Source organism: Apium graveolens, chromosome 8 (genome assembly GCF_009905375.1).
Source record: "Apium graveolens cultivar Ventura chromosome 8, ASM990537v1, whole genome shotgun sequence".
Classification (NCBI taxonomy): Eukaryota; Viridiplantae; Streptophyta; class Magnoliopsida; order Apiales; family Apiaceae; genus Apium; species Apium graveolens.
The window spans coordinates 131,516,970-131,798,333 of NC_133654.1; the positions used below are offsets into that span (position 1 = coordinate 131,516,970).

The 281,364-nt window shown below is 34.8% G+C and overlaps 5 protein-coding genes, 1 long non-coding RNA gene and 1 pseudogene across 18 annotated transcripts; 5 read left to right on the forward strand and 2 right to left on the reverse strand.

The window, feature by feature from the left end:
• Positions 1 to 57,730: 57,730 nt before the first annotated feature.
• Positions 57,731 to 89,461, forward strand: LOC141677987 (protein ARABIDILLO 2-like). Of its 8 annotated transcripts, none has more exons than XR_012557583.1 (15): positions 57,731 to 57,866; positions 58,564 to 58,998; positions 59,232 to 59,333; positions 60,054 to 60,397; positions 63,690 to 64,990; positions 65,193 to 65,345; positions 65,422 to 65,502; positions 65,642 to 65,773; positions 67,078 to 67,199; positions 68,723 to 68,810; positions 69,579 to 69,673; positions 72,011 to 72,186; positions 73,372 to 73,590; positions 88,651 to 88,735; positions 88,831 to 89,461. XR_012557583.1 is itself a non-coding variant. In XM_074484157.1 (13 exons), exons 5-12 carry the CDS (start codon positions 63,986 to 63,988, stop codon positions 71,731 to 71,733), a joined length of 1,695 nt encoding a protein of 564 aa, XP_074340258.1. In that variant the 5' UTR covers positions 57,731 to 57,866; positions 58,564 to 58,998; positions 59,232 to 59,333; positions 60,054 to 60,397; positions 63,690 to 63,985; the 3' UTR covers positions 71,734 to 71,778; positions 72,011 to 72,171. The 8 variants fall into 8 exon arrangements, 1 of the variants encoding a protein (XP_074340258.1); XR_012557589.1 differs by having other exon boundaries at positions 73,554 to 73,590; XR_012557586.1 differs by lacking the exons at positions 88,651 to 88,735; positions 88,831 to 89,461 and adding exons at positions 76,432 to 79,139; positions 79,351 to 81,581.
• LOC141677988 (uncharacterized) lies at positions 81,807 to 84,382 on the forward strand. The gene is made up of 2 exons (XM_074484158.1): positions 81,807 to 83,639; positions 83,948 to 84,382. Exons 1-2 carry the CDS (start codon positions 83,252 to 83,254, stop codon positions 83,989 to 83,991), a joined length of 432 nt encoding a protein of 143 aa, XP_074340259.1. The 5' UTR covers positions 81,807 to 83,251; the 3' UTR covers positions 83,992 to 84,382.
• Positions 86,264 to 86,938, forward strand: LOC141680001 (secreted RxLR effector protein 161-like). The gene has a single exon (XM_074486342.1). It carries the CDS (start codon positions 86,264 to 86,266, stop codon positions 86,936 to 86,938), a length of 675 nt encoding a protein of 224 aa, XP_074342443.1.
• An 859-nt stretch (positions 89,462 to 90,320) lies between the features above and the next one.
• On the reverse strand, positions 90,321 to 92,804 carry LOC141677966 (uncharacterized). Its single transcript, XM_074484125.1, has 11 exons — positions 92,619 to 92,804; positions 92,432 to 92,516; positions 92,209 to 92,260; positions 92,016 to 92,090; positions 91,835 to 91,885; positions 91,623 to 91,685; positions 91,315 to 91,380; positions 91,188 to 91,226; positions 90,963 to 91,085; positions 90,751 to 90,843; positions 90,321 to 90,631 (listed from the first exon to the last, which is right to left on the reverse strand). The coding sequence occupies exons 1-11, from the start codon at positions 92,716 to 92,718 to the stop codon at positions 90,485 to 90,487; spliced, it is 894 nt and encodes a 297-aa protein (XP_074340226.1). The 5' UTR covers positions 92,719 to 92,804; the 3' UTR covers positions 90,321 to 90,484.
• Positions 92,805 to 98,452: 5,648 nt separating this feature from the next.
• On the forward strand, positions 98,453 to 222,400 carry LOC141680003 (uncharacterized; annotated as a pseudogene).
• A 3,589-nt stretch (positions 222,401 to 225,989) lies between these two features.
• On the forward strand, positions 225,990 to 229,658 carry LOC141678631 (uncharacterized). 4 transcript variants are annotated; one of them, XR_012557824.1, is made up of 5 exons: positions 225,990 to 226,265; positions 226,414 to 226,557; positions 226,664 to 226,780; positions 227,433 to 227,566; positions 229,294 to 229,658. It is a non-coding gene; the product is annotated as an uncharacterized LOC141678631 (long non-coding RNA). The 4 variants fall into 4 exon arrangements; XR_012557825.1 differs by having other exon boundaries at positions 225,993 to 226,265; positions 226,518 to 226,557; XR_012557822.1 differs by lacking the exon at positions 226,414 to 226,557 and having other exon boundaries at positions 225,998 to 226,265.
• A 6,351-nt stretch (positions 229,659 to 236,009) lies between these two features.
• LOC141677610 (uncharacterized) lies at positions 236,010 to 241,063 on the reverse strand. Of its 3 annotated transcripts, none has more exons than XM_074483614.1 (9): positions 240,712 to 241,063; positions 240,578 to 240,625; positions 240,395 to 240,442; positions 237,797 to 237,929; positions 237,629 to 237,705; positions 236,732 to 236,839; positions 236,582 to 236,652; positions 236,355 to 236,445; positions 236,010 to 236,273 (listed from the first exon to the last, which is right to left on the reverse strand). In XM_074483614.1, the coding sequence occupies exons 1-9, from the start codon at positions 240,970 to 240,972 to the stop codon at positions 236,163 to 236,165; spliced, it is 948 nt and encodes a 315-aa protein (XP_074339715.1). In that variant the 5' UTR covers positions 240,973 to 241,063; the 3' UTR covers positions 236,010 to 236,162. The 3 variants fall into 3 exon arrangements, with proteins under 3 accessions (XP_074339715.1, XP_074339713.1, XP_074339714.1); XM_074483612.1 differs by having other exon boundaries at positions 240,578 to 240,637; positions 240,712 to 241,059; XM_074483613.1 differs by having other exon boundaries at positions 236,732 to 236,833; positions 240,578 to 240,637; positions 240,712 to 241,055.
• Between the last annotated feature and the right edge of the window lie 40,301 nt (positions 241,064 to 281,364).

Here is a 281,364-nt window from a genome sequence, read left to right on the forward strand (position 1 = left end):
GACTCGAAGTCATGCATGCATGTAGATTTCTCTTGGAATGTTGAAAGATTTTGATCATTTGGAAAGATTTTGTTAGTAAGCTTTAATTTCAGTAGGGATAAGGTATTAATCTTGATTAGTGCTCCTTGATATGTGGTAATAATTCGTATATATATTTTATAAGAATATATAACTTGTTATTTTCAAAAACTTGATGACTTGTAAATTGTGTAATGTGATTTCCTTTGTTTTGCCATGTTGCACATTTGGTAAGGATGATCTCCACCAAGATTATTTTGAGTGTAAGGGAGTTAGTTCAGTAGATCACCATAGTTAAGTCATGGTTTGGGTATTTGAGTTGTTGGTGGTTGAGTTTGTCAAGTAAAAACCTTGGAGAAAGGAGAGTCTTAGTTTCTGCAGAAAATCAGTTTAGTACCCTGAGGTTTAGAGTGAGTTTTGACCATGTCATTGTTGTGCACTTTGAGGCCCAAGCCACCAGAAGCTAGAATTAGGAGTATATAAAAGGTTTTAGGTTTTGGTTGGAGGTTTGCAAGTCGTTTGGTTAGGTGCACAAGTGGAATCACAAAATCTGTCCAGTAGGGGACAGTTTTGTTGCAACTTAGAAATAGGAAGTTTTGACCATGTCATGGGTAGGACCTCATTAGGCCCTGTTGGGCCTTAGTTAGAGGAACTGTCAGAGAAGTTTTTCCAACCATATTTCATAGGAATTGAGTAAGAACCATGTGCCACAAGTTAGTTCAAGTCAGGGCATTTTCTGCCCAGAAAAACAGGGGAACCATGGACTTTAAGCTTAGGCCCAAGGAGGCCCAAGCTAGGCCCTTGAGCCACATAAAGTTTGGGAGATGCCTTATGGTCAGAAGAGTCTAGTGTAAAATTTTTGGAGGTAAACTTATAGTTTAAGGGTGTCTAATGCACTCAAGAAACCATAGATATCATTCTGAAATTTACTCCAGTGAGCACTTTCACTTATCACATAGTTTTAGAACACTTAGGAGTAAGACCTAGGTTGACCAATATGGTTACAAGATAGTATAAAGACATTAGAGTAAAAGGCCCAAGTGAGGGTCAATAGATTTTGGATAGTTTATTAAAGGCACATTGAGTAAGAAAGCCAAAATTTAGAGACTATGTCTAGTATAGCGACCATGTGACTTAAGTTGTGAGTCGAGATCATCCAAGTCTAGTGTTGCATTATGGTGTATGTGATATTAAAATATGATATATGAGTATATGTGGCAATGTGCACAATTATATTTATAAGGTGAATATAAATTGCGTGCATATAGGCCTAAGTGCCATTTGTGTTTAATTTCAGGTTGTAAATAGGTTAAGTTGGTGAGAATATATTATAATGAGGATTATTATTATTTATGTAGGATCTCGAGACGAGGGTAAACTTGCCATAAAGGTCGAGTAAAGCTTCCGGTTGCTCCTACCAGCCAGACCAGACCAGCCTTTCTCAAGGCAAGTGATTCAACCTGTCTTTCGTATTCACTACAAATAGATCATATATATATTGATGCGGTTATCCTGAGTCATTTTGATATACTTGAACCAAGCGTTTCTTAAGTTTATCTTTGAAATATATAGAAATGCCATGAACCCTCAAGTACGTATTGCAAGTAGATCAAAAGTCTTATCATGATAGTATATTAAAGTAATTGGTATGCCATGATAAAATAAAGAGTCGTTATAATACTTGATTGATCCTCTTGATTATCATGATAATGATTCCTAAAGTATTGATATCTCACCCTGATGCTTGAACTCCTATAGAAACATTACCTTGATACCTAAGAGCCAGATATCCATCAAAGTTGTTCTTGATTGATTGATACCCCTCTTTCTTACCCTAAAGTTTGACATCCTGATATACCTTAAGCTAATGATCACTTACTTTATACCTTAACTCTTCTGGTATTCTTGTAACCCTTGATGCTTATCTTCTTGATGTTACAATACCTATACCTTGTCTATAATCCTTGCTTTAAGCCTAGTTCGGCATTTACTCTTTCTTATTATCCAATATCCTTGCTAGAACACCTTGTCAAAGTTCTTGTATATGGAAACCTTTCAGTTACCCTATTAGGGTAAAGTCTAGTGGATCATGGCCTTGAGATTTTGTGACATATTTCTAATATTTCAAAGTTGATCTATAATCCCTTGATAAAAATGTTTATTGTTTAAGAGATTTTATTATCAATCGGCATCGGTTTTTGAAATGATTAAAATGTGGATTTTTTTTTCAATCCCAAAGGGAGATAAATGTTTTCTTTGAATAGTGGATCTGGACTGAGACGCGAGTCCTTTCCACATTTATATTGTAGGCTTAAAAGTTGCCTAGGGATCCCATTAATATTTTAGAACCCAGAGAGGTTCGGGATTACTTCGCGGCTGATCACCGGCTGTAATCCGTAGCGTCATAAAATGATTTTGATTAAGATATGATTTTGAAAATGTTTTGATACAAGCAAATGATGCCATCACCCAAAGTTTTATCTCTTGTTATTATTGGTTATGTCTTCACATTTTCATTCTTTAATATATATGTAATAACCCCAATTTTTGGAAATTTTTGAAACCCTTATGAATAGTGATTTTGCAGATTATGCTGAATAAGAAAATTTTTCATGCCACACTATGTAGGGGTTCTGTTATTGATATTCTGAGATTTTATTAGTACTCTATATAGTATATAAGTGTATGTAAAAATCGTCAGAATCCAATTCCGAACACTTTGATTTTTCCCGGAAATCCACTAGATACATAAAGAATTGAGTATAAGGTAACAGGATAAAAAGGATTTAAATTAAAGGATTATAAGAGAGGATCATAAAAGGAATATAATGTATTGAGAAAGGTTAAGGAAACCCAAGTAATAAGATCCCGGGTATGATCCCTCAAACGAGAAACGAGAACGAAAGTTAAGCGAACCGTATAACAGATCAGCGGTCATTAGGCAAACAATTAGGAGTTAATCAAGGAGGTTAGGGATGATGAGGTCATCAAACCAATAAGAAGAGGGTAAGTAAGGGGTGATGACATAGCTAAGGTGACATAAGCATGACATAGGGGGGAGGAGGTGTGGTTGGTTTTTAACCACACAATTTTCAAGGTTAATAAGGTAATTAACCAAAATCAAATCAAAAGCAACCAAGCTAAGCTAAACAAATCACAAACACAAAAATCATTTCCTTTCTTCTTCAACCTTTGCTCTCGGCTTTTCTTCATTTCAAGAAGAAGAAATTTCAAAGTTCAAGTTCCAAGCTTCCTTAATTAGTAAGGTAATTATCTAGTACTCCTTATGCATAGATATGGATATCCTATAAGTTTAAGCCTCCAATTCATTCTCAATCTCTTCCAAGAAATCAATGAAGAAGATAATGAATAGTGATTTCAAGATTTTTAACTTGATTTTTCTTGTTTTTCCTTTAAGATCCAAGCATCCTTAAGACATCTCAAGGCTTCTTAAGGCTTCCTAGCTACTCACATCACTTCAAGGAAGGTATAACATCTCCAAACCCTAGCTTTACTTTGTATATTAGGATGATTTTGATTGTTATGGTAAAAGAGTAGCTTGATGCTTGCATGTTTAGAGTTTGGGTTGGAGTTGTAGTAAATTGGATGTTGAAATCTTATTGATTAGTTAAAGGACTTAAGTATAGTTTTAAATTCATGTTGGAGAATAACATAAATTGGAGAACTTGAGGTGTTGGGGCTGTTTTAGTATGGTATGGATGGATTTTGGTTGTATGAATGAATTGGGGTTGCTTGGTGGTTGATTTGGAATGGTATAAATTTGGGAAATCGCGTAAACATAGCCGTCGTAATGTCCGATTTACTTTAAGACTGTTTTGTTCTTAACAATCAGGACCCGTGAACTCACTGTTAGGTTTTGACCATTGCCATGATTAGATAGTTCATGTTACGAGCTTCGTTTTGATATGTGGTTCGTTTGAATCCGATGTACGGTTTAGGAGAAACGACCGTTTTAAGTAACGGCGTTTCGCGACCAAACCATTACCCCTCGCCTTACTTTGAAACCTTGGTTAAGGACTTTAAATGACTAATTGGGGTATGAAACAATTATGTTAAGTGGATTAGGCAGTTGGTAAGGTACTCGCGAAAGAATCACTTTAAAATTCTTAATGGTTAATTTATTAAAAATGGTGGAGCCGAGGGTACTCGAGCGGCGTAAGTGAATCGTTAAGCGCAAAAGCAAGCGTTAGAGTCTAATTGGTTAAAGTCTAGTTTCTTAAGCGACCGGGGTTTAATTCCGACTTATGTTGTTGTTCATAGGTTGTCGGACCCACTCTAAGCTTAAGTCTATCCGGGAGCACTCAGGCAAGTTTTCTACTCGTATAACTGTTGTTGTCATGTATATGTGTATATGCATGATCTTGTGATAAATGCATGTTTGTTATTAGCAAATTCTTGCGCTATATTGTAGCATGTGATATGGTATATATGCATGCCTGCTTCGTATTCTTGATTTATATATCTGTTGGTACAAATGCTTATTAGTTGCATAATACCTATGCTAGAGATAACCAGTAGTTGCGTATACCCTGAGGATAGGGGGACCCAAAGGTGAACCCTTTTCTAAAACTGGGATTAGATGTTCCCGAGTATATGATATATATATAGTTATATATATATATTGATATTGTTTTCAAAACTATTAATCGAATAAGGTTTATTCGATAACTTTATTTTATTTAATGAATATTACTTGAATATTCATTCGAGGACTTATGACTCAATTTATATTATTTAATGAATATTATTTCGAATATTCATTCGGGGATTATGACTCCGTTTATTTTATTAATGAATATTATTTTGAATATTCATTCGAGGGCTTACGACTCCGTTTATTTTATTAATGAATATTATTTTGAATATTCATTCGAGGGCTTATGACCCCGTTTATTTTATTAATGAATATTATTTTGAATATTCATTCGAGGACTTATGACTCCGATTATTTACTAAGTAATATTCTTTATTTTATTAAAGAATAATGTTTCGATAATCAAACTTATTTTTGATTATTCAAATAAAGATAGTACTTTCGTATAAGTATATCTTTGGTTATTTAATACCCATTTCAAGTATGAGTTTAAGACTTCTACTTCGATTATTTTATAGAAATTATCCTTTTTGGGAATATTATTATTTAAATAATAATATTCAAATATTTTCTAATATATTGGGACTGATTTATTTTAATAAATCAGCAGTACTCCAAACATTCTTAAAAATGTTTTCGAGTCTTCAAAATGATTTTTAAAAGTTTAGAGCGGATCCCAAAACTCGTTTTCAAATTTAAGATCTTCCTTTTGAAGGGGACTTGAATACTCGTTCAAAAATCTAAAGGATCCGGCTCTGTGGTGTATTTCATATTCGCAACGAGGTTGCTGTTTTGATAAATGAATTGATTACTTACCCAACGTTCGGGAAGTAAGTCCATCTATTTGAGTCGGCATAAGCAACATGGGCTCAGTGGGCGTCCATGAAAGTGTAAGTGGCTCAGTGGGAGTCCATCAAATGCGTAAGTGGCTGAGTGGCAGTCCAGCATAAGGTCCTATTGCGGCCAGGGTGATGACCAGTGGGGAATTCGTCCATCTACTAGTAGAAAAGGTTACTTATTGGTATCTTTGCCTGATCAGCAAGATATCAGGTTTATGCCAAGGTTTTCTCCTTTCCAAATTCATTGGATATTGCAACTCTGTTTATAATTTTCATAACAGAGGTTTTCAAGGAGTGTATGAAATGTATATATATATAGGTGTATATATATATATCGGGACTTAATAAAGTATCTCGTAACTTCATTATTTATAATAATATTCAAAGATTGAATCTATTCAAATCTTGTCTTGTAGTCTCATCTAGGTGATGAACTTTTGAAACTAATTATAACTTGAACGGTGGTAGTTCAAGTAGTATTCGTAAAAGATATAAGTATATTGGAGTATCTTGTAACTTCATCTTTTAAACTTATATCTAGTAAACGATTATCTTGTGCATGTCAAAGATTTTCGGAAAAACGTTGAGACAAGGTTAGATATATGAGATCACCTTGCAACGATATTTTATACAGTTATAAACAGGAACTCTGTGTATATTATACATGTCAGAGGATTTCAAAGATTGTGAAAAGTATATATGTATATATATACTGAAAATTTTGCGACTTGGTCACGTTAAGATATCAGCTTGGTTCATTTCTTCTTGACCAAGACTTTCATGAGTACTATGAGAATGCTCATATATAGTTAATCATTATACATATTATTTTGGTGGGCTTGTTGCTCACCCTTGATTTCTTCTTTCATCACACAACAACAGATAGAAAAGATGAACAGGACCAAGCTCCCAATTCGCGAGCGGATAGGAAACGTTCCGCAATTTCCTATAGGCATTGATGTCGCTGTAGCTGAGGTAGGAACTACCAATAGGCTAGGCTTTCAACTTTTGATGTACCAGACTTATGTATCTTTATCAATTGTAATAATGGCAAAGAAATGTAAATCTATTCAGAAACCCTTTTTAAGGTGTAATGGCATATAATTTTGGAATAAAATGACTCATGTTATTTTTGGATATTCATCTCTGAGACTATAACTTATGGTGTGTGTGTTTATTGTGGGGTCACAGTACAAAGTAGTTGATTGTTTATTAAGATTGGGTGTTATTAAGGGTAATGGAACTCGTGACAACCCGGATCCCCGACCCCGGATTTGGGGGTGTTACAGAAATGGTATCAGAGCCAAGCGTTATAAACCTCAGAGATGATGTGATGTTAAGATAATAAGTTCACTAAGATAATAAGAACTCTTGCCAAGTTCATAGTCGGGCTACCTAACGTAGTACTGACAGTTAAAACCCTTATGGGAACCCTTATAAATATCGTGATAGAAGCGTAGTTCGTTATCGTATATGGTAGCGGGACTCCGAACCCTGAGGTTGAGGAGCAACAACGCGATGATGTTTCACTACTTATTGGAGATCGGATTATGGATCTGATAGAGCGTCCTAACGCGGGATCGGATGATGTTCATATTGAGGATGTAGCGGTTGAGGATGTTGTCCTAGAAGGGATAGTTGCTGAGGAGGATCCCATGGAGGATCCTGACAAGAATGAATAAAGGACCACTGATGAATTGATGACCATGGTTAGGTCGACTACCAGAGGTAGGATTGGTCGGTCACTACCGGAGGTTCGTTCAAGTTTGTAAAGATAGTAGCCCCCTTTAACGCGGCTTACTCGTAAGATTGAGAAGTTTGAATGGACAGAGAAATGCGAGAACAACTTTCAAGAACTGAAGCAAAGATTGGTGATGGCCCCTATGTTGGCATTGTCGAATGGAAAAAGGAGATTTTGTGATTTGTATTGACGCGTCGCACAAAGGATTAGGGTGTGTGCTTATACAGCACAACAAGGTAATCGCGCACGCGTCAAGACAATTAAGGGAATATAAAATTCGATATCCCCACCCATGAGCTTGGGCTCGTGGCAATAGTTTTGCCCTAAAGATTGGAGGCACTACTTGTATGGAGAGAAGTGCGAGATTTACACAAGCCATAAGTGCTCTAGTGCATTTTCACGCAGGAAGAGCTCAATATGCGCCAGAGGACGTGATTAGAGCTAATCAAGGATTACGATTATGAGATTTTTTATCATCCAGGGAAAGCCAAAATGGTGGTTAATGCCCTTAGTGTAAAGGAGAGACTCAAGATGATAATGTCTTTGGGAAAGTTGATAAGAGATTTTGAGAAAATGGAAATAGATATGAAGGTAATCGGAGCCGGTACCGAAAAGCTGTTTAAGATTGCAATACAGCCCGAATTTTTGGAAAAGAACATATTATGCCAGAAAAAGTGATGAATGAAGGCAGAGAGCCAACAAAAAGATAAGAGATTAATACCGAGAAAGATGATAAGGGAATAATGAGGTATTCCTACAGAATTTGGGTTCCAAATGTTCAAGAGCTTAAAGATGAAAGCTAATTTGAGGAATAAGATTTAGAGCAAACCCTGAACGTGATAGTCAGGGAGGTCGCCATCAAGATAGAAGGAACCCATAACATAATGGAGTGGAAAATGAGGATTTAAAACATGTAGGATGACCCTGATTATGGGGAGAATGAGGGAACGTTCAGACTATGGAAACGGGAGTCGAGTAAAGAAAGGGGACCCGAGACGGTACTCCTATACGATAATTCATGGACCTGTCTAAACAGAACTTATGCTTTTATTCCTAACCACCACCTTGAGGAAACAATGCGGTGAGAAATTCTTTCAGGACCTTTAAGTCGCTAAGCTCTCAGAGTTCCAAGGAGCAGGTTGACCTAGTCGAGGCAAAAGCCTGGCTAAAGGAAATAGAGGAATCATTTGAGATTCTAAATGATTGACGGAGTACAAAAGACTATTTTTATCACTTACCTTCCTAAGAGAGAGGCCACCCGCTGGTGAAAGATCAAGAAAGGCACGGAGCCAGAGGTTAGCATAAACTGATTAAAGTTCAGTCAATTGTTTTCGGGAAAGTAATTCCCAAGATTATGGAGATAGTGTAAAAGCTTTAGAGCCAGAACAAAGGCGGACGAGTATGATGAAATATGAAGCTAAGTTGTAAAAGTTTTCAAGATTCGTTCTGATGACAAGAATCCCAGAATGATGTGATGTTTGAAGTCAATGATTAGTGGGTTCATGAAATAATGATAAGAGAAAGGAAAATAAAAAGAAAGTGAAGTGGAAAGGAATATAAAGGCAATAGAGTTTGAGGAATGATAAGGGAGTTGGGTATGAGGAAACCCTAAAGACTCGTAGCAATAGAAATAGAAAAGTATGTAATCGTCAGGATGAGGGTGATTCACTATGAGTTAAAGTTAATGATTGAAGGAATAAGAGATACATATATTTTATCCCCTGTAAGTTGGGAGGATTCGAGGAAACCTTGAGATAGTTCGAAGGATAAATAATGAGACGCGGATAGACTGAGGAGACAAGAAAGTAAGAAATTAGGAAAATTGGATGAAGGAAGTGACCTTCAAGAATGTGAAGTGTAAGACCAGGGGCATGATACCCAGAAAGGGAGACGCCAGGTATGAAAGATATCCCAACATTGAGATGACTGTTGAGATAAACAACAAAAGAAAATGAAGATTTATTAAGAAGATGTTCATGTTGAACATGACCAATATCTTCCAGAACATCCATGTTATCATTACCAAATCAGGAAAGAAAAGCGGATGACCATTGTTATCTTTTGGAGGCCATATGGATTGAACTCAATTTGAATAAGGATGCTATTATGAAATTAGGTATAGACTATCGAGGTGGGAATGATGAATAAGATAATCTATCAAGGATATATAAATTGATTTATCCATGGAAGGATGCAAGTACCTTTGAAAGATGGAATTAAGGATAGAATATCGGTAACTTAAAATGAATCCTAGGGGAATGCATAAAGGTTGGCATTTCACCCTTAATATGGATAGTATGAGTTTTGACAGTATGAATTGGAAAGGATTAAGGTAATAACAACCTGTAAGAATCAGTGGAAAAAATTTTCAGAAGTATATAGACAATGATTCTGGTATTAATAAATGGTATCTTGATATGCCCTGTATCTAGGGAATACAGGAGGAACGATTCAAGGATAACCATAGAGGTTTTATAAGGAGAAAGGTAATATTCAAAATTCTCAAGAATAGAAATGTTGATAAAGGAAATATCATGTAATTATAATGATGCTAAGTGGGGCACGTGTTAAACCACGAGAAAGTATGGATCGAACCAGTAATGGTCAAAATTGTTCAGGGCAATTAGGACCTAAGATAAAAGATGTTCTAAGTATGATTGAGAGTCAGTCGTGACAGTGATTAACCTCTAGAGACTGAGGCAATAACTTATGGAAAAATGGTGATATTTTTTTTTACTCATCAGATTTTAAGGAAAACATCTTCGCATAAGCAGTGATTGAAATGAGGTAGAAAATTTATTTGGAGGTGGTTAAAATGACATTGACTGTAAGGAAATTTTACTATCAGGAAAGGCCAAAGAGGTGGCCGACACTTTAAAGGTAAGAGGATAATTATAGGCGCTTGTGCCAAAGGAATACAGTGATTATGGTTAAAGCCGTGAAGGTTGTATTATGGTTTGGAAGATTGACATTCCTTCTGATGACTGTGCAATACCCAACCGTAATAGTAGTTGGTAAAGGTTTATTTCGTGTAATCGCCATGAGTGGGCTATCTATCTCAGAAGGTACTATCTTGAGATAAGCCAGGACCATGTTTCAAAAAGGACTAGACGAGCCTTTGAGTTAAGTCTTCTATTGAAGGCATATGATTAAGAATGGTATTAACCTGCTATCGTTGCTTTGATTGAAACTCTTCTGCAATTTTATCTGCTTCATGTCATGTATGTATGTCAGGATCAGGAGTGTTCTTCATGAATCATGAATGGTGATTATGTTACCTCATTAGAAGGATTCGATACGACATGTATGGACTCCGTATGGTTAGATATTAAGATTTCATGGAACGTGAATGACGACAGTAGGTCAGTAGTGGATCATAGTAATGCAGCAATGATTCTGCGAGTAATGAGCAGATTAAAACCGTGAGAGTTGTATTGGAATGGATGTTGAGATTAAGTACCACTAATCGGGCCGTGTTGACGTATAAGTTATCTTTGATAGAAAAACTAGGTCGATTATTTACCTATTGAGTATTTATTCCTTCTTATCAATAGAAAGTCGTATTACTATACGAGGAAGGTTGCGATGCAAGCATAGAATTCTAGTAACGATGATGTCTAGAATGAGATCCCAGATTCGATTTTCAATATCGAGGGAGTTTCAAAGGTGATTGTGTATAAGCTCGAGGAAGAGCATAGGTCCATAGAATGATGGACGGAATAGCAAAAATATTTAGGCATGTGAAAGTGCAATGCTAAGAGAGTATCCCTATTCATTTTCTATCTGATTCCGGGACGGAATCCTTTTAAGGAGGGGAGACTGTAATGTTAGGTCCCAATGTGTTTGTAGAAGGGGGGTTGAATACAAACAGTACCGAATAATCGAATTAAATGCGGAATAAAAAAATGTGAAACAAAATTCAAGTTAAATAAAAATATCATTAAACTTGAAAGGTGTTACAATAACTGTATCGATTACAAGGAATTAATCTCAAATTAATTATCACAAATCTAGAATAAATTCGACATGAACTTTTTCTATTTTTGTAATAAAAAGATTCAAATGCTAAATGCAATTTGAGATTAAGTTCTAGGGATTTTGATCCGCTAGATTGTTACACAAGAACAAGATAAAGATTTCTAGTTGATTGGATTTAACTTTACAATCTAGAAATTGATCTTGAAGTTGCAGATGAGATGAAATAATTGTGTCTGCTTCTTTTTCTTTGTTCTCGAGTTCTGTGTTCTTGATTGGATGATTATTTTTCTTTTTGCTGCTTCTTTGTCTTTTTAATTCATTCAACAGAATTGAATTGAACTGGAATGACAATCCTATAGCTGGCAAGACTTTCGGTAGGACAATGGATTGAACTAGCAAGACAATCTGATTGAACTAAAATGACTTTCGGTATGACAATCAGTTGAACTAGCAAGACTATCTCCTTCCCAGTAGAACTTTCGGTAGGAGAATTGAAATGACTTGGCATGACAATCGGTATGACAATCCTGATTGTCATGCTAGTTCATTTTCAATTGTCTTGCTGATTTAAGACTGTTTTTAATCCAATTTAAATTCTGAAAATCCTTAATATTAATTCTGAATTAATTAATCAATTAATTTAATTAATCAAATAAATTAATCTTTGTAGATATAATTTATTTTCTTAATTAAATTATATGACTTAATTAATTAATAGAGAATTAATAATAACCCTGAGCAGCAACCAATCTTCTGAATATCTTCTGAAAATCACTGAGAATTATGAATCAATTCCACCACTTCAACATTGACACTCGATATACTGTCTGGTTCATGAGTGACTAACTTCCGTGATGTTTCTTCATGTCTTGACTTTGATACTTTGATTTCTTCAGATTAAATCCTTGTAATTAATGATACCCTGATGAGATCTCTGTCACTTGATTAAATCCACACTCTTGATTTATATCACTGAGGCATGATCAATTTCTTGAACTTCTTCCAGTGAATTAATTCCTCAAATCTGTAGATGAACCTTGTTTCTGAATCCTTTGACAGATATTACTCTGTGAGATCTCTTTTGACGGTAGATCCACTATTTACTTATTACATTCTTATTTGAGTTGAGTTGAATCCTCGAATATACAAATAGGCTATGACATATGACTTACAATCTCCCCCTATTTGTTTGTTAGACAATAACACACAAATACCTAGAGGATAACTCAACTAACAAATAAGAAAAAGATATTAAAAGAAATGCAAAGTAAATAGTAGACAAGTTCTGGACTAGATTTAACATTTTGCAGATTCCAAGTAGATGTTCATCTAGACTGAACATATCTTCAAGTAGTTCCATCTTCATTTGTACAACCACATTTCCTGTTGAGAAGCCCATATCTCTCTTGCTTCTCCCCCTATGAGAATCAACAGATTAAAGAAGATCACCTTCGTTTACCACCTCTCCCGTACAATAGGATCCGCAGATAAAAGCCAATGGTACTCCCCTTTTGAAAACAGCTTCTTCCCTTACTAGAAAATCACCTTGTGTTTACCACCTCTCCCGTACAATAGGATCCGTAGTTACAAACAACAATGGTGTGGTGTAGTGTACATGATTGATCTTTTTCTTCCTCCCTGCTATTTCTCCCCCTTAGTTGAGGAATCCTCCAAACTATTACTTAAGCTTTTATGTCCCCCTTAAAGAAGGAATGTATGCCGTCGTCTGAAAGAGTTCTCATATATCACTTGGTTGGAAAAGAAATAACAAGTAGTTTCTCTTTCTTCCTCACTGTGAGTGTGTGATTCTGTTTAGTGTACCTCACATGTGTTTCACTCTTCTCTCCACTCGTGTTTACACTCATTCTCACAAGTGTATCACTCTTCTCTCATAGCTCCAACATTCAGCTGTACCTGCAAGGAAAATCACCTTAGCCATCCTTAAGGAGGTCACAGGTGGTGCAATGGGAGTTCACAAATCCCCATCCTTGTTAAACTCGTCAGATGAATTAGAGTCATAATTTACAAGTTGCTAGTTTCCCTTTTAGGGTTCCGGATTTGAATTCTGGGAAGGTAAACAATGATCCAAAGAATTTAGCATTAAGATCAAGGTTCCCTTCTAATGTCTGTGAAGACATTTCCTTGTGACTCATCAGGTAATATCTGAATCATTGTCAACAAGTTGCCGATCTGCACCTATGTCAGATCCACTATCCGCAGATGCATCCAGGGGATTTAAGCCTGGGGAGGTAGACACTGACCACTGACATATGGCTTTTGGATCAGTATCCTCTCCTAACACTTGTAAAGGCAATTGGTCCATTAACGAACCTTGAACAATCGAATCTGACCTTAAAATGGTCAAAACTCTTGTTTCCGTCAACTCATTCTTTGTGTGTGTAACCTCTCCTTGTGCATCAAGAATTGTTTATATTTGAAGTGGTGACACTACATCGGATGCCTTGGCCGACAGGCAAAATTCAATAGAAGCATCCTGTTGAGAGAATGAATCTAGTAACTGTTTTTGTGCCTTTTCAACCACTACATCTTTTTGAGAAGATGTATGGGGGTTAGCAGTTGTCTCGGTTTAAATACTACTCATCTATGTAGGAGACAGAGCTACAGGGTTGACTACAGAACCTTCCTTATGTGGTGCACTAAGGCACTATCTCCCTCACGCTCATTCATACTACATTTAGTGGTAAGAGAGTGTTAGGTGGTTCTGTTTTTGTGTTTGTCTTTACAGTCTGGGATAGACGTTGTAGGTTTTCAACCTCATGACTGTCAATGAAAGAAAGCCATTGGAGACTGAACCTGTAACACAGAACATATGGTAATAGAGAGAAAATGATTTATAATAGTGATTTCAAAAGATTTTACATGAAATAAGAAATCACTAATGTAGAAAGAAGTTTGATTTTGTTTTTCAATATGAATGAGTTTTTGATAAAACATTGATCACTTAGGGTAAAGTCTAAGTAATTCTCATTCATGTCAAAAGCTTACAAATATCTGCAACATAATGTTAACAAGATATCATTGATCGATACTTGTCAAGTACTTTAGATACCAACTGTTATGTTGCATAATATTTAAAATAAAATAAAAATAAAACAATAAAAATAAAATATCAATGTATTAAATACCAAATATCTATCAACAAGATATCAGCATTCAATTTCATATATCATACAATATTTACAATTACAAAAAAAAATACAAATACAAACTTATATAAATATAGCAAAAATATAGAAACTATTTACAAGTTCAAGATAACATTACCAGCTTGCAAACAGCCATATCCCTCGGATAAACCTTTGTTGTTATCTCCAAAGGTAACCATGGGGCCAGCTTTCTCAACCACATTTGATAGCAGGGCATTATCTCCGGTCATATGTCTTGATGATCCACTGTCAAGAATCCACACTACCGGTTACACCTGTTTAATGCCCTGCACTACAAATGGATTAGACCTTCTTCGGAACCCAAACTTGGTTGGGCCCGGCATACTTGTAGAACTGTTCTTTGTCAGGCAAAACAACATTTTTAATTTTAATTGCCTCAACTTTCTCAATGACTGAACATTTGACCTTGTAAACAGCCTTAACAAATTTCTGTTTAAGCTTAGGCACAAATGTCTCCTTTCTAGCTTTAGAAGGACTAGCAGTCTTAGACCTATCATGCTTCTTGTTATTCACATGCTAACGAGGAGTAGTCTTATCATTAGAAATATGCTTACCATTAAAATAAGCATACATCATATTAAAAGCACAAGACATACAATTCAAAACACCACATGCTTTATGAGAGTGATTAATAGTAGGCAATTTATGCATGGCAGACATGGCATTTTTGTTATCCAACTCATGTGTGTCTGAGTTAGTCTCAGTTGCTTTCACAACTTTGACTGGAACTTTCGACACACTTAACTTGGAAACAACCTTCTCATTAGCATAATCTTCAGCACGTATTTCTTCCTGAATAACAGAAGAGGTCACATCAAATGGTTCAGCAATTGATGGTTTATAGAGGGGTTCATCAACACCCTTAAGCACATGTGGTACTTCCCTCCCTTTAGCACAGACACGAGGAGGAGAGTTTATGCCTAATTCTCCAATAGCAACATTGTAATCATAACCTATTCCATATGTTTGATTAACAGATTGCTTACTGTAGAACTCTTTAGGCTTCGAACAAGAATTGAAGTAGGCTCTAACCTTAGTCTCAAGACCGGTGATCTTGTCTTTGAGAATAGTTTCGAGTTTTCTATAACAGTCAACTCTATTCTCTAGAAAAGATACTTGTTCTTTTAATTTGTCTTGATTAATGTGCACAAGTCTTAATTCATTGACCTCTTTCTCAAGGTCTGTGATCTGTAAACTTAACAGTTCATTATCACGACGTACATTATCTAAGTTGCCTCTTAGATGATAAACCATTTCAGCATCAGAAAGTTTTACCTCTATTCTTGACGATGAAGTTTTTCCATCAATAGCCATAAGAGCAAGATTTCCTTCATCTTCATCTTCACTGTCAGTATCATCCCAGCTTCTTCCCTTTGCCAGATAAGCCCTTTCAGAGTTTTTTCTTACTTGTTTTGGCTTCCTACATTCTGTGGCAAAGTGTCCCAACTCATTGCAGTTATAGCATCTGATGGTGCTCCGATCAACCATCCCTGTTTTGTATCCACCACTGCTGGTGTTAGAGGATGAAGATCCACCTTTCTGGAATTTGTTGTAGTTGGACTTGTACTTAAGCTTGGGATTCCTCTTGAATCTGACATGGGAGAATCTCTTGACAATTTGGGCCATTGACTCGTCTTCCAATTGCTCCAGCTCTTCCAAGGAATAAAAATCATCACTTGATTGATTTGTAGTAGGAGGATCATATTCTGCTACTAACGTATTTTCCTCAGCCTTGGAACACTGTACCATTCTCTCCAATTGTTGAGATTGTTGTTGTTGTTGACCTTCAGCTACAAGTGCAGTAGATGTACTGACCATTCTATCCTTCCCGTAGACTTCCTTCTGTTGAATCTGCTCCAACTCATAGGTTTTTAACACTCCATAGAGCCTGTCCAAAGAAATCTCACTCAGATCTCTAGCTTCTCTAATGGCAGTGATTCTATGTTCAAGATGAGTTGGCAGTGTTAAAAGAAACTTTTCGTTGACCTCCCTGATTGAATAATATTTCCCATTTATGTTCAGGTTGTTGATCAACGCATTGTACCTCTCAAACACTTCAGTAATTCCTTCTCCTGGATTTGATTTAAAATATTCATACTCAGAGGTTAGGATCTCCAACTTGTTCTCCCTAACTTCCTCTGTGCCTTCATTAATCACCTCAATAGTTTCCCACATGTGTTTGGAATTTTTACAGTTCATCACATGTCTGTTCATCAAGGGATCAAGGGAATCAATTAATATTAATTGAAGGCTGGCATCTAAGGAGGCTTCTTCCTTCTCAGCAGGAGCAAAATCTTCAAGCTCTTTTGGATATGTTCTAGCTTTGGTAATCACAACATCATCTACTATCACCTCTGGTTCAATAACCATCGGAGTTTTTATCCCCTTCTTTAACAAGTTTGAATATTTGGGATTTGCCACTTGTAAAAATAAGAGCATCTTCTTCTTCCACATAATATAATTCTCTTTATCAAATTGTGGAATTTTAACGGTTCTAACTTTTTGTGAAGTCATTATGAATTTTTGAATGAATAAAAATTCAAGGAGTTGAAAAATCACAAAAGTCTAGGATCTTGATTTGTTCGTTAATCAGAAGGCTCTGATACCAATTGTTAGGTCCCAATGTGTTTGTAGAAGGGGGGTTGAATACAAACAGTACCGAATAAACGAATTAAATGCGGAATAAAAAAATGTGAAACAAAATTCAAGTTAAATAAAAATATCATTAAACTTGAAAGGTGTTACAACAACTGTGTCGATTACAAGGAATTAATCTCAAATTAATTATCACAAATCTAGAATAAATTTGACATGAACTTTTTCTATTTTTGTAATAAAAAGATTCAAATGCTAAACATAATTTGAGATGAAGTTCTAGGGATTTTGATCCGCTAGATTGTTACACAAGAACAAGATAAAGATTTCTAGTTGATTGGATTTAACTTTACAATCTAGAAATTGATCTTGAAGTTGCAGATGAGATGAAATATTTGTGTCTGCTTCTTTTTCTTTGTTCTCGAGTTCTGTGTTCTTGATTGGATGATTATTTTTCTTTTTGCTGCTTCTTTGTCTTTTTAATTCATTCAACAGAATTGAATTGAACTGGAATGACAATCCTATAGCTGGCAAGACTTTCGGTAGGACAATGGATTGAACTAGCAAGACAATCTGATTGAACTACAATGACTTTCGGTATGACAATCAGTTGAACTAGCAAGACTATCTCCTTCCCAGTAGAACTTTCGGTAGGACAATTGAAATGACTTGGCATGACAATCGGTATGACAATCCTGATTGTCATGCTAGTTCATTTTCATTTGTCTTGCTGATTTAAGACTGTTTTTAATCCAATTTAAATTCTGAAAATCCTTAATATTAATTCTGAATTAATTAATCAATTAATTTAATTAATCAAATAAATTAATCTTTGCAGATATAATTTATTTTCTTAATTAAATTATATGACTTAATTAATTAATAGAGAATTAATACTAACCCTGAGCAGCAACCAATCTTCTGAATATCTTCTGAAAATCACTGAGAATTATGAATCAATTCCACCACTTCAACGTTGACACTCGATGTACTGTCTGGTTCATGAGTGACTAACTTCCGTGACGTTTCTTCATGTCTTGACTTTGATACTTTGATTTTCTTCAGATTAAATCCTTGTAATTAATGATACCCTGATGAGATCTCTGTCACTTGATTAAATCCACACTCTTGATTTATATCACTGAGGCATGATCAATTTCTTGAACTTCTTCCAGTGAATTAATTCCTCAAATCTGTAGATGAACCTTGTTTCTGAATCCTTTGACAGATATTACTCTGTGAGATCTCTTTTGACGGTAGATCCACTATTTACTTATTACATTCTTATTTGAGTTGAGTTGAATCCTCGAATATACAAATAGGCTATGACATATGACTTACATGTAATAATCCCCATTTTTGGAAATTTTTGAAACCCTTATGAATAGTGATTTTGCAGATTATGCTGAATAAGAAAATTTTCATGCCACACTATGTAGGGGTTCTGTTATTGATATTCTGAGATTTTATTAGTACTCTATATGGTATATAAGTGTATGTAAAGATCGTCAGAATCCAATTCCGAACACTTTGATTTTTCCCGGAAACCCACTAGATACAGAAAGAATTGAGTATAAGGTAACAGGATAAAAAGGATTTAAATTAAAGGATTATAAGAGAGGATCATAAAAGGAATATAATGTATTGAGAAAGGTTAAGGAAACCCAAGTAATAAGATCCCGGGTATGATCCATCAAACGAGAAACGAGAACGAAAGTTAAGCGAACCGTATAACAGATCAGCGGTCATTAGGAAAACAATTAGGAGTTAATCAAGGAGGTTAGGGATGATGAGGTCATCAAACCAATAAGAAGAGGGCAAGTAAGGGGTGATGACATAGCAAAGGTGACATAAGCATGACATAGGGGGGAGGAGGTGTGGTTGGTTTTTAACCACACAATTTTCAAGGTTAATAAGGTAATTAACCAAAATCAAATCAAAAGCAACCAAGCTAAGCTAAACAAATCACAAACACAAAAATCATTTCCTTTCTTCTTCAACATTTGCTCTCGGCTTTTCTTCATTTCAAGAAGAAGAAATTTCAAAGTTCAAGTTCCAAGCTTCCTTAATTAGTAAGGTAATTATCTAGTACTCCTTATGCATAGATATGGATATCCTATAAGTTTAAGCCTCCAATTCATTCTCAATCTCTTCCAAGAAATCAATGAAGAAGATAATGAATAGTGATTTCAAGATTTTTAACTTGATTTTTCTTGTTTTTCCATTAAGATCCAAGCATCCCTAAGACATCTCAAGGCTTCTTAAGGCTTCCTAGCAACTCACATCACTTCAAGGAAGGTATAACATCTCCAAACCCTAGCTTTACTTTGTATATTAGGATGATTTTGATTGTCATGGTAAAAGAGTAGCTTGATGCTTGCATGTTTAGAGTTTGGGTTGGAGTTGTAGTAAATTGGATGTTGAAATCTTATTGATTAGTTAAAGGACTTAACTATAGTTTTAAATTCATGTTTGAGAATAACATAAATTGGAGAACTTGAGGTGTTGGGGCTGTTGTAGTATGGTATGGATGGATTTTGGTTGTATGAATGAATTGGGGTTGCTTGGTGGTTGATTTGGAATGGTATAAATTTGGGAAAACGCGTAAACATAGCCGTCATATTGTCCGATTTACTTTAAGACTGTTTTGTTCTTAACAATCAGGACCCGTGAACTAACTGTTAGGTTTTGACCATTGCCATGATTAGATAGTTCATGTTACGAGCTTCATTTTGATATGTGGTTCGTTTGAATCCGATGTACGGTTTAGGAGAAACGACCGTTTTAAGTAGCGGTGTTTCGCGACCGAACCATTACCCCTCGCCTTACTTTGAAACCTTGGTTAAGGACTTTAAATGAGGGTATGAAACAATTATGTTAAGTGTATTAGGCAGTTGGTAAGGTACTCGCGAAAGAATCACTTTAAAATTCTTAATGGTTAATTTATTAAAAATGGTGGAGCCGAGGGTACTCGAGCGGCGTAAGTGAATCGTTAAGCGCAAAAGCAAGCGTTAGAGTCTAATTGGTTAAAGTCTAGTTTCTTAAGCGACCGGGGTTTAATTCCGACTTATGTTGTTGTTCATAGGTTGTCGGACCCACTCTAAGCTTAAGTCTATCCGGGAGCACTCAGGCAAGTTTTCTACCCGTATAACTGTTGTTGTGATGTATATGTGTATATGCATAATCTTGTGATAAATGCATGTTTGTTATTAGCAAATTCTTGCGATATATTGTAGCATGTGATATGGTATATATGCATGCCTGTTTCGTATTCTTGATTTATATATCTGTTGGTACAAATGCTTATTAGTTGCATAATATCTATGCTAGAGATAAGCAGTAGTTGCGTATACCCTGAGGATAGGGGACCCAAAGGTGAACCCTTTTCTAAAACCGGGAGTAGATGTTCCCGAGTATATGATATATATAGTTATATATATATATATATATTGATATAGTTTTCAAAACTATTAATCGAATAAGGTTTATTCGATAACTTTATTTTATTTAATGAATATTACTTGAATATTCATTCGAGGACTTATGACTCAGTTTATATTATTTAATGGATATTATTTCGAATATTCATTTGGGGATTATGACTCCGTTTATTTTATTAATGAATATTATTTTGAATATTCATTCGAGGGCTTATGACTCCGTTTATTTTATTAATGAATATTATTTTGAATATTCATTCGAGGGCTTATGACCCCGTTTATTTTATTAATGAATATTATTTTGAATATTCATTCGAGGACTTATGACTCCGATTATTTACTAAGTAATATTCTTTATTTTATTAAAGAATAATGTTTCGATAATCAAACTTATTTTTTATTATTCAAATAAAGATAGTACTTTCGTATAAGTATATCTTTGGTTATTTAATACCCATTTCAAGTATGAGTTTAACACTTCTACTTCGATTATTTTATAGAGATTATCCTTTTTGGGAATATTATTATTTAAATAATAATATTCAGATATTTTCTAATATATTGGGACTGATTTATTTTAATAAATCAGCAGTACTCCAAACATTCTTAAAAATATTTTCGAGTCTTCAAAATGATTTTTAAAAGTTTAGAGCGGATCCCAAAACTCATTTTCAAATTTAAGATCTTCCTTTTGAAGGGGACTTGAATACTCGTTCAAAAATCTAAAGGATCCGGCTCTGTGGTGTATTTTATATTCGCAACGAGGTTGCTGTTTTGATAAATGAATTGATTACTTACCCAACGTTCGGGAAGTAAGTCCATCTATTTGAGTCGGCATAAGCAACATGGGCTCAGTGGGCGTCCATGAAAGTGTAAGTGGCTCAGTGGGAGTCCATCAAATGCGTAAGTGGCTGAGTGGCAGTCCAGCATAAGGTCCTATTGCGGCCAGGGTGATGACCAGTGGGGAATTCGTCCATCTACTAGTAGAAAAGGTTACTTATTGGTATCTTTGCCTGATCAGCAAGATATCAGGTTTATGCCAAGGTTTTCTCCTTTCCAAATTCATTGGATATTGCAACTCTGTTTACAATTTTCATAACAGAGGTTTTCAAGGAGTGTATGAAATGCATATATATATAGGTGTGTATATATATATCGGGACTTAATAAAGTAACTCGTAACTTCATTATTTATAATAATATTCAAAGATTGAATCTATTCAAATCTTGTCTTGTAGTCTCATCTAGGTGATGAACTTTTGAAACTAATTATAACTTGAACGGTGGTAGTTCAAGTAGTATTCGGAAAAGATATAAGTATATTGGAGTATCTTGTAACTTCATCTTTTAAACTTATATCTAGTAAACGATTATCTTGTGCATGTCAAAGATTTTCGGAAAAACGTTGAGACAAGGTTAGATATATGAGATCACCTTGCACCGATATTTTATACAGTTATAAACGGGAACTCTGTGTATATTATACATGTCAGATGATTTCAAAGATTGTGAAAAGTATATATGTATATATATACTGAATATTTTGCGACTTGGTCGCGTTAAGATATCAGCTTGGTTCATTTCTTCTTGTCCAAGACTTTCATGAGTACTATGAGAATGGTTATATATAGTTAATCATTATACATATTATTTTGGTGGGCTTGTTGCTCACCCTTGCTTTCTTCTTTCATCACACAACAACAGATAGAAAAGATGAACAGGACCAAGCTCCCAATTCGCGAGCGGATAGGAAACGTTCCGCAATTTCCTATAGGCGTTGATGTCGTTGTAGCTGAGGTAGGAACTACCAATAGGCTAGGCTTTCAACTTTTAATGTATCAGACTTATGTATCTTTATCAATTGTAATAATGGCAAAGAAATGTAAATCTATTCAGAAACCCTTTTTAAGGTGTAATGGCATATAATTTTGGAATAAAATGACTCATGTTATTTTTGGATATTCATCTCTGAGACTATAACTTGTGGTGTGTGTGTTTATTGTGGGGTCACAGTACAGAGTAGTTGATTGTTTATTAAGATTGGGTGTTATTAAGGGTAATGGAACTCGTGACAACCCGGATCCCCGACCCCGGATTTGGGGGTGTTACAATATATCCCGATTTATGTTTTGTATCGTATTGTTTAGCACTTGTTGAGGATTTGGCTCACTCCTTACTTTACCCTGATATTACAGCTAGCAGCTATGGTTAGATTCAAGCATACAGCACGTAAGACCTGTAACGTTGATGCGTATGTTCGAGCTCAGTTAGAATAAGAGATAGTTTTGTGTGAGGATTCGATATTAAAATCAGTTGTAATAGATGGTAGTGTTGGGCTGTTCCAAACCCTAAACTGTAAGATCTTGGATTTGGTTATGTTTACTTTCTTTTAAATATTGTAATAGTTATATTTATTTTGTTGTTAAGTTGGGGGTGTGACAGTTTACTAGTTGAAATATATTGTTGTGTGAAATTGTCGATAATATTGGTATAGTAAAATACCGGATTTGAAATGATAATGTTGGTAAGTAGCGGGTTAGGTACATTTAGACCGAGAGTCAGTCGGTATAAGTTGATTAAAACCCGAAAGTATTCCGGAGATGATTATATTTAAGAATATTAACGCTAGAGAGTAGAGTGGTGTATACATTTTAGACCGAGAGTCGGTCGGTGTAATTTATTAAAAACCCGGAAGTATTCCGGATAGGTTTGGATATATTATTTATCTATTTTTAATGATAAAAGCAAATATTCTAAAGGATTCGATGTTCCTCCACGTTTTATCAAATACCTAAAACTTTTATCAAACGATTTCCAAAAACTCTACTTACTTGATTTAAATGTTTTATTAGTCAATAAATATAATTTCAGGTATTCATTTAAAAATGAAAGATTATTCCAAGAATATTATTTATTAGTTATTTATTAATTATTATATATATATTAAAGATGATTGATTTCACCTTATTTTTAATCAGAAAATGAATATTATTTAAACATTCATTTAATAGAAAATTATTCAAGGGATAATTATTTAGTAATTATTATTTAATGATTAAATATTCATTGAAGGTTTTATATGATTAAAAATAATAAACTCTATTTTAGAATATATGTGACTTTCAGAAAATCATTAAAGTACTTTCAAATACTCTGAAGGTATTATTTGGACTTATTTTAAATATTTTGACTATAATTTCAAAAGAAACTCCCCCTTAAATATTTATTGGTTGACAACGATCAACTCAAATTATCATAATACTTCCTCCAGAAATTCTCGGAAGTATGTATGTATATATCGGTATGTACCTATCAACAAGCATTATGCTTAGGGAACACAATAAGTTCCAGATATATGATGGGACTCTTAAAAGGACAAGGAGGGGTAGAGTCCAGTACTTTGTGTACTGGGGAGACTAGTAATTATTACCGCATGAGAAGGTATCATGAATACCGATGGACATACGAAGTATGCAAAAATACCCGTGAGAAAGGGGAAGCATAGAATGCCTGAATGCGGCCAGGGTGACAACCGGGAGTAAGGAAGTCGTCCCTCTAATAGTAGAAAATAATAACAATATTCTGCTATACGACTGATCATCGTATAGTTGGGGGCTCTGGTGAATGTCCTAATTATTTCCAATTGGAATTGTTATGCAATACTGTGACTCAAGCCAGGGTGCAGGGTTTATTGAAAGTATTCGCAAAATATTTGAGAAAATGAAAGATGGTGTATATCACCAAGAAAGTTATCCTCCTACGTATATAATATCATACAAGAAAATACAATTACCTTTAATAGTCATTCTTCAAACTGTTTTATATATTATGGTTGAGCATTATTGCTTACTCTTTCTTTCTTTTAAATATCACAACACAACAGATAACCAGTATGCCCGTGAGGGACTTAGTCATCTACAACTGTGGGGAGAAGTCTTTGCAGCTTTGCCTCAAGAAGGTTAGATGAGATAGGTACCAGATACTGGTAGGATTGTTGTAACTTCATGTAGAAGTTACGAATAATAGTTTGAAATCCTGTAAAGTACATTTGAGTTGTAATAAAAGAAGTTACATTTTGTACATCATTTCTAAGACTATAACTTGTGTGTGAGAGGTATTGGGATTATGTAATGTGAATTATTGGATCATTAAAGTAATATAGATTTTAGATGATTGGATGGTTGCGTGACGACCAAAATCCCGACCCCGGATTTGTTTGGGGGTGTTACATGTACTACATTTAGAACATTACAAAATGTTTGATTCTACGAAACATGCTTAATTTGCAGAACATTTGTTCAGCTTGTAGAACATACACATTCCATCTATTAAACTTAAAGGATCTTCAATTTAATGAATTAGTGATATTTGTAAAGCATAATTCACAAAATAATATATTTTATAGAGTTTTTATTGCAGAACATAGGTGATTTCTGAGATTTCCGATGAAATAGTTGTCTTTATAGAACTTTACTCGATATATATATATATATATATATATATATATATATATATATATATATCATTTGTCATTATTTTCGGCACACCCTAACAATGATTTTCATCACAAAATTCGCTGACAGAAACGTACATTGTTGTTGTTTTTGTTGTTATTATTATTATTATTATTATTATTATTATCATTACAATTATCATTATTATTATTGATTATATATGTATATTTAGACATACTTCTTAAATCCAAATCTAAGTTCAAATAATGTGTATTTTGATATTTCAGTTAGATTTAAAATTATAAATACTAATACACGTTTTACTTAATATTTATAATTCACTTGTTTAATATTAATTTGATTTTTAATAATCGTTTTCAGAATATAAATTTAACTTAAAGGCAAGTATAATTCTATCTTTTAAGAAAACAAAGTATAATTTTACTTTGGGGAAAATGTATGGGTATGGGACCCATGGGTATGCTCTAAGAGTTAATTTGGGGAATATGTATAAAATAAAATATTATTAAATTATTTACTAGAATGTTCTAAATATGCATAATTTATTGATTTTTGTAATTATTATATGTTTTTTTATTAGACATGTGATTGAAAATATTTTATATGTTTAAATTGTGATTAATGAATCATACACAATTAATGTTATAAAAATTAGTATCTCGGCCGAGTATTTAATTTGAGTACTCGTTTTAGACCCCTTAGTCGGACCCAAGTAAGTATAAGCACATATACATGTATCTCTTCATGTGTGTGCAAATATGTATGTATATATGTATCTTAACATACAAAATTAATAGATTTAAACAAATGAATAATTGAGTTGAATAAATAATAAATGTACATTAATATAAGATTTTGACAAATTATAAATAAGTTACATAATTTTTTTAATTAAAGTATATATATATATATATATGTGTAATTAAATATACATACATAATATTTAGCAAAAAAAAATACATACATAATAATGAAACATATATATGATATATTCAGTTTGAGTACTCGTTTTGACACTCATTTAGAAACATATATTAAATATTTATAGTTAATTTATTAATTTAAAATTTTATGAAATAAGATTGAAAAATTATCAAAGAATATAATTTTCATTATGCAAGTTTACCTTATCTAATCATATAATAATCAATGTTACTCGACGGCGCCTCACAGCACCGTCTCGCATATTATTATATAGAAATATTTATTAATAATATGTATCAATTACGTGTAGCTAATTTAATTTAAAATTTATAAAATAAGATTCAAAAATTCGTAAAAAAATATGATTTTCATAAATTCGCAAGTTTATCTTATCTGATCATGTGATAATCATTGTTACTCGACGGCACCTCACGGCGCTGTCTCGCATTTTATTATATATTAATATTTTATTAGAAATGCATATTAATTATGCGTAGCTAATTTAGTAATTTGAAATTTTATAAAATTAGATTAAAAAATGCTTAAAGAATATATTTTTCATTATGTAAGTTTACCTTATATAATCATATAATAATAAATTTTACTCGATTGCGCCTCACAACCGTCTCTCATTTTATTATCTGTAAATATTTATTGATAACATATATCAAATATGTGTAGCTAATTTAGTATTAAAATTATATAAAATAAGATTCAAAAATTCGTAAGAGAATATAATTTTCACAAATTTGCAAGTTTACCTTATCTAATCATATAATTTTCAGTGTTCACAAATTCACATTTTATTATATAAAAATATTATTATTTAAAAAAATAAGTTTTGTACAATTATAAAAATATTAAAGTTTTTATTATTTAAATATTTATACAGAACTTTCTTAAAAATGTATATAATTGAAAAATTAATGATTCATTTACTAATAACATTTTTTGTTTAACTAATCAAACTTTTACTTAGTTTTTTTAATTATAAAATGGATAATTATTTGCATAATATATATAAATATCAATAATTTTATAATTAATTAAAATGTTAATTAAAAAAATTATAATTTAAAACATTGATAATGGGGAAAGTAAAGGCTACTGAGAGTAACAAATAAAATTTTGAATTTTGAAAAACGATGTTGGTAGGGAAATTATAACATTAAGTATAGAAAAAATATTGTTTTTCTCAATTAGTGCACAAATTGTATTATAATTAGTTTATTATATTAATTACTTTCTTATTTTGTTACAATAATAGTTTAATTAGCAGAATCAATACTCTTTTTGAAGCAACAAATTTAAAATTTGAAATATAAGGTCACGTACGAAAGAATAATCTCAAGGACAGAATATGCAAATTTTTCTGATAATTGTTCAAAATTAAGGTAGATAGCCAACATATTAAATAACTTTCCTTTTCAGTTGATAACTATCAATGGATTTAGGAAATAATGTGTCCAAGAATAGGTTATTGAGAGAAAATTTTGAATTTGAAAAATAATGTGAATCGGGAAATAATAACACATGATGCTAAAAAGTTACTCCCTCCGTCCCACTGGATTGTTTACGTTACTTTTCGGCACACTTTTCAAGGCTTGTTTAAAGTATACTTCCATAATATATTTTTTTTAAAATCAGAAAAAAGTTTCATGTTTAAACTTTTATTCAAAAAAAAATTTAAGAAAAAATATTATGAAACTGTACTTTATTGAAGTCTCGAAATACGTGCAAACAGTGTACGTAAACTATCCAGCGGGACGGAGGGAGTATTATTTTGCTTAATCAATGCACAAAATTTACTATAATTGGTTTAGTACATTAAATACTTTCTTATTTTAGCATAATAATAGTTTAATTAGTAGAATCAATACTCTTTTTGGAGGCGTGAAAAAAAAAATCCTTTTTGAGGAGTAAATTAAAATTTGAAACATAAGGGCAAGTAGGAAATAATAATTTTCATGGACAAAAATATGCAAATTTCCTTGAGAATATCTTTTTTTATCTAGGAGAATAATTTTAAATCAACTTTACAAATTAAATTACTAATAGGAGAATTCCTACTTTTGTTACTAGTCTTCAATAAGTTTCATATACAACTTTTCATTAAAAGAAAAATATATCTTATTTTATAACTTATCTAAATTGGATCTATGAACATAAAATAGCTAAAAAACATATCCATCTTATAAGCTAAAAAAGCCGGTATAAAATAGAATAAGAAAGTTTAAAAGTGGAAGAGATGGCCGCTGAATCAAAGAATCATAGTCATTTAGTCCCCCTTATCTTTTACGGCTATATCCTCACACAATGTCTTTATGAATTTTGTTCTGGTAACGTCTATGCAATAAACATAATTTAAGAGGCTATTATATTTTAGAATGATTTTGAAAATATAAAGATGCTTACATGACGGTGGAGATTTTGTATCAATTGATTAAACCATACTTGATTTACGTTTTTATCTTTCACAATTAAAATCACGAAATGCATTCGCCATGTTCCTACCTATATATGTTTATCATGCAAATGTGGTTAAAAAAATAAGTAAGATATATAATAATTATTACAGAAAATTAGTAAATGCATCATGTCACATTTAAAATTAATTCTCTCTCTATATATATATATATAAATATATATATATATACAGGTCCAATCAGGAGCCAACGCGGGTTGGGAGGAATGGTAGCCAACCCGCCGCAATGAAACATTGCGGGGGACGCATTGTTACAAAACGGCCCCGGACTCCCGCTATGATTCATTGCGGCAGGTGGCCATGGACAGGAAACATTGCAGCGGCATCCGCAATGTTTTATTATGACAGTTTTTAATATCCCAACTGCCCCTCTCTTTAACTTTAAATGCCCCTTTAACTTTAAATGTCACTCTTCTTTATAATTAAATATAACTTAATATTATAAATACCTAATATTAATATTCCACTTATATATTGCAAGTATAAAAATAATATTAATATTCAACAGTAATTATTTTTTTAAAATATGTTAACATTAAAATATAAGTTAAAGTAATATTTTAAAATATTATCAATTTTAATAATAAAATTTATCAATTTTATTTTTTCTGTAATTTTTCTTTAAATTATCATATGAGTAATTTTAGTTTTAAAAATAAAATTATCAGTTTTAAAAATAAAATTTTAATATTAATTTTATAATTTTTTGTGAATTCAAACTAATTTTTTGTGCAAATATTAAATTAATATCAATTTATGTGCCAATACTAATAAGAACTGACCGGTCAAAAGTTAGGAAGTTTGACCGACACAGCGCAATGAAACATTGCGGCAGTTAAGAAGTTTGACCGACCCACCGCATTGTTTCATTGCGGCAGGTGTTCCTGCCGCAATGCTTCATTGCGGTAATTTTTTCAACAGTCCTGCCTCAGTTTTAGTAATATTTTTTTCTGTGCCTAAATTTAATTTTTTGAATTTTAAAATTCAGATTTTCACCTGTAAATAGCTCTTGTAATCCCATTTTTTCCAACATTCTCTTCTCTATTTTCATTCTACATTTTTTCTTCAAAATTCTCCTCTCTATTTTCCGAAAAATGGTTTTCAACTATGATTTGGACAATAACAAGGTAATTATCGATGTTGTGGCTTACGACGGGCACGAAGGAGAAGAAGACATGGCAATAGCTCTCCGCCGTATTCAAATGGCGCTTGAGCGCAAGAAAAAAAGGAAAATGAGGCGAAAGCGAAGGCGGAAAAGTTGAAGAAAAAGAAAGACGACGATAAGAGTGATAAAGGCGGTTCTTCCAATACCGTTAAAGATTGATCATTCTCGTCGGAATAAAATATTTAAGTTATTATGTATTTTGTTTAAAAAAAATATTTAAATGTACTCCATTTATATTTGAATGAAATAAATTGTTTAATGTTTTATTTTTCTTGTACTTGTCCAATTTATTTTATCAATTTTAAATTTTAATGAACAAATATAATGCTAAAATTTGGAAATGTGAAAAACTAAAAAAATAAAATTTTATCGAATTTTCGTTACCTATAAAAAAATAATTATATACTTTTTAACTCCGTTAATATCGGAAATAAATTAATTCATTAAAATATGATTTTTTTGTTATTTAAGAAATTAAATCACTTCTTCATAATTTTAATATTATTTATATATTTTAAGAGCGGTGTCTTTAATATATATTATTATCATAATTTTTTGATATGATTAGAATCATTGTATTTTAACATCCGTACAGTTGGATCGTCAAAATTTGTATTTTATAACTTACATGTCAAGAAATATCATATGACTCAACTATTTTGCCAAATATTCACAAGATTATGTAAAATTACTCTCGTGAACATTTGAATTTTAAAATTAAAATTTCACATATTAAATAAAATATAAAAAGTCTTGAAACTATTTTTTATTATTGTTTTGGATAAATTTTCTAATTTTAAAGAAAAATAACAAATACACTTTCCATTATTAATAACAAATACGCTTTCCATGATTAGAATAATCATATTTTAACATCCGTATAATTGGATATTTGAAATTAATATTTTATAACTTATATGTCAAGAAATATCATCTGACACAGCTATTGTGCCAAATATTTACAAAACTATGTAAATAGTTGCATATTATAATTAAGTTACTCTTATAAATATTTATATTTTGAAATTAAAATTTAACATATTAAATGAAATATAATAAGTCTAGAAACTATTTTTTAATATTTTTTTGATTAATTTTCTAATTTTAAAGAAAATAACAAAAATAAACAACCCAACCGCAATGATACATTATGGGTGGAAGTATCAACCGCAATGTTTCATTGCGGGCGTGTGTTGTACAATTTTTTTAAACTGTAAATACTTGCAGCTGTTGGTTTGTGGTCGTGTACAGTTCCGCAATGAAACATCGCGCCTTCCGCAATGAAACATTGTGGCAGTGCATTAAATGCACACACCTACCTTAATTTTTCTGTACCATTGATCTTATACTGCTGTTTTTACTGCTGCTTAACATTCTGCTCAAATTTATTCTTCTGAAAATCAAGGTTAGTATTCAAAATTCATGGTTTCTTATTTATTTGATTATTTAAGTTCATCTAGTGATCATAACGATTTTAATTATGTTACCCCCCCCCCCACAAAAAAGAGGGTTTATCGTAAAATCTTTAATGATGATGAAGTAATAAATGTTGATAGTATTGAAGATAAAGTTAATGATCCGGGGAAGGGAAAAACGCATAGTGATGATGATGTTGGTTTCGGTTGGAAGAATCACGATGTTCACGATGATTCCGATGATAGTAATGATTCTTTTAATGGCGATGATGATGATAAAATTAATGATGAAAATTTTATTGGAAATATGAATGATGTAGTTTGTTACGACCAGCATTTTTGTAATATTATCTGTGGATTTCGTATGATATTAACGCCGAATGTAAATATACTTAATGGTTGTACTTTGTGTGAATGAAAATTTCTGCATTATAAATTTGTTGTATGTAGTATATGATTTTTTTTCAAAGCAAAAGTTTATTTATTTCCTTTATTTTTGATTTATAAGGAATATTCTAAGCCTTGGAAAAATTTTCTTTTAAAAGATATTTTGTTCACAAATTTTGAAAGTGATTTTATAAAATTTCTAAAAAACCAAGTTATTTTATGGTATAAATTTTATAATTTTTGAACTTTTATTTTATTATATAAAAATAAATCTTTGAAAATTAGTTGCTTAATAATTATCAAATTACATGGTTACCCTTGCATGCAAATACTCTTCCATTCAACTAAGGGGCAAGGAAGGCATTTCCAACCCCACTCACTTTCATTCTACTAGCCAAATTACCACTTTGTCCTTGCATGCAAATCTACCTAACTTTAGCTAGAAGGATACTCTTGTCATTTCTTAAATCCACTCACTTGGGGTCAAATCAAAAGCATAAAAACCAAAACAAATATGATTATCACTTCATTTTTCACTCCACCATTCCACACCTCCCTCTTTCCTCCCCCTCTCCTCTCGGCCCTCCTTCCTCTCGGCTATTTTGGCCGAGCCCCACCCCCCTCTTTTCTTTCATTTTTCATTCAAGCTTTTATCTTCCATTCAAGTAAATGTTACTTCCTATATCTTGATCATATATAATTCAAAGAGTTTTGAGTGAAAAGTTTAAGTTTTGAGTTTGCATGTCAAAGTTTTAGTTGGAACTCAAAGTACAATCTTGATTCTTATGGATTTAAGGTTGTATTCGAGAGAACTACAAGGAATGGTGAAATGCCAAGTCATGAGAATAAGGCTCTTGATTTTAAATGGTCATTTCCCTTCCACTTCATTCGGCTATGACCTTGAGGGAGCCGAATGAATGGTTCTTGAGGTTGTTTTGTTGCCTTGTTTCATTTTTATGTGCTTTTGGTGGTGATAGCATGAATTTTGTATCAAAAAATTGATAAAAACCCTTTGCATGCTAAGTGATCATTTAGTTATAACTTATGCTAAGCTTGCATATTGATTTCATGGTAAAATTTATTTGGAAAGCATGTTGTTTTGGTTTATAAGACTCGAAGTCATGCATGCATGTAGATTTCTCTTGGAATTTTGGAAGTTTTTGATCATTTGGATTGATTTTGTTAGTAAGCCTTAATTTCAGTAGGGATAAGATATTAATCTTGATTAGTGCTCCTTGATATGTGATATTAATTCGTATATATTTTAAAAAATATATATAACTTGTCATTTTCAAAAACTTGATGACTTGTAAATTGTGTAATGTGATTTCCTTTGTTTTGCTATATTGCACCTTAGGTAAGGATGATCTCCACCAAGATTATTTTGAGTGTAAGGGAGTTAGTTCAGTAGAACACCTTAGTTAAGGTTTGGTTTGGGTTTTTGGTTGTTGTTGGTTGGGTTTGTTAAGTAAGAACCTTGGTGAAAGGAGAGTATTAGTTTCTGCAGAAAATCAGTTTGGTATCGTGAGGTTTAGAGTGAGTTTTGACCATGTCATTGTTGTGCACTTTGAGGCCCAAGCCACCAGAAGCTAGCATTAGGAGTATATAAAAGGTTTTAGGTATTTGTTGGAGGTTTACAAGTCGTTTGGTTAGGTGCACAAGTGGAATCACAAAATCTGTCCAGCAGGGGACAGTTTTGTTGCAACTTAGAAATAGGAAGTTTTGACCATGTCATGAGTAGGCCCTCATTAGGCCCTGTTGGGCCTTAGTTAGAGGGAGTGTCAGAGGAGTTTTTCCAACCATAGTTCATAGGATTTGAGTTAGAACCATGTGTCGCAAGTTAATTCAAGTCAGGGTGTTTTCTGCCCAGAAAAACAGGGGAACTATGGACTTTAAGCTTAGGCCCAAGGAGGCCCAAGTTAGGCCCTTGAGCCACATCAAGTTTGGGAGATGCCTTATGGTCAGAAGAGTCTAGTGTAGAATTTTTGGAGGTAAACTTGTAGTTTAATAGTGTCTAATGCACTCAAGAAACCATAGATGTCATTCTGAAATTTACTCCAGTGAGCACTTTCACTTACCACATAGTTTTAGAGCACTTATGAGTGAGACCTAGGTTGACCACTATGATTGCAAGATAGTATAAAGCCATTAGAATTAAAGGCCTAAGTAAGGGTCAATAGGTTTTGAATAGTTTAGTAAAGGCACACTGAGTAAGGAAGCCAAAATTTGGAGACTTTGTCTAGTTTAGCGACCAAGTGACTTAAGTCGTGGGTCGAGATCATCCAAGCCTAGTATTGCATTATGATGTGTGTGATATTATTTGATATTAAAATATGATATGTGAGTATATGTGGCTATGTGGACTATGGTATTTATAAGGTGATTATAAATTGAGTGCATATAGGCCTAAGTGCCATTTATGTTTAATTTCGGGTTGTAGATAGGTTAAGTTGGTGAGAATATATTATAATGAGGTTATTATTATTTATGTAGGATCTCGAGACGAGGGTAAACTTGCCATAAAGGTCGAGTAAAGCTTCCAGTTGCTCCTACCAACCAGACCAGACCAGCCTTTCTCAAGGCAAGTGATTCAACCTGTCTTTCGTATTCACTGCAAATGTGTAATAATTAGTTCATATATATTGATGCGATTATCCTGAGTCATCTTGATATACTTGAACCAAGAGATACTTAAATCTATCTTTGTATTATTATATAAATGCCATGAACCCACAAGTACATATTGATATTGCAACAGTTGTATCACGCCCGTATGTCAAGTAATTGGAATGTCTTGATAAGATAAAGATTTGATATAATACTAGATTGATCATATAATACTAGATTGATCCTCTTAATTAACATGCTATTGATTCCTAAGATATTGACATCTCACCCTCATGTTTGAACCCCAATAGAAACTTTACCTTGATACCTAAAAGCCAGATATTTTTCAAAGTTGTTCTTAATTGATTTGATAACCCCTTTTCATACCCTAAAGATGGACAATCCTGTTATACCTTGAGCTAAAAATCATTTCTTCATAACTTAACACCCCTATTATTCATGAAGCTTATCTTCTTGATGTTCTAGTACTTGTACCTTGTCGAAAACCATTGCTTTAAGCCTAGCTTGGCTTTACTCTTTCATATTATCCAAGAGCCTTGCTAAATCTCCTTGTCAAAGTTCTTGTATATGGAAACCTTTCAATTACCCTAATATAGTAAAGTCGAGTGAATCATGGCCTTGAAATTTGGTGACATATTTCCAGTGTTTTAAGTTAATCTATAATCCCTTGGTAAAAATGTTTACTACTTAAGAGATTTTATTATTAATCGGCACCAGTTTTTGAAATAATTAAAATATGGATTTTCAATCCCAAAGGGGGATAAATGTTTTCTTTGAATAGTGGATCTGGACTGAGACGCGAGTCCTTTCCACACTTATATTGTAGGCTTAAAAGTTACCTAGGGATCCCATTAATGTTTTAGAACCCAGCGAGGTTCGGGATTACTTCACGGCTGATCACCGGCTGTAATCCGTAGCGTCATAAAATGATTTTTGAATTAAGATATGATTTTGAAAATGTTTTGATACAAGCAAATGATGCCATCACCCAAAGTTTTATCTCTTGTATTTATTGGTTATGTCTTCACAATGTCATTCTTTTATATATATCTCGATTTATGTTTTGTACCATATAGTTTAGCACTTGTTGAGCATTTGGCTCACTTCTTGCTTTACCCTGATATTACAGCTAGCAGATATGGTTAGATTCAAGCAGATAGCACGTAAGACCTGTGACGCCGATGCGTATGTCCGAGCTCAAGTAGAATAAGAGATAGTTTTGTGTGAGGACTCGATATTAAAATCAGTTGTAATAGATGGTAGTGTTAGGCTGTTCCAAACCCTAAACTGTAAGATCTTGGATTCAGTTATGTTTACTTTCTTTTAAATATTGTAATAGTTATATTTATTTTGTTTGTTAAGTTGGGGGTGTGACATAGTTCCTTGTGTTGGTATGATATTTGATTCGTTAGATGAAGCGGAAAGTTTTTATCGAGGTTATGGTCGAAGTATAAGGTTCCAGATAATTATTCGAAGTAGTCATAGGCATTCAAGAAATGGTGGTATATTGTCACGTTTGTATATATGTCGAAAGGGTGGAAGATTGGGCCCAAAACCCTTGGAAGTTGAAGTAAAGGTTAAAGGGAAACGACCTCGAGATGTCATTCCTCGAACTTATTGTCGTGCTCGTATGTGTGTTGCTCACAAAGTAAGCTCAAACAAATGGGAAGTAACCAAGGTTAACCTAGAGCACAATCATGCTATGGTTACATCGGACAAGGTAAAATTCATGCAAAGATCACGCAACATAGATCCGTTTACCCGATCTTTGATTTAGTTATTCAACAAATCGGGTATCGAGACCCCGAAAGTGATGAATTTACTTAGTGAGACGTGTGGTGGTATTGAAAAAGTTGGTTTTTCTGCTCAAGACGTACGAAATGTAATACGTGACATTCGAAGACGGGTTTTTGATTCCGAGAATGAGTCTTCTTATAGATGGGTTTTGAAGACTTGGTTGAAAGCGGTCGATAACAAGTCACCTATTACCATTATTACGGATCAAGACATCGCTTTAAGTAATGCCATTGCCGAGGTTATGCCTAACACCAACCATACATATTGTACGTGGTATATTAGTAGCAAGTTTCCCGAGAAACTATCTACTTTGTATACTTAATACTCGGAGTTCAAGACGGATTTTAATGCATGTATCTACAAGTCATTGTCACCAACGGAATTTAAAGGTAGGTGGGAGGATTTGAAAGAGAAATATGATCTTAAAAATCACAATTGGCTAAATGATATGTATGCAATTAAACGACAATGGGTTTTTGCTTTCACGAAACAACATTTTGCCGCCGGTATGACTATCACCTCAAGGAGCGAGTCTATGAATTCATTTTTTGATGAGTATGTTAAAGCGTCGACCGGTTTGAAAGAATTCATTGAGAATTCACAAAAAGCTTTAGAGTCACAATATTTACGGGAGGTTCAAGCCGATTTTGACACCGAGTACAAGGAAATGAGACTATTCTCTAACTCGTCAATGGAGATACATGCCTCCAAGATATACACAAAAGAGATGTTTAAGCGATTTCAAAAAGAGCTTCAAAAAAGTCAATCTTTTGTTATGAAAAGTATGAAAGGTTGTGGAGATTATCTTTCAAAGATGTATTTGGTAGAAAAGTCCACCTTGCCGGAGATTTATAGAAGGAATTTTTCTTGAAAGTTTCCATCAACGGGAGTTATTCTTGTACATGTAAAAAATTTGAACATTCCGGGATGATTTGTAGACACGTGATTCGTTACCTTAACAAGAAACAAAAGACGATGATACCGCCAGATCTTGTCACAATGAGGTAGATAATAAACGGAAATAAAGTTGCGGGGCCTCTATCGTGTACCCCTCGGATGCTTGGTAATGTTGTAGAATCTCAAACGACAAGATATAGTGGATTGTGTAAAGCTTTCCAAGGTTTGTCCATTGTTGGTAGTTGCTCTGTTCCGCGGTACAATTACTTGATGAGCGTGATCGAGAGAGAAAAGGAGTATGTGATTAAGTTTTTTCCGGGAGAAGAGAGAGAGAGAGAGAATCAAATAAATGAGGACTATGAAAGTGATTGTTAGATATATTTGATAATGTCATGTCTAATGTGATTTGTGTTTAGTTTTCAGATCTTATCTAAACAGGACAAATTAGTACTTAACTGAAAATCAGTACTTATACTAAAGTCAGAACTTAAGTGGTCAGAACTTAAGTTATCAAGAGATATTATCAGAAGATAATATTTACAGCCCGACTGTTTACATTAAAATTGATTTTCTGGGAGTTTCATAACTCCGTTTTAGGCGTGCAATATACCGTTGGATTCGTTTTTTCGAGACGGATCTAATGGAGTGATAAATTTTAGTTTATATAAAAATTTTGAACTGTTTATATTTCCGAAAGTGTTTTAAAGCTGTTTTTAACTATTTTTAATTGCTTTTAAATGCTTCATGTGATACATAGAGATGTATAATGCTTAGACCAATATGCTAGATGATGTAACATGCCTACCTTGATGTTTATTCATGTTTATATATGTGATATATGCTTAGTTTATCATGCGATGATAGATTTAGGTGAACTTAAATGAACATAAGGCGTTTGTTAGACAACCTAGTATAGTGAAATTGTTTCATAACCTTAAGAATAATATTATGAATACAATCATGAGATTCTTGTGTTTATGAAACATGTAATTGAATATGAATTTTCGATATGAGAGAAAGGATGATTCTATCAACAACAGATTTCTATCTGTAAGAAAGGGTTATTAAGTGACGCCTCTTGACAATGCTCCACCCGATCTGGGAATCATCTGATTATTGATTATTGATTTGAAATATTTAATTTAAAAGGAAGAATCTCTTTATAATATGATTATGATTGTAACGTAATATAATCCCTCTAAAATTAAATAATATCAAGTAGTAATTGGCCAATAATACAACGGGCTTGTGTCGGTCATAGCCTTCCAACATGATAGAAAAGTAGTTCTTATTTTTGAATCATTGTCGGTTCGTGCTACAGCCGAGGGCTTTGATTTCGAAATAAGAAATACTTGTCTATTACATAGAGATGTGTACATTGAATAAGAATCTAAAGGTCGGTACGTGCCACAGTCGTGGGCCTTTGGGGACTGATTCAATTGTACGGAATATTGGGTTAGACTTGACTTAGAATATTGAGTTTGTCATGCCACGACCGAGACTCAATTATTCAAGAGGCTAAAGTTTGATTAGGGAATAACATTAGATGTAATTGACAAGAGTTGTCTGCCTATTGAACATTTCATGGCGTTTCGTGCCACAGCCGGGGTTGTGTAATGAAATGTAGGATCCCTATTCCCACTAGCATTATGAATGCTTAATTTTTCACGTAGGGGGTTGAATAAATTAGATAAACTAGTGGGAGCCACTTATGAATAAAGACCCGATTCATATAGTGTTTTAAAATGAAATCGAATATTTGCTAAGTGTTGTTATGTGTTTATCATTTACAGATTTACAATATACATTATATCTTCTGCACTATCACTCAGGAGCATACTGGATGCTCACAAATTGACTGGTCCTAATTATGCTGACTGGCTTCGAAACTTGAGAATTGTTCTCAGGATTGAGAAGCTGGAATACGTGATTGACTCACCTAAGCCTACTGAACCTGCTAGTGATGCACATAATGATGAACATGTTGTGTATCGTAAGTGGATAGATGATGCAAATGTTGCTCAATGCATCATGCTAGCTTCCATGAACATTGAGTTACAGAAGCAACATGAGCATATGGATGCTCACACTATCCTCATGCATCTACAAGAGTTGTATGATGTGGCGGGGAGGACAACTCGATATGAGATATCGAATGAGTTGTTCGGTTGTAGGATGTCTGAGGGATCATCTGTGAATGACCATGTACTTAAGATGATCAATTTGATTGAACGTCTTGGACAACTTGGTTTTGCCATGGATGGGGAGCTGAGCCAAGACTTAGTCTTGCAATCGCTTCCGAGTTCGTTCTCGCAGTTTGTTGTGAACTTTCACATGAATAAGTTGGATGTCAGCCTGCCTGAACTCCACAACATGTTGAAGACTGCGGAATCGAATTTTCCCCCTAAGAAGAGTTCTGTTCTTCTAATTGGTGAAGGTTCCAATCCTAAGAAAAGAAAGAGGAACCCTTCCAAGAAGAAGAAAGTAGGTGAGAAAATGCCGGTTCCACCAAAAGCTGAAGACCCCAAGAGCAAAGTTGTTTGCTTTCACTGTAACAAGGTGGGGCACTGGAAGAGGAACTGCAAGGTTTACCTTGCAGAATTGAAGAAGAAGAAGGGTAGTGAGACTACCGCTTCTGATTCAGGTATGTTCATGATAGAAGTGAATATGTCATTAAATCAAATTTCTACTTGGGTATTAGATACCGTCTGTGGTTCTTAAATCTGCAATTTGTTGCAGGGACCAAGGAGAAGTAGGACTCTTGAGGAAGAGGAGGTGATTCTACTGATGGGAAATGGAGCAAGAGTTGCTGCTAAAGATGTAGAATCGTTTCATTTACATATGCCTATGGGCAAGACTATTGTTTTAAATAATTGTTATTTTGTTCCCTCGATTGTGAGGAATATTATTCCCATGTTAGACTTGGCTGGATTTTTATTTATTATTGAGAATAATGAATGTTCTATTCTTAGAGATAATATTTTTTATGGACGTGGTACTTTAAATAATGGTCTGTATAAATGTGACATAATTTACTTCATATTGAACAAACTAATAAAAGAAAAGGGATGATGAAAATCTCACTTCATAGTGGCACTGCAGTCTCCATTTAGTAGACATGGAGAGAGGACTGCAAATTTGCTAGGAATGGTACACACAGATGTATGTGGACCAATGTCTAAGCAAGCCATGGGTGGATTTTCATACTTCATTACTTTCATAGATGATAGATCTAGATTCGGATATGTGTTTGATGAAACATAAGTCTGAAACCTTTGAAAAGTTCAAAGAGTATAAGTATGAAGTGGAGAAACAACCAAACATAGTATTATAACTCTTCGATCAGATCGAGGTGGTGAATACTTTAATGGGGTGTTTCTAGATTATCTCAAAGTAAATGGTATAGTCTCCCAGTGGACTCCTCCAGATTGGTATCTGAAAGGAGAAATCGAACTTTGTTAGACATAGTTCGGTCCATGATGAGCTATGCAAATCTTCCAGTATTCCTATGGGGTTATGCATTGGAAACCTCAGCATATTTACTGAATATGGTGCCTTCCAAAATCTGTTCCTCAAACTTCGTATGAGATATGGAAAGAAAGGAAACCGAGTCTTAAACACGTTAAGATTTGGGGATGTCCAACTTATGTCAAGTAAGTTGACCCAGATAAGCTGAAATATCGATCCGTAAAATATAGTTTTGTGGGAAATCATAAAGAGACTTTAGGGTATTACTTTTATACCGATCATCGGGTGTTTGTCTCCAGACATGCTACCTTCTTGGAAAAGGAGTTTATCCTTGAAGGAAACAGTGGAAGCAAAATTGAACTTGATGAAGTTCAAGAAACACAAACTACTACGGTTCAAGTGGAAACACCTGTTCTGACTGAACAACCTTTTGTGGAACAGCCCATTCATAGATCAGAGAGAGTGTCTCGCCAACCTGAGAGGTAATATGGCCTTGTCATTGAGAATGACAATGAGTTGTCGATCATTGATGATGACGACCTTGTAACCTATAATGAGGCTATGAGTAGTGTTGACTCAGAGAAATGGCATAGTGCCATAAAATCCGGAATGAAATCTATGTATACGGGATACAAAAGAATGATTAGAGCAGATGGCCAGGTGGAGACCTTTAAGGCGAGGCTTGTGGCAAAAGAATTCAAACAAAGGCAATGGATTGACTTTGATGAAACCTTTTACCTGTAGCCCTGTTATAATCAGTTCGGATTTTGCTTGCGATTGCTGCTTATTACGACAATGAGATCTGGCAAATAGCCAGATGGTTTTCTTTCCAAGAGAAATGAAAACCTAGTGTGTAAGCAGCTGCGAACCATATGTGGTTTAAAGCAAGCTTCTCGAAAGATGGAACATTCGTTTTGATGAGACAATCAAAGAGTTTGATTTTATCAAAAACGAAGATGAACCATGCGTCTACAAAAGGGTTAGTGGGAGCGCGGTAACATTGCTTGTATTGTATTGAATTAGAGTTGACACACATAACAACATAGCAGACCCACTCACAAAGCTACTTTATGAAAGTCACTTTGATCGTCATAAAGACAAGATGGGTATTAGATACCAGAGTGATTGGCTTTAGTACAAGTGGGAGATTGAAAGGAATATGTCCTAAGTCCAATCATGTATGAGGATTTAGGAATAACTTTTATGTAATCTATTTTGATTTCATTGATATTAATAAAAGACTTGTTTTGTTTTTATTACGGGCTTTATCTATTTAAGTGTTTAAATAAGATATACCATAGTTTAGAGTAAAGCTTTTTATGGATTATGATGAGATCATAATAGTGAGACCTAAAAGATGATAACTCTAAACTTAAATAGTTCCTGGTCGTAGGATTACTAACTGGTAATTAATAATCCGCAAAGATCGGTACATACTATGCTTGCTTCATTATGAAGGATGTCTGTTCTCATAGACATTTGTGTGGTGACACTATAGCTAGTATGTAGGTGCTTATTATAGAATAAGTTCACTGAACATGACTCGCCCAGCTGAACAACTGATGGAGTTCACTCACGTGTCAGCAGTTGTTCACATAGTGATAGTTGTACAAGTATCCTTAGACTTGAGGTCATCATAGTCATCTTGTGTACACTGAACTATGCTTTGGTTTAGTTCTTAGTCTCCAGGGACAATTATTAGGGCTCTACTGGGTATAGGAATTTGTACACGAAGATAGTGTATGATCAATAAAGGATTTACCCCTTCCAGTGAAGGAAGCAAATGTTCAAGGCTGATCCACTTATGCTAGTTCAGGAATCTCTGGCCAGAGTGAATGAAATTAGAAAGGAGTTTCTAATTTGCATAGAACTAAGCATAGTAAATGGTAAGCAAGTGATTGAATTAGATAGGCTTGACACGAGATCCATGCCTTATATTTAATCGAGACATTGTAGGGTAGAAGGAGTTTATTGTACGGTAACTATTCACTGAATAGGTTCTTGGTATTCTAAGCAGTGAATTCATATTATCCGGATAGTCGCGATATGCTGAGAAGTATCCCTCACGATGTAGAATAAATGTGATTAATTAATTAATCATATTTAATAAATTAGAGATTTTATATAAATAATGATAAAATAGTATTATTATTATTTATTTCTACTACCGGCTTAATATTGAACCTACAGGGTCACACCATAAAAGAGAATGATTTAATGGTGGAGGAATTAATTAATAATGGCTGGTAATTATTTATTTATGAAATAAATAATTAATTGGCAAATTTAATAATTGATTAAATGAGATTTAATTGATTATAAATTAATTAAGAAAAGTTCTTAATATTATTAATTAAAGGATTTAATTTTTGGAAATTAAATCAAGAGAGAGAATTATTTCTAAAGTGTTTAGAAAAAGGATTAATAATTAAAAGGTGTTTTAATTATTAATGAGAATAATAAATGGGATAATAATAATATTATTTATGGAAAAATTTCAGCTGAAAATTTTGCCTATAAATATACTATTATAGACCCTATTTTCATTCGAACCCCAGAACTCAAAAAGTTTGGAAAACCCAATTCTCTCCACCTCCTTCCTCCTCCTTAACATCGTTTTCTTGGTGGATACCGGTGGAGTGCTTCACACTTGAGGAGCAACTGCTAAGGATCTCTGATCGTTGTCTCCGAATTATTTTAAAGGTTAGATTCGATCCCTATGTTTTTACCATGATTTATATGCTATTATTTGGATTTTATATGTGTAAAAGTGTTTTGCCATGCCCCGCTGCGATTAAAATCCAACAGAAGGTGAGGATGTCTATGTTTCTGGAAGCTACTGATCCATAATATCTTGACAGAATCAATGAAGGACCACACAAACCAACCAAACTCGTTGTTGTAGTTGCAGGTCAACCAGCAAAGTCTGTACCAACGGAGAAGAGTGATTACACTGCTGAAGATATATCTTCAATTGCTAAAGATGTTAAGATACGACACTTGCTGCAGAGTGCTATTGATAATGTAATGTCAAACAGGGTAATCAACTGCAAGACTGTAAAGGAGATATGGGATACTTTGGAGACAAGATTCCAGGGAACCGAATCAGTTAAGAAGAACAAGAAGACAATACTCACTCAAGAGTATGAACACTTTGACTCAAAGCCTGATGAGTCATTAACTGGTTTATATGACAGATTTGTCAAACTCTTGAATGATTTGTCACTAGTTGACAAGGAGTATGATCTTGAGGATTCGAATCTTAAATTGTATGATCTTGAGGATTCGAATCTTAAATTCCTGTTAGCACTTCCTGAAAGATGGGATTTGAAGGCCACCACTATAAGAGACAACTATAATCTTGAAGAAACAAATCTTGATGAAATTTATGGGATGCTCAAGACTCATGAACTTGAGATGGAACAAAAAAGCAAGAGGAAAGGAGGAAAGTCAAGGATAGTTGCTCTTAAGGATGAGGAGGAATCTCCCAAAGCAGCTACCTCAAGGAAAGGCAAGGGAAAAACTCTCATCACAAAGTCTGATACTGAGTCATCAAGTTCTGATAGTGATGATGACTTAGAAACTGAAAGCTTGCCTGAGATAGATGCTGATGAAGAGATGATGAAGCTGTGTGCTCTTATGGTGAAAGGAATCACAAGAATTGCATACAGAAAATTCAGGAAGGGAAAGAAATTTTTGAAGAAAGGTGCAAGTTCTGATAAGAAGAGTTTCAGAAAATCTGAAGGCAAAGGAGGAAAGTCTGACAGAGGAGATTACACAAATGTCAAATGCTACAACTGTGGTGAGAAAGGCCACATATCTCCTGATTGAAAGAAAGTGAAGAGTGACAAAGGCAAGGCTCTTGTCACAAAGAAGAAAAGCTGGACAGACACTTCAGATTCTGAAAATGAGGAAAATTATGCCTTGATGGCAAATGCTGATAGCAGTTCTGATGCTGCTGAGTTAAAGGTACCTCAAACTACTTATGCCTTTCATACTAATGATATTAATGAGTTGAGAAGATATTTTAAAACCATGTTCATTAGTTATAGAGATCAAACTTTAACATGTGAAAGATTAACTTCTGAAAATCTTGCTTGTAAAAAGAGGAATGATTATTTAGAAAAAGAGTTAGCCATGTTCCATCAAACTCAGAAAGATAGAGATGATGCTTTTTATGTTAGGGATGAAGTACTTAAAATGAATGAATCTCTAAAAACTGAGTTAGAAAAGGAAAGGGAGATTATCAGAACTTGGACTAACTCTGGCAGAACAACTCAGAATTTGTTAAGTAGTGGAAACTGGAAAGAGGGCTTAGGTTATGGAGATGATAAGAATGATAAAGGAACTGTAGAAATTGAGCCTATAGTTGTTAAACAAAAGACAAAGTTGAAACCTGTTAAGTTTGTAGATGTAAAGTATGTTACTGATAAATCAGAAGTTATAGAGGAATTAACTTCTGGCAAACTAAAACAGGAAAAGCCAACTGAAGTTAACGTAGGCTTAATGACAAAGAAGCAGCTTAAGCATAAGCTGAAAGATGTTAAGAATGCAAACAAGGTAAACTCACCTAGGAAAAATAGGAATGGAAAGGAAGGTGTGAATAAAAGTAATGATTACAAGCCTGTTCCTAATGCTCCTAAAAAAACATGTTATAACTGTGGAAATTCTAACCATCTGGCTTCTTTTTACAGGAAAAATAAGAACGTAAACTCCTTACCTTCAAAGTCAGGAGTTAAGAGTCAGTATGTTAGATATAGGCCACAAAATCCTTGTTTTCATTGTGGTAGTTTATGACATTCCATTTATACTTGTAAGGAATATCATAGTTTGTACTATGACTATTATCAAACAAAACCTTCTTTAAAGAAAGTTAGCATTGTTCCTTCTAGTGTAAGTTCTGATACAAAGTATGATAGTGTAAATGCTGATAAGAAAAATGTTAACATAAACTCTGATGCTAAATCCGCTGCAAACGTTAACAAACTTAATAAGGCCAAAGGATCCAAGCAAGTCTGGGTCCTTAAAACTAATCATTAATGGTCTTTGTAATTTGCAGGGCAACAGGAAAAACATCCTAGTTCTGGACAGTGGATGTTCAGGACATATGACTGGAAATAAAGCCCTGCTATCAGACTTTGTGGAGAAAGCTGGCCCAAGTATTTCTTATGGAGATGGCAACATTGGAAAAACCTTGGGATATGGCAATATCAATCTGGGGAATGTCATCATTGAAAAAGTAGCTCTAGTTTCAGGACTTAAACACAATCTGTTGAGTGTTAGTCAAATCTGTGACAGAGGTAATCATGTGGATTTCTTTGAAGAACACTGTGAAGTTGTAAGCAAATCTACAGGCAAAGTTGTACTGAAAGGATACAGGCATGGTAACATTTATGAAGCCAAGCTTTCAACAAGTACTGATGGTTCTGTAATCTGTCTGTTAAGTAGAGCATCAATTGAAGAAAGCTGGAATTGGCACAGGAAACTCTCTCATTTAAATTTCAATAATATAAATGAAGTAGTCAAGAAAGATCTTGTGAGAGGACTGCCAAAATCAGTATTTGCTCCTGATGGCCTTTGTGATTCATGTCAGAAGGCTAAACAAAGAAAATCTTCATTCAAGAGCAAGACTAAATCATCAATTCTTGAGCCTTATCACCTACTACATGTTGATCTATTTGGTCCATTGAATGTCATGTCTATTGCAAAGAAGAAACATAGTGGATGAGTTCACCAGATACACATGGGTGTATTTCTTGCACACAAAAAGTGAAACTGCATCTATTTTGATTAATCATATCAAGTAACTGGATAAATTAGTCAAAGATTCTGTGAAGATCATAAGAAGTGATAATGGCACTGAGTTCAAGAATTTGATTTATGGAAGAGTTCTGCAAAGACCATGGAATCAAACATGAATTTTCTGCTCTTGGAACTCCATAACAAAATGGAGTTGTTGAAAGAAAGAATAGAACTCTTATTGAAGCTGCACGAACTATGCTTGATGAAGCAAAGCTACCAACCTATTTTTGGGTTGAAACTGTGCAGACTGCTTGTTTCACTCAGAATGCAACACTCATTAACAAGCATGGAAAGACACCATATGAGATGGTGAAGAAAAAGAAGCCAAATCTGAAGTAATTTCATGTATTTGGATGCAAGTGTTTTGTTCTTAAGACTCATCCTGAACAGCTATCCAAATTTGATCTAAAAGCTGATGAAGGAATTTTTGTTGGATATCCACTTTCCAAAAAAGCCTTCAGAGTCTACAATTTAAGAACAAGGGTTGTCATGGAATCTATCAATGTCTCTTTTGATGATAAGAAGATTACTGGACTTGAAGATTTCAATGATCATGATCAGCTGAGATTTGAAAATGAAGATTTAATTTTTGATACTGTAAATCCTGACAGTCTAAATCCTGACAGTCTAAATCCTGATACTGCAAACTCTGATGGATTAAACTCTGATGTTATTGAAACTGTGGTGACTACGCCAAAGAAAGATGCACCTATGCAGGGGGAGCATACTGAAGATACAACCACATCTCAAGAAGCATCAGAACCTACAACTGGCTCTTCAAGTTTTGATTCATCAAGTCCTGATGAGCCAAGATCTGATAAGTCTGGAAACTCAAATTCTGAAGGATCCAACTCAGAGAGCATAATTTCAGGGGGAGCATCAGAAAATGTTGATGTAGACAACATGGATCATGGGGGAGCATCCAGTTCTAGAGAAAACCTTCCATCTATAAGGAAGTGGACTAAATCACATACACCTGACTTAATTATTGGAAATCTTGATGCAGGTGTCAGAACTAGAACAGCTACATCAAATGAATGTCTATATAATTCTTTTCTTTCTCAGACTAAACCAAAGAAAGTGGAAGAAGCTCTTCAAGATGCTGATTGGGTGCAAGCAATGCAGGAAGAGTTAAATGAATTTGAAAGAAACAAAGTCTGGACCCTAGTGCCAAGACCAAAGAACAGATCTGTTGTTGGTACAAAGTGGGTGTTCAAAAACAAAACTGATAGTGATGGTATAATAACAAGGAATAAAGCAAGGCTGGTTACAAAAGGATATTCTCAACAGGAGGGAATTGATTATGATGAAACATTTGCACCAGTTGCTAGATTGGAAGCCATAAGGATATTCTTGGCTTATGCTGCTCACAAAAAGTTTACCGTCTTTCAAATGGATGTGAAAAGTGCTTTTTTCAATGGAGAATTGGAAGAGGAAGTGTATGTTGAACAACCTCCAGGCTTTGTAGATTCAAAACTTCCAAATTATGTCTACAGGCTTGATAAAGCACTTTATGGCCTTAAGCAAGCTCCAAGAGCATGGTATGAGACTTTAGCTCAGTTTCTTTTGGAAAGTGGATTTAACAGAGGAACTATTGACAAAATACTGTTCTACCTCAACCATGGAAAGGACTTACTTTTGGTGCAGATATATGTTGATGATATCATTTTTGGTTCTACAAATGACAGACTTTGTAAGAAGTTTGCCAAACTGATGCAGTCAAGATATCAAATGAATATGATGAGGGAACTTAACTATTTTCTGGGCCTTCAAGTCAAGCAGAATGAAGAAGGCACTTTTATTTGTCAATCCAAGTATACCAGAAATTTGCTGAAGAAATTTGGAATGCAAGATTGTTCAAGTGCATCCACTCCCATGGCCACTGCAACAAAATTGGATAAAGATACTGGTACATCAGTAGATATTACTGATTACAGAGGTATGATTGGCTCACTACTCTATCTAACTGCTAGTAGACCTGATATTATGTATGCTACCTGTCTTTGTGTAAGAGAACCTCACTAAACAGTTGTGAAAAGAATTTTCAAGTACCTTAAGGGTACAGCTGATCTGGGATTGTGGTATCCCAGAGAATCAGACTTTAAGCTAATAGGTTACTCAGATGCAGATTTTGCAGGATGCAAAATTGACAGGAAAAGCACAAGTGGAAGCTACCAATTTCTTGGAGGCAAATTAGTTTCTTGGTTTAGCAAGAAATAAGAGTCAATTTCCACATCAACTGCAGTAGCAGAGTACATTGTTGTAGGAAGCTGTTGTGCACAGATTCTTTGGATGAAGAATCAGTTACTGGATTATGGGTTACCATACTTTAAAATCCCTATTTACTGTGATAATCAAAGTGCTATTGCTATGACAGGTAATCCAGTTCAACACTCAATGACAAAGCACATCAGCATTAGGTACCACTTCATAAGGGAACATGTGGATGAAGGTACAGTGGAATTGCACTTTGTTCCAACAGATCAACAACTAGCAGATATCTTCACAAAACCACTGTGTGAAGCTACTTTTACAAGATTGGTAAATGAACTTGGAATGGTTTCGGGTTCTTTCTCTAAATCTGCTTAGTTTATGTTCTGATACATCAGATGTTATGATCAGTATTTACAGATATTACTATCTTTGTGTATTATGTGCTTAAATTGGAAATTGCTTAAGTGTTGATTGTTGTCTGATGTGAAATTCTAAACTCTGATAGTGATATGAATGTTTTTGTGACTATTCAATCCAATGAGGATAATTGTGCTAGATGCTGACCTAGTAGTCTACAATATACTAAAGTCCCATGTTTGAAGTAATTGTTTATGTGGAAATCTTTTAACACGAGCACATTCTGATATTGAGCTTAGTTAAGTTTACTTTATGTATCTTATTACTAAGTCAAAAACTAGAATAGTGCTTCTTATCTGTTAAGTTCTGATGTTAGTAAATCTGATGGATGTACTAAGTGCTGATAAACCTCACTTATCAAAAGAAAAAAAAAGGAATAAAAATCAGGTACTCCTTTGAGATCTAGAGTAAAAATGAGGAAGGAAAGACCCAAGTGCATTGCTGGTATTAAGTAATATGCATCAGAAAAGCAAAATAAATATTTTTCTTAGTGACTTTTCACACTCTATGATTACTGGAGAAATACTCTGATAATAGCATAAATTCTGATAAGCAGTCGTTACTCACTTACACTGAGAAGCCACTGTAAAATAGAATTTCAAAAGATGCATAAAATGAGCACAAAACAGTTGAGGTGGACTCATGCATGAACTCATTCTAAAGTAGACCTCAGAATACTAACAGATTTTGAGCAAAGTTCTTAGTTATGCCTTACTTCTAAGATGTACTGAAGTGAATCAGACTTTAATCTTTATCTGATATTTAACTTACTGTATACACATACACTCCATATGAATGATGAAAATTATTGTGGTGATAAATGTGGGTTTAGATGAACAGGCTAAGTGTCACTGGTATAAATTCTGAGGACAAGTTATGAGGGAAATTCTGATGATTAAATTCTGAAAAAACGAAATTAGAATTTGTGTGAAGAATTACAGAAATAGGCATTCACCTTTCGAGTTAAGGAATCATGTTCTGATGACTGTTAAGTTCTGATATAAGTCTAAGTTCTGATATTAAATCCTGATTCTTTACTTGACTTATTTGTGGTTAAAATCTGAAACAGTCATATTTAAAATCAGAATATGTTTGGGTGAGATATAAACAGTCAACATAATTTGGGTTAGTGGTACTCGTATATGCACAGTAATTTTTACTTGTTCTGTGTGCGCATTAACTCCTGTTTTAAGCTTCCAATGGCTATCCTTATTACTCATCAATCTAGGGAGTCAAGGGGTCATCGTTTTTACTTGGAATTATTGCCTAGTCCTCCTGTCCCTTGGTATTCCATTGGCTATTTAAACCAACACTTCATTCCAGCCAAAACATTCTTCACTTTCTCACAAACTCACCCTCTCTTCTCTTTCATATCAACAAAAATGGTTGAGTTTGGTTGGTTTTACAACTATGGCACTGAAACTGTACATGTTTTTCAAAATGGAATTCTGACTGCATATCCTATCAACAACATTTTTCATAATCTCTGGATTCAATTTCCAGAGATCATTAAAAATGACTTGTTGACTGTCCAAAGAGATCTACATCTCCGTCATCTCCGTCAGCAAGAACGGATCATCCGTCTTGCAGTGCTTTTCGTCTCCAGCAATAGGAGTTAGTCGTTAGGCTTCTTAGCTTAGGACTACAGCTGTTGATGTTAGGCATTTTAGACTAGGGCAATCTTGTAATTTTATGTATGTAATTTAAGTTTCATGAAATGTATTCACTTGATATATTAATAAAATTTTATCTTTTTGCAAGATTTTGTCTCTGTGTCGTTTCAAATTCTGATGACATTTTAAATCCTGATACTAACCATATTCTGATGCCCTTTTTAGCTCTGATTCAAATCAAGTTCTGATACTGACGTGGCAATATTTATTTACTTGGTTTATTTATGGTCATTCTCTCATTGGTCATATTTTTACAGAATATTGGTAAAGCAGTAATAATAATTTATTTAGTGGGAATAGTTTTAAAATTTAAAATAAAACTGAACGTCCTTGATTAATGGGATCACTTGGTAAGTGGAACGGTTTTTCTCCTTGAAAAACTGCATGTGATAAGTAATGATTACTGAATACCCGTGCCCATTAATTATCTTTTACTGCATGTCTGACAGGTGTCTCAAACGACTATTTTTTAACCGTGTATATGTAAAAGAGCGAAAATATTATAAATTTTTTTATTTACCTTCATATTTTATCTCTCTCTTTTTACTTTTATTCTCTCTCACATCTACTGACGATTTTTCATACAGACATTTTATCAAACACCTTACAGGCAATTTTTTTCTCTCATGTATTTCTCATGGCACCCAAGGACATAATTTTTGATGGAGCTACGTTTGTTCCTAATAACTTCTCCGCTATTCTTAGCAAGTCAGAAGCCCCATCTGAACTTCACTTCATTCAGGACTTTCTTGCTAGTTCTGATATTGGGTATGCTCTGACCGAACCTGAAGCAATCTCTGGTACTCAAGTACTGGAGTTCTGGAGAAGCGGTGTATATGATGATGGTGGTGCTCAAGGGTCCCCAAGTATTATTTGTTCATCAGGGGAGGATGAGTATATTGTGACATTATCTACGGTTCGACAAGCACTGCAGCTACCTGAGAACTGTGTTTATTCTACTGTTGAAGAGCCAGTTCTTCAAAACATGATGGCCAGTCTGGGATATGAGAAGACATTGGCAAAGCTGGGCCAGTTGAAGAGATCTTTCATAAGGAGGGAATGGAGTTTCTTCTTTGTATGCATAACCAAGGCTTTTGCAAACAAATGTTCCAATTTCGATGCAATTCCCATCTCCAGCCAACAAATCGAGTATGCTCTCATAAATTAAACTGATTTTGACTATACAAGTGATGTCTTAGGTTTTATTGGGGATAGAATGACAGAAGATAGAACTACTGTTTATTTTGCTAGATTCTGTCAGCTTATCTATAGTTTCTGTTGTGATAATAAGCCCCAATCTGCTAGTGAATTAATTTCATCATTCAGACTAGCTAAATGAGCTTTTAATGACTTATTATCTACTGATAATAAGAAGGCCGTGTTAAGACCCCTCCTAATTCCTTTATCTGTCAAACAAGCCTTAATAAACTACGATCCAGTTAAATACACAGAACTATATCCTGATGTTCAACCATCCGAACCTCATCCATCAGCACCTACCAACTCTACTCAACCACCTCAAACTTCTCAACCTTCAGATCCTACTGTGCAGCCTTCATCTTCCAAACCTAATAGGACTAAGAAAGTACCTTCGACACAACAGAAGAGAAGGAGATTCATTCTGCGAGATGAATCAGATGTTGAGGAACAGGTTTCAGTATCAGAACCTGTTGTTATAGAAGCTGAGAAGGTCTCTTCTCAGAAGGATGTTGATATTGGGAGTTCCAGGCCCCTAAAAAGGCTTAGAAAGTGTAATTATGATGATATAGCTCCTAAAGACTCCTCAAAAGCTAAAAGATTCAAATCATTGGCAAAAAGGCCTGAAAATTCTGGTAAAGGAATGGAAGCAGCAGCTAAGGAAGGGGGTCAGGAATCTCTGATTTCACAAGACCCTGTTGAAGCTTACAATTCTCCTAGTGCTGATCCAGACCTTCATGCAACTCATCAATCTCTAGTACATGCTGATAACCAGGGGCCAAGTGATGAAATTGACATCCATAACTTGGAAGTGCCTCCGATTTTGCATCTAGAAGCTCCACCAGTTCCAATCACTCCACCACCAACACCATTTCTTGATGCTGATTTTAATCCAGAATGACCTACAACACCTTCTCTGCATCTAGATACTGAAGATCAGATTTTAGGTGAGCATTAGAATATGGCTGTTGATCAGAACTTAGTTGGAGATCAGCACTTAGAGGATGATGTTGAAGCCTCCATAGCCTCTCATACTATTATTTTATCAGAGGATGCTGTTGATGCTGATTCCACAAGTTCTGATGCTGCTAATGATGAAGTTACTGGTGAAGCTGCTGCTACAAATGTAGATGCTGATGCAGTTGGTCCATCAGGACATGCACCTCAACAAACTGTTCATAAAGCTGAGATAGTTAAGAAGTTTGTTACAGGAGAAACACCAGTACCTTGGAGTGAAACTCCTAGAGGACAGGAGTGGACTAAGGAGTGGAACACAGTTACCTTTGTTCCTTCTGAAAAGATTCTTGCTGAGCATCTTGGAAAAGCTGATGAAATGTTGATCAATGATGATTTCAAGACACAGATGAGAGTTACTGCATTGAGTACAAGACACCTTCAAGGTCAACACTCAATAACTCATGACAAGGTGAATAAAATTCAAGAAAACTTGATCCAGCAAGATATGAATCTGAAACTTGAAAAGAAAAGTTTTTTCCAACCTACCTTTGACATAATTGCTTATATTGAGAAAACCCAAGGGAAGCAACAGTCTCAGATTGATGACATTTTGAAGAATCAAGATTCTCATCAAAATCAACTCAATGAGATCCAATCCTCACTGGAATTGCTTGTCTCTCTTTTATTACCTGCTGATGCCAAAAAGGGGGAGAAAGTAATTAAGTCCAAATGCAAACCCATTAAGACACTGAAGGGAAAGGATGATGAAAAAGATGATCCGGGAAACTCTGGAATGGGTGGAGGTCATGGTCAAGGTAAAGGTCTTTCATCAAGTAGAACTGGAAATACAAGTCAAAGAAGAAGTTCTGATACTGAGAGAAGAATAACTTCTGATACTGGTAAAAGGATAAGTTCTGATAAACATCTGGAACTTGATGAAGAGATTTCAAGACAGTTATTTCTGAAAGAAAATCCAGGAATGGACTTTGAGAGTCTAAAGGAAGAAGAAGCTAGACTCAAGTTAGAAAAAGTCAACTCCAAATCTGAAGCTTCTGTTGTTGAAAAGAAAATTCCTAAGGCTAAAGGCAATGTGATAAAAGAAAGGGTAAATCCTGAGGCAACCAAGGCCAAATCACAAATGCAGATAGATCCAAGGTCCAAGGGAAAAGAAAAAGTTGGTGAACCTGTAAAGGTTTATGTGCCTCCTATGGATGAAGAAATATATGTTGAAGATGCTAATATTACTCTGGTTTCAAAGAAGATTTCTCAAACAACTTCTGACATGGCTCAAGTTGTTCAGAGTCAAGATATAGTAAGTTCTGATATGACATTGAAGCAAGCAACCTCTGACATAGCTCAAGTTGGCTTGATATCAGAAGATAAGTTAAAGGAAACCTCTGACATTGCTAATGTTAAATCCTCAAAGCTACTCCTACCGGGATTCACTAAAGCTAAACAAACTCAACATTTGAAGAATGCAACAAGTGGTTTTGAAGCAAGAGTGGTTACAGGAAACGAAGCAAGAGATAAATCTGGTTTGGGTAGTGCCGATGAAAGAAGAGTGCAGAACACAGCCAATGATCCAACTTCCTTAAGTGAACCAGGTGTTGGAGCAACTCCTGAAAGATTGAATCGACTTGAATCTGTACAGATGGTTTATCATACCTTCTTGAAAGAACACATCTTGTTATATTTCATGACAGATAGAAGGGTTTACCATATAAGGGAAAATGCTACACCACTGAAGTATTTTGAGGAATTAGAACATGTTCTATTCTTACTTCAAGTGAAGAACAGATTAACAGAAAGTGCTGCAAATTATTTGAAGACTCAAATTCAGAGATAGAAGAAGCTTTATTCTGTGAAGTCTGACAGCACATACTGTCCCAAGTATAGAGATCACAAGGGTGATATTTTTGAGATGAAGCCTAACTCTACTAAGATTATAACTACCTTTCTGGGTTATAAGGATGTAGAATTCAATCTTGAGTCTGACAAGGCATATTTGATCAGACTGGATCAAGACATAAGGAAAGCTAAAATAAATGATCTCAGGGCTGCTATCTTTCAAATTGGTGAAGATACAGTTGAATTGAAGAATGCTAAAAGGAGGATGATTGATGAACTTAAATATGCTGAGAGTTGTTTGTTAAAGAATTATCTTAGAACAAGTCCTGACATCAAAGAGATCAGTAATTGAAGCCAAGTCAAGATCTACAACTACTTAAATTCTGATGTGTATACAGACTGAAGCTGTTATCGCAAGTTAAAGTTGGTAAAGCTTTAAGGACTGTAAGTTGTAGCTATCTAGTCAAATTCTCATGCATTTGTACTTAATATTTTTGACATCATCAAATATCTGTTAAACTTGTATATTATGCTAATTTACAAGTTGGGGGAGATTGTTAGATATATTTGATAATGTCATGTCTAATGTGATTTGTGTTTAGTTTTCAGATCTTACCTAAACAGGACAAATCAGTACTTAACTGAAAATCAGTACTTATACTGAACTCAGAACTTAAGTGGTCAGAACTTAAGTTATCAGGAGATATTTATCAGAAGATAATATCAGGACTTAAATGAGACTTTCAGATAAGGAAGGCGACTGATTGAAAGGAAAGAAGATTAAGACAAACGCAAGAAGAGATATGCATGAAGAAGGAATTCTATGAAGAATAGAATACTTGGAAGAAATGATATTTGATTGATATATTTTAGGAAACAGAATTATATTCCATATCAATTAGCGATTATCTTGTAACTGTGTAGTATATAAACACAGACATAGGGTTTACACTATAAGTGTTATCATCATCGAGAATAATATTCATTGTAACCCTAGCAGCTCTCGTGATATTTGTTCATTGTAACAGAGTTTATTATATTGAATAAAGTCTGTTTTCTGAAAATGAGTTCTTTAATTCGATTTGATTGTGATAAACACTGTATTCAACCCCTTCTACAGTGTGTGTAACCTAACAGTGATGATGAAGAAGATGAAGAAGATGATCCGTTATTAGATCCCCCAAGGTCATAAACAAAAGGACGTCCAAAAGCGGGCAGATTCAAAAGTGGTATCGAGATGTCAAGTTCAAATAAACAATTTCGAAAGTGCAGTTTTTGTGGGGCGAGGGAAGAAGGCCATTATAGAAGATATTGTCCCTCGAGATTACTAGGAAAAAAAGAAAAAAAATGATTGTAATTTCTTATCATGTACTTTGAAATATTAATGAATTTTAATTAAATATTTTCAATGTTGTTAATGTTAGTACTTGTTGGCATTATTAATAATCCCAAAAAAAGAAGTGACTCCAAAAAAAAATTTGAAAAAAAGTTATTTTTGAAGATTTTTTTTTTCAAAGTTGGGCAGAAAGTTTTCTGTAAAACAGAAAAAGTATTATATAAAAAGTAAATCATTTGCAAGTGTAGTGACCAATCTGCAAAATTCCGTTACCGCCGCAATGTTTCATTGCGGTACCCGCAATGAAACATTGCGGGGGTAAATAGAGTTTTGCAGGATTTTGCAGATTGGTCACTGCACAATGTCGCTGATGGCCGTGTATCTGTGTCTGTTTTTGAGTTTTTAGATAGTTTCTGCATGTATCTGTGTGTAAAGAAAAACGACTACCGCAATGAAGCATTGCGGAACCCGCAATGAAGCATTGCGGAACCCGCAATGAAACATCGCGGTGGTAGATTCATGTTTATTTGATATTCGATATAATATTTAACATTATTAATATTTTCAAATATTCAAATATTTTCATTTATTATTAAAAATATTGAATAATTAAAATATTTAAATATCAAAATATTTTCCTTTATTATTTTAATATTTATTATTAAATATTTGTATATATTAATTTCATTTTAATGTTTCAATACTTTTAAAATATTAAATATTAAATATTAAATACAATATTTAATAATATTACAGTATTTTTTAATACACGATCTTTTCAGAAATATTAAGAATAATATCTTATTAAATTAATATTTATGTAGATAAAAAGTATTAATAAATGAATTAATATAAATAAAGGGCAAAAAGGGAAATGGATTATGTGGGCCATTCCGCAATGTTTCATTGCGGAGGCCGCAATGAAACATAGCGGCAGTGGCCGATCCCAGCCATCCGTTTGTTGCTTCAACGGTCCTGATTCGTTGGTTGTAAGTGGTCCCTATCCAACTATGGTTGTGGATAGGGACTCATATATATATATATATATTCATTTTAATGGAGTTGTTAATAACAACATACCTCTCTTCTTTATACTTGCACGAAATATTGTAATACATCCTGCTTCGACAATATTTATAAACAAAGACCTGTTTTAATCGGATCCTTACTTACAAATAATTACTCCAATGTGATAATACCTATATCATTAAAACATATATTTAAAAATAATAATTATATATATAAATCGACATTATAAAAACACACACACCCATATATATATATCATATTTCACAGTTTGCTCATATAAGTTTAAACAATGTAAGTTATAGGAAGAAGAAGGAAGGCGGCTGAAGATGAAACAATGTGAAAATAGAAAACATATATACACTGGAAGATTTAAAATTCAATATACAAAATACAACTAATCAATCACAAATTTGAATTTTCAGATTTCTATAAATGTATGCAGATCATATATCAAAATTTTAAAAAGGACAATAATGAAAAAATTGATGTACTTCCATGTTAATTGAGTTTTGTATTGATATTTGATTTTGTTTAAAGTTGTCCATACCACAGATTTTGGGTCTCTGATTGATATATACATAACCGTATTGTTATTTAATATTATTTTGTTTAAATTGCTGATATCATGAAATTAGGATGTGTGATTGATATACATATATTGATCTTTGATTACAATTTTAAATATTTAAATTGTTGATACCATAAAATTAGAATCATAGATACATAAAATAATAATTGATCTTTAATTACGATTTTGAATGTTTTAATTGCTGATATCACGAAATTAGGATCTCTGATTGATAGTTACATAAGACTGCACTAAATGAAAGCGGATAAACAGGTCAGACTTGATTATTTTGTTGGTTATTTTCATCAAACGAGTCGGAGTTGATTATTTTTTCATAATTAGTTATTTACTATACTACGTTTTTCTACGTAGAAATTGCATATTTTCCGTCGCGGGCCTTAAGAATATATTGATTAGTCTATATTTTACCCCAAATGAAAATTTAAAAAGATATTATTGGGCAACAAGATAAATTTATAAACGGTTTTTCTGTAGTGTGCTAATGAGCACACACTAAGCACAGACTTCTATAAATTTAACTTATTTTAATTAACCAACACTTCTTACTTCTTAATAATGATGGAGTCTTGCATTTATAACAAATCCACCGATAAAAACACTTCGAAATTTTATAAGTTTTACCCATTTATAAATTAGCATAATGAAACCCTCTTCGTTTACCCAAATCAAACCATTGATTTGTATAAAAACAAATATCTGCGGGAGATATGATTCTCATAACTGTCATCTTGCGAGAATATTCGATTCACGGTACACTTCTGTATATATTTTTATCTTTGTTTGTGTATATATATATAGATATCTATGATTATATAAATTGGTTATTTACACACACTGCCCCCTTTTCCTACACACCCTTAAATTGATTTATATTTATAGCTGTAAAATTGAGTAGTAGTGAGTGATCCCAAATTTGGGATCTCCGAATATGCCACGTGTCGTGTTTTGATTACAACTCAAGACACATAGGCATTTGGGAATCATTTTGGGATCATTTTGGTACGGAAAGCCATTAATTGTATATGTCAGGATAATGTACTTACTGTGTGAACTATGAACCAATTTTTGAATTACATAGTTAGCTGTGTTATAGTGTGTTGGATTTGATCTGAATACGAGGGCAGTTATTTTATGCTAATATTTCTCCCCTAAGTGTTACATGGCCCTGTTTATGAAATTTTGAATGTTATTGGACAATATTTGCAAATGGCTCAATGCCGAAGCCTGAGAACTCCTGAAAGTATTACTTACTAAAATCATTTTGCTTCGGTTAGGTTACCGGAGCATAATTTAGTCATTTGTTATTGGTAATCATTTGAATGATGGAGCGAATATACTTTTGTCTCACCGTGCTTGTGGACGAAAGATTCTTCTGAATAGAAGAACATATATAACTTCGCATTTTGGCATTGTTTTGTTTGCTGATATCTGTCATGTCCTCTTACAGGTGGGCAGCAGTAGTAAATAGTAAACGCTCTGAGTTTTTACAATAAAGATTGACTGAGTTGTACTAGGGGTCCTGATAAGGAGCTTCTTGGTAGACCTCGCATCGTTGTAGTGTTGGGCTGAATGGAAAGTAGAAGAGCTTTTCAACAACCAGAAGCGATGAATATCAGCCCAAAAAGTAATTATGCAAACAACATATGTGAATTAGAAGCTTCAATGTCTCAAAAACCTGAGCAGGTGGACAATATTGAGCAGTCAGAGGTTAGCATAAGGAATGTGCTTAGTCCGAGTGAAACTGCGTTCGAGGACGAAACTAAGTATTTAAGTTCTTCCTGTGTTGAATGTTGAATTTGGAGGTGAGAATGATCATCAAACACTGAGTGCCTAAAATATGAGAAGATTACATGATGGTGGATTAGGGGAAATCTCATATGAGGTATCTTAATTTATATATACATTTGTAGAGTTGTTTTACAAACATTAGTGAATGCAGAATATACAAAAATTTAAGTACAAAAATTTAGGTATAATTGTAATAGCTTAAAGATGATCGACTACTTCTATCACCGGAAGTTTACACTCACTATATGTGCATATGTAATTATGTAGTTTAACATGTACAAGTTTTCACTTTACCCGAGACTAGTTTGTTTTGGTACATCTGTGCAGGTTGTAATAGCAGACACAAAACCTCAGAAAAAAGTTGTAGAGGTAGCAAATTTCACTTGTTTGAAGACAATTATGAGTTCAAACTTTTTGAAATGGTTCAAGGTTCTTTTCTCTCTTAAAGTTCTTAAATTCCAATATATTTTTTTATCCTTAATAAATCTATAACCTGGGACTGGAGAATTTACATGAAATTAGTATACATATATATATATATATAAATATATATATTTATTGAGACTGTTAATTTTTTTTGAAGTGTATTTGTATATATTTAGTACTGTTATAACTGTACATTGATATATATAAATATTTCTTAGTCTACCTGAATTATTGACTCCAAGTTAATTTAACCTTGCTGGCAGCTTGTATTTTTTGCTTATGCTGTACACACGTGAATTATTGCATTTCCAAAACATTAGTGGCCTTGTTTGAACTTGTATATGTTTGTAGTAATATATGTAAATACTGAAGATGAATCTGTGGCTCATATTTAAGTTATTGTTTTAGTGTCTAGAATTCCTACACTTGATCAGCCATGTTCATGTTTTTTTAATCAAAGGTGATTTGCAAATGGCTTGGCACTTAGAAACGTGAAAATCCTCTCAAGTAGGTTGTTTGAAAGTGATGATGAATAGAATGATTTTGCTTCTCTTAGGGCTACCTTAGTGTATGTGTTGTTGGCAATCTTTTGGATGATAGTGCCAATAACGTTTTTTCTCGTTGGTCTAGTTTTCCGGTGATAAGAATGCGATTCCGACAACATCTATATATCCCCTCTTTCACGCTATTTTATTTTCTAAGTTCTGTCAATGTCTCTTACAGGGGAGCAGCACTGTTATTCTCAATTTGCTTCAAAAAGAACGACCGAGTTGCACTAGGGGTTTGACATGGAGCTTAAAGGAAGACCACGCATCCTGGTAGTTTTGGGTTGTATGGATTATAAAAAATGTTTTAGGAAAGTGGTAGCTAAAATTATCAGCTCTATAAGTAAATATGCGGACACCATTATTGGATAGGAAGCTTCAATGCCTGAAAAATCTGAGCAAGTGCACAATTTATTGACTAGTAGGAGGTTTGCATAGTTGCTTAGTCCTCCGTCAAGACTACTGACTGAAATTGCATTCGAGGATGGTGTGATGGATTTTTGGCATAGACTCTCTTTAAAGGTATTCTTAATTATTGGTACCTATAAATAGATCCGAAACATTTCTAACCATTAAATTTATTTTCTGTTCACTGGTTATGGATTTTTGGCATACTCTCTTTAAAGGTATTCTTAATTATTGGTACATATAAATATATGTTTTCGAAACATTTCTAAACATTAAATTTATTGTCTGTTCACTGTGCTAAGAACATACATACTTAAATTTCCCAATGCCTAATGGATTACATTCTCTAAGACTTACTAGCATAAATTTAGCAAGATTAGTGCTCTTAGGATAAAAACAATAACCCTTAATTTCATTTGAGATTCGAGGTTGCAACATCATAACTGAAGCTCAGTTGATGGTGAAATTGAAAATCTCGAAAAGATCTCATTACTTTTGGTTAGATTCAAGGTATGCGACCAGAAACTTGACATCTCGACAAATCTAGAAGTGCTGCCTGTTGTAAAAATATGACTCGTAACTCATTAGACTATAGGCTTTTTTACAATGGACCTTGTTGTGTTCAATCGAAATTCTATTGGATTAAAATAGTCTGTTACACAGCAGTGCGAGTTGTGATCAGTTTAATTATTATAATTGATTTTGAAGTAAAACAATAAAATATTATCACTCCATGTTGCTTATATTTTTATATAAAGAACTTTTCTTAACTTGCAGTTAGAAATTGTATGTTATGCTTGTGTACTTGTTAAATTTAAGTCTTTATAAGATATGAATCAAATATGTGTTGCATGTCACTTAGGATTAAGATATTAGGATGTTAAGAATATGTTGCCGTTACTCCTACTTTATTCATGAAGACCCCAATCTCAAGCAAAATTATTAGAAAGTATCTAATTATATTGAAAGTTATAAGTCGACTTAGAAATTATGTTGGGTTTTTTGATAGATGAGCCAATTTTTAGCATGTAGAAGGAATCCATTTACATTCCATGATCTAAAATAGAGTTCATATGAACATCATATAATCCCCGTCTTCAAGATATTTATATTAAAAATTTTGTAAAGTTCAGAGGATCTTTTTAGATAAATACGAACCAAACAGGTACATAGAATGAGTTTGTTCTATTATACTTTTTATTATTGCATCACTTACATTTGTTTACCGAAAATTTTTTTATTAGTTAAATTATGTATTATCCCCCAACTTATAATAATAAGGATAATATTTAAGTTACATTTTTGGAGCAAAAGTAAGCTTTGGTGGATGCAAAGAATACAATATTCTCACAGAATCCACTTTATATTATTTTTAAGCAATTATTTAGAATTCCCTTTATTATATTAGTCGCATTTGGTAAATAAGGCATCTTTCATTTATTACACTAATTATATGTTGTACCCAACATAGAATAAGAATAATAATTATTTAATCACTTTTGGAATATAATTTAACAATTATATAAATTTTTTAGTTTGACCGAGTGCACAAGAATTGTTACGTTTTACACTAGAACTTATCACATGCACTTAAAAACGTTAATTAAAAAAGTACTTTTCAAAATTATTCTAATCAGAAAAAGTAGCATTGAACACCCCCTCCCTCTCTCTCTCTCTATATATATATATATATCTATACACACACACACATATATATATATATATACATATATATATAGCAATCCGTGTCACATGCGAAACATATCTCGCTTTGTCAAAGTATCAATTAAATATACATAATCTATATTAGAATAAGTAATAGATGAAATGTATGGTGTATGAACATTTATCGTTTGTACCCGATGTGTTGCCTTTAGTTGTCTAATGATAAGAAACTATATTTGTCTCTCGATCATTCTTTCTTTTAAAGCATTCACATGGTATTAAGAGCCTAACGACCACCAGACAAAACACACCACCATTCTTTCAGCTTAACACCATTGCTTCGAGAATAATTTAAAGAAAGCAGAAGTCCTATTGAACACCACCTATTAAAAACCTCTGGCAACCTGTTGTGCTAATTTTTCCACAATTTTCAGCAGTGTTTAGTCAGGTTTTTGGTATGGTTTGAAGCTTCTCCTGATCCTGTATACTATACTTCATATTATTGGCAATCCAGTGGTTAGATCTTATTAGATCAGGAGTAGTTTGATTTTATGATTTAACTTTGTTCTAAAATTTGGTCTTGTTTTGGAATTTCATTCCCCAATTGTACTTTAGTAATTTTTTAGGACTTCCTTTGTGTAAATGTCTTTTCCAGTTGACGTTGAAATTGATTTACTGGTCTCTTAATCTTATAATAGCGTGGTTGTTAAAATTGATTGTTATAATAGTGTGTTTGAATGTCTTGGTGATTTTATAAAATGGAGGATTTTGGGGTTCCCAAGTGTTGTTCCCTTCTCTTTTTCTGGAGACCTTATATTCTCCTCAGTGTATGACACGATTGTCCACTCATCATGTTTGCCGAACAACATATGATGTTATTGGAGGCTCTGTTTTCCGTATATTATATCAAATAATTATAAGGCTGCAAGGCGAGTAATAAAGGGTCTTGCCTTCACATGTCTTGTTCATTTCCTTAGATTTACAACTCCTACAACCTTTTAGGCGAGATTGTGACAACAAATAGTAGTTTTCCGTTACTCCTTTTCCAATCTTCTCTGTGAATGCTAGGAATCATCCACCTTGAGCTCCTCATGTAAAGAAGTACAGTAATCGATAACTTGTTAATGGTTTAACATCAATCTCATATGGTCATACTCTTGGATATCACACCTGAATTTCATCAGATGATCAGACTGTTTCCCAGATTTACATCTCCTCCGTTTTAATCTTAATTCACTATAATGCTTTGAGTTTAGTAATTTTCTTCACATTTTGGGCATGAAATTTATATCATTGGAAACATATGTTTGTATTGGTAAATCAAAATGTCTGTTGTTGATGTTATTGCAAGTATAGGGAATTTGAATTTCATTGGATATTGTTATTGGGTTGGAATGTCTCTTGCTAGGTTTATATATGGGAGCAGATTAGAAGTGGCAGTTTCTGGTATATTTTTTGTAAAGCATTTTGATGATTGTTAGACCATTGTTGCTGAAACTTGAAATTGGTCTGCTTGATTATTGGTCTGTGTATGTATGGTGATAATGTGAGAGCTAGAGTGTAGAGGTCTCTTCTATATCTGGTTTGATATTTTATATTGTTTACAGTATGTTGAAAGACACCTTTTGATCTGGATTCTTTGGTCTTTGAGTTCTAGATTGTTACATATTTTTTCTGGCCAGATCATTGTCTTAATGATTGGTGTATTTGTGAAAGTATTTAGACCCTGTGTTGCTTACAGGTGAAAGATGGACAGGAGAGTTTGTAGCAGTGTGGCAAGGAGGGGAAATTTGATTCATAAGGGTTTAGTTGATTGGACAACGTTGCCCGATGAATTGGTAATTCAGATCTTTTCTTATCTGAGCAATCGAGATCGAGCAAAATTGTCATCCACTTGTCGAAGTTGGCGCTTTTTAGGGAGTTCCTCTGATTTGTGGAAATCACTGGATCTTCGTATGTATGATTGTGATGCCAGGACCGTGAATCTGCTTGCTTCTCGTTGTAGTAATCTTAGGAAGCTTCGATTCCGCAGGGTTAATGTTGCTAATGCATTATCAAGTCTCAAAGCTTCGAATTTGCATGAAATTAGTGGTGATCTCTGCATGTTTATCAATAGCGAAACCCGGTGCTCGATTGCAGTTCATCATAAAGAACTTGAGATCCTTCAACTGGGACCAGAACCCTGTGAAAGGATTCGTGGCGTGGACTTGCAAAAAATTGCTCCATTTTTTGGTAAGCTACACAAACTCTCTTTCTGGAATTAAAGTAGTGGATGGAGTTGCATTTGATGCGCTGGCTAGGTGCTGTCAGAACCTCAGTGACATAAGTCTCCTCGACTGTGTGAATGTCGATTTGAAGTCCTTAGAGAAAATTGAATCAGTCCGCTTCTTATCAGTTGCTGGAACATTGAGTCTAGAGTTGCATTCAGTGTCAGAGCACTGGAGTAAACTGCCAAACTTAGAATGTTTGGACATTTCCCAAACTGATTTCGATGCTGATGCTGTGTTGAAACTGCTTTCTTCGTCTCAAAGTTTGAAAGTAGTGTGCGCTTTCGACTTCCCAGATTTTCAGGAAGATGGTCGCTTTGTTGCCTATAGAAGTAACAAAGATAAACTGCTTATAACCCCTTCCACCGACATTTTTACATCTGTAGCTTCTCTATTTTGTAATGCAACAGTGAATGAGAGATATGTATCCTCTAACTGGAGGACTTCCAATAACAAAGACCAGGACCTGAATGAAGTTATGAATTGGTTGGAATGGATACTCTCTCTTTCGCTTGTGCGTATCGCAAAAAGAAACGCACCAGATTTCAATAATTTTTGGCTCGATCAAGGTGTTGCATTATCAGTCTGTTTAGCAGAAAGCTTGCAAGAGGATGTTCAAGAACACGCTGCTATGGCCCTTGGAAATTTTGTATTTAATGATGAAAGGAGTATATATAGCGTTCGGTGTGCAGCCGTAATTCGAGAAGGCGGCATTTTAAAACTTCTGCACCTTTCTAAATCCTGGAGGGAGGTGCTTCAGTCGGTAGCTGTAAAGGTAACTTGGATTGTTCTTTTGTTTTAATATCTTACATAATCTATCTGAGATGTTAAATCTATGTCTTTAATCAATTTTTGAGATTGGTTATGATATTCTGCTAGTGACACTGTTATGTTTATATCAACAGATTCTTTCTTTCTAGTATTAATATCTATCTGATATATATATATGTGTTAATTTATTATATTGTGCTTTGCAGGCATTATCAAACCTGTCTGTGAATTATGAGGCTGCGGATGCTATAGCAGAGTGTGGAATCAGTATTGTTATCAATTTAACAAGATCTACTTTCAAATCAATTGCTGAAGACGCTGCAACTGTACTGTGGAATGTTTCTGCTGAAGAACACACGGTTGCTTACATGCTGTTTCCATAACAAAGTACTCTGAACTTCTGATTATTGTGAACTAATATTTCCTCTATTTCAGGATGCTATTGCTGAAGCTGGTGGGCTGCAAGCATTAATCGATCTAATCTTCAAATGGCCTATTGCCGGTGATGCAATACTTGTATGTAGTTTTTCATTTTGCATTGTAGCTTACATTATGTTCATTTATGCCTCAAGTCAGGCACTATAAACTTTTAAATATGTTTAACTGTATATGGCTGCAATAAGTAAATTTTTTCGTATTAAATTTCTTGTTGCAGGAGTGTGCTGTTGCTGCATTAGCAAATATGGCTGTCAATTACAAGTATTGCATGTTGGCAATAGAGTTAGGCGGCCTTAATGCTTTAGTGAGCATTGTTCAAAGATGCAAGTACGAGGGAGCATTAGAGCAGGTAAAACTTGCAGCTAAGTGACGTTTTTTATTCATAATTAGTTGAGATGAACTTGTTGGATTGCAACTAGGTTCATTCTAATGTAGACCAAAATTCTTCACCTTGATATCTGCGAAAGTATGTATACCTTAACAAGGACTAATGGTCATTGCCTATTGCATTTGACTTCTATGTTTGAATGTTAAAGTAACCAGTTCTCCTTAAACTCTAGGTGTTAGGTGGAGGGTTTAACCGAATTTTATATTATATTCTAACAGTACAGGTGTTTGAGAAATGAAAATTTTGTGTTCTTATAACATTGTTTATGGTGGAGATATGCATAGAAGTTCAACAGTTAGAGTTCTTGGTTGAAATTACATCATGTCAAGCCTGAGGGTTTGTAAAATGTTGGCTAATAGCTTTATTTTCCTGTAGTAGCTAACATGATAGCTTTTTAAGACTGAATGATTATCAACAGTGTAGTGTTATAGTCTTTAAAATTCAACATTATCTAGATTTTGGAAGCTTTTCAACGTTTCTTTTTTGAATGTTTAGTATTTTTCTTCAAATTTAAGGGCTGTTTTCTTAAGTTGTGAAATGTTTGAGGGTCTGAAGTGTAAAATATACAAACCTTGGTGTTACAAACTGTAACTTTCCCCATGAGCAGTAATCGTGCAGTAAATAGTGACCTTCAATGAAGAATAAATTATTTTTGTATACTAAATAGAACAAAAGATTTGTGACTAAGCAACATGACACGTACAGATCAAACCTTTACTCCAGTTGGATGCTGATTCTGTGACGAATTGAATTGATGATATTGAAATTAGGTAGAATAAAATATTTAGCGGAATTTTAGTTCTTGATACTCTGATTTAGAAAAAAATGGGCAGGGATGAAAGACTCTAAAACACTAAGACCTCGAATTTATTTCATCATAAATCATCATTGTGCAGTGCAAAAAAGATACAAGTAATTTTGCTTATACAGAAATCCTACAACTTGGAAGCTTTAGCAATATCCTCATGAGAAGGAAACTACTTGTAATAGACAGATACATATCAATAACATAAATAATGTGCAATTCCTTGCCTGACTTTATTACGTCTATGATGCACAACTCAAAATAATCAATTGCGAATAATTTTATCCACAAGTACTAAAGTGAAAAAATAAATTTACTATAGTTCTAATTTACTATAATAAGTACTATAGTTTTTCAAAAAAAAAGAGTACTATAGTTCTAATTGATATAAAAGTGTTGATCTTCTCTTCGCTTCAATGCCAGTGTACATCTAAATTTTCCATGCTTTTTTATCTGTCAGGTTGCTCGTGCATTAGGCAATATAGCTGCCCACGACAATATCAGCAATGCTGCTCCAGCACAAGAGGTTTCAGCTCTGGAAGTGCTCATGCAACTTACTCGTTCCCTCTATGATGGAGTCAGGTGGAAAAACCTTATTTTGAAGCTTTAGAACTCATATTGCTCCAGGATATAGTTAGAAAGTTTCATCCCGTCATGTGGATGGATGAAACCTGTCTAAACTAATTATAGAAAATATTTAGCTTACACTTGTCAGTCATCCAGAGTGTACAGAATCAAACTAATTGATTGATTAACCGGCAGAGATCTAGTTCTGTGGCTTGAGTCTATTGTTTCCGTTAAAGGCGTGGGGCCATTATAAACTATGGCATTCGTTAATTCCTCGATGAAAGTTATTCATTTCATTAGTGAAAGAGTGGTCATGCATATTGTTCCCTCATGAATCTAACAAATATTTCTAACTGTGTCGTGTTGAATTTTAAATCCAAAAAATATTTCGCCAGGTGCATAGATTCGAACAAATTTGGTAATCTTATGTTTGCTCAGTTCCGTATAATTTTGTCATCTAAACATAGGTCCTGGAAATCTATTGCTTGTTATTTACATAAATTTGATGTGGAAAACTGATTTTCTTTGCAGTTGACAAGCAAACCTGTCAATTGAAAAAGGAAAGTTATGAACTTATCAGTTCATCAAAAACAATTAGCTATAAGTACATAACTTCAACGGTGTAACTTTTATCATCTTAAGGAAATTACTAGGGCCATATCCCACAATTGAATTCTCTTGTAAGCACTAAAATAGAAGTTTTTCTCCCTTTCAATGGGAAGATAATCAGTTTTATATTGGTATAATTGTACCGGAAGTCTGAAACTATATATTTGGAGCTACTTTTTTTATGGTTGTGAAGGAAATATTTTGTTGCAGTTTTTGTGGTGTGTTGCCTTGTTGGTTAAGTTTTTCACAAGTTTTAGTATTTTAGTTCATGAGTGAATAATATTCATGTAGCTATACTTCTGAGTATTATTACCATATCTTCCTTCATAATTATTATAATTTTTTTTAAGATAAATAAAACTCACGACTCTCTTGATAAAAATGTGCGAAGGCATCCAACTTTGTAAGATAATTCGAATTAAGGTAATCTTATTTGTAGATGTGAGTTTCAAAAGGTTAATGACGTGTGTCTTTCTGTTTGTACGTTACAAAGCATAACTTCTTCCCGTCATTTTTTATGTTAACGTAGCAGGTACTGGTATGAACGAATATCACTTTGGCTGACACGTCAGCCAACACCATGTCCCCCGGTGCTGTAGCAACAATGAGAATTATAGATCTGTGTGCTTGAGTTACATATTATTCTTTAAGGAAACTCATAAAACTTTAGGGAGTGGAATAAATAATTGCATGCACAAAACTAAATATTAAATTTGAACATTATTTTTGTAGTCTCTTCTCATTTTCTGATTGTAACGAAGGAATGAAAAGTGGTAAACAACAAAGAAATTTAATAACGCTATCGATTTGTTTATCGTCTAATTTATAATGCATTCTTTCTTTTTTTTCCTTTTTTCTCTGGTTAGTGACGTCCTACAATTTCCACAGTGTTTTGCGGGCTTTGTCTAAATTAATTTTTTCCTCAACAGAGAAGCAGTTGCTGATGGATTGATGAATTTGAGTGTTTATCATAGAAAAGGGGCAGCAGTTGCAGCAGCAGGTGGCGTTGAAGCGCTGGTAAGATTCATGATCCCTTACACCTTCTTAATTGGATATCACTCTACTCCATTATAATGTTCATAACTTATCATTGAAAATTATCATGAATGTTTAAACAATACATTGGCCCGACATGACACAGGGTCATGTTCAGTCTGAGTGTCGTAGTATCATGCTTTTTAAATCTATATTACACAGAATTATTTCATGATTCTCTTAGATACTTGGAGACCATTCTATATATCAGAAGATGATGCTATGAGCCATATGTTGTTGGGAAAGGAGACAAAACATAGTGCCGAGCATAATCTCTACTTAAATTATAAATGAATCTTAATTGTTCAAGTTACTAAAATAAGGAAGATAAAAATAAATCTGAATAAAGAAGATACAAACTAAGATTTACCCGCTGTGTCTCAGAAATCAGATGCTCCTTATGTACATATGAGAAGGAATGTTGAAATGTATAAATGGCATGGCTAAGCATTTTTTTTGTAATTTTCGTAATTGATAATCTGTAACGTAATCAGACCCTGCAGTAGGGAAGCCTATACACTAGTATGAAACAAAACAAGAATTGGTTTTAATCAAATCAGTTATTCATGTAATCACCTCTTATCACAATCCAAGGTTACAATATTATAGTGCAACTTTTCAAATAAAAGGAGACACTAACTTATGCTGCATATAGCTTTGTGGAAATAAGTTCATTATTGATTTTGTCAAAAGAATGATGATAAATCGTGTTCCAATGTCTTTGTTCTTATCAAGTGTGTGAATTTATAGGTTTCCCTTGCAAATTCATGGTCAGATGCATCTCAAAGTCTAAAGGAGAAAGCAGCTTTTATGCTTTGGGGATTATCTGTATCAAAAACCAATAGGTACATGCAAAAAACTAGTTATGTGATCGTCATGATGTAATTATAGTATTTTTACCCTTCTACCTTTTCTTTTTTTTCATCACCAAATTGGATGCTTTTAGAAGTCCCTCTTACTCTTTTTACTACATGCATCATCCTGTCCTCTTTGTATTTTAGATTAGTGGACTTACTACATAAGCATGTATTTTAGTGAGACATTTGAAAATATTTTTCCTATAATGTCCAGCTTCAACGCAATATTTATGCTGGAAAAATCATGCATGTCAGGTAATCATTAATGTGTAATAATTCCATTCGACAAGGATTGTTTCTTGAGCTAAAAGAAGATCACATGATCTTCTAAATTGAGAAATAAATCTGTAGAAATAAAAGCTGTACTCTAGCTTTTCATTCCAGATGTGTTCTGAAGTAAATTTCTTCCAATATCATTTCTCCCTTGGTTTTTACTATAGCAACAATCAAATGTAACTATGAAATACAACGTCGCTTTTGTTACATTTTTACATGAAAGACAATTTTTGTGACATTTTTATTGTTTTAGTGGCAAAGACAAACTATGAAGTGCCAAGTACAAACTTTTATCAATTTAATTATTACGACTTTCAAGTTTCAACTAAAGAATTTTTAAGAGATAAATATTCCCTATCGAAATTTTACTTTATTTTTTGTTAATGGCCATTTAGTAAATTCAAAAACTGGTATACATTAGCGTCACTAGTAAATTGTTCAAAATGCTCATATGTAATCCCTGTTTGGCTTTTAGTATATTAGGTAAACAAAATATAGGGCTGAGTTCTATGGAGTCCACCTTTTTATCGGAGTCCTCGGAGTCCATCTACGTTCTGCAAATAAAATATATTGTAAAACGTGTTATTTTGCAAAACATGTTACACAAATAGCATAACTTCAACAAAATCATACAAATCTCATATATTTACGGTACAATATGTATGTTCTGCAATATGTTCTGCAACATGAACATTTATGTTCTGCAAACTAAACATGTTTTGTAGAATATATATTTTTGCAATGTTCTGCTTGTAAAATGTATGCAATCTACAAGATTTTTGATAGAATAGTGATGTTTGTCGAAAAATAATATGTTTTGCAATATTTTAAGCTATATTTTACTTGCAGAACATAATTGGACTCCGAGGACTCCAATTAAAGGTGGACTCCATAGAACTTTACTCACAAAATATAACCATCAATTCAAAGTTTACATATATATATATATGTCAATAAAGGCGTGAAAGATATGCCCCATATTCATACGCATAGCATTATATAAGAATACAATGTGTACCTTCAGATTATAATAATTTGTAATTATTTTAAATAAAGTATTTTCCTGTTTGGCCAACAACATATAAGTAACTTATTGACTTACCCGTAAGTACTTATGGAGGAGTGTTTGTGTACCTAACTTATAAGTTGGATTTTCAACTTATAAGTTGATAAGTTGAATGTTAGTAACGACGTACTTTTTTCTCAACTTATTTTGATTTTTTGCCTTTTTATTAATTTTAATTTTAAAAAATATATTTTTAAATATTAATCTAATCTAAAATTCATGAAATAATATGATTATATTTAAAACTATTTATTTTTATTTATTTAAATAAAAAAAATCTTACTTATAAGTGAAATTATCCAAACACTTATGTAACTTATAAGTATTTATCTACTTATCACTTATAAATTAGTTATTCATTTTAAGTCATGAGTTACTTATTTTAAGATTTCCCAAACGAGCACTTAAAGATACTTGGATTGACATCTATAATTACTGTTTTTGCAATATTCCTAGGAACAATTAATTATTAGAATTTCTTGCAACCACAGAGTAACATACATTTTAATATTTGAAATTTAGTTAGAGGTATTGAGATAAGAACTCTGATGGTTCGGCTGGTAGACATGTGCCAGTTTTCTAGATTATAGATAACAGAAACATACTTAACCTCGTATTCTTTTCATTATCTTATTTTTTGTATAATAATTTTTTTGACATAGTGATACAATCATGAATATTTTTTAGCATTGCTATTGGACGGTAAGAAGGGATTGCGTTGCTTGTAGCACTAGTGCAGCCTGGCGCTGAAGTAAGTTCCTGCAGTTGATATTACAATTTCATAGGGATTACTGATAGAGTCTTATTACTCGTACTTGGCTAAATCTAGCTACCATCTTTATAGAATCATAATGTATAAATTGCTATATCTTTGGTTTTATCATTAGTTTTTTACATGGATTCTTCATTTGTGCTTCTGATTCTGACATAACTGATACTCTTTTAGATCTGTTAATTATGAAATATTATTTATGTTCTCTCAGGACATCGAGAAGCCTATTGCTGGAGCTCTGCATAATCTTGTTTACTATCCCAGCAATGTTCTCCGGATATTGGAAGACGGCGGAATACCGGCTTTGTTTTACCTTTGTTCTTTAGCCATATCAAGATCGGTGCGATTTATGTCTGCATTGGCGCTTTCTTATATGTTTGACGAGAGGTATTTATTATCTAACGTAATGCTGAAACTCTCTTGTAGTATAGGATTCATTCATATGTTTATGGCATTTTATAACTCTGTTGTCTGCTTTCTGGAGATATTCACCATTTTGAGTTACAATAATTAGGCATATTTTAGTTTATGCAATTTACAATCGTAGGTTTACTTTCAATCCTAAAAAAACGAATCCTTTCTACTAATTTTTTACTGAGCATATAATGTGTTTATGAACTTAGCTGAGGCCAATACAAACTCTTTTTATGCCCTTCGTGCTATAAATAAATCTTAGTTGTGTGAATATTTTTTCAAATTTGTGATGAACAATATAGCTGGTGAGACTTGAGAGACTTTGAGAGTATATAGAAATCTGATTGGAAGTTCAGGTGCCTTGGTGGTACATTATTACTGGAGCAATTCAACAAAGACGAGTACTATTTTAAGTCTTTGTTATGCATCAATTGTCTGAACATGTCATCCAGCCAAAGGTGCACAGTTACTAAGAGATGGTAGATATACTTAAAAGCTGGGTGAAATTTTTTGTATGTTTTGACTTTTGATGCATTTTCAGTATGAAGTCGACACTGTTTGTATCAAATGTCCATAAAAACAAAGTTACAGTTAAATGTGTAATCTATTTTGTAATTTGTTACATGTTTTTTACGTGATATATTATATTTAATTTTGTTGGTGGTTGCATTGCGATCTAGACCTATAAATACATATTCACTCAAAGTGGAATTCTGTATGATGGACATGTAACATGTTCTACATCACGGTATTAATCTCCTGCATCACTGTATTAGTTTTCCATCCCATAATTTTTTTTTTTGAAATTATGGCCTTGCGAATGTTATTTCGTTACCAATATAATTTCATAAAAAATTTGTTTGCAACAGTTGAACTATGTTCTTTTTGTGCTGTCAGTTATATATATTTGTTTTATATATTCATTTTATAATGTTAGATAACCTATTCATTCTTGCTCAAAAACCAATAGTAGAATATTATATTTAAACTGAAAAAAAGAAAAACTTTTATTAGTCTTGAGGAGCTACCTTTAGCGATATTTGGCATTACGATAAACCTAGTCCAGTGAAAAGGTCATTATTCTAGTCCCACTTACCAGTGGTATTGTCTTCCATTTGGATAGCATCACATGTGAACAAATTTTCATGTTTAATGCAGAATGGATGAATTTGTTTTGGCCATGGATTTTCCAGAACGTGATTTAAATTGTAAAAATATAGATAGTTTGAGAAAATTGGCCATGGAATTCATTTATGACTCCATCAGTGTATTTTATAACCCACAAGCATTTTCTGCTGCGGCTACATCTTCATCTCGTTCATCATTGATTGAACTGGCAGATATGACTCGTGTTCCAGAAGCAGGCTTAAGATACAGGTCAAATCTCTCTCTCTCTCTCTCTCTATCTCTCTCTCTCTATATATATATATATCTTACTCGCTCATGCCTCCAATACGTGTGAAGTACAATGAAGTTACCTTTTTTCTTTAGCACGCCTACTGCGTCTGTAAAAGATGATTTAATTTATCTAATACATTTTCAAAACTATTAATGTTCATCTTGATTGAAGTGTTGATTGGGCTGTTAGTACGCCATATTTTAGCTTACTTGTATAGTAGCTTATTGAACTTGGTTTTAATTTTTAAATGAAAAGAATTTATTATACAATATTGTACCAATGACCACCTCTTATCCAAGGTTAGCCGGAAAGATAATGGATATTTTGATGTAAATTTTGTGTTCAACTGATGGACAATTTGCTCCCCTAAAAGGGAGGAATATGCTAAACCAGTTTTAAACTTTTACAATATATGAGATGAATTGTTTGGTTCCTTTCCTGCAGTAGATTTTCTTGATTTTATTTGTCGAAGTATAACTTTTTGTTTTTTCTTTTGCGTGTGATTAAATTATGTGGAAGAGTCCCAAAGTTGTAATACAGGTCTATCTATCTTGTTTTGCTGAAATAGAAAAAAAATCATAGTTTATCTAATTAATTAATCAACTAACTAAAATACAATTGTATCAATATAACTTCCATGTATTCAGAGCTCGGTTAAATGATAATTTCAGTTCAAAATTTAAATCCAGCCTTCATTACTATTAGGCAAAAAGAACTTTGTGAAATATTAATATGTTTGAAATTCACCGAATAGTCTAATTTAGAATTTTGAAAAAATGATGACATGTTCTTTCTTGCGGCCTTTTCATCCACTCCTTTAAAGAATTAGCAAATACTTTAGCAATTCTTTTTCTTCCACCATTTTGAGTTGCTCATGATTGAAATCATATTTACCCCCAAGATCCGGACACATATCTGATTATCTGGCACAGGGTATCCAGTTTTCTAGAAAGTAGATTTAACGAGGAGAATAATTGTCTTCCGATTCCATCTTTTCTCAAATCTTCGGTTGAAAATTGATTGTTCAATATGCTACGCAACACACAATCTTCACCCCTCCAAACCCCTTCTAAACGAGTCTAGACTTCACTTTAAAAAATTTGAACCTCTTTGCCATACAATACATGATATTTGTGATAACTTTGGACGTCTTGTAAAGTGAGCTTATTACTTCCTTGCTATATATAGCTGTCTTCAATGTGATACTGAGTTTATTGGCCATCATTGTCCAATATCTTGTGCTATTATTTTTCTGTAAGTCGCTCTTTCATGATACATTGAATAGTGATACTTATTTCAAAATAATAGATCTCGTACGATTGTCATATTAAGCCGATTGATTATGCGACCCAGAAATGCATCATAGAATATTGCAATACTCCCTCAGTCCCGCCCGTCTGTTAAGATTCTGGTTGGCCATGGAGGTTAGGGGGTGGCAAAATCAAAGACGACCCAAAACCCAATACGAACCCAAACCGCAAATGTACGAATTAGGGTCGTGTTTTTGACTTTCGGGTCGGATTCAGGTTGGATAAAAATTAACCCAAAAAAATTGAGACATTTTTGGGTTGACCTGAAATACCTGAACCCGACCTGTTTACTAAAAAAATAATATATATGTTTTATAAGTTATTTGTGACACTGTGTTTTGTCACATTTTTATTTTCTATGTTAGTTTGGCATAACATTTTATTTTTGTAATTTTGCAAATTAAAACCTTTTAATTTTATTTTTCATTAGTTATTCTAAATTTCGGGTTATTTCGAGTCAAACATGTCAGTTTCGGGTAACTCGGGTACCTACCACTACCAGGTCGGGTTCGTGTCACAATTTTTGAACCCGTTGACTAAAAAAAATTCAGGTACATCCAACCCGACTCGAACCTGACCAAAAACCCGGAATTGCCGCCATTGCCGCCACTAATGGAGGGTAAGAAAAAATGTAAAGTAATGATGAAAAATAAGAAAAGTTAGTAAAGTCATGAGACCAATCAATGTTTTATGGATAAAATGAGTGTAGTGGAGGAAAGTAGTGGATGTAATTGATTTTACATAATAAAATTTTCTACTTTTAGAAATGTTGAAATGTAGGGAATTGAGAGAACATCCAAAAAAAGGAAAGTGTAACGAAATGGTTGGGACAAATGGAGTATTATTTATTTAGTCTGTAGATTGTAATTTCTTTTTTACCTTCGTGTATATCTTTCATACAATGAACAGTCTACAAGAGATATAATACATATCTTTAATACAATTAACGTACAGTCTACAAGAGATATATTAATGTGTATATCTCACCAAACCAAAGTGGAAGAAAGAAAGGAAGAGATTACAGAGACATCTCCAATCTAGAAACAAAGAATTTAGGATCAAATGATTTTCCTATTAGGAAAAAGAATGGACGAGGAAGAGTTATATCAGTGTTCTACTTAATGTTACTCGTTGCTTTTTGTGCACTTTGAGACTGTTGGAAATGTAGACATAATCAAGGATTAGGATACTTAAGATCAGCATAATAAATTCAGAATATTCTGGAAATATTCTAGAATAATCTGATGCCCATATCACTCCTTAATTCAAGGAGATGATTACTATTGTATCTCTCTACATAAACTCGTACATTGTAAACTAAATGATTAAGGAAAATAAGATATTCACTCCTTCAAAAACTTACATGGTATCAGAGCCAGAATAATCTTTTCTATAACTCTTTTTTCAATTTCAAGAAACTGTGCTATGAAGATAAGTGGGAATGTCAAAAAGATACTGTTTTGTACCAGAAAAGGGAAGAAAACGACCGAGTCTATGTCTTTCTTGCAGGTCTAAATCAGGAACTAGATGAAGTTCGTGGACGAATTTTGGGACGAAAGCCATTGCCTTCACTCAGAGAGGTCTTCTCTGAGGTACGAAGGGAGGAAATGAGGAGAAAAGTGATGATTAATACTACTAAATCAGTTTTTAAAAGCTCTGCCCTTGTTTCTAATGGAGCTGAGCCTGATAGAGAAAGAAGAAAGAAAGCATGGTGTGATCATTGTAAACGACCATGGCACACACGGGAGACTTGTTGGAAAATACATGGAAAACCTAACAATGTGAGGAAAAAACAGTTTGGCGACAATCGAAACTCCCAAGCCAATATACCTGATTCATCACCTCAACTTTCTTCCGGAATGCAACCCTTCACAAAGGAACAAATAGAGCAGATTTGTAAAATTCTTTCATCTCAAAACCTTGATAACTCTTAACTCATCTTGTACTATGGCTCAGAGAGGTAATTATCATATTGCTTCTTGTTTTAACACCGACTCAAATACCTCTTGGATAATTGATTCCGGAGCTAGTGACCATATGACAGGGTCTTCTAAGTTATTTTCTTCCTATAGTACTTGTGCAGGAAATCATAAATTAAGAATAGCAGATGGTTCCTTCTCGTCGACAATAGCTGAGAAAGGATCAATTGTTATTTCACCTAATCTTGTCCTCCGAAATGTTTTACACGTTCCTCGACTTTCCTGCAACTTATCGTTAATCGGTAAATTAACTACTGATCTTAATTGTCAAGCTCATTTTTCTGAATCTGATTGTCAATTTAAGGATTTGAACTCGAGGAAGATGATTGGCAATGCTAAGCAAGTTGGAGGCCTCTATTTTCTTAAAGATGGAAATATTTCGGAAAGACTTTCTCAAAAGACTTGTTTTAATTCTGGTTTGTTTACTACTAAAGATAATGTTATGTTATGGCACTATAGACTAGGACATCCTAGTTTTCATTATATGAGACATTTATTTCCTAAGTTTTTTATGAATAAAGACCCATCTACATTTGAGTGTGAAATCTGCCAGCTTGCTAAGCATCATAGAAACCCTTTCCCATCTCAACCGTACAAGGCCACAAGACCGTTCACAATAATTCATAGCGATGTCTGGGGTCCTTCAAAAATAAAAAAGATCACTGGAAAAAGATGGTTTATCACATTCATCGATGATCATAGTCGACTTTCGTGGTTGTTTTTACTTAAAGAAAAATCAGATGTTGAAAGTATGTTTAGAAACTTTTATAACATGGTTCAAACACAATTTCAAAAACAAATCCAAGTTTTTAGAAGTGATAATGGTAAAGAATACTTCAACATTCATTTAGGAGATTTTTTTGTGGAAAAGGGGATTGTCCATCAAAGTTCTTGCACCAACACTCCACAACAGAATGGAGCAGCTGAGAGAAAAAACAAACATCTTTTAGAAATTGCAAGATCATTAATGTTTTCTACAAATATTCCTAAATACTTATTGGGGATGCTCTTTTACTGCTGCTTACCTAATAAACCGAATACCCTCAAAAATTCTGAACTTTAAAACCCCACTTCAGTGTTTTAAGACTTCTTTCCCTACCTCCCGGATTTGTCATGATCTTCCTCTTAAGGTTTTTGGATGCACCGGATTTGTTCACATATTTGACAAAAATCAAAGTAAGCTTGATCCTAGAGCTCACAAATGCGTTTTCGTAGGTTATTCGTCTACACAAAAAGGATACAAATGTTTTGATCCAATAACAAGAAAGTTTTTTACTTCCATGAATGTTACTTTCTTTGAGAACAAACCTTTTTTTCCGGGATCTCATCTTCAGGGGGAGACTTTAAGTGAAGATTCGTTGACTGATTTCATACTAGTGGATTGTACATCTGATAATTGTGTGAAAAACAACCATGAATCTGGAGGTGTGGTTAATAATGATGTCTCAATAAATGAAAATATAGACATGCTTCCTTTGTCTTTGCCATTACAAACAGAGATCCATAAAAGTAATGAACCTGATGGACGATTTAAAGGGAAAGTATTTTCGAGAAAACATCCAAATCAAGGAAAAAGAGATAACAACTTGCAGCACGGTCAAGAGTCCAACCAGGTTACAAATCCAGAAGTCATTGAACAAACAGGTAATTCTTTCATTCCCATAGTACCTGAAATTTCCGAGTCTGTTCCTTTCTCAGAATCTAATAATGATTTAGATTTACCTATCTCTCTCAGAAAAGGTTCCAGAACTTGTGCAAAGTATCCATTATGTAATTTTACATCTGTTCAAAATTTGTCACCATCATTTCGAGCTTTTACTTCTAAATTGTCAAATATATCTATTCCTAAGAATATACAGGAAGCTCTTGCAATTCCTGAATGGAAGGCTGCTGTTATGGAGGAAATGAGGGCGTTGTAAAAGAATAAAACTTGGGAAATGGTTGATCGTTCGAGAGGCAAAACACTAGTAGGATGCAAATGGGTTTTTACAATAAAATACAATTCTGATGGGACTTTTGAGAGATACAAGGCGAGGCTTGTTGCTAAGGGATTTACACAGACCTATGGCATTGATTATTCAGAAACTTTTTCACCTGTTGCTAAACTAAACACAGATAGAGCATTGATATCAATTGTAGTAAACCTGGACTGGCCATTGCATCAATTAGACGTCAAGAACGCCTTCCTTAATGGATTTTTAAAAGAGGATGTTTATATGGATGCTCCTCCAGGGTTTGGTAAGATTTTTGGTACAAAGATTTGTAAGCTGATAAAATCTATTTATGGGTTGAGACAATCCCCTAGGACCTGGTTCAACCGATTTGCAAAATTCATGATTACTCAAGATTTTTTTCTAAAAAATTCAGACCATACCCTTTTTGTAAAAATTACGACAAACAGTATTATGATTCTAATTGTTTATGTGGATGATGTTATTCTCACTGACAGTGACCTCAAAGAAATGGAGAAGGGGAAACAGATCATTTCAAATGAGTTTCAGATTAAAAATTTAGGAGAGCTTAAATATTTTCTTGGAATGGAAGTTGCAAGATCCAAGGAGGGGATTGTCATATCTCAACGGAAGTACATCCTAGATCTTTTGATGGAAACCGGCATGAGCGGGTGTAAGCCATCAGATACACCAATGGAATTCAACTCAAAGTTGGGAGAAATAAAAGAAGGTGTTCCGGTGGATAAGGCTGGTGAGAAAATTAATATATCTATCCCACACCAGACCAGATTCTCACTTGCAGTTAGTATGCTTAGTCAGTTCATGAATGCTCCCTATGAAGAACATCTTATGCTGTATACAGAATTCTGATGTATTTGAAGTCATGTCCCGGAAAAGGAATCTTGTTCAAGAAATCTGTCAAAAGGACTATTGAGGTATACACTGATGCTGATTGGGCAGGATCGGTAACTGATAGGAGGTCAACTTCAGGTTACTGCACATACTTGTGGGGAAATTTAGTGACATGGAGAAGCAAAAAGCAAAGTGTAGTAGCAAGGAGCACTGCAGAGGCAGAATATAGAGCAATGGCCCATGGAATTTGTGAAATTTTATGGCTTAAAAGAGTGATGATGGACCTGAGAAAATCTGTTCAGCTTTCGATGAAGTTATTCTGTGATAATAAAGCTGCGATTGATATTGCTAATAATCCAATTCAGCATGATCGGACGAAGCATGTTGAAATTGATAGGCACTTCATAAAAGAAAAACTTGAAAATGGAACTGTTTGCATTCCATTTCTTCGAACAAATCAGCAGAATGCTGATATATTCACAAAAGGTCTACAAAGACAAAAATTTGAGGTTTTTTTAAGCAAGTTGGGCATTTTTAAGCAAGTTGGGCATGATTGATATCTATGCACCAACTTGAGGGGGAGTGTTGAAAATATAGACATAATCAAGGATTAGGATACTCAAGATCAGCATAATAAATTCAGAATATTCTGGAAATATTCTAGAATAATCTGATGCCCATATCACTCCTTAATTCAAGGAGATGATTACTATTGTATCTCTCTACATAAACTCATGCATTGTAAACTAAATGATTAAGGAAAATAAGATATTCACTCCAAAAACTTTCAGAGACATTTTAGAAGCCTGGAGTTATAATGGATTGGATGTACATGAATTAGAAGACGTAAACACCTTATTTTCACCAGCAAAGATTAGAACTACTTTTTCTTGAAATTGAGAGCCCTTTCTCCCTTTTAGATTTTCCACATAGTGATGCGCATCTGTGTATAGTATATACATATACACATATGAATGGTTACTCCAAATCCTCCTCACCATCCATTATTCTCTTACAAAATTTCATACTCATTTACTTGTGTATATATATATTGATTTAAAGAAACTGAGAATGATAGTAGATAGGAAATTCTTCTGCTACTCTGTGCATGTATATTTACGTGTGTATATTGATTTAGAGAATGATAGTGCACAAGAAATTAAAGAAAAGGACCGGAGATTGAACTATGCTCCAAAAGTGGATAATGGGGTAGCTTATATATACGCATTCTACATATAGCTATAATATGATATGTAATATAAACCAACTTATTTGCTAGAGATCTTATATAATTTACGCATTTAAAACATGTGCATTTAAGACGAGGCGAGGCGATGCATTTTTGGGACTTGATAGTTAAACTTATTGTTACTACAAAAATTGAATAACAAATGCCTTTAATACCTCTATTTCATATTTCTCTTCCCAAATTACCTGTATGTGAATACTACGCCCTTTCTGCCCACAATAAGCGCATACTTGACATGCGTATTCTAGTGAAACCATGGATTTCCTTCGGACCTCTATGCAAGTTGCAAGTTATTATTTCTAACAATTTGTTCTATCTTCCATAGTCTAAAATACAGTTATCTTATATATATAGTTCCTCCTATGCCGTAGAGTTTTTTAAACCCAACAAATACACACCCCTCTTCCTTTGTGATATTACCTACCCATACAATTAAATTACATATCAGTTGAACTCTCTCCGTCGAACAGTTTTTTTTTCTATTGTTCAAACTATTTCTACAAATTTGTCAAACTCATTCCCCATACACAGTTATACACACATCAGAAACAGCAAAAACTGTACATACAGATATAGATTATATATATATATGCGCATGTTTAAGTTGTGTAAGGCATCATATATGAAATCGTGATTGTGTATGGTAGCATATACGCATAGTAAAGTTCCATATATTTTTTTGTACCTCCTATAGACATGTTTGGGTTACGTTACAGTCGGTAGATTCGGATGTACATCCCCGACATTTGAGGTACCAACTGGGATGTTCTTCTCGGTTATTTTATAATTTTAGGAGTTGAATTCTGAAAAATAGGTATATTAGTATTTGACTCAAATTTTGTGTATGTAATTATCAATTTATTGATCTTATGACCTCCCATATTGCATGTAGTAATTTGTTTTATGGTTTTTCTATGATGTGCCCATGGGCACACATTAAACACTAAATTTTATAAGTTGGCTCATTTTGACTGGCTTATAGTTCTTAATGATGATGGCCCCCCCTGCATTCACAAAGTTTACACCAATTAAAATGAGATAAAATTATAAATTTTAGTGCTTACCATGTGCCCATGAGTACACACTAGAAAAACCATTTGTTTTAGACCAGTTTTATACTTTGTGTTATTACAAGAGTGTATTTTGTACTGATAGATACTAACTTTTAACAATTAGACACTTTTTTTATCTCTTTTATGTTGAAGATAAAATCTATAATATTCTGTTCATATTCAGTTCCCTGGGGAATCAAGCTGTATAATTGATGTATAATTGATAGAAGATAAAATCTATAATATTCAGTTCATATTCAGTTCCCTATAAATGGGGAATCAAGCTGTATAATTGATGTATAATTGATATAGTTAGATTAATTATAGACTGACTTAGTTATACAGAATCGTAGGTAGTTATTACTGAATATTTGGCACTTATTACCAAATATTCTCTTGTCTGTACAAAGCCTATATAAAGGCATCATTCTCCTTGAATAAGCATATAAGAAATTCTGATTTCTACATGGTATCAGAGCTCTACCTAAGAATTTTGAAAACCCTTATCACTCTCAGCCTAGTTATACTCATGGCAGGCTCTCTAGAAAATACTTCACATTCCACAGTCTCTGAAAACAATTCAGCAAATGCATCTATCCCTCAAAATACTTCTGATACTTCTCATACTGCTTTTGACAATCAAAACTCTCTTCAAATAACTATTCACAAACTAAATGGCCAGAATTTTCTTCAATGGTCACAATCTGTCAAGATGTACCTCCGGGGTAGAGGACGTTTGGGCTATTTGACTGGATCTGTTGTAGCTCCAAATGTTGGTGACCCATCCTATGCCAAGTGGGAAGCTGAAAACTCTCTGATTATGGCTTGGTTAATCAACTCAATGGAGGTAGATATTGGTAAGACGTACTTATTTCTTTCTACTGCCAAAGAAATATGGGAAACCGTTCAGGAAGCATACTCTGATTTGGAGAACTCGGCCCAAGTTTTTGAAGTCAAATCAAAACTTAAAGACCAGCGTCAAAATTCTCTTACGGTGACACAATACTATAACATTCTTTATAACTTGTGGCACGAAATTGATATGTTTTATATTCCTGAATGGAAATGTTCTGATGATGCTTCTTATTATCAAAAAATGCTTGATCGTGAGAGACTTTTCGATTTTCTTCATGGCCTTAACCGTGAACTTGATGAAGTTTGTGGCCGTTTGTTGGGAAAGAATCCCCTTCCATCTGTTCGAGAAGCATTTGCTGAAGTCCGTCGAGAGAGAGCCGCAAAAGAGTCATGTTGGGATCTCCAATTATTGTTGATACAGATCTATTTGCCCTTGCTGCTAATCTATCTGCTCTTGCTGCTCATCGTCCAAATATTTGTCGAGAACGACCTTGGTGTACTCACTGCAACAAAGTTGGTCACACTAAAGAAACATGTTGGGTAATCCATGGTAAGCCAAGTGACTGGAAACCTCGCTCTTTTAACCAGCCTTCTACTGAACAGAAGCCTCGTACACCCAACCAGCCTCGTCCAGGAAATCGAGCTTTCACTGCTGCTGCCTCCTCCTCAACCGAGTCTTATTCCTTCTCTGAAGCTCAAATAAACCAACTCCGTCAACTGCTCAATCCTTCTTCCACTCCATCAGCTGCACCAGAATTTTCTAATCCTGAAAAACAAGGTATTTCTGCTGCCCTCACTGTTCAAAACTCTCCTTAGATAGTGGATTCAGGTGCTTCAGACCACATGACTGGTCAATCAGATAAGTTTATCACGTACATACCTTGCCCAGGTAATCAAAAAATTAAAGTGGCAGATGGTTCACTTTCCTCTGTTGCTGGTAAAGGAACTATATATTTGTCACCTTCCATCATCCTTAAAGATGTTCTTCATGTCCCTAATCTATCTTGTAATCTTCTTTTTGTTAGTAAAATAACTCAAGACCAAAAGTGCTTTGCCTCTTTCTCACCACTTCATTGTACTTTTCAGGATATGTCATCGGGGAAGACGATTGGGAATGCGAAGGCGTGTAGTGGGCTGTATTACTTTGATACTTCTCCTCATGCTCAAGTGAATAATGCTTTTGTTTCTAGTTGTGTTTCTTCTGGTAATAATGATATTATGCGATGGCATTATAGACTAGGCCACCCGAGTTTTCCATATTTAAAGTACCTGTTTCCCAAGTTGTTTCTGAATAAAAACTTGAGCATGTTTAAATGTGAAATTTGTCAATTGGCTAAACATACTCGTGCTGTTTTCCGTTCTATTCCTTACAAATCAACTCAGCCCTTTACTTTAATTCATAGTGACATCTGGGGACCATCTAGAATGACAAACACTTCAAATACAAGATGGTTTATTACCTTTATTGATGATCACACACGTGTTAGTTGGGTATATCTTCTTAAAAACAAATCTGATGTTGCCTTGACATTCAAAAAATTTCATTCTATGATAAAAAACCAATTTAAAGCAAATCTTCAAATATTGCACACAGATAATGGAACGGAGTATTTCAACTCCATTCTAGGTGAATATCTTCTCTCTCATGGCATCATTCATAAAAGCTCTTGTACATGTACACCCCAACAAAATGGGGTTGCTGAACGCAAAAATAGACACATATTGGAAACCGCTAGAGCCCTCTTGTTCACAACTTCAGTTCCAAAATATTTTTGGGGGAGGCTATCCTTACTGCTACATACCTTATCAATCGAATGCCATCTCGAGTGCTAAAATATCATACTCCACTCTCCATACTTCTTAAAACATATCCAAATACACAACTTATTTCTCAGCTTCCACTAAAAACATTTGGATGTACTTCTTATGTTCATACACTTGGTCCAAATCAATCCAAATTTGATCCCCGAGCCCTGAAATGCATTTTTTTAGGTTATAGTACTACAAAAAAGGGGTACAAGTGCTATCATCCTCCTACTCGTCGTATGTATGTCACATTTGACGTTACATTCAATGAAGAACAGCCTTTTTATCCCAACTCTTCACTTCAGGGAGGGAATGTCAGTGATGTTTCTAGTTGGAATACTTGTCTTCCTAAAGTTATTCCTAATATCTTAGAAAATGATATAAGTCTTGTTGAGAAACTACCACCATCTCAGTTGTCTAAAGCTAAGGAAATCTTAGTTTACTCTCGGCGACAAAAGAATCATCAAGTAATACAGTCAACTGCTACTCCAACATCTCATGAGTCTAACCTAGAGACTAATCCCAATGTAAGTGATCACTCTCTTGTCCCTATTGCATCTGATTTTCTAATTAATGAGCCTTCAGGTATAAATGGGCATGAGCTTGAGCTACCAATTTCAAAACGAAAAGGTGTTCGAACTTGTACTCAACATCCAATATCCAAATATGTGTGCTACAGCAGAATAGCCCCCCACTATAGATCTTTCCTGGCCAAAGTTGATCAAGTAGTAATTCCAAAAAATATTTCTGAAGCTCTATCATACAAAGAATGGAGGAAAGCGGTGTATGAAGAAATCAGGGCACTAGAAGCTAACAACACATGGTCTATAGTCAAGCAACCTACGAACAAACATGTGGTAGGGTGCAAATGGGTATTTATAGTGAAACATAAAGCTGATGGAACAATAGAACGATATAAAGCAAGGCTGGTTGCGAAATGGTTCACTCAAAAATATGGTGTGGACTACAATGAGACATTTGCCCCAGTTGCAAAATTAAACACGGTGAGAGTTCTATTATCTATTGCAGCAAATCTTGACTGGCCCTTACAACAACTAGATGTTAAGAATGCTTTTCTTAACGGATATTTGGAAGAGGAAATTTTCATGAAAATTCCTCCAGGTTTTGAAAAAAGATATGGAACAGGAAATGTTTGCCGCCTGAAAAAATCTATCTATGGTTTGAAACAATCTCCTTTGGTATGGTTTAAAAGGTTTAAACAAGTGATGCAAAGGCACAAATACAAACAGGCTCAATCAGATCACACCTTATTCTTCAAACACTCAAGTGAGGGTAAGATAAGTATTCTCATTGTCTATGTTGACAACATAATAATAACAGGTGATGATCATATAGAGCATGGAAACCTTAAAGATATGTTAGCCGAGGAGTTTGAAGTAAAGGATCTTGGTCCAATGAAGTATTTTCTAGGAATGGAAGTTGCAAGAACAAAACAAGGAATTGTGATATCTCAAAGAAAATATTCTCGATCTTCTCAAAGAAACTGGAATGAGTGGATGTAAACCCGCGGCAACACCTGTTGAACCCAAAAGCACGTTTAAACAAGTGAAAAATGGAACTCCAGTTGACAAAGGAATGTACCAACGACTGGTGGGAAAATTGATCTACCTATCTCATACAAGGCCCGACATTGCATTTGCCGTAAGCCTGGTTAGTCAATACATGCATGATCCTCTAGAAAAACACCAGGAAGCTGTATACAGAATTTTGCGGTATCTCAAGAAAACACCAGGGAAAGGATTATTGTTTAAAAAGAATGCATATCGTAGTGTTGAAGCCTTTACAGATGCGGACTGGGCAGGATCAGTTGAAGACAGAAGATCGACAACTGGGTATTGCACTAAAGTCTGGGGGAACCTGGTCACTTGGAGGAGTAAGAAACAATCAGTGGTAGCTCGTAGCAGTGCTGAAGCAGAACTTAGAGCTCTTGCTCAAGGTATATGCGAGTTGATTTGGATTAAACGCTTACTTAAGGAGTTGAAAATGCGAAGAACTGAGCCACTGAGACTGTTCTGTGACAACAAATCAGCAATTAACATGGCACATAATCCGGTTCATCATGACAGAACGAAGCACGTTGAAATAGATAGACACTTCATCAAAGAAAAGATCGAAGAAAAAGAATTATGTGTTGTGTATATTCCGAGCAGATTACAACAGGCTGATATATTGACGAAGGGTTTGCCAACAGACAGTTTTAATGAATTAGTTCGCAAGCTGGGCATGTGGAATCTCTATGCACGAGCTTGAGGGAGGGTGTTGAAGATAAAATCTATAATATTCGGTTCATATTCAGTTCCCTATAAATGGGGAATCAAGTTGTATAATTGATATAGTTAGATTAATTATAGGCTGACTTAGTTAATACAGAATCGTAGGTAGTTATTACTGAATATTTGGCACTTATTACCAAATATTCTCTTGTCTGTACAAAGCCTATATAAAGGCATCATTCTCCTTGAATAAGCATATAAGAAATTCTGATTTCTACATTTTACAATAAATATTAGGTTAATTTTCGAAATGAACTTTCATTGCGGACAGAAATCTGATGCAGGTGGGGCACAAAAAACTGGGTTCTGCTCGCAGTCACCAAACTGTACACTCTTCAGTTCATTTTGTATTAGGGTCAAGTTTAATAGTGTTCGCTTACACACAGAAACTAAACTGAGGCAGCATTAAATTTATGACTAATATCAGACTATGGTTCATTATAGAACCTTCTTTCATGTCAGGCCACAACGAAGGACCTCTTTCATATTTAACTAATAAATATATGCATTATATTTTTCATGCTTCTACGTAGAGGAATTTATTCATATATTATTGCAAATACTTAATAGTATTAATTTAATAGGTCCTCCAAGAACCCTAATACGGTATATACACAACAGGCCATCCTTCAATTGTATCCCCTCTCCTCTGCCAGCTCAGCTTGCTCTCTAGCATCAGACTTTGTCATCTTGTATCTTTTGATTCTTTAAACCAGAGAAGTAGTATTGCAACAGAAGTGCATATTGGTGTGCCGAGGGACTATGGATGTGCCAGGCTCAATTTCCAAACTCAGTCAAGATGTGCTTAGGGTGCATTGGATCCTAAAGTTATTTACCAAACTTTTGGGAATATTTTGAAGACCTAATAAAGAATAGGGAAAAGTCCAAAAGGAAGGAGATGTTTAGGTCAACCGAGAGAGACTTTTTCCAGTGATTGTTGACCGAGTGAATCTGGAAACTATATTGTTTATTTTTTTCCTGTAATCTTATTTTCTCACCTCTCCTTTCAACTAATTTCGCAGATAATATCATAGCATGATATATATACACAAATAGTTAGCGAATATAAAGATCTTGGTCAGTGTGCTCTCAGGCATATTAACCTAGCTCTCATTCTGTTTTAGACTCTTTTAAGTTTAACAATGTGTTGGTTTTACAGTTGTAAAGTTTTCTAGCTTATCTGCTCTAGTCAAATAAATGATAAATTTAAATATAGTCATACGATGTGAGATTATATCTTAAAACTTAGTAGTATGGTCTGTTAAGTTTTACGATTTGGAATTTGGATTGTTCCAGTAGAAACTTTTATAGGCTTTGGAGTTTGTGGTTTACAACTAATTTAGCCTCCATGTATTTCTCTAATTATTTGAATTTTTGTCTTTTTGTTCTTTACCATTTAATCCTCTTCATAGGTTAGATTTTTCCCATCTACTTCAGGTTAATATATATTATCTTGCTTATAAAAGATGAACTGCGAATTTGATAGCACTGTAATTTTTTTTCCCTGGAATGGCTTGTAATGCCTCTAGGGGCGAGCAGATTTAGGCATTCATTTGTAACTGTCATTTGGCATATATGAAGTGATGTTTTTAATAGCCATACAATCTACCATTACCTGGTTCTTTCATTATTTTGTTAGAGTTATGTTAACTTTTTACTAAACTAATTGTTCTCATTTATATTTCTCAGTCATAATCAAATTCAAAGATTTGTCCGTATGCTAAAAAATTCTTTTGATGAACTCAAAATTTTTTCTGCGTTTGCTCTGATGCAGGTATTAGACATTTTCCATCCAGTATCTAATTACAATTTTTAGTTTAATGTGATTCAACGAAACTTTACTAACTTGCTGTAATTCCTCTGTTATAGTGCACACTTCCAGGAGGTCAGTTTGCGGTCCACAATTCGAACCTTTTGCTAAATAAAAGGGCATCACGGGCTATGAGAGCTGCAGCTGCAGCAGCTGCTGCGCCTAGTCAAGTTAAAATATTCGCAAAAATAGTTTTGCGGAATCTCGAGCACCACCAGAACTAAACTTTGCTGTTATGATGTTCTCAAATCTCAACATCCATCTTGTATTCCGTCTTATGTTGGTGAAAAGTGAATAACATTTTCATGAATATAGCTAGTTTTGTGTTTCTGCGTGGTACTGGGAATATTTGTTCTGAATATAAATTTTTACAGCATGTTCCTGAAATATTAACTGGTCAAGCATTATTATGTTTCCATGCACCTGTAGAACTGTTATGTGAAGGAACAAAACCTGATGATAGGTTATCTGATGATGAGAAGTCATAGCATTTGCCCAAAGAAAAAGCTGGTGCCTTGAAACATATTTGAGAATGGACATAGCTAGACGTAGCCTGCCTTCTTTTTATCTTTTTTTTTTTTTGGGATTTATCAATCTGTATGTGACATTGGCCTTGATAGATGAACATTTAACTTCACAGCAGATATTTGCAGCACAGAGGACAGAAATAGAGTTGCTGATATTAAGCAATTGGGAAAAGAGTCAACTGAGATAAATTCTTTTTTTTCTTTTTACTGCATGTCGTGTCACAGTAACAAGTAATATAAATTTGTAAAACTATATAAACTAACAGCAATTATAGATTTCTAGACGGTTGTTATTGCCTATGAAACATTTACAAAATAAAAGTGTTACAGTTAGGCTGCTATAAAAAGAGGTGAAAATTTTCTATGAAGCACTAATGGACTCTCAACAAATACTTTTTACATGCTGGAGGAGGAAGTAATTTGAGCTACAGACCTCACACAACAATCCATTAAGGGAGTAGGACACTAATTTGTAATGTTGACATATAATCGTTACCTTACTTTTCGAAGTAACTTGATAACTTCACATTTTTCAAACAGCCATCAACATCAACCTACCATCTGGTAAAATGTGGGAACTCAATTTTCAGTCTCCATTCTTCACAAGGTATTCAACATCATTTTGCATATTTAATTTTGGCACAAATGAACCTAAACGGAGTCATGAACATTGTTTAAACTTATGTGGCAACTTTATAACTGCTGCCTCCATTATTTTTCTATTATCGTTGAATCGTTATCTAGCTGCACTCTATTCAATAATTATGTTTTTTACAAGGCCCAGCACAGCGGGCATAAATAGTAGTGTGTTTGTTTATAAATCTAAATGAGTGTTTGTGTGCGCGTGTGTGAAGTATTTGTTTCGTTCTCTTTCATTTGGAATTTGTATTCCAGCACTCAATGATTCGTAACAATGTCTAGACTTGATGTTTGCGAAGACATCCTGGCGTTAAGTTGATGGCTACTATGTACTTGACTTCTGATAAAGCTATAAAAAGAAGGAAGGAGTTGCACAAGGCATGTTAACAGTTCTAATTAAGATATTTGTATTTCAAGTTTCACAAAGAGATCATTTGGATAGATGCAGTTGAATAACTTATACAATGTCATATTTCACTGGGTGTACACGATTCTGATGGGAAGAATGACTTGGGAATCTGTAGTACCTATTTGTGCATATGGGATGCTAGTTTGCTCTCAAGTAAGGAAATACATGTTTCTGCATGTCACTAAACGAAATTTGAAGATGATCCCCCGTTACGTTTATGAATTTCACCTTTCCAGCCTTGTCCAAACTTCTTAAACCAATCCTATCTTCAGTATAGAGTTTTGTCTGCATACACAACATGGTTATTTTCGTGGAAGAATATATTGTAGTGTTGATTGAAATCTCTTCAGTCATTTTTATCAAGTGGGGAGTCAATAGTGTGAAGCACATGCTTTGCTTATTACCTGTTGCACAGGCAAGATTGTGTCCCAGGACCCATCTTCGTAGTGACCAAACCAAGATGTCTCCCTTGGTATCAATGTTTGGTCTTGCTCAAACTGATGGATATCAACATTGAAAAACAGATGCAAATATGCGAGTGTAAGTTACTCTTCGGCTTTTAGGTAATATCAGCTATTACACTCAATCTTAGCTGGTGAGTAAATTTTGTACTTGCCTTAATGAGCACCAGATTCTGCAAACTTGAAAACCTTTTTTTAAATAACGAGTTTTGTTGTCCCGTGATTTCATTGTTAAGCTTCGGTAGAAACACACAGCCTTTCATGTAGCCCTGAATGTCCTGGTGAAGAGATAGTAATGTATTGCGTTTTTTCTTGTTAGTGATGTAGCACATTTTGAAAGGATATGTGCTTTAAAATGTAAATACGTATTGATAACTCACAGTTGGGATTTTGATATAACCAGCAGGTGCCAACCTTTCCTGCAGTATTGTTTATTTCAAGTGTTATTTAAGAGAACAAATCTGATGGTGAAAATATATTTGATAGTTACAGAGAGGATTTCCGAACCTGGACAAACTTGGTGTATACCCCCAGCTTGATTAAATCAGCTTCGAGAACACACGTCTGAGTCTCCTGCATAAACAAGTACCCCTTAGAACCGTCGTGAAATACAAGCTCTTGAATTGTGAAGAATATGATGAAATTCTACCCAGTGAACTTGTGGTAAGTGTTAATTCCAGGGCTCTAAAACTGAGTTTTCATGTAGTTAATTATGGTTTATCTGATGATTATATTCTCATCATCGTACTGTATCTGTGACTGAAAACTTCACGCTAATTAAAACTGATAATCTTGATTTGAGAATGGGTACGTACACTACAAAGCGGTGGGGATGCTACTCCAGCGTGAGGGCCTGCTAATGCTACGTAGTTCTTCACCTGTTTTCCATTAGTGAGAAATCAGATCATATTTATTTGGTTATAGTAGATGTACTAAGTCTCTTTACACTAATAATACATTAGGGGAGGCATGAGGTTTACTATAGAATCAGTGGAAGCAATATGTTAAGTTTATAGGAAGTTCTTACAGGAGGTCCTCCATCACATGTCTGTACGAGTCCTCGTCCAATCATGTTACCCTGCAATTATAATAATTAGTAAATTGTTGACAATGTGATTAACAGAATCAGTAGATGATGAGGCCATTAGATTGAGAGATATATAATACAAATATTAACAGAAAAGAGCATGGGATATATTTGAACAAACCTGGGACTCTGCAACTAAGTTGTAACCCTCACTGAGCTCTTTCATGCTTTTCACCTTTTCGCAAGCAATCTCAATCTGCAGAACCACATTTACAACTTGAGATGCTATCATCTTGATGCACCCATGATATCCACACAGACGCTATCGCGCACTTGCACACAAATGTCACTAGCTTTCTGAATTCGAGACTCACCTGGTTCTCGATTGGCATGAAAAATGAATCCAGAAATCCATTTCCTATTTCTCTGCATACGCAAAGTGAGCATTACTGGAATTGATTAGTTCTAAGATGGCAACTCTGCTTTTTGTTTCATATCCGAAATTCGATTACGACTGGAATATGAATGAGACCCTATAATCAAACATGACAAAAAAAAGGCCCTTTAACCAAATAATTTCATCAACAGATAACATACACGCAAGATCCTTGAGCACCAGACCATTTTCTTAAAGTTGCTGTGAAATTTTGCAGTCGCTCGCTACTACATTCATCCGAAATGCCTGCACAACACGAACAACGAAAATGATAAACCAATGGAAGTGGGAATTTGAGAATAGTACAGACTACAGAGTAAGTTATGGAATGCACACATGTTTCATTACCATGAAAGAGCACAAAAGGTAGAGAAGTTGTGGAGGTTGGAAACACAGTAAAAATTGCAGTGAAGATGAGAAAGATGGCTACTAATATCTTGGTTGCCATTGATTTTACAAAACTAAAAAGGTTCCTACTTTCAGAGAGCACTGTCTATGAGGATGCTACCAGTGGTCTTGTATTTATAAAAACTATGGAATGTTTGAAAATGTGCTACTTGTCGTTTATGCATCCCACAAATACATAACTGTATAGAAACACGCTATAATGTTGCTGTGCCGTGTGGATTGGTTGTTATCTGTTAAGTGTATCTTTCTTAAGCAGAACCTGCTTCAATATGAATCCATTTTTGTATGTTATGTACAGAACAAGCAAAAGATCAAGAAATTTGTTTAGAAATTAAATGACAAATACAAAACTAATACTAACAATCTTTAGTTTACAACACCTTATTATTTCTATATCCACTTGTTTTAAAGAGCATTTTAGACAAATTCTATCACCGGAAACTTTTTAGAGTGCAACTTGCATGGATGTTATGATGAATAAATTTGTTACATAATGTGTTTACAATTGAACTTTTCTATATTTCTATGTTTAGACTACCTTGTGGCTTGTACTCACCAATTTGACTCCATATATTATGGGTTAGCCTGTACATAAATTTTTCTCCAAAAATAATCTTAATATTAGTTTCTTGTTAAAATGTTAATGGTTCAAAATACATTCTTTAAGTTATGATTCTTTCAATTTTAAGTAAGAGAGAAATAATGACCTCGATATTTTATTATAAAAATTATTTTAACATTTTTGAGGAAGGATAGGATTTTACTTAATAATAGAGAGTTATTATCCAGTCTATCATTTACATTTTATTTAGTACACTACTCAAATATCATCATATCAATTATTTTAAAAATTAGTATAAAAAATTAATTTTTCATTTTCTAGTTTGTTTTCCAAAAAGACGGATAAAGCTGTTTGCGAAAAATAACCAAGTGACGAAAGTTTTTTTTTTTTTTTTTTAATTTTAACAGTAGTTAAGATAATTACCCGAGGGCCCTAAAACAATGTACCAAATAAGATGTTTCTTGCAATAATAAATAGTGAAATGATGTTATGTGAAATTTAACTAATCATTTTTTTAATTACTTTCTTAACTCTCTCGTCACTTAAATTTTAATGATAAATAATATTAGGGTATTTGGACTTACTTTTACGCTTGTGGTGTAGTTCATATGTGTGAGTTATGTATGTACAAGTGTAGAATAGAACCATTACTACTCAAACAGCCAACCAACAGGCCTAGCTACTCAACTGACTCTCCATATATCTGCATTTAACAATTTTTACATCCTTTTATTATCCATACATCATGGAAACCAAAACATCTCACAAGCTAAGAGTTCCCCTCTATTTTTTGTATCTCTGACAATGACAATGTATGTGTGTACATACATTGTGCAGTAAAATTAACTGTTCGTAAAGTTGGTTTGGGGAACATAAGTTGGAAAGTGCATTAGATGCACGTTGTGGAACTACAGTGTGTTAAATGCGTTTATATGCATGGCAGGTGTCAGGGAGAAGTTAGGGTGACATTGAAGTTGCATGATTTAATTGGTTGATTTTTTTGTCCAAAGATTCTTATATTTATTTTCTAACACCCATAATAAGACCCTACAAAATGATGTTTTGGCAAAGTTTTCAAACTACTGCTGCAAAATACAGATACAGTCATTACAGGTCCAGGGCCAGCATATAAATTTTGGGTTATTTATTTTCCCTAATTAAAAAATTTATAATTTATTATTGCAAAACTGTTACAGGACCATTAGAGCAGCTCTATGCAAAGCTGACCAGTGAATTAAATTTGGCCAATCATGTCCAATGGGAAGCCCATTTCACCATGCCCATTTCACCTTTGCATTAGACAGCTTTTTACTTTTTATATTATAATAATTGTTTAGATATAATTTTGTAAACTATTTATATTATATTATATTTTTAATTAATTTAATTTTAAATTAAGCAATTAATTATATTTGTTTCCAATGTAATTTAATTTTTAATTAAATACTTTAAATTGTATCATATTATTAGAAATATTAAATTAAAAACATCACATACAAAAATATTAAATCTAAAAATGACATGATAATACATAAAATATAAAAATCACACGTGAATAAAAGACATAATTAAGGTTACATCACAAAAAAGCATTAAATTCAAACGTTACAATAACAAAAATTAACGATTATTGGCGAAATGGGAAATATGCTCAATCAAGTCATTTTGTAGTTGACGATGTGCTCGTTTATCACGCATCTGTATAGTGTTCTGAATATACGTTTCATACGTGACAAAAGGTTCTTCGCCTAACTTTGGTTGTGATATGCCATTTGTTGCATCATTATAAATTGGTTGTGATACAAAAATGGAAAATGAGAAGCTTGAGATTGTGAAAATGGTGGTTGAGAGTTATAATTAAAATTTGTGGATTTGAAAAATAAGGATTTGGATATGGATATGAAAATTGAGAGTTTGGGTTTTGAGAATTTGGAGGTGGGGGATTATTTGGATTCATTTTTTTGGAGAGAAAATTTTGATTTTTTATGAAGTAAAAATTATGAATTGTGAGCTGATTATTTATAGGAAAAAAATATAACCGTTTAATATATACGTTAGAAATGTAACGTTCATATGGCAGCAACAGATTGAATGAATTGATAAAATATTACTAACGTAAACTTAAAAAGTAAAAGCAGGTATTATAATATATAAAGTGGCAGAGTTGGCCATGGCCAGATGATTGGCCGTGCCCGTTTGTGTGAATGTGCTCCAACGCATGAAATGTAAACTGGCCAGCCCATTTTCTTTTTCTCGTGTCCCAATGCACCCAAATGGGCAGCATTGGAGCTGCTCTTAGTCCCGTCCCTCCTCGAAATGTATTTTAAAATTGTTATAAAATATAGTTTTCTAACTTATATTTATTTTATTTTCAAATAAAAATATAATGCTTTAACATTTATATATAAAAAAGAAATTCTTTAAAAAAATATTATCAAACTATATTTGATAATAACCTTAAAATACATGTCAGTATACCGTAAAAAAATAAGTGATATGGAGAACCTATATTTCATAGTTATCGGTGAAACCAAGACATTTGCACCAACTATTTAGGGGTTACATAATTATTTTTTCTAAATTAAGAAAAATGAACCTATGCCTTAATTGAAAAATGAAGAGAGCGTTTACAAAAAATGAGCAAATCCTGTATGACCATTATCTTAAGTTGTTAGGTGATGATATCAAGCAGAAACTATCAGAAATTCACATCAGAACTTGATGATGTCAACGAATGATGATATCGACGGATGATGATATCGACGGAAGATGATGTCAACGGATGATGTAATCAGTATTTGTCACATTAGTTGATCTTCGATAAGGAAAAGGAAACATGAATTTAAGGCGGTGAATGACTTTATCTCAGAAGCATTGTATAGATTTCCTTGTTGTTGATAGAATATGATTCCTTATACATTATGTATTGTGCTCTATATGAAGCACATATTAGGTTCATGCTATAATAATTGCGACGTTGTTATATTTTTCGCATAACCTAGCAGCTCTCAAGGATTTTTGTTCATCCTTTCGAGAGAGTACGTTTGTAATAAGTTTTTATCAGTTAATATAAAAACTGTTGATTTTGTTGAAGCTTTGTCAAATTAATAGTATTAACTGTATTCACCCCCCCCTCTACATTTAATTAAGGGCCTAACAATTGGTATCAGAGCTTACTGTTAACGTACAAACAGTTTAAGATCTGAAAATCAATCTACAATGGGAGACAAAGAAGAAGAACCACAAAATCCGAAACCATCACCCCCGGCCACATCATAGATAAGCAGCAACATGAATATGTATATAGCAATCAATGTGCTTATCTTGAAGATACATGAATATCCAATCTGGAAAGTCAGGATGGCCATGTGTTTGGAAGCCACATATCCTGAATATCTAAACATGATCTATGATTGTCCTCATAGACCAGTGAAGGTAGCTGTTTCGCTTGCAGGAGAACTAGAGAAGATGATAGACAAAGAAAGGTAGGACTATTCTCCTGAAGATCTCTCATCTATCATGAAGGATGCTAAGGTCAGACACATTCTGCACAACAGTCTTGATAGTGTTATGTCCAATAGAGTCATTGAATGTAAGGAAACAAAAGAGATATGGGATGCTTTAGAAGTAAAATGTCAAGGTACAACCGCTATCAAGAAGAACATGAGGACAGTACTTACTCAAGAATATGAGCACTTTGACTCAAGAGACAATGAGTCCTTAACTGAGATCTATGACAGATTTCAGAAGTTGCTGAATAACTTATCCCTTGTCGTCAAAGAATATTATTTGGAGGATTTAAACTTGAAGTTCCTACTTGCCACTACTAGAATTCTGTCAATAGACATCGGTCCTTAGACATCGGTTGCTCAAATGACCGATGTTAAAGACAGTTTAGACATCGGATAAATTTTAAGCGATGTTAATTCTTTTATTAGACATCGGTTCAAAAATTAACCGTTGTCTATAGTTATTTTTTAAAAATGAGAAACGTTAGTTAGACATTGGTTTTTGATATAACCGTTGTCGTTTTTTTAGACATCGGTTTGAGTTTACGACCGTTGTCGATGGTTAACTAAAAAAAATAAAAAAATGTGGAAAGTCCCCCCCCTTTATTTCCCAATTATTCCCCCCTTAACCAAAAAATATACCCGTCTCTCTAGTATCTCTCTCCTCTCAGCTCTCTTCCTCTCCCCTATCTCTCTTTCATTCTTTTATCTCTCTCTCTCTCTCTCTCTCTCTCTCTCTCTCTTTCTCTCTCTCTCTCTCTCTCTATCTTTCTCAATCTCTCTCTCTCTTTCTCGTTCTTTCTCATCTCTCTATCTCTGATCATATTTCCATAATTAAAACCCTAATTTATATGACCATCTCACATTCCAAGTAATTAGGGTTCAAATTAAACACCAAATTATAGATCTTCAATTAATCAAACTCCTGCTATGAGAAACCCTAATTTCTTGACCCGGCTTGGATTAGTTTGTATAATTGGGTTTTTTTTCTTTATCAAGATTGGGTTTTCTGTGTTCTTACTTTTTATTGGTATTTTTAAGAGGTTATGAAACATCAGTACCCATCTCAAATTGGAGCTTTCGAAGCTTGTGGATGAGATTTACGAGAAAGTGAAGGAGAAAGAGAGTGGTGTTAGTGTTGCTTCGGTGAGGAGTTCTGTGCTTCTTTTGTTGAATTTGATTTGTTTAATTTGTGTATGAAATAGTAGTTTCACTATAATTGTGAGTTTCATCATTTTCTGTTTATGGTATAAAATCCGATTGTTTCAATGGCTTTAGTAACTATGGTTATTTTGAGTTTATTTGTAGACGCTGTTCACTTTTGGTACTAAACTGTATAAGGTTTTTTTTACTACAAGTTAAGCACAAGAAGTTGCTCATGTGACTGGGATAGACTAAATTTACAGGCAGTGTACAGTTACAACAACTCTATATATATGTTGACCTCTTTCTTAATTGTGTTCATGTAAAATTACATAAGTATTAGTTTAAAGGAATTTGGTATGGTAAAGTGTTTCAAGATATATATATATATAGTGGCTATGAGTAAGTTATTTTTTCTGCAAATTGTTCTTTCAAGATGATTTTACAGTATCAACTGTTATTATGCACTGTTATTATGCTTGCTGGAGAAGTGAGGCATCCTAGTTCATGTGTTAGCTGATCTTTCCTGTTGTTTGGAAAATCAGGGTGGCATGACTTAAATGAGATTTCAACCCCTAAACCCTGATGGAGGTTATAGTTTGATTGAAGGGGAGGATGGAGAGGACTCAGATTATTCTGTTTCTCTATCGAAATATGGATTAGAGGAACTAAAAGGAGGAAACGGTAATGAAGTTGGAATGCTTTTGGAAGAAGAAAGTGATCATTTTGAGGAGGAAGATTTAAGTAAGGTAATGAAAGATCTAATGTTGATGGGCATTTTTATCACTACAGTGTAGGATTCTTCTTCTTAGTAATCACTTTAAAGTGAATGTGACCAATGTTGATAGGCATTTTTATCACTACAATGTAGGATTCTTCCTATCGCGCTTTGAATGTCGATGCACCTGCTTTATTTTTTCCTTGTTTCACTTTTATTTGTTGTATGTTTGTACCTTTGATGTTGTGCATTAAGTGTGAATGGTGTGCAGTGCCAGTATCTAAGCATGTGTACTTCTACAAGTTGCTCTTTTTTATGAAGATGGTCATCCAGTTGATGGTAAAGGTACTGGAAGACGAGTGCTTGACCGTGTTTATCAAACTTATAAGATGGAGTTGGAAGGGAGAGACTTTACTTATGATGGTGAAAAGAGTTTGTTTATTGTTGCAGCTCTTCCAGGAAACAAGCTAGACTTTACTATTGTACTTGAGAATATCTCATCTAATAGGTATGCTCTTTTAAACACGTGACAACATTTGTGGAAATTCAGTGCCTCTTTCCTCACTTGGTTATTGTAATTATGTTTTTCAGGAGCACTGGAAATAGCAGTTCACTTGCTGATGAAAGTCCTGATGAGAATGATCGGAAGAGGCTGAAACGGCCTTACCAGTCCAAGACTTACAAGGTGGAAATTTCCTATGCTGGAAAGATTCCTGTGCAGGCCATTGCACAAGCTTTACGTGGTCAGGACTCCGAGAACTCTCAGGAGGCCTTAAGTTTGCTCGTAGTAATTTATTATGACTGTTGCATGAGGATGGCAATTTCAATATCTGGGTTTTTAGCGATGTGCAGTTTTTTATTTTAGTGCTTGTTTTATTTATCTTTGTTGTTTTCAACTATATATAATATAGATAGCAGTACAACTAAATTAAAGTTTAGTCAAAGATGCTCGGGGTTACAACAGAAGTTTGAGTAATAAGGCATGAATTCAGTCAAGAGTTATAAAGTAATGAGCTTTGTTTATATAATGTTGGGGTTGAGTGCAAGGAAAACTTAACTTATCCATTGTGTCCAACTCAGAAACAGAGTATTGAGATCATTTGTTTTGGTGAAGAAATGAGAAGCTCATTGGAAGATTGTTATGCAATACTGTAGGGTTGTTCAGTTGTTGAATTCAAAATATGACTTGTGCCATGATTGTAGTAGAAATGTTGCAGATACATACATGAAAATTTTTACTGCTTTATAAGGCTAATTGTAACTAATTTTTGTTTCTTATCTGCAGTATTTAACCTGGAGAAAACCTTTAGAACAAACTTCTATTTGCTTGTACTACATATGTGGTTGATCTTATATCGTTTGAATGAAAAGGGAGACGAGGGTGCTGATTAGGGAAAAACTTTTGTGAGATTTACAATCATGATGTAGAGCTTAGGGTCTATAAAGTCGGGTTAGTAATATGCGCATCTGCACACCTTCAATTTACTAGATTTAGTTTTTTATTTTATTGCAATGCAATAGACTTCTAGCAAGAAATCTTTAGCCTCTAGTAAAGGATAGTTGGTCATGTTTTTCTTATATTCAGGGAAACTAATGACTAGACAATAAGCCAAATATCATGTTGCTATTTAGGTCAGAGTCTATGCTTTTCCTGCCTGTACAAAATAGCGGAATCTGGGTGGTCCAGAAAAAACTTACTAGTATACTAGTATATAGTTTGAGTGTATATTTAATATTATAGTTTTTCAGTTGCTTGTGATATGTAGAATCTTTCCTAATATCTTTTGTTGCTACCTAATTTGAATGTCTCGAGGATTTTCTGGTCCTACCTTGAACTTTTGCCACTACTTTACATGATTTGGTTTATTTGTTATCTTTTAATTTTAACTTAGATGAAATATACTTTGCAATTCGATTTGGATGATTTCATTCTGGTTCCATGTGATGCCACTAATACAGTGGTGTATAAGAACAATGGTTATTTGATGATTTCATGGAATAGAGGTCTTAACCAAATGCGTGCAACGGTGAGTGGACCAAGCTAAACTCTGGTATAATTTAATTTTTCGTTTGTATCTGAATTTCTTACATGTTAAGTACATATTTCTGCTGTATAATAGCGAAGATTATGTATGAAATTTCTGTTATCTTCTATTATAGGTGAAATCTATCCTTTAACTTTCAGCGTTATGATGAGCGCTAGCCAGTGAGTAAAGGTTGAGGGTTTGCTGCTGAACACAGGTCTGCTACAGGGTAGCTGGGTCTCTGGACGATCTTCTATAGAAGATATTGAACACATATAGAAGATGATCTTGAATTATAGAATAGTTTGTTTAGAATTATAGATATATTTGAGATTAGTTATACACATTGAGAATTTGTTGATCTTGAATTCAATTGAGTAATAATATATATGTATTAATTGAGTTTTGAGAATTAAATTTTTTCAGTATTGTGGTTAATGCATCGTCTAATATTCGATGTTAATACAGGGATATTAGCACATATAAACAAGGTAATAACATCGATTCAAAAATAAACACCCGATGTCTATTTATGATATTAACATCGGTTATTTAGAAAACAATCAATGTCTATTGTTCAAATTGACATCGGTTATTTAGAAAAAAATTTGTTTATTGTTCAAATTAACATCGGTTCTTTAAAAATAACCGATGTCTAATAGGTTTAAGACATCGATTTTTATTTTTAATCGATGTTAATTCATAAATATTGCTTGTGTGCTATAGTTTTAAATATGTCTAATCGTTCTAATATTGTATTTCTGAACTTGACATTACTCAATTAGATAACAAGAATGTGAATTAGCATCAGAAATTTTTCAGAACCGTTGTGTAAGATTACTTAGACATCGGTTTTTTACATAGACATCAGCAATTGCTCTCCCTGAAAAGTGGGACTATAAATAAGGGATAACTATAAACTTGATGACACACCTCTAGATGAGATCTATGGAGTTCTGAAAACTCATGAACCAGAGATGGAGCAAAGAAACAAGAGGAAAGGATCTAAATCTAGACCAGTTGCACTCAAGGTTGAAGAGAAGTCAAAGGAGATAGCTAGAAGGAAAAGATACTCCAAAGGAAAAGCCATGATTGCAAAGTCAAATTGTTAGATATATTCGAGATGTTATGTCTAATATGTTTCATGTTTAGTTTTCAGATCTTAACAAACAGGAAATATCAGTACTTACTGGAATCAATACTTACTGGAAGTCAGTACTTAAGGATATCAGAACTTAAATTATTAGAAGATAAATATCAGAAGATAAATATCAGAAGATGGATATCAGAACTTAAGTACGGGAGGACTAACAGTTAAAGAAGGAAGCTGATTTACAGGACAGAAGATCGAGACTAATACAAAAGAAGATATGCATGAAAAGAGTTAGAGGACTTGAAGACTTGTATAAGATATTTGATTGATATATTTTAGGAGACAAAATTATATTCCATATCAATTAGAAGTTATCTTGTAAATGTGTACTATATAAACACAGACATAGGTTTACACTATATGTGTTATCATTATCGAGAAGATCATACATTGTAACCTAGCAGCTCTCGTGATATTTGTTCATCACTGAGAGAGAACAGTTCCATTGTAACAGAGTTTATTATATCGAATATATTTGTTTACTGTTACTTGTGTTTGAAATCAATTTGATTGTATTCTGCACTGTATTCAACCCCATTCTATAATGTTGTGTGACCAAACAAGTGGTATCAGAGCCTATCTGTTAACACATACAGTAAAGATCCAAAACAATCATGTCTGAAGAAGCAGAAAATCCAACCAAGCCCGCTAAAACTGAAGAAAGTCAAAAGACTCAAATCCACAGTCGATATGAGACTATTAGGGTTCCCATACTGAGACCTTCTGAGTACCCCATATGGAAAGTGAAGATGGCTATGTTTCTGGAAGCTACAGATCCAGAATACCTTGACATAATAAATGAAGGATCGCATAAGCCAACCAAGCTCTCTGTTGTAGTTGCAGATCAGCCAGTAAAGACCATACCAAAGGAGAAAAGTAAGTATACAACTGAAGATATCTCATCCATTTCCAAGGATGCAAAGGTAAGGCATTTGATGCATAGTGCCATTGATTATGTCATGTCAAACATGGTAATTCATTGCAAGACTGCAAAGGAGATATGGGATGCTTTGGAGACAAGATGCCAGGGAACTGATGCAATCAAGAAGAACAGGAGGACTATACTCACTCAAGAGTATGATCACTTTGACTCAAAAAGTGATGAGTCATTAACTGACTTATATGACAGGTTTGTCAAACTCGTGAATGATCTGCCACTAGTGGACAAGGAATATGATCTTGAAGATTCAAATCTAAAATTCCTTTTAGCTCATCCTGAAAATTGGGATTTGAAGGCTACTATTATAAGAGACAACTATGCTCTTGATGAAACTACTCTTGATGAAATTTATGGTATGCTAAAGACTTATGAACTTGAGATGGATCAAAGAAGCAAGAGACATGGGAGAAAGTCAAGTAAAGTTGCTCTTAAGGCTAAGGAGGAATTCCCCAAAGTGGTTGTCTCAAAGAAAGGCAAAGGAAAAGCTCTCATCATAAAGTCTGATTTAGAATCATCAAGTTCTGATGATGATGATTCAGAAACTGAAAGTTTACCTGAAATATATGTTGATGAAGAGATGATGCAATTGTGTGCTCTTACGGTGAAGGGTATCACAAAGATAGCCTACCGGAAATTCAGAAAGGGAAAGAAGTTTTTCAAGAAAGGTGGAAGTACTGATAAGAAAGGGTTCGAAAAGTATGAAGGCAAAAGTGCAAAGTCTAACAGAGGAGACAACTCAAAAGTCAAATGCAACAATTATGGTGAAAGAGGCCACATATCTCCTGACTTCAAGAAAGGAAAGAGTGAAAAAGGCAAGGCACTTGTCACAAAGAAGAAAAGCTGGACAGACTCTTTAGATTCTGAAGATGAGGTGAATCATGCTTTAATGGCAAATGCTGATGGCAGCCCTGAAACTGTTGAACTGAAGGTACCTCAAACAACTTATGCCTTTCATACTGATGATATTACTGAGTTGAGATTATATCTTAAAACCATGTTTATTAGCTACAGAGATCAAACTTTAACATATGAAAGATTAACTTCTGAAGATCTTGCTTATAAGAAAAGGAATGATTATTTAGAAATAGAGTAAGTTATGTTCCATCAAACTCAGAAAGAGAGAGATGATGCTTTTTATGTTAGAGATGAATTGCTAAAATTGAATAAATCTCTCAAAACTGAGTTAGAAAAAGAAAAAGAGATTATCAGGACTTGGACTAACTCTGGCAGAACAACTCAGAATTTATTAAGTAGTGGAAACTGGAAAGAGGGCTTAGGTTATGGAGATGATAAAAGTGGAAAATGAACTGAACAAATTGAGCCTTAAGCCAAAGGTAAATCCTGTTAAAATTGTAGCTAAAACGATAAAGTCTGATTCTGAAAAGATGAAAGAATCAGTGACAGAAGTTAAGGAGAAGTCAACTTCTGACAAATTAGAATAGGATAAACCAGCTGAAGTCAACATAAACTTAATGACTAAGAAGCAGCTTAAGCATAAGCTGAAAGAAATAAGGAATATCAACAAGGTAAAGACAGCTAGGAAAAATAGGAATGGAAAGGAATGTGTGAATAAAAGCAATAATTATATGCCTGTTCCTAATGCTCCTAGAAAGAAATGTTATAACTGTGGAAACTCTATCCATCTTACTTCTTTTTGCAGGAAGAATAAGAATATAAACTCTTTACCTCCTAAGTCAGGAGTTAAGAGTCAGTCTGTTAGGTTTAAGCCACAAAATCCTTGTTTTCATTGTGGTAGCTTATGGCATTCCGTTTATACTTGTAAGGAATATCATAGTTTGTACTATGATTATTATCAAATAAAACCTTCTTTGAATAAAGTTGCTTTAATTCCTTCTAGTGTAAAGTCTGATATAAGTTCTGATAAACAGCATGTTAGCATAAACTCTGATATTAAATCCGCTGCAAATGCTAACAAACTTAAAAAGGCCAAAGGATCCAAGCAAGTTTGGGTCCTTAAAACTAACCAGTAGTGGTCTTTGTGATTGCAGGGCAACAGAAAAAACATCCTAGTACTGGATAGTGGATGTTCAGGACATATGACTGGAAATAAAGCCCTGCTATCAGAATTTGTGGAGAAAGCTGGCCCAGGAGTTTCTTATGGGAATGGCAACATGGAAAAAACTCTGGGATATGGCAATATTAATCTTGGGATTGTCATCATTGAAACAGTAGCTCTTATCTCAGGACTTAAACACAATCTGCTGAGTGTAAGTCAAATCCATGACAGAGGTTATCATGTAGATTTCTTTGAAGAACACTGTAAAGTTGTAAGCAATTCTACAGGAAAAGTGGTTCTAAAAGGTTACAGGCATGGTAACATTTATGAAGCCAGACTTTTAACAACTTCTGATGGTTCTGTAATCTGTCTGTTGAGTAGAGCATCAATTGAAGAAAGCTGGAATTGGCATAAAAGACTCTCTCATTTAAACTTCAACAACATAAATGAGCTTGTAAAGAAAGATCTTGTGAGAGGATTGCCAAAATCAATATTTTCTCCTGATGGCCTTTGTGATTCATGTCAAAAGGCAAAACAAAGAAAATCTTCTTTCAAGAGAAAAACTGAGTCATCAATTCTTGAGCCTTATCACCTACTGTATGTTGATCTATTTGCTCTAGTCAATGTCATGACTATTGCAAATAAGAAATATGCTATGGTTATAGTGGATGAGTTCACAAGGTACACTTGGGTGTACTTCTTGCACAAGAAGAATGAAACTGCATTTACTCTAACTAATCATGTCAGACAGCTGGATAAGTTGATCAAAGATTCTGTTAAAATTATAAGAAGTGATAATGGCACCGAGTTCAAGAATTCAATCATGGAAGAGTTCTGCAAAGAGCATGGAATCAAACAGAAATTTTCTGCACCTGGAACTCCACAACAAAATGGAGTTGTAGAAAGAAAGAACAGGACTCTCATTGAAGCTGCATGAACTATGCTTGATGAGGCAAAGCTGCCAACCTATTTTTGGGCTGAAGCTGTGTAGATTGCTTGTTTTACACAGAATGCAACACTCATAAACAAGCATGGAAAAACACCATATGAGATGGTGAATAAAAAGAAGCCAAATCTGAAATACTTTCATATATTTGGATGTAAGTGTTTTGTTCTTAAGACTCATCCTGAATAGCTGTCAAAATTTGATCTAAAAGCTGATGAAGAAATTTTTGTTGGATATCCACTTTCCACAAAAGCCTTCATAGTCTATAATTTATGAACAAGGGTTGCCATGGAATCTATCAATGTATCTTTTGATGATAAGAAGATTACTGGACTTGAAGATTTCAATGATCACGATCAGCTGAGATTTGAAAATGAAGACTTAAATTCTGATTCTGTAAATTCTGATGACTTAAACTCTGAACCTGTAAGTACTGATGTCATTGAATCTGTGGTAACAACTCCAAAGGAAAATGCACCTGTCCAGGGGGAGCAAGCTGAAGATCCTACCACATCTCAAGACTCTCAAAAAACATCAGAACCTGTCAATGGCTCTTCAAGTTCTGATTCATCTAGTTTCGATGAGCCAAATTCTGATAATTCTGGAAACTCTAATACTTCAAATCCTGAAGGATCCAAGTCAAACTCTTAAGTCTCAGAGAGCATAACTACAGGGGGAGCATCAGAAAATGCTGATGGAGACATCATGGATCATGGGGGAGGATCCAGTTCTAAAAGTCAACTTCAATCTGCAAGGAAGTGGACCAAATCACATACACCTGACTTAATTATTGAGATCCTGAAGCAGGTGTCAGAACTAGAATTACAACATTAAATGAATGTCTCTATCATTCTTTTCTATCTCATACTGAACCAAAGAAAGTGGAAGAAGCTCTTCAAGATGCTGTTTGGGTGCAAGCAATGCATGATGAGTTAAATGAATTTGAAAGAAATAAAGTCTGGACCCTAGTGCCAAGACCAAAGAACAGATCAGTTGTTGGCACAAAATGGGCGTTCAGAAATAAAACTGACAGTGATGGCATAATTACAAGGAATAAATCAAGGCTGGTTGCTAAAGGCTACTCTCAACAGGAGGGCATTGATTATGATGAAATATTTGTACCAGTTGCTAGATTAGAAGCCATAAGGATCTTTTTGGCTTATACTGCTCACAAAAAGTTTAAAGTCTTTCAAATGGATGTGAAAAGTGCTTTTCTTAATGGAGAATTGGAAGAAGAGGTCTATGTTGAACAACCTCTAGGCTTTGTAGATTCGAAATTTCTAAATCATGTCTACAGGCTTGACAAAGCACTTTATGGCCTTAAGCAAGCTCCTACAGCATGGTATGAGACTTTAGCTCAATTCCTTTTGGAAAATGGATTTCACAGAGGCACAATTGACAATATTTTATTCTATCTCAACCATGGAAATGACTTACTTTTGGTACAAATATATGTTGATGATATCATATTTGGTTCTACAAATGCCAAACTCTGTGAGAGGTTTACAAAGCTAATGCAGTCAAGATATCAAATGAGTATGATGGGAGAACTCAGATATTTTCTTGGCCTTCAAGTCAAGCAAAATGAAGAAGACACTTTTATCTGTCAATCCAAGTACACCAGAAATTTACTGAAGAAATTTGGAATGCAAGATTGTTCAACTGCATCCACTCCCATGGCCACTACAACCAAGTTAGATAAGGATACTAGTAAATCAGTAGATATTACTAACTATAGAGGTATGATTGGCTCTTTACTCTATTTAACTGCAAGTAGACCTGATATCATGTATGCTACCTGTCTTAGTGCAAGATTTCAGGCTGATCCAAGAGATCTCACTTAATAGCTGTGAAAAGAATTTTTAAATACCTCAAGGGTACAGCTGATTTAGGATTGTGATATCCTAGGGAATCATATTTTAAGCTAATTGGTTACTCAGATGCAGATTTTGCAGGATGCAAAATAGACAGGAAAAGCACTACTGGAAGCTGCCAATTTCTTGGAGGCAGATTGGTTTCTTGGTTTAGTAAGAAACAATAGTCAATTTCCACATCAACTGCAGAAGAAGAATATATTGTTGCAGGAAGCTGTTGTGCACAGATTCTTTGGATGAAGAATCATTTACTGGATTATGGTTTAGAATTTTCTAAAATCCCTATTTATTGTGATAATCAAAGTGCTATTGCTATGACAGATAATCCAGTTCAACACTCAATGACAAAGCACATCAGCATTATGTACCATTTCATAAGGGAACATGTGATGGAAGGTATTATGCATTTTGTTCCAACAGATCAACAACTAGCAGATATCTTCACAAAACCACTATGTGAAGCTATTTTTACAAGACTGGTAAATGAACTTGGAATGGTTTCAGGTTCTTTCTCTAAATCTGCTTAGTTTTTATTGTCATGCATCAGAATTTATGATCAGTGTGTACAAATTATCTTATCTTCATGAAATCTGTTCGTTAATTGAAATTCATTAAATACTGATTGTTATCTGATGTGGATCTTTAAACTCTGATAGTGTTTTGAATGTTCTGTGACTATTCAATCCAATGAGGATAACTGTGGTAGATGCTGACCTAGTAGTCTTTAACATACTAAAAATCCCATGTTTGAATTAGTTGTTTATGTGGAAACTCATTAACACAAGCAAATTCTGATTTTGAGCTTAGTCAAGTTTACTTGGTATATCTTATTACTAAGTCACAAACTAGATTCTTGCTTCTTATCTGTCAGATTCTGATTTCAGTAAATCTTAAGAATAAACTAAATGCTGATAAGCCTCACTTATCAAAAGAAAAAAAAAGAAAATAAAAGTCAGGTACTCCTTTGAGATCTAGAGTAAATATGTGGAAGGGAAGACCCAAGTGCATTGCTGGTATTAAGTAATATGCATTAGAAAAACAAATAAATTTTCTTGGTGACTTTTCACATTCTCTGATTACTGGAGAAATACTATGACAACAATATAAATTCTGATAAGCAGTTGTGACTCACTTACACTGAGAAGCCATTGTAACAAGGAATTTCAAAAGATGCATAAAATGAGCACAAACAGTTGAGGTGGACTCTTGCAAAAATTTGTTCTATAGTAGACTTCATGATTGATGATATATTTTAAGCACTTTTCTTAGTTATGCCATATTTCTAAGATGTACTGAAGTTTATCAGACTTTAATCTTTATCTAATATTTTGCTGAATGCACACACTTTCACTCCATATGAATGATGAAAATTACTGTGGTGATTAAGTTATTTTTGACAAACAGTTAAGTGTCATTTGCATAAATTTTGAGGAAAAGTTCTGATGGAAGTTCTGATGATTAAACTCTGAAGAAAACAAGTCAGTATTTGTATGAAGAATCATAGAAAAAGATATTCACTTTTTGAGTTCAGAAGCCATATTCTGATGACTGTTAAAATCTGATATAAGTTAAGTTCTGATATTAAATCCTGATGGAATCCTTGATGCTTACGTGGCATTATTCTTTACTTGACTTATTTGTGGTAAAAACTGAAACAATCATATTTAAATCAGAATATATTTGGGTAAGATAAAAACAGTCATAATCATTATGGGTTAGTGATAAACGTGTTTGTCTTGAAAAACTGCATGTGCACAGTAATTATTGTTTATTTTACGTGCTCATTAACTCTTGCTTTAACTTTTTACTGACTGTTATTATTACACATCGGTCTAGGGAGACGAGACATCATTCTTTTTTCTTAATCGTTAAACAGTCCTCGCATCCCTTAGTATTCCATTGGCTATTTAAATGACTGATCATCCTTCAGTAAAATCACATCTTTTCATTTCTCTCAAATAATGGCACATTTTAGTTGGTTTTACTGCTATGGCACAGACACTGTGATCATTTTTAGAAATGGAATTCCGACTTCATATCCTATCAACAATATTCCTTTGACATCTGGATTCAACTTCCAGACAATATTAAAAATGATTTATTGTCTTTCCAAAGAGAAGTTCGTCTCAGTTTTCTTAAACAGCAGGAGAAAATCATTCATCTTGCTGTTCTCTTTATTGAAAGTAGGAAGAAGAATTGAATGTCATCCATCTGTATCTCTCCACCACCAGCTTTGTCAGACTTCTTAGACTAAGGCTGTTGATGTTAAGATTCTTAGACCAGGACTACCTTGTAATTTTTGCATGTAATCTATAAATTTCATGAAATATACTTGTTTGATATATTAATGAATTTTCCTTTAATTGCAAGATTTCGTCTCTGTTTCTCTCATATTATGTGACCTAACAAGTGGTATATGACTGTGCATGTTCTAATTGTAATTTGTTAATCTTTACTTCATCTATTTAAACTTAATCCATTGATAAATGTTTTGATTAAAATTATGGTCAATAATAAATTTTGTTGATTTGAGGAAACAGTTGAAGCACGGGTTCATGCATCAGAACCTGTGATAATTGAAGCTGAGAACTTTACTTCTCAGACAGAAACAACAACTCAAAGTTCTGATACTTTGAAAAGAAAGAAATCTGTAAGTTCTGTTACTGTTGAAGCAACTCCTTCATTGACAAGGAGATTAAAAAAAATGAAGGCTAGGAGGTATTTGTCTAAGGCTCCATCAGAAGATACTGAAGAAGCTGAGGAAGGGGATCAGGAATCTCTGATCTCATAAGAACCGATTATCATTGAAGCCCTTCCAGCTCAAGCCAAAGACACTGCTACTGATACAGTTGTAACCCCTCCTGTCTCTCCTATTAAAGCTACAGATGACGCTAAAGAACAAACTGAAAACTCTGAAATAGATATTCATAATTTGAATATACCAAATGTTCTTTATCTGGAAGCTCCATCTACAAAAGCTCAGCAATCTCCAACTCATTTTCCAATTTCAAATGCTGAGATACCATTTACATCAACCACACAACCTCTGGATGTGGCGCCCTCCAAACCCGGGTCAGAAGTTTGGGGTCCAGACACACACTATTTATAACCCGCTTATAACAATAATAAAGATAATAATAATAATATGCAGTGACCCTACTTACCAACTACCACGGATCGCAACAAGTTAAAGTATGCACACAAGCCAACCACACTTACTTATATTACAAACCGTTCAAATCCCAACTATCCAACTCAGCACTGAGTATTAAACATTATGACAAACTTTTTACAAACTTAAAATTATTCCAAAAGAAGCCTACTAGCTTAACTCGATCAACCTGAACCCCTAGCTCTCGCGCTGGACTGGGGATCCTCGGTACCAACCGGTTCCTTCTTAACTGGAAAAGAACATAAACAACATCGCATAAATGAGCTAACTAGCTCAGCAAGTCACAATGACAAAACTGAGAATAATGATCATCAGGGAAATATGGATACGATATCAAGTAAACAATGGATTATGATTTAGAATTGGATATTATATTTTCATTTTAAAAACCAAGGTTAGGCTGCTGATTAGTCACGCACTAACCCCGAGCAAAGCATACAACACTGCTCTAACTACTGGATCCAAGGCACACATTGGCCTAACTTGACCATTATATGGTCTGACCACGAATCTGGTCCACAATTTTATAAAAACAATCCAATTCTGCCATAATAATAGAATAAGCAGTAATAAACAATAAACAAGATCATTAACAATATTGGACGTTCAATAATGAAAATGGTTTCAATCTGTATAAAGATCCATATGGCATTTCCAAAGCTTGGCTGTTAGGTAATAAAAGAATTGGGTAACAAAGGAATCAACATTTCAGGTTTCAAGGATTTGGTCTTTCAAAGCATAAGATGCAATGGTTTGAATGTGTAAGCAATCTGGTTCAATGTTTAATATTTAGTTTGTATGTATTTGTGGAGTAGTATCGTATATTTGAGGTTCGTATTTGGGTATACAACAATCAATGGTCTAGAAAGAATCAGGTTTACGGCTCAAGATCAATAACTGGAATCAAGGTTTAGGGTTCAGTGCTTCAAAGCACTTGCAATATAAAACAGGAATATCAATTACTACAATATCTCGAGAAAGTTCAGAACACTTGCCTGGTACTAGCTTATTACACTACACTTCCTCTTAATCATCACTGTCTTACTCCTGGACTACCTATTTCCTTTTCCTATGCCTTGCCTCTTCTGCTCACATATCATAAGCATCTATCAATATTTAACTCATATGATTCTATTCGACACATACTTCTATCTACCCTTCGTTTCACCCAAATCCGATTAACGGATTGAAAGTTACGAAATAAACAAGTAAATATCGAATATACAGACTGACAATCAACAAAGAAGTCACATATAACACATAGCACGTCACATAATCAATAATATATCATTTATAAATAAATCTCGGGTCATAAACAAGCTTTCCGGTATTTAAAATAATTTTTAAAATATTTTTCGGAATTAAAATGGGTCGTTGGATCAATTTTGAAGCAGTAAATAGGGTTCGGTTGGCCAATTCTGGCTTCAAAACAATTTCATAATAATTATCGAGCCTTGAAAACAATTTAAAATAGTATTTTAAAGCTCGAAACTATTTTTTGTCATTTTTAAATAATTAAATCTAATTAAATAATTAATTAAAATCAAATAATAATTAATTAAGTCAATTAATCAATTAATATCCAAATTAATTGACCAATTAATCAATTAAAAATTAACTGAAAGTAATTAACTAATTAATTCATATTTATTTTTGAATTAAAAATAATTTTTGGAATTAAAATAATAATTTTTAGAATTTTCAGAAATTAAAAACGAATTTTTATAATAAAAATAAATAGGAAATATGATTTTTGAATATTTTTAAAACAAAAATCCTAAATTTGCAAACTCTGGAAACTTCAGGGACCAAACTGCATCGTCCCCAAAAGTCCAGGTACCAAATTGCAATTTTACAACCCCCGTCGCTGGAAAATACAGGGGTGGCCGGAGAACACGATTCCAGCACCCTCACCTCACCACAAGCTCCAGATCACATCTACAGACAACCAAGAACTTATTCATGCAATCAAATCATTCAAATAACCCCAAACTTGGCCGAAAATTGGCCAAGAACATCGCCGGTTTCCGGCGAACTTCGGAAATTTTCAAAACACAACTCCCTTCGATTCAGACATCCTCTGTTAACGAGCTATATCCCAATCGATTGCAAATTTCATAAGGAACATAATCCACTATAAATCAACAGCTAATAAACCCTAAATCAAAAAGCCCCAAATTTCAATTGAAAACATTCATACGAGTTATAAACCCTAATTTCAGAATTCGAAAATCAAACTCAATTTTGAACATGTTATTGAACTCCAAATCAGACGTATGACATATGAAAATCATCAGGAAAATAGCTCTACAACAGGCAATTATCAAATCATACAAACAATCATCCGAACAAAAATTCATATTTTTAATAAAAATAATTCGAAAATAAATAAATTTTCTAGAAAAAAACCTTGATTTCTGCAGTGATTTGGAACACAGAATCTGATAGAACACCTCAAGACCTTTGGATTGAGTACTCGAGCTTTGAAAACAGAGATCAATAACACCTTCATTTTGCTGTTTGATTCTTGGAAGATTATATGAATATAAGGGTTTTCTCTGGAAAATTATATAATTAACTGTCTGCAAATGATTTTGATACGAAATAAAATACGGTAAAGGCTATTTATAATTACGGAAAATTAGTATCCTGTTGGATCATTCCGGATATAAAACGATACGTTTATTTATAAAAACTGATCCAACCAGTATCGGTTTTCGGGACATTTATCCAGATCTGTACAATTTATACTGCGGTCTTGGTCTCAGCGCCTGGTTAAACGTACTACGAGGTGATAATTGGGATAGTTTAATAAAAAGCTCCCGTTTATCGAAAATACGAGTTTTATTGATTTACCGAAACGAATATTGTATCGAAAATGTTGCGCCGGGACCGCGTAGGACAAACCGTACGCCGGATCGAAAAAGTCGAAACATGGAATATGCTGGGAATATTACAATTTGGTTAGAAAGGAGTTCTCGGAAGAGTTTCGGGTTCCAAAAACGTAACAACGGATGACGTCGATTGGTTCCCGTTTTTATAAAATAGATTTTAAATACTCGGAAAAAGATTTTATAAATTTCATATGATCCTTATAAATCCATAAATCAACATAAAAATAATTAGGAATATATGACAATTATCTATATTTTATTTTGGACATATAAAAATTAAAAATACTCAATTAATAATATTTTTAAACATCCAAACACATTTAACACTTAACAATTAATTCACAGAATAGATACTGAACACATATATTAATTATTTATTTAGCAAAAATAATTACACGATTTATCCCGGATATTATATCCTTCCCCCCTTAAAAGGATTCTGTCCTCAGAATCTCCTAAGAAAACAAATGAGGGTACTTTTCTCTCATATCACTTTCCAACTCCCAGGTTGACTCTTCAACCTTTGGGTTTCTCCATAACACTCTTACTAACTTTACCACTTTATTCCTCAATACCTTCTCTCTTTCCTCTAGAATCTCTATTGGACTCTCTACATATGACAAATCTGCCTGAAGCTCTATTGGCTCATTTTCTATTACATGCCTGGAGTCTGGATTATACTTCTCAAGCATTGATACGTGAAAAACATTGTGAATGTGCTCCATGTGCGGAGGTAACGCCAACTCGTAAGCTACTTTATCAACGCGCTTTAGAATCTCAAAAGGTCCGACATATCTTGGGCTCAACTTTCCTTTCTTTCCAAACCTCGTTAGTCCTTTCCACGGTGATACTTTCAGTAATACCAAGTTTCCTTCTTAGAATTCCATGTCTTTTCTAGACTGGTCTGCATATTTCCTTTGACGGTCCTGTGCGGATATTAATCTCTTCTGGATAATTTCAACCACTTCCTTTGTTTTTTGTACTAATTCCGGTCGAAGTATTTTGCGTTCTCCTACTTCGTCCCAATGCACTGGAGATTTGCATTTGCATCCATAAAGGGCTTCATAGGGTGGCATCCCAATACTGGCGTGATAACTGTTGTTATAAGCAAATTCTACGAGAGGTAAATGCTCGTCCCAACTTCCTTTGAAATCAATAGCACAAACACGTAACATGTCCTCAATCGTCTGAATCGTTCTTTCACTTTGGTCGTCCGTCTGGGGGTGATAAGCCGTACTCATATTCAATCTTGTTCCCAAACATTCTTGAAAACTTTTCCAAAATCTTGAATTAAAACTTGGTTCTCGATCATATACGATAGACAAAGGAACTCCATGACGAACTACAATTTCCTTTAGGTACATATGGACCAACTTGTCGAGCGAAAATCTTTCATTTATAGGCAGAAAATGAGCTGACTTGGTAAGTCTATCCACTATAACCCAAATGGCGTCATGATTAGCCCTTGTCCTTGGTAATCCAACTATGAAATCCATGGCAATATGTTCCCACTTCCACTCTGGAATATCCAATGGATGTAGCAATCCACTTGGTCTTTGATGTTCGGCTTTAACTCTCTGACATGTATAACATCTGCTAACCCATTCTGCAATTTCCCTCTTCATATCTGGCCACCAATAACTTTCCTTTAAATCTCTGTACATTTTGGTACTCTCTGGATGGATGGAATATCTTGAATTATGTGCTTCCTGTAAAATTTAATTCTTCAGCTCCGTCACCGGTAGAATCCAAATTCTAAAAAAAACCTCAGAATACCTTGATCATCATTTTGCGTGCACAATTACTCACCTACCAAACGATTTATATCTTGATCCATTACATCTCCCTGACATTTCTTTATTTTCTCTAGCAACTCCGGATGAAAAGTCATACTGTACACTTTTGCTTTATTAGGCCTGCAAACTTTAATCTTCAATTCCAGTTTTTGAAACTCCTTATATCTCTTCAGGTACTGATAACATATTTAACTTTTCCTTCCGACTTAACGCGTCTGTTACAACATTCGCTTTACCGGGATGATAATTAATCGAGCAGTCGTAATCCTTGATCAATTCTAACCATCTCCTTTGCCTCATATTAAGTTCCTTTTGTGTGAATATGTACTTTAAGCTTTTGTGATCTGTGAAAATCTCGCATTTTTCTCCATACAGATAATGTCTTTAAATTTTCAAAGCGAAAACTATGGCTGCTAGCTCCAAATCATGAGTAGGATATTTCTGTTCGTGTGGTTTCAATTGCCTTGACGCATACATAATCACCTTATCGTGCTGCATAAGAACGCATCCTAGTCCTTTATGAGAAGCATCGCTATAAATTACGAAATTTCCCTTGATCGTTTGGAAGTGACAAAACATGTGCTGTGATTGATCGTTGCTTCAATTTCTAAAAATTTTCTTCGCACTTGTCGTTCCATATAAACTTTTCATTCTTCCGTGTAAGCTTTGTCAATGGTGTTGCAATCCTTGAAATTTTTTGAACAAATCGACGATAATATCCTGCTAATCCCAAGAAACTTCTTACCTCAGTGGGTGTTCTCGGTCTTTCCCAGTTTGTAATTGCCTCGATCTTTGCTGGGTCCACTTTGATCCCTTCGTTACTAACTATGTGTCCTAAGAACTGAACCTCCTGTAACCAAAACTCACATTTCGAGAATTTAGCATATAACTTCTTTTTCCTTAAAATCTCCAAAGCTGTTCTCAAATGTTCCGCATGATCCTCTTCCGTTTTTGAATAAATCAAAATATCATCTATAAACACAATAACGAACTTGTCCAAGTATTCTTTGAAAATTCTGTTCATCTGATCCATAAACGCTGCCGGGGCATTTGTCAATCTAAAAGACATTACTAAAAACTCATAATTCCCCTACCTTATTCTGAAAGCTGTCTTTGGTATATCTTCTGGCTTGATCTTCAGTTGATGATATCTCGATCTCAAATCAATCTTGGAGAAATACTTGGCTCCCTTCAGTTGATCAAACAAATCATTAATTTTGGGTAACGGATACTTGTTCTTGATTGTAAGCTTGTTGAGTTCCCTATAGTCAATGCACAGTCTCATGCTTCCATATTTCTTCTTGAAAAATAATACTGGTGCACCCCACGGGGACACACTGGGTCTGATTACTCCTTTCTCTATCAGCTCTTGCAATTGCTTCGCTAGCTCTTTCATCTCAACGGGCGCCATTCTATACGGGGCCTTGGATACCGGTTTTGTTCCAGGTGCTAAGTCGATTGCAAACTCAATTTCTCTATCTGGAGGAAGTCCTGGTAACTCGTCGAGAAACACGTCTGGAAATTCATTCACTACTGGAATATCTTCAAGTTTCGCTGGCTCTTGACTCCTATCAATCACATATGCCACGAAATGCTCGCATTCTTGTCGTAATAACTTCTTGGCTTGAATCATTGTTAAGAACTTCCTTACTTGCTTCTGGCCCTTGAACGTTACTATTCTTTCATCTGGCGTTTTCACCGTTACATTCTTATTTCCACAATCTATCTGGGCATCGTGCTTAGATAACCGATCCATTTCTAAGATAACGTCAAATTCTCCTAACTTAAATGGTATCAAATCTACAAAAAATTTACTACCAGAAATCTCAATCTCACAACTCCCACAAACTTGATTAACAGATACTCATTCTTGATTTGCCAATTCCACAGTCATTATTTCATTTAAATACTCAACTGGACAATTTAACTTACTAACAAAATCTTGTGAAACAAATGATCGAGTTACTCCCGAATCTATTAACACTTTAGCACATAAAGAATTCACATTAAGCGTACCTGCCACGACATCCATATCCTGGATAGCATCCTTCACAGACATGTCAAAAACTCTAGCCCTTGGAGTCTCATTCACTGCTGGGGTAGATCCCATAATCCTCAATGCATTACTGACTGGGGCTGGTGTCTTGCAATCCCTGGCTATATATCCTGGTTTCCCACATTTAAAACACGTAAATCCAATGGCTGGAACCTTCACTGCTGGATTCCGGATAGTCTGATCCTTATTTGCTGGCTCTCTTGCTGGCTGATTTCGGCACTCCCTTGAATAGTGCCCTTTTTTATTGCACTTGAAACAAACCACATTCAACTTATTATAAACTCCCCCATGCTTCTTCCCACATACTTGACAATCTGGAAAAGTTAATCTCAACTGATTTGGCTGATTCACATTAACTGGACGGTTGCCCTGGCTTCCGTCGCTTGCATTCTGTCTCCTGAAATTAAAATTCCTCCCTGGCTGAAACTTGCCCTTCTTAAAATTTGGAAACTTCCCTGGTTGTGACTGACCTTCATTCCCTTCAAATTTCCTTTTCTTGCTTTCTTTCTCCTTTTGTGACATCTCACTCTCTATCTCTGTGATCATAGCCTTCTGTACAACTCCTGCATAGGTATCCAATTCAAAAATGGCTACCTTCCCTCTGATCCATGGTTTCAAACCTTGCTGGAATCTTTTAGACTTCTTCCTGTCAGTATCCACATACGACGGCACATACCTTGACAATTCCTCAAACTTACTCTCATAATCTGTCACCGACATGTTTCCTTGCTTTAATTCTAAAAACTTTAACTCCATCTGATCCTGGACAAACTGAGGAAAATACTTTTCTAAAAACAATTCCTTAAACCTTTCCCAGGTAATATTATCTGTACCTTCCAACGTCTTCACCGTCTCCCACCAATAGGTGGCCTCATTCTTTAAATAGTAACTTGCAAATTCAACCTTCAGTTCGTCCTTTTTTTACTAAATATTTACTTTAACCAAATATTTACTTCAATCGGTTCTAAGGAACCCTTGAATTCTGGTGGATTTACTGCCTGAAAAGTTTTAAAAGTTACCTGGGGATTGGTCTGTCTTTGTTGTTGTTGTGCCAGGTGAACTGTTTGTTGGGCCAAGATTTGAAGAATCTGGGCTATTGCTGGGTCTATGGATCCTGGGTTTGCATTTTGGTTTGTATCATCTTGATTGTTATTATTGTTGTTATTGTTGGTTTCTTCATTCTGGGTGTTAGTGCGGGTATTTCTTCTGGGAGGCATTTTCTGTAAAGAATCAAACAACTTATTTAGCTTTTAAACCAAATTCTTTGTAGAAAAGAAAAGTTTTGTAAAACAGAAATATTTCTTTTTGAAAATAGTTATAACTAAGTAAATTGCATGGTTCTTTACAGAATATAAAGAGTTATGGAAAACAGGGTACATGGTATCACAGGGGTATAACTGGTGCAATAAATAAGGTAAAGTAAAACAGGTGCAGTAAAATGAATAACAATACTGGAAAGGAAAGGTGCTGATATATATAGATCAAAAATTTTAGGTAGTACAAGCATAAAGACGCTTCGGAAGTAAAAGCAAAAGGGTACAACAACCTACTCACTAGTCAGCATAGCTAGTCTATAAATACAACCCAAAAGTCTACTGATAAAAACTACACACTACTGTACATACTACACAACCAAAACAACACTGTTCAGTATCTCTATCTCTGAATCTCTGACTCATGGCAAATCTGGACCTCCAATCTACTCAAGCTCCTCTAGCACCCACTTAGCCCACTCCACTAGAAAATCAGGGGTGATGTCCTCATGTGTAGCCTCAACAATCCTCACCGCAGCTGCTCTACGAAAAGCCTGGAGCTTCTCTCTGAGTCGCCTCTCACCACACCCAACCTCTCTGGTACGCATAATATGCAATAACTCCTAAATCTGACCCTGTAGGAATCGCTCCTCCATAAGGCAAGCCTCAAACTGATGATATGGGAAAGGATAGGAAGAGAACTGGAAATGTACTCCTGTAACTGAATGACCAGTAAAGCCCGAATCAGCAGGTGGGGGTCCTCTGATAGGTGGCCTCATGCCTGGGGGTGGAATAGCCTGCAATGGTACGGGATGCAACACAGGTGGAGGTAGTATAGCCAACACTGGTGGAACAACAGGACGTGGATCTGAAGACGGTCCTCCAACTGAAGGCTCTAAGTGATCAGCTGATACGGGGATAAAAGAGTCGGCCATCGCTGCTATCTGAAATCATATCGTAATATAAGAATCTCGAACCATAACACGAATTACACTAATACCTGTTATACCGAAGCACTCAACCTCTCGACGTTCTATCTTTCTAATCCTTACTTCTAATCCTAACCCTCTACCCATTCCCGTCAACCTAGGCTTGTGTCAGCGACTTATAACCTGTAGCTCTGATACCAACCTGTGGCGCCCTCCAAACCCGGGTCAGAAGTTTGGGGTCCACACATTATTTATAACCTGCTTATAACAATAATAAAGATAATAATAATAATATGCAGTGACCCTACTTACCAACTACCATGGATCGCAACAGGTTAAAGTATGCACACAAGCCAACCACACTTACTTATATTACAAACCGTTCAAATCCCAACTATCCAACTCAGAACTGAGTATTAAACATTATTACAAACTTTTTATAAACTTAAAATTATTCCAAAAGAAGCCTACTAACTCAACTCGATCAACCTGAACCCCTAGCTCTCGCGCTGGACTGGGGATCCTCGGTATCAACCGGTTCCTTCTTAACTGGAAAAGAACATAAACAACATCGCATAAATGAGCTAACTAGCTCAGCAAGTCACAATGACAAAACTGAGAATAATGATCATCAGGGAAATATGGATACGATATCAAGTAAACAATGGATTATGATTTAGAATTGGATATTATATTTTCATTTTAAAAACCAAGGTTAGGCTGCTGATCAGTCACGCACTAACCCCGAGCAAAGCACACAGCACTGCTCTAAATACTGGATCCAAGGCACACATTGGCCTAACTTGACCATTATATGGTCTGACCACGAATCTGGTGCATAATTTTATAAAAACAATCCAATTCTACCATAATAACATAATAAGCAGTAATAAACAATAAACAGGATCATTAACAACATTGGACGTTCAATAATGAAAATGGTTTCAATCTGTATAAAGATCCATATGACATTTCCAAAGCTTGGCTGTTAGGTAATGAAATAATTGGGTAACAAAAGAATCAACATTTCAGGTTTCAAGGATTTGGTCTTTCAAAGCATAAGATACAATGGTTTGAATGTGTAAGCAATCTGGTTCAATGTTTAATATTTAGTTTGTATGTATTTGTGGAGTAGTATCGTATATTTGAGGTTTGTATTTGGGTATACAATAATCAATGGTCTAGAAAGAATCAGGTTTACGGCTCAAGATCAATAACTGGAATCAAGGTTTAGGGTTCAGTGCTTCAAAGCACTTGCAATATAAAACATGAATATCAATTACTACAGTATCTCGAGAAAGTTCAGAACACTTGCATGGTACTAGCTTATTACACTGCACTTGATCTCAATCATCACTGTCTTACTCCTGGACTGTCTATTTCCTTTTCCTACGCCTTGCCTCTTCTGCTCATATATCATAAGCATCTATCAATATTTAACTCATATGATTCTATTCGACACGTACTTCTATCTACCCTTCGTTTCACCCAAATCTGATTAACGGATTGAAAGTTACGAAATAAACAAGTAAATATCGAATATACAGACCGACAATCAACCAACAAGTCACATATAACATATAGCACGTCACATAATCAATAATATATCATTTATAAATAAATCTCGGGTCATAAACAAGCTTTCTGGTATTTAAAATGATTTTTAAAACATTTTTCGGAATTAAAACGGGTCGTTGGATCAATTTCGAAGCAGTAAATAGGGTTCGGTTGGCCAATTCTGGCTTCAAAACAATTTCATAATAATTATCGAGCCTTGAAAATAATTTAAAATAGTATTTGAAAGCTCGAAACTATTTTTCGGAATTTTTAAATAATTAAATCTAATTAAATAATTAATTAAAATCAATTAATAATTAATTAAGTCAATTAATCAATTAATTTCCGAATTAATTGACCAATTAATCAATTAAAAATTAACTGAAATTAATTAACTAATTAATTCAGATTTATTTTTGAATTAAAAATAATTTTTGGAATTAAAATAATAATTTTTAGAATTTTCAGAAATTAAAAACGAAATTTTATAATAAAAATATATAGAAAATATGATTTTTGAATATTTTTAAAACAGGAATCCTAAATTTGCAAACTCTGGAAACTTCAGGGACCAAACTGCATCGTCCCCAAAAGTCCAGGTACCAAACTGCAATCTGGAAAATACAGGGGTGGCCGGAGAACACGATTCCAGCACCCTCACCTCACCACAAGCTCCAGATCACATCTACAGACAACCAGGAACTTATTCATGCAATCAAATCATTCAAATAACCCCAGACTTGGCCAAAAATTGGCCAAGAACATCGCCGGTTTCCGGCGAACTTCGGAAATTTTCAAAACACAACTCCCTTCGATTCAGACATCCTCTGTTAACGAGCTATATATACCAATCGATTGCAAATTTCATAAGGAACATAATCCACTATAAATCAACAGCTAATAACCCCTAAATCAAAAAGCCCCAAATTTCAATTGAAAACATTCATACAGGTTATAAACCCTAATTTCAAAATTCGAAAATCAAACTCAATTTTGAACATGTTATTGAACTCCAAATCAGACGTATGACATATGAAAATCATCAGGAAAATAACTCTACAACATGCAATCATCAAATCATACAAACAATCATCCGAACAAAAATTCATATTTTTAATAAAAATAATTCAAAAATAAATAAATTTTCAGAAAATAAACCTTGATTTCTGCAGTGATTTGGAACACAGAATCTGATAGAACACCTTAAGACCTTTGGATTGAGTACTCGAGCTTTGAAAACAGAGATCAATAACACCTTCGTTTTGCTGTTTGATTCTTGGAAGATTATATGAATATAAGGTTTTTCTCTGGAAAATTATATAATTAACTGTCTGCAAATGATTTTGATACGAAATAAAATACGGTAAAGGCTATTTATAATTACGGAAAATTAGTATCCCGTTGGATCATTCCGGATATAAAACGGTACGTTTATTTATAAAAACTGATCCAACCGGTGTCGGTTCTCGGGACCGTTATCCAGATCTGTACAATTTGTAGTGCGGTCTTGGTCTCAGCGCCTGGTTACACGTACTACGAGGTGATAATTGGGATAGTTTAATAAAAAGCTCCCGTTTATCGAAAATACGAGTTTTATTAATTTACCGAAACGAATATTGTATCAAAAATGTTGCGCCGGGACCCGTGCAGGACAAACCTTACGCCGGATCGAAAAAGTCGAAACATGGAATATGCTCGGAATATTACAATTAGGTTAGAAAGGAGTTCTCGGAAGAGTTTCGGGTTCCAAAAACGTAACAACGGATGACGTCGATTGGTTCCCGTTTTTATAAAATAGATTTTAAATACTCGGAAAAAGATTTTATAAATTTCATATGATCCTTATAAATCCATAAATCAACATAAAAATAATTAGGAAGATATGACAATTATCTATATTTTATTTTGGACATATAAAAATTAAAATACTCAATTAATAATATTTTTAAACATCCAAACACATTTAACACTTAACAATTAATTCACAGAATAGATACTGAACACATATATTAATTATTTATTTAGCAAAAATAATTACACGATTTATCCCGGATATTACATCCTTCCCCCCTTAAAAGGATTCTATCCTCAGAATCTCCTAAGAAAACAAATGAGGGTACTTTTCTCTCATATCACTTTCCAACTCCCAGGTTGACTCTTCAACCTTTGGGTTTCTCCATAACACTCTTACTAACTTTACCACTTTATTCCTCAATACCTTCTCTCTTTCCTCTAGAATCTCTATTGGACTCTCTACATATGACAAATCTGCCTGAAGCTCTATTGGCTCATATTCTATTACATCCCTGGAGTCTGGATTATACTTCTTAAGCATTGATACGTGAAAAACATTGTGAATGTGCTCCATGTGCGGAGGTAACGCCAACTCGTAAGCTACTTTGTCAACGCGCTTTAGAATCTCAAAAGGTCCGACATATCTTGGGCTCAGCTTTCCTTTCTTTCCAAACCTCGTTAGTCCTTTCCACGGTGATACTTTCAGTAATACCAAGTTTCCTTCTTAGAATTCCATGTCTTTCCTAGACTGGTCTGCATATTTCCTTTGACGGTCCTGTGCGGATATTAATCTCTTCTGGATAATTTCAACCACTTCCTTTGTTTGTTGTACTAATTCCGGTCCAAGTATTTTGCGTTCTCCTACTTCGTCCCAATGCACTGTAGATCTGCATTTGCGTCCATAAAGGGCTTCATAGGGTGGCATCCAAATACTGGCGTGATAACTGTTGTTATAAGCAAATTCTACGAGAGGTAAATGCTCGTCCCAACTTCCTTTGAAATCAATAGCACAAACACGTAACATGTCCTCAATCGTCTGAATCGTTCTTTCACTTTGGCCGTCCGTCTGGGGGTGATAAGCCGTACTCATATTCAATCTTGTTCCCAAATATTCTTGAAAACTTTTCCAAAATCTTGAATTAAATCTTGGTTCTCAATCAGATACGATAGACAAAGGAACTCCATGACGAACTACAATTTCCTTTAGGTATATATGGACTAACTTATCGAGCAAAAATCTTTCATTTATAGGCAGAAAATGAGTTGACTTGGTAAGTCTATCCACTATAACCCAAATGGTGTCATGATTAGCCCTTGTCCTTGGTAATCCAACTATGAAATTCATGGCAATATGTTCCCACTTCCACTCTGGAATCTCCAATGGATGTAGCAATCCACTTGGTCTTTGATGTTCGGCTTTAACTCTCTGACATGTATAACATCTGCTGACCCATTCTGCAATTTCCCTCTTCATATCTGGCCACCAATAACTTTCCTTTAAATCTCTGTACATTTTGGTACTCTCTGGATGGATGGAATATCTTGAATTATGTGCTTCCTGTAAAATTTCATTCTTTAGCTCCGTCACCGGTAGAATCCAAATTCTAAAAAAAGCCACAGAATACCTTGATCATCATTCTGCGTGCACAATTCCTCACCTACCAAATGATTTATATCTTGATCCATTACATCTCCCTGACATTTCTTTATTTTCTCTAGCAACTCCGGATGAAAAGTCATACTGTACACTTTTGCTTTATTAGGCCTGCAAACTTTAATCTCCAATTCCAATTTTTGAAACTCCTTATATATCTCTTCAGGTACTGATAACATATTTAACTTTTCCTTCCGACTTAATGCGTCTGTTACAACGTTCGCTTTACCGGGATGATAATTAATCGAGCAGTCGTAATCCTTGATCAATTCTAACCATCTCCTTTGCCTCATATTAAGTTCCTTTTGTGTGAATATGTACTTTAAGCTTTTGTGATCTGTGAAAATCTCGCATTTTTCTCCATACAGATAATGTCTTTAAATTTTCAAAGCGAAAACTATGGCTGCTAGCTCCAAATCATGAGTAGGATATTTCTGTTCGTGTGGTTTCAATTGCCTTGACGCATACGTAATCACCTTATCGTGCTGCATAAGAACGCATCCTAGTCCTTTATGAGAAGCATCGCTATAAATTACGAAATTCCCTTGATCGTCTGGAAGTGACAAAACATGTGCTGTGATTGATCGTTGGTTCAATTTCTAAAAATTTTCTTCGCACTTGTCGTTCCATATAAACTTTTCATTCTTCCGTGTAAGCTTTGTCAATGGTGTTGCAATCCTTGAAATTTTTTGAACAAATCGACGATAATATCCTGCTAATCCCAAGAAACTTCTTACCTCAGTGGGTGTTCTCGGTCTTTCCCAGTTTGTAATTGCCTCGATCTTTGCTGGGTCCACTTTAATCCCTTCGTTACTAACTATGTGTCCTAAGAACTGAACCTCCTGTAACCAAAACTCACATTTCGAGAATTTAGCATATAACTTCTTTTTCCTTAAAATCTCCAAAGCTGTTCTCAAATGTTCCGCATGATCCTCTTCCATTTTTGAATAAATCAAAATATCATCTATAAACATAATAACAAACTTGTCCAAGTATTCTTTGAAAATTCTGTTCATCTGATCCATAAACGCTGCCGGGGCATTTGTCAATCCAAAAGACATTACTAAAAACTCGTAATGCCCATACCTTGTTCTGAAAGCTGTCTTTGGTATATCTTCTGGCTTGATCTTCAGTTGATGATATCCCGATCTCAAATCAATCTTGGAGAAATACTTGGCTCCCTTCAGTTGATCAAACAAATCATCAGTTCTGGGTAACGGATACTTGTTCTTGATTGTAAGCTTGTTGAGTTCCCTATAGTCAATGCACAGTCTCATGCTTCCATCTTTCTTCTTGAAAAATAATACTGGTGCACCCCACGGGGGCACACTGGGTCTGATTACTCCTTTCTCTAACAACTCTTGCAATTGCTTCGCTAGCTCTTTCATCTCAACGGGCGCCATTCTATACGGGGCCTTGGATACCGGTTCTATTCCAGGTGCTAAGTCGATTGCAAACTCAATTTCTCTATCTGGAGGAAGTCCCGGTAACTCATCGAGAAACACGTCTGGAAATTCATTCACTACTGGAATATCTTCAAGTTTCGCTGGCTCTTGACTCCTATCAATCATATATGCCACGAAATGCTCGCATCCTTGTCGTAATAACTTCTTGGCTTGAATCATTGTTAAGAACTTCCTTACTTGCTTATGGCCCTTGAACGTTACTATTCTTTCGTCTGGCATTTTCACCGTTACCTTCTTATTTCCACAATCTATCTGGGCATCGTGCTTAGATAACCAATCCATTCCTAAGATAATGTCAAATTCTCCTAACTTAAATGGTATCAAATCTACAAAAAATTTACTACCATAAATCTCAATCTCACAACTCCCACAAACTTGATTAACAGATACTCATCCTTGATTTGCCAATTCCACAGTCATTATTTCATTTAAATACTCAACTGGACAATTTAACTTACTAACAAAATCTTGTGAAACAAAAGATCGAGTTGCTCCCGAATCTATTAACACTTTAGCACATAAAAAATTCACATTAAGCGTACCTGCCACGACATCCGTATCCTGGATAGCATCCTTCACAGACATGTCAAAAACTCTAGCCCTTGGAGTCTTATTCACTGCTGGGGTTGATCCCATAATCCTCAATGCATTACTGACTGGGGCTGGTGTCTTGCAATCCCTGGCTATATGTCCTGATTTTCCACATTTAAAACACATAAATCCAATGGCTGGAACCTTCACTGCTGGATTCCGGATAGGCTGATCCTTATTTGCTGGCTCTCTTGCTAGCTGATTTCGGCACTCCCTTGAATAGTGCCCTTTTTGATTGTACTTGAAACAAACCACATTCAACTTATTACAAACTCCCCCATGCTTCTTCCCACATACTTGACAATCTGGAAAAGTTAATCTCAACTGATTTGGCTGATTCGTATTAACTGGACGGTTGCCCTGGCTTCCGTCGCTTGCATTCTGTCTCCTGAAATTAAAATTCCTCCCTGGCTGAAATTTGCCCTTCTTAAAATTTGGAAACTTCCCTGGTTGTGACTGACCTTCATTCCCTTCAAATTTCCTTTTCTTGCTTTCTTTCTCCTTTTGTGACATCTCACTCTCTGTCTCTGCGATCATAGCCTTCTGTACAACTCTTGCATAGGTATCCAATTCAAAAATGGCTACCTTCCCTCTGATCCATGGTTTCAAACCTTGCTGGAATCTTTTAGACTTCTTCCTGTCAGTATCCACATACGACGACACATACCTTGACAATTCCTCAAACTTACTCTCATAATCTGTCACCGATATATTTCCTTGCTTTAATTCTAAAAACTTCAAATCCATCTGATCCTGGATAAACTGAGGAAAATACTTTTCTAAAAACAATTCCTTAAACCTTTCCCAGGTAATAATATCTGTACCTTCCAACGTCTTCACCGTCTCCCACCAATAGGTGGCCTCATTCTTCAAATAGTAACTTGCAAATTCAACCTTCTGTTCGTCCTTTACTTTTACTAAGGCAAATGCCTTCTCTATCTCCTTTAACCAAATATTTGCTTCAATCGGTTCTAAGGAACCCTTGAATTCTGGTGGATTTACTGCCTGAAAAGTTTTAAAAGTTACCTGGGGATTGGTCTGTCTTTGTTGTTGTTGTGCCAGGTGAACTTTTTGTTGGGCCAAGATTTGAAGAATCTGGGCTATTGCTGGGTCTATGGGTCCTGGGTTTGCATTTTGGTTTGTATCATCTTGATTGTTATTATTGTTGTTGTTGTTGGTTTCTTCATTCTGGGTGTTGGTGCGGGTATTTCTTCTGGGAGGCATTTTCTGTAAAGAATCAAACAACTTATTTAGCTTTTAAACCAAATTCTTTGTAGAAAAGAAAAGTTTTGTAAAACAGAAATATTTCTTTTTGAAAATAGTTATAACTAAGTAAATTGCATGTTTCTTTACAGAATATAAACAGTTATGGAAAACAGGGTACATGGTATCATAGGGGTATAACTGGTGCAATAAATAAGGTAAAGTAAAATAGGTTCAGTAAAATGAATAACAATACTGGAAAGGAAAGGTGCTGATATATATAGATCAAATTTTTTAGGTAGTACAAGCATAAAGATGCTTCGGAAGTAAAAGCAAAAGGATACAACAACCTACTCACTAGTCAGCATAGCTAGTCTATAAATACAACCCAAAAGTCTACTGATAAAAACTACACACTACTGTACATACTACACAACCAAAACAACACTGTTCGGTATCTCTATCTCTGAATCTCTGACTCATGGAAAATCTGGACCTCCAATCTCCTCAAGCTCCTCTAGCACCCACTTAGCCCACTCCACTAGAAAATCAGGGGTGATGTCCTCATGTGTAGCCTCAGCAATCCTCACCATAGCTGCTCTACGAAAAGCCTGGAGCCTCTCTCTGAGTCGCCTCTCACCACACCCAACCTCTCTGGTACGCATAATATGCAATAACTCCTGAATCTGACCCTGTAGGAATCGCTCCTCCATAAGGCAAGCCTCAAACTGATGATATGGGAAAGGATAGGAAGAGAACTGGAAATGTACTCCTGTAACTGAATGACCAGTAAAGCCCGAATCAGCAGGTGGGGGTCCTCTGATAGGTGGCCTCATGCCTGGGGGTGGAATAGCCTGCAATGGTACGGGCTGCAACACAGGTGGAGGTAGTATAGCCAACACTGGTGGAACAACAGGACGTAGATCCGAAGACGGTCCTCCAACTGAAGGCTCTAAGTGATCAGCTGATACGGGGATAAAAGAGTCGGCCATCGCTGCTATCTGAAATCATATCGTAATATAAGAATCTCGAACCATAACGTGAATTACACTAATACCTATTATACCGAAGCACTCTACCTCTCGACGTTCTATCTTTCTAATCCTTACTTCTAATCCTAACCCTCTATGTGGCGCCCTCCAAACCCGGGTCAGAAGTTTGGGGTCCACACACACACCTTAATTATAACCTGCTTATAACAATAATAAAGATAATAATAATATATGCAATGACCCTACTTACCAACCACCACGAACCGCAATAGGTTAAAGTATGCACACAAGCCAAACACACTAATATATTACAAACCGTTCAAATCCCAACTATTTCAAATTCAAACTGAGTATTAAACATTATTACAAACTTTTACAAACTTAAATTATTCCAAAAGAAGCCTATTAGCTCAGCTTTCTCAACCTGAACCCCTAGCTCTCGCGCTGGACTGGGGATCCTCTTTACCAACTGGTTCCTTTTTAACTGGAAAGAATATAAACAACATCGCACAAATGAGCTAACTAGCTCAGCAAGTCACAATGACAAAACTGAGAATAATGATCATCAGGTGAATATGGTTATAATATCAAGTGAACAATGAATTACGATTTAGAATTGGATATTATACTTTTAATTTAAAAACCAAGGTTAGGCTGCTGATCAGTCACGCACTAACCCCGAGCAAGGCACACAGCATTGCTCTAACTACTGGATCCAAGGCACACATTGGCCTAACTTGACCATTATATGGTCTGACCACGAATCTGGTCCACAATTTTATAAAAACAATCCAATTCTAACATAATAACAGAGTATGCAATAATAAACAATAACCGAAATCATTAACAACAATAAAGGTTTAACAATGAAAGGGTTTCAATCCTTGTAAGGATCAATAAGGCAATTTAAAAGCTTGGATGCTGGGTAATGAAAGAATTGGATAATAAAGGAATCAACGTTTCAAGGTTTCAAGGATTTGGTCTTTCAAAGTATAAGATACCATGGGTTGAGTATATAATAGTTCATTTCAGTGTTTGGTATTTAGTTTGTATGTATTTGTAGAGTAGTATCGTAGATTTATGGTTCTTATTTGGGTATACAATAATCAATGGATTAGAAAGAATCCGATTCATGGCTCAAGGACAATAACTGAAATCAGGATTTAGGTTTCTGTGCTTCAAAGCACTTGCAATATCACAGGATTATCAAGTACTACAATATCTCGAGAAAGTTCAGAACACTCGCTTCCAATCACAACCGTTTTACTCCTCAACTACCTGTTTCCCTTTCCTACGTCTTACCTCTTCTGCTCACATATCATAAGCATCTATCAATAATTTACTCATGGAATTCTATTCAACACATACTTCTATGTACCCTTCGTTTTACCCAAATCCGATTAACGGATTGAAAGTTATGCAATAATCAAGTAAACACCGAATATATAGACCGATAGTCAATTAACAAGTCATATATAGCACATAATACATCACATAATCAATGATATATTATTTATAAAGAAGTCTCGGGTCATAAATAGGCTTTCTGGTATTTAAAATGATTTTTAAAACATTTTTCGGAATTAAAACGGGTCGTTGGATCAATTTCGGGTTAATAAACAGGGTTCGGTTGGCCCATTCTGGCTCCGAAATAATTTTAGAATAATTATCGAGCCTTGGAAATAATTTAGAATAATATTTTAAAGCTCGAAACTATTTTTCAGAATTTTTAAATCATTTTTAAATAATTACATCTAATTAAATAACTAATTAAAATCAATTAATAATTAATTAAATCAATTAATCAATTAATTTTTGAATTAATTGACCAATTAATCAATTATAAATTAACTGAAATTAATTAACTAATTAATTTAGATTTATTTGTGAATTAAAAATAATTTTCAGAATTAAAATAATAATTTTTAGAATTTTCAGAATTTAAAAATGAATTTTTATAATAAAAATAAATAGGAAATATGATTTTTAAACATTTTATAAACAGGAATCCTAAATTTGCAAAGTCTGGAAACTTCAGGGACCTAACTGCATCGTTTTCAAAAGTTGGGGTACTAAACTGTAATTTTCCAGCTCTTCGCCGGAAAACAGTCGGGTTCGCCGGAGAACACGTTCCCGGCGTCCTCACCCCACCAACACCTCCAGATCACATCTACACAACACCAGGAACACAACCATGCAATCAATTCATCCTAACAATCCCTGAGTTGGCCGGAATTTGGCCGTGAAGTTTTCCAGTTTTCGGCGAACATCGGAAAACTTCAAAACACAACTCCCTTCTCTACAGACCTCGTTGGTTCATGAAACTTATACGACTAGATTGCAAATTTCACAGAGAACACAACCCACTATAACACAACATAAATCTATCATAGAATAAGAAACCCCCAAATTTCAATTAAGAACATTCATACGGGTTATAAACCCTAATTTTGAAATTCAAAAATCAAACTCAAATTTGAACATGTTATTGAACTCCAAATCAGACGTATGACATATGAAAATCATCAGGAAAACAAGCTCTACAACATGCAATCATCAAATCATACAAACAATCATCCGAACAAAAATTCATATTTTTAATAAAATAAATTCGAAAATAAATAATTTTTTAGAAAAATAACCTTGATTTCTGCAGTGAAATAAAGCTCAGAATCTGATAGAACACTTCAAATCCTTCGTTTTGGTTACTCAAGCTTTGAAAACAGAGATCGATAACGCCTTCGTTTTGCTGTTTGATTCTTAGAACAGTTTTAGGAAATTAGGGCTTTTCTCTGAAAATTATATAATTAACTATCTGCAAATGATTTTGATACGAAATAAAATACGGTAAAAGGCTATTTATAATTACGGAAGATTTGTATACCGTTGGATCATTCCGGATATAAAACGGTACGTTTATTTGTAAAAACTGATCCAAACGGTATCGGTTTTCGGGATAATTATCCAAATCAGTACAATTTGTACTGCGGTCTTGGTCTCAGCGCCTGGTTACACGTATTACGAAGTGATAATTGTGATAGTTTAATAAAAAGCTCCCGTTTATCGAAAATACGGGTTTTATTGATTTACCGAAACGAATATTGTATCAAAAATGTTACGCCGGGACCCGCGCAGGACAAACCGTATGCCGGATCGAAAAAGTCGAAACATGGAATATGCTCGGAATATTACAATTAGGTTAGGAAGGAGTTCTCGAAAGAGTTTCGGGTTCCAAAAACGTAACAACGGTTGACGTCGGTTGGTTCCCGTTTTTATAAAAATAGATTTTAATTACCCGGAAAAAGATTTTAGAAATTTCATATGATTCTTATAAATCCATAAACCAACATAAAAATAATTAGGAAGATATGATAATTATCTATATTTTATTTTGGACATATAAAAATTAAAATACTCAATTAATATTATTTTTTTGAATATTCAAGTACAGATAACACTTAACAATTAGCTCACAGAATAGATACTGAACACACATAATAATTATATAATTGAAAAAATAATTACACGATATATCCCGGATATTATACTCTACCCATTCCCGTCAACCTAGGCTTGTGTCAGCGACTTATAACCTGTAGCTCTGATACCAACCTGTGGCGCCCTCCAAACCCGGGTCAGAAGTTTGGGGTCCACACACACTATTTATAACCTGCTCATAACAATAATAAAGATAATAATAATAATATGCAGTGACCCTACTTACCAACTACCATGGATCGCAACAGGTTAAAGTATGCACACAAGCCAACCACACTTACTTATATTACAAACCGTTCAAATCCCAACTATCCAACTCAGAATTGAGTATTAAACATTATTACAAACTTTTTACAAACTTAAAATTATTCTAAAAGAAGCCTACTAGCTCAACTCGATCAACCTGAACCCCTAGCTCTCGCGCTGGACTGGGGATCCTCGGTATCAACCGGTTCCTTCTTAGCTGGAAAAGAACATAAACAACATCGCACAAATGAGCTAACTAGCTCAGCAAGTCACAATGATAAAACTGAGAATAATGATCATCAGGGAAATATGGATACGATATCAAGTAAACAATGGATTATGATTTAGAATTGGATATTATATTTTCATTTTAAAAACCAAGGTTAGGCTGCTGATCAGTCACGCACTAACCCCGAGCAAAGCACACAGCACTGCTCTAACTACTGGATCCAAGGCACACATTGGCCTAACTTGACCATTATATGGTCTGACCACGAATCTGGTCCATAATTTTATAAAAACAATCCAATTCTACCATAATAACATAATAAGCAGTAATAAACAATAAACAGGATCATTAACAACATTGGACGTTCAATAATGAAAATGGTTTCAATCTGTATAAAGATCCATATGGCATTTCCAAAGCTTGGCTGTTAGGTAATGAAATAATTGGGTAACAAAGGAATCAATATTTCAGGTTTCAAGGATTTGGTCTTTCAAAGCATAAGATACAATGGTTTGAATGTGTAAGCAATCTGGTTCAATGTTTAATATTTAGTTTGTATGTATTTGTGGAGTAGTATCGTATATTTGAGGTTTGTATTTGGATATACAATAATCAATGGTCTAGAAAGAATCAGGTTTACGGCTCAAGATCAATAACTGGAATCAAGGTTTAGGGTTCAGTGCTTCAAAGCACTTGCAATATAAAACATGAATATCAATTACTACAGTATCTCGAGAAAGTTCAGAACACTTGCCTGGTACTAGCTTATTATACTGCACTTGCTCTCAATCATCACTGTCTTACTCCTAGACTATCTATTTCCTTTTCCTACGCCTTGCCTCTTCTACTCACATATCATAAGCATCTATCAATATTTAACTCATATGATTCTATTCGACACATACTTCTATCTACCCTTCGTTTCACCCAAATCCGATTAACGGATTGAAAGTTACGAAATTAACAAGTAAATATCGAATATACAGACCGACAATCAACCAACAAGTCACATATAACACATAGCACGTCACATAATCAATAATATATCATTTATAAATAAATCTCGGGTCATAAACAAGCTTTCTGGTATTTAAAATGATTTTTAAAATATTTTTCGGAATTAAAACGGGTCGTTGGATCAATTTCGAAGCAGTAAATAGGGTTCGGTTGGCCAATTCTGGCTTCAAAACAATTTCATAATAATTATCGAGCCTTGAAAACAATTTAAAATAGTATTTTAAAGCTTGAAACTATTTTTCGGAATTTTTAAATAATTAAATCTAATTAAATAATTAATTAAAATCAATTAATAATTAATTAAGTCAATTAATCAATTAATTTCCGAATTAATTGACCAATTAATCAATTAAAAATTAACTGAAATTAATTAACTAATTAATTCAGATTTATTTTTGAATTAAAAATAATTTTTGGAATTAAAATAATAATTTTTAGAATTTTCAGAAATTAAAAACGAAATTTTATAATAAAAATATATAGAAAATATGATTTTTGAATATTTTTAAAACAGGAATCCTAAATTTGCAAACTCTGGAAACTTCAGGGACCAAACTGCATCGTCCCCAAAAGTCCAGGTACCAAACTGCAATCTGGAAAATACAGGGGTGGCCGGAGAACACGATTCCAGCACCCTCACCTCACCACAAGCTCCAGATCACATCTACAGACAACCAGGAACTTATTCATGCAATCAAATCATTCAAATAACCCCAGACTTGGCCAAAAATTGGCCAAGAACATCGCCGGTTTCCGGCGAACTTCGGAAATTTTCAAAACACAACTCCCTTCGATTCAGACATCCTCTTTTAACGAGCTATATACCAATCGATTGCAAATTTCATAAGGAACATAATCCACTATAAATCAACAGCTAATAACCCCTAAATCAAAAAGCCCCAAATTTCAATTGAAAACATTCATACGGGTTATAAACCCTAATTTCAAAATTCGAAAATCAAACTCAATTTTGAACATGTTATTGAACTCCAAATCAGACGTATGAAATATGAAGATCATCAGGAAAACAAGCTCTACAACATGCAATCATCAAATCATACAAACAATCATCCGAACAAAAAATCATATTTTTAATAAAAATAATTCGAAAATAAATAAATTTTCAGAAAATAAACCTTGATTTCTGCAGTGATTTGGAACACAGAATCTGATAGAACACCTCAATACCTTGCAATATAAAATAGGAATATCAATTACTACAATATCTCGAGAAAGTTCAGAACACTTGCCTGGTAGTAGCTTATTACACCGCACTTGCTCTCAATCATCACTGTCTTACTCCTGGACTATCTATTTCCTTTTCCTACGCCTTGCCTCTTCTGCTCACATATCATAAGCATCTATCAATATTTAACTCATATGATTCTATTCGACACATACTTCTATCTACCCTTCGTTTCACCCAAATCCGATTAACGGATTGAAAGTTACGAAATAAACTAGTAAATATCGAATATACAGACCGACAATCAACCAACAAGTCACATATAACACATAGCACGTCACATAATCAATAATATATCATTTATAAATAAATCTCGGGTCATAAACAAGCTTTCTGGTATTTAAAATGATTTTTAAAACATTTTTCGGAATTAAAACGGGTCGTTGGATCAATTTCGAAGCAGCAAATAGGGTTCGGTTGGCCAACTCTGGCTTCAAAACAATTTCATAATAATTATCGAGCCTTGAAAACAATTTAAGATAGTGTTTTAAAGCTCGAAACTATTTTTCGGAATTTTTAAATAATTAAATCTAATTAAATAATTAATTAAAATCAATTAATAATTAATTAAGTCAATTAATCAATTAATTTCTGAATTAATTGACCAATTAATGAATTAAAAATTAACTGAAATTAATTAACTAATTAATTCAGATTTAATTTTGAATTAAAAATAATTTTTGGAATTAAAATAATAATTTTTAGAATTTTCAGAAATTAAAAATGAATTTTTATAATAAAAATAAATAGGAAATATGATTTTTGAATATTTTTAAAACAGGAATCCTAAATTTGCAAACTCTGGAAACTTCAGGGACCAAACTGCATCGTCCCCAAATGTCCAGGTACCAAACTACAATTTTACAACCCCGTCGCCGGAAATACAGGGGTGGCCGGAGAACACGATTCCGGCACCCTCACCTCACCACAAGCTCCAGATCACATCTACAGACAACCAGGAACTTATTCATGCAATCAAATCATTCAAATAACCCCAGACTTGGCCGGAAATTGGCCAAGAACATCGTCGGTTTCCGGCAAACTTCGGAAATTTTCAAAACACTACTCCCTTCGATTCAGACATCCTCTGTTAACGAGCTATATACCAATCGATTGCAAATTTCATAAGGAACATAGTCCACTATAAATCAACAGCTAATAACCCCTAAATCAAAAAGCCCCAAATTTCAATTGAAAACATTCATACGGGTTATAAACCCTAATTTCAAAATTCGAAAATCAAACTCAATTTTGAACATGTTATTGAACTCCGAATCAGACGTATGACATATGAAGATCATCAGGAAAGCAACCTCTACAACATGCAATCATCAAATCATACAAACAATCATCCGAACAAAAATTCATATTTTTAATAAAAATAATTCGAAAATAAATAAATTTTCAGAAAATAAACCTTGATTTCTGTAGTGATTTGGAACACAGAATCTGATAGAACACCTCCAGACCTTGCAATATAAAACAGGAATATCAATTACTACAATATCTCGAGAAAGTTCAGAACACTTGCCTGTTACTAGTTTATTACACTGCACTTGCTCTCAATCATCATTGTCTTACTCCTAGACTATCTATTTCCTTTTCCTACGCCTTGCCTCTTCTGCTCACATATCATAAGCATCTATCAATATTTAACTCATATGATTCTATTCGACACATACTTCTATCTACCCTTCGTTTCACCCAAATCCGATTAACGGATTGAAAGTTACGAAATAAACAAGTAAATATCGAATATACAGACCGATAATTAACCAACAAGTCACATATAACATATAGCACGTCACATAATCAATAATATATCATTTATAAATAAATCTCGGTTAATAAACAAGCTTTCTGGTATTTAAAATGATTTTTAAAATATTTTTCGGAATTAAAACGGGTCGTTGGATCAATTTCGAAGCAGTAAATAGGGTTCGGTTGGCCAATTCTGGCTTCAAAACAATTTCATAATAATTATCGAGCCTTGAAAATAATTTAAAATAGTATTTTAAAGCTCAAAACTATTTTTCGGAATTTTTAAATAATTAAATCTAATTAAATAATTAATTAAAATCAATTAATAATTAATTAAGTCAATTAATCAATTAATTTCTGAATTAATTGACCAATTAATCAATTAAAAATTAAATGAAATTAATTAACTAATTAATTCAGATTTATTTTTGAATTAAAAATAATTTTTGGAATTAAAATAATAATTTTTAGAATTTTCAAAAATTTAAAATGAATTTTTATAATGAAAATAAATAGGAAATATGATTTTTGAATATTTTAAAAACAGGATTCCTAAATTTGCAAACTCTGGAAACTTCAGGGACCAAACTGCATCGTCCCCAAAAGTCCAGGTACCAAACTGTAATTTTACAACCCCCGTCGCTGGAAAATACAGGGGTGGCCGGAGAACACGATTCCGACACCCTCACCTCACCACAAGCTCCAGATCACATCTACAGACAACCAGGAACTTATTCATGCAATCAAATCATTCAAATAACCCCAGACTTGGCCGGAAATTGGCCAAGAACATCGCCGGTTTTCCGCGAACTTCGGAAATTTTCAAAACACAACTCCCTTCGATTCAGACATCTTCTGTTAACGAGCTATATACCAATCGATTGCAAATTTGATAAGGAACATAATCCACTATAAATCAACAGCTAATAACCCCTAAATCAAAAAGCCCCAAATTTTAATTGAAAACATTCATACGGGTTATAAACCCTAATTTCAAAATTTGAAAATCAAACTCAATTTTGAACATGTTATTGAACTCCAAATCAGACGTATGACATATGAAGATCATCAGGAAAACAAGCTCTACAACATGCAATCATCAAATCATACAAACAATCATCCGAACAAAAAATCATATTTTTAATAAAAATAATTCGAAAATAAATAAATTTTCAGAAAATTAACCTTGATTTCTGCAGTGATTTGGAACACAGAATCTGATAGAACACCTCAAGACCTTGATATATAAAACAGGAATATCAATTACTACAATATCTCGAGAAAGTTCAGAACACTTGCCTGGTAGTAGCTTATTACACTGCACTTGCTCTCAATCATCACTGTCTTACTCCTGGACTATCTATTTCCTTTTCCTACGCCTTGTCTCTTCTCCTCACATATCATAAGCATCTATCAATATTTAACTCATATGATTCTATTCGACAAATACTTTATCTACCCTTCGTTTCACCCAAATCCGATTAACGGATTGAAAGTTACGAAATAAACAAGTAAATATCGAATATACAGACCGACAATCGACCAACAAGTCACATATAACACATAGCACGTCACATAATCAATAATATATCATTTATAAATAAATCTCGGGTCATAAACAAGCTTTCTGGTATTTAAAATGATTTTTAAAATATTTTTCGGAATTAAAACGGGTCGTTGGATCAATTTCGAAGCAGTAAATAGGGTTCGGTTGGCCAATTTTGGCTTCAAAACAATTTCATAATAATTATCGAGCCTTGAAAACAATTTAAAATAGTATTTTAAAGCTCGAAACTATTTTTCGGAATTTTTAAATAATTAAATCTAATTAAATAATTAATTAAAATCAATTGATAATTAATTAAGTCAATTAATCAATTAATTTCCGAATTAATTGACCAATTAATTAATTAAAAATTAACTGAAATTAATTAACTAATTAATTCAGATTTATTTTTGAATTAAAAATAATTTTTGGAATCAAAATAATAATTTTTGGAATTTTCAGAAATTAAAAACGAATTTTTATAATAAAAATAAATAGGAAATATGATTTTTGAATATTTTTAAAACAGGAATCCTAAATTTGCAAACTCTGGAAACTTCAGGGACCAAACTGCATCGTCCCCAAAAGTCCAGGTACCAAACTTCAATTTTACAACCCCCGTCGCCGGAAAATACAGGGGTGGCCGGAGAACACGATTCCGGCACCCTCACCTTACCACAAGCTCCAGATCACATCTTCAGACAACCAGGAACTTATTCATGCAATCAAATCATTCAAATAACCCCAGACTTGGCTGGAAATTGGCCAAGAACATCGCCGGTTTCCGGCGAACTTCGGAAATTTTCAAAACACAACTCCCTTCGATTCAGACATCCTCTGTTAACGAGCTATATATACCAATCGATTGCAAATTTCATAAGGAACATAATCCACTATAAATCAACAGCTAATAACCCCTAAATCAAAAAGCCCCAAATTTCAATTGAAAACATTCATACAGGTTATAAACCCTAATTTCAAAATTCGAAAATCAAACTCAATTTTGAACATGTTATTGAACTCCAAATCAGACGTATGACATATGAAGATCTTCAGGAAAACAAGGTCTACAACATGCAATCATCAAATCATACAAACAATCATCCGAACAAAAACTCATATTTTTAATAAAAATAATTCAAAAATAAATAAATTTTCAGAAAATAAACTTTGATTTCTGCAGTGATTTGGAACACAGAATCTGATAGAACACGTCAAGACCTTTGGATTGAGTACTCGAGCTTTGAAAACAGAGATCAATAACACGTTCATTTTGCTGTTTGATTCTTGGAAGATTATATGAATATCAGGTTTTTCTCTGGAAAATTATATAATTAACTGTCTGCAAATGATTTTGATACGAAATAAAATACGGTAAAGGCTATTTATAATTACGGAAAATTAGTATCCCGTTGGATCATTTCGGATATAAAACGGTACGTTTATTTATAAAAACTGATCCAACCGGTATCGGTTTTCGGGACAGTTATCCAGATCTGTACAATTTGTAATGCGGTCTTGGTCTCAGCGCCTGGTTACACGTACTACGAGGTGATAATTGGGATAGTTTAATAAAAAGCTCCCGTTTATCGAAAATACGAGTTTTATTGATTTACCGAAATGAATATTGTATCGAAAATGTTGCGCCGGGACCCGCGCAGGACAAACCGTACGCCGGATCGAAAAAGTCGAAACTTGGAATATGCTCGGAATATTACAGTTAGGTTAGGAAGGAGTTCTCGGAAGAGTTTTGGGTTCCAAAAACGTAACAACGGATGACGTCGATTGGTTCCCGTTTTTATAAAATAGATTTTAAATACTCAGAAAAAGATTTTATAAATTTCATATGATCCTTATAAATCCATAAATCAACATAAAAATAATTAGGAAGATATGACAATTATCTATATTTTATTTTGGACAAATAAAAATTAAAATACTCAATTAATAATATTTTTAAACATCCAAACACATTTAACACTTAACAATTAATTCACAGAATAGATACTGAACACATATATTAATTATTTATTTAGCAAAAATAATTACACGATATATCCCGGATATTACATTGGAGATAAATTCTGATGTTCAGAATTTAAATGAAGCTGTTCGTGAATCTCCAGTTGTTTCACACACTGTTGTGCTGTCAGAACATAATGAGTCTTCCTCAAGTTCTAAAGACAGTGTTTCTGCTGAGACTCTAGTTCCTATACTAGGAAAGGAAGAATTGGTGAAGAAATTTGTTGAAAAGGAAGCACCTATTCCTTGGGAGGATACTCACAGAGGTGTGGAGTGGACCAAGAAGTGGAATGACACTGATTTCATTCCAAGTTCTAACGTTTTGACAGAGCATATTACTAAAGCTGATGAGTTGCTCACAAATGTTGATTTAAAGACACAACTCAAGATCACTGCTCTATCTACCAAACATCTTCAAGGTCTACATTCTTCAACTCATGAAAAGGTTGATACACTAAAGGAACATGCTGATAAGCTAGATCTACAACTTAAGCTTGACAAGAATAGATATATCAGACCTACTCTTGAGAAAATTGAAGCCATTGAGAAGATTCAAGAGAAGTAACAGGCCCAAATTGATAAGGTCCTGGCTAACCAAGTTTCTCAGAAAGCTCAATTGGAAGAAATCCAATCTTCAGTTGAACTTCTTCTTTCTCTCTTACTTCCTGATGATGCCAAAAAGGGGGAGAAGGTAGTTAAGTCCAAATGCTCACCTACTGAAATACTGAATAGAAAGGATGATAAAGGTGATGACCAGGGAAACTTTGATAAGGGTAGAGGTCAAGGAAAAATTCAAGGAAAATCTTCTATACAGAACAAGTCAAGTTCTGATACTGTGAATGCTAAAAATCTGAAGTCAAGTTACGATAAACAAAGTCTGATGTCAAGTTCTGATATTCTGATTCAGTCAGGATCTAAAGACTCTCAGAAGTTTTTGCAAACTCTGAAGCTAAAGGGGAAGCAGACTACTATTCATTACAAAAATCCTAAAATCCAGACACTTGATGAGGAGATAGCTAGAAGATTATTTCTGAAACAAAATCCAGGAATGGATTTGGAAACTCTTAAGGAGGATGAAGCTAGATTTGCAGCTGAGAAGACAAAAATCTTAAGGCTAAAGCTTCTGATGCAAAGAAACCTTCAAGGACTAAGGAAAAAGGCATTGTGATCAGAGAAAAGTCAAATTCTGAGACTTCAAAGTTCAAGACTAGATCACAAACTGAGATTGATCCTAAGTCAAAAGGAAAAGAAAAGGTTGGTGAACCTTTAAAGTTTGAGAAAAAGATAAGTTCTTCCATTCTAGTCTATCAAACTACAGTGCCTGATGATGATTTGATTGAAGATGAAACTGTTCAGATTCTGAAGAGAAGAAAGATAATTGAAGAATCTAAAACAAACTCTGACACTGCTCAAGTTGTTCAGATTGAAGAACAACAAGCTACAGAAGAAATAACAAATTCTGATCAAGTTAATTTGGAAAAGATGACAATTGTTGATAAGAAGAAGCTGTTATGAAAGAAAGCTACTCCAGTTGAACCAAAATCCAATCTTATTATGAGTCAACTCGCAACATTTGGGTTGAGATCCAAGCAACCTAGAGATAAAGCTAGATTAGGTTCTGATGAAGAGAAGATACAAACATGAGTAGAAGTTACTCTAAGAGATCCTTTCATGTTGACAGACAAACCATATGAACAAATCAAACAAAAGCACCTTGACAAAGTGTTGTCTGCTCAAATCGTGATAAATGCTCATGATAAGGAAAATCTAAAGGAGAAATTGATTTTATTTCTCTATGATGGATTAACTTACAGACTAGCTGATACTGATGTGCTAAAGAAGTCTGTCAGAGAACTTCAACATATTCACTATCTTCTGGAAGTAAAATCTGATGTTATAAGAAGATAGTCAGAATACATTTTGAAGGCTATAAGAGATCTATTTAGAATCTCTGATACAAAGACTTCTCAGTATATACCAATGATTACTGAAGATGATGGAAGAGAAATTCCTATGCTAAAAAATTCTGCTAAGGTGGAAGTTATTCTGAAAGGAAAATGCTTATATTATAATGAAAACTCTTCACATCCTAGGGTTATCAGACTTGGTCATGGACTTGAAAGAACATCAATTCAAGCTCTCAGAACAGCCATTTATCAAATTGATGATAATAAAGATGAAGAACTGATGCAGGTCAAAGCATAGTTAGTTGAATTTCTGAGGAAAGCTGAAGACAAGCTGGTAAGAGATTTCGTTAAGAATCATTATGGATTCAGATTTATCCAGTGAAGTTAGTAAAGCTACAAGGACTATAAGTTGTAGTTAATAGTCTTATTAAACTCTTATTGCATTTAAACTTAAATGTTTTTAACATCATCAAATCTATTAACTTGTATATTTTTGCACAATTTACAAGTTAGGGGAGATTGTTAGATATATTTGAGATGTCATGTCTAATATGTTTCATGTTTAGTTTTCAGATCTTAACAAATAGGAAATATCAGTACTTACTGGAATCAGTACTTACTGGAAGTCAGAACTTAAGGATATCAGAACTTAAATTATCAGAAGATAAATATCATAAGATGGATATCAGAACTTAAGTACGGGAGGATTAACAGTTAAGGAAGGAAGCTAATTTACAGGAAAGAAGATCGAGACTAATATAAAAGAAGATATGCTTGGAAAGAGTTAGAGGACTTGAAGACTTGTATAAGATATCTGATTGATATATTTTAGGAGACAAAATTATATTCCATATCAATTAGAAGTTATCTTGTAACTGTGTACTATATAAACACAGACTTAGGTTTACACTATATGTTTTATCATTATCGAGAAGATCATACATTATAATCTAGCAGCTATCATGATATGTGTTCATCACTGAGAGAAAACAGTTCCATTGTAACAGAGTTTATTATATTAAATATATCTGTTTACTGTTACTTGTGTTCGAAATTGATTTGATTGTATTCTACACTGTATTCAACCCCCTTCTACAGTGTTGTGTGACCTAACACAGATATTGAATCATCAAATTCTGATAATGACTTAAATACTGATATTGAATCAGATACTGATAGTGATCATAACAACAATGAAGGCATAGATCAAATGGCTGCCCTACTGGTTAAAAGCTTCAAGAAGATGGTCTACAAGAACTTCAAGAAAGGGAGATGATTTTCCAGAAAAGGTTCCAGTTCCTCAAACTCTGATAAGAGGAACAACAGAAGAAATACTGATGGGAAGGAATCTAGATCTGGAAAACCTGACAAGTCAAAAGAGAGATGTTACAACTATGATGAAATTGGACATTTTACAGCTGAATACAGAAAACCCAGAGCTGCGAAAAACAAGTTTCGATCTCAAAAAAGAGAAACTGGAGTGATTCATCAGATTCAGATGATGGAGTCAATTATGCTCTCATGAAAAAAGCTGATGTTGAGGCTGAAAATGCCGAATTAAAGGTACCTCGGACTATTCTTGCTTTTGATACTGATGATATCCATGAATTAAGATTATTTCTTAAGACTCTACATGTTAGTTATAGGGATCAAACCTTAGAGAATAATAGAATCAAGAGTGAAAACTCTGTGTTAAAGAAAAGGAATGATCACCTAGAAATTGAGTTGCTTTCCATGCTAGAAATTCAAAAAGAAAAAGATACATGATGTTCCTTCCAAATCAGAGTTTAAGAATAGAACAGTTAAATATAAACCACAGAGTCCTTGTTTTCATTGTGGTAGTGTTTGGCATTCTATTTATACATATAAAGAGTATCATAGTTTGTATTATGATTATTATAAACTGAAACCCTCTTTAATTAAAGAAAAATCTGTTTTTGCATGTATAAATACTGATAGTAAGGATGTTAACATAAACTATGATAAAAAGTCTTATGTTGCATATGTTAACAAACTTAAAAAGGCCAAAAGATCCAAGCAAGTCTGGGTCCTTAAAAATACTAACTGATTCAAATTACTGATTGCAGGGTGATAGGGGGAATGCTCTAGTCTTGGATAGTAGATGCTCAGGACATATAACTGGTTATAAATCCCTGCTATCAGAATTTGAGGAGAAGGCTGTCCCAAGCGTTACTTATGGAGATAACAACTTAGGAAAAATCTTGGGATATGGAAAAATCAAAATTGGCAATGTCATCATTCAAAATGTAGCTCTAGTTGCAGGACTCAATCATAATCTCATCAGTGTTAGTCAAATCTGTGCAGAGATTACCATGTCAACTTGTATAAAGAGCATTGTGAAATTGTGAATGTTAGGTCACACAACACTGTAGAAGGGGGTTGAATACATTGTTTAATACAATCAAATCGATTTAGAACACAAGTAATAGAAAACATATGTATTCGATATAATAAACTCTGTTACAATGGAACTGTTCTCTCTCAGTGATGAACAAATATCACGAGAGCTGCTAGGTTACAATGTATGATCTTCTCAATAATGATAACACATATAATGTAAACCTATGTCTGTGTTTATATAGTACACAATTACAAGATAACTTCTAATAAATATGGAATATAATTCTATCTCATAAAATATATCAATCAGATATCTAATATAATTCTTCTAGTCCTCTAACTCTTTCCTTGCATATCTTCTTCTGCATTAGTCTCGATCTTCTACTGTTAATCAGCTTCCTTCCTTAACTGTAAGTCCTCCCGTACTTAAGTTCTGATATGACCTTAAGTCCTGATATGACGTTAAGTCCTGACTTCCAGTAAGTACCGATTCCAGTATGAACTGATATTTCCTGTTTTTCAAGATCTGAAAACTAAACATGAAACATATTAGACATGACATCTCAAATATATCCAACAATCTCCCCCAACTTGTAAATTATGCAAGAATATACAAGTTAATAGATTTGATGATGTCAAAAACATTTAAGTTCAAATGCAATAAGAGTTTAATAAGACTATCAATTACAACTTACAGAACATCCAGCTTTACCAACATCACTGGATCAATCTGAATCCATAATGATTCTTAACAAAATCTTTCACCAACTTATCTTCAGCTTTCCTCAGAACTTCAACTAACTGTGCTTTGACCTGCATCAGTTCTTCTTCTTTACTATCACCAATCTGATAAATGGCTGTTTTGAGAGCTTGAATAGATGTTCTTTCAAGTCCATCACCAAGTCTGATAACTTTAGGATGTGAAGAGTTTTCATTATAGCATAAGCATTTTCCTTTCAGAATAACTTCAACCTTAGCAGAGTTCTTCAGCATAGGAATTTCTCTTTCATCATCTTCAGTAATCATTGGACTGTAATGAGAAGTCTTTGTACCAGAGATTCTGAGTAGATCTCTAATAGCCTTCAAAATATATTGTGACCATCTTCTTGTAACGTCAGATTTTACTTCCAGAAGATAGTGAATATGTTGAAGCTCTCCGACAGACTTCTTTAGTACATCAGTATCAGCTAGTCTATAAGTCCTTCCATCATTGAGAAATAAGATCAATTTCTCTTTTAGATTCTCCTTATCATGAGCATCTATAACTTGAGCAGACAATACCTTGTCAAGGTGCTTTTGTTTGATTTGTTCATATGGTTTGTCTGTCAACATGAAAGGATCTTTTAGAGTAACTTCTACTCCTGTTTCAATCTTCTCTTCGTCAGAACCTAATCCAGCTCTATCTCTAGGTTGCTTGGCTCTCAACCCAAATGTAGCGAGTTGACTAATCATGAGATTGGATTTTGGTTTAACTGAAGTAGCTTTCTTCCATAACAGCTTCTTCTTATCAGTAATTGTCATTTTATTCAAATCAACTTGATCAGAATTTGCTGTTTCTTCTGTAGCTTGTTGTCCTTCATTCTGAACAACTTGAGCAGTGTCAGAGGTTATTTTAGATTCTTCATTTATCTTTCTTCTTTTCAGATTTGAACAGTTTCATCTTCAACAAGATTATAATCAGTTACTTGAACCATTTTTCACATTGGTTTTATCAGAACTTGAGGAATTTTCATCTCCAGTGACTTGGTTGGTTCATCAACTTTTCTTTTTCCTTTGTCTTTGGGATCACTCTCAGTCTGTGATCTAGTATTGAACTTTGAAACTTCAGAATTTGACTTTTCCTTGATCACAATGCCTTTTTCCTTAGGCCTTGGAGGTTTCTTCGCATCAGAAGCTTTAGACTTAAGATTTGTCTTCTCAGTTGCAAATCTAGCTTCTTCCTCCTTGAGAGCTTCTAAATCCATTCCTGGATTGTGTTTCAGAAATAATCTTCTTGCTATCTCCTCATCAAGTGTCTGGATTTTAGGATCTTTGTAAAAAACAGTAGTCTGCTTCCTTTTTAGCTTCAGAGTTTGCATAAACTTCTGAGAGTCTTTTGGTCATGACTGAGTTAGAATATCAGAACTTGACATCAGACTTTGTTTATCAGCACTTGACTTTAGACTTTCAGCATTCACAACATCAGAACTTGACTTCATCTGTATAGAAGATTTTCCTTGAACTTTTCTTTGACCTCTGCTCTTATCAGAGTTTCCCTGGTCATCACCTTTATCATCCTTCTTCTTCAGTACTTGAGTAGGTGAGCATTTGGACTTAACTACCTTCTCCCCATTTTTGGCATCATCAAGAAGTAAGAGAGAGAGAAGAAGTTCAACTGAAGATTGGATTTCATCCAATTGAGCTTTCTGAGAAGCTTGATTAACCAGAACCTCAGCAATTTGGGCCTGTTGCTCCTCTTGAACCTTCTCAATGGCTTCAATTCTCTCAAGAATAGGTCTGACATACCTATTCTTGTCAAGCTTGAGTTGTAGATCTAGCTTATCAGCTTGTTCCTTGAGTGTATCAACCTTAGCATGAGCAATAGAATGTAGACCATGAAGACTTCTTGTACTCATAGTTGTAACCTTGAGTTTGAAGGATTTTATCTATCACGGAAGCATGGTAAAACAATTTTCATGATATAAAATCCATATAATATGCATACAGATCGTAAATTAAATCGAGGGATCATTTCTAACCTTTAAAAGCGATCCAAGAAGCATGAGCGGAGGTCCCTAGCAGCCGCTCCTCAAGTGTGAAGCACTCCACCGGTATCCACCACGAAATCGATGTAATGGAGGAGGAGGAGGTGGAGAGAATTAGGGTTTTGAAATTTTAGGGTTTTTGGCAAAATAAGGGTTTATAATTGTATATTTATAGGCAAAATTTTCAGCTGAAAGTTTTCCCATAAAATATTTTTATTATTAACCCTTTATTTTTATTAACCTATTAACTAATAATTAAAACACCTTTTAATTATTAATTTTTTTTCTAAACACTTTAGAAATAATTCTCTCACTTTATTTAATTTTTAAAATTAAATTCTTAATTAATAATATTAAGAACTTTTATTAATTAATTTATAATTAATTAAATCTCATTTAATCAATCATTAAATTTTCTAATTAATTATTTATTTCACAAATAAATAATTATCAGCCATTATTAATTAATATGTCCACCATTAAATCATTCTCTTTTATGGTGTGACCCTGTAGGTTCAATATTAAGCCGGTAGTAGAAATAAATAATAATAAACTATTTTATCATTATTTATATAAATTCTCTAATACATTAAATATGATTAATTAATTAATCATATTTATTCTACATCGTGAGGGATACTTCTCAGCATATCGCGACTATCCGGATAATACGAATTCACTGCTTAGAATACCAAGAACCTATTCAGTGAATAGTTACCGTACAATTAATTCCTTCTACACTGCAATGTCATGATTAAATATAAGGCATGGAACTCGTGTCAAGCCTATCTTATTTAATCATTTGCTTTCCCATTTACTATGCTTAGTTCTATTTAATGTAAATTAGAAACTCCTTTCTAATTTCATTCACTCTGGCCAGAGATTCCTGAACTAGCATAAGTGGATCAGCATTGAACATTCTCTTCATTCACTGGAAGGGGTAGATCTTTTATTGATCATACACTATCTTCGTGTACAAATTCCTATACCCAGTAGAGCCCTTATAATTGTCCCTGGAGACTAAGAACTAAACCAAAGCATAGTTCAGTGTACACAAGATGACTATGATGACCTCAAGTCTAAGGATACTTGTACAACTATCACTATGTGAACAACTGCTGACACGTGAGTGAACTTCATCAGTTGTTCAGCTGTGTGAGTCATGTTCAGTGAACTTATTCTATAATAAGCACCTATATACTAGCTATAGTGTCACCACACAAATGTCTATGAGAACAGACATCCTTCATAATGAAGCAAGCATAGTATGTACCGATCTTTGCGGATTATTAATTACCAGTTAGTAATCCTACGATCACGAACTATTTAAGTTTAGAGTTATCATCTTTTAGGTCTCATTATTATGATCTCATCACAATCAATAAAAAGCTTTACTCTAAACCGTGGTATATCTTATTTAAACACTTAAAATAGATAGAGCCCGTAATAAAAACAAAACAAGTCTTTTATTAATATCAATGAAATCAAAACAGATTACATAAAAGTTATTCCTAAATCCTCATATATGATTGGACTTAGGACATATCTCTTTCAGAGTTGAGTCTTGAAATCAAAATTGAGTGTCAGTAGCAGTGTCTGTGGCTTGAGCTGGAGAAATCAGAGCTTCAATAATGATTGGTTCTTGTGAGATCAGAGATTCTTGATCCCCATCCTCTGCTTCTTCATTATCTTCTGATTAAGATTTAGCCAAATACCTCATAGCCTTCATTTTCTTCTATTTCCTTGCCAAAGAAGGAGTTGCTGTTGCAGCATCAGAATTTACAGATTTCCTTTTCAAAGTATCAGAACTTTGAGCTGTTGTTTCTTTCTGAGAAGTAACATTCTCAACTTCATTTATCATAGGTTCTGATGCAGGAACCTGTTGTAACACCCCCAAATCCGGGGTCGGGGATCCGGGTTGTCACGAGTTCCATTTCCCTTAACAACACCCAATCTTAATAAATAATCAACTACTCTGTACTGTGACCCCACAATAAACACACACACCACAAGTTATAGTCTCAGAGATGAATATCCAAAAATAATCACAAGTCGTTTTATTCCACAATTATATGCCAATACACCTTAAACAGGTTTCTGAATAAATTTACATTTCTTTGCCATTATTACAATTCATAAATATACATAATCTGATACATCAAAAGTTGAAAGCCTAGCCTATTGGTAGTTCCTACCTCAGCTATGGCGGCATCAGTGCTTCTAGAAAACTGCGGAACGTCTCCTAACCTCTTGCGAATCGGGAGCTTGGTCCGGTTCATCTTGTCTATCTGATGTTGTGTGATGAAAGAAGAAAGCAAGGGTGAGCAGCAAGCCCACCAAAATAATATGTATAATGATTAACAATATATGAGCCTTCTCATAGTACTCATGAAAGTCTTGGTCAAAAGAAATGAACCAAGTTGATATCTTAATGCGATGAAGTCGCAAAATATTCAGTATATATATACATATATACTTTTCAAAATATTGGAAGTCCTCTTCCATGCACAATATACACAAAGTCCCAGTGTATAACAGTATAAAAAAAAATATCGTTGCAAGGTGATCTCATATATCTAACCTTGTCTCAACGTTTTTCTGAAAATCTTTATCATTCATAAGACAATTATTAATTAGATATAAGTTTAAAAGATGAAGTTACAAGATACCCCAATATACTTATATCTTTCCCAAATACTACTTGAACTACCACCGTTCAAGTTATAATTAGCTTCAAAAGTTCATCACATAGATGAGACTATAAGGCAAGATTTGAATAGATTAAATCTTTAAAATATTATCAAAATAAAATAAAGTTACGAGATACTTCATTTGATGTAAACATCATTTTGAAAACTTGACCCTGCCAACACTCAACAATCGCCCAACCGTAGCCTTTCTATCGAAGTGCTCTGGGTAGTGTTGCAGAAATTATCCAATTGGATGATGAACTCATTACGGGAGTTTGCCGCGCCAGGAAGACCACTTACGATGATCAGTCGTAGTAGTACAACCCCACCATTTTCTACATGTAGAGGAGAACCTGTCGGATTTACTTGTCAACCGAACACTGAACTCCTAAGGAATGGACCGCCTTAGCGGAACTTCCAGGCCATTTGGGCCAATATAATAAGGCTGGGCCGGCGCTACTTGGCCACTTACGCCACTCCTAGTTCAGATGAAATCCATGACTCTGAAACGTAAAGCTTGTCCCCACTTTCCCCAAGTAGAAACTTGTTGATACGGCTCCACCAAGAAGTCGTATCTATTTGGAAAGGAGAACTCACCGATATTTCCCAGGCGATGCCTGTTAATGGATTAACTTGTTCCAAGAATTTTACTTCCCGAGTGTTGGGTAAGTAATCAATTCATTTATCAAAACAGCAACCTTGTTGCGAATATAAAACACACCACAGAGCCGGATCCCTCAGGTTTTGAGCGAGTATTTAAATCCCCTTCGAAAGGAGGATCTTAAAAAAATGAGTTTTGGGATCCGCTCTAACTTTTAAAAAAATCAATTTGAAGACTCGCAAAACATTTTTAAGAATGTTTGGAGTGAAGCTGATTTAATGAAGTAAATCAGTCCCCAGAATATTTAGAAAATGTCTAAATATTATTATTTAAATAATATTCCCATAAAGAATAATCTTTATAAAATAATTGAAGTAGAAGTATTAAAACTTATACTTGAAATGAATAGCAAATAATCAAAGATATACTTATACGAAAGTAATATCTTTATTTGAATAATCGAAAATAAGTTTGATTATTTACACCTTATTCTTTAAAAAAATAAAGAACAAATCTCAGCAAATAATCGGAGTCATAGATCCTCAAATGAATATTCAAAAATATTCATTAAACAATATAAACTGAGTCATAAGCCCTCGAATGAATATTCAAAATAATATTCATTTAATATAAAATAAAAGGAGTCATAAGTCCTCGAATGAATATTCGAAATAATATTCAATAATAAAATAAAGGAGTCATAAGTCCTCGGATGAATATTCAAAATAATATTCAATAATAAAATAAAGTTAAAGTTATCGAATAAACCTTATTAGAATAATAGTTTTGAAAACTATGACCATATATATATATAAGTATAAATATATATATATATATATTTATATCCATATATACAAAATCTACTCGGGATCCTCGACTCCCGGTTTTAGAAATATTTTCACCTTTGGGTCCCTGTACTAAGGGTATATGCAAATTACCGCTATCCTCTAGCATAGGTATTATCAACTGAATCAACAGATATATATATGGAAAGAATGCGAAACATGCATGCATATATACCATATCAGCATGCTCCAATATATCGCAAAATTTGCTAATAACAATCATGCACTATCACAAGATAATGCATATACATATATTTACATCACAACAACAGTATATCGGGTAGAAAACTTGCCTGAGCGACTGGGGGTTACGAATGGCTCGGGACGAGTCTGGTAACCTATAAACAACAAGTAAGTTGGAATTAAACCAAAGTCACTTGTAAATCTATATTCTAACCAACTCAGACTCTAACGCTCGTTTTGCGCTTACTGATTCTCTTAAGTCACTCGAGTACCCTCGGCTCCACCATTTTTAATAATTTAACCTTTACGAGTTTTAAGGCGATTCCTTCGCGAGTGTCTTACCAACTGCCTAACACACTTACCATAAATGTTTCATGCATTAATTAACCCTTTTTGGTCTTTAACCTATGTTTCAAAGTAAGGCGAGGGGAAAAGTTTCGTTCGCGAAACGCCGTTACTTGAAACGGTCGTTTCTCCTAAACCGTGCATCGGAATCGAACGAACTACATATCAAAACGAAGCTCGTAACATGAGCTATCTAAACATGGCAGTGGTCATAATCTAGCAGGGGGTTCTCGGGTCCTAATGTTATGCACAAAAACAGTCCAAAGAAAATCGGACGTTACGACGGCTATGTTTACGCGATTACCAATATTTAAACTACTCCAATTAACCACCAACCAACTCATAACCATCAATACAACAAAACTTCACCTAAACCATACCACATCAGTCCATAATCTCCAAGGTTTTCAACTCAAACAACCAAAATAAGACCTATGAACTATAATCAAGCTTCAATTACCAAAAACACTTCCAAATCAAACCAAACTACTAATAATCACAATCCATGCTTCTCATTTCACAACACCAACCATTAAACTTACTAAAAAATAAAGTAAAGGCTAGGGTTTGAAGTTTATACCTTCCTTGGGAGGTGTTAAGTTGCTAGGAAGCCTTAGGGAGCCTCCTACAAGCTTGATCTTTCCAAAGAAATCAAGAACACAAAGTTAGGCTTTGAAGTTTCTAAAAGTCCGATTTAAAGAACTGTAAAAATGAGAGTCTTACCATGATTATTTGGACGAGACTTGTGAACAAGAGTTGTAGGCCATCTCAATACCTTTCCAATGAGCTATAGAACACAATATTTGAGTGAGAAATGAAGGAGATACAGCAGTTTTAGTGTTCTGGTTCTGTTTTGGCCGAGAGCATGAAGAACAATGCCTTGGTTTCTTTTTGATTTTGATGAAAAATGATTTGCTTGGCTTGGTTGGTTTGATTTTTGTGTTTGTTTTAGTAAATTACCTAGTTGCCCTTGATTTTGTGTGGTTAAAAAGCCACCACCTCTCCTTCCTTCCCATGTCATGCTTGTGTCATCCTCATGATGTCATCCTCCCCTCCTTGTCCTCTTCTCATTGGTTGGGTGACATCATCCTCTCTAATCCCTTTGATTAACTTCCTAATTGTTTGCCTAATGACCGCTGATCTGTTATACGGTTCGCTTAACTTTCGTTTTCGTTTATCGTTTGAAGGATCATACCCGGGATCTTATTACTTAGGTTCCCTTAACCTTTCTCAATATATTATATTCCTTTTATGATCCTCTCCTATAATCCTTTAATTTAAATCCTTTTTATCCTGTTACCTTTTTCTCAAATCTTTCCGTATCTAGTGTATTTCTGGGAAAAATCAAAGCGTTCGGATTTGGATTCTGACGATCTTTACATACACTTATATCCCATATAAAGTACTAATAAAATCTCAGAATATCCATATCAGAACCCCTACATAGTGTGGCATGAAAAGTTTTCTCATTCAGCAAAAACACTATTCATAAGGGTTTCAAAAATTTCCCAAAAATTGGGGTTATTACAGTCTCCCCTCCTTAAAAGGATTCCGTCCCGGAATCAGATAGAAAATGAATAGGGATACTCTCTTAGCATTGCACTTTCTAACTCTCGAGTAAATTTTCCCACATTGTGGTTCTACCATCAAACTCTTACTAGTTTGATAACCCTTCTCCTAAGCACTCGTTCCTTTTTACTCTATACCCTTCCTGGTTGCTCCATATAGGTTACGTCTGGTTGCATGTCAATGCGCTCATATGCCCCTATTTGTCTGGCATCCGAATTACACTTCCTTAACATTGATACGTGGAACACGTTATGAACTTGCTACAGGTTCGGGGGTAGGGCTAGCTCATATGCTAACTTCCCAAACGTCTTAATATATCCAAGGGTCCAACAAATTGTAGACTTAACTTTCCTTTCTTTCCGAACCTCATCAATCCTTTTTTAAGGGTTTCCAAGGGGATACCTATAACATTACTAGGCCCCCTATTTCATACTCTTTGTCCTTTTTGAGTCAAATCAGCATACCTCTTATGTCCATCTTGGGTTACTACCAGCCGTCCTCTGATTAGATCTATTATATCCCTGGTCGTTTGGACTACTGCGGGTCCGAGCATCTTGCGCTCTACAACTTCATCCTAACATAAGGGAGATCGACATTATCTTCCCTCAAGGATCTCATAAGGTGACACCTCGATAATGACATATGATCTATTGTCGTGATATAACTAAATCCGCGTTAAGTGATCATTCCAAATTTTTTCAAGTCTATTGCACAGACTCTTATTATAGCGTTTAGCATTAGAGCTTTTGCTTCTCAATACCCATTCTTTTCGAGTTCGTAATCGCTACTACCTTCCGTTCCTAATATTATACTGGTTATACTTTTGCTCGTTAGCGTTCTATAACCTTTTAATAACCACGTCAACCTTAGTATTACGAATGTGTTCCCATTCTGAATACCACCATAACTTTACTACTCCTTTTTCAGCTGTTTCTATTTTCGAAAGCTTAATCCTTCATATAGAAGTAAAAGAATTTATTGAGAGATCACTATGATCATGAACACTTGTTATCTCGCATAGTTAGTACAGAAGGTGGCCAGCCTTTAGTACTTGACAAGCAATTAAATAATAGTTGGTATCCTACTAGGCTTCTATCACACAGATAGACAGTCATTCGGCAATACCTCCCCTTCTGGAAGGGTTGTTCTTCTCAACTTACATGAAATGAAAAGAAGAGAAAAGAATGAACTGAAGAGAATTGTATATATAAAAAAAATATACTGCCACAAAATATCTGGCTTGGAACCTACCTCTGAACTATAGAGGTTTGTCATAAGAGAACAAAACATATACGTATTTATATCAGCATCAAGTATTATAGCATCGTATTTCCCATGCCTAAATATTTCTATTCCGTCCATCATTCTATGGACCCATGCTCTTCCTCGAGCTTATACACAATCACCTTTGAAACTCCCTCGATTTCGAAAATCGAACCTGGGATCTCATTTTAGATATCACCATTACTAGAGTTCTATGCTTGCACCGCAACCTTCCTCATATAGTAATACGACTCTCTTTTCATATTAGGGAATAAATATTCAATAGGTAGATACTCTACTTAATTAGTCTATCAATGATAACTTATACACTACCACGACCCGTTTAGTGGTACTCATTCTCAACATCCATTCCAATACAACTCTCACGGTTGTAATCAGCTCGTTACTCGCAGAATCATTGCTGCCTTACTATGGTCCACCACTGACCCACTGTCATCATTCACTTTCCATGAAATCTTAATAGCTAACCATACGGAGTCCATACATGTCGTATCAAATCTTTCTAAGGAGGTAACATAATCACCATTTCTGATTCATGAAGAACACTCCTGATCTCAAAGGTTCGTTTAGTCCTTTTGAAACATGGTCCAGGCTCATTCTCAAGATAGTACCTTCTAAGATAGATAGCCCGCTCATGGCGATTACACGAATTAAACCTTTACCAACTACTATTACGGCTGGGTATTGCACAGTCATCAGAAGGAATGTCAATCTTCCAAACCATAATACAACCTTCACAGTTTTAACCATCATCACTGTATTCTTTTGGCACAAGCACCTATAATTATCCTCTTACCTTTAAAGTGTCGGCCACCTCTTTGGCCTTTCCTGATAGTAAAATTTCCTTACAGTCAATGTCACTTTAACCATCTCCAAATAAATTTTCTACCTTATTTCAATCACAGCTTACGTGAAAATGCTTTCCTTAAAATCTGATGAGTAAAAAAAAATCACCATTTTTCCATAAGTTATTGCCTCAGTCTTTAGAGGTTAATCACTGTCATGACTGACTCTCAATCATAATTAGAACATCTTTTATCTTAAGTCCTAATTGCCCTGAATAATTTCGACCATTACTGGTTCGATCCATACTTTCTCGTGGTTTAACACGTGCCCCACTTGGCAACATTATAATTACGTCATATTTCCTTTATCAACATTTCTATTCTTGAAAATTTTGAATATTACCTTTCTCCTTGTAAAACCTCTAAGGTTATCCTTCAATCGTTCCTCCTGTATTCCCTAGATACAGGGCATATTAAAATACCATTTACTATTACTAGAACCATTGTCTATATACTTCTGAAAAATTTCTCCACTGATTCTTAAAGGTTGTTGCTACATTAACCCTTTCCAAATCATACTATCAAAACTCATACTTGCCCTATTAAGGGTGAAATTCCAACCTTTATGCATTCCCCTAGGATTCATTTTAAGTTACCGATGTTCTATCCTTAATTCCACCTTTAAAAGGTACCTGCATCCTTCCATGGATAAATCAAGTCATATATCCCTGATAAGGGTGTCTTATTCAATCATTCCCACCTCGATAGTCTATACCTAACTTCATAATAGCATCCTTATTCAAATTGAGGTCAATCCATATGGCCTCCAAAAGATAACAATGGTCATCCACTTTTCTTTCTTGATTTGGTAATGATAACATGGATGTTCTGGAAGATATTGGTCATGTTCAACGTGAACTTCTTCTTAATAATTCCTTATTTACTTTTGTTGTTTATCTCAACAGTCATCTCAATGTTGGGATATCTTTCATATCTGGCGTCTCCCTTTCTGGGTATCATGCCACCGGTCTTACACTTTACCTTCTTGAAGGTCACTTCCTTCACCCAATTTTCTTAATTTCTTACTTTCTTGTCTCCTCAGTCTATCCGCGTCTCATTATTTATCCTTCGAATTATCTCAAGGTTTCCTCGAATCTTCCCAACTTACAGGGGATAAAATATATGTATCTCTTATACCTTCAACCATCAATTTAACTCATGGTGAATCACTCTCATCCGGACGATTACCTACTTTTCTATTTCTATTTCTACGAGTCTTTAGGGTTTCCTCATACCCAACTCCCTTATCATTCCTCAAACTCTCTTGCCTTTATATTCCTTTCTCTTATCGTTATTTCATGAACCAACACAACATAAGCATTGATTTCAAACATCCCGTCATTCTGGATTCGTGTCTTCAGACGAATCTTGATAACTTTTACAACTTAGATTCATAATTCATCATACTCGTCTGCCTTTGTTCTGGCTCTTAAGCTTTTACACTATCTCCATAACCTTGGGAAGTACTTTCCTGAAAACAATTGACTGAACTTAAATCAGTTTATTATAATCTCTTGCTGCCGTGCCTTCCTTGGCCTTTCACCAGCGGGTGGTCTCTCTCTTAGGAGGGTAAGTGACTAAAACAGTCTTTTGTGGTTCGTCAATCATTTAGAATCTCAAATGATTCATCTATTTCCTTTAGCCAGGCTCTTGCCTCGACTGGGTCAGCTTGTTCCTTGGAACTCTGAGAGCTTAGTGACTTAAAGGTCATGAAAGAATTTCCCACCGTCACTGTCTCCTCAGGGTGGTGGTTGGGGATAATAGTCTAAGTTCTCTTTAGACAGGTCCATGAATTGCCGTATAGGGGTACCATCTCGGGTCTCCTGTCCTTACTCGACTTTTGTTTCCTCAGTCTAAATATTTCTTCCTACTCCCCATAATTGGGGTCATCTTACATAATTTAAATCCTCATTTTCCACTTCATCATGTTATGGGTTCCTTTTGTCTTGGTGGCAACCTCCCTGACTATCACGTTCAGGGTTTGCTCTAACTCTTATTCCTCAAACTAGCTTTCATCTAAGATTTCATCTTTAAGCTCTTAAACCTTTGGAACCCAAATTCTATAGGAATACCTCATTATTCCCTTATCATATCTCTCGGTATTAATCTCATACCTATTTGTTGGCTCTCTGCCTTCATTCATCACTTTTACTGGCACAATATGTTCTTTTCCAATACTTCGGGCTGTATTGCTATCTCAAACAGCTTTTCGGTACCGGCTCCGGTTACCTTCACTACTATTTCCATTTTCTCAAAATCTCTTATAAACTCTCCAAAAGACATTATCATCTTGAGTCTCTCCTTTTTACTAAGGGCATCAGCCACCATATTGGCTTTCACCGAATGATAAAGAATCTCCCAATCATAATTCTTGATTAGCTCTAACCGCCTCCTCTGGCGTATGTTGAGCTCTTTCTACGTAAGAATGTACTAGAGCTCCTATGGTTTGTGAATCTCACACTTCTCTCCATACAAGTAGTGCCTCAAATCTTTAGGGCAAAACTATTGCCACGAGCCCAAGCTCATGGGTGGGGATATCGAATTTTAAATTCCCTTAATTGTCTTGACGCAGACGCGATTATCTTGCTGTGCTATATAAGAAGCACCCTAATTCCTTATGTGAAGCGTCACTTACAAATCACAAAATCTCATTTTCCATCCGGCAACGCCAACATAGGGAACGTCACCAACCTTTGCTTCGGTTCTTAAAAGTTGTTCTCGCATTTCTCTGTCCATTCGAACTTCTCAGTCTTACGAGTAAGCCGCGTTAAAGGGGCTACTATCTTTACAAACTTGAACGAACCTCTGGTAGTGACCGGCCAATCCTACCTCTGGTAGTCGACCCAACCAGGGTCATCAATTCATCAGTGGTCCTTTATCCAATCTCGTCAGGATCCTCCATGGGATCCTCCTCAGCAACTATCCCTTCTAGGACAACATCCTCAACCTCTACATCCTCAATATCAACATCATCCGGTCCGGCATTAGGACGCTCTATTGGATCCACAATCTGATCTCCAATTAGTAATAAAACATCATCGCGTTGATGTTCCTCAACTTCAGGGTTCGGAGTCCCGCTACCATATACGATAACGAACTACGCTTCTATCGCTACATTTATAAGGGTTCCCATAAGGGTTTTAACTGTCAGTACTACGTTAGGTAGTCCGACTATGAACTTGGCAAGTGTTCTTATTATCTTAGTGAACTTATTATCTTAACGTCCCATCATCTCTGAGGTTTATAACGGTTAGCTCTGATACCATTTCTGTAACACCCCCAAATCCGGGGTCGGGGATCCGGGTTGTCACGAGTTCCATTTCCCTTAACAACACCCAATCTTAATAAATAATCAACTACTCTGTACTATGACCCCACAATAAACACACACACCACAAGTTATAGTCTCAGAGATGAATATCCAAAAATAATCACAAGTCGTTTTATTCCACAATTATATGCCAATACACCTTAAACAGGTTTCTGAATAAATTTACATTTCTTTGCCATTATTACAATTCATAAATATACATAATCTGATACATCAAAAGTTGAAAGCCTAGCCTATTGGTAGTTCCTACCTCAGCTATGGCGGCATCAGTGCTTCTAGAAAACTGCGGAACATCTCCTAACCTCTTGCGAATCGGGAGCTTGGTCTGGTTCATCTTGTCTATCTGATGTTGTGTGATGAAAAAAGAAAACAAGGGTGAGCAGCAAGCCCACCAAAATAATATGTATAATGATTAACAATATATGAGCCTTCTCATAGTACTCATGAAAGTCTTGGTCAAAAGAAATGAACCAAGTTGATATCTTAATGCGATAAAGTCGCAAAATATTCAGTATATATATATATACATATATACTTTTCAAAATATTGGAAGTCCTCTTCCATGCACAATATACACAAAGTCCCAGTGTATAACTGTATAAAAAAAATATCGTTGCAAGGTGATCTCATATATCTAACCTTGTCTCAACGTTTTTCTGAAAATCTTTGTCATTCATAAGACAATTATTAATTAGATATAAGTTTAAAAGATGAAGTTACAAGATACCCCAATATACTTATATCTCTCCCAAATACTACTTGAACTACCACCGTTCAAGTTATAATTAGCTTCAAAGGTTCATCACATAGATGAGACTATAAGGCAAGATTTGAATAGATTAAATCTTTAAAATATTATCAAAATAAAATGAAGTTACGAGATACTTCATTTGATGTAAACATCATTTTGAAAACTTGACCCTGCCAACACTCAACAATCGCCCAACCGTAGCCTTTCTATCGAAGTGCTCTGGGTAGTGTTGCAGAAATTATCCAATTGGATGATGAACTCATTACGGGAGTTTGCCGCGCCAGGAAGACCACTTACGATGATCAGTCGTAGTAGTACAACCCCACCATTTTCTACATGTAGAGGAGAACCTGTCGGATTTACTTGTCAATCGAACACTGAACTCCTAAGGAATGGACCGCCTTAGCGGAACTTCCAGGCCATTTGGGCCAATATAGTAAGGCTGGGCCGGCGTTACTCGGCCACTTACGCCACTCCTAGTTCAGATGAAATCCATGACTCTGAAACGTAAAGCTTGTCCCCACTTTCCCCAAGTAGAAACTTGTTGATACGGCTCCACCAAGAAGTCGTATCTATTTGGAAAGGAGAACTCACCGATATTTCCCAGGCGATGCCTGTTAATGGATTAACTTGTTCCAAGAATTTTACTTCCCGAGTGTTGGGTAAGTAATCAATTCATTTATCAAAACAACAACCTTGTTGCGAATATAAAACACACCACAGAGCCGGATCCCTCAGGTTTTGAGCGAGTATTTAAATCCCCTTCGAAAGGAGGATCTTAAAAAAATGAGTTTTGGGATCCGCTCTAACTTTTAAAAAAATCATTTTGAAGACTCGCAAAACATTTTTAAGAATGTTTGGAGTGAAGCTGATTTAATGAAGTAAATCAGTCCCCAGAATATTTAGAAAATGTCTGAATATTATTATTTAAATAATATTCCCATAAAGAATAATCTTTATAAAATAATTGAAGTAGAAGTATTAAAACTTATACTTGAAATGAATAGCAAATAATCAAAGATATACTTATACGAAAGTAATATCTTTATTTGAATAATCGAAAATAAGTTTGATTATTTACACCTTATTCTTTAATAAAATAAAGAACAAATCTCAGCAAATAATCGGAGTTATAGATCCTCAAATGAATATTCAAAAATATTCATTAAACAATATAAACTGAGTCATAAGCCCTCGAATGAATATTCAAAATAATATTCATTTAATATAAAATAAAAGGAGTCATAAGTCCTCGAATGAATATTCGAAATAATATTCAATAATAAAATAAAGGAGTCATAAGTCCTCGGATGAATATTCAAAATAATATTCAATAATAAAATAAAGTTAAAGTTATCGAATAAACCTTATTCGATTAATAGTTTTGAAAACTATGACCATATATATATATATAAGTATAAATATATATATATATATATATATTTATATCCATATATACAAAATCTACTCGGGATCCTCGACTCCCGGTTTTAGAAATATTTTCACCTTTGGGTCCCTGTACTAAGGGTATATGCAAATTACCGCTATCCTCTAGCATAGGTATTATCAACTGAATCAACAGATATATATATGGAAAGAATGCGAAACAGGCATGCATATATACCATATCAGCATGCTCCAATATATCGCAAAATTTGCTAATAACAATCATGCACTATCACAAGATAATGCATATACATATATTTACATCACAACAACAGTATATCGGGTAGAAAACTTGCCTGAGCGACTGGGGGTTACGAATGGCTCGGGACGAGTCTGGTAACCTATAAACAACAAGTAAGTTGGAATTAAACCAAAGTCACTTGTAAATCTATACTCTAACCAACTCAGACTCTAACGCTCGTTTTGCGCTTACTGATTCTCTTAAGTCACTCGAGTACCCTCGGCTCCACCATTTTTAATAATTTAACCTTTACGAGTTTTAAGGCGATTCCTTCGCGAGTGTCTTACCAACTGCCTAACACACTTACCATAAATGTTTCATGCATTAATTAACCCTTTTTGGTCTTTAACCTATGTTTCAAAGTAAGGCGAGGGGAAAAGTTTCGTTCGCGAAACGCCGTTACTTGAAACGGTCGTTTCTCCTAAACCGTGCATCGGAATCGAACGAACTACATATCAAAACGAAGCTCGTAACATGAGCTATCTAAAAATTGCAGTGGTCATAATCTAGCAGGGGGTTCTCGGGTCCTAATGTTATGCACAAAAACAGTCCAAAGAAAATCGGACGTTACGACGGCTATGTTTACGCGATTACCAATGTTTAAACTACTCCAATTAACCACCAACCAACTCATAACCATCAATACAACAAAACTTCACCTAAACCATACCACATCAGTCCATAATCTCCAAGGTTTTCAACTCAAACAACCACAATCAAGACCTATGAACTATAATCAAGCTTCAATTACCAAAAACACTTCCAAATCAAACCAAACTACTAATAATCACAATCCATGCTTCTCATTTCAAAACACCAACCATTAAACTTACTAACAAATAAAGTAAAGGCTAGGGTTTGAAGTTTATACCTTCCTTGGGAGGTGTTAAGTTGCTAGGAAGCCTTAGGGAACCTCCTACAAGCTTGATCTTTCCAAAGAAATCAAGAACACAAAGTTAGGCTTTGAAGTTTCTAAAAGTCCGATTTAAAGAACTGTAAAAATGAGGGTCTTACCATGATTATTTGGACGAGACTTGTGAACAAGAGTTGTAGGCCATCTCAATACCTTTCCAATGAGCTATAGAACACAATATTTGAGTGAGAAATGAAGGAGATACATCAGTTTTAGTGTTCTAGTTCTGTTTTGGCCGAGAGCATGAAGAACAATGCCTTGGTTTCTTTTTGATTTTGATGAAAAATGATTTGCTTGGCTTGGTTGGTTTGATTTTTGTGTTTGTTTTAGTAAATTACCTAGTTGCCCTTGATTTTGTGTGGTTAAAAAGCCACCACATCTCCTTCCTTCCCATGTCATGCTTGTGTCATCCTCGTGATGTCATCCTCCCCTCCTTGTCCTCTTCTCATTGGTTGGGTGACATCATCCTCTCTAATCCCTTTGATTAACTTCCTAATTGTTTGCCTAATGACCGCTGATCTGTTATACGGTTCGCTTAACTTTCGTTTTCGTTTATCGTTTGAAGGATCATACCCGGGATCTTATTACTTAGGTTCCCTTAACCTTTCTCAATATATTATATTCCTTTTATGATCCTCTCCTATAATCCTTTAATTTAAATCCTTTTTATCCTGTTACCTTTTTCTCAAATCTTTCCGTATCTAGTGTATTTCCGGGAAAAATCAAAGTGTTCGGATTTGGATTCTGACGATCTTTACATACACTTATATCTCATATAAAGTACTAATAAAATCTCAGAATATCCATATCAGAACCCCTACATAGTGTGGCATGAAAAGTTTTCTCATTCAGCAAAAACACTATTCATAAGGGTTTCAAAAATTTCTCAAAAATTGGGGTTATTACAGACTAGCTAGGTCCCTGACCTGCTGGACTAATCGGTTATACAGTGCGCGCAACCGAATTAGCCTCTTACGCTAACTCAATAGGCCTACTCTGGCCTCAATGTATCCCATATCTGATCGTTTTAATCCAGTTTTTAAAATTATCACTTTTACCTATCTCTTTTCAAAATTAATTATGCCATAGCACACTATTCAAATCCTCTTTCATTTAAATCACGTTTAGAGATAGGTGTTTCCAGAAGTCACTTTTCCCCAAAAACATAATTTTAAACAGCATTTTCAAACACATGGGATACGTAACTTAAAACATTTCTGTTCCATTACAAAATTAAAACATTTAGTTATTCACATATACTGAACCATAAAAGAATGGTCAGGGGTACTTGCCTTGCAGAGCATTACGATTATCACTGACTGTTTCTGATAAACTTGAACGTTCGGGCTCTCATGGAAAATGACTGTCTCACTAGAAGGCATCTCTGCTTTGCCCCAATCTATCTCAAGATAGTATCCAAGACTCTCAGGGTTCTTCACTTGGAACCTCGAGGCACTTGCCGACTGATCACTGGATTATCTTAATTCGATATCAATTCCTGAGTCCTTCGACCAGAACCTACAGAGCTGAAATACCCTACGTTAGACGTCTAGGTATGCTTGACATATCCTCGATATACACCTACCCATTCGATATCAAATCCCGACTCGTACTTATATACATTATTTCAATACACGCATCAACTTAGAGTTCACATTCTCGGAAAATAGGTTCGGTGTTTTTTTTCATAAAATACGCGTACTCGTCCTTGTACGAAAATAGGGTTATTGGTTTTAGCAAAACAATTTATCACTAAATGCAATCAGGTTCCGCTTAGAATATATATATATATATATATATATATATATATATATATTCTTATTCATACTCGCTCGACGTTCCGATAATTACAGGGTATGTCCCGAATTTCCGAAGTTAATTTCCAAAAATTCGGGCAGCACCTCCTTTGTTTATCGGCCTACCCGTCGACCAACTTGTTGAGGTCACATCAACAGCACAATCAAATTCAACCCAACTGCAATCAAATTCCCAACCACCGGTTTTAGTCAACAACGTTAATTCACCATCGTACAAATACCAATTAAATACACTTATTATTCGTTATTAACCGTATTTTACAATTTTTAATCGCATGTTATATTTATTTATTAAATTAGGACTCAGATAATAATCATCACGGTCCACCGTTCGCTCCTAACGAGTCATCGCGAACGGCGGCAAAAATTCGCGGGTGCCCGCATAAATCGGGTTTCCATCGCGAACCCTCACCAATTATTATTCCAATTTTCCCCGTACAAAAATTATTTATATCACGAACTACTCAAATCAATTTTCTGCAGAAAATAAAATTAAAAATTAGAAATTCTTTGTACCAAAGCAACGCAGAATTCAAACCGGACACAGGTCACGGGCGTCACACGCGTCGTCGACCACACACACACACACAACGCACACACACTGCCCAAACAATCGAGCAACACACAGACCCAAACAATCGAGCAATACACAGACCCATTGCTGTCACCTCACCGGAGAACCGGCGGCGACAGGTGGCCGGAAAGTGGCCTGAGAAATGGAACAACAGGCGATAACAGAACACAACAAAGACCCTCTACTTAACTGATATATACACGCACAAATACGTACATATATATAAGCATCAATTAAGCAGAAAGAATCAAAACAAGGTACCGCGGCCGGTAAAGAAACCCACCGGAAACAGATCAGAGAACAGGGCGGCGAAATCGCCGGAAAATCAGAGCAACTGCGGCAAGACACCGCAGAACAGAAGAGATAGAGAGATCGAAGGGGAAAGAGAGATGGAGATATTGATCGGGAAAGAAAGGAGACATGGGAGGGGGTAAACACAATTGTGTTTATCTCTTCTCTAATTTTTACTTTTATCAACTCACAGCAAATCACAGTATTAAACGAAGCCAACACTCCTGGAAAATTTGACACGTATCAACACAATTAACATGTACCCCCTTAGCAGCTCGGTTCTGCCTCATTTTATTTTTTTAACGATACAGCTCGCGGGTAATTAAAATAAAAAAAATTATCCACATAATCTTATAGCATTATAAATATCCTGAAGTAAATAAAAACGTAATTTTTATAATTTTAAAATAATTTCTGAAACACAATTTATACCCGCTTTTAGCAATTAAACGAATCGACGCGCGGGTGAAACTAACTCCAAAAATTTCCAAAATAATTTTAAATTTCTCAAAATATTCCCAACTTAAATAAATATGAATTTCATAATTTTGAAGAATTCTGGAATTAAGTACGAATTTTACCAATAAATGAAATCAGAAAATCGTACATGGCCAAATAATTGATGAAATATTGATTTCTAGGTTTTATAAAATCCCAAAAATAATTATTATAATTATAAAACCATGAAAACAATTTTAGAGACATTCCAAATATTTATGCAATTGAATTTGCACTAAATTCACTTTTAAAAGTGAAAACGATTCAATGCAACTCAATAGCTAATTATACAAACAACTCTGTACACCCTAATTCACACAAGGATAATAATAAAACAACACATAGCGATCGAAAACCAATACACATTTTTTATTTAACTATTTATTTTAATAATTACACTTTTAAATAATATAAAAGTATACGAGTCGTTATAGACAAAGGCAAGGCTCTTGTCACAAAGAAGAAAAGCTGGTCAGATTCTTCAGATACCTTAAACTACTTATGCCTTTCATACTGATGATATTACTGAATTGAGAAGATATCTTAAAACCATGTTCATTAGTTATAAAGATCAAACTTTAACATGTGAAAGATTAACTTCTGAAAATCTTGCTTATAAAAAGAGGAATGATTATTTAGAAAAGGAGTTAGTCATGTTCCATCAAACTCGGAAAGATGGAGATGATGCCTTTTATGTTAGGGATGAAGTGCTAAAAATGAATGAATCTCTAAAAACTGAGTTAGAAAAGGAAAGAGAGATTATCAGGACTTAGCCTAACTCTGGTAGAACAACTCAGGATATTCTTAGTAATGGCAACTGGAAAGAGGGCTTAGGTTATGGAGATGATAAGAACAGTAAGGGAATTGTAGAAACTGAGCCTATAGTTGTTAAACAAAAACCAAAGGTAAATCCTGTTAAGTTTGTAACTGCAAAGTCTGATATTGAGAAATCAGAAGTTAATGAGAAATTAACTTCTGACAATCCTAAACAGGATAAGCCAACTAAAGTTAACATAGGCTTAATGACTAAGAGAAGCTTAAGCATAAGCTGAAACAGGGTAAAAATGTAAACAAGGTAAAGCCACCTAGGAAAAATAGGAATGGAAAGGAAGGTGTGAACAAAAGTAACAATTATAAGCCTGTTCCTAATGCTCCTAGAAAAACATGTCATAACTGTGGAAATTCTAACTATCTGGCTTCTTTTTGCAGGAAGAATAAGAACATAAACTCCTTACCCTCAAAGTCAGGAGTTAAGAGTCAGTCTGTTAGATATAAGCCACAAAATCCTTGTTTTCATTGTGGTAGTTTATGGCATTTCATTTATACTTGTAAGGAATATCATAGTGTGTACTATGATTATTATCAAATAAAACCTTCTGTAAAGAAAGTTAGCATTATTCCTTCTAGTGTAAGTTCTGATGCTAAGTCTAATATTGCAAATTCTGATAAGAAAACTGTTAACATAAACTCTGATGCTAAATCCGCTGCAAATGTTAACAAACTTAATAAGGCCAGAGGATCCAAGCAAGTCTGGGTCCTTTATACTAATCATTAGTGGTCTTTGTGATTGCAGGGCAACAGGAAGAACATCCTAGTTCTGGACAGTGGATGTTCAGGACATATGACTGGAAATAAAGCCCTGCTATCAGACTTTGTGGAGAAAGCTGGCCCAGGTGTTTCTTATGGAGATGGCAACATTGAAAAAACTCTGGGATATGGCAATATCAATCTTGGGAATGTCATCATTGAAAAAGTAGCTCTGGTCTCGGGACTTAAACACAATCTGCTGAGTGTTAGTCAAATCTGTGACAGAGGTTATCATGTGGATTTCTTTGAAGAACACTGTGAAGTTGTAAGCAAATCTACAGGCAAAGTTGTTCTGAAAGGATACAGGCATGGTAACATTTATGAAGCCAAGCTTTCAACAAGTACTAATGGTTCTGCAATCTGTCTGTTAAGTAGAGCATCAATTGAAAAAAGCTGGGACTGGCACAAGAAACTCTCTCATTTAAATTTTAACAATATAAATGAACTAGTCAAGAAAGATCTTGTGAGAGGACTGCCAAAATCAGTATTTGCTCCTGATGGCCTTTGTGATTCATGTCAGAAGGCAAAATAAAGAAAATCTTCATTCAAGAGCAAGACTGAATCATCAATTCTTGAGCCTTATCACCTACTACATGTTGATCTATTTGGTCCAATTAATGTCATGTCTATTGTAAAGAAGAAATATGATATGGTCATAGTGGATGAGTTCACCAGATACACATGGGTGTATTTTTTGCACACAAAAAGTGATACAGCATCTATCTTGATTGATCATATCAAACAACTGGATAAATTGGTCAAAGACTCTGTGAAAATCATAAGAAGTGATAATGGCACTGAGTTCAAGAATTCGATCATAGAAGAGTTCTGCAAAGACCATGGAATAAAGCAGGAATTTTCTGCTCCTAGAACTCCACAGCAAAATGGAGTTGTTGAAAGAAAGAATAGAACTCTTATAGAAGCTGCACGAACTATGCTTGATGAAGTAAAGTTACCAACCTATATTTGGGTTGAAGCTGTGCAGACTACTTGTTTTACTTAGAATGCAACTCTTATCAACAAGCATGGAAAAACACCATATGAGATGGTGAAGAAAAAGAAGCCAAATCTGAATTACTTTCATGTATTTGGATGCAAGTATTTTGTTCTTAAGACTCATCCTGAACAGCTATCCAAATTTGATCTAAAAGCTGATGAAGAAACTTTTGTTGGATATCCACTTTCCACAAAAGCCTTCAGAGTCTACAATTTAAGAACAAGGGTTGTCATGGAATCTATCAATGTCTCTTTTGATGATAAGAAGATTACTGGAATTGAAGATTTCAAGGATCATGATCAGCTGAGATTCGAAAATGAAGTTTTAAATTCTGATTCTGTAAATCCTGACAGTCTAAATCCTGATACTGCAAACTCTGATGGATTAAACTCTGATGTTATTGAAACTGTGGTGACTACGCCAAAGGAAAATGCACCTGTGCAGGGGGGCATATTGAGGATACAACCACATCTCAAAAAGCATCAGAATCTACAACAGGCTCTTCAAGTTCTGATTCATCAAGTTCTGTTGGGCCAAGTTCTGATAATTCTGGAAACTCATGTACTGATATTTATGGAAACTCATATTCTGAAGGATCCAACTTAGAGAGCATAATTTCAGGGGGAGCAACAGAAAATGTTGATGGAGATAGCATGGATCATGGGGGAGCATCCAGTTCTAGAGATAACCTTCCATCTGCAAGGAAGTGGACAAAAGCACATACACCTGACTTAATTATTGGAAATCCTGATGCAGGTGTCAGAACTAGAACAGCTATATCAAATGAATGTCTCTATCATTATATTCTTTCTTTGACTGAACCAAAGAAAGTGGAAGAAGTTCTTCAAGATGCTGATTGGGTGCAAGCAATGCAGGAAGAGTTAAATGAATTTGAAAGAAATAAAGTCTGGACCCTAGTGCCAAGACCAAAAAATAGGTCTGTTGCTGGTACAAAGTGGGTGTTCAGAAACAAAACTGATAGTGATGGTATAATTACGAGGAATAAAGCAAGGCTGGTTGCAAAAGGATCCTCTCAACATGAGGGAATTGATTATGATGAAACATTTGCACCAGTTGCTAGATTGGAAGCCATAAGGATATTTTTAGCTTATGCTGCTCACAAGAAGTTTAAAGTCTTTCAAATGGATATGAAAAGTGCTTTTCTCAATGTAGAATTGGAAGAAGAGGTATATGTTGAACAACCTCCAGGCTTTGTAGATCCCAAATTTCCCAATCATGTCTACAGGCTTGATAAAGCACTTTATGGCCTTAAGCAAGCTCCAGGAGCATGGTATGAGACTTTAGCTCAGTTTCTTCTGAAAAGTGGATTTAACAGAGGGACTATTGACAAAACACTGTTCTACCTCAACCATGGAAAGGACTTACTTTTGGTGCAGATATATGTTGATGATATCATTTTTGGTTCTACAAATGACAGACTTTGTAAGAAGTTTGCCAAGCTGATGTAGTCAAGATATCAAATGAGTATGATGGGAGAACTTAACTATTTTCTGGGCCTTCAAGTCAAGCAGAATGAAGATGGAACTTTTATTTGTCAATCTGAGTACCAGAAATTTGTTGAAAAAGTTTGGAATGCAAGATTGTTCAAGTACATCCACTCATATGGCCACTACAACAAAGTTGGATAAAGATACTGGTAAATCAGTAGATATTACTGATTACAGAGGTATGATTGGCTCTCTACTCTATCTAACTGCAAGTAGACCTGATATCATGTATGCTACCTGTCTTTGTGCAAGATTTTAAGCAGATCCAAGAGAACCTCACTTAACAGCTGTGAAAAGAATTTTCAAGTACCTTAAGGGTACAGCTAATCTGGGATTGTGGTATCCTAGAGAATCATACTTTAAGCTAATAGGTTACTTATATGCAGATTTTGCAGGATGCAAAATTGACAGGAAAAGCACAAGTGGAAGCTGCCAATTTCTTGGAGGCAGATTGGTTTCTTGGTTTAGCAAGAAACAGAAGTCAATTTCCACATCAACTGCAGAAGCAGAATACATTGCTGCAGGAAGCTGTTGTGCACAGATTCTTTGGATGAAGAATCAGTTACTGGATTATGGGTTAGAATTTTCTAAAATCCCTATTTACTGTGATAATCAAAGTGTTATTGCTATGACAGGTAATCCAGTTCAGCACTCAATAACAAAGCACATCAGCATTAGGTACCACTTCATAAGGGAACATGTGGATGAAGGTACAGTGGAATTGCATTTTGTTCCAACAGATCAACAACTAGCAGATATCTTCACAAAACCATTATGTGAAGTTACTTTTATAAGACAGGTAAATGAACTTGGAATGGTTTCAGGTTCTTTCTCTAAATTTGCTTAGTTTATGTTCTGATACATCAGACTTTATGATCAGTATTTATATATTTTACTATCTTTGTGTATTCTGTGCTTAAATTGAAATTTGTTTAAGTGCTGATTGTTGTCTGATGTGAATTTCTAAACTCTGATAGTGATATGAATGTTTCTGTGACTATTCAATCCAATGAGGATAACTGTGCTAGATGCTGACCTAGTAGTCTTTAATATACTAAAGATCCCATGTATGAAGTAATTGTTTATGTGAAAATCTTTTAACACAAGCAAATTCTGATATTGAGCTTAGTTAAGTGTACTTTGTGTATCTTTTTACTAAGTCAAAAACTAGAATAGTGCTTCTTATCTGTTAAGTTCTGATGTTAGTAGATCTGATGGATGTACTAAGTGCTGATAAGCCTCACTAATCAAAAGAAAATGAAAAAGAAAAGAAATAAATATCAGGTACTCATTTGAGATCTAGAGTAAAAATGTGGAAGGGAAGACCCAAGTGCATTGCTGGTATTAAGTAATATGCATTAGAAAAGCAAAAAATTTATCGGTGACTTTTCACACTCTATGATTACTGGAGAAATACTCTGATAACAGCATACATTCTGATAAGCAGTCATGACTCACTTACACTGAGAAGCCACTGTAAAATGGAATTTCAAAAGATGCATAAAAAGAGCACAAAACAGTTGAGGTGGACTCATGCATATGAACTCATTCTATAGTAGACCTCAGAATAATGACATATTTTGAGCAAAGTTCTTAGTTTTGCCTTATTTCTAAGATGTACTGAATTGAATCAGACTTTACTCTTTGTCTGATATTTAGCTTAATGCACACACTTACACTCCATATGAATGATGAAAATTACTGTGGTGATAAATGTTGTTTTAGATGAACAGTTTATGTGTTAGATTGCATAAATTATGAGGACAAGTTCCGATGGAAGTTCTGATGATTAAGTTCTGATGAAACCATATCAGTATTTGTGTGAAGAGTTACAGGAATAAACATTCACTTTTCGAGTTAAAAAGCCATATTCTGATTACTTTTAAATCCTGATAATAATCAAGTTCTAATGCTGATGTGGCAGTATTTATTTACTTGGTTTATTTTTGGTCATTACTTGAACGATAATATTTTTACAGAATATTGGTTAATATGAGATAAAACAGTCATAATCATTATGGGTTAGTGGTTAGCGTGTATGTCTTGAAAAACTGCATGCGCACAGTAATTGTTATTATATCCCGTGCCCATTAACTCTGGCTTTAGATCTTTTACTGACTGTTATTATCACACATCAGTCTAGGGAGTCGAGGGGTCATTATTTTTACTTGTAATTTTTAACCAGTCCTCGCGTCCCTTGGTATTCTATTGGTTATTTAAACCGACCATTCATTCCAGCCAAAACATATTTTATTTTCTCACAAACTCACTCTCTTTTTATTCACATCAACAAAAATGGTCTGTTTCAACTTGTTCCTGAACTATGAAACCTTTAATATCGAGTTGAGTTGTGATGAATGGCAACAGGAGTGGCTTGTCACCATCATTCCTGAAGAGCTTTGGAACTCAGTTCCACAAGAGGTTCACACGGAACTCTTGTTCTTATCAATGGAGTATCACCTCCATCTTGATAGGTTGGAAGAGGAAAGAAGAGAAGCTCTCCGTCAGCAAGAACGGATCATCCGTCTTGCAGTGCTCTTCATCAGCAGCAGGAGGAGCTAGTCATTAGGTCTTCTTATACTAGGACTAAGGTTGTTGATGTTAAGAATCATAGAATAGGACTATCTTGGACTTTTTGCATGTAATTGCTAAATTTCATCAAATGTAATCATCTGATATATCAATGAAATTTTCTTTAATTACAAGATTTGTTCTTTGTTTCTCAAATTATGTGACTGTGCATGTTTAATTGCAATATATTAATCTTTACTTCATCGATTTTTAATTTTATTTTGTGATGAATGTTTTGATTAAATTCTGTTGATTTGAGGAAACAACTGAGGAACAGGTTCAAACATCAGAACCTGTTGTTGTAGAAGCTGAGAAGGTCTCTTCTCAGAAAGATACTGTAACTGGGAGTTCTAGGCCCCTCAAAAGACTTAGAAAGTTAATTCTGATGATAAAGCTCCTACAGTGTCTCCACCTTTGAAGAAATTAAAGAAACAGAGAGCTCACAGGGACATAGTTGAGTTAAATTCAGAGGATGTAGTGGAAGCAGCTAAGGAAGGGGATCAGGAATCTCTGATCTCAATAGAACCAATTGTTATTGAATCACTTCCTTCTGCACAACCAAAAACTGCTCACGACAGAATACCTACACCTCCAATGTCACCTATAGTTGATCCAGTACATACTGAAGAACCAGGTACAAGTGCTGAAATTGATATTCATAACTTGATTGTGCCTGAGGTTTTGTACTTGGAAGCTCCAACAATTCAACTCACTCCACCAACAACATCAATTTTGGATGTTGATCAGAACCTGGCTGCAGATCAGAATTTAGAGGATGATGTTGAAGCCTCTATAGCCTCACATACTTCTATTTTATCAGAGGATGCTGATACTGCAGGATCTGCAAGTTCTGATGCTACCAATAAAGATATTACTGGTGAAGCTGCTACTAATCTAGATGCTGATGCAACTGGTCCATCTGGACATGCACCTCAACAAATAGTTAATAAAGCTGATCTAATCAATAAGTTTGTTAGAAGGGAATCACCAGTACCTTGAAGTGAAACTCCTAGATGAAAGGAGTGGACTAAGGAATGGAACTCAGTTAGTTTTGTTTCTTCTGAAAAGATTCTTGTTGAGCATCTGGCAAAAGCTGATGAAATACTGTTAAATGATGATTTCAAGGCACAGCTGAGAGTTACTGCATTGAGTACTAGCCACCTTCAAGGTTAACACTCAACAACTCATGCCAAGGTGAATAAAATTCAAGAAACCTTGATCCAGCAAGATATGAATGTGAAACTTGAAAAGAACAGATTTTTCAAGCCAGCCTTTGACAGAATTGCCTACATTGAGAAAACTCAGGAGAAGCAACAAACTCAGATTGATGAAGTTCTAAAGAATCAAGCTTCTCAGCAAACTCAACTCAATGAGATCCAATCCTCAGTGGAATTGCTTGTCTCTCTTCTTTTACCTGCTGATGCCAAAAAGGGGGAGAAAGTAATTAAGTCCAAATACAAATCTATTCAGACACTGAAGGGAAAGGATGATGGAAATAATGACCAGGGAAACCCTGATAAGGGTAGAGGTCAAGGTCAAAACAAAGGATTTTCATCAAGTAAAGCTAGAATTACAAGTCAAAGAACAAGTTCTGATACTGGGAGAAGAATAAGTTCTGATACTGGTAAAAGGATAAGTTCTAGTGAAAGTCTGGAACTTGATGAAGAAATTTCAAAGGAGTTATTTCTTAAAGAAAATCCAGGAATGGACTTTGAGAGTCTAAAGAAAGAAGAAGCTAGACTCAAAGCAGAAGGTGTCAAGACAAAATCTAAAGCTTATGTTGTTGAAAAGAAATTTCCAAAGCCTAACGGTATTGTGATAAAGGAAAGAACAAATTATGAGGCAACCAAAGCCAAATCACAAGTCGAAATTGATCCAAGGTCCGAGGGTAAAGAAAGAGTTGATGAACTTGTAAAGGTTTAGATGCCAGTCATGGATGAAGAAATAACTGATGAAGATGCTAGTCTTACTCTGATGACAAAGAAGATTTCTCAAACAACCTCTGATATGGTTGTACAGAGTCAAGATGTAGTAAGTTCTGATATGACAGAGAAGCAAGCAACCTCTGACATATCTCAAGTTGGCTTCATATCAGAAGATAAGGAAAAGGAAACCTCTGACATTGTTCATGTTAAACCTTCAAAGATACTCCTACCAGGATTCACCAAAGCTAAACAGACTCAACCTTTGAAGACTGCAACAAGTGGTTTTGAAGCAAGAGTAGTTACAGGAAAGGAAACAAGAGATAAATCTGGATTGGGTAGTTCTGATGAAAGAAGAGTACATAACACTACCAATGATCCAACTTCCTTAAGTGAACCAGGTGTTGGAGAAACTCCTGAAAGATTGAATCGACTTGAATATGTACAAATGGTTTACTATACCTTTTTGAAAGAACATATCTTGTTATATTTTATGACAGATGGAAGGGTATACCATATAAGGTAGAATGCTATACCACTGAAGTATTTTGAGGAACTGGAACATGTTTAATTCCTACTTCAAGTGAGAAACAGATTAACAGATAGTGCTGCAGGTTATTTAAAGTCACAAATTCAAAAACAGAAGAAGCTTTATTCTGTAAAGTCTGATAGCACATATTGTCCCAAGTACAGAGATAACAAAGGTGATATTGTCGAAATGAAGCCTAACACTGCTAAGATCATAACTACTTTTCTGGGTTATAAGGCTGTGGAATTCAATCTAGAGTCTGACAAGGCATATCTGATCAGACTAGATCAGGAGATAAGAAAAGCTAAGATAAATGATCTTAGAGCAGCTATTTTTTAAACTGGTGAAGATATAGCTGAATTGATAAATGCTAAAAGGAGGATAGTCAATGAACTTGAATATGCTGAGAGATGTTTGTTGAAGAACTATCTCAGAACAACTCCTGACATCAAAGAGATCAGAAATTGAAGCCAAGTCAAAGATCTACAACTGCTTAAATTCTGAAGTGTATACAGACTGAAGCAGTTATCAGAAATTAAAGATGGTAAAGCTAAAAGGACTGTAAGTTGTAGTTATCTAGTCAAATTCTCATGCATTTGTACTTAATGTTTTTGACATCATCAAATATATGTTGAACTTGTATATTATGCTAATTTACAGGTTGGGGAGATTGTTAGATATATTTGTGATGTCATGTGTAATATGATTTGTGTTTAGTTTTCAGATCTTAACTAACAGGACAAATCAGTACTTAACTGGAAATCAGTACTTATACTGAAGTCAGGACTTAAGATATCAGAGCTTAAGTTATCAGAACTTAAGTAATTAGAAGATATTTATCAGGAGATAATATCAGTACTTAAGGAGACTTTTAGATAAGGCAGGCGGCTGATTGAAAGGAAAGAAGATCGAGACTAAGACAGAAAGAAATATGCATGAAAAAAGAATTCTATGAAGAATAGAATACTTGGAAGAAAAGATAACTAGTTACTATATTTTAGGAAGCAGAATTATATTCCATATTTATAGAACATTATCTTGTAATTGTGTAGTATATAAACACAGGCATAGGGTTTACACTACAAGTGTTATCATTATCGAAGTTATTATTCTTTGTAACCCTAGAAGCTCTCGTGATAATTTGTTCATCACTGAGAGAGGACAGTTCCATCTTGTAACAGAGTTTATTGTGTTGAATAAAATCTGTTTTCTGTTACTTGAGTTCTTATATTCGATTTGATTGTAGTAAACACTGTATTCAACCCCCTTCTACAGTGTGTATGACCTAACATTCTCAAATATATTTTGGAAAAATGTACAGCTCCCTTGAGTTGGTCGAATAGGTCATCAATCCTGGGGAGAGGGTACCTATTCTTAATAGTCAGCTTATTCAGCTCTCGATAGTCTATGCATAATCTCATACTGCCGTCCTTTTTCTTTACGAACAGTACTGGCGCTCCCCATGGCGAGACACTGGGTCTTATCATTCCATTATCTAATAACTCTTGCAGTTGAGAAGCTAGTTCCTTCATCTTAACTGGGGCTAGCCTATATGGGGCCTTGGATACTGCTGTCGTTCCTGGTGCTAATTCTATAGCGAATTCTATTTCCCTGTCATGTGGCAATCCTGGTAAGTTTTCTGGAAACACATCCTCGAATTCGTTTACTATGGGTATGTCCTGTATATTAGGGACTTCCTTCTTGGTATCTACCACATAAGCCAAATAGGCCTCGTTACCCTTCCTTAACAACCTTTTTGTCTGTAGCATGGTCAGAAATTTCTGGTTCTGTAGTTGACCTCTAAACACTACTTCTTTTTCATTTTGCACTCTTATCTTTACCCTCTTCCGTTCACAATCTATTTGCGCTCCGTTACTGGATAACCAATCCATTCCTAGGATTACATCAAATTCTCCTAACGCAAATGGAATTAGGTCAACCTCGAAGACCTTCCCTTCCAATTTCAACTTGCACTTAGGGTGTACTTGATTTACAGGAATTATTTCTTTGTTTGCTATTTTCACTTGTAATATCTCACGTAAGGGTATGGCATTAAGTTTTAACTTTTTAGAAAAATCTTGAGATATAAATGACTTGGTTGCTCCAGAATTAAATAGGACATTTGCATGTTCGGAATTTAACAAAAGGGTACCTGCTATCACATCAGTGTTTCGGACAGCATCCTGAACACTCATGTTGAAGGTCTTAGAAGCTGGGGGTCGGTTGGATGCAGCTCTGCTCATCTCTGAGGCTGGGGGCTTCAATGTCGGGAAATCCTTTCTCATGTGCCCTACCTTTCCACATTAGAAACACGTTATATTGGGTCGGGTGCAGTTGTTGGCAAGGTGTCCAACTTGGTCACACCTGTAACATTTTAGAAGGGCTCTCGCCTGGGTACACACTCCAAGGTGTCTTCTCTTACAGGTTTGACACTCCGGTATTGGGGCGCGGGGTTGGCTATAAAATGTGGCCCTAGATTGTCCGCCGCCCTGGCCAACACTCTCACTCGGGGCCTCGTGCAGGTTGGGACGCTGCTCCCCTGACGAACCTGCTTGGAAGGCTCCTGTTCCCGGTTCCTATCCCTTGGCTTCCTATCTTCCTCTTCCTGTTTTCCTTTTCCTTCACACTTTGCTCGCTGCCAGCTTCAACAATTGAGGCTTTCTGCACTAAGGTGGCATAGTCTGTCAGTTCTAACACCGCCACTCGGTTTTGGATCCACTATTTCAGACCAAGCTGAAACCTTCGCGCTTTCTTCTTTTCGGTATTCACAAACTCAGGCACAAATCTCGACAACTCAGTAAATTTGACCTCATATTCTGCTACAGTCATCATATCTTGTTTCAACTCCAGAAATTTAATCTCCATCTGGGTCTCCATAAACCTAGGGAAATACTTGTCTAAGAACAGTCGGGTAAATCTATCCCATGGGATCACAGCATCAGTCTCTAGGTTTCGTTTGGACTCTCACCAGTAGTTAGCTTCTCCTTTCAGCATGTAAGAAGCGAAAATGGTCTTGTGTCGTTCCTCAACATCTTGTATCTCAAAGGACTTTTCTATCTCTTTGATCCAGGCCCGTGCTTCCACGGGGTCGGCAGATCCTAGAAACTCTGGGGGTTTGAGAGAGTTGAAGGCCCTAAAGGTAGTGGCTGCAGTCTGTTGGGTAGTATGTGGCTGTGGTGGAATAGGCTGTTGGTTCAGATTTGCTTTTAAAAGTTCCATAAATTCATTCATGGGGTTCCCTCCCTGATGGGTATCCTCAGCCTCTTCTTCTACATAATCTTCTTCATCATATTCATTATAGTCTAGGTCCTCTTCATTATCTTCATTCACTACATGGTCAGGTTCATTCTGTGTTAACAGATTCTGCGGGCTGTGCCCTGGTTCCTCTTCTACGGGGTGGCATTGTTCTGATAATGAAAATTTGCCAACATAGTTGTAATCAATACAGTTGGATTAATTTATTCATATGTATAACGACTCGTGTATTTTTTTATGTTATTTCAATATTTGGAAGTGTAATAAAGGTTTAAGTAAATAAATAAAATGTGTGTATTGGTTTTGGCGGAAGTTATGGATTGTTATTTAATTATTTATGATTATTGTTATGAGGGATTGAATTGTGTGATTTATTATTGGGATATATGATTTTATTTTGCTTATAAAATAGTGATTTCATTGTAGTTTTAATTTCAGAAATACTTGAATTATTTCTAAAATTGGTTTTATATTTTTACAATTTTAATAATTATTTTTAGGACTTTATAAAATTGAGAAATCAATATTTTATTAATTATTTATTTTTAAATGATTTTCTGAGTGTGTTTGGTTGTAAAATCTAAATTTAATTATGGAAATCTTCAAAAATTACGAAACTTATATTTTATAAAGGTTATAATATTCGGAGAATTTTAAAATTATTTTGGAAATTTTCGGGAATCGTTTTACCCGCGCGTTGTTTCGTTATTCGTTAAAAAATGGGTATAAAGCGTACCTTAAAAATTATTTTAAAATTTCGAAATTTATGATTTAAATAACTTCGGAATATTTGTATCATCTTAAGCCTATTTCGGCAATGTTCTGATCAATACTTATTTACGAATTGTACCCTTAAAAATAGATTAAAACGACATGTTGGGCTTGCAGTAAGTTAAAACAAAAATAAAACGACACGTATCCAACGAAGTTGGACACGTACCGTGTGTTGGTTATTTCAGGAGGGTGAGTAATCAAAATGGGGGGGAGATAAACATCACTTCTCTTTGTCTCTCTCGGCTGTATCTTGATTCTCTCTCTGTTCTTTCTCGATTACTTCCGGTTTTGCTCGGCTCTTTCTTTTCTCGGCTATCATTTTCTTCCTGCTGTTCCCTGGGCTTCATTCTTCTTCCTGTTTTTTTTTCGGCTTGTTTTTCCGATCCCAGTCGAGTTTTCCTAGGATCAAAGTCAGCGTGAAAGATACTTAGGGTTTTGTAAAGTGTTGCAAGGCAAGTACCCCTAAACATTCTTTTATGGTTCAGTGCATATGAATAGCTAAATGTTTTATTCTCGTAATGGAACAGAAACTTTTAAGTTACGTATCCCCTGTAGTTATAAATCACTGTTTTTAAATTGTTTTGGGGAAAAGTAACTTCGAAAGGTACCTATCTCGAATGAAATGATTTGCGAACTGGATTTTATGTGTGTGCTGGTTAAATAAATGATTTTAAAAATGAGATAGGTACAAGTGTTTTGAAAACTGGATAAAACGGTCAGATATGGGATACATTGGGGCCAGAGTAGGCCTATTGAGGTGGCGTAAGAGGCTAATTCGGTTGTGCGCACTATAAAACCGATTAGTCCAACAGGTCAGAGACCTAGCTAGTCTCTGAGTTCCGGAACAGGTAAATGGGATGGCAATTAGAGCCGTCTGGTGTTGATAGCCTGATCAGCTCTCTTCACATATCCGCTATATATCTGATTGGGATTTGTGATTTGTATAAGAGCATAAGTAGTTGATATAGCGGTTTTATAAAAAATGATTAGCATGCTAAAATTGGACTCTGGTATTTACACAGCACACTACTATGTTGTTTTAATAAAGCATGCTAGTTAGTGATATCCAGTTATCTCTGATTTTCATTATGAAATGTTGATATCATGATTACAGTTTTGTTCCTATTATTGTTACATTCCAGTTTTTATTCTGTTATTCATATATTGGTACTGCTGAGCGATTATGCTCATCCTTGCAAACTGTTATGTATATTTCGCAGATGCCTAGAAGATCAGTCAGACCGACCCATGTTCCCGCCCCTACTGGACCCGGCTCCTCTGAGGTAGTTTGTATCAGGCCATGAGGTATGAGGAGTTGCTGAATAAAGTTAGAGTGTGTTAAATGTTGAATAAAGAGTTTTTAGTATTGAGAACCTGAATTATACTTGAACCTGGATCGGATCTTGGTTTGGGGTCAAGTTAGTATATTTTAATAATAATTATGTTATTTATATTTTTGGTAATTGTGTTTAGTGACGTCAACTCCTAACCCCGAGGTTGAGGCCGTCACAGTTGGTATCAGAGCTACAGGTTCAAGTCCCTGTTTCAGGTTAGGGATCGTGTCGAGTAGGTGATAATGTGAGTCTTTAGGTGTGAGTCAGCAACTCATATAGAGGAGCAAACCTTTAGAGTCAGTCGAGGGTTTCGACGGCGTTACCCTGGCATCTATTAAATGTTTTGATAGAATTGCCTTGACCTGGTTGTGTCTTCCCTGTAAATTTATTATGTTGACAGTGGCCTATTGCGATTTCGAGTTCTCCATCTCGGGAGAATCCCTCGGATTCGGATAGCTCAGATTCTGAGAGACCCCCTGATGCTGTTTCTGAGGAGACCCATATGCCTCCTCCACTAGTCCCTTCCTTTGTGCCTAGAAACATCCCTGGATCTGGTCCTCATCCCCGTTGGGTATGTAGGTCGGTGTCTGCTGTCAGGGATTTCCCTCCCGGCTACGGTCCCAGTTCTTACATGATGAGACCTCCGGTACCTCATGTGGCCCCTAGTGGTACTTCTTCACCGATCCCTTACCATGTTCATAGGGCGGTGAATACTTCTTTTATCCGAGATCAGAGTCCGGAGTTTGCTGCTCAGTTTAATCAAGTACATATTGCACCATTTCAGGGTATTTCTGCCCCTTCCCCTGAGGTGCGAGCCCGTGTGAGAGAATTGACCCAGATGGCTGTAGAGAGGGCTAGATCTATTGACCGTTTCATTAATTCAGAGTTCAGAGTTGTGCAGTATCAGGACCTAGTGAACTGGCTAGTGTTTGAACTAGGTTCCATTGGTTGCAGTGGTAGTGGCTAGACAGAGTTGCAGCAGAGGGATGCAGAGCTCAAAGTTGACCTCTAGGAGTTCTGTGGTTGTTTACTTTGTATATGTACATTATGTTGCGATAGTTTGTAGTAGGTGAGGCTGCTATGACAGCCAATTTTAGTGTGTATTCGGATGGTTCTTTCCAGTTGGGTTTTCAGTTGTACTAGTTGGATTCTATTGGTTATTGTATTTCAGCTGCTTTATTTTATTGTTCAGTTTTTATATATTGTGCTTTGCTATTATTGTTGTTACTATTATTGTTGATTCTGTTGCTGGCATTTTTAGATTATAATCATTCACTCAGGACGGATCCAATTAAAATGGGGATGAGAATATTGTCTTAGTGGCAACGCTCTCCTGATACATAAATATAAACTGCTAGAGTAATCCATTTTCTTATATATGACTGTTATATTTCAGGAGATGCCACCAAAAAGCAATTCTCAGCCCAATAACGGGTCTGCCGGGGATCCTTCCATGAGTGACTTGATGAACTTATTACGTCAGCAGACTGTACAACTGGCCCAACAGCAACAACAATTCCAGCAGCAGCAACAATTGCAACAACAATAACAGCAACAACAACAACAACAACAACAGCTTATACAGCAGCTTATACAGCAACAACAACAGCAAATCCAACAGCAGCAACTACAAATCCAACAACAGCATGAGATGAGAGGGGCAAATCAGGGTGTTAGTTTTAAGTCTTTTCAAGCAGTAAAGCCCCCAGAGTTTAAAGGAGAAGTAGATCCTGTTGCTGCCAGGATATGGTTAAAGAAGATGGAAAAGGCGTTTTTTCTCACCAAGGTGAGTGAGGATTTAAAGACTGATTATGCTAGTTATTTTCTGAGGAATGATTTGAATTATTGGTGGGAGTCTACGCGAGCCCTAGAAGGAGAAGGTCCAATTCCCTGGGCCAGATTTACAGAATTGTTTTTGGAGAAATACTTTCCGGACTGTCTCCAAAATCAAATGGAGATGGAATTTTTGGAATTGAAACAAGGAGATAGGAGTGTCACGGAATATGAAGCGAAGTTAACGGAGTTGGCCCGTATAGCACCGGAATATGTAAGTTCAGAAGCTCAATGAGCGAAGCGGTTTCAACAAGGGTTGAAGCCGGAAATAAGGAGTGGAGTTGTAGCCTTACAAATCAAAACCTATACTTCGGTAGTCCAGGCTGCCCTAGTGATAGAGAGTGATCAGAAGTTAGCTGCAAAGGAGCAGGGTGAGAAGAAGAGGAAATTTGAAAGTGGACCCGCTAAGTCAGAATCAGGAATAGCAAGTCGAAAGTTCCAGCGTTGGTTTGGCAAGAATAAGAATAAGAAGTTTAAAAGGCAGAATTTTCCCCAAGCTAAACCCGGTACAACTTCAGTTAACTCTGCCCCGACGAGGATGAGTAAGCCAGTGGTTTGTTGTAAGACATGTGGGAAGAGGCACAGTGGACAGTGCCGAGAGAATGTTAATTGTTTTAAGTGTGGACGGAAAGGTCACTATTCCACTGAGTGTAAGTCTGAGATTCAAGGAATTACTTGTTTTAGTTGCGGCAAAGTGGGACACATAGCTAGGAATTGCAAGTCAGTGACTCAAGGTAATGTCGGAAGGAGTGTGTCCCAAGGACCAGCAACCAGTACTGCGAGAGCTAGGACTTTTAAGATGACCTAGAAGTCTCCAGTTCATGACTCTGATGTGGTTGCAGGTACGCTTACTCTTAACTCCGTACCTGTTAACGTTTTGTTTGATTCGGGAGCGTCCAAATCCTTTATATCTGTGAATGGTGTGAATAAAATACAATTGATGTTAGAAGACCTAGATGAACCTCTGACCATAGAAGTGGCTAATAAAGATAAAGTACCTGTAAAATAATTTTGTCCTAGTTGTTCCTTAGAGATTTCAGGGTATGTGTTCCCTGTTGACTTAATACCCTTCGAGTTGGGAGACTTTGATGTTATTCTAGGTATGGATTGGTTATCTTTACATAAGGCGAATATAGATTGTAAGAAAAAGAGAGTTGTTATGTACACCCCAGATAATAAAAGGATCAGCTACCAAGGACAAAGACAAGATAGGAAGTTCCTTTCAGTGATGCAAGCAAAAAGATTGATGCGGAAAGGATGTGAGGCGTACTTGGCTCATGTGGTGGATACGAAGAAGGAGGCCCCTATTTTGGATGAGATCCCTATAGTAAAAGAATTCCCTGAAGTTTTCCCAGAAGAGTTACCAGGATTGCCACCTGATCGAGAGATAGAGTTTTCCATTGATTTGATACCTGGAGCTGAACCAGTTTCTAAGGCTCCATATAGGATGGCTCCGATGGAAATGAAAGAATTGGCTAAGCAACGTCAGGAATTATTGGACAAGGGAGTTATTCGACCCAGTGTTTCTCCGTGGGGTACTCCAGTGCTATTTGTGAAGAAAAAGGATGGAAGTATGAGATTGTGTATTGACTATAGGGAGCTGAATAAGTTGGGTAAAAAATAAGTATCCTTTGCCATGAATCGATGATTTGTTTGATCAGCTTAAGGGAGCATGTTACTTCTCAAAGATTGACTTAAGATCTGGCTACCACCAACTGAAGATAAAGCCTGAAGATATCCCCAAGACTACATTCAGAACAAGTATGGCCATTATGAGTTTCTAGTGATGTCGTTTGGATTGACGAATGCGCCAGCGGCTTTCATGGATTTGATGAATAGGGTATACAAGGAGTATCTGGATAAGTTTGTTATCGTATTTATTGATGACATCCTCATATATTCGAAGAATCCAGAAGACCACGCAATGCATCTACAAATTTCCCTTCAGAAGTTAAGAGAAAAACAATTGTATGCGAAGTTTACTAAGTGTGAGTTTTGGCTGACGGAAGTACAATTTCTTGGACATGTGGTGAGTAAGGAAGGTATCAAAGTAGATCCAGTAAAGATCGAAGTCGTATCAAAGTGGGAGAAACCGAAGACACCAACGGAAATAAGAAGTTTTCTTGGATTAGCAGGATATTATCGAAGGTTTGTGAAAGATTTCTCGAAGATTGCATCCCCACTAACCAAGTTGACCAGGAAGAATGAGAAGTTCGTTTGGACGGAAAAGTGTGAAGAGAGTTTCCAGGAATTGAAATGAAGACTAGTGACGGCTCCAGTGTTAGCATTGCCAGATGAGACGAGAAACTTTGTAATCTATAGTGATGCTTCTTTGAAAGGATTGGGTTGTGTGTTAATGCAGCATGACAAAGTGATTGCTTATGCCTCCAGACAGTTAAAGCCTCACGGGCAGAAATATCCAGTTCATGACCTTGAATTGGCATCTATAGTATTTGCTTTAAAGTTATGGCGTCACTACTTGTATGGAGAGAAATGCGATATTTACACAGATCATAAGAGCCTAAAGTACATATTCACGCAGAAAGATTTGAACATGAGACAGAGAAGGTGGTTGGAGTTGATTAAGGATTACGATTTTTCGATTAATTATCACCCCATAAAGGCCAATATGGTGGCTGATGCCTTGAGTAGAAAAGAAAGACTGAATATGGTTCAGATTGCGTAGGAATTAGCACAAGACTTGGAAAGAATGGAGATTGAGGTTCAAGTACCTAGCGAAAGTCAGGAGCAACTGTATGAAGTCACTTTCCAACCGGCATTGATGGAAAAGATCAAAAGGTGTCAATAAGGAGTTATGGAACAAGAGTTGGATACTTTAACAGGAGAAGAGTTGTGTACTCAAAAAGATAGTCAAGGTTTGTATAGATTTTCATCCAGAGTTTGGATTTCTAATGTAACGGAATTGAAGAACGAAGTATTGCAGGAAGCACATAACTCTAGGTTTTCTATCCACCCTGGTAGTACCAAAATGTACCAGGATTTGAAGAGAAATTTTTTGTGGCCAGGAATGAAGAAGGATATTGCCAATTGGGTAAGTAAGTGTCATGTATGTCAAACGGTGAAGGCAGAACATCAACGACCGAGCGGATTGTTACAACCTTTGGAGATTCCCCAATGGAAATGGGAAGAGATTGCTATGGATTTTGTAGTGGGATTGCCAAGGACGAGAGCGAATCATGATGCTATTTGGGTAATCATTGATAGGTTGACTAAGACGGTTCATTTCCTTCCGATCAATGAAAGGTATTCGTTGGAAAGGCTAGTTAAGTTATACTTGGATGAGATAGTTACCAAATATGGAGTGCCTGTTTCTATAGTGTTAGATCGAGACCCAAGATTTAATTCCAGGTTCTGGACTAAATTCCAAGAATGCCTAGGAACGAAGTTGAATATGAGCACCGCTTATCATCCCCAGATGGATGGCCAAAGTGAAAGAACGATTCAGACCATAGAGGATATGTTGAGAGTCTGTGTTCTGGATTTTAAAGGTAATTGGGATGAGCACCTACCTTTGATTGAGTTCTCGTATAATAACAGTTATCATGCCAGTATTGGGATGCCGTCTTATGAAGCTTTGTATGGACGTAAGTGTAGATCACCGTTATATTGGGATGAGGTAGGAGAAAAGAAAGTGTTAGGTCCTGAGTTGGTTCAGCAAACCAGAGATGCCATAGTATTGATTCGGAAAAGGTTGGAAGCAGCCCAAGATAGACAGAGAAAGTATGCAGATTTACATAGGAAGGATATGGACTTCGAGATAGAAGCTCTAGTGTTACTAAAGGTATCACCTTGGAAAGGGTTAGTACGATTTGGTCAGAAGGGTAAACTTAGCCCTAGATTTATAAGACCCTTTGAGGTTTTGAAGAAAGTGGGAAAGGTCGCTTATGAGATAGCGTTATCACCGCAGTGGCAGCACATTCATAATGTGTTCTACATGTCTATGTTAAAGCCCTATGTCCCTAATTCGAATCAAGTCATAGAATATGAATCGATTGAACTTCAACCATATTTGTCCTATGTGGAACAACCGGTCCAAATCCTAGACCGTAAGGAACGAGTCCTTAGGAATAAGTCGATTCCTATAGTAGAAGTTTTGTGGAGAAATCCTCGAGTAGAAGAGTCTACTTGGGAATTAGAATCAGACATGCATGATAAATATCCTCATTTATTTAGTTGAGTCAGATTCTGGGGACAGAATCTTTTTAATGGGGAAAGGATATAACGACTCGTGTATTTTTTTATTTTATTCTAATATTTGGAAGTGTAATAAAGGTTTAAGTAAATAAATAAAATGTGTGTATTAGTTTTGGCAGCAGGTATGGATTGTTATTTAATTATTTATGATTGTTGTTATGTGGGATTGAATTGTGTGATTTATTATTGGGATATATGATTTTATTTTGCTTATAAAATGGTGATTTCATTGTAGTTTTAATTTCAGAAATACTTGAATTATTTCTAAAATTGGTTTTATTTTTATAATTTTAATAATTATTTTTAGGACTTTATAAAATTGAGAAATTAATATTTTATTAATTATTTATTTTTAAATGATTTTCTGAGTGTGTTTGGTTGTAAAATCTAAATTTAATTATGGAAATCTTCAAAAATTACGATACTTATATTTTATGAAGGTTATAATATTCGGAGAATTTTAAAATTATTTTGGAAATTTTTGGGAATCGTTTTACCCGCGCGTTGTTTCGTTATTCGTTAAAAAACAGGTATAAAGCGTACCTTAAAAATTATTTTAAAATTTCAAAATTTTATGATTTAAATAACTTTGGAATATTTGTATCATCTTAAGCCTATTTCGGCAATGTTCTGATCAATACTTATTTATGAATTGTACCCTTAAAAATAGGTTAAAACGACATGTCGGGCTTGCAGTCAGTTAAAACAAAAATAAAACGACACGTATCCAACGAAGTTGGACACGTGCCATGTGTTGGTTATTTCAGGAGGGTGAGTAATAAAAAAGGGGGGAGATAAACATCACATCTCTTTGTCTCTATCGGCTGTATCTTGACTCTCTCTCTGTTCTCTCTCGATTACTTCTGGTTTTGCTCGGCTCTTTCTTTTCTCGGCTATCATTTTCTTCCTGTTGTTCCCTGGGCTTTGTTCCTCTTCCTGTTTTTTTTCCTGGCTTGTTTTTCCGATCCCAGTCGAGTTTTCCCAGGATAAAAGTCAGCGTGAAAGCTACTTAGGGTTTTGTAAAGTGTTGCAAGGCAAGTACCCCTGACCATTCTTTTATGGTTCAGTGCATATGAATAGCTAAATATTTTATTCTCGTAATGGAACAAGAAACGTTTTAAGTTACGTATCCCCTGTAGTTATAAATCACTTTTTTAAATTGTTTTGGGGAAAAGTAACTTCGAAAGGTACCTATCTCGAATGGAATAATTTGCGAACTGGATTTTATATGTGTGCTGGTTAAATAAATGATTTTAAAAATGAAATAGGTACAAGTGTTTTGAAACCTGGATAAAACGGTCAGATATGGGATACATTGGGGCCAGAGTAGGCCTATTGAGGTGGCGTAAGAGGCTAATTCGGTTGCGCACACTATAAAACCGATTAGTCCAGCAACTCAGAGACTTAGCTAGTCTCTGAGTTCCGGAACAGGTAAATGGGATGGCAGTTAGAGCCGTCTGGTGTTGATAGCCTGATCAGCTCTCTTCACATATCCTCTATGTATCTGATTGGGATTTGTGATTTGTATAAGAGCATAAGTAGTTGATACAACGGTTTTATAAAAAATGATTAGCATGCTAAAATTGGACTATGGTATTTACACAGCACACTACTATGTTGTTTTAATAAATCATGCTAGTTAGTGATATCAAGTTATCTCTGATTTTCATTATGAAATGTTGATATCATGATTACAGTTATGTTCCTATTATTGTTACATTCCAGTTTTTATTCTGTTATTCATATATTGGTACTGCTGAGCGATTATGCTCATCCTTGCAAACTGTTATGTATATTTCGCAGATGCCTAGAAGATCAGTCAGACCGACCCATGTTCCCGCCCCTACTGGACCCGGCTCCTCTGAGGTAGTTTGTATCAGTCCATGAGGTCTAAGGAGTTGCTGGATAAAGTTCGAGTGTGTTAGATATTGAATAAAGAGTTTGTAGTATTGAGAACCTGAATTATACTTGAACCTGGATCGGATCTTGGTTTGGGGTCAAGTTAGTATATTTTAATAATAATTCTATTGTTTATATTTTTGGTAATTGTGTTTAGTGACGTCAACTCCTGACCCCGGGGTTGAGGTCGTCACAATATGTAAGCATGTCATTCATTATCTTGCATGTTTTCCCTTTTAAGTGCAATAATATGGACATCCATTTCTTAATAACTTCTTAGATATATATTTCGTAAGGTGTCCCACTTATATCTTGGGGGACAAAATAACTAGCTAAGTTCATACATGCCTGATTACAATACATTACTACTTGTCCTGAATACTGGAAAAAAAATACGTAAGCCGTGTACCCTGAAGGGCTTGGAACGCTATCTACTACTAGCTATCCTATCAAAATTGGTGACAAGTCACCCAGCCTTCTTCAAGGTCCATATCTAGTCACTGTCACTACGCGTGAGGTCACGCACCCTCCTCATCGCTCCTGCCGATATCAACTATGCATCAAGTAATGGGATGTATCCTCCGATCGCTGTCATCCTCATCTGAACCCTGGTACGGAGCTCGATCCCTGGGTATCCTAGTCTGATGGCTCTCTCAGCTATCAAGGCCTGGCATAACTCCGTAATGCGAGCAGATGCCACAGTAATCTCAGCGTTAAGCTGAGCCACCATCCAGTTATGTACAGCTACATGTATGGTCGCCGGGGGTGGTAGAGTTGAATTTGGGTCGCTAGAGGATATGTCGTAAGCCTCGTAGTCCTGCGCATATATCCCATCCTCGTCATCATCATCAGTATAAGGCATAGGGCTCTGAATCCCTGGGGGTGGGGTAGGAGAGCGAATGGTCGGGTGAGGGTACATCTCTACATCCCTCCAGCCTACGCTAACTCCCTGGGTCATCTCAACATCATCAGCTATGGGGATAGGAAGGTCGGTCTCCTCCTCCGGAACATCCTCAGTAGGGTCATCATCTGATTTATCATTGGGTGGGTCCTCTGGCTCGGGAGTAGGTTCATGCTCACGGACCATAACATCATCAACAGGGTAAACCTCCCTCATAGGCTCCACTGGTACCTGACACAATAGGTAAGGTGTTACTAACTTAGAGTCGGAATTCCCTTGAGGGTAAAAACGGTCAAGACTACCCGTGTAGCCCGACTACGAACTTGACTTGAGTTCTAATTTATTATTTTATTATTCCTATGTCTACGTATTTTATATCCAATTATTTCCAAGATTTGATAACCTAAGGCTCTTATACCATTTCTATGGCGCCCCAAAATCCGGGGTCAGGAATCTCGGAGACCACGCCATCTAAACTACTATAACCACATAACTTATACTACAATATATAAATACTCACGCTTGACGACCCCACACTTATCTCACACACACACACACACTTACAGGTTATTATCTTGGAAACGAACCATTCATAACTAGAGTAATTCAACCATCAAGTGATAATTATTATAACCCAAAAGTGATTAAGTCTTGCCGGGGGTAACCTTTAAGTAAGGCTAGTCCGTCGGACAAATATGTGTTTCTTGTTTATTACCTTACATAAGTCATACTTATAAATCAGCCGAACTACAAACAACTGAAAATTAATCCAGCTTATTCGGACTACCTGTGGTACAGCACCAAACAATCTACGGAACTGCTGGCCATTTCCTACCCGTTTCCTGGTTGTGGTTCTCATGGCAGGCATCTTGATTCACTTTTGTGTTGCGTCAATTTAAGAAAACAAGTGTGAGCTATAATGCCCAGCATAATAATGTACAGTATGAAAATGACTGTTTGATATCCTACGTAAAACATCATATATGATAGTTATGTTTTATTTTAAATTAGTTTTCCTTGGTGATACACACCTTCTTATGAAAACAATTATTTAGGGGATTTTATTATCCTGCGAATACCTTAATAGTAAACCCAGCACCTAGGCTTGGGTTACGGTATTGCATCACAATTCCAATTGGAAGAATTTGGATACTCGTTGGAACCACCGTATATGATGATCATTCGTAATACGATAATAGTAATATTTTCTACTAGTTGAAGGATGACACCTTTGTATCCTGGTTATCACCCTTTCCGCATTCGGGCTACGTGTCCCATTTTTGGGTATATACATACTTCACAAGTTCCTGAGTACACAGATTACCTTCGCCTGCGGTACCTTTGGTAGTCCATCTATCACAGATAGTACCAGAGTCTACCCCTCCCTTGTCCTTTAAAAAGAATTCTATCAATCTCGAGAACTCGAACCATATCGAAGTTCCCCAAGCGTTTTTCTTGTTGATAGAAACAGTTTATCTTACTAAGATATAAATGTATATATGTATATACGTACTTCCGAGATTTTTGGAGGAAGTACTAAGGATGTGAGTTGACTGTTGTCAACAGATAATTTAATAAGGGGGGAAAGTTTCTCCTTGAAACTATATTCAAAATATTAAATCAGTCGGGATAATATTTTCCGACGATCTAAAATATTCGAATGATTTTCCGAAGTCAGAAAGTATATTTAAATCAGGATCTATGATTTTTAAATCAATAATAAACCCTTTAATAAATAATAAATAATTACACGATAATCGATAAATAATTAAAACTCGAATGAGTTTACTCTCTAAAAGAATATTTAAAATAATATTCCTCAACTAGTTTTTGTCTACATAGTTAATAATCTTTAATGTTTAATCAGGTTTGAAACAAATAATCGTTGGAGTATACTACTCCCATAATAAAGGATTAGGTATATAGTATTTATTATTCGAACCATAAAATATAGTTGACGGAATATGACCGTTGGGAAATCGTTTTAACAAAAGTTCGAGGTATCTTAATGTTTCGTAAGTAGACGTTAAGTCCCTTTAAAACGTACTATTATGGACTTGTAATTGTCCTATAATATCACCGGAATGATTCCCGGGTTTTCATCTTAAAATCCCGACCGACTCTCGGTCTTATAATCATATGTCACGCTTAAAGCGAAATTAAATATTTTACGATATATACTTATCGTACAACATCGCTACATTATGCGAAAAAGTTCAATTACTATGTATAATGGAAAGCATGGTATTTATGCAATGATAGTAAAACAATCCTTTCACAACACAATAGAAAAATGTAGTTGGGTTCGTAAACTTGCCTGGGTATTTCGAGGTGGAGGATGCTCTATGTTCCGCTCGGAAATCTATAATCATAAACACAATTCGTTAGGTCCCGTTCTAATTTACGGTGACTCGCACTCATGCGCTACTTATTATGCACCCTCTCAATTTGTACTACCCTTATTATTCCTTTAGTTCCTTATTCGCATCATGGTCGCTTCATTTTTCTAAGTATCTTAGGTTCATTTTCATTATCGCCGTCGGCTCCGCTAATGGATTCTACAGTTTCTAATCGCGCGGTCTCGGCTCCGATATTTTTATAAAATTGAAAATTCATTATTTTCACTTAAAATTTTTATGAAAGTTAGGAAACTCAATATGTTACTCTCTGTAAAAATTTTATGATTTATGAATACTTTTAAGTCGATCTTTTATATTTTCAAAATTCATAATTCGTAGCAGTTTTTGTCGTCTAAATCACTTTTAGTAAACGGCCATAACTTTTGATCCGTAAATCGGAATCAAGCGATTCAAGCGTCTAAACAATCCTTATATCATTTTATATCATAATAAAGGGTTATTTTTCAAGAAACTACAGTTTAGATCTTCGGTACTTTCTGCAAAAACTTAAAATTACGATTTGTTCGTTTTAACGGAATTACGTTTACGATCGGGGTTTCGTTTACGCCCTAACTCTTAACAAAACCACCAACAATCATCATCTCATAATCAACACACAAACTCCTCTCAATAAAATCATGTTCTTGAGGCAACAACAATCAACCTCACTTCTACTTAACTAAACATCAAGATTTCAACAATACCACTTCTAAAACTAGGTTTACAACTACATACTAAATGGATCTTGAAGATGAATCTTAAATAGAGTTGGGCCAAAGATTTTTACCTTTCTTGAAATCTTGAGATGTGTTCTTGAGGATGGTGGAGTCTTGGAAGTGCTTGTTGTAACACCCCCAAATCCGGGGTCGGGGATCCGGGTTGTCACGAGTTTCATTTCCGTTAATAACACCCAATCTTAATAAATAATCAACTACTCTGTACTGTGACCCCACAATAAACACACACACCACAAGTTATAGTCTCAGAGATGAACAGTCAAAAATAACACAAGTCCTTATATTCCACAATTATAAACCGTTACACCTTAAAAAGGTTCTGAATAAATTTACATATTCCTTGCCATTATTACAATTCATATTATACATAAGTCTGGTTCATCAATAGTTGAAAACCTAGCCTATTGGTAGCTCCTACCTCAGCTACGGCGGCATCAACGCTTCCAGAAGACTGCGGAACGTTTTCTAACCGCTTGCAAATCGGGAGCTTGGTCATGTTCATATTTTCTATCTGTTGTTGTATGATGAAAGAAGAAAGCAAGGGTGAGCAGCAAGCCCACCAAAATAATATGTATAATGATTAACAATATATGAGCCTTCTCATAGTACTCATGAAAGTATTGGTCAAAAGAAATGAACCAAGTTTGATATCTTAATGAGATGAAGTCGCAAAATATTCAGTATATATACATATATACTTTTCAAAATCTTGGAAGTCCTCTTCCATGCATAATATACACAGAGTTCCAGTTTATAACTGTATAAAAATATCGTTGCAAGGTGATCTCATATATCTACCCTTGTCTCAACATTTTTCTGAAAATCTTTGATATGCATAAGATAATCATTAACTAGATATAAGTTGAAAATATGAAGTTACAAGATACCCCAATATACTTATATCTTTTCCAAATATTACTTGAACTACCACCGTTCAAGTTATAATCAGTTCAAAAGTTCATCACATAGATGAGACTACAAGACAAGATTTGAATAGATTCAATCTTTGAATATCATTATAAATAATGAAGTTACGAGATACTTCATTAAATCCCGATATATATATATACACCTATATATATACATTTCATACACTCCTTGAAAACCTCTGTTATAAAAATTATAAACAGAGTTGCAATATCCAATGAATTTGGAAAGGAGAAAACCTTGGCATAAACCTGATATCTTGCTGATCAGGCAAAGATACCAATAAGTAACCTTTTCTACTAGTAGATGGACGAATTCCCCACTGGTCATCACCCTGGCCGCAATAGGACCTTATGCTGGACTGCCACTCAGCCACTTATGCATTTGATGGACTCCCACTGAGCCACTTACACTTTCATGGACGCCCACTGAGCCCATATTGCTTATGCCGACTCGATAGATGGACTTACTTCCCGAACGTTGGGTAAGTAATCAATTCATTTACCAAAACAGCAACCTCGTTGCGAATATAAAATACACCACAGAGCCGGATCCCTCAGGTTTTGAGCGAGTATTTAAATCCCCTTTAAAAGGAAGATCTTAAATAAAAAAATGAGTTTTTGGATCCGCTCTAACTTTTAAAAATCATTTTGAAGACTCGAAAACACTTTAAAGAGTGTTTGGAGTAATGCTGATTTAATGAAGTAAATCAGTCCCAATATATTTAAAAAATATCTGAATATTATTATTTAAATAATATTCCCATAAAGAATAATCTTTGTACAAATAATTGAAGTAGAAGTTGTAAGACTTATACTTGAAATGAGTATTAAATAACCAAAGATATACTTATACGAAAGTACTATCTTTATTTGAATAATCAAAGATAAGTTTGATTATCGACACCTTATTCTTTAATAAAATAAAGATTATATCTCAGCAAATAATCGGAGTCATAGATCCTCAAATGAATTTTCAAATAATATTTATTAAATAATATAAACTGAGTCATAAGCCCTCGAATGAATATTCAAATAATATTCAATAAATAATATAAACGGAGTCATAAGTCCTCGAATGAATATTCACATAATATTCAATAAATAATATAAACGGAGTCATAAGTCCTCGAATGAATATTCACATAATATTCATTAATAAAATAAACTGAGTCATAAGCCCTCGAATGAATATTCGAAATAATATTCATTAAATAAAATAAAGTTATCGAATAAACCTTATTCGATTAATAGTTTTAAAAACTATATCCATATATATATATATATATATATATATATTATACTCGGGAGCCTCGCCTCCCGGTTTTAGAAAAAGTTCACCCTTTGATCTCCTATACTAAGGGTATACTCAAATACCGCTTATCTCTAGCATAGGTATTATGCAACTATAAGCATTGAACCAACAGATATATAAATCAAGAATATGAAATAGGCATGCATATATACCATATCACATGCTACAATATATTGCAAGAATTTTCTAATAACAAATATGCATTTATCGCAAGATCATGCATATACACATATACATCACAACAACAATTATACGGGTAGAAAACTTGCCTGAGCGACTGGGGGTTACAAATGGCTTGGGACGAGTCTGGTAACCTATAAACAACATGTAAGTTGGAATTAAACCAAAGTCACTTATAAATCTATACCTTAACCAAATTAGACTCTAACGCTCGCTTTGCGCTTACTGGTTCTCTTAAGTCGCTCGAGTACCCTCGGCTCCATCATTTTTAATAAATTAACCATTACGAGTTTTAAAGCGATTCTTTCGCGAGTACCTTACCAACTGCCTCTTACACCTTACATAAATGTTTCATACTTCAATTAGTCCTTTAAGGTCTTTAACCTATGTTTCGAAGTAAGGCGAGGGGTAATGATTCGTTCGCGAAACGTCGATACTTAAAACGGTCGTTTCTCCTAAACCGTACATCGGAATCAAACGAACCACATATCAAAACGAAGCTCGTAACATGAAATATCTAAATATGGCAATGGTCAAAACCTAGCAGGGAGTTCTCGGATCCTAATGTTATGAACAAAAGCAGTCTAAAGTAAATCGGACATTACGACGGCTATGTTTACGCGATTTCCCAATTTTATACCATTCCAATTCAACCACCAATCAATCCCAATTCATTCATACAATCAACATTCATCCAAAACACACTACAACAGTCCCAACACCTCAAGTTCTTCCAATTTATGTTATTCTCATCATGAACTTAAACTATACTTAATTCCTTTAACAAATCAACAAGATTCAACATTCATACCACTACCACTCCAACCCAAACTCTAAACAAACAAGCTTCATGCTTCACATATACTATATTACTCATAACCATTCCTAAATACTAAAAACTAAAGCTAGGGTTTGGAGTTTATACCTTCTTGAAGCTTCTTAATCAATGAAAGATCATTGGAATGCCCATGAAAGCCTTGATCTATGCTTAAGCTACCTTGAACTTTCATAAAAATCAAGAAAACCAAAGTTATTTCTTGAAGGTTACTATTCACCATATTTTTCCTTAATTTATTGGAAGAGATTGTGATTATTACTTGGGTTTTATTAATGAAGTTACGAGATACTTCATTAAATCCCGATATATATATACACCTATATATATACATTTCATACACTCCTTGAAAACCTCTGTTATGAAAATTATAAACAGAGTTGCAATATCCAATGAATTTGGAAAGGAGAAAACCTTGGCATAAACCTGATATCTTGCTGATCAGGCAAAGATACCAATAAGTAACCTTTTCTACTAGTAGATGGACGAATTCCCCACTGGTCATCACCCTGGCCGCAATAGGACCTTATGCTGGACTGCCACTCAGCCACTTATGCATTTGATGGACTCCCACTGAGCCACTTACACTTTCATGGACGCCCACTGAGCCCATATTGCTTATGCCGACTCGATAGATGGACTTACTTCCCGAACGTTGGGTAAGTAATCAATTCATTTACCAAAACAGCAACCTCGTTGTGAATATAAAATACACCACAGAGCCGGATCCCTCAGGTTTTGAGCGAGTATTTAAATCCCCTTTAAAAGGAAGATCTTAAATATAAAAATGAGTTTTTGGATCCGCTCTAACTTTTAAAAATCATTTTGAAGACTCGAAAACACTTTAAAGAGTGTTTGGAGTAATGCTGATTTAATGAAGTAAATCAGTCCCAATATATTTAGAAAATATCTGAATATTATTATTTAAATAATATTCCCATAAAGAATAATCTTTGTACAAATAATTGAAGTAGAAGTTGTAAGACTTATACTTGAAATGAGTATTAAATAACCAAAGATATACTTATACGAAAGTATATCCCCATGTTTGATACTTAAAACGTCCGTTTCTCCTAAACCGTACATCGGAATCAAACGAACCACATATCAAAACGAAGCTCGTAACATGAACTATCTAAACATGGCAATGGTCAAAACCTAGCAGGGAGTTCTCGGGTCCTAATGTTATGAACAAAAGCAGTCTAAAGTAAATCGGACATTACGACGGCTATGTTTACGCGATTTCCCAATTTTATACCATTCCAATTCAACCACCAATCAATACCAATTCATTCATACAATCAACATTCATCCAAAACACACTACAACAGTCCCAACACCTCAAGTTCTTCCAATTTATGTTATTCTCATCATGAACTTAAACTATACTTAATTCCTTTAACAAATCAACAAGATTCAACATTCATACCACTACCACTCCAACCCAAACTCTAAACAAACAAGCTTCATGCTTCACATATACTATATTACTCATAACCATTCCTAAATACTCAAAACTCTTTAGGGTTTGGAGTTTATACCTTCTTGAAGCTTCTTAATCAATGAAAGATCCTTGGAATGCCCATGGAAGCCTTGATCTATGCTTAAGCTACCTTGAACTTTCATAAAAATCAAGAAAACCAAAGTTATTTCTTGAAGGTTACTATTCACCATCTTTTTCCTTAATTTATTGGAAGAGATTGTGAAGGAATTAGAAGTTTAAACTTATAGGATATCCATATCTATGTACAAGGAACCTTAGATAATTACCTTGTGATTTAACAATGCTTGGAACTTGATTTTTGATTTTTCTTCCTTTGAAAAAGAAGAAAAGCCGAGAGCAAGATGATGAGAATGAAATGATTTTGTGTTTTTTGATTTGTTTGGCTTAGCTTGGTTGTTTTTTGTTTTATTTTTGGTTAATTACCTTAATAACCTTATATTTGTGTGGTTATAAACCAACCACACCTCCTTCTTCCCTATATCATGCTTGCATCACCTTATTGTGTCATCATCTCTTACTTGCCCTCTTCTCATTGGTTGGATGACCTCATCATCCCTAACCTCCTTGATTAACTTCCTAATTGTTTGCCTAATGACCGCTGATCTGTTATACGGTTCGCTTAACTTTCATTTTCGTTTATCGTTTGAGGGATCATACCCGGGATCTTATTACTTGGGTTTCCTTAACCTTTCTCAATACATTATAATCATTTTATGATCCTCTCTTATAACCCTTTAATTTAAATCCTTTTTATCCTGTTACCTTATACTCAATTCTTTCCGTATCTAGTGGATTTCCGGGAAAAATCAAAGTGTTCGGAATTGGATTCCGACGATCTTTACATACACTTATATACCATATAGAGTACTAATAAAATCTCAGAATATCAATAACAGAACCCCTACATAGTGTGGCATGAAAAGTTTCTTATTCAGCATAACACTATTCATAAGGGTTTCAAAAATTCCAAAAATTGGGGTTATTACAGTCTCCCCTCCTTAAAAGGATTCCGTCCCGGAATCAAATAGAAAATGAGTAGGGATACTTTCTTAGCATTGCACTTTCTAACTCTTACGTAATTTTTCCCACATTGTGGTCCTATCACCAAACTCTGCCTAGTTTGATAACCCTTCTCCTAAGCACTTGTTCCTTTTCACTCTATAACCCTTCCTGGTTGCTCCATATAGGTTACGTCGGGTTGCATGTCTATGCGCTCATATGCCCCTATCTATCTGGCATCCGAATTACACTTCCTTAACATTGATACGTGGAACACGTTATGACTTGCTACATGTTCAGGGGTAGGGCTAGCTCATATGCTCACTTCCCAATATGTCTTAATACCTCAAAGGGTCCAACAATTCGTGGGCTTAGCTTTCCTTTCTTTCCGAACCTCATCCATCCTTTCCAAGGGAATACCTATAACAACACTAGGTCCCCTACTTCCTATTCCTTGTCCTTTCGTGTCAAATCAACATACTTCTTATGTCCATCTTGGGTTACTACCAGCCGTCCTCTGATTAGATCTATTATATCCTTGGTCCTTTGGACTACTGCGGGTCTGAGCATCTTGCGCTCTACAACTTCATCCTAACATAAGGGAGATCGACATTATCTTCCCTCAAGGATCTCATAAGGCGAAAACTCGATAATGACATAAGATCTATTGTCGTAAGAAAACTCAATCCGTGTTAAGTGATCATTCCAATTTCTTTCAAGTCTATTGCACAGACTCTCATTATAGCTTTTAGCATTAGAGCTTTTGCTTCTCAATACCCATTCTTTTCCAGTTCGTAATCGCTACTACCTTCCGTTCCTAATATTATACTGGTTATACTTTTGCTCGTTAACGTTCTATAACCTTTTAATAACCTCGTCAACCTTAGTATCACGAACGCGTTAGAATCGGAATACCACCATACTGATACTACTTCTTTTTCAGCTGCTTCTAACTTCGAAAGCTTAATCCTTCATATAGAAGTAAAAGAATTTATTGAGAGATCACTATGATCATGAACACTTGTTATATCGCATAGTTAGTACAGAAGGTGGCCAGCCTTTAGTACTTGATAAGCAATTAAACAATAGATAGTATCCTACTAGGCTTCTATCACACAGATAGATAGTCATTCGGCAATACCTCCCCTTCTGGAAGGGTTGTTCTTCTCAGCTTATATGAAATGAAAAGGAGAGAAAAGAACGAACTGAAGAGAATTATATATATATAAAATATACTGCCACAAAATATCTGGCTTGGAATCTACCTCTGAACTATAGAGGTTTGTCATAGGAGAACAAATCATATACGTATATATATCAACATCAAGTATTATCGCATCACATGCTTAAATATTTTTGCTATTCCGTCCATCATTCTATGGACCCATGCTCTTCCTCGAGCTTATACACAATCACCTTTGAAACTCCCTCGACATTGAAAATCGAATCTGGGATCTCATTCTAGACATCATCGTTACTAGAATTCTATGCTTGCATCGTAACCTTCCTCGTATAGTCATACGACTCTCTATTGATAAGGAGGAATAAATATTCAATAGGTAAATAATCTACTTAATTAGTCTATTCAATGATAACTTATACATCACCATGACCCGATTAGTGGTACTCAATCTCAACATTCATTACAATACAACTCTCACAGTTGTCACTGTCTCATTATTCATAGACTCATTGGAGCATTACTATGGTCTACCACTGACCTACTGTACTCATTCATTTTCCATGAAATCTTCATATCTAACCATACAAAGTCCATACCTACCTTATCGAATTCTTCTAAGGAGTTAACATAATCACCATTCATAATTCATGAAGAACACTCCAGATCCTGGCGTACATTCATGACATGAAGCAGATAAAATTGCAGAAGAGTTTCAATCAAAGCAACGATAGCAGGTTAATACCCTTCTTAATCATATGCCTTCAATAGAAGACTTAACTCTAAGGTTCATTTAGTCCTTCTTGAAACATGGTCTTGGCTTATCTCAAGATAGTACCTTCTAAGATAGATAGCCCGCTCATGGCGATTACACGAATTAAACCTTTACCCAACTACTATTACGGTTGAGTATTGCACAGTCATCAGAAGGAATGTCAATCTTCCGAACCGTAATACAACCTTCCTGGCTTCAACCATCATCACTGTATTCCTCTCGTACGAGCGCCTATAATTATCCTATTACATTTAAAGTGTCGGCCACCTCTTTGGCCTTTCCTGATAGTAAAATTTCCTTACAATCAATGTCATTTTAACAACCTCCAACTAAATTTTCTACCTCATTTCGATCACTGCTTATGTGAAAATGCTTTTCTTAAGTCCTGGTGAGAAGAAAAAAAATCACCATTTTTTTCCATAAGTCATTGCCTTAGTCATTAGATGTGAACATTGCCATGACTGACTCTCAATCATACTTAGAACATCTTTTATCTTAAATCCTAATTGCCCTGAACAATTTCGACCTTTACTGGTTCGATCCATACTTTCTCGTGGTTTAACACGTGGCCCACCTGGCATTATTATAATTATGTCATATTTCCTTTATCAAAATTTCTATTCTTGAGAACTTTGAATATTACCTTTTTCCTTATAAAACCTCTAAGGTTATCCTTAAATCATTCCTCCTGTATTCCCTAGATACAGGGCATATCAAGACACCATTTATTAATACCAGAATCATTGTTTATATACTTCTGAAAAAATTTCTCCACTGATTCTTAAAGGTTGTTATTACCTTAATCCTTTCCAATTCATACTGTCAAAACTCATGCTATCCCTATTAAGGGTGAAATGCCAACCTTTATGCATTCCCCCAGGATTCATTTTAAGTTACCGATGTTCTATCCTTAATTCCACCTTTAAAAGGTACCTGCATCCTTCCATGGATAAATCAAGTCATATATCCTTGATAGATTATCTTATTTAATCGTTCTCATCTCGATAGTCTATACCAAATTTCATAATAACATCTGTATTCAAAATGAGGTCAATCAATATGTCCTCCAAAAGATAACAACGGTTATCCGCTTTTCTTGCCTAATCTGGTAACGATAACAAGGATGTTCTGGAAGATATTGGTCGTGTTCAACGCGAACTTCTTCTTAATAATTCCTTATTTACTTTTGTTGTTTATCTCAACAGTCACCTCAATGTTGGGACATCTTTCATACCTGGCGTCTCCCTTTCTGGGTATCATGCCCCCGGTCTTACACTTCACTTTCTTGAAGGTCACTTCCTTCATCCAATTTTCCTAATTTCTTACTTTCTTGTCTCCTCAGTCTATCAGCGTCTCCTTGTTTATCCTTCAGACTATCTCAAGGTTTCCTCGAATCCTCCCAACTTAAAGGGGATAAAATATATGTATCTTTCATGCCTTCATCCATCAGCTTTAACTCATGGTGAATCACTCTCATCCTGACGATTACATACTTTTCTATTTCTATTGCTACGAGTCTTTAGGGTTTCCTCATATCTAACTCCCTTATTATTCCTCCAACTCTATTGCCTTTATATTCCTTTCCACTTCAGTTTCTTTTTATCTACCTCTCTCTTGCAATCATTTCACGAACCCACTAATCATTGACTTCAAACATCACGTCGTTCTGGGATTCTAGTCCTCAGAACAAATCTTGACAACTTTTACAATCTTAGATTCATAACGTATCATACTCGTCCGCCTTTGTTTCATCTCTAAAGCTTCTACACTATTTCCATAACCTTGGGAAGTACTTTCCCGAAATAATTGACTGAACTTTAATCAGTTTATTATAACCTCTGGCTCCGTGCCTTTCTTGGTATTTCACCAGCGGGTGGTCTCCCTCTTAGGAGGGTAAGTGACAAAAATAGTCTTTTGTGGTTCGTCAATCATTTAGAATCTCAAATGATTCCTATATTTCCTTTAGCCAGGCTCTGGCCTCAACTGGGTCAACTTGTTCCTTGGAACACTGAGAGCTTAGCGATTTAAAGGTCCTGAAAGAATTTCCCACTACATTGTTTCCCTCAAGGTGGTGGTTGGGAAATAAAGTATAAGTTCTATTTAGATAAGTCCATGAATTTCCGTATAGGAGTACCGTCTCGGATCCTCTTACCTCGCTCGACTTCTGTTTTCTTAGTCTAAATATTTCTTCCTACTCCCCATAATTGGAGTCATCTTTTAATTTGAAATCCTCATTTTTCACTTTATTATATTCTGGTTTCCTTATATCTTAATTGCGACCTCCCTGATTATCACATTCAAGGTTTGACCCTAATCTTATTCCTTGTGGGGGCATATTAGTTGGAAAAATTTTGAGAATCTCTGGATATTTGTCTTACTTACTTTGCTTAAGTCTTTCCCTCATTTAGTCCTTGCACGATTGCAAATTATGAATTCTTAAGTTCGATAAACTTCATGACACTCTCTTAAGTGTTAATAGAGCAATTAACAATGTGATCTTATCACAACAACTCATCTGAACTGAATTTAACGAATATATACATAACCATTTGTTCGAGGGTACAACAACTGAACATATTTAAGAGAATTACATCATTTGATCTGATCGCTTATAACCCAAAAGTACTACCATAGATAATCATCTAGTCATTAAAATTAATCATTCATAACTTAGGCTAATCCTCCAAAAGCGGTGCTACATGAAACCCTTGTCTGATTGCTCTGGCTCTGCACACTACCATGGATCAAGAAATGCGAGCACGCACGACATCCCTAACCTGCTCCATTAAAGCGGTGATGAGGTCTAGGATAGTTGCAAGTAGAGCTGGATCAATCTGACCCTCAAGATGGCCTCTAGCTGTAACACGGGTGGTAGCCTCAATCCTTTCCATGCTATGAGCTAATCCTGCCGGAAGTACCCCGCCCTCAATCCTTGGTGCAGTAAGTCGATCCAACAGATCACTCCTAACATTACGGGCCTCGGACAGGCCACCCAAAGTCATATGATAATTGGCGATAAGAGAAGCCTGAGTGGTAGCATCTAGCAGTCCATGGGGTGCAGGTGGTGCAGACCCAGGAGATCCAAATGGATAACCAAGCACGGTATCAGGTGACAATGGTGCAGGAGATAAAGGTGGCATTTCCTCAGTAGGTGCTGGGCTCTGTACCGGGGATGGAACAGGAATTGGTGGAACCTCATGGATGTCTACAGGAACCTCTAGAAGAGGGTCTGATACTGGTATAATTGGGTTCGTGGAAGGCCCCACTCCTTCTGCCCTCATTAACCTTTGTGCCCTTGGTAACTATTCATCCTATAGTGCCACCCTCGCGGCCATTCTTGCTCTGGTAGTCGCCCTGACTACGGTCATCAATTCCTCAGCGGTCCTCTCTTCATTCTCATCTGGATCCTCCATGAGATCCTCCTCAGCCACAATCCTTTCCGGAATAACATCCTCAACCGCAACATTCTCAATATGAATTTCATCCGGTCACTCATTAGGGTACTCCATCGGATTCACAATTTGATCTCCAACTTGTAATAAAACATCCTCATGCTGATGCTCCTGAACCTCAGGGTTCGGTGCCCCACTGCCCTATACGAGAACGAACTATGTTACTATCACGATATTTATAAGGGTTCCCGTAAGGGTTTTAACTGTCAATACTACGTTAGGTAGCCCGACTATAAACTTGGCAAGAGTTCTTATTATCTTAGTTATTATCTTAACATCACATCATCTCTGAGGTTTATAACGCTTAGCTCTGATACCACTTCTGTAACACCCCCAAATCCGGGGTCGGGGATCCGGGGTCACGAGTTCCATTTCCCTTAATAACACCCAATCTTAATAAATAATCAACTACTCTGTACTGTGACCCCACAATAAACACACACACCACAAGTTATAGTCTCAGATATGAACACTCAAAAATAACACAAGTCCTTATATTCCACAATTATAAACCGTTACACCTTAAAAAGGTTCTGAATAAATTTACATATTCCTTGCCATTATTACAATTCATATTATACATAAGTCTGGTTCATCAATAGTTGAAAACCTAGCCTATTGGTAGCTCATACCTCAGCTACGGCGGCATCAACGCTTCCAGAAGACTGCGGAACGTTTTCTAACCGCTTGCGAATCGGGAGCTTGGTCCTGTTCATCTTTTCTATCTTTTGTTGTGTGATGAAAGAAGAAAGCAAGGGTGAGCAGCAAGCCCACCAAAATAATATGTATAATGATTAACAATATATAAGCCTTCTCATACTACTCATGAAAGTCTTGGTCAAAAGAAATGTACCAAGTTTGATATCTTAATGAGATGAAGTCGCAAAATATTCAGTATATATACATATATACTTTTCAAAATCTTGGAAGTCCTCTTCCATGCATAATATACACAGAGTTCCAGTTTATAACTGTATAAAAATATCGTTGCAAGGTGATCTCATATATCTACCCTTATCTCAACCTTTTTCTGAAAATCTTTGATATGCATAAGATAATCATTAACTAGATATAAGTTGAAAATATGAAGTTACAAGATACCCCAATATACTTATATCTTTTTCAAATATTACTTGAACTACCACCGTTCAAGTTATAATCAGTTCAAAAGTTCATCACATAGATGAGACTACAAGACAAGATTTGAATAGATTCAATCTTTGAATATCATTATAAATAATGAAGTTACGAGATACTTCATTAAATCCTGATATATATATACACCTATATATATACATTTAATACACTCCTTGAAAACCTCTGTTATGAAAATTATAAACAGAGTTGCAATATCCAATGAATTTGGAAAGGAGAAAACCTTGGCATAAACCTGATATCTTGCTGATCAGGCAAAGATACCAATAAGTAACCTTTTCTACTAGTAGATGGACGAATTCCCCACTGGTCATCACCCTGGCCGCAATAGGACCTTATGCTGGACTGCCACTCAGCCACTTATGCATTTGATGGACTCCCACTGAGCCACTTACACTTTCATGGACGCCCACTGAGCCCATATTGCTTATGCCGACTCGATAGATGGACTTACTTCCCGAACGTTGGGTAAGTAATCAATTCATTTACCAAAACAGCAACCTCGTTACGAATATAAAATACACCACAGAGCCGGATCCCTCAGGTTTTGAGCGAGTATTTAAATCCCCTTTAAAAGGAAGATCTTAAATATAAAAATGAGTTTTTGGATCCGCTCTAACTTTTAAAAATCATTTTGAAGACTCGAAAACACTTTAAAGAGTGTTTGGAGTAATGCTGATTTAATGAAGTAAATCAGTCCCAATATATTTAGAAAATATCTGAATATTATTATTTAAATAATATTCCCATAAAGAATAATCTTTGTACAAATAATTGAAGTAGAAGTTGTAAGACTTATACTTGAAATGAGTATTAAATAACCAAAGATATACTTATACGAAAGTACTATCTTTATTTGAATAATCAAAGATAAGTTTGATTATCGACACCTTATTCTTTAATAAAATAAAGATTATATCTCAGCAAATAATCGGAGTCATAGATCCTCAAATGAATTTTCAAATAATATTTATTAAATAATATAAACTGAGTCATAAGCCCTCGAATGAATATTCAAATAATATTCAATAAATAATATAAACGGAGTCATAAGTCCTCGAATGAATATTCACATAATATTCAATAAATAATATAAACGGAGTCATAAGTCCTCGAATAAATATTCACATAATATTCATTAATAAAATAAACTGAGTCATAAGCCCTCGAATGAATATTCGAAATAATATTCATTAAATAAAATAAAGTTATCGAATAAACCTTATTCGATTAATAGTTTTAAAAACTATATCCATATATATATATATATTATACTCGGGAGCCTCGCCTCCCGGTTTTAGAAAAAGTTCACCCTTTGATCTCCTATATTAAGGGTATACTCAAATACCGCTTATCTCTAGCATAGGTATTATGCAACTATAAGCATTGAACCAACAGCTATATAAATCAAGAATATGAAATAGGCATGCATATATACCATATCACATGCTACAATATATTGCAAGAATTTGCTAATAACAAATATGCATTTATCGCAAGATCATGCATATACACATATACATCACAACAACAATTATACGGGTAGAAAACTTGCCTGAGCGACTGGGGGTTACAAATGGCTTGGGACGAGTCTGGTAACCTATAAACAACATGTAAGTTGGAATTAAACCAAAGTCACTTATAAATCTATACCTTAACCAAATTAGACTCTAACGCTCGCTTTGCGCTTACTGGTTCTCTTAAGTCGCTCGAGTACCCTCGGCTCCATCATTTTTAATAAATTAACCATTACGAGTTTTAAAGCGATTCTTTCGCGAGTACCTTACCAACTGCCTCTTACACCTTACATAAATGTTTCATACTTCAATTAGTCCTTTAAGGTCTTTAACCTATGTTTCGAAGTAAGGCGAGGGGTAATGATTCGTTCGCGAAACGTCGATACTTAAAACGGCCGTTTCTCCTAAACCGTACATCGGAATCAAACGAACCACATATCAAAACGAAGCTCGTAACATGAAATATCTAAACATGGCAATGGTCAAAACCTAGCAGGGAGTTCTCGGATCCTAATGTTATGAACAAAAGCAGTCTAAAGTAAATCGGACATTACGACGGCTATGTTTACGCGATTTCCCAATTTTATACCATTCCAATTCAACCACCAATCAATCCCAATTCATTCATACAATCAACATTCATCCAAAACACACTAAAACAGTCCCAACACCTCAAGTTCTTCCAATTTATGTTATTCTCATCATGAACTTAAACTATACTTAATTCCTTTAACAAATCAACAAGATTCAACATTCATACCACTACCACTCCAACCCAAACTCTAAACAAACAAGCTTCATGCTTCACATATACTATATTACTCATAACCATTCCTAAATACTCAAAACTCTTTAGGGTTTGGAGTTTATACCTTCTTGAAGCTTCTTAATCAATGAAAGATCCTTGGAATGCCCATGGAAGCCTTGATCTATGCTTAAGCTACCTTGAACTTTCATAAAAATCAAGAAAACCAAAGTTATTTCTTGAAGGTTACTATTCACCATCTTTTTACTTAATTTATTGGAAGAGATTGTGAAGGAATTAGAAGTTTAAACTTATAGGATATCCATATCTATGTACAAGGAACCTTAGATAATTACCTTGTGATTTAACAATGCTTGGAACTTGATTTTTGATTTTTCTTCCTTTGAAAAAGAAGAAAAGCCGAGAGCAAGATGATAAGAATGAAATGATTTTGTGTTTTTTGATTTGTTTGGCTTATCTTGGTTGTTTTTTGTTTTGTTTTTGGTTAATTACCTTAATAACCTTATATTTGTGTGGTTATAAACCAACCACACCTCCTTCTTCCCTATATCATGCTTGCATCACCTTATTGTGTCATCATCTCTTACTTGCCCTCTTCTCATTGGTTGGATGACCTCATCATCCCTAACCTCCTTGATTAACTTCCTAATTGTTTGCCTAATGACCGCTGATCTGTTATACGGTTCGCTTAACTTTCGTTTTCGTTTATCGTTTGAGGGATCATACCCGGGATCTTATTACTTGGGTTTCCTTAACCTTTCTCAATACATTATAATCCTTTTATGATCCTCTCTTATAACCCTTTAATTTAAATCCTTTTTATCCTGTTACCTTATACTCAATTCTTTCCGTATCTAGTGGATTTCCGGGAAAAATCAAAGTGTTCGGAATTGGATTCCGACGATCTTTACATACACTTATATACCATATAAAGTACTAATAAAATCTCAGAATATCAATAACAGAACCCCTACATAGTGTGGCATGAAAAGTTTCTTATTCAGCATAACACTATTCATAAGGGTTTCAAAAATTCCAAAAATTGGGGTTATTACACTTGTTATGATTTTTGGAACCTAAAACCACCATTGAAATCAAGAAACCAAAGAAGAGTTACTATTCATACTATTCACTAGTAACTTTCTTGATTTTATTTCACCCATCAAACCTTGATAAAAAAGAGATGAAAGAGTTTTATTACCTTAGTTTGGTAGTTAGGAAGCTTGAGAATTAATGGGATGATTTTACCATGGCTAGAACTTGATATTTTGAATTGGATTTCCTTCTTTTTCTTGAAATTGCCGAATGGAAACAATGAAGGGGGGAGAGAGTTTTATGCTTGCTTCCTTGGTTGCTTCTAGGAAATGAGATTGATGATATCTTATATTGATTTGATATTCTCCTAGTTTGAATCCTAGTTTTATTCCTTGTTGCAAATCTTGGGGATAAATCCAAGTAGCTTGCTAGCTTACAAGCTAAACTACATGTGCTAGATTCCTTAGCATACTATTTGGCTAGCTTGCTTTATCATCCTAAGTTTAGCTCACTATTTGATAAAGTAACCATGGTTACTTTATTACCATGGTTAGTTAGTGCGTTACGTTTATTTAGTCGTTTACGCATTCGCTCGGTCGCTTAAGCGTTTACGTAATACTTACTCGTAAATAGTTCGCGACGTAATTCTTTTTGTATTTATTCCTTATATTTTGAATTATCATACTTGAATATAAATCCATAGGGTTTTAATCTTATAATTATATTGGGATTCCCGTAATCCTCGATGAGTCATAAATATGGTCATTTTTCAAAGTTCGTTTTCTTCGAAAACTAATAGCATTTACATACACTCATTTGGTACGTATAACCGTAATATCAACTCCGAAACTCATTTTCTCATGTACTACATAGTGTGGGCTCAAAAGTTTTTCCCGTCCGTCAGGGTTACTATTCATTAAACATTTTACAAGGTCTCAAAAATTCGAGTTATTACATTGACTCTGAGGTGAGTAAAAGAATCTTTGAAAGAGAAAATCATGTAGTTAATCTAGAATAGCTAAGGCAAATGGAAGAAGACTTCAAGAATTCCATAAAGACAGCAAATGCTGATATTGTTGTTATCTCTCAAGTACTTTATAAAGATGATCCTTCTAACATACCAATCAAAGGTGTAGTTATAAAGGAGGTAAGTCAGGCAGAGGATGAAAGATCTTTCAGATCTCAAGCTATTTTAACTGCCGACAAGAAGCATTAATTGAAAGAGAAGATAAGAGAGAAGTCAAAGATTTCAAAGCCTAAAGCCAAAGCTGTTGTAAAGAAGTAATCAGTATCTAAAGCAACTAAATCACACATATTGATAAATCCAATTTATGTAGTTGCTCAATCTTTTGATACTGATGAAATTACTGAAGAAGAAGAAATCAGCCAAGCTCACCAAAGAAGGAAGATTTATGGAGCTGACTGGGCTGATAAATTGAAATTAACATCTGACATTGCTTAAGTTAAAGAAGAAGTTGTTATTCAATCAATCAAAACCTCTGATTATACTCATGTTGTTGAATTCTCAAATCAAATTCAAGCAGATTTATCAAATCCTGATTTTGAAGACATAGTCTCTCATAAGCCAGAACTTACTTTTGAAGAAAAGAAGAAATTAATATAGGGAAGCAAGAAACCAGCACCTAGAAGAGATTCTTCTTAAATATTAAAAAAGATTTACAGTGGAAGTTCTCAATCTAGAAAACCTGGAAACACAAGTGGTCTTGGAAGACTAACTGTTGATCCATTTGTAGGAGATGCTTTGACTTTATGAAAGCATTCTAACTTGACAGAAATTGTAGACAATGTGATGCTTGAAGACTTACAGAAGATCATATATCAGTGCAAATTGTTATTGATCATGCTTAAGAGAAAATAATCTATTTTCTAGAGTCTGGGAGAAGTTTAAGGTTGAATTAAGAATAGTTAAGAGACAAACCATGGCAGGAATTGGAACTTATTGCTACAATTCTTAAGGTAACTAATTTTGTAACTGCCAAATGGTCTGCATTCATAAAGAACCTGATACAGTTAAAGCAGAAAGAAATGCCTTAAAAATCAAACTACATTCCGAAGTACATAAATCAAACTGAATATGTTGTTGATATGCCTATTGGAGGAGCAAAGATAGAAATGAGTATAAGGACTAAAGTTTTAACCTTTAATCCTGATGGAAAGAAAATTGGGTTTCTAGAGATGGATGATCTATCTCTTCGAAATTCAAAGTTACATAATCTCAGGGTTACTATCTATGATAATGATGAATCAACAGATGAACTGAAGGAACATAAACAGAGGATGTAGTGGTATTTGGATGTAATGGAAGAAAATCTGCTCAGAAAGTTTCTTGAAGATTTTCCAGACTGTATTAGAGTTCAGAATGAAGAGTAAAGTATGATATTCACTGAAGTAAGAAAGAATATGCTTACTTGATTTCTGCATTTAGATAGTTTTGACATCATCAAATTGGAACTTGTACATATTGTCATAATGAACAAGTTGGAGGATATTATTAGATATAATTGATAACATCAGCAGAAACTATCAGAAGTTCATATCAGGACTTATATCAGCATTTACTGAAGAGTGACGTCATCAGTACTTATATCAGTACTTGATGATCAGCAGATGATGTCATCAGGATTTGTCACTTCAGTAGATATTCAATATGGAAAAGGAAAGCAGGAATTCAAGGCGGTGAAGGACTTTATCTCAGAAGTAATAATATATGGATAAGTTTCCTTATTGTAATAGAATAGGATTCCTTATTCGATTGTGTAGTTGTGCTCTATATAAAGCACAGATTAGGTTCATGCTATAAGCATTGTGAACATTGTTATATCATTCGCATAACCTAGAAGCTCTCAAGGATAATTTGTTCATCCTTTTGAGAGAGTGCGTTTGTAATCAGTTTTTATCTGTTAATATAAAAACTGTTGATTTTGTTGAAACTTTGTCGAATTGATTGCATAAACTGTATCCATCCCCCCTACAGTTGATTACAGGACTAACATTCAAGTACTAACAAACAGTCAGTTTGACAATTCCCAAATTCATCTCATGGACACGAGGTCCCATATTGTCGAATATCACTATTTTTATCATCCTTCACCATCCTATTGGGTATCACAGCCTGGTTATTTAGCTGTTCACCCATGACTATATTATCTTCATTTTCTCCGTGTTGAACTCTAATTCATGCTTTAAAAGTTCCCTCAATTTCAGGATCAAAAACACCTAATCCTGGGGGTTCTTCATTCATACATAAAAAAATTGATAAGAAGCAACAATTACTCCCGTTGGTACAGAGGTAACTAAAACCAAACTGCAGGAAATTAACTTTACAATTAACAAGTAAAATCGTCCATAATAGTGGCGTCAAAAACTTGTTGCGTAAAATTGTTATTTGTCAACAATCAATATATAAATAATTTGTGGAAGGGGGTTGAATACAAAAAAATTATGATTTTCAACTTTTTCTTTGTGAACAACTGCTAAATTAAAATAAAAACACAAGAGTTAAAATTTCAGTTGGTTTGTTTTTGATTTGCCACCTGAGTTATATATTGAAGAAATAATCTATGTAAATTACAAGAATTTAACAGCTGCGTTTTACAATATTTTTCTAAGAGATAGTTCTCTCTGTTGAAAACTTAATTTCTTATTTCTTAGATAATATACTTCTACTACTTGGTTTATATATCACCAAGTTACAATGCTTGCTAGACAATATATAACACAGTATTCGAGGTCCAGCAAGATTGCTTCTTCATTCTCTTTCCTCTGAGGCTTGACAAATGAGGCTAGAATTTGTCTTGATATATTGCTTGGAATATCCCTCCAATTTGTCATGCATGGAAATGGAATATTTCTTCTTCTTCTCTATCCAAGATCACATGCCCATTTTTCTCGGCTTCCACTTTTCAAACTAAGATCTTTTATCAGCCCATGTGCTCTATCAGATTTGGTATCTATACTCTGTCAAGTCACTATCAATTGTTATTTGTTACCTTGGCCATTCACAGTATGATCTTCTTAGCCATTGATGGGAAGATCCATTAGCCATTGAAATTCTGTTCTCTTTAGTCATTGAAAGCTCACTTCATTTAACTAGAATTACATGGCATAGAGTATTTACAATTAGCCATCCTATTCTATTTATCCAGTGATTCAGTGATGACTATGGAATGGACAATTACAATAATGACTACAAGTTCAGATCTACTTGAAAAATGCTACAACTTCTTATCACGGATAAGCTACTCTATCGATGGCTATCAATAAAAGATAATTTAGCCATTGATATCTACTTTCTATTTAATGAATATTATGCTATATATGTTTTGTTCATCATCAAAGGTACATGTGATTCCTAACAATCTCCCCTAATTTATGACTGATGGAATACCAGTAATAATTTATCTCCTTTATGATAACAAAATATATTGTTAATGAAATTACTTTGAAGAAGGTACAACAAATATTCATTAAGCTACTGAGTTTTAAAGGAACGGAAATTACAAGTAAAATGATAAGAGATTACTTTGCTCCTCTAGTATGAGCTGATTATTTTGCTTTTTTCTGCCTCGACTAGTTGTAACCATGTTGCCTTTGGAGAAAACTATAAAAGATTTCTTCATCTTTATTTTTAGTGTTCAGCATCCCAATGAGATATTTCAGATAATCATTAATGGCTATCTGTAATAACCCGAATTTTTGGGACTTTGTAAAACGATGAATGAATAGTAATCCTGACGATCAAGGAAAAATGTTTGTGTCCACATTATATAAGGGTATTTAAATTAAATTTTCGAGTCGATATTATGATTATACGTATCAAATGAATGTATGTAGAAGTCGTTAGTCTCGAAGAAAACCACTATTTCAAAATGACCTTATTTTACGAGTTATCGAGAAACACGAGAATTGCACTACGATCAAGGATTTAAAATCCTAAGAGTAAAACCCTAGTTCAAGTATTGTAAAATATAAGGATTCATAATAAAAGATTACCCGACTAATCACTTACGAGGATTAGGGAAAGGTTGTGATTTATAGTTATGCCTCGCATAAGGGATTAGGGTGTGTACTCATGCAGCACGGAAAGGTAATTTCGTACACCTCTCGGCAATTGAAGGAATATGAGATAAGGTACCCTATGCACGACTTAGAGCTGCCAGCAATAGTCTTTGACATGAAAATTTGGAGGCACTACTTGTATGGGGAAAGGTGTGAGATTTACATAGACCATAAGAGCCTTAAATGCATTTTCACCCAGAAAAAATTGAACATGAGACAAAGAAGATGGTTACAATTAATCAAGGATTACGACTTTGAAATCCTGTATCACCCAGGTAAAGCCAATGTGGTGGCTGAGGCCCTCATTAGGAAATAAATATGGTGTTCAAGACATTCATGTACATAGACTAAGTCATCTTAACAGCCCTAAGGATAAGGTGTATGATAACCCCAGTGTATTCTGTATTTGTATTTTTTGAGTCCATAAAAATGTTAAGTAGATTAGACTGGAAAGGATATCTTTAATATATTATTTATTTTGGTATTTGTATGATTAAACATAAAATTTAGTTACACATAGATCCTCTCCATTAGGACATGAATTTAAGTGATCCAAGTCAAATGGTCAAATTAGCAAAACTATTTTCAAATATAAAAGAGATATTCCAGTCATCAAAATTTATATTATGAAAAATATCTCTAAGGCAATATGATCAAAGAAAAAATATCAAGACATGATATTTTTTAAACCTCTATGAAGGGTTTCAAGCACATAAACGCAACGGAAACAGTAATTAAAAAATGTGAAAAACCAGAATTTTCGAAACCCACCGCAGGATCCATACGAAAAACATATATTTAATTCGTAGATCAGACCGTTTACCTTAAGAATCTTAACTAATTTGTTGAACAATGGAGATCCAAAGATTGTTCAATAACCACGCATCCCTCTCTCGCGATCTATGCTCTATCGGTATCCACACGAATGCTTGAACTCAAGGATTGGATGTTTACGAGAACAAACTCGTTTCTTCTTGCTCATTCCATCTTCTCTCTTAGTGGCTAGGGTTGTAGTAAAAGTCTTTCACCCAAAATCAGCCACACAAGAGTTATTATATAGAGGGTAGAAAAAGAATTATAACTCTTAACTAATTAGGAGTTATTATTAATTCGAAATTCCTATTTGATAATAATTAATTCAAACTTAATTATTTAACAACTGAATTTCATAATTGATATTAGTAAATTTGAATATCATTATTTATTTAATTAATTAAGTCATACTTATTAATATTATAAAGAATTCGAACTACTTTAATTTAGTTTAAATCCAATTTAAATTAAATAATCCTTCAAGCATTCTTTGTGTGTGACCCTATAGGTTATTATTACGTTGGCAACGAATTTTAAACCTAATATAAAATCGTAAACAATGAGCGGCATCTAGTAATACATCATTACTACCCAAATAATAATAATTGAATCGGTGATCGATTAAACCTTTCGTGAACAATGTATAATGTAATATAATCCCTTTAACCGAATATTATAGATTAAACTAGATGAATGTAATGTGTCATCCTCATCATAGTTTAATCCAAGTTTCCTTAATCAATGAGTAGACTATCATATCAAATCAACATCTGAGCATGGTCAGGCATTTCATAGTCTAGCTCACACAAGAGGCTAATAATATCACTCCTAAAATAGGAGGGTTAAATCCCATCTAGATAATTAATATTTCTCATACGATTCATAATATACCCAATGTCTACTTTTATCATTACCCGGCCAAGGATAACTTTTAATGGAATCAATGTATATTAATTCTCGTATAGAAATATAATACCATTACATCAGTATCACTATGATAATTACTTATGACAACAGACATGTAGAATCTCACATTCGGTATGTCCAGCACCATGTACATTTATATATGCCTGTGTTATTTACTTTAGTATCACTAAACCTATGATCAATGAGATGCTATAATCAGTCAACAAACACACCAGTCTTAATGTCCCTTAATAATAATACTCGACTAGGGACCTTTTGGAATATTGATAATATTCTCATTATCTCATATCTAAGTCACGTACTTAGAGATATAGAATTGCATATCATATTCCAAGGACATTTATTAATCTAACATTTATATCGCGGTAAATTAAGAATTAATAAATTATAAAGGGAATAATCGATAGAACATAAACATTAATAATCCAAATGTCTTAAACTAAAACATCATAGTATTGTCTCTAGGGCACAAACACTAACAATCTCCCACTTGCACTAGAGCCAATCACCCATGTATCTAATACTCATGGAACTAGTATGACCATCGTGCTTCTGCTGCGATAAAGTCTTAGTCAGTGGGACTGCAACATTATCATTACTATGCACTTTACATTTATATCTCCTTGATCATTAATCTCATTAATAAGGTGATATCGTCTAAGAACATGCCTAAACAGTCTCCTTGGTTGGTTAAAAAATATCAATATATTCGGCTTCTATTATAGAATCATCAAAGTTCTTGTTGTGAACTATTCCAGCTAACATTACTTATATTTAGACAAAACACAAAACAGACATAAACACATAATCATCCTTGTCTATCCAGAAATTAGGTTCAGAAACTAGTATCAGTATAACCCTTTACAACCAGTTCCCTATCTTCTCCATACACCAAAAATAAATCTTTAGTCCTCCTTAAGTACTTAAGAATATTCTTGAAAACTATCCAGTGGCCCTCACCTAGATTAGACTAGTATCTGATCATCATGCTCAAAGCATACGAAACATCAGGATAAATACATATCATTGTACACATTATAGATCCAATTGCTAACACATCTGTAACTTTCTCAAAAGGACCTTATCATCTAATGATTTAGGGGCAATTATCTTTTGAGATCACTATCCCATGAGACATGGAAACATATCATTTTTTGTCACTTGTATCATAAAATGATGTAATACTTTATCAATGTATGTACTCCGACTAGGTCGATTAATCTCTTCACTCTATCTTTATAGATCTTCATCCCTAATATACAGGTAGTATCGCCTAAGTCTTTCATCGAGAAACTATTTCTCAACCAAGTCTTAACATCATGTAGAGAAGGTATATCATTTCATATCTGTTATATGTCATCTGCATATAATATTAGGAATGTCACATGGCTCCCACTAACTTTCTTGCAAACACATGGTTCATCTTCGTTTTGAATAAAGCCAAACTCTTTGAATGTTTTATCAAAATGAATATTCATTCTCCTTGAGGCTTGCTTCAATCTATAAAAAGATAGAAGAAACTTACAAACTATCTTAAAAAACTTTGGATCGACAAAACCCTCAGGTTGTATCATATATACATCCTCTTCAAGGCTCCCATATAAGAAAGCAGTTTTGACATCCATTTGTCAAATCTCATAGTCAAAGTAAGCAACTATTGCTAACAAAATCCCGATGGTCTTGACCATAGAAATTGGTGAAAAAGTCTCATCATAGTCTATACCATGAATTTGTTTGAAATCTTTTGCCACTAGTCGCACCTTATAGGTCTGTACTTTACCATCCATGTCAGTTTTCTCCTTGAAACCCCACTTGCACCATATAGGTTTTACCCCTTCGAGTGGATCAACTAAAGTGAATACTTTATTTTGATACATGGATTCCATCTTGGATTTCATGGCCTTCAACCATCTCTCGGAGTCTGGACGGTTCATAGCATCTTGGTAGGTGAGAGGCTTTATCATTATCTGTTAGCATCATATCACCATTTTTAGTCAAAAGAAATCCATAATTTCTCCCAAACTCATGGTGAATCCTACTAGATTTACGAATAACCCGTGTTTCTTGGACAGGATTACTTTCAACATTTTGATGTACATCCTGATCTTATTCCAACTCTGGTTCAATGTTATCATGTTGTTCTTTTTTTTGGATTACCCATATATCTAAGTTTTTTTTTCTTTTTGATTTTCCAATTTTTCTTGGTTGTTGACTTATAGCTCTTATCTGGTACGTGATTACTTGTCTTATATGCAAAGTAATTGGGTTCGAGACCATTCATCTAGATTAATAAGACACTCTAACCTTTCATCTCCTAAAGTAGTAAGGCAACTCGACTTCTCTTCACCCACTAACTTTTCTTCACCCACTAAAATTGAGTCAAAAGAAGAAGTAGATATTCCACTTGTAATCATGGTTGTCTCACTCAAAGACCGTTGTTATCCTGCTCGTTCCGTTGAACCCTCATGCATAGTCCTACCTGAAGTAACCGCGAACAATTTTGAAATTAAACATCACCACATTAGCATGTTACCTAGGTTTTCTGGGGTAGAGGGAGAGGATCCATATCTTTTCATTCGAGAATTTGAGGAAATATGTGCTTTACAAAAACTCCAACAACTTAGCTCAGACTCCATTAAGCTCAGACTTATTAACTTTGCTTTAAAAGAAGAGGCTAAACAATGGTTGTATAGTCTACCCGTTAATTCTATTTCCACGTGGGATGGATTTATGTCTATCTTTCTTAAAAAATATTTTCCAAACCATAAGGCAAACAGACTTAGGAATGAAATTAACCTATTTCAACAAAATCGAAATGAGTCTTTTTGGAAGTATTTTGATAGATTTAAAAAGCTTTTGTCTAAGTGTCCTCAACATGGTATAAAAAATGGAGACTTTGTAAAATTCTTTATGAAGCCTTAGACAGTCAAACCACTGCTTTGTTAGAGTCTATGTGCCAAGGTAAATTTATGGATAAAATTGAGGAAGAAGCTTGGCAATATTTTGAGGAGTTGGCTGAAAAAATAATGTTGTGGGAGTGAACTAAGGAACCTAATCCGGAACCTGCAAGATCTAAGGGCTTACACGTACTTGGTAATTCTATTGCAACCGAAGCTAAGTTAGCTACACTCACTAAACGTCTAGAGGCCTTAAAAACCAACAATTTGTCTTCTCAATTTTCTATCTGTGCAAATTATAGTTCTCCTAATCATGTAATAGACAATTTCCCTGAAAGTGAACAAGTCAATGCTATGTTTCAACCTAGAGTTAGGAATGATCCATATGCACCCACATACAATCTTGGTTGGAAGAATCACCCAAATTTCTCATGGAACCAAGGTCAATATAATCAGTTTAATCAAAATTCTCAAACTGCTTTTCAAAAGCCCAATCCTGGTCCATACCTAACTCAAAATCCCAACACATATCCTCCTTAAAATCATGGTCATTATCCTAACTCAGTACCCTTAAACCCTCCTAGTTTTGGTGAATTTGATAAGAAATTGAATTCCATTGAAAAAAGTATGGAGGCTTTACTTAAATCTCAACAATCTTTCATGCAAGCTATGACCCAAGATAGATAGTTTCTAAATTCAAACAAACACACCATATCTAAGCTAGAGGTCCAAGTTAGTCAATTGGCAAACACAATCAATGAGAGAGAGAAAAATCATTTCCCTAGTCAACCCGAGGTTAATCCTAAATTTTATCAAAACCAAAAGTCTCATGAAAATGTGAACTCTGTCATCTCTCTAAGGTCTGGAAATCAATTTAACAATCATGCTGGTGTTAATACTCATCAAAAAGATAAGCTAAAATCTGAACCAAATCCTCTACTCTTGAATCATAGTCTTCCACAATCTTCAAATCCTGAAACTTCTGAATCTAATGAGTCATCACCATCCAAAGAACCACCTTCAAAACCCCACTCTGATGCGTTTAGTGAAAAATTCTTTAAGCCAAAAGCTCCGTTTCCTCAAAGACTTATCTCAAACAAAAAAGCAACTCAGTTAGATAAGATTTTAGAAGTCTTTAAGCAAGTCAAGATCAACATTCCTCTTTTAGATTCAATTCAACAAGTTCCCTCTTATGCTAAGTGTCTAAAAGATTTGTGTACTCATAAAAGAACCACTCATGTTCCTAAGAAAGCTTTCCTAACCTCTCATGTTAGTTCTATCTTGTCAAATCAAATCCCTGTAAAGTATAAGGATCCTGGTTGTCCTACCATCTCTTGTGTCATAGGTAATACCCTCATTGATAAAGTTTTACTCGATTTAGGAGCTAGTGTGAATCTTCTTCAATTATTTGTCTATCAAGCCTTGGGTTTAGGTGAACTTAAAAAGACTAATGTTACTCTTCAGTTTGCTAACCGTTCTGTCAAAACTCCAACGGGTATAGTTGAAGATGTGTTGATTAAGATTGGTGATTTTGTCTTCCCCGTCGATTTTGTTGTCCTAGAGACCGAACCAGTCAAAAATCTGAAAAATCAAATTCCCATAATTTTAGGAAGACCTTTTCTTGCCACGTCTAATGCCTTGATCAACTGTAGGAATGGATTAATGAAACTTAATTTTGGAAACATGACAATTGATCTCAATATTTTCAATGTAGGAAAACAACCCAATGAACTTTTTGACCAACCCATAGATGTTAATATGATTGAGGAGTTAGTTGATAATGAAATCATGAATGTTGATGATGTCCTTAGCTTTTGTCAAGATTATTTTGGTCAAGATTGGGATGATACTAGTCATAAAAATGAGGTCAGTGAAATGTTAGAGTCCACCATTCCTAGTTCCAACCAAGAGTTAGAACCTTTTCCTTTGCCACTTTTTGAAGCTAGTGAATCCGTTGAAGCAAGTCCACCAGAATTAGAACTCAAACCTCTTCCCGAAACTGTTAAGTATATATTTCTAGGTCCTTCTAAGTCTCTTCTAGTTATAATTGCATCTGATTTAACACCTTCTCAAGAAGAAGAACTCTTATTTGTACTTAGAGAGAGTAAGGAAGTCATAGGGTGGAGCGTATCCGACATCAAGGGAATCAGTCCTGCCATTGTCCAACATAGGATTCACTTAGTTGATGATGCTAAACCGGTTAGAGAACCACAAAGGAGATTAAACCCAACTCTTAAGGAAGTTGTTAGAAAAGAAATCTGTAAATGTATAGATAATGGAATCATATATCCTATATCTGATAGTTCATGGGTCAGTCATGTTCAAGTAGTGCCTAAAAAGTCAGGGATCACTGTCGTTGTCAATGAGGATGATGAACTAGTTCCCACTCGTGTTCAGTCTGGTTGGAGAATGTGTATTGATTATAGGAAACTTAATGTTGCCACTAGGAAAGATCATTTTCCTCTACCCTTCATTGTTCAAATGTTGGAAAGATTATAAGGTCACTCATACTATTATTTCCTAGATGGTTTTTCTGGATATTTCCAAATTCCCATTGCTCCCGAGGATCAAGAAAAAACCACTTTCACTTGTCCTTTTGGAACATTTGCTTATCATCGCTTAGCTTTTGGTCTCACTGTTGCCCCTGCCACCTTTCAAAGATGTATGATGAGCATTTTCTCTGATATGGTAGGAGACTTCCTAGAAATCTTTATAGATGACTTTTCCAGTTTTGGTTCCTCTTTTCGTCAGTGTCTTAATTATCTTGACTTAGTTTTAAAACGATGTAAAGAAATAAACCTTGTTCTTAATTGGGAAAAGTGTCATTTCATGATTAAAGAGGGAATTGTTCTTGGTCATAAAATTTCATCAAAGGGAATTGAAGTTGATAAAGCTAAAATTGATCTCATTGCTAATTTACCTCCACCAAAATCTATCAAAGAAATCCGTTCATTCTTAAGACATGCTGGTTTTTATAGGCGTTTCATTCAGGATTTTAGCAAAAAGGCTAGACCGTTGACCAATCTTCTTTCTAAAGACATAAAATTTGAGTTCTCTAATGAATGTCTTCAATCTTTTGAACATCTTAAGAAAGAGTTGACCTCAGCCCCCATCATTCAATCCCCTGATTGAAATCAACCTTTTGAGCTTATGTGTGACGCGTCTGACTATGTTGTAGGGACATTTTTAGGACAAAGAATCAATAAAATACCTCATATCATATATTATGCTAGTAAGACTCTAAATGATGCTCAACTTAACTACTCCACCACTGAAAAAGAACTTCTAGCGGTAGTTTTTGCTCTTGAAAAGTTTAGGTCGTATCTTATAGGCTCTAAAATCATTGTTTACATAGACCACTCTGCTTTTAGATATCTCTTCTCTAAGAAAGACTCGATGGCCCGATTGATTAGGCGGGTCTTGTTGCTCCAAGAGTTTGACCTAGAAATTAGGGATAAGAAGGGTTCTGAAAATGTTGTTGCTGATCATCTTTCCCGTTTAGTAGTGGAGTCCACCATTAATATGCCTTTGAATGAGTCTTTTCTTGATGAACATATTCTTTCCATATCTACCACTCCTTGGTTTGCTGATATTGTTAACTATCTTGTCACTGGTGACATTCCTTCTCATTGGTCTAAACAAGAAAAATCCAAATTTCTCTCACAAGCCAAATACTTCTTTTGGGATGATCCCTATCTTTTTAAGTATTGTCCAGACCAAATCATTAGGAAGTGTGTTCCAAACCATGATTTTATAAGTATACTTTCCTTTTGCCATGATCAGGCTTGTGAAGGTCACTTTAGTGCTAAAAAGACAGCTGCTAAAATATTTTAATGTGGTTTCTATTGGCCTAGTTTATTTAAAGATTCTGCTGAATTTTGTGCCGCTTGTAGTAGGTGTCAACAATTAGGAAAGATCACTAGAAGACACATGATGTCAATGAATCCAATCTTAGTTATCGAGATCCTTGATGTCTGGGGTATAGATTTTATGGGTCATTTTCCTAATTCTTTTGGTAACCTCTACATTCTCTTAGCGGTTGATTACGTGTCTAAATAGGTCGAAGCCATACCAATTAAGTCTAATGATAACAAGGTAGTTCTTAAGTTCTTGAAAGATAATATCTTCTATAGATTTGGTGCGCCTAGAGCTATAATTAGTGACTAGGGTAAGCATTTCAAAAGCCATCAGTTTGAGTCTCTTTTAAGGAAGTATTCCATCACTCATAAGTTAGCCACACCTTACCATCCTCAAACTAGTGGTCAAGTAGAGGTCTCTAATAGGCAAATCAAACAAATTCTAGAGAAAACTATCAAATCAAATAGGAAAGATTGGTATGTTAGGTTGGTAGATGCACTTTGGGCTTATCGTACTGCTTTTAAGATCATTTTAGGTATGTCTCCTTATAGGCTTGTTTTTGGTAAAGCATGTCATCTCCCTGTTGAACTTGAACATAGAGCTTATTGGGCCATTAAAAAGTTAAATATTGATTTACCCACTGCTGGTAGCCATAGGAAATTACAACTGTCTGAGTTAGAAGAAATTAGGAATGATGCCTATGAAAATGCTAAGATATACAAAGAAAGAACTAAACTTTTGCATGACAAATCTATTTTGAGAAAGTCTTTTTTCCGGGTCAAAAAAATTTTTTGTACAACTCTAGGCTACATTTATTTCCTGGGAAATTGAGATCTAGGTGGGAGGGACCATATGTTGTTAAAGTTGTTTTTTCTCATGGTGCTATTGAAATTGAAAATCCTAAAATTGGTGAAACTTTTAAAGTTAATGGTCAAAGGCTTAAGCCATTTTTAGAACTGCCAGTTGATTCTGAGGAAGAGGTGATTCACCTCATTGACGCATGATCAAAGTAAGTTTTCTTGTTGTATAATAGTTAGTTTTATTCCTCTATCATGCCCATATCAGGTATTCTCTTCCTTTTACTTTGTCATTTTTCTCTCATTTACATTCATTGAGGACAATGCATGATTCAGGTATGGGGAGGGGTTTATTAGTATTTATATATATATAAAAAACCAAAAAAATTGAAAAAAAAATCAGAGATATTTTAGCTAAGTTGTTCAGTCCACTCTTGTACTTTAATACTAGTTGGTGTTAGCAATTTTTCAAAAGTTATATATATAATGCCTTGAGATGATTTGAACGTAGTTGAGTAAGGTTGTCTTCATGAAACTTGTGTCGAACGAATTTTTGCTTAAGAGTCTAAGACGGCACATTTGCACAAGGTCTTTATAGGAAATATTGTTTAGGGAAGTTTTCGATATCTGAGACAGAGCCCACATGTTGAAACAATGTCGAATCAAATTTTTGCGGAAAAAAAAAAAGAAAAGCAAAAAAAAAGAGATGCTTGAATAAACTACTTCAATACCCAATATTCCTCACAAATAAAAAAAAGAGAAAAAAATTGAGATGATGGGCACAAGTAGTATAATTGACTAGTCTTGTTTTGTGGCCTTTGTTACTCGAGTAATTAAGTCCGTAGGGGTATTTCAAAACCTAGTGCCCTAATGGGAGTCATTGACTCAAAGCTCGCTACATGGATAACATAGAAAGACTAAGAAAACGGACATTGCACAGTCAGTTAAAAAAAGAAAGAAAAAATAACGGTGAATTTTGGCTAGATACTTGTTTTGATAGAGATTGGGTCTATACGGTTCAATATTGGTTGAAAAAAGGAAATGTACTTACTCAGTTGATTCTTCATAGACCTATTTTCACGACACACCTTGGGATTTTTTGTAAACGTTCAGAGTCGATATAAGTGAATTATTGATACCTACATCTTGGCTATTATTAGAAGAGTCTTAAAGGCATGTATTTTCCTAAAAATTCTTGTGTTGACACCGATGAATGTTATTGTTGATAGAGTTTGGACACTTACTAAAGTATTTCACAGGTTTTTATGGGCATATCTTTTGTAAACCCTTAGGAGACAACACTCCTCTTATAGAGATCGTCTATGAGTTTAACGGGTTGGTAAACCTAAAATTTCCCGTCACGCCTACGAAAAGGATCATAGGACTTTTCTTAGTTAGCATTTTTATTTTTGATTTTTCTCGAGGACGAGCAAAAGATAGGTATGGGGGCATTTGATAGGTCCATATTATTGCATATTATTAATACCTATTTTATGTATATTTTCGTAATTTTATTAATAAATAAATTGTTTTACTTTGTTTTGGAGGAAAATAAATAAAATCAGAATTTGAGTTGGAAAAGGTGCAAAAAAGTAAGGAGGTGGACTATTCTAGAAGTCAAGGAAATTGGAAGATAAATAGAATCCTTATTGGAGGAGAAGAAGAAGAATTTACTTTAAGAATCCTACTTGTATTTCAAGAATCCAACCCTCATATTTTCCCTATATATGGGTCTCCCCTCTTGTATTTTACACATTCAACATTCCAACACCCAATTAGTTATTTGTTTTGTTCATCTTTTTATCATGTGTAGCTAAATTTGTTCCCTAGGATGAAGATGAAGTTAATTTAATTGCTTTGATATCTTCTCGTTCCTATTATTTTATTCTCATAATTTTTCTTGGTGCTTAATTGTTTAATTGACAAAGTGATTTTGATATATTATTGTTACCGAATTCATTTTTCATAGCCTATGCTTGCTCCATGAAATTTTGATGGGTTATTATTAGATAACAAATTTCATAGTATATGCTTGTCTCGTTAATTAAAATTTATTTGTGAAGAAAAGAGAATTGATTTTAGGGCGAGTTGATTTTAATTGTGATTGATTAACGGATTCGGATTACTAGGTTTTCCATATTATTTGATCTATTTGTTAATTAGGTTAATTCAAACCCCTCTCAAATCTTATTGTCTAGTTCGCCTGATTTAAATTGTTAGGATTTTGAAAATTCATAGTCTCTCTGGATCGACCTATATTTGCTACAATTAACCGCTATGTACTTGCAGTTAATTTACACATCTGGAGGATCAAAGGGGTGTAAAGATATTAGACATATGGCAGTCCATTCGATTAAGCAGGCATATTACAGGTTGGCCTAATTTTGTTTGGCACAGGCTTGCTATCCTGAAAACTGCTTTCTTTCTCTGGCTTCTTCTGAGAGGTAGATTAACGACAAGAGACAGATAAATAAGATTCGAAATCCAATCTCCTAGTGTTTGCATTCTATGCAATGCTACGAACGAATCAATGCAACATTTATTCTTTGAATGTGTTTACTCTGAAGAACTAATGCGAGATTGCCCAGTAAATTTGCATGGAGATTGGCTTTCAAAATCTAATTTGCTAGACCTTAGTTGGTCCTCAGATAATCCAGGTTTTCTGTTAAGCAAACTATATATAGCAGTTGCTGGGTATAAAATTTGGGAGGAAGGGAACTCAAGAATTCATGCAGGGAGCTCGATTCCGGCCCAAGCAGTCAAAGCCAATTTATAAAGAATGATTAGAGAGAAGATAGTTAGTTCGGAATTTTTTAAATGTATGATTACTAGGGATCCTAGTATTATTCCCCTGTTATATTAGAAATAGTCTTCTGCTTAACTTTACTTTTTAGCCTGAGGTAGGCTTGTTACCTTTTTCTATTGGTTTTAAGGTCAGGAGCTTGTTCCTTTCCTTTAATCTCCCTAGGGAATGCCCCAGCTCTTATTTTTGTTCCTTTGGTTTTATAAATTTTTTAATTAGCAAAAAAAAAATATTCATGCATTTACCTGATAAACAAGCTACCAAATCATAATGACTCTGGGATAGGGATAGTCATCTGAGATCAGAATTGTTAAAATATTATGAAGATCTTTTATGATGTGAAATATATAATATAAATTTGTTGAATGGTAGTTAACTATAAAACTGTTGATATTGTTATAAGATAGTATTAGATCTCGTTTAATATATGTTATAAATTTTTTGGAATTATGGAGAAAATTTTAAATGTAATGTATCGATATTATAAATATTTTGAAAAGTTATCTTGTTTAGACATATTAAATAATGATAATGTTGAAATATAGATAGAAATGATATAGATGACGTTGAATACACATTAAAAATATGTTGAATTTTAGTTATACGTGTTTATGGTGAATATTATTATAGTGACCGCATGTTAACGACTCATTCAAAATCTGTTGAATCTTTGAAAAAATGGTAATTACGATGTCGAACCCATAACATAAATATGTTGAATCTTGTCTACATATATTTGTTAGTATTATTGGTTCTACGATATTTAACGCAAATAGTGAATCTGTAAATTGAAAAATGATATTTTTTTCGAGTGTTTGTGCAGGTTATTTGTGGGAATAGGATAGTCATGGAAGTATCCGGTCATTAAAAGACTTATTATCATTTTTTTTTAAGATAGGGAAGAATGTCAAATAAGATGAATTAATATTTTATCCCCCTTCAATCTATATCTATATATCTATATATCTATATAAATATATCTATATAAAGTAAAATCTCGGGTGAAAGCGTGGCACTTCTCAAACATGGTAAAACTATTTTATCGATATTCTACGCCCTCATCCTTTCCCCTCCTTTCCTATCATCTTCATTTATGTAACTGAACTACAATTATTTTAAAGAAAATCAATAGACAATCGGTCTACAGTCAAGTGGCTGCAAAGGCTATATATATAGGATGGAAGAAGAAGAATTCAGGAAAATTTGACTCTTACGGAGAAATCAATCAAGCGTATATCTGCTCATCCTCGGCTCACACAGGTCATATAGGTATTTGCTTTAGGTTTTATCCCTTTATTTTCATATATATGTTTGTTATCGTATAGGATCCCCCTGTGTTTGGTAGAATTATTTTCCTGCCCGTGATATTAGTTATGTTATCGTTGAATCCTTGATACTATGTAGTTGTGATTGGTAGGTTTAATGTGTTGATAGGGAGAGTGTTAAGTTTGTGTTCTCCGTTTCTATCTTGTAATTCTTGGTATTGTGTTGTTGTGATTGATACGCTTAATGTGTTGAGAGGAAGAGGAATGGTCTCGATGTACTCGTGGTCTTGCAAACAGTAATTTTTCTGATCTTGAGATTCTTATTTTAAGATTTTAGCAGTGAAATGATTGTGTGAAAGTTCTATTTTTGAGTAATTACTATGAGTTGGTTATGTATTTTAGAAGGTACAGTGCTGGATTTCTGTGGCATTGATCTTTGTGAAGATGACCTTATTCTTCATGCTCATGGCAATGAAAATGTTCTTAAAGGTTTTGAACTCTTCAATGAATCTAATTCTGGTAAGTAAGCTCTATTTAATTTTTGTATTCACAGCTAACAAATGTGTTGATGGAGTAAAAAATATCTGAATATAAATGATAACATCTTCATAAATGTGTTCCCTTGGAGTGATTATTGCTTAGTTCTAAAGATTTGAATTGTTACAAGATGATAATGATCTACTTTCACAAAAAAATGTATGTTTTTTACTTTTCATTTATGTATTAACTTGCCTTTTGGTGCTTAGGCTCAGAACCCCCTTTGGACACTACTTCTTCAAGACTACTTGTGTTTGGTTTAAAAATCTTAGTATTTTAATGTGTTAACTTGGAATAATTTTTTTGTATAACTTTTTATGCTATAGAGGCTCATACCAAACTTTAAGTAATGTGTTTTCAAATCAAATCATTTTGTGAAAATCCCTTTTACACCTTTAATGAGAGTGTTAAGTTGAGCTTGGATGATATGCAATGAATATGTATGATTTTGGATGATGTTGAGATCTATAAAGACTAAAGGCCTTTGGAGCAATATTTTGGATGTGCCTATAAAATCATACCCCATTTATCTCTATATATCAATATAAACTAGATGATCTGAGCAGACTGCTCCAAATTTAAATCTTCTATAATTACATGTGTCACTCACAACTAATTTCAAATGATGATGTAGGAAACGTACTGTCTGTCCTGTTGGCCCGTATTACAGATTTTGGGTTATCTCTTTGTCTGGGTTTCCAAGTCTAAGTCTAAACCAAAGCAGCAGCTCAACTTGAATACGAGGAACTGCAGGATATATAGCTCCAGGTATAGTTCCTATCAGAATTGTCACTAATTTGAATGTTGATGCAGGAGTAGGACAGATTTAGGAAATTACAATACAATATCAAGACTGGCATTGAATTAAAAAGGTTTTCTGAACGTACCGATTTTGTTATCTTAGGTTAGAAATATGTAATATGGGTAGCATTGCTCACAGAATGTTCATTTGTCGTATTTTTATGGGGATTTTTATACTTAACTGATTATTTAATTCATCATCATATACTTTTAGCTCATTATTTGGAATTTATGATACTCTGTATTTTCCCTGTTATTCAGAAATAGATACATAATATATAGTATGCTTTAGAAGACCAAAATATATTCACTTTTTTGTTAGCTCAGATTTTTCGTGTGCATCCTATGTGTTACACGAGCATCCTTTTATGAGAAGTTAATAGGTTGTTGTACTTCAGGATTTCTGCTTAAAACAAAGTGCACGATTGATGTATATATAAATACAACTAATTAAGCACGATTTTTGTAGTTATAGGTTACGTTAATCTGCTGCAACCAGAGAGAGACAAAATGATAAATTCCTGAATGTTGTATGCTTCATTGACCTGTAACTCTACTTCCCTATGCATGAGCTACATGTATATATTTTACACACATAAACCAACACTTAACCAATTGCACATGAGCTTTTACTTCAACAAATCTTAATAGTACTTTAAGTTAAACTGGAGTATAAATTTAAGTTTATAAAGCTCAATACCCCTTGCAACCTGGACTTGGGGAGGATTAAACACAACTCAGCTTGTAAGCTGTTAGATGAAGTGTCAGCGCTAGGATTAGCTTCCTAAAAATTCCTAAAAATAGCATATAAATATAGTTACTTTTTTTTGAATAATTAGGGCTTTGCAACTTAGTATTTTTTCTAAAAAATATAGGTATTAGTATGTCAAGGATTTGCATAATTTTGTTATTTTGTGTTAATATAAATTTTCCGTCAGCTCTAACTGATAGGCTTAATATATGTGTGTGCAATTTCGTGGTATGATTTTATGTTTAATTCGGTCCAAATTTTTTGGCATTGACAAGATTTTCATTAAACAGCCATAATAGAGTTCTCTAAAACTGAATTTGATTTTATGAAGAACATAATTAATTAAATTAGTGCACTATTGCTGATAAAGATGCTGGATTAATGGTGAAAGAAGTCTCAGAAAATATATTATCATCTCGTATTACTATTCAAGATCCTAATCTATGCAAAATAAAAAGAAGACCTCGAGTATATAATAGAATTCCTACTGGAATGCAGGTTTCACATGCTAAAGCACAAAAGAAGCTAAGAATTTGTAGCAGCTATAAAGTGAAGGATCATTATACTTTAGGTGTAAAAATCTTTCAGCATCATAGATTTGTAGTACATTTAATTTGGGTTTTAGACGTCCTATGGTTGAGGGGAATTTTATAGCAAGCTAAGAGGTTTTAGCATTTAGTAATTTAGATATTAAAAAAATTTAATGTGATTGAAAAAAACTTTGGTTCATTTGGTTTTAATCCTTTTAGATTCTTTCAGCTCTGAAGCGTGCTATTAACTGCATTGCAACAACTATATCAGCCATTGTATAACTTAGCATAAAGAGCTACTGTCGATATATAGAAACTAATAGAATCATGCAAGTATTTTCTGGTGTCGATTTGTTCAAGTTTTGTGGGACAATTTTGGTGAGCACTAATAAGACAATTAATGTTTTATGTAGATCTGGTGAGAGGACAGTGTGTTGCTGGTTTTGTATTCAGGTTGTGAGACATGTTTTGTGCTATATTGTGGACACTACATTAATATGTGTGCAACAGTGGAAGGGCGCGTAGAAAACGCAGTCCTGTAATAGTTTAATTTATACTGTAAGTATTCTGAGGCTGCTCTGAATTTGGTAGTCTACAGAATGATCATTGGAGTTCCATGGGTTATTGCTAAATTTCAGGTGAACTTAGTTTGCGTTTTTCAGAGTTCTAACAGTTTGGGCATTGATTTTGTGCAATGTTACTTAGATTGAGATTTTGAATATTGTAATTTTAGAAACTTTGGCCTTTAATTAGCAGAAAACCATCTACACTCCTGATATGTCTAGTAGTATTTCTAATGTCATAGCTACTAATATGATGAAAACTCTGAGGTATGTCTCAGGCGACACACGTGGCGTCTCTCAAATATTTTAAAGCTATTTTCTCAGAATTCTATGCCCTCATCCATTTCTCTATTTTCTCTCATCCCTTCTATGTAACTGCAAGACAATTCCTGTGAAGAAAATCAAAAGGCTATATATCAGATGTTCTTTCTAGCTTCCGGATCCAATTAGTTTTAGCCTTTCTCTTACCCCATCCGATCAGGCGTGAACCAATATATATTTGTGTGTGTATGTAAATGCAAGCAGCCGCAAAAAACTGTGGGCTGAATTATGTGTTAATTTTTTATATGATGTTCGAGTGTTGGACCTACTGGGACATGCATGTGCTATGTGGACCTTGAGTATGTACAAAGTTTGAAGCATAACTGATGGAGATTCAGGATGATGTGGTGTGCAAAGTGGATGAGTTGATGATATGTGAAGCTTTTCTGGTTTTTCTTTTACCTTCCCACTTTGAATTTAAAATGGAAGAGGTCCCCCTGCAATGTAGTTAGAGCAACTCCAAGTGTTCCCAAACAGGCTCCTCAGTTTAATTAATATTAAATGAGCTCCTAAGTCAATTTATTTGGGCCTTCTCCAACAGCCTCCTCATAATTTTCTTATTTTTCTTTCTTTATTCTATTTCTAACAACGGTCACCTGCAATTCATATTTGAACCTGCAATTTTATAACAACTCTATTTTCAAACCTTTTCTCTTCTAATAACACTGAATTATCCTGAAAATATCTCTCTATCTCTCATTGATTCTAATGGATCCTCAAGAAATAGTTGAATATTTAATTCAAGAAGAGGAAGAGGAAGATGAAGAAATTGACATTCTTGCAGCTACATGGGCACAACTTAATCGGACGAGAAATAATAACATTGTACGCCATGGCAGGTCTGTTTTCAATCATCGTGTCATCAATCGTAACAGGACAGTAGGTCATCAACTCATATACCGTGACTACTTTAGTGATGATCCTACATATCCGGATTACATTTGCTGAAGAAGATTTCGTATGAGACGATCATTATTCATCCGAATACAAGCAGCAATAGAGTCACACAATCCTTACTTTGTTCAAAAGTGTCATGCAGCTGGAGTTCCAGGACTATCGTCACTCCATAAAATAATTGTTGCGTTGAGAATGATTGCGTATGGAGTACCTGTAGATTCATTAGATGATTACATTCGAATCGGTGAAAGCACTGCAATAGAAAGTTTAAGAAAATTTGTAATATCAATTAATGAAATATTCGGAGAGCAGTACTTGAGGTCTCCGAATAAGATTGATATCAAAAGATTATCCAAGGTTGCAGAGCAAAGGGGGTTTCCCGGTATGCTGGGGAGTATAGATTGTATACACTGGAGGTGGAAAAACTGCCCGACTTCTTGGCATGGAGCATTTTCAAGTCGTTACCACGAACCAACAATCATATTTCAAGCGAATGTGTAAATAATGGAGTAAGAAAAAATGAAGTAAACATGTCAGCTGCATCATAATATACTGCACTTGAAACTATATCAGCTGCATCATAACTATACATGCCAGAGTAGGTGATAGGTCTATAGCTGATGCACTTTAGAACTTCTTGAACCACATGTGTAAACTGTGCTTGCTGAAAACTAGAAAAGCCTCCCAGACTTGATAATTCATTCAACTACGAATTCAATATGGAACCACATATTGTAATTTGATATCCATCAGCAAACAAAATACATTCAGAACACGAAAACACAATCAGTTCTTTCATAGATACAACGGGGATCAGTTCTAGAACAGCAAGGTACAAAATCAGACTAGTTATCATGTTCCCAGGATATTAACAAAAAAGAACACTGATGGCGATCATGTTTATATAACAAAAATGCCTAAAAACTGCATCATATTAAAATGCATCAGGAAGTCGAACGACTACGAATTCTTTTAATGATTTCTTTCTTTCTTGAGTTAAAATACTCTTTTTCCATTTCCCCCATAGAACTTGTGTCCATGGCCATTAATTTTGCATCAGCTTCATTTTGTTCATGAGCTTCTTTTACCTTCTCGCGTTCAGCCTTCTCTTTTGCTAATATCATCATCTCCCTAAGATGTTCGTTCCTTTGTTTTTTGGATTCAAGTTGATCAGCTCTAATTTGTTCCAAAATGCTAGCTCCACCATCATCACATTCATTCTCTGATTTTTTTTTCTCCATCTCTTTTGCAGCTTTCCTCCCAACCGGCCTTTTCAGTTCCGAGTCCTCCAACACAACGTTTTCAGGAGTACATGGAGAAGAACTTGCATGACTATCCTTTTGCATGACTATCCTTTTGATTTTTTTTGGCTTCTTGGTAGCAAAAATCGCATTCCATTTAGGAAAAATTTTCAAAACATTCCAGCAATGCTCTAAGGAAAAGTTAGTGTTGTATAAGCTTTTATACATTTCTTTTGCACGGCTTACCTATTTAGTAATAGGAACAAGTACATCAACCATACAATTTTACTAAACTTGATTACACTAAACAAAATCAAGAATATTAATACCTTATCAGCTTCAGAGCAGCCACTTGGAGAACCTACTTGGATATAAAATCCATGAAATTTATTGACCCCGAGTTGAATAACAGACCAGCGATGCATCAATGAATTCCAAGTACGGTCAGATTGAAAATCCTTATGCCTAATAAAATAGTTGTGTACTCTTCCCAGTAGCTTCCATTAGTTTGATCAACACCAATGATAGGATCATATGACACATTTTGCCACGCCGAAATAAGCATATCATCCTCCTGCTTTGTAAAGCTTTTGGTACGAGGCCTTCTATCTTTTGTTGTTTGTGATGGAAAAACCTGGGATGAAATGATATTTTGTTCTTCACTTTGTTCACCACCATAACCTTGTGAAAAATATATATTTGGAGAAGGAGTTGTGTATTCATCATACAGCGGATAATCGGAGTTTAACATTATGGAGAAGGAAGGAACACTGTTGTCAAAATTCATCAAATTGTCATTAACCTTTAAGAAATAGACTGATGAGAAAAGTGAATAAAAGTGACAATAAAATGGAGGGAATCTGATGTACCAAAATAGGAGGGAAATGGTGACCCATTTGGGAGGGGAAATGATAATATACTAATAAAAAAATAGTTTAACAAACATTAGATACTCCTCAATAATGAGAAAAATTTTGAAGATCCTAAATATATAGAGAGTGATTAGGAGTGTGTTGGAGTTGAATTTTGTGCTATTTTTGTCAAAAAATGACTTAGGAGGATAATTAGAGGAACAGTTGGAGTTGCTCTTAGGACTCTTGTATCATATCATTGGTGAAAGAAGAAATGTGGATATATATGATGCAACTTATACTTTTCCTTACAACTCCTTTCAATATAGGGAAGAAATGTGGATATATATGATGCAACTTATACTTTTTCTTACAACTCCTTTCAGTATAGGGTTCCTATAAGCTTATAGTTCTATTTTGTTTCAAATGGTTTTTTTCAAGCTGGACTGAATTCATTTTTTAAGAGACAAAAAGGTATGTTGTATTGAAATAGCATTAATTTTGGATTGTCGCGCAGTATAAACTCAGTTTATTTCATAGATATCCCCACTGGTTGACACATACGTATATCCATAAATTACAACAATGACTCATGCTTTTGTGCTATTCATATTATTTATCTCAAAGATATTCATATAAAAACACGGGAGTGTTGTAATATAGTTATATAGATATAAAAATCTACAAGCTTAGTTCTACTACAGGAAATCGTTTATTTAATTTGCAAAATCTAGAGCAAACTGTTGAGAAAAAAAAGTTGTGACATGCATTGATTATAATGTTTTTGCTGGACATGAAATATTAAGAGTGGTTAATCTAAGGTGAACGAGTATAAATTGTTTTTCTAACAGAAGTTATAGAGAAAATTGTTAAGTTCTTTAATACAATATTTTGTTAGTAATAGTATTTTTTTTTTAAACATTCATTTAAATATCTTTAAATATTTTTAAATTAAATTTATAAATATAATAATTTAGAACCGCGTTCGCGCGTTTGTCCACCTAGTTTTTTTTATATTGCAAGACTACTCGATGAACTACTAAATATAAATGTTAATATAACTCTGAATCTATTTGTAACATTACTGCACCATTTTTTACAACTATTCTTATCATTTTCACAAATATTAGAAGAATTTTATTTGTTGAATAATTAAATAATTTAGCGCATCAACTATTAAATAATTAATCTTATCATGTATTTATGAACAATAATAATATATTTAGGGGAATATAAGGTAATTATAATATTTGATATTTATTAACTCAAAAAATTAAAAAAATAAAAAATAAATAAAATGAGAAAATTTGAGAGGCGTCACACAAACATGAGTATATTAATTTTTATATTACCGTTTTTTGTTCAAATTTTGGGTAATTTTAGTTTAAATTTTAAATTTAAATACCAATAAATTATCACTATTATGGTTTTTGATGCACTTATGTGTTTTGATTTGGGAGGAAAGAACCTTTATCAACTTCATTTCTTTATAAATTCGTGTCAGATTTTAAAAAATCAAGGGGAGTCGTAAATAAAAACTTAAAAAATGGTTTAAACTATAAGTAGGGCTGTCAAAAAAAATTGAAAAAATTGATATTTATTTGAAAAATTTACATTCATATTTATAAAAAAATCGAATATAACCCGTATCTAGAAGACCGGAACACACATACATTATCTGTATCGGAATCTGACAATTTCGGATGCGGATATAAGCATATTAGTACCCGATGCGGATATAAGCATATTAGTACCCGAAAATATCTGAATCCAAAATGAAACATATATGATATTTAAATATTATATATGTTAACTTAAAATCCGTGCGATACACGGTTGTTTTAAATAATTATTTTATTATTTTTATTTTATATATATTATTAAATTTATTTATGACCAAATATATTTTTTATTAAAATTTAAAATAATTAGGCATGTGAAAATAGGTAAATAACTTTTTTAAATAATTAGAATCGTCTTTAATAAATAAATTTTAAATTATAATACTCTAAAACTAAACAATTCGGTCATAAATTTGTGTTACTATTCTATTATTGATTCAAACGATATAAGGCCTAGTATCGAACTATTTAATAACTTTATATTGATCATATTTTTATTATTTTTCTAACTAAATTTCAGCCATCATGTTTATACTACCTCAGGTACCTCGAGTTATTATATGAATAAAGAAAAAGTAATACATAAAAAGAATAGCTTGAATCTCACAATGATTGGGATTTATAATCCACCTAACACATACCAATAGACTAATATCATAATATATACCATCCTCATTCATCATTCCCATATAATAATACTTAGCAATTTGCTCTTTAATATAAACTGAGCCAGTTATCATTAAATCTAGATCGAAGCAGTGCAAAGTGTAGTGCAAAGGGTCGGAGGTCGAATTAAGAAGCTGACATTATCTACATTGATTGGGGAAGAGGGTTCAAAATGTGTATATATCCTGTAAGAAGTAGTCTTTTTATAATACTTCAAACTTAATTTGAATTAAAATATAATTTAATTTAAATAAGGTTAATTATGTAAATACAACAAGTACCCACAGACCGATTACCAAATTTTTAATGTTCCGTTTATTATAATATAGTAAAGATGTACGTGATTATATATTATTTAAAATTTATTCTATTAACTTTACAGTGTATGTATATATATTTTTTCATTAAATAATAAATTTATACAAATTTAATATAATAATAAAAATATTATAAACATATATAAAATATCAGTTAATATTTTAAAGATAACAAAATTATACTGAAAATATAAATAAATAATTAATTTTTGAACTAAAATTAACTTAACTCACATTTTAACTCTTAATTCAATTTTTAAAATTTATTTTTATGTTTTACTATATTTTGAAATTTTAAAATATATATATATATAAAATAAAAAATCTGATCAAAAATGGAATTCAAATCCGGATATTATCAATATCCGTATAGTATCTGTCAAATATGGATTCAATCCTTTAAGAGTTCTCGGATTCGAATTCGGATTAGATACGAATTCCAGATACGAATATAGCCCTAACTTAAGATCCAAAGTATTGGTCAACAGTATTTATACTTTTATCACACTAACTAATGAGAAGCAATTATGTTGTCAGAAAGCTATATTATCCTTATGAAGCAACCACAGGTGATTTTAGCAAAAAAAAAGGAGGCAATTATGTTGTCAGAAAGCTATATTATCTTTATGAAGCAACCACAAAAAAAAGGAGGAAGAGGCAACCACAAATGAATTATTAAAAGAGTAACAATACAAATTGTTTGGGTTCATAGACAATTTTTAGTTCAACTACCCATTTTCACTAATAAATTATTCAGTCTAGGAATTCACAGGCAAAGCTGAAGTTGTAAGGCGCCCAGAAGAATTACTTTGGTTCGGACTTAAGTTGTCCTCCGAGTAAGACCAGCCCACCAGCAGTGAATGCTGATAACACAGTCGACGTATAACAAACTGCCAGAAGGGCTCCTCTTAAAGACTGCATCCACACACATTTGTAAGTACAAATTAAGAGAGCAAAATGAGTTATAAGAATTTAAGTTGCTTTTTGTCAACGCACCTTGGCAAGCAACAGGGCATTTTCATTAGCATACTGCAATGAGCTCTCTGGAATGCTTTGAATACCTTGGCTTAGTTCCCATGAAAGCAACCTACATATGTATAAGGTTGCCCCTACTTAATGATGCACTTGATTTTGATGATGAATACAGATGCGGCTTGGAATCTAGGTGTGCATTCTCAACACACACAAACACATCCCTGAATACACATTACTCAGATATTTACCCAAAAATGAAGGCAATCAAAGCTCCTATGTAGGCTTTATCTGCTGTTAGTGCTACCTGAAGTTCTCCAAACTGTAATACAGATATCAAGAGTATTCAGTTAAGATTTCTGATCTGATGCATGCATCATAACTGCAGGAAAATTACTTACCTTGAACATCCTAGTTTCCTGTGTCGTCGGTTCCTCGTCTGTTGCACTGGACACCAGGTTTGCTGATAAAACTTTTCCTATCATGATCATAGCTTCGGCAATCTGATCCTATTTGAAGTCATTCAATGAATAAGTGGTATCACAGAAAAGTTCAAAAGTCCAAATCAGGCAATTTAAAGTACGAGTTGAATACCAGCCCGGTATGTCCTAGAAATTTTAAGTAAATGCAGTTAAGGCCCACTTCCCATCCATACTTAAAAATTTAATCATCTAAACTCTAAATCTTCTCTGAATTTAAATCTATCGAGTATTATAGTAGAATATACAATTTAGCTGAAGGGTGTAACACTAATTTCCCTTTTATATTCAAGCCCTTTCCACATTAAGAGGCTAGTACTGTCTTATAATTGAAACTATTTATTATATACATACCATATGTGTTAGAGAATGGCCATTCTCTAACAATATGTACAGCTCAAGACCCGTTCATGACTTGAAATGCAGATTAAATCTCGTAAGCCCATATATAGTTTATGTGCATTGATTTGCTTATATGTTAAGCTTTCCTAAAAGTGGCTTTCGATAAATTTTACAACAAGGCTTCCATTTTAAATATTTATGAACCTATTCTGTACTTGGGTATATGTGCTTTAAAGCAAAGGACGCATGTAGAACTTGCTTATTATACCTACGATGCTCGAGTCCATTATTCTCTAAGAAACTTAAAGTGATTCCTATAATATGTGAAGACTGGCGATATGAAATAAGCATAAAAGCAAAATATTTGAAGGTTATTATAGGATCATGATGATGTTTATTAATAGAAAAAATATGATTGAATGCAAGCTTATGTTGACTCTTAGCCAGTTAAAAAATAGTAAGTATTGTGGAGATGACCTTCTGTAGTTCACCATCTCGATACTGGCCCATAGATTGAAACCTCCTTCCAGAAGATAACAAGCGCTTTCCAAACGCTATACCAGAATTGAAATTAGTTTGAACATAAAAAAGATTCTTACATTCTTATTTTAGTATCTGAGTCAAAGGAATCGGTTTTGTTATTGCCTGATTTATTATTGGCTGATGCAGAGACAACTAACATAGGGAGTTTGCCGACCAGAGTGGTGGAAGTTGATGTGTCAGCTGCTTCCCATGCTCTAGTTATGTTTAGCAAAGTTTCGCCCAGCTCTAGACCACACTGAAAGGAAAAATCATAATGAACAATATCACATGTGAAATAAAAATGATCAAGAATATTCTGTAGGTGTACCAGTACCATTAGATACTAGGTAGGTGCGGATTTGACGACTGTAGGCTATACATGTTTAATAACATAGGTTACTGCTTGTAGCGTAATTTAAGCAATAAATGAAATAAAATATATAATTTAATTTTCCCTATTTAATCTCTAACCTTAAATATATCATATTAGGGCTCTCTCCGTTTTATACATACTAAACATTTTACTTGTCATAAAAGACCAGCATCTTGTATCAAAAAACTAAATCATAAAGTTACCGGAAGCCTCTGGTAGTAACACCACAGAAGCTTTCTTTTGCCCAACAGCCATTACACCAAGGTGGCTAAATTTTTATGCCTCGATCACTGTGCAATGATTTGGATGGTCAACTTCTTTGAATTCTAGGGAGAGATCAGAGACATGGACCAAGAAAGTAACATCTGGAATTCAGATGATACGAAATTACAGAAGAAATGAAATTTGAGTAGTCTGACAGTTTACTGCTCCACGGGCATACTAGTATCTACTGAATGAACACTTTTTTATACTGTTTACAGTTTCAAAATATTTCATTCGGAGGAGAAACTGTGTGAAATGGAAGGTTGTTACAAAGTAACACAGATGTCTGTAGTCTAGTCCGACCTTTACCGTTTCAACTTGTCTCACAACACAAAACACAGCCATGACATACATGATACGTCTAACTGGGAATACAGGCTTTCTTACATGATGTCACAACATGACAAGTAATGTTGAATTAATAGAATCAACAAGTTTTGACAAGTAAGTTTATATCCATGTAAATTTGATTAAACAGGAATAAGGGGGAGAAATTGACCAAAATGCCACTTTGGAGCGAAAAATGGTCCAAAATGTCGCTTCTTAAAATTATGGCCCAAAATGTCATTTCACCCTGTTACATCGTGTAGCGTTTGGAAAACAACCCAAAACGCTACATGTAGCGTTTTGCTTCTTTTTTTAAAAAAAAATTTAATACTACAAACGTTACTTCAAGTACCGTTTATGGTGCTTTTTGTGTTTTTTTAAGTTTTGAGGTTCTTATGGTGTGTCGTTTTGAGGTCGGAAACACTCCTTAATATTACGTTTTTAATATTTATTTTTAAATTAATATTTTTAAAATTAAGAGTATACCCTAATTTAAAATTTTTTAATCTTTTAGGGTTCAATATTTCCCTTTTGGATTTTAGAAATATTAGAAAATTAAATAAAAGACCCATCCAATATAATTTTTTTTAACATTTAAGGGTTTAGGGCCAACCAAAAAGGTAAACACTAAATTAAACAATTTTAAAATTTAAGGGTGTAATCTAGTTTAACAATTTTTAACATTTTAGGGTTCACCAATCCCCTTTTGGGATTCACAAACAATTTAAAATATTTTTTATTATTTCAATATTTAACAAATTTTTTATTTGGTTTTAAATTTTTTTTAATATGTGTAAAACGCTAGATAAAATAGTATTTTGGGGTTAAAATGCTACATGGAGTTGTGTTTTGCGGACCAAAAGCCTACACGATGCAGCGTTTACAAAATAAGAAAAAATATTTTTTTTAAAAAAAAGGCAAAACGTGCCTCTATGTAAGGTTATATGTTTAAAAAAATATAAAAAAATGAGCTAGTACAAAACGGGAGACGATCCAGCGTTTTATCAAAACTGCATATCAAGATTTTGTACGTTAAAGGGACATTTAGGACCGACCCGCCAAGGAAAGACCTAACTGGCGAGCACATTATATTAGTATATACGGGTGATGGCCCCAAATATCACTTTTTTTATTCAAATGGCCTTCATTTTCACTTTCTGAATAATTGGCCCCAAATGTCACTCCAAAACGGAGTTTCGGGTGGAGTTTTTGTTATTAATGAAAAACGCGATTTCGTGTTCTGTTTTGATTTTTTTTTTCAAAAAAAAAATTGAAAACGCAACTTCAATTCGTGTTTATGCGGGCAAAACGCAATCTCAGGATGAGTTTCTCATATTAACTCATTTTGGATCTGCGTTTTGAATTTTTTTTTTTTTTGCATCTTGAGAAAAACTCGGTTTGAAACTGCGTTTTTACGAAAAACTCATTTTGAAACGCCGTTTTTATATCCATAAACTCAACACGAGACTGCGTTTTTTACCGAAACAATTTCTGAAATTGCATTTTCAGCAAAAACTCGGTTTGAAACCACGTTTTTCAAGAAAAACACGAAACGAAACTGCGTTTTCCTTTTATTTGAAAAATAAAAAAAAAAATTGTTATGGAAAAACTCAACACGAGACTGCGTTTTTCGTCTATTTTTAAAAACTTCACCCGAAACGCCGTTTTCAAGTGACATTTGGGGCCAAAAATTCAAAAAGTGACATTGAGGGTCTTTTGACTCGAGAAAGTGACATTTGGGGCCTTAATTCACTAACCTCGTCGAGAACTGGTCCCTTGGAAAGATCAAAAGCAGCATCATTCAGCTACAATAGAAAAACAAACAATCTAGTGTTAGTGTTAGTGTTAGTGTTAGTGGGTAATTTAAGTGAAACTAAATATTAGTAGTAGTATAAGGACATATAATTAATTAATTAATTAAAGTGGCACGACTGACTGACATCAAGACGAAGGTCATTAGGTAATTGCTTGAAATAATCATCTGGAAGCTTGAAACAATCCTGCAAATATTAGTTAATGATAATCAAGTGTATTTAATTAAATTAAATAAACACACAAACAGAAAATAACTTACAACCAAGGGTTGAAAAAGGGAGTTAGGGTCTGGAAGGGAGATGGGGGACTCTGATTCTAATTTTGAAAAGCATTTGAAAGGATGATGATGATGATGACGATGATGATATTTGAGAGCAGCAGTGGAATTGGAGGATGAGTGGAGGAGGATGTTTTTGTTACCATGGAATAAAGGAAGGGCAGTAATGGAATAAGAATGTATCAACGAGTTTAGGGATTTCAGGGAACAACCAGCGGCAGCACCCGCCATTATCATTATCATTCTATTCTATAATTTCATTATTATTCTTATTCTTTTTATTATTATTATTATTATTAATATTATTATGCTTTTTGTTTGTCAGCTGCAAATCATCCCTCTCTTCCCCTGCTAGCCGCATATACACTTATGTATATCAGGATAACTTTACATTCCCCGCCAAACATTTTTTTGGATACTCCTACATTTTAGTCATGGATAATCTATCTTCCTAAGTGTTGAGGGAAGTACTTACTCCCGAGTTTTTTAATGGAAATGAAGGAAGTATTTAGGAGGTAAAATACTTTCATCCTATTTTTCGAGTGAAAATTTTGGATCGAAAGATTGTTAAATTTACATTCATAAACATTTGTTTTCGCTCCTTTTAAAAACTTGGGAACATGATAATGAAGAAAAGTGAAATTAATTTACTTACCTTTAACTTGTTTTCGTTCCCTTTTAAAACTCGGGAGTAAGGGATAAATTATTTACATAGGGCATGGGGTTCCGCACTTCTCTTCATTATTTTATATTAACTTTTTCTATTCTTAATGAAAACCTAATATTTCAATATTTTATAACCTTAGAATAGTGGGTGTACAATACTTCAACTCTAATTCACATTCAAATTACAATATTGCCCAAGATAAAATAGATTATAAATTTTACTATTGAGAAATCAAGAGTCAATATTTAATTAAAATATCTATAAAATTTAAATTTGTGCTTAAGTAGTAAATACAGAAGTTTATTATGGGCGCAACCTTTTTCTCAGGGGCATTTACAAATATACCGGCCTAATTAAAGGTAATTTGGTCTTTTATCCTATTATTAAAATTGAATATTTGGCATATATATATCAAATTTGAGGTATTAATTTCCAATTTTACCCCTTATTTAAGTTACTGGAAATTTATTTTATTTTTTTTCGCAAAAATATGTTAAGCACTTTTTGTAACCACCAGGCACATTCTTCCGATGCATATTTTTCTCTTTTCGCTCTATTAATAACTCCCTTTCTCTGTTGTATATATAGCAATCATTTTTTTCTTTGAATATTGCTCGTCTATTTATTTGTAAGTGTTGTTTGAAGGTTCTCCGAGGTTTAAATATTTAGAGCTAATTTAATTTTTTTTTTGTTTTTTGTTTGTTTTCTAGTTACATGTGTCTTTATATGTGATTTTAAATTTTATTGATTTTTCTGTTTTAATAGTTGTTAATTATGTATATGTTCTATCCTAAACGTAAGGTTAAATTTTTAGTATTATGGTGTAGTTTGTAATTAGGGTTTTTTGTGTATATGTTTTTAATTATGGTTAAAACTAAATTATTTATCTCTACCTCGGAAGCATGTTGCTTACAATGGGTGGTGGTCTTATATGTCACTTTGATATAAAAAATGGCCCAAATTGTCATTTCCGAAAATAAAGGCCCTATATGTCACTTCTTAACAGAACTTCGTGTTCCGTTTTGATTTTTTTTAAAGGTAAAAGAAACTTCGTCCCCCGTTTGGTGTTTTTTAAAAAATTATTACTAAATACTATTAAAATACTGTTTATATTATTTGTTAATGTTTGTTTTTTAAATGACCGTAAAACGGAACACGAAATAACGTTTTATATCTAGAAAAACGGTACACGGAGATCCGTTATGTTTTAAACAGATAAAACGGGGTATAAAATTACGTTTTATTTCATTTTTTTAAAGAGGTAAAACCGTGTGTAAAATTACATTTTATGGCATTTGTTTTTTAAAAGAGGTAAAACGGAAGACGAACTACCGTTTTGTTTATATACATTAAAACGTTGTTTAATGTCCCGTTTTACATGTTGAACTTTAGTGGCTTCTGTTCTTTTCAATAGCTACTGGAATTTTTTAAATTTTCTACTAAAATACATCAAAACATCATAAAAAACTTGCTATTTCACATAATTAAACCATATAATTAAATTGACAATAAAAAAACACACGAATACATTAAAATAAGTAATAAAAATCTTCAAATTCAATACAATTTTTTAGGCAACATTAGTATTAAACAAATCACTAAAACAATGCATTTTTTCCCCTTGGGTGCTTGAAAATCCATCGTATTTTGATATCTCGTCGACTTCCTTCTTCATTTCTTTTTCTCAACATCTTTGTCATGTATTACGGTTGGAAAAATTAATACCCGTCAGCTAACGAGAATCTCTTTTGCTCGGAATAGGTTCGAAAACACCATTGTAAACCATCGATACATTCTCTAACCTATAGATTTCGTCAACCAACGATTCATGGCTCAATTTCAAATGCGAACAACATGCTATAAGATGAGAATAAGGAATACGATACGTTTGTCATTTCCCACAAGAACACAAGTACTCGGAAATCCTAACAGTATGTTTATTCCCCCCTTTTGGTCAACTTTCCTAGTGACTACTTCAAACAACAAAGAATTTTGATCATAAAATTTAACACTATGACCCCTAACACGCACAATGGACCGACTCAACCTCTTGCTTGCATGATTAGTAAACAATCGACCTTTAGATAATTCGGTTGCAATTTCCAAACGCCTTTTATCAAAATACTCAACCGTCTTCAAAAATAGTGCTATAACCAATGAACTAATCGGGAATTTTCTAGCATCAAGGATCGCATTGTTCCAACTTTCCGTATGGTTGGTGGTCATCATGCCATAACGTTTCCCTCCATCATATGTTAAAGACCATTTACTTAATGGTTTATCCTAAAACCATTATGCCGTCCTAGGCTCCACAATCAACAATTGTTCCCATAAAAATTCAAACTTCTTCTCTTGCATCTGAGAAGCCAACTCAACTAACCTATTTTTCAAACCCTTTCTCCTATGTGCAGTACAAAAATTTGCAGCCAAGTGTCTAATGCAAAACCTATGATGGTCAAGGGGCTCGCATCATCCTATCTGTTATATAGCAGCAATAATACCAGCATGTCTATCATAAATGACACAAATCCCATGTCTCATACCTGCCACAAACCTCCTCAATCTATCCATGAACCACCCCCAACTAGAAACATTTTCGGATTCGACAATAGCAAATGCAAGTGGAAGAATATGACTAAACTCATCCACTGCCACAACACTCAACAGTACACACGGATATGGATCGTATAGTGAGTCCCATCTATATGTATGACATGCATACAATGCTCAAATCCATCAAAACATGGTTTGAAAGCCCAGAAGAGTCTCTTGAATGTCAATTCATGTTCCAAATAAGACATGATATACTCGTTAACTACAAAAACATTACATAAATATGGAAAATCATTTAAAAATCTATCTGAGACTATATAAAGAGATAGAATACCTCTAAGCTCCCACGATCTTCCATTTCATCCTCCTTAAAAACCCAATCAACCTTGGTTCCCACATTAAAATATTGCAACGCTTCCATCAAAAAGGGGAGATCTTCATATGAACCTTCCCCAGAACCATGTTCTTCATCCATTGCTAGCTTTTTCGCATCGCTAATCTTCTTTTTTCCCGGTTGGTAATCAAAAATACTTTTCATCGTGGCCATCAACACTTTTTTCTTAACCGTGGGATCGACAACGATTCGATCCTTAACTAGTTCAAGAATATCATGAGATGTCAAATTAGGATGGTCTAGAGTAACGGTGGTGCGCAAACATGTGTGTGGTCCCGAAGTTTCCATAATTTAAAATTTTCCAAGTGATTTTTGCAGCATAGCTTTTAAACTCCATTTACAACCATTATCCTTATTCTTACAAACAACAATCCAATACACATCACTTGATCTAACCACCTTAATCTCTTGATGATTCCGGATATGAAAATCTCTAAATGTATGCATCAACACTTTTTTTGAGTCGAATATCATCCCATCCCTCAACTCCATTGGCTCAAATGTCTCCTCCCGTGTAATCAAAGCCGAATCAACAACATCATAAGCATCCAAACTTCTAATATTAACCGTATCACCACCAACATACATACTACTAATAGTTTGACAATCAAAACCCCTACTACAACTCCTCTCGGAAACTCTCGAACTAGTTTTCACAACTCTCGTACTTGTTTCAATCAATGGACAAGTTAATTTTCTTTTGTAAATAAATTTCAACAAAGAAAGGAGGACCATTCGAAATAATAATTCCAAACATCATCTCAACATCATCATCATCATCAACCGGAATAATACCAAATTTCATATCATTGAAATTTTTCCATCGATAACACAACTTAAAATCATACAAACTCCTATCAATTTTCAATTTCAAAAACAATACGTCGCGCAAATTATTAAAATTCATACTAACGAGTCTTACTTGCTTAGAAACCGGTTTATCATATACGTAACTCTCTAATTGAGTTTATCGTATATTACCATCGGTATAAATCCTGGCAATCACCGTCACTGATTGTGCTCCAGATCCCGAACCCGAAGCCATTAATAAATCTGTAAGAATTTTATTAAATATTTATATATATAATTTTATCTTGATATTTGAATTTTATGTTTGCAAAGTAAGAAGCAGGAGACAGTGGTGTTTGCAAAGTGAGAGACACAGCAGACAGTTGTGTGCATCTGTTATGTGTACAAATAACATGCAAAACGGAACTTCGTCCCCCGTTTTGCCATTTTTTTAATTATGAAACATAAAACATGACATTAAGGAACATTTTATTATTTTTAAAAACAAATAAAATGGCACACGATGAGCCGTTACTGTCTATTTTGTAAATGATGGTTAAACGGAACACGGAATTTCGTTTTACATTATTTAATTTTTGAAATTTCTAAATAAGCAAAAACGGTACACGAAGACCCTTTATGTGTTTAAACAGACCACACGGGTTATAAAATATCGTTTTATTTCATTTTTATTTAAAACAGGTTAAACGGAGGACGATTAACCATTTTGTTTTGTGTACATCAAAACATTTTTTAGTGTCCCGTTTTGTTTCTACTGAATTTTAATGTGCTCTTTAAACATGTGTCAAATGCCCTATTTTGTAAAAAAAAAGTTCTAAACCAAAAAATATGAAAACTAAAAATAAAAATCTTAATACAACTATACCAATAACACAACCAACAAAATTTAATACAAACGGAATACAAAACAAACTAAAATCAATATAAAGTTTGAGCCAAATAAACAACACAGTATCTCCAAGTCTTTGTTTTTACAATATTTTAAAAGTAAAGTCCTACAAATAGTGAAAATAAGCACATGCAACCACATCATCTGCATTTTTCAATATCCACATAGTGGCTATGATCCACAATCCAGTCCATCATCTGCATAAAAAATGAATTTTATAAATATACAATATAAAATAGAAATTACATTTGACAAGTAACACACACTTAAACAGTTAAAGTTACAATTAAGATGCATAAACATACACAAATTTACACATACACTTAAGAACTTAAAGTTAAGCTTACTCTCATTTCTTCGCTCACTTCTGCCCATCTGTTCCACGGTTTAGAGGATTAGTAGTTCCCTTTGAATGCCGTTTACCCTGAGAAGTGTAAAAATGATCATACTTCCCGGGACGGTCCTGGGAACTCTGGTCCTGGGTACTCTGTGGAGAAGTGACATCCGTACTGCCATCAGGATCAGTAGGAGGTGTAGGTGTAACATGGAGACTGAATGATGGAATAGAGAAATCCATAGATACATGCTCAGTAGGCTGGTGAGAACGATGCAGAGGAGGAGGCTGCTCAGTGGAAGGATCCTCGGTATGAGGCTGCTCTGTGGAAGGGTCCTCGATACGAGGCTTCTTGGGAGTAGGAGTCAAGCCAAGATCAAAAGGAGAAACATATCCATACCTATCCAGAATATGAGGATCATGCTGGACGCGACTAGATGATCCCAGCAAATAAATAGAAATAGTATGAGCAACAAAATCACGTACATGAGGATCCCTATCATCGCCAAGATCCGTAGCCATAGGATCAGTACAGGCATGAGTAGATGACTCGATGACTCGGGCACATCATGAGTATCAGAATATAATGGAATACCATCAGCTCCAAGCTCTGCAGCAACAGGATCATCTTCAACCAAAACCCTAGCTCGCCTACCACCAACAGCTCATCCACCGCCGCGTCTACCTCGACGGGCCGGTTGATGCCTTTCCTCCAACTGCCTAGCTCTACGAACCTTCACAGGCATCTCATCAAAACCATGTAATGTGTAGGCTCTGACAAAATCACAACACTAGTCAGCATAACGAGAAACATCAGGAAGAACATCCTGTGTCCGCTCAGATATCTGCCTGAACATAAGATCCTGAAAAAATAAACAAAGAAAAGACACACATGTTACAAGATTCTTGTATGAAATAAAGAAACTAATAAAGCATTTGTAATGAAACTATGAAAGCAAAACAACATATTCAATAAATTAAATGAATAAGAAGAAAACTTACAATGCGATGATTAAATACACCAACACGAGAAATGAATCTAACAGTCCTCTCCAAATACCAAGGATGGTACTCAGGCACTGAACTCTCGACAACAATCGCATCTCCAACAAACAAATGATCTAAACGATGCGCCCATATAGATGTGATAGCTGCATGTTTCTGAATCCATCTGATTTTGTCATTGCCCCTCAAGTTTGTACTATGTTCTGCCTCCGAGTAAACAACATCAACTGGTATAGTCTGCACGAGCCCAAACTGTCTAGCAACTCTATCAGGATAATGAAGCTCGATTATGAAAATACATATCAAAGGCCTGCAATAGCGTCAAATACGCTCACCAGTGAAACAATATGCATGAAGCTCAGAAAAGACATCAGCAGAGTAAGACTGTCACATAAACTGAGATGGTCCAAGCCCATCCAATAGCGTCCGAATAGCTGAAAGGGTACGACCACTCGTACTAGTGTAGGAATGACCATGAAGCCACCTATAACGACAATACTATAAACAGTCAGTTTCAAATTTAAATTAAAAGCCCGTATCATATCAAGTTTATTTAAATCCTTCTAAAACCCAATTTGGGGATTAATGAACCCTAAAACATTAAAAAGTGTTAAATTGTAATCTAACAAGAAAATAAATTCGGGTTCCTAGGGTTTATGTTCCATGGTTTAGGGCCTAAAGGCCCTAACCCACAAACCATACTCCCTAACCCGTTCAAAATCATATCAACTACATTTTAACGCTAACTCGTTCCATATCATATCAACTTCATTTAAACGCTTCTAAAACCCAATTTGGGGATTAATGAACCCTAATATATTAAAACGTGTTAAATTCTAATCTAACATGAAAATAAAGTATAACCCTAAACCCTAAACGTTCCGTAACATATGAAGTTCTTTTAAATGATTCTAAAACACAAACAAATTAATAAATGCTAAGTACCTCAGTCCACGTGGAGCTGCAACCTGACCCTCCCAGAAATGAGCATCAAACAAGGTAGAAGACGTGCGAATGGGAGCAAGAGTGGGCAATCTCTCCCACGCCAATAACTGCAACAATAGCAGACAACCAGCTACCTCATCAACGTCCTTTTTGCTTGTCTGGCATAACTCTCTATACAAATATGCAAGAACTGCAATACCCCAGGCATAATCTCCGCATTTGTCTAAATCACGAATGAAATGTAGAAATATGGGATGGAATAGACCTCCCGAATGATCAGTGAAGAGTACACCACCAAACAGATGAACAAGATAACACAAGACCTGAAAGCGAATATCATCTGTTGATGCATCATGTGGTAAACGTGATGAAGCACATGAAGCAATAAAGGACAACCAAACTCTGGATCCATTTATGTCTCTCTTCGAATTAGGATCTCTACCAAAAAGCTCAGCAACATAAGAACGCCTACTCATATCAGGGCCAGGGGTGACATCAGAAATAACAACATCACCATCAACAGGAAGCCCTAAAAGAACACCTACATCTTGTAGAGTAATAGTGATCTCTCACATAGTCAAGTGAAAGGTATGAGTCTCTGGCCGCCATCTCTCAACAAGAGCTGATATGAGACTCCAATCCAGCTGTAAAGATGCAACTCGAGCAATGCCATAAAAACCAGTAGACTGAAGTAAAGGGACCATAGGAAGATCTAGCGGTGGAAGATCATCTTCATTATTAGGGTTTTTTCGGCGATACTTCAACATATCACCACCACCTAACCACCAAATATCTAAAGATCTATGTGTATGTTGAAGATGAAAAAGGCTAGGGTTAATAGGGCCTGGATGCACGTCCTGCAAACAAATAAAAGAACAAGTTAAAAAATAAGTCATCATTTCAATAAAACACGATCCAATAAAACACGATCAAACATATAAAAGTACAAATAGAAGCAAACCGTCTCAGTTATAAACTACACAGAGGCTGCCAAAAACTGCCAAAAATATAGAAGTACAAATAGATCACACATTGTAACATCATCCATATTATATCCGGTTTGTACTAGAGAATTTGGTTTCTGCTACAGTTTGAACAATTTGTGGTTGTATTCCATAGAAATCAACCTTTGTTCCATTTTCTCACTGAGAGAGTAATAAACTAGGAAAAAAATAATATTTTGTCAAGTGTTGTTTATAATCTATCACAGTTTCACACATCAAATAAGCAAAACTAACAATAATGCTTGTAACATATAGAAAAACATAATCATAAATATAATTCCAGAACATAATCATAGATATACATATCTATGGAAGAAAACAACCTAACAAATGTAAAAGAAAGCATAAACTGGTGAAGACTATAAAATTGCTTCCAATGCATTGATGTAGATCTCTCCACAAATAAAGAAAGAAGAAGAAGAAAAGGGATAAGAGAAGAAGAGGATATTTCAAAAGAACACGATCAATCCAGAAACGTGAACTTTGAATCTCAAATTGCTTAGATCAATCCAGAAACTAAGTAATTCGAATCTAACCTTCAAAACAATCCAGTAATTGAAGTTTAGAGGGAAGAAAAACTACTCATAGTTTATCTCAAAACAAAAGTTTTATATCATCCATTGTCTCTCTTAAAAGATTACATTAGAAGGGTATTTATAGGCTTAGACAATAACCCAAACCCAATAGGATTCCGAGAGAAATTCAATATCAGCTTGAATTAGCCAATATCTGAATCCTTCTAGGAAACAAATTTAAAAACCAAATCCGAATAGAAAAAAGACAAAAACCAAATCCAAAAAGGAAAATAAAATCCTAAGTGCTTAAAACAAGAAAAACCCTTTCAAGTGAAAGGTAAAAACTTGCAAGCAAAATTCGAATTAATAATTATATAATAATCAGCTACTTGTCCAACTTCATGCATCGCTCCTTTATTCCTTGTTGTCCAAGTAAGCTGCATAACCCATGTTTGCATCCTCTCCAATTGAGCATCACCACAAGTACACATAACCAAATCCAAATTAACATATTCATTCCTTGATCCTCATCATTCTCCTCTCCTTTGAAGAAAACTCGTCCTCGAGTTCTAAAGTATTTAAGAATAAGCACACAACGAGGTGATTTCTCGTAGAACTTGAAAGCCTTAAATTTCAATTCCATCAGCAATATATTTGGAAGTAAACTCGAAAGAATAAGATAGTTTGATGAGATAGGTGCATTCAACAAGTTCTCTACCCCAAAAAATCAATGTGTTCCACTTGGATGATGTTGTTTTCCTTGTCCACAACCTCTTTAGTTTCAAACTTCTCCTTTAGTATCTCTTGTCCATCAACAATGTCATCACGCATAAATTTAGGAGATGCATCTATCTGATCTTTTTCAACAACCAAGACTTTCTCAACAAGTGAATGTCTTTCTTCATGCTTCTCTATCATAGCTTCTTTTGTAACTGGTTCATCCTTTTCATCCAAACTTGATGTAGTCGCCACATGTAACACATGGTAATCAACAATAAGATCCGCGACATTCTCCACACTGACAAAGTCTTCTTCTTTAGTTTCTTCTGAAAGAGTAAACTCGTGAAGGGAAGACTTCAATTTCTCGTCTTGTTGAAAAGATTCAAATTCCAAGGCAAGATTGCATACATCATTAAACGAGATATATAGACTTGATTTAACCTTTCGATAAATAGGCAAATTCAATCCACGAATAAATCTTCCAATTTTAATTGTTTCCGTCTCCTCCAAGTCACAAATAAGGCGCAATCTATAAAATTCAGAAGTATACTCAGAAACACTCATAGTACCTTGAGAGAGCGATGTCATCTTTATTATACATTCGAATTTATAATGCAAAGGAATATATTTTGCACGAAGTTTCTTCTTCAGAGATGTCCAAGTCATAATCTTTTCTTTTCCAGATCTAACTCTTTTTGTGTTTAGATTATCAAACCACAGGCATGCTTTCTTTGTAAGTTTAAGCGCTGCAATCTTGAATATTCTCATCTCAGTCCAACCTGTATAAGCAGAAATCTCGTCGACTTGTGTAACCCATTCAACAAAATCATTTATGCTACCCAAACCTGTAAAATAAGCAAGCTCTATACCAGGATCATAGACTTCATCACTATCTTTCATCTTAATTAAAATTTTATCCCATGCATCAAACCTCGATCCCATTGAATTAACAAGCTTTTGAGTACGTTTATCAATCTCATCCAATTTTCCAAGTAATTTTCTGAGCAATTCATCCGTAGCCATAAGAAAGAGCTGGAAAAAAATTGGTGAACAGTACCCGTGAACAGTGCCCATGAACAGTAACCCCGTGAACAGTACCAATGAACAGTAATTTTGTGAACATTGACCCCGTGAACAGTACTCGTGAACAGTAATTCGTGAATAGTAATTTTTTTTTTTGAAACATTGATCTCCCAACAATTAAGAAATTGGAGAAAAAACCTTGGCTCTTGATACCAAATTGATGTGGATCTCTCCACAAATAAAGAAAGAAGAAGAAGAAAAGGGATAAGAGAAGAAGAGGATATTTCAAAAGAACACGATCAATCCAGATTCGTGAACTTTGAATCTCAAATTGCTTAGATCAATCCAGAAACTAAGTAATTCGAATCTAACCTTCAAAACAATCCAGTAATTGAAGTTTAGAGGGAAGAAAAACTACTCATAGTTTATCTCAAAACAAAAGTTTTATATCATCCATTGTCTCTCTTAAAAGATTACATTAGAAGGGTATTTATAGGCTTAGACAATAACCCAAACCCAATAGGATTCCGAGAGAAATTCAATATCAGCTTGAATTAGCCAATATCTGAATCCTTCTAGGAAACAAATTTAAAAACCAAATCCGAATAGAAAAAAGACAAAAACCAAATCCAAATAGGAAAATAAAATCCTAAGTGCTTAAAACAAGAAAAACCCTTTCAAGTGAAAGGTAAAAACTTGCAAGCAAAATTTGAATTTATAATTATATAATAATCAGCTACTTGTCCAACTTCATGCATCGCTCCTTTATTCCTTGTTATCCAAGTAAGCTGCATAACCCATGTTTGCATCCTCTCCAATTGAGCATCACCACAAGTACACATAACCAAATCCAAATTAACATATTCATTCCTTGATCCTCATCAGCAATAAAACGTGATATTATTTTTACTACTAGTCTGTACATTACGGGAGTGTGATATAATATCTAAGGTCAATTTCCCTTCCCATGTAACTTATGTTATTGTCTGCTAATTAGTTATCAGGTTGAAGTTTGCAAGTTCGGTTCATTACTGCCCTTGTACATAATAGATTCATGTGATTTACCTGAGGCAGTGTATTAGATTCAATAACTGCAATGCGACGTTTATAATAGATAAATTCACTGTTGTACCAATTACTTTACTTTCCATTAACGATTCTAGTATATTATGAGTTTCTAATAATTTTGTTCCTTAAATAGACAACTCTTATAAAGTTTCAACGGTTGCAATTACGAGGATAAGGAATGTAGTTTGCATTTCATTTTATAGAGAAATAAGCAAAGACTATTTGATAAACCATGTCATGTACTATTTTAACAAGCATGTTTTGTGAATGCTTGATTGATTATATTGATTAATGATTATAGAGTAAAAACAAACAAACATCATTGCACATAAACTATCTTTGTTTATTTGCACTCCTTTAGGAGTAAACAGTGAAATTCTCGTATTTCAGAAAGGACGCGAAGATAATATGCAAATGGAGGCAATTTTACAGTCTTCACCAGTTTGATATCTCATCTTCAGCAAAAGCATAAAGGAAACTTACTAGCCTGTACTTAACTAGTGACTAGAGCGCGATTAGATAGCTTAACTGGTAAGAGCTTATCTCTATGGTCCTCTCGCTTATTGCCAAATTTATTGGAACATATACTAATTTGTAAAACATCCGAGCCTAATTATTAAAATAAGTGACTATTAAAATAACTTATTATACTGGTCCACTCATCCACATTTCTTGTACAAAAATAAATCGTGATCTTCACCATACTCAAGAAAAAATCGTTAGTCCCTTAACAATATAGCAAGAATTACAGAAGGGGGGTTGAATGGAATTCTTGATATTTTTCTTAAAATAAAAATGTTCAAACTCGAATACAAATATAAGTATTTTGATTAGTACAATGCGGAATAGAAATTTAAGTGAATCAAAACGTAAGTAATTAAAGAAACAAGAGTCTTTAAAAACTTTCCGGTGGATTTAAACAATTCCACCAGAGATATATATTATATCGAGAGAACTCTGTGTGCGAGAATGCTCACAACTGCTTACAAATTTGAAATACTAAGAATACAGAGAAATGCTGATGATTTTGCTTACAAATGTTTCTCACTTTTTGTATCTTAGATGTTAGTTTCTATTTGCTACTTCCCGGTTTATATATTACCAAGATTACAAAGTCAAAAGATAGAATCATTATAAAAACTATCGGGTCTAATGCTTTGTTACTTTGTTCTCTATTACCCGGTTAATAGGCTTCCTCATTCCATTTGCATACATCCCGATGCATGTGACCAGTTGTCACTGTCAACTGATGTTTGAATTCTTTATCCGTTGAATACATGATTATCCGTCGACTTTATGATCATCCGTTGATGGCTTCATTGATCATCCGTCGATTACTAAATTAAACATCCGTTGATAGCCATTTGATCATCCGTCGATGGCTTTGTTAATCATCCGTCGATAGCTATTTTGGCACTTGACTTCATTTCACTTATGCAGAATTACATGACATCATTTATGTATAATTAATCAACCTATTCTGCATATCTAGTTAAAGTCAATATGACTTATATGCTACTACAGAATCTATACAAATGGGTATGCATTAATGAGCTACAGACTTATTATTACATAAGCTACTCACTCGATGGATAATAAGTCATCATCCGTCGGGACTATAATGAGTTATCTGTCGGGACTATAATTCTTATCCGTCGAGTGCTACATTATTTCACTAAGTAAAATCTACTTAGGTGTTTTGTTTATGTCATCATCAAGTACACAACATATGCACAACAATCTCCCCCAATTTATGTCTACTGGAATTGTAGCCATAAATTAAGAGATACTTGATGATAACAAAAACACCCTAAACATACAGCTTTCAAAATTTATTAATTTAAGAAGTTTGTTCTTGTAATTTCTATAAGATTCTAGACACCATAAATTACATGCCACGATGTGTGACGTATATATAATTTATATTCGTCTTTATGTTAAATTACCTACAACCAATAATGGAGACCATGGGATTTAATTTCATATTAATTCCCTCTCCCACTTAGAATTTTTTTTTATTAAAATTGAGGAATTTTAAAATTTAATGGGGCCCTATGTTGTTATAATTATGTCTAATCATGCATTCAAAATACACACATAATTTTAGCAACATATAACATTTAATTAAAGCAATAAATAAAATTTATGTCCATGTCGTCCTAATTAAGTTAAACATGCAATTTTAAAAGAATTACACACATAATTAACGACACACATAATCAATAAATTAAAACAATAATTAAAATTTAATGGAAAAAATTAAAATAAATTTTCCACTATTATGGCCCTTGAAAAAAAAATCCAGCTCTCAAAAAAAATCTGCCCCAAGCGCGCCCCGACGCCCCCAGCAGCCCCCGCAGCCCCAGCAGTCCCAGCTGCCGCAGCAGCCCCAGCAGCCCCAGTCGTCCCAGCTGCCGCAGCGGCCGCAGCGCGCGCGCCTGTTGCTTTTCTGTGAGTTTTGTTTTGATTTTGTTCGATCCAAACATCAACAACAGTCCCTTGTAATCGCACAGCGGAACAAAAAACTACCGGAATTGATTTCCGATCGCACATAACTATTACAAAATACCCGGAACAATTACAAAAAAATAGATCTAATACAAAACTAATTTTGTAAAATCTATTCTAACACGATCAACCCTCGTGTAAATTACAACCACGATTAAACCACGTGGAAACCAAAACAAAAATTAACCACGATTAAACCACGTGGGATCCAAACATATAATTAAAATATACATGGCCATAATAGTGGATTAACAACCTGCATCAAAACCAATACAAGCAAAACACTATATACACGCATATATAATTACGACATGGACATTATATCCTAAAACGTAGAACCCATTACCAGGATCTTGATACCAATTGTTGGGAACCACGGACTTAGGGTGTTAATACGTTTTACGATAAAGATTACGAAAAGAGGATTACCTTGTTAATGGTTGATTCCACGTTCTTCTATTGTATTCCCAAATTCCCTTGAGCGAAGTGTGGCCTCCGTCTTCTCAAGTTATCCTCTCTTCTTGCTCCTTGGTGGCTACAATATGTTTTCACACACTTCCAAGCAAAAAGAGAATAAGAATATATATAGGCTACAATAGGGACCATGGATAATTATGTTGGGCCTTCTAATTACATCTTGAGCTTAGCCCAATGCAATTAAATATTAATTCAATCTACTAAAGAATTAATATTTGCACTACCTTTCCTAATACCGTAATTTAATTAATTCGGTTCCAATATTATTTGCTTATTAAATTCTCCATGTTTAAAATATCATATGTCCATTAATTAAATAAATTACTGATAATTTATTTAATTAATATCTTTTATCCTTGATCATCCACTCAACCTTTATTTAATTATGCCAGAATAAATTCCACCTGCAGGGTTTCACATAATTAAATCTTTTTGAGTTTTCAAGGGGACATCATTAACCCAAATATTATCAGGACATGGATTCCTTCAATAAATAATATCCACCATGTATATAATTCCATCACCCAAAATATAATGATATAATTCAAAAGAATTATTTCATATATAAATCAAAGCATGTAAATAATATACACGTGTCTATTACTATTTCCGGATTAAGAACCTAAGCATTAATAATAACATAGAATCTTAGTTCTCCTTCTTAATAAGGGAACAATTCTAAATTTGATCATGTTCAATATACACAAAGTATACTAGAATTATTTATTAGTCAATATAAACTAATCTAAATAATACTACAGCCATACCGGTGGATTGTCCAACACCAACTGTGCTGTGAACCTTATTATATTATATAACCGTATTTAACAATCTAATATTCTGTATCCCATTTGATACTAGATTATTCACAATATATAATATTAGACAACATGTAAACATTCAAATGATTCTCAAATAAACTGGCTAGAAATAAATGTACATACTTCAAATAAATATTTTCAGTATACACTAACACATCTTTAGCTCTAACATTCCTTAGTTCTTCAATCTTCTTCAATACTAGTCTTCTTGCAGTGACATTGAACCCAAAGTTCTTCTTGAAGGATGAATAAACTTTAATCAACACAGCTTGGCTTTCTTGAAGAATCCTGTGAAGTGGCCACTGAATCTCCTTTCCTCCTTTGTACTTGAACACTAACCTTTCAGGTAGGTTTCTGTATGCATCAATTCCCCTTACTTCATCTAGTTCATCCAGATAGAGGTTTAGATCAGAAAATTCTTTGATTTCACACAAGTACAAGTAGTCTCCCTTGTTGACTTTGGGCTGAGCTTTGACTGCATATTTGGATTTGAGAGGAGACACCTTCACTTTCTTGACTGCCCGTGACTTTGTCATTTTTGGCTTGCTAAGGATTGGTAGACTGAAGTCAGGAATTGGTATGTTATCCCATTATATTGGCTCATCCTTGGGCATAATAGGTTCACCATGAATATTCCTGTAGGGATCCACCACCCTTGTATCTTCAAATACCACAGAGGGCTTTGATGCTTGAGTTGTAGCTGGTGTGGGTTCCTTAGGAAATTGATCTCCCAATTCCTTGTCAACAATATCCAGTTTCCTTTTTGTTCTTTTAGCCAATTCTTTCTTCCTTGGAGATTTCTTCTGTTCTTCAACTTGCTCCCTTGATTCAGTAGCTTCAGATGGTTTAGAGGGAATTTGTTGGGATGAACTCACAGCCTGTAGCTTGGCTAAGATAGCAATCTGCTCTTTCTTTTGTTTAGCCTTCTTTGCATCTAGAGCAGTTTGCCTCTTTTTCTGCTTCAATCTGGCTCTTTCTTCTCTCTTTGCTTGAGCAAATTGAGGATGTCCAGCTACCACACAAATCTCCTTCCCATTTCTGAATATTTTAGCAATCCTCTTTTTAGAAGCTGAATCAGTTGGATCTTTGTAGAAAACAATTGATCTTGACAAAAGCTTCTTCTCATCAGGCTTGGGTGTCTCATACACAGTATCCAAAGGGTTCTTCAAGGATGATTTTGAATAGTTTGCCCTTGGTTTAAGAATCATTTCAGCCTTTGGAGACTAGATGCAGGAAGATTGTCCTCTTTCCAGATAGTTCATGCTCATCTCACTCACACTTATTTGCTTGACTTGAGAGTGATGGATGGCTGACTTAACTGGTTCCTTGACAAGTTGGAACTTCTTCTGTATCTCCTCATCAATCTTCTCCCAGTTGATCAAACTCAACTTTCCTTTCTCAGCAACTTTCAAGTTTGTTGTTGCTGCTTGAATCAGATCTATACCATCTGCAACTGGTGGCTTTGAGACAGTAATTGAAGGTACAATTACTTTGCTGATTTGTATTTGAAGTTTCTCCCCCTCACTTGGTCCTTTCTCCCCCTTACTTGGTTCTTTCTCCCCCTTTTTGTTATCATCAAGTTGAGGAGTCAGGCCTTATGCTTTAGCCAGTTACATTAGAAGATTTGTCTGAGACTGTTGATTTTGAAGAATGATGGCCACATAATTTTCAATAACTTGAACTCTATCTTCCAACTTGGCCAGCTTTTTTTCAGAATCTGATTATCTTCTCAGTCTCGGTAATAGATCCTACATGGTACCATATGGCATGACTGAATCCAGCTTCTCAGAGTTGTAGGTCTTCAAGTCAGCTATATCCTTTTTGAGTCCATCTACACTCAGATTCTGTCTTAATTGTTGTAGCTTCATTAGATGTAGAGAATCTTGATGAGCTTGAAGAATAGCCTTGATACTAGCATTTGAGCACTTCTGAATGGCCTGCTGGATATACATGATTTGTTTGACCAATGATACATTAAATTGTCCTGGTGTGGACTCCTTTGTCAAGGCCCATTCAGGTAAATATGGAATAGAACTTGGGCCTTCATCTCCCCCTAAGTTCATGCTCCCATCAAATGAAATAGAGTCATCATCATTAGAATTTACTCCAAATTCCTCAGATGGCTCACCAGCTGTAGAAGGCATTAAATTAACAGCAGCTTTATTCCTTTGTATAGATTCTGAAGTATGCACCAGATTCAAAGTCTTTTCTGCCTCCACATTGCCCTAAGCAGCCAACAATTGATAGGATGACACAGGATGAGTAAAAGTGTCAGCATCCAAGGAAATGTTATCAATTACAGCTTTGTAATGTTGTTGAAATTGTCTTTCCTTTTCAGCATCATCCACAATCATTAACTCATGAGCAATGGTTGGATCCACACTTATACCCTCTGTACCTGCTTTTCTCTCATGTTCTCTCTTTTGTTGCATCAGGGTCTCACCCTGGCTCCCCACCCTCAAACCCTCACCTTCACCTACTAAGGTGGGACTCCTCTCACTCCCTTGCCAATCCTGAATAAATGGATTGCTGATTTTCACTCATTTCCTCTCCTTTTGCCTGGGAGCAACCCAGCCTCTCACTCAAGACACTCTCCTCTCTCAGTCCTAAGAGTGACTGTACAACCACTAAATCTTCTGCACTTGAAATAATTGAGGTTTGAAGTTGTGCAGAGACACTCGACGGATGAGTGATATCCATCGAGTGAGTGGTAATGCTATCCGACGGATAAATGCTGTTAGGCTTATTCGTCGGGATATAATCACTGCTCGACGGATAAGCAATATCCGTCGAGAGAGTAGAAATGAATGAGTTGGGAAGAGAAACTATTGTTGACTCTGTGCTGATTCAAGATATTTGAGGCACAGATGTCACAATAGTATCTGAAAGAATTGGCAAGTGAGCCAACAAATCATCTAAAAGATGATGCTCACTTGTACTGAGTTTTGGCTTCCCCGCCAGAGTTAAAGAAGGGGAATCAGGAATTGAAGTGTTTGTCATATCCACTTCCAGAGAGTTTGTTGGTGAGTATGGTGTATGAGATGCTTCTATAACTAGAGATTTTGGCTGTGACTCCACATTTATTGGAGCCACATCAAACTGAATTTGAGAGAGTGCAGGGACTGTGTCTTTAGCACCAGTTTGCACTGTGTGTGTGCCCTGTGTATCCCCGGAGGTTTTAGATGTCTTCTTTCTTGTATAAGTTTGGGGTGAGCTTGTGTCCCTAACCCTTTTGGCCTGTGCTCTTAGCTGAGAGCTTTGTTCAATAACTACATCCTTTTGGGAGGATGCAGCTAGAAGTGAGCTTTTATCCTTTTTAAGCACTGCAGTTTGTTGGGAAACTGCAGTGTGACTAGGCTGGGATTCACTCAACTCTCCAACCTTATTCTTGGGGTTTCTTTGATGTTCACCCCTTCCCTCACCTGACTTTCCCTCCTTCACACTCCCCTCTTTTGCTTTTGTGGATTTTTCAACTGGCATCTATTGAGAGATACCAGAGGGGGTTTTCTTTGATTTAGATTTGGAAACAGTAGTGGGTTTGGAGGCTTTGTTAGGCAACTATTTGGTCATGGGCACAGTTGTCATAGCTACTCCTGAATTCAAATAAATAGTGGAGGTTGGAATAGTTGTAGGGATTGATGAACTTACCTCACTTACCTGAGGTGCCTGCATTATAGGAAAGTAGAACATTGGCACATCCTTGTGATGGTTGGCCCTGTTCAGATCTGCAATGATCCTCCTCTCTTGAACCCAACAATCCAGTTTGTTGTTAGGGTTCTCAAGAGCTAGTTCTTCACAGAGGTGGTTAGCCAATAACATAAAAAATCTGGCATAATAAACATTCTTCCCTCTTTTATTTAACTCTCCTAATTTATAACCTAACTCAAACAAGATAAGGTCACTGAAGTTATAAAATTTATCTGTAACTAGCATGTATAGCATGTTAAGCATGGAAATGTTCACTGAATCAAAATTACTGATTTTTCCAGAGAAAACTTTTGTAACTACATCACACATGAAACTCCACTCCTTCCTAAGACCCATTCTCCTAATATCACTCAGTTTAGAAGTAAGAAGTGCATAATGCATGGAATTAAGCATATTGATAATATTAGTGTCATTGTGTGGTGAAGTCACATTATTATCAGGAATTTTGAAACATGCTTTTATCACATCACTATTGATACATAATTCATTACCTTTGATGGTTAGAGTGATGGTCTTATCTTGACCGGGTCCGAGCTTCCCAAGCTCTATGTATGTGCCCTAGTAGAGAGCTAATTCGTCTGTCTTAAACAATTTCACAGAAGATTGTGGGTGATTCCAGCATGGCGTAATTTAGCTTGCAGTTCTTCACAAAGTCCATCATCTTGTGATAGTCCTCTGATTGCTGAATACCCTTATTGACCAATGCAGTGAAATTGTTCTTCTTATAAATGAACCCAGTTTGAGACATAATCTTTACTACAGGTGCCATTGTTAGAGAATGAAAGCTTGAAGAGAAGGAAAATAATTGCTTGAGAGAGAATGAAATAAGAGTAGTTGAATTTGAGAATGATAAAAGAAAACAATTGCAATGAAATAAGCTTTTATACTATCTCAAAAATAACTGATAAAAAATAATAAAGTAAAGTAAATTAACCAATAGAGAATCGCCTAAAATAGTCGTTTAAAAATAAACTATAAAAATTCCACCCATTATCCGTCGTGTAATGCTTACAAACTGTAAGTATACTCGATGGATAATGTACAGGGAATTAACGGCTGAGATTAAGACAATTCGACGGATGAGGATAAACTGTTATCCGTCGAGTTTTAAAAGATTCCAGAAAAGTAATTGATTTTCGTTAGCAAATAGTATTTCGACGGATGACTAAACTCGATGGATAAGGGTTATCCGTCAAGATGTAAGTTTTGACTTAGCCAAAATTTCATCCAAGACTGAAAAATCAACTAAATTTCTGGCTACATTCTAACTTGCAAAATAACTCAGATAGTTTTAAGAGTAATTAAGCATACCTATACCAACCTTGAAAAGGTGGATTCATCCAGTGGCTTAGTAAAGATATCTGCAAGTTGCTTCTCACTTGGAACAAAATATAGTTCCACAGTACCATTCATTACATGTTCCCTTATGAAATGGTACTTGATATCTATGTGCTTTGTCCTTGAATGCTGCATCTGTGCACAGCAACTGCCAGCAGCAATATATTCAGTTTCAGTTGTAGAAGTAGAAACTGAATTTTGCTTTTTACTGAACCAGGACACAAGCTTGTCTCCTAGAAATTGACAGGTTCCTATTATGCTCTTTCTATCAATTCTACAGCCTGCATAATCTACATCTGAATAACCAGTTAGATCAAAACAAGAATCTCTAGGGTACCAAATGCCAAGGTTTGGTGTTCCCTTGAGATATCTGAAAATTCTCTTAATAGCTATCAAGTGAGATTCACTAGGATCAGCCTGAAATCTAGCACATAAATATGTTGCAAACATTATATCTGGCCTACTAGCTGTTAAGTACAGAAGTGAGCCACCCATGCCTCTATAACTTGAAATATCCACAGACTTTTCAGTAGTGTTTAATTCAAGCTTAGTTGCAGTAGCCATGGGAGTTTTTGTAGATGTGCAATCCATTAGATCAAACTTCTTTAAAAGATCAAAAATATATTTAGTTTGACTAATGAATATTCCATCACTAACTTGCTTAACTTGTAAACCAAGAAACATACTCATTTCATACTTACTTTGCATCAATTTGGCAAAAATTTTGCAAAGTTTCTCATCTGTAGAGCCAAAACTAATATCATCTACATAAATTTGAACAAGTATACTAGAGCCATTAACATTTCTGAAAAATAAAGTTTTATCTACAGTACCTCTTGTGAAGTGATTTTCCAAAAGGAACTTTGATAGAGTGTCATACCAGACTCTAGGTGCTTGCTTCAGTCCATAAAGTGCTTTCAGATGATAATAGACATATTCTGGAAAATTTGGATCTTCAAAACCAGGAGTTTGACTGACATATACTTCTTCCTCCAAATCTCCGTTCAGAAAGGCACTTTTGACATCCATTTGATAGACCTTGAAATTGGCATGGGCTGCATAGGCTAAGAAGATTCTGATGGCTTCAAGTCTTGCAACAGGAGCAAATGTTTCATCAAAATCAATTCCTTCTTGCTGACAATAGCCCTTAGCAACCAATCTAGCTTTGTTCCTGACTACTATGCCATTTTCATCCATCTTGTTTCTGAATACCCACTTGGTGTCTATTGGATTCTTTCCTTTAGGCTTGGGTACCAGCTTCCAAACATTATTCCTTTCAAATTGGTTTAGCTCCTCCTGCATAGCTAAAATCGAATCAGGATTCAACAAAGCTTCTTCTACCTTCTTTGGTTCTTTCTTTGACAGAAAGCTGTTGTATAGACATTCTTCCGGAGTTGCTCTTCTTGTTTGAACTCTAGAAAAAACATCACCAATGATAAACTCAAAGGGGCGATCTTTTGTCCATTTCCTTTGTTGAGGTAGATTAACTCTAGATGAAGAAACCTCATTGTTGTCTTGATGTGTGATTGAGTTTTGATTACTAGAAACTCCCCCTGAGTTTGTGGATCTTTGATTTGAGAAAGGGGAATTTTATATAGGTGATCTGTCTTGACCTCCTGCTTCTTTTGATGACCCGACGGATGGTGAATTTTGAGTACCGACGGATGAGGCAGGTTGTCTTCCGACGGATAACGCAGAATGCCTTCCGACGGATGAAGCATTATGCAACTCGACGGATGTTGAGTTTTGTGCTTCATTGGCAGTAGATTTGTCTGCATTATCCTTAGACACTGTTTCTTGATCACTTTCATCATCACTGTCATCACTAACCATCTCCATATTGTCGAATTTGAGGCTCTCATGATAATCTCCATCTTTCAGTCCTTCAATCTTTTTATCATCAAACACAACATGTATAGATTCCACAACAATGTTGGTTCTTAGATTGTAGACTCTATACGTTTTACCAACAGCATATCCAACAAAAATTCCTTCATCAGCTTTAGCATCAAACTTCCCATTTTGATCAGTTTGATTTCTCAGGATATAGTATTTGCAGCCAAAGACATGAAGAAAGTTCAGAGTTGGCTTCTTGTTCTTGAACAATTGATAGGGAGTCATGCATCTTGCTTGATTAACCGGAGAGATGTTCTGAGTGTAGCATGCAGTATTTACAGCTTCAGCCCATAAATATGTTGGAAGTTTAGATTCTTCAAGTATTGTCCTTGCAGCTTCAATAAGTGATCTGCTCTTTTTTTCTACTACTCCATTCTGTTGTGGAGTCCTTGCTGCTGAAAGCTCATGTAGAATCCCATTTTCTTCACAAAATGCTCTTATGACAGAATTTTTGAACTCAGTTCCATTGTCACTCCTGATTCTTCTAACTTTAAAATCAGGATGATTGTTGACTTGCCTTATGTGATTGATGATATTTTCACTAGCCTCATCTTTAGATTTTAGGAAATATGTCCAAGAGAACTTTGAGAAATCATCCACAATTACTAGGCAAAATCTTTTCCTTGAGATGGACAATACATTGACTGGTCCAAACAGATCCATATGAAGCAGTTGCAAAGGCTCTTCAATTATTGAATCGAGTTTCTTCCGGAATGATGCTTTAATCTGCTTCCCTTTTTGGCAGGCATCACACAGTCCATCCTTTGAAACCTCCACTAGAGGAATGCCTCTTACTAGTTATGTCTTTACCAGCTCATTCATGGTCTTGAAGTTTAAATGAGATAGCTTCTTGTGCCATAGCCAACTTTCATCTTGACTTGCTTTACTGAGAAGACAAGTTACAGATCCTTCATTAAATGAGTTGAAATCAGCTAGGTACACATTTCCTTTTCTCACACCAGTGAGAACCACTTTGTTGCTTCTTTTATTAGTCATAACACAGGCTTCTGAGTTGAAGGTTACTGAATTGCCTTTGTCACAAAGTTGGCTGATACTCAACAGATTATGTTTGAGACCATCCACTAAGGCAACCTCCTCAATGATGACATTATCCTTTGAAATCAAGCCATATCCCGCAGTATAACCCTTGCTGTCATCTCCAAAAGTAATACTTGGGCTAGCTCTCTCCTTAAACTCTGTGAGCAGGGTAGAATCACCAGTCATGTGTCTTAAACAACCACTATCCAAGTACCAAAGATTCCTTCTGTTTCCCTGCACACATCAAAATCAAATATAGTTGATTTTGGTACCCAAGTTTCCTTGGGTCCTGCCTTGTTAGCTTTCTTTTTCTATTTTTTAGGTCTTGTCTCATTTAACTTAGGAATTTCAGAATCATCCTTAGTCATTTGGGTTGGACCTTTGAAACTATTCATTGCAACAGAATTATCATGCATATTATGACTAACAGGAAATGGCATGCTTAGTGTAAATATGTTATTCCAGTAAGGCATGCTAAATCGTATTTGTGACATACTATATGCATCATAATAAGGATTAGGTGTAAATGGCATATTAGCAAACTGTGCATTCATGTTCTGTGTAGGCATTGCATTAACAGGCATGGGAGGCATGACATTCATGTTAGGAAATTGAGACTGAACAGACATGGGAGTAGGCATGGTAGATTTGCAATTAACAGATAAATGAATCACACTACCACACTTGACACAGATTTTTCTAGGAGCATATTTATCAGATGTGTAGTTATTGTGTTTGTTAATCCCCACTTTACCATTCCTATTGTTTTTTCTTTTAGTCTCTGTTTTTACCTCAATTTTCTCAAGTCTGTCACTTAACTGTTTGACAATCATGTGACCAACATTAGCCTTTTTCCCTTTCTTAACTTGACTTGACTCTCCTGAAATAAAGTTCTTAGAAACAGACCCATACTTCTCATTCAGCTTACTTAGTTTGGCTTTACTAATGGGCTTGCTCACAGCCGATGGATGAGGATTTTCATCATTCGACGGATAACACTTTTTGTTATCCGACAGATAGTCCTCATCATCCGTCGAGTCTACATCTGTTAGCAGACCATCTACCAAATTAGGTTCTAGTTTCTCTTTGTTCTTTTTCCAGGCTTCATCACAAAAGGACTCGATTCCTTGAACTTTGGTGATTTGAGCATGGACATCCCTGGATGTTTTACAAGCTATAATCACCTCTTGTTCACGCTCGAGCTGCTTCTTTAAAATTTCTTCCTTTTTCAAGGACTTAGTTAATTCCTCCTTAGCAATCTTACACTCAATTCTTAATTTCTCAAAATCAATAAACTGAGACTCAAGCACATTATTCCTCTCACTCAAAAACAAATTGTTTTCTTTGATTTTAGAATTTTCTTTAGTAAGAGACTTAAGCGTAACACGCAAGTGATATAACTCTGTAGACATGTCATTTATGGCATCATTACACTCAGCTTTAGATAAATATGCAAGGTTTGTGGTAATTACCTGATTTGTTAGGTCACACACACTGTAGAGGGGGTGAATACAGTGTATAATACAATCAAATCGATATTAAGTAACAGAAAACAAACTTTATTGAAACAATAAACTCTGTTACAGTGTGGAACTGTTACCTCTCAGTGATGAACAAATATCACGAGAGCTACTAGGGTTACAATGAATAATCTTCTCGAATATGATAACACTTATAGTGTAAACCCTATGTCTGTGTTTATATACTACACAGTTACAAGATAATCGCTAATTGATATGGAATATAATTCTGCTTCCTAAAATATATCAATCAGATATCTTTTCTTCCAAGTATTCCATTCTTCACGGAACTCCTTCTTCATGCATATCTCTTCTTATGTTTATCTCGATCTTCTTTCCTTTAATCAGCTACTGTCCTTATTTGATCGTCCTTCAGCACTTAAGTTCTGATATCTAACTTCTGATGATTATCTCCTGATAATATAAGTACTGATATCCTTAAGTCCTGACTTCCAGTATAAGTACTGATCAACAGTTAAGTACTGATTTGTCCTGTTAAGTAAGATCTGAAATCTAAACATAAATTATATTAGCCATGACATTATCAAATATATCTAACAATCTCCCCCAACTTGTAAATTAGCATAATATACAAGTTTAACAGATATTTGACGATGTCAAAAACATTAAGTACAAATGCATGAGAATTAGACTAGATAACTACAACTTACAGTCCTTAAAGCTTTACCAATAATCAACTTCTGATAACAACTTCAGTCTGTACAAATATCATAATTTAAGCAGTTGTAGATCTTCGACTTGGCTTCATCATCTGATCTCTCTGATGTCAGGAGTTGTTCTGAGATAGTTCTTCAACAAACATTTCTCAGAATATCTGAGTTCATCAATCATTCTCCTTTTGGCATCTTTAAGCTCTGCAGTATCTTCACCAGTTTGAAAGATTGCAGCTCTGAGATCATTGATCTTTGCTTTTCTCAACTCCTGATCTAGTCTTATGACATAGGCTTTGTCAGACTCCAGATTGAATTCAAGTCCCTTAATACCAAGATATGTTCTGATCTGTGCAGTATTAGGTTTCATATCAACAATATCACCATTGTGATCTCTGTACTTTGGAACATATGAGCTGTCAGACTTAACAGAATAAAGCCTTTTCTGACTCTGAATATGTTCTTTTAAATAGTTTGCAGCAGTCCCTGTTGTTCTGTCATCCACTTGAAGTAAGAAAAGTACATGCTCCAATTCTTCAAAATACTTCAATGGAATGGCATTTTGTCTTATATGATAAACCCTACCATCTGTCATGAAATACAACATGATGTATTCTTTCAAGTAGGTATGGTAAACCATCTGTACAGATTCCAGTTGATTCAATCTCTCAGGAGTTGCTCCAATACCTGGTTCACTCAAGGAAGTTGGATCATTGGTAGTGTTATGTATTCTCCTTTCATCAGCACTTCCCAATCCAGTTTTATCTCTAGCTTCCTTTCCAGTAATTACTCTTGCTCCAAAACCACTTGCAGTAGTCTTCAAAGGTTGAGTCTGTTTTGCTTAGTGAATCCTGGTAGGAGTGTCTTTGGTCTATCTTCTGATATCAAGTTAACTTGAGCTATGTCAGAGGTTACTTGCTTCTTCTGAATATCAGAACTTACAATTTCTTGACTCTGAACAACTTGAGTCATGTCAGAGGTTGTTTTAAGAACTTTTCTTGAAGTCAGAGCAAGATTATCCTTTTCATCAGTAATTTCTTCATCCTCAGGAGGCACATAAACCTTGATAGGTTCACCAACCTTTTCTTTACCCTTGGATCTTGGATCTATCTGCGGTTGTGATCTAGCCAATGTCGCTTCAGTAAGTGTCCTTTCTTTGATCACAATGCCTTTGAGTTTTGGAAGTGGCTTTTTACCAGAAGCTTCAGATTTAGATGTGATTTTCTCTGATTTAAGCCTGGCTTCTTCTTTCATTAAACTCTCCATGTCCATTCCTAGATTTTCCTGAAGAAATAACTGTCTTGACATTTACTCATCAAAATCTAAAAGTTCATGAGAACTTATCCTTTTACCAGTACCAGAACTTATTCTGTTCCCAGTATCAGAACTTGTCCTGTGACTAGCTTGTCTTAATGTGAATCCTCTACCTTGACTATGACCTCTACCCATTCCAGAGTTTCCTTGATCATCTTTTTCATTATCCTTTCCTGCCAGTGTCTTGTCAGTCTTGCATTTGGACTTAATTACTTTCTCCCCCTTTTTGGCATCAGCATGTAGTAGAAGAGAGATAAGCAATTCCACTGAGGATTGGATTTCACTTAATTGTGATTGCTGAGAAGCTTGATTTTTCAGAATTTCATCAATCTGAGCTTGTTGATGATCTTGAGTCTTCTCAATATAAACAATCCTGTCAATGGTAGGTTGGAAGAACTTTTTCTTATCAATTTTCCAAACTTGTTCCTGTTTGATAAAGTTCTCCTGAATCTTGTGGAGCTCTGCATGAGTAGTTGAATGAAGACCTTGTAGATGTTTAGTACTCAATGCAGTGACTCTAAGCCGGGTTTTGAAATCATCAGAATTTAATATTGCATCAGCTTTAGTCAAGTGCTCAGCAAGATGCTTTTCAGTTGGAACATAGGAAACTGAGTTCCATTCCTTAGTCCACTCTTGACATGCAGGAGTTTCACTCCAAGGTACTGGTGCTTTTCCGGGAATAAATTTCTTAACCAGTTCAGACTTTAGAATAGTCTGATGAGGAGCATGTCCTGAAGGACCTGTTGTATCAGCATCTGCAGTTGGAGCAGCATCACCAGTATCTCCAGCATTTGCAGCATCAGAACTTAAAAAATCAGTATCTTCTGATAAGACAACAGTGTGAGTAGCAATAGAGGCTTCAGCATCCTCTAATTGCTGATCTTGTTCTAAGTTCTGATCAACAGCCAAATCCTGATGCTCACCTAAAGTCTGATCATCAGCATCATGATTCAGAGAAGATGTTGTTGATAACTCTGGAGTTTGAACAGCATCAGGAACAGGTGTTGTAGAAGGATTAGTTGCTGGTGGAGCTTCTAAGAAAAGTATGTCAGGCACAACCAGATTCTGAATATCAATTTCAGCACTTAGGCCTGGATCAACAGGAGATACAGACTTTTGAACAGGAGACACAGATGGTGTGTTGGCCTTTTCAGTAGCAGCTTCCTTAGATGGAGTTGATGGAGAAGAAGTGACTGGAGCAAATTCCTTGTCTTGTGAGATCAGAGATTCCTGATCCCTTTCCTTAGCTGCTTCCTCTTCATCATCTGAAACTGGCCTTTTTTCCCTCTGTTTCTGCTATCTCTTTGTTGATTTGGATTCCTTGGGAGTTTCAGGAACTATCATTCTTCTAAGCCTTTTGAGAAGCCTAGATCCCTAAATTCCAGAATCCTTCTGAGAAGTCTTTTTCTCAGCTTCACTTACAACAGGTTCTGAAGAAGGAACATGTTCCTCAGTATCAGATTCATCTCTCAAGGTAATCCTCCTTCTCTTTTGAGGTGTTTGAGGAACAGTTTTTGTCCTCTTTGGCTTGGAGGAAGAAGGCTTCACAGTAGGTGCTGAAACTGAAGGTTGTTCAGTCTGTGAAGTGGAGAGATAGGATTTGAGATATGTCCTGAGGGTAGGTTGAGTAGAATGAGTGGTAGGTGCTGAGGATGATGGTTTTTGGGTGTTTGTGGTTGGTTGGACATCAGAGTAAACATATCTATAAGTATGAGGATCAGCATTTACTAAGATCTGTTTTACAGACTGAGGAATCTGTAATGGTCTAACCACTGATTTCTTAGTATCAGCATTTACCAGGTCATTAAAGTATCGTTTTGCAACTCTAAAAGGGGGGGTTGAGGAACTGATTAATTGAGGTTCATCAGTACAAAAAGTATATATAAGTTGACAGAATCTAGCAAAATAGACAACGTTCCTATCCTCTGTCATCCTATCCCTAATAAAACCAATTATTCCAGTTGCAAAATCAAAATGAGTTTGATGGATAATAGCATACCCTATGTGCTGACTCAGAATTGGGATAGCATCAAAATTCGAACATTTGTTCCCAAAAGCTTTGGTGATGCAGTCGAAGAAGAAGCTCCATTCTCTTTTGATATGAGCCCGTTTCAACTGCCCAAGTTTTGCCAAACTCCTTTCATACCCCAAATTTGCCATTAACTCCTGAAGAGCTGATTCTTCTGGAATTGAAAAAGTACAACCTTCTGGGAGATGTAGAGCTTTGCGTATTGTACCAGGAGTGACTGCATAAGATGAATCACCCACTTCGAAAACAATACTGGGAGTGCCATGTTTACCACCATCATCAAAATGCCCAGTCCGCCAAAACGTCAGAACTTGTTGGCTCGAAAAGACTGAAGGTTGGGTTAATGCATACCCAATCTCACTATGTGCAAGAAGATCTTGCACAAAATGTAATTCAGATGGAGCTTCAGCATGATCAAGAATTGCAGCATAGTTGTTTGGAACAAACTTAGCTCCATCAATGATTAAATCCTTAGGTGCCATGTGAAAAATTGAGATTTAAAAGTGCCTATTAGGTGTTTGATAAAATGTCTGTATGAAAAACCAACGTGAGAGAAAGAGAGAGTAAAAGCAAGTAGAGAGAAAAAGTATGAAGGAAATAAAAGATTAAAGAAATCCTTTCTCTGTCATACTTATACTCTAAAAAAATGTTACTGTTGGACACCTGTCAGACATGCAGTAATAACGGATAGTTACTGAGCGCGAGAAAACAGGAATCATTACTTGCCCACTTGCCTGTTTTCAAGGAAAAACCGTTCCATTTACCCAGATATTCCATTAATCAAGGTGAAATAGTTTTAATTCTAAATTGAAACCGTTCCCACTGATTTAATTATTTTTCACTGCATCATTAATATTCTGAAAAGAAATCAAGTTAAAATGACCAAGATAAATCAAATGAGTAAGTACTGATAAAGGAAAGTCAGAACTTAAATTAAAACAGAATTTATATGGTCATCAGAATATCAATCAGGATTTATCAATGCATTACAAAATAACTTAGAGACAAAATCTTGAAATAAAGACAGATTTCATTAATATATCATGAGAATACATTCATGAAATGTAAATTACATCAGTACTTATACAAGATTTCCCTAAGCTACGAAACCTAACATCAACAGCTTTAGTCCTAGCTAAGAAGCCTGACAAAGCTGATGATGAAGAAAAACAGGAAGAAGACGAGATTAAATCATTTCTTCTTCCTACTCTCGAAAAACAGAATGGCGAGTCGGATGATTCGCTCTTGCTGGCGGAGAGCTTCCAGCCTTTCCTCCTCCAATCGCTCTAGATGGCGATGGTAGTCCATATAGAAGAATAGGAGGTGGGTCAGTACCTCCTGTGGGACAGAGTCCCATATCTCCTCAGGAATGGCCGTGACGTGCCATTCCTGCTGCCAGTCGGCACAAATTAGCTCCATATTGAAGTTTTGGTAGTTTAAAAACATGTTGTATCTGACCATTTTGTTTTTGAAAGAAAAAATATGAAGGTAAGTTTGTGAGAAAGAATTTGATAGGAAGGCTGATGTGAAGAGGCTGTTTATATAGGCAAGAGAATGCCAGGAGACATAAAGGTTTTTAATGCTGACAGGTAGAATTAATTCTACCTCGTCTCCCCAGACTTGGAAAAAGAATAACATTTATTGGAAAGAGAAAACATGGTTTAATGCGCACAAGACACAAGTAAAAGTTGACTGTTCAAGTACGAGTACCATTAATCCTAACAATAGGGACTATTAATCTTCCACTTCACATGTTCTAGATTGTACCGAGACTGTTATCAAATTTTATCCACAGATAAGTCAAGTAAAGAATTTAGACTGTAATATCAGAACTTAGACTTATTTCAGAACTTAACAGTCATCAGAACATAATTTCTTAACTCGAAAAATGAATGCCTATCTTAGTAAATCCCCATACAAGTGCTGAGTTATACTCTTCAGAACTTAATCGTCAGAATATGCAACCAGAACTTGGCCTCAGAGTTAGTGCAAAATGACACAATGACTGGTTATCTAAAACAACATAGACCACCACAGTAATTTTCATCATTCAGATGGAGTGATTAGTGTGTGCATCAAGCTAAATATTAGACAAATAGTAAAGTCTGATTCACTTCAGTATATCTTAGAAATAAGGCATAACTAAAATTTTGCTAAAGAGCTGTCATTATCCTGAAACATACTGATGAATGAGTTCATGCTTGAGTCCACCTCAACTGTTTTGTGCTAATTTTATGCATTTTTTTAAATTCTATTTTACAGTGGCTCCTCAGTGTAAGTGAGTCACGACTGCTTATCAGAATTTATGCTATTATCAGAGTATTTCTCCAGTAATCATAGAGTGTGAAAAGTCACCAAGAAAATATTTTGCTTTACTAATGCATATTTACTTAATACCAGCAATGCACTTGGGTCTTCCCTTCCACATTTTTACTCTAGATCTCAAAGGAGTACCTGATTTTATTCTTTGATCCTTTTGATTTTTCTTTTTATAAGTGAGGTTTATCAGCACTTAGTACATTCAGCAGTTTTACTAGTATCAGAACTTAACAGATGAGTAACATTATTCTAATTTGTGACTTAGTAATAAGATAAACAAAGTAAACTCAACTAAGCTCAATTATCAGAATTTGCTAGTGTCATAAGATTTCCACAGAAATAATTACTTCTTACATAGGATCATTTGTTTATTGAAGACTAGTAAGTCAGTATCTAGCACAGTTGTCCTCATAGGATTGAATTTTTACTTAGACAGACAAATCACTTATCAGAGTTTAGAAACATATATCAGACAACAGTCAGTACTTGAAAACATTTATCAATTAATCATAGAAAGAGATTAAATTCTGTAAATACTGATCATAAAGTCTGATAATACAGAACAAGACTAAGCAGATTTAGAGAAAGAACCTGAAATCATTCCAAGTTCATTTACCAATCTTGTAAAAGTGGCTTCACACTGTGGTTTTGTGAAGATATCTGCTAGTTGTTGATCTGTTGGAACAAAGTGCAATTCCACTGTACCTTCATCTAAATGTTCCCTTATGAAGTGGTACCTGATGCTGATGTGCTTTGTCATAGAGTGTTGAACTGGATTACCTGTCATAGCAATAGCACTTTGATTATCACAGTAAATAGGGATTTTAAAATATGTTAACCCATAATCCAGTAACTGATTCTTCATCCAAAGAATCTGTGCACAACAGCTTCCTACAGCAATATACTATGCTTCTGCAGTTGATGTGGAAATTGACTTTTGTTTCTTGCTGAACCAAGAAACCAATCTGCCTCCAAGAAATTGGCAGCTTCCACTTGTGCTTTTCCTGTCAATTTTGCAACCTGTAAAATCTGCATCTGAGTAACCTATTAGTTTAAAATCTGATTCTCTAGGATACCACAATCCCAGATCAGCTGTTCCTTTAAGATACTTAAAGATTCTTTTCACAGCTGTTAAGTGAGGTTCTCTTGGATCTGCTTGAAATCTTGCACAAAGACAGGTAGCATACATGATATCAGGCCTACTAGCAGTTAGATAGAGTAGAGAGTCAATCATACCTCTGTAGTTAGTAATATCTACTGATTTACCAGTATCCTTATCCAGTTCTGTTGCAGTGGCCATGAGAGTGGATGCACTAGAACAATCTTGCATTCCAAATTTCTTCAGCAAGTTTCCGGTGTACTTGGTTTGACAAATAAAAGTGCCTTCTTCATTTTGCTTGACTTGAAGGCCCAGAAAATAGCTAAGTTCCCCCATCATACTCATCTGATATCTTGACTGTATTAGTTTGGCAAACTTCTTGCAAAGTTTGTCATTTATAGACCCAAAAATGATATCATCAACATAAATCTGGACCAGAAGTAAGTCCTTTCCATGGTTGAGGTAGAACAGTGTTTTTTCTATTGTTCCTCTGTTGAATCCACTTTCCAGAAGAAACTGAGCTAAAGTCTCATACCATGCTCTAGGAGCTTGCTTAAGTCCATGAAGTGCTTTATCAAGCCTGTAGACATAATCTGGATATTTGGAATCTACAAAGCCTGGAGGTTGTTCAACATATACCTCCTCCTCCAATTCTCCATTGAGAAAAACACTTTTCACATCCATTTGAAAGACAGTAAACTTTTTGTGAGCAGCATAAGCCAAAAATATCCTTATGGCTTCTAACCTAGCAACTGGTGCAAATGTTTCATCATAATCAATTCCCTCCTGTTGAGAATATCCTTTTGCAATCAGCCTTGCCTTATTCCTTGTAATTAGGCCATCACTGTCAGTTTTGTTTCTGAATACCCACTTTGTACCAACAACAGATCTATTCTTTGGTCTTGGCACTAGGGTCCAAACTTTGTTTCTTTCAAATTCATTTAACTCTTCCTGCATTGCTTGCACCCAATCAGCATCTTGAAGAGCTTCTTCCACTTTCTTTGGCTCAGTCTGAGAGAGAAAAGAATTGTAGAGACATTCATTTGAAGTACCTGTTCTAGTTCTGACACCTGCATCAGGATTTCCAATTATCAAATCAGGTGTATGTGATTTTGTCCACTTTCTTGCAGATGGAAGGTTTTCTCTATAACCGGATGCTCCCCCATGATCCATGTTGTCTTCATTTTCATTTTCTGATGCTCCCCCTGAAACTATGCTCTCTGAGTTGGATTCTTCAGTATTTAGATTTTCAGCACTATCAGAACTTGGCTTATCAGAACTTGACGAATCAGAACTTGAAGAGCCAGATGTATGTTCTGATATTTCTTGAGATGTGGTAGGATCTTGAGTATGCTCCCCCTGCATAGGTGCATCTTCCTTTGACGTAGTCACCACAGTTTCAATAACATCAGAGTTTAATCCATCAGAATTTACAGTATCAGGACTTAGACTGTCAGGATTTTCAGTATCAGAATTTGAGTCTTCATTTTCAAATCTCAGCTAATCATGGTCAATGAAATCTTCAAGACCAGTAATCTTCTTGTCATCAAAAGAGACATTGATAGATTCCATGACCACTTTTGTTCTCAAATTATAGACTCTGAAGGCTTTTGTGGAAAGTGGATATCCAACAAAGATTCCTTCATCAGCTTTTAGATCAAACTTGGATAGCTGTTCAGGATGAGTCTTGAGAACAAAACACTTGCATCCAAATACATGAAAGTATTTCAGATTTGGCTTCTTTTTCTTCACCATCTCATATGGTGTTTTTCCATGCTTGTTAATGAGTGTTGCATTTTGAGTAAAACAAGCAGTCTGCACAGCTTCAGCCCAGAAATAGGTTGGAAGCTTTGCTTCTTCAAGCATTGTTCGTGCAGCTTCAATGAGAGTTCTATTCTTCCTTTCAACAACTCCATTTTGCTGTGGAGTTCCAGGAGCAGAAAATTCCTGCTTTATTCCATGGTTTTTGCAGAACTCTTCCATTATCAAATTCTTGAACTCGGTGCCATTATCACTCCTTAAAATTTTCACAGAATCTTTGACCAGTTTATCCAGATGTTTGACATGATCAATCAAGATAGATGCAGTTTCACTTTTTGTGTGCAAGAAATACACCCATGTGTATCTGGTGAACTCATCCACTATGACCAACACATACTTCTTCTTTGCAATAGACATGACATTTACTGGACCAAATAGATCAACATGTAGTAGATGATAAGGCTCAAGAATTGATGATTCAGTCTTGCTCTTGAATGAAGATTTTCTTTGTTTGGCCTTCCGACAGGAATCACACAGGCCATCAGGAGCAAATACTGACTTTGGCAGTCCTCTCGCAAGATTTTTCCTGACCAGTTCATTTATATTGTTGAAATTTAAATGAGAGAGTTTCTTGTGCCAATTCCAGCTTTCTTCAATTGATGCTCTACTCATCAGACAAATTGCAGAACCATCAGTATTTGTTGAAAGCTTAGCTTCATAAACGTTACCATGCCTGTATCCTTTCAGAACAACTTTGCCTTTAGATTTACTCACAATTTCACAGTGTTCTTCAAAGAAATCAACATGATAACCTCTGTCACAGATTTGACTTATACTCAGTAGATTGTGTTTAAGTCCTGAGACCATAACTACTTCTTTAATTATGACATTTCCAAGATTGATATTGCCATATCCTAATGTTTTTCCAATGTTGCCATCTCCATAAGAAACACGTGGGCCAGCTTTCTCCACAAAGTCTGATAGCAGGGCCTTATTTCCAGTCATATGTCCTGAACATCCACTGTCCAGAACTAGAATATTTTTTCTGTTGCCCTGCAATCACAAAGACCACTAATTATTAATTTTAAGGACCCAGACTTGTTTGGATCCTTTGGCCTTATTAAGTTTGTTAACATTTGCAGCGGATTTAGCATCAGAGTTTATGTTAACATTTTTCTTATCAGAACTTACACTATCAGACTTTGAATCAGAATTTACACTAGAAGGAACAATGGAAACTTTCTTCAAAGAAGGTTTTATTTGATAATAATCATAGTACAAACTATGATATTCCTTACAAGTAAAAATGGAATGCCATAAACTACCACAATGAAAACAAGGTTTTGTGGTTTGTATCTAACAGACTGACTCTCAACTCCTGATTTTGAAGGTAAGGAGTTAATATTCTTATTCTTCCTGCAAAAAGAAGCCAGATGGTTAGAACTTCCACAGTTATGACATGTTTTCCTAGGAGCATCAGGAACAGGTTTATAATCATTGCTTTTATTCACACCTTCCTTTCCATTCCTATTTTTCCTAGGTGATTTTACCTTGTTTGCATTCTTAACATCTTTCAGCTTATGCTTAAGCTGCTTCTTTGTCATTAAACCTATGTTCACTTCAGCTGTCTTTTCCTGTTTTAGTTTGTCAGAAGTTGATTCCTCTTTAACTTCTGATTTCTCATTTTCAGACTTTACAGTTACAAACTTAACAGGTTTTAACTTTGGCTTTTGCTTAACAACAGGCTTAATTTCTTCAGTTCCTTTATCATTCTTATCTTCTCCATAACCTAAGCCTTCTTTCCAGTTTCCACTACTTAGCAAATTTTGAGTTGTTTTGCCAGAGTTAGTCCAAGTCCTGATAATCTCTCTTTCCTTTTCTAACTCAGTTTTTAGAGATTCATTCATTTTTAGCACTTCATCCCTAACATAAAAAACATCATCTCTATCCTTCTGAGTTTGATGGAACATGACTAACTCTTTTTCTAAAAAATCATTTCATTTCTTAAAAGCAAGATTTTCAGAAGTTAATCTTTCACATGTTAAAGTTTGATCTCTATAACTCACAAACATGGTTTTAAGATATCTTCTCAACTCATTAATATCATCAGTATGAAAAGCATAAGTAGTGTGAGGTACCTTTGTTTCAGCAGCTTCAGAACTGCTATCAGCACTTTCTTTATCAGCATTGGCCATCAATGCATAGTTCTCCTCATTTTCAGAGTCTGAGGTGTCTGTCCAGTTTTTCTGCTTTGTGACAAGAGCCTTGCCTTTGTCACCCTTTGCCTTCTTGCAATCAGGAGATATGTGGCCTTTATCACCACAATTATAGCATTTAACATTGGTATAATCTCCTCTGTCAGACTTTCCTCCTCTGCCTTCAGATCTTCTGAAATTCTTCTTATCAGAACTTATGCCTTTCCTGGAAAACTTCTTTCCCTTCCTGAACTTCCTGTATGCAATCTTTGTGATTCCTTTCACCATAAGAGCACACAGCTTCATCATCTCCTCATCAGCATCAGTCTCAGGCAAGCTTTCAGAATCTGAGTCATCATCACTTTCAGAACTTGATGACTCAGTTTCAGACTTTATGACAAGAGCTTTACCCTTGTCTTTCCTTGAGGAAGCTGCTTTGGGGGATTCTTCTTCAGCCTTAAGAGCAACTGTCCTTGACTTTCCTCCTTTCCGCTTGCTTCTTTGTTCCATCTCAAGCTCATGAGTCTTGAGCATTCCATAGATTTCATCAAGAGTTGTTTCATCAAGATTGTAGTTGTCTCTTATTGTCGTTGCCTTCAAATCCCAGCATTCAGGAAGAGCTAACAGGAATTTAAGGTTTGAATCTTCAAGATCATACTCTTTATCAACCAATGATAAATCATTCAAAAGTTTGACAAATCTATCATATAAATCATTCAATGACTCATTAGTCTTTGAGTCAAAATGTTCATACCCTTGAGTGAGTATTGTCTTCCTGTTCTTCTTAATTGTGTCAGTTCCCTGACACCTTGTTTCCAGAGCATCCCATATCTCCTTAGCAGTCTTGCAGTTGATTACCCTGTTTGACATTACATTATCAATGGCACTATGCAGTAAGTGTCGTACCTTAGCATCCTTAGCAATTGATGCTATATCTTCAGCAGTATAATCACTCTTCTCCTTTGGTACGGTCTTTGCTGCTTCACCTGCAACTGCAACAGCGAGCTTGGTTGGTTTGTGAGGCCCTTCCTTGATTCTATCAAGGTATTCTGGATCTGTTGCTTGCAGGAACATGGTCATCCTTACCTTCCATATGGGATATTTAGATGGTCTCAGTATGGGAACTCTGATGGTCTCATACCGACTCTTAATTTGTGTCTTTGGTGGTTCCTCAGTTTTGGTAGGCTTAGTTGGAGTTTCTGTGTCCGACATGATTGTGTTTGGATCTTTAACTGTACGTGTGTTAACAAATAGGCTCTGATACCACTTGTTAGGTCACACACACTATAGAGGGGGTGAATACAGTGTATAATACAATCAAATCGATATTAAGTAACATAAAACAAACTTTATTAAAACAATAAACTCTGTTACAGTGTGGAACTGTTACCTCTCAGTGATGAACAAATATCACGAGAGCTGCTAGGGTTACAATGAATAATCTTCTCGAATATGATAACACTTATAGTGTAAACCCTATGTCTGTGTTTATATACTACACAGTTATAAGATAATCGCTAATTGATATGGAATATAATTCTGCTTCCTAAAATATATCAATCAGATATCTTTTCTTCCAAGTATTCCATTCTTCACGGAACTCCTTCTTCATGTATATCTCTTCTTATGTTTATCTCGATCTTCTTTCCTTTAATCAGCTACTGTCCTTATCTGATCGTCCTTCAACACTTAAGTTCTGATATCTAACTTCTGATGATTATCTCCTGATAATATAAGTACTGATATCCTTAAGTCCTGACTTCCAGTATAAGTACTGATCAACAGTTAAGTACTGATTTGTCCTGTTAAGTAAGATCTGAAATCTAAACATAAATTATATTAGCCATGACATTATCAAATATATCTAACATGATTGCTTGAGGAACTTGTCTCTGTCTCATCAGACTTGGCCATTAGGGCTAGATTGACATAGCTGACATCTTCATCTTCATCCAGACCATCTGCTGCCCAGTCATTTTCTTGTGTAATGAAAGCCCTTTCCTTTTGTTTGAGTAGATCAAAGTATTTTTGCTTATAATCCAAAGACTCAAACTTTTTCTTACTGGAATCTGACTTTCTACACTCATTTGCAAAATGCCCTGCCAAGCCACATTTGAAACACTTGAATTTTGACTTATCCACCATGTTTCTATTTGGCTTGGCTGCTCCAAAGTTCTTCTTGAACTTGAGCTTGGCAAATCTCCTGGATAGAAATGCTAGGTGCTCATCAATGTCCTCCATGTCATCTTGGCTCAATGAATCTTCACTTTCTATTGCAAGCCCCTTGAACTTGTTCTCATAGACCTTTGAAGTTGATTCAACAGCTTCCATCTTCACTTCCTTCTCCTTTTCCAACTCAGCAACTAGTGCAATGGATCCTCCTTTCTTCTTTCCTCTCTCCATCTTTTCATCCTGCTCTATTTCAAGCTCATAGGTCTTCAGGATGCCATACAGTCTCTCCAGAGTAAACTCCTTATAATCTTGGGAGTTTCTTAATGAGACTGTCATTGGTTTCCATTCCTTTGGAAGAGATCTAAGGAATTTCAGATTAGAGCCTTTAATCTGATAGACCCTTCCATGCAATTTGAGAACATTTAGTAGTTTTTGAAACCTACTAAAAATGTCAGTGATTGACTCACTTTCCTTATTGTGAAAATGCTCATATTGCTGAATCAAGAGCTGCATCTTATTTTCTCTAACTTGTTCAGTGCCATCACAGATTATCTGTATAGTATCCCAGACTTCCTTGGCAGTTTTGCAGTTGATAATATTGTCAAACATGTCTGCATCAACTCCATTAAACAGAATATTCATGGCCTTTTTATCCTTCATGACTTGTTCAATATCAGGATCAGACCATTCATGCCTTGGCTTGGGAACTGATGGCTCGTTTCCTGTTGCAGCTCTCATTGGAACATGAGGGCCTCTTTCTATGCAGTCCACATAGGCCTCATCTTGAGAAAGCATATGAAGATGCATCTTTACCTTCCAATGATTGTAATTATCTTTATCTAGAAAAGGAATCTTGACTCCAACATCCTTCTTATTCATCTTGCTGAATTGTTTTGATTTTTAAACTCTTTGTAAATTAAGAGCTAGCTCTGATACCAATTATTAGTCCCTTAACAATATAGCAAGAATTACAGAAGGGGGGTTGAATGGAATTCTTGAACCTTTTCTTAAAATAAAAATGTTCAAACTCGAATACAAAGATAAGTGTTTTGATTAGTACAATGCGGAATAGAAATTTAAGTGAATCAAAACATAAGTAATTAAAGAAACAAGAGTCTTTAAAAACTTTCCGTTGGATTTAAACAATTCCACCAGAGATATATATTATATCGAGAGAACTCTGTGTGCGAGAATGCTCACAGCTGCTTACAAATTTGAAATACTAAGAATACAGAGAAATGCTGATGATTCTGCTTACAAATGTTTCTCACTTTTTGTATCTTAGATGTTAGTTTCTATTTGCTACTTCCTGGTTTATATATTACCAAGATTACAAAGTCAAAAGATAGAATCATTATAAAAACTATCGGGTCTAATGCTTTGTTACTTTGTTCTCTATTACCCGGTTAATAGGCTTCCTCATTCCATTTGCATACATCCCGACGCATATGACCAGTTGTCACTGTCAACTGATGTTTGAATTCTTTCACTAAGTAAAATCTACTTAGGTGTTTTGTTTATGTCATCATCAAGTACACAACATATGCACAACAAAAATATATATATTAAAGATACATATATCCACTTTCCTCTGAAATTGCAATTATTAGCAATATGAAAGCTTTACAGGTGATTAAGTTTGGAATATATTTCTAGGAGGAATACGATAACTGTATCATACAAATTACAAAGGATCACAAGGACAATAAACAAAAGTTCAAATTACAATCAATTAAACTATAAATCTACAATTTACAATTTACAATCAACAAATCATTAATCTTCAAAAATTATAAAAAGAAACTTTAATTACCTCGATATTCATGATTATTGTAAGTATGA

Coding starts and splice junctions, on each gene's coding strand:
- LOC141677966 (XM_074484125.1), bottom strand. CDS start 92,718: ATGGCAACCAAGATATTAGTAGCCATCTTTCTCATCTTCACTGCAATT. Junction 92,091..92,208: donor TCATGCCAATCGAGAACCAG/GTGAGTCTCGAA, acceptor GTGGTTCTGCAG/ATTGAGATTGCTTGCGAAAA. Junction 90,844..90,962: donor AGAATCTGGTGCTCATTAAG/GCAAGTACAAAA, acceptor GATATCCATCAG/TTTGAGCAAGACCAAACATT.
- LOC141680001 (XM_074486342.1), top strand. CDS start 86,264: ATGTACCAACGACTGGTGGGAAAATTGATCTACCTATCTCATACAAGG.
- LOC141677988 (XM_074484158.1), top strand. CDS start 83,252: ATGTTGGGATCTCCAATTATTGTTGATACAGATCTATTTGCCCTTGCT. Junction 83,640..83,947: donor TTCTAATCCTGAAAAACAAG/GTATTTCTGCTG, acceptor TGTACTTTTCAG/GATATGTCATCGGGGAAGAC.
- LOC141677610 (XM_074483612.1), bottom strand. CDS start 240,972: ATGATAATGATAATGGCGGGTGCTGCCGCTGGTTGTTCCCTGAAATCC. Junction 236,653..236,731: donor AGGAAACTAGGATGTTCAAG/GTAAGTAATTTT, acceptor TCTGTATTACAG/TTTGGAGAACTTCAGGTAGC. Junction 236,274..236,354: donor ATGCCCTGTTGCTTGCCAAG/GTGCGTTGACAA, acceptor GTGTGGATGCAG/TCTTTAAGAGGAGCCCTTCT.
- LOC141677987 (XM_074484157.1), top strand. CDS start 63,986: ATGTTGCTAATGCATTATCAAGTCTCAAAGCTTCGAATTTGCATGAAA. Junction 65,503..65,641: donor TTGCCGGTGATGCAATACTT/GTATGTAGTTTT, acceptor TTCTTGTTGCAG/GAGTGTGCTGTTGCTGCATT. Junction 67,200..68,722: donor TCCCTCTATGATGGAGTCAG/GTGGAAAAACCT, acceptor TTTCCTCAACAG/AGAAGCAGTTGCTGATGGAT.